The sequence below is a fragment of the Cyprinodon tularosa genome, unplaced genomic scaffold (genome assembly GCF_016077235.1).
Source record: "Cyprinodon tularosa strain WSP-4 unplaced genomic scaffold, ASM1607723v1 ctg420, whole genome shotgun sequence".
NCBI classification, from domain to species: Eukaryota; Metazoa; Chordata; class Actinopteri; order Cyprinodontiformes; family Cyprinodontidae; genus Cyprinodon; species Cyprinodon tularosa.
Genome location: NW_024039142.1, coordinates 541,953 through 830,310, shown reverse-complemented (window position 1 = coordinate 830,310; position 288,358 = coordinate 541,953). Strand labels below are relative to the sequence as shown.

At 38.9% G+C, this 288,358-nt stretch overlaps 11 protein-coding genes and 1 non-coding gene across 38 annotated transcripts; 7 read left to right on the top strand and 5 right to left on the bottom strand.

Moving 5' to 3' along the window:
* Positions 1-23,940: 23,940 nt before the first annotated feature.
* On the bottom strand, positions 23,941-26,129 carry foxq2 (forkhead box Q2). Its single transcript, XM_038299232.1, has 2 exons — positions 25,237-26,129; positions 23,941-24,537 (listed from the first exon to the last, which is right to left on the bottom strand). Exons 1-2 carry the CDS (start codon positions 25,738-25,740, stop codon positions 24,160-24,162), a joined length of 882 nt encoding a protein of 293 aa, XP_038155160.1. The 5' UTR covers positions 25,741-26,129; the 3' UTR covers positions 23,941-24,159.
* A 3,405-nt stretch (positions 26,130-29,534) lies between these two features.
* pias4a (protein inhibitor of activated STAT, 4a) lies at positions 29,535-43,907 on the top strand. 2 transcript variants are annotated; one of them, XM_038299229.1, is made up of 11 exons: positions 29,535-29,640; positions 31,705-32,086; positions 32,174-32,258; positions 32,349-32,390; positions 32,971-33,061; positions 36,769-36,897; positions 37,092-37,197; positions 37,304-37,377; positions 37,471-37,631; positions 39,056-39,207; positions 40,827-43,907. In XM_038299229.1, the coding sequence occupies exons 1-11, from the start codon at positions 29,614-29,616 to the stop codon at positions 41,102-41,104; spliced, it is 1,527 nt and encodes a 508-aa protein (XP_038155157.1). In that variant the 5' UTR covers positions 29,535-29,613; the 3' UTR covers positions 41,105-43,907. The 2 variants fall into 2 exon arrangements, with proteins under 2 accessions (XP_038155157.1, XP_038155158.1); XM_038299230.1 differs by having other exon boundaries at positions 29,600-29,640; positions 31,969-32,086.
* Positions 43,908-44,802: 895 nt separating this feature from the next.
* On the top strand, positions 44,803-58,507 carry map2k2a (mitogen-activated protein kinase kinase 2a). The gene is made up of 11 exons (XM_038299245.1): positions 44,803-45,517; positions 45,826-46,036; positions 48,773-48,919; positions 50,177-50,254; positions 52,062-52,113; positions 54,635-54,759; positions 55,323-55,536; positions 55,651-55,715; positions 55,807-55,868; positions 56,596-56,641; positions 56,734-58,507. The coding sequence occupies exons 1-11, from the start codon at positions 45,429-45,431 to the stop codon at positions 56,842-56,844; spliced, it is 1,200 nt and encodes a 399-aa protein (XP_038155173.1). The 5' UTR covers positions 44,803-45,428; the 3' UTR covers positions 56,845-58,507.
* Positions 58,508-67,913: 9,406 nt separating this feature from the next.
* On the top strand, positions 67,914-92,721 carry zbtb7a (zinc finger and BTB domain containing 7a). Of its 2 annotated transcripts, none has more exons than XM_038299260.1 (4): positions 67,914-68,917; positions 77,821-78,384; positions 81,070-81,935; positions 85,306-92,721. In XM_038299260.1, exons 2-4 carry the CDS (start codon positions 77,899-77,901, stop codon positions 85,733-85,735), a joined length of 1,782 nt encoding a protein of 593 aa, XP_038155188.1. In that variant the 5' UTR covers positions 67,914-68,917; positions 77,821-77,898; the 3' UTR covers positions 85,736-92,721. The 2 variants fall into 2 exon arrangements, with proteins under 2 accessions (XP_038155188.1, XP_038155187.1); XM_038299259.1 differs by lacking the exon at positions 67,914-68,917 and adding an exon at positions 73,249-73,894.
* A 14,883-nt stretch (positions 92,722-107,604) lies between these two features.
* tcf3b (transcription factor 3b) lies at positions 107,605-142,815 on the top strand. 6 transcript variants are annotated; one of them, XM_038299211.1, is made up of 21 exons: positions 107,606-108,154; positions 111,468-111,564; positions 114,861-114,933; positions 121,384-121,457; positions 123,790-123,862; positions 124,284-124,324; positions 124,534-124,666; positions 126,042-126,088; positions 131,519-131,618; positions 131,698-131,798; positions 132,054-132,147; positions 132,264-132,322; positions 132,423-132,498; positions 132,674-132,735; positions 135,072-135,266; positions 135,760-135,871; positions 135,959-136,106; positions 136,386-136,439; positions 138,096-138,334; positions 138,420-138,571; positions 140,454-142,815. In XM_038299211.1, the coding sequence occupies exons 2-20, from the start codon at positions 111,490-111,492 to the stop codon at positions 138,563-138,565; spliced, it is 1,902 nt and encodes a 633-aa protein (XP_038155139.1). In that variant the 5' UTR covers positions 107,606-108,154; positions 111,468-111,489; the 3' UTR covers positions 138,566-138,571; positions 140,454-142,815. The 6 variants fall into 6 exon arrangements, with proteins under 6 accessions (XP_038155141.1, XP_038155139.1, XP_038155140.1 ...); XM_038299212.1 differs by having other exon boundaries at positions 135,069-135,266; positions 138,099-138,334; XM_038299209.1 differs by having other exon boundaries at positions 107,608-108,154; positions 135,069-135,266.
* Positions 142,816-146,033: 3,218 nt separating this feature from the next.
* On the top strand, positions 146,034-149,940 carry LOC119792558 (cytochrome b-c1 complex subunit 10-like). Its single transcript, XM_038299258.1, has 3 exons — positions 146,034-146,174; positions 147,973-148,105; positions 149,755-149,940. The coding sequence occupies exons 1-2, from the start codon at positions 146,113-146,115 to the stop codon at positions 148,091-148,093; spliced, it is 183 nt and encodes a 60-aa protein (XP_038155186.1). The 5' UTR covers positions 146,034-146,112; the 3' UTR covers positions 148,094-148,105; positions 149,755-149,940.
* A 190-nt stretch (positions 149,941-150,130) lies between these two features.
* Positions 150,131-160,688, top strand: mbd3b (methyl-CpG binding domain protein 3b). 5 transcript variants are annotated; one of them, XM_038299254.1, is made up of 8 exons: positions 150,187-150,266; positions 152,788-152,856; positions 153,244-153,403; positions 154,172-154,309; positions 154,471-154,561; positions 154,644-154,821; positions 155,048-155,200; positions 159,842-160,688. In XM_038299254.1, exons 1-7 carry the CDS (start codon positions 150,253-150,255, stop codon positions 155,193-155,195), a joined length of 798 nt encoding a protein of 265 aa, XP_038155182.1. In that variant the 5' UTR covers positions 150,187-150,252; the 3' UTR covers positions 155,196-155,200; positions 159,842-160,688. The 5 variants fall into 5 exon arrangements, with proteins under 5 accessions (XP_038155185.1, XP_038155182.1, XP_038155184.1 ...); XM_038299256.1 differs by having other exon boundaries at positions 150,219-150,266; positions 152,791-152,856; XM_038299252.1 differs by lacking the exon at positions 150,187-150,266 and adding an exon at positions 152,210-152,534.
* Positions 160,689-161,952: 1,264 nt separating this feature from the next.
* Positions 161,953-180,175, top strand: si:dkey-110c1.10 (unconventional myosin-Va). The gene is made up of 35 exons (XM_038299228.1): positions 161,953-162,122; positions 162,603-162,713; positions 162,790-162,958; positions 163,872-164,016; positions 164,093-164,249; positions 164,331-164,474; positions 164,574-164,655; positions 164,748-164,855; positions 164,950-165,062; positions 165,934-166,202; positions 166,292-166,373; positions 167,089-167,229; positions 168,302-168,433; positions 168,540-168,623; positions 168,706-168,822; positions 168,902-168,999; positions 169,091-169,177; positions 169,318-169,638; positions 170,027-170,183; positions 170,300-170,539; positions 170,622-170,831; positions 170,926-171,019; positions 171,103-171,251; positions 171,332-171,523; positions 171,605-171,705; positions 172,989-173,103; positions 173,352-173,457; positions 173,577-173,699; positions 175,324-175,475; positions 175,718-175,807; positions 175,942-176,074; positions 176,161-176,458; positions 178,872-179,046; positions 179,130-179,210; positions 179,298-180,175. The coding sequence occupies exons 1-35, from the start codon at positions 162,096-162,098 to the stop codon at positions 179,457-179,459; spliced, it is 4,965 nt and encodes a 1,654-aa protein (XP_038155156.1). The 5' UTR covers positions 161,953-162,095; the 3' UTR covers positions 179,460-180,175.
* Positions 180,176-180,715: 540 nt separating this feature from the next.
* unc13a (unc-13 homolog A (C. elegans)) lies at positions 180,716-265,235 on the bottom strand. 12 transcript variants are annotated; one of them, XR_005281997.1, is made up of 46 exons: positions 264,849-265,235; positions 257,457-257,486; positions 257,267-257,366; positions 256,617-256,734; positions 255,841-255,964; positions 254,618-254,688; positions 254,299-254,353; positions 253,497-253,562; positions 252,183-252,378; positions 250,536-250,655; positions 247,623-248,426; positions 246,585-246,678; positions 244,002-244,048; positions 243,778-243,856; positions 240,823-240,828; positions 240,133-240,207; positions 239,823-240,042; positions 238,788-239,015; positions 238,395-238,536; positions 237,996-238,165; positions 237,779-237,894; positions 236,171-236,334; positions 235,935-236,088; positions 235,688-235,756; positions 235,290-235,379; positions 235,043-235,177; positions 232,477-232,610; positions 232,236-232,321; positions 230,965-231,091; positions 230,785-230,881; positions 228,691-228,834; positions 228,527-228,604; positions 228,357-228,434; positions 211,648-211,736; positions 211,407-211,553; positions 211,125-211,248; positions 207,731-207,736; positions 204,836-204,865; positions 203,128-203,184; positions 202,913-202,993; positions 201,713-201,860; positions 200,455-200,511; positions 187,150-187,242; positions 185,165-185,324; positions 183,921-185,088; positions 180,716-183,831 (listed from the first exon to the last, which is right to left on the bottom strand). XR_005281997.1 is itself a non-coding variant. In XM_038299221.1 (45 exons), exons 1-45 carry the CDS (start codon positions 264,868-264,870, stop codon positions 184,800-184,802), a joined length of 5,484 nt encoding a protein of 1,827 aa, XP_038155149.1. In that variant the 5' UTR covers positions 264,871-265,235. The 12 variants fall into 12 exon arrangements, 8 of the variants coding, with proteins under 8 accessions (XP_038155151.1, XP_038155148.1, XP_038155152.1 ...); XM_038299221.1 differs by lacking the exon at positions 180,716-183,831 and having other exon boundaries at positions 184,800-185,088; positions 253,533-253,562; XM_038299223.1 differs by lacking the exons at positions 180,716-183,831; positions 200,455-200,511 and having other exon boundaries at positions 183,890-185,088.
* An 805-nt stretch (positions 265,236-266,040) lies between these two features.
* hmg20b (high mobility group 20B) lies at positions 266,041-272,130 on the bottom strand. Of its 5 annotated transcripts, none has more exons than XM_038299266.1 (9): positions 271,855-272,101; positions 271,665-271,753; positions 270,246-270,446; positions 269,384-269,504; positions 269,240-269,292; positions 269,090-269,156; positions 268,739-268,954; positions 267,384-267,516; positions 266,041-266,911 (listed from the first exon to the last, which is right to left on the bottom strand). In XM_038299266.1, exons 2-9 carry the CDS (start codon positions 271,743-271,745, stop codon positions 266,899-266,901), a joined length of 885 nt encoding a protein of 294 aa, XP_038155194.1. In that variant the 5' UTR covers positions 271,746-271,753; positions 271,855-272,101; the 3' UTR covers positions 266,041-266,898. The 5 variants fall into 5 exon arrangements, with proteins under 5 accessions (XP_038155194.1, XP_038155192.1, XP_038155190.1 ...); XM_038299264.1 differs by lacking the exon at positions 271,855-272,101 and adding an exon at positions 272,108-272,130 and having other exon boundaries at positions 266,042-267,278; positions 271,665-271,749; XM_038299262.1 differs by having other exon boundaries at positions 266,042-267,278.
* Positions 272,131-272,923: 793 nt separating this feature from the next.
* LOC119792543 (elongation factor 2-like) lies at positions 272,924-278,569 on the bottom strand. Its single transcript, XM_038299215.1, has 13 exons — positions 278,417-278,569; positions 277,138-277,352; positions 276,812-276,993; positions 276,195-276,406; positions 275,886-276,064; positions 275,704-275,809; positions 275,220-275,472; positions 274,902-275,097; positions 274,449-274,815; positions 274,008-274,361; positions 273,740-273,922; positions 273,502-273,634; positions 272,924-273,297 (listed from the first exon to the last, which is right to left on the bottom strand). The coding sequence occupies exons 1-13, from the start codon at positions 278,417-278,419 to the stop codon at positions 273,104-273,106; spliced, it is 2,577 nt and encodes an 858-aa protein (XP_038155143.1). The 5' UTR covers positions 278,420-278,569; the 3' UTR covers positions 272,924-273,103.
* On the bottom strand, positions 275,546-275,613 carry LOC119792565. The gene has a single exon (XR_005282001.1). It is a non-coding gene; the product is annotated as a small nucleolar RNA SNORD37 (small nucleolar RNA).
* Positions 278,570-288,358: the final 9,789 nt, after the last annotated feature.

The window sequence follows — 288,358 nt, the reverse complement described above, 5'->3', positions numbered from 1 at the left end:
AAGAAATAACAGTATTTCCTCACAACCCTGTCCTCTCTGACCACTTTCTAATAACCTTCAGGATTACTTTAACAGAGTTCTCCTCCCCCAAAAGAAGGTTCAATTTTAGTAGATCTTTATCAGATAGTGCAGTTATAAATTTTAAAGAATCGGCTTCACTTTCTCTCTGCTCTGTGTCACTGAGCAGTGCTGCAGAGTGCAAAAGCTTAGCTTATTCCCCTTCACAGGTTGATGATTTTGTTGATGGGGTTGCTAGTTCTCTGCGTATTGCCTTAGACAACGCAGCTCCTTTGAAAATGAAAACCGTTAAAAATAGAAAGCTTGCTCCTTGGTTTAATGCAGAGCTGCGTACTTTGAAGCAAAATGCTAGGAAACTGGAGAGAAAATATCGCTCCACAGGCCTGCGAGAGTCCTTCCTAGTCTGGAAAAATGGTTTACTGCTGTATAAGAGGACCCTTTGTAAAGCAAGAGCAGCATACTTCTCCTCATTAATAGAGGAGAATAAGAATAATCCTAGATTTCTTTTTAATACAGTTGCCAAACTCACCCAGAGCCATAGCTCTGTTGAACCGTCCATTCCACCTGCTCTTAGCAGCAATGATTTTATGGGATTCTTTATAAATAAGATTGATCTTATTAAAAATAAGATCATAAGCACTCCTCGATCCGCGATTGTACCTGAGGTAGTCATGGAATCTGAACCGGGTTTAGACTGCTTTGATCCAGTTGAACTCTCTGAATTAGCAAAATTATTGTCTTCATCTAAGCCTTCAACTTGTATGTTAGATCCAGTTCCAACCAGGTTATTTAAGGAGGTATTCCCTTTGATCTCCTCCTCCATTTTAGATGTGATTAATCTATCTCTGTTACAGGGATATGTACCTAAAGCTTTTAAGATTGCTGTAATTAAACCTCTGCTTAAGAAACCGTCTCTTGACCCAGATGACTTGGTCAATTATAGACCTATATCCAATCTTCCTTTCTTATCCAAAATTCTTGAGAAAGTAGTTGCCAAACAAGTTTGCGATCACTTCCACCATAATGAACTTTTTGAAGAGTTTCAGTCTGGCTTTAGAGCTCATCATAGCACTGAAACAGCTCTGGTGAAAGTCACTAATGATATTCTCATGGCCTCAGATAATGGACTTGTATCTGTGCTCGTCCTGTTGGATCTTAGTGCTGCATTTGATACAGTTGACCATAATATTCTTTTAGAAAGACTTGAATATTTTGTTGGAATTAAAGGAACAGCACTAGACTGGTTTAAATCTTATCTATCTGATCGAATTCAGTTTGTTCATGTTAATGATAGATCTTCAACACGCTCAAAGGTTACCTGTGGAGTACCACAGGGATCAGTGCTAGGACCAATTCTCTTTACTTTATACATGCTCCCAATTGGTAGAATTATTAGACAGCATGGGATTAATTTCCACTGTTATGCTGATGATACCCAGCTATATCTGTCTATAAATCCAGATGAAGCTAACCCATTACATAGATTACAGGCATGTCTTGAAGACATAAAAACCTGGATGACTCTTAACTTTCTGCTTCTGAATGCAGACAAAACAGAAGTTATAGTCTTTGGACCAGAGTCTCTGAAAAAGAAACTGATTAGCCAGTCACTTCATTTGGATGGGATTAAACTGATTTCAGATAATAAAGTAAAAAATCTTGGTGTTATTTTTGATCAGGACCTGTCATTTAAATCCCATATCAAAGAGGTTTCTAGAATTTCCTTCTTTCATCTGAGGAACATTGCAAAAATTAGAAATATCCTGTCCAGGGGTGATGCTGAGAAACTAGTCCATGCATTTGTTACTTCAAGGCTGGACTATTGTAATTCTTTACTATCAGGAAGTCCACAAACTGTAGTTAAAAGCCTTCAGCTGATCCAAAATGCTGCAGCCAGCGTTCTAATGAAAATTAAAAAGAGCTTCTCTTCATTGGCTTCCTGTTAAATCAAGAATAGAATTTAAAATCCTCCTTCTCACATATAAAGCCTTAAATGGCCAAGCTCCATCTTATATCAGAGATCTGATTGTTCCTTATGTTCCTAACAGAGCACTTCGCTCTCAATCTGCAGGTTTACTAGTGGTTCCTAGAATTTCTAAAAGTAGAATGGGAGGCAGATCTTTTAGTTATCAGGCTCCTCTCCTGTGGAACCAACTACCAGTTTTAGTCCGTGAGGCAGACACCCTATCTACTTTTAAGGCTAGGCTTAAAACTTTCATTTTTGATAAAGCTTATAGTTAGGGTGGCTCAGGTTATCCTGAGCTATCTCTATAGTTATGCTGCTATAGGCTTAGACTTTTGGAGGACATAGGGACCCCCATTTCATCATTCTGCTTCATTTTCTCTCTGTTCTCCTATTCTGCAGAATCTGTTAGTTCAATCTCTAACCTTCTGCTCTCTCTGCTTTTCCTCAGAGTAGCTTTGCCTCGTCTGTTCCTGTTTGGCTGTGACGTCATCCTGGAAAAAAACATCAGCTGTGCTGCTTCTATCAACACCCTTGTTAATAGATGTTGGAGATCGGCCTGTTTTCCAGTGTGGTCCTGTTTCTCTGGCCGTGACTGAGTGGATGTGCTCTCTTCGTCCTCTGGCATGGGAGCTGCCTTGGAGCTCGTCTGCCTGGCTGTGTGTTTCCTGGACGGGGCCGCCTTTTACAGCTGCTTTTTGTATCTCTGCTTCTGTCTCCTTGAACCCCAGTCGGCCTCGGCAGATGGCCGCTCACACTGAGCCTGGTTCTGCTGGAGGTTTCTTCCTGTTAAAAGGGAGTTTTTCCTCTCCACTGTCGCTACAAGCATGCTTAGTGTGGGGGATTGTATTTGAGTCAATGAGTCAATGCAATCAACTGGTTTTCCTTAGATAGAAAACTTTGTATCAATTTGACTGTATGATCTGGTTGAACTGTAAAGTGCCTTGAGATGACATGTGTTGTGAATTTGGCGCTATATAAATAAACTGAATTGAATTGAATTGAATTGAATTAAATAAATTCCCACAATGAAGCCAACATTTGGGTACTTCCCTGGTCCAAAACAGATTAAACAAAGCATAAACCATGCAATCTTTATGCATTTTTTAACAATTACCCTCTAACAATGACTTTGGTGGATTCTAATTAATTTTGGGGGCTTAATTGTGTCCAAATTTAATTCCTTTCTTAGAATCTATTATTAAGTCCAAACAGAAAAAGTGCAATGCTACATTTGATCTGTTAAAACTATTTTGCTCTAACAGTACAGAATCAGATTTAAAGACAGTAATAATCGTTACATACAGCAAATGTAATTTGTAAGAGTAGCATCCAGCCAAAAGATGTTCTTCATTGTCCTACATAACCTCAATGCCTTTGCAAAAGGCATGCTCTACACATCATTTTACAGTAAAATCACTGCTTCTGTAAATATTTGGTCTTTATGTGAAAGCAAACACGAAATAATTGACGATTATAAATACCTGATTGGTAAAAGGAAAAGGGCAGGATTTAAAACAATTTTATTCATTTATTACAAATAAAAACTGAAGAGTGTAGCATGTAGTTTTATTCAGCTCACACCCATAATCTATAACTGCTTTTATTTGCAGGTTCAAGAGATCTCCGGAGAACCTGAAATGATCCACAGTTCAAAGGAGGATAATCTGTGGACAGACCAATGCCTCCCACTTCGCCATATGGCCTGTCAGAAGAGAGCCGACGGAAGAGTCATTGTTGACATTTTACATTCAAATATGTTAAGTGGGATATTGATAAAGGGTGACAAAACACAAGTATACACAAATATTTTTAGATTTTCTTCCATCAAAGAAAAGACATGAAACGAATTTACCATTTTCTTTTTACTAGTCAGTTATGCGATGTGTGTGTATATATATATATATATATATATATATATATATATATATATATATATATATATATATATATATATATATATATATATATATATATATATATATATATATTTAGAAATCCAGATCATACTCGTTTATACTACATTTAAAAACATCAAGATTTCCAAAAGTTCTTTACAAAACTAAGATACAGAGATAAAACGGAGACATTAATCACGAAGAGCTGCATGGTGACACAGTTTGTAGTGCTGTTGCCTTGCAGTAAGGAGGCCCTGGGTTCAATTTCTGGCCCAGGATCTTTCTGCATGGAGTTTGCATATATTCTCCCTATACCTGAAACTGTCCACAGTTCAGAGGGGAGTAATCTGTGGACAGACCAATGCCTCACACTCTGCAATATGGCCTGCTAGAAGAGTGTAACAGAAGAGTCATTGTTGACAGTTTACATTCAGATACGTAAAGGGTGATATTGATAAAGGGTGACAAAACACTAGTACATAAAACTATTTTCAGATTTTTGTCCATCAAAGAAAAGAAATGAAAGTTATTCACCATTTCTTTTCACCAGTCAATTATGCTATATATATATATATATATATATATATATATATATATATATATATATATATATATATATATATATATATATATATATATATATATAAATCCACATCAAGATTTCCAAAAGTTCTGTACAAAACTAAGATACATGAGATAAATCGGAGACATGAATCACGAAGAGCTGGCACGATGGCACAGTTTATAGCGCTGTTGCCCTGCAGTAAGAAGGCCCTGGGTTCAATTACTGGCCCAGGATCTTTCTGCATGGAGTTTACATGTTCTCCTTGTGCCCCAGCTTTTATCAAAGTCCAAAAACATGACTATTAGGTTGATTGGCTTCCATAAAATGCTTCTTAGGGGTGTATGTGTGCATGGTTGGTCTCTGTGTTGGCCTGCAAAAGATCGACAACCTGTCCAGGTTGTACCCCACCTTTCGCCCATAGACTGCTGGAGATAGGCACCGAAGCTACTGTGAACCTGCCGGGAGACGGTGGATTGATGAAACAGATACTAAAACATTGATTTCAAAGAGACTAAATATTAGGAATTGAAGATCAATGATGAACAAGAAAGGAACCAGTTAAAAGTCAAGTATCAGCAATTTGAAGATGGTGAAGAAAAGGAAGGGGAGTACATCCGCTAGTAGCACAAAGTGCTTTGCAACAGTTGTCATAATAGCATGCATTGTTTTCTCCAAATTGGACCTTAATTTGCCTGCAAGAAACCTTTTTTGCAAAACAGTACTGGATAGTTTTTCCAATTTAAATGTAGATCTCGTAAGTTCCCCCCAATTTCTTGCATGCTTTTTGATGTATGACTAATATTGACTGATGTAAGGCATCAAAATTAACGATAAGCTTAAGTGAGATACTATAGGCCTGTCTTTTCGTTTCAGAAAATCCTACATCGTAAATATTTGCATTTTTTAAAGTGATAAAATCTTTTTCAAATTCATTTTGTATTAACTCTTTTTTTAAGGCACCTTGGAGTTTCATTTAACACATGTGTACAGAGGCCAGTTAACATGCATCAATTTTAAATGCAGCTCAACTCTGTAGGCTGAACTCTAAGCAGTTAGAGCACTAGTCTGTAAACACCCCAGAGAGGAACCTATACCACAGTAAAAAGTCAGTTGTAAATAATGTATTGAATGCAAACTTCAGGTCCACAGGGAGATATGGATAGGCTCATTACTCTTTTACTTCTCTGGCCTTTTACGTAGTCCACCCAGCTCTCAACAATCGACTCCAGATGCACCCGCTATCTGTTTTGATTTAAAGCTGCTTTTACCTGCGGATATTGTTATGGATATAGGTATTGTTTTTTTGCATTTCCTCCACATCGCCCTGAGGTTTGAAGGCCGTTAAAGTTGTGTACCAACCCACATGCACTTGTGTCCTGTAGATGTGCACGTTGGAGTGCGTGTTCTGCCTGTGTGCTGGTTGAATATGTGTCCGCCTGCGTCTGTGTGTCCTGTCCGGGGTGCATTGATCTCGAAGCAGGATGTCAAACATTTTAACGCAGATCCCGTACTTGTTATTGCCTCACACAGCCGGGTTGTTAATGCATTAAAAATCGTTTGTCCCCAGCTTTCCAAACTCATCTCACCCTACTGCCCTGAGCAACACAAGAATACCCCTCAGTTGTCGCATATGCAACACTCCCACCCCCCCTCCCTCCACCAGTTGTTTCTATCCACATCCCTCCATCTTCTGTCTCAATCAATCTTTACGACACCCAGTTGCATCTCGCTAATGTTTCCGGACTTGACCGTATCCCCGTTCAAAAATTCTTAATTAAGCCCGTTCTGTATGTTTACCGTTGAGCAAATTGCAATCTGACAGGGATAATAAAACATTGGCGAGAGAAGGGGGCAAGAGGAGCATGTGGTACAAGACCTTACCTCTTTCACCTGTCCCTATCTCCACCCCTGCTTATCTGCCTCCATCCCCACCTCCTCATATCTCCTTTATTTTCTACCTCACAGGTTTTCAGGAGGAAAGGGAGGGGATGGCAAAGATACAGTCTTTTGGCAGCAGCTGCTGAGTCCTCTCTCCACCACTGTCAGCGTTGTTTATTTTAAAACGCTCCCATGCTGTTACGCTGATACGTCTTGGCAACCCCACTCAACCTACTTGGTTCTCAACTCTGATTATTAAGATTCATGAACCTGCCTGCATGTCAACTCTTACAGATGTGACTCATATATCTGTGTTCACATCAGCATCTTTCTTCATTTAGATATTGACTCATATAGAGCTCCCAGATTCTGCAATCTATAGCCTGCACAGTGTGTATTATATCTCTATTTCTGCACAGTCTTGTCTGGTCACTTGAGAACAGCCATTTGGTCTATGGTAAAGAGTAATGAAGATGAGGGGAGCTTCAACAAGGATTGTGTTAGCCACTTGGCTTAAAACCACCTACTAAACTACTGAAAAAGGAACTAATTACTTGAAAAAATAGCAGGAATTCAAGCAAAGCAAAGAGCTGCACATTGATTTACATACACAGAAACAGCTGTGCAAAGCAGAAGAAGAGTGAGAGAACAGAAGCAGCAGAGATGTAGGAGTTATGGGTATATTCTATCCAGGCAAGGTGCTGACTTCAGGACGTGGTACTATCTGTGCAGGGAAAGGCATTCTCAAGCTCCTGATTCAGCTGCTCACATTGGGCATTGTTCTGATGATGAAAGCCAGAATAGAGATGATTTCACTTCAAGAGAGGCACTGGAATCATTCCAAACCTGGGAGATGAATCGTCTGAAATTATTTCAGTAGGGATGCAATAAGGTCTTAAGATATGAATGAGTCAGGTAGCTTAATCTGCAGAGGGAAGTTTATTTACAACAACCAGGTGACATGCCTTCGAGAATCTGTTGATGATGGTAAGGATCACAAAGTTGTTTTTGGATGGTAAAAGATCAGTGAGCGAATCTAGATTTATGTGTGAACCCACAAAGGTTGGAGAAGATGAAAAGGAGCATTATAACAGTTCTTACTCCTTGGACAGGTGGGACAGGAAGACATATTCTTGTACATCTTCCTTAAGAGGGGCCACACTAAGGTTTCACTAGTACCAGGATAACTAATACGTTAATACTGTAATGTTGTTTTCGCAGGTCTGCCTAAGAAGTTGATCAGACAGCTGAGTTGATCCAGAATGCCTCTGCCCGCGTCCCTAGCAGATACACTGGCTCCCCATCTCTAAGAAAACAGACATTGAAATAGTCGGTTGCTAAATCGCTGGGTGGCTTAACACCAAAATACATTACATGCTTGTTTTTTGTGTATCAATCACCCAGACCTCTCATGTCTCTACTCTACAAACCCAGAAACAAACATAGACAAGCAGCTTTTAGTTCTTATGCTCAATTAATCTGGAAGAGACCCCCAGAAAATTGTGAACTCTCTGAAACCCTGAGTTCCTTTAAACTGAGATTAAAAGCTTATGTAATAAGAGTGGCCTTTGACTGTGCAATCTAAACATGATAAGCTATTATTCCAAATGTCCTTTAACCTCATTTTCCTTTTTTATTTAATAATCTTATTCTAACTTTTAATTTTGACCCTCTTAATTTTTTTGTTACCTCTTAGAAACTGCCATATACTTTTCTTTCTCTTTTTTGTCATGTACAGCACTTTAAAATTGTCTTGCAATAGAAAGGTGTTTAAAAATAAACATGCCTTGCCAAGCTGAGCATGCCTGAAAGGTGTCTGACTCCAGTACCATCAGCACCAGCCCAGGCAATGTTTTCTACACTCTGCTCTTCTCCCTGTACAACAGCTTCACCTCCAGTCACCAGTCCGTCAAGCTCCTGAAGTTTTTTGATGACAACGATGGGCCCATCTCTGAGGACCGATGAGTCTGCCTACGGGTGGGAGATTGATCATCTGGTGTCCTGGTGTAGCCAAAATAGTCTAGAGCTCAACACTCTGAAAGACGTCAGGATGGTCATTTACATTAGAAAGAGCACAGCCCCATCATCCTGTATGACTCTCCCGTTGCCAGTGTGACTCCTTCCACATCCTGGGAATCTTTGCTCAGGACCTCAAGCTGAACATCACCTCCCTCACCAAGAAGGCCCAGTAGAGGATGTACTTCCTGCAGCAGTTGAATAAGGCCATCCGGCCTAAGACCAGGAAGGTGTAATTCACATAGTTATGACTACATAGATGTCTCTGTATTTTAATGTTTTATCAAATTATGGGTTATAAGTTCCATGCCCCTTCTTTTGAGCCCCATGGACACTACCAATGTCAAAGTTTGGTTTTGGTTTGAGAACCCAAATGCAGAGGGAGAGAGGCAGAGGTGAGATTCTTGAAGATTTAATTGAAGATTTAATTGAACAGGTAAAAGAGGCAGGAATCCAAAAATCCAACTTAAAATGTAAAACTTAACCAGAACCATGGGGACATCAGGGGAAAAGAGCATGTGGAGTCAGGTAAAGGTGAGCAGAGATGAGGTAAGATGAAGTAAGACGAGGAACCAGCACTGAGGAACTGCACAAGGAGAGCATTTATGGTAGACTGAACAAAGAGAGCACTAACAAGCTGATTGGGAGCAGGTGTGAAGAGAGCGGTCTAGAAAGAAGCTAGGGAAAAGGAGATCAACACAAGAGGGAAACAGAGGGCAACAAATAAAAACCTAAGAACTCAAATTTATCAAGAAAATACAACAAAATAGGAATTAAACCAATAAAACTAGAAAACATGGAGCAAAGTAAAACATAACAGAACCAAGACCATGACAGCCAACTGAAAGCATTCCTGTTCAACACATGCCTTTAAACAATCACTTCACAGTTCCTTTCTTCTTAGGCTGAAATCTATAGTATACTTTGACATATCCTTACTTTTTTAAACTTTACACCTCTAGTTTAAATGTAAATTTAAATCACAATATCCCAATGTTATTAAAAATGTCCTGACTTTGAGTAAGAAGCCTTCAGAACAGTGCTCACCAATCTTTTTAAGGCTTAGAGCTACTTCATAGGTACAGAGTCATAGGAGGGGCTACCAATACTGACCTATGAGCTGGAGGGGTCAGCATTCAGCTAAACTTCAAACATATTAAACATGTTTTTACTTTTTCTTTTAATTTTAATTTTTCATTTGGAGCATCATTTTGAAATATATAGAAATGCTGAAAGGTTTTGTATGTTTAATATGATGAATGCTCTATAAATGATTAAAAAAGAAGAGAAACTTAGCCCACTGATGACGATGTTAACGCAGTGATGAACAGGTTTTAGCAAAGTTATTACACAGAAAAAGTAAAAGTAGATTGTTTTATTTTATTGTTTTTATACTAACTTGTATGATTTTCAAGTTAGTATAAAGTCGCTTAGTATTTTTGCATGCTAAAGCTAGTTATTAAAAGATAAATCTTCATATGTTATATGAGTTGTTAAGACAAAGAATAAAGGGTTTGAATTCCTGATACAGAACATCAAATTCACCAAGTCTCCATAATGATCATTTATTGTAAAGATGTCTTTAACAGGGATGCCCATGAAAACACTGAAAACATGCATCCTAACTGGTATATTCAAGTTTGGGAGGCCCACGTTTTCCCAATTTAGTTGAAAAAAATATCTTGATCAACATGCTGGTGAAGATTCCTAATCATCCAGGTCATAATCATTCCAAAAAAGTCAAAAAAAATGATCCACTGGACTTGGTTTGCAAATGTCTTCAGACTTGGAAACCAAGTCTAGTGGATTATTTTAAATTTTTTAGGAATGATTCTGATCAACAAGAATATACTTTTTATATATGGAAGAAAAACAGTCTCATTGGAAACTGCCTTTTTTTTTTTTTTTTTTTTTTTTTTTTACACCGAATTTTAAACGCTGAATTTTTTAACTGAATTTTGAACGCTGTATTTTTTTTAGACATTGAATTCCTTAAACTCAATTTTTATCTGGTAAAAAATCACCATAAAAAAAATTCAACTAAGTAACTAACTAATGACATTTAAGAGAACAATGAAAACTATAGGTAAACAACTGATATATAAAGCAAAAGCATTGATATTTCCTGCATATCTTGTTGGTTTTGAAAAGCTCAAGACTGTTTATCAGCAATATCATAAATATGCTTTTCATAAAAGGAAAACATGGAAGCTACAAATTAAAAATGTGCATATCAAAATAACATAGGTTAATTCATAGTTTCAGTACTTTGTTTTATTTTGCTATATGGAAAATATGCTCAACTCATTGCATATCAGATAGAGTGTAATTACCAGGAAATCTGACTTTTTCCTTTAAAACGTGTGCTGGTGCTGAGCCATAAATCCTTTTTTTTTTTTTTTTTTTTTTTTTTTTTGTGGGTGTGGGCTGTTTGCTCAAACCAGAAAACATCACAAGAGCACTTCACAGTGTGTGTTTTAGGTCCTACTCCTTGATTTACATAATTCATGGTAGGTTGCCAACATAAGTCGATCACCATCTCTGTTCCACCAAAAGCTGCAATTGAAAAATTTTGTGTAACATTTTACAATCATGTAACATTTTACTTTTAGTATATAAGAGACCGCAAAGCAATGCTAAACAAACTATGGCAAACAGCTATTGTTGCTAAAGCTACATCAACATGGATGTGCATACATCGCAGTCAAATTCTCGTGTGTTACCTCACGGGAAAAAGGTGGTATAAAAAGCGGTCTGAGAGACTTCTATTAAAAAATTAAATCTCCTAAATTTGCCTAAAATTTATAAACATTAATTTGAAGACGTTTTTAAAAACAGTACTATATATAGGAAATGCCAGATAACGGGTCCTTTAAACACTCAATGATAAACAGAGAAGCTCTCTCTCAGTCTCAAATCACAGACTGAAGGTTTTTAAAAGGGCATTGTGTGAAGTATAAAAACCACGTTGTGGAAACTGGGTCAGTTGTATCCAAAGCACAACATCAGGCAGACCAAAAGCGACCACACGCTCAGAAGATCAATACATCAAGCTTTGTTTACTGAGAAACAGAGACAGAGCTTCATAACAGATACAGAAATTTGTAGAGAAAAAGAATGAAAATATAAAACGCACATCAGTGGGAAGGTTGTGTATCAGATAGGTAGGTTAGTGGACCTGCAGCCTCTCCAAGATACTCAAAAGGAGAGGCAGCACTCAGACTGAGGCAAAAGACAACATCGGACTTCTTGAAATATGAGAGAAAAATCCTACTTATAATTTTACAACAGAAATCATTCAAAGAAGTCTCTGTAGGTGGACAAAGGATGAAGTCCATTCCCACATTCAAATAAGAACAAACTGCTTTAAGACCAAAAAATATGAACTGAACCAGATTTTTACAGACTCTGATAAACTAACTCAACATATGTGGAAAAAAAGAGACTATGAATTAATACAATAGATGTGATTTGAAGTGTAACTGCCAATCAAATATTTAGCACAAAACTGTCCTTAGTTAAATGAGCCAACAGAAAATTATTTTTGCAGTGGAGGAAAAGGGATCGTTTTTAATTGCTGCATCCAAAGTACCTCTGGAGGAGCTGCAGAGATCGACGTCTCATAGAAGAATTGATTACCCTAGAACAATGCATCCCATAAATAGGCTGTTTAAAAAAGTTTGTTTATACATTATAACTATCTTTAAGGGAGTGCAAAGATTATATACGAACAAGGACCATACTAAGAGATATGTCTATTTTCTTAATTAAGAAAATAAAGTCATGATATCACAAGAATGCAGTCATAATATTAGATCTACACAATTGAAGTTGTAAAATCATTAAAATAATGGTGTAAAATTAAATCTCTGTGAACAAAATTGAAACTTAATGAGATTTAAGTTGTAATATTACAAGATTAAAGTTGTAATACAAGGAGAGTTGTGCCATGTTACATGATTAAAGAAATAGCCTACTTTAATCCGAACTCTTACAAGAACGATCAATCTGCTCCTGAGATAAAATGCTCTGCTCAGGCTGCAGTTTGGTCAAGCTTGGCTGATTAATCTCTTGAAGCTTTTGTCTTATTTCTCATAATATTAAGAAATTACATATATATAAATAATATTCTAACAACTTTATTGTTGTAATGTTATAACCTTATTCTTGTCATTAAAAATTCTACTGTGGCCGTAGATTAGCTACTGTAACTAGAATTCCCATTTAAATTAGCCATTAGTCATGTGGCTAAAATAACAAATATGGAGGTGATCAGATGATAGCCCAGCGAAAACCTGGCCTTAATGCAAAACTCTATTTGTGAAGAAAAACTAACAATGCACATCCACCTGAACATGTCAGCACCACTCTGTTTAAGGGTGGGGGTGGCATGTTCAGCCTAAGAGTCATTCTGCTTTTCCTTTGCAGGGATTGGGAAACAGGTCAGAGTTGACGGGGAAATGGATGGAGCCAATTACAGGACAATACTGGAGGAAGAACTGTAAGACGGTGGAGGAGACTTAAACTGAGAGGGAGACTCACCTTCCTTAATATAAAGCCAGAGCTATAATTCTCTTAGTCTAAAAGCATAAGATTTTTAGACGAAATCCAACCGAGAATCTTTGACAAGACTTGAAAGTAACGTGAACTGATTTTTATATCAATGATGACTGAGCTGGAAATATAACAAAAAAGAATTGTTAAAATTTTGATTTTTTTATTTGTTGCTTGTTAGCAGTTAAAAAACCCAAAGACTGTAATTAAAATAGCAGTAAAGGGGAGTTATCTAGAGTATCGGCTAAATGGAGCTGGGAGCAAACAATTTGCCTATTTCTCGATTCTGAGAACCATGTTACGTGCTTTTTCCACTGTCTCTTGATTTATCATTTAAAATCTCATTAATAAGAGTAAAGGTTTGTCGTTAAGAAAAAGGAAAATGTAAAACACATGAAAAGTTATACTTCAATGAATTTTCTGTTACCCGTGTAAAGAATATCTGAGAAGCCCTGTTTTTGTTTTGTCAATGTACGCATATACACTTTTAAGTTTAGTTCATGAGTAAATACTTTTATAAAGCTGTGGTGAAGCACCTGACTGACAGGTGCAAAGCCCTGTGGGATGGCGCTGTTGTGTCTTACACTTGGCTGAACATATACAGCAAATCAGAGGTGCAACAAATCCATTGCCGACTGCCAGAACCTCTCAGAAAGCTTCTGTGCCTGTGAACAACACATCTCCAGGTTTTTCCACACCTCAAACCTGAAGCGTCTTACACACGAACCGCACAGATGAAATATAGCCTCGCAAAATAGCATGTGCTACTTCTAGAAGAACGATTGGCAAAGTGTGTGTCTTCAATGAGTCCAAGTGTGTCTGTGAGTATGGTTCAGTGCAGGGTGATTGTGTCTCTATAGCGTCTTTAGAGCGTTTAATCAGAGTAGGGGTTGAGGAGAGTGCCACAGTGAAGAGTCCTTGAGCCCTCTCTCCTGTGTTGACACCTCTTAACCTCAGTCTATCATCTCTCACATTCACACACTCCACTTCTATTGACACTCGCCTCTCTGCAGCTCTCCACAGACCCGAGGAGAATCCACTACAGTGATTGTCTGTGCAAAGGGAGAGCCTGGGAGCCTGTAGAGACCAGGGGGATTATATAATGCTCAGACATACAGAACAATAAGTGATCGGCTTTAGCAGTTGTTTGGCTTCTGTAATTCGCATTCCTCAGTGGAAAAGCAAAGTATTCTGTGTGGAAGCATGATAGCTTCAACCTGTTTGTGTTAGTTTTTAAGTGGATTTATATTTCTCTGTTTCATTCTCAGCAGGGCGCTCATGGAATCGGTGTCCACTACTGTCACTGGCCAGTGTAAGTAGGGTCAGGAGCTGGAGGTCAACTGTGAAGAGGTCAAAGGTTTCCGAGCAGTAGGTCTTGTTAAAATGCCTTTTAGCTTCCTTCAGGGATATTATGTAATGGCTCTGGGAATAGGGTGGGGCTGTTCGTTGGCTTTATAGTTGGTGGAAGTTGGGTGATATACGTCTTCTGCTTCAAGCCGGATGCATGTTCTCTTCCCTTCTTATAAAACATCAGAACACAACAGAAGTGCTGACAGGTCAGCAGGGGTCACACCTAAGAGGCTACATTTATGCAGTTTTTGCTTTGAATGATCCGTCTTTCAGGAAAAGCCCCCGAGGGCACTCCAACAGCATTTAGTAAAGATGAACCGATACGGCTTTTATTGACTGATACAGATTTCTAGTTTTCTTTAGGGTTTGTGTTGCTTTTTCACTGACTTGTTTATATTATTGTGATTAAACAAATAAGGCCAACAGATATTAACCAAAATAGGGGAAAAGTGCTGCAGTTTTCTTGATAATGGTAGTTGCTTTGAAGCGAGGAGTGTCAAAAATGGATTTTAGCTGAACTCAAATGCAGGAACAATCAGACGAAGAGGTTTGCAGTGAATAGTTTTAATGAGGGCAAAATAAGGAATTACAATAGAGGCATGGAGAGAACCAGACATGGAATTAACATGAAAGAAAAAAAAACAGTCAGCAAATGAACAATAAAAACCGTGGAGCATAAGTGGGGGTATAACAAAAGAACAATGGAGGTTAATCGTTGAAGATTTGAAACAGCTGTAGAAGAAAGACAGCAGAGAAACTAAGGGTGGAACTAATTAACACAAAAATAACCGAATTAAGATTCACATAGATCTACAAGTCAAAAATGAAGCTGATGCATGTAGGGCTGAAACAATTAATTGGGTTAATCGCGATTAGTCAATTATTAAAATAATCGTCAAATAATTTAATAATCGATTAATCTTTAAATAGGGTTATAGAGACTCTAAAACAAGAGGAGTAATTATACCAGGATTGTTAAAACATATAAAACATTTTGCATTCAACATAAAAAAAAAAATTGTTTTTGTTTGTCAATATGCTCTATCCAAAAATCCACAAGTGGAAAAGTTTAGGTTTCACCTGAAAGAAAATCTTCTTTAAGGAGCCTTTGGCTATCCGATTATTAATTGATTAATCAGAAAAAAAGAATTGAGAGATTAATCAATTTGCAAAATAATCATTAGTTGCAGCCCTAGACGCAAGCAAATACTCCCAACTGCATAGATAAAAAAACACAAGAAATAATACAAATGAAATATGAAAATACAACAACGAGATGAGTCTATAAGGTAAACCCCAAATGACAATAAACAAAACACCTAATATGGTAATTTCTAACAAAAATAAAGCCAGACATAATTAGAATAAAAAAAAAAAAAAAAAGAAAACCAAAGTGCAAACATCTATCATTGGACGATTGGGGGAATACATAGTCCCATATATGCTTTAAAAGCATACAGCGAGGAAAAGTATCCTCAGTAAAAATATTCCTAATGGTGCTAATAACTCAAAATTCACACCCAATGTTTGCAAACCACAAGGACTCCAGATATACTAAGACTTTAGTATATTTGATTTAGAAGAATAATGGAAAAAAACAGAAAGGGAACATGCAGAACAATGTGAAAACAGTCAAACCTGTTAACTAAATCCTCTTCCTTATCAAAACATTAAAATGATAATGACTTATTGTCCGAAAAGGCAGCTTTCTCATGACCTACATATTTTAAAATTTTTGCAGTGACAGGGGTTTTTGCTATCAGTAAATAGAAAACACTTAGAAGAAGGAATATACAGGTTTATTTCCAAACTACTAGGCCTAAAGAGGATTAAAAACAATCCACAGTAGACCTATCCATGAACCAAGAGTTACACACAGAATGCTTCTGAAAAAAATACCTTTTAGAAGTTTAAGCCACTAGCTTTTGTGTATTGTAAGTATTGTCCTAGATCTTAAACACATTTTGACTAAATCCAATTAAGAGACTATCCCGTTTACTGTTTCCTACTAAAGTTTTGGACAAAATTGTATTGAATTTTTTATTGGGTGAATTGTTTTCCATTGTTAGAATAGCTGTTGTGAATTTGTGATTGTATTTCTCTATTGTCTCATTATTTTCTTTATTTAAAACAGTCAATTGAAACATACCATTGTGGGTATTTCTACAGATATAATTAAGTAGAGGCTTCCAGTTTTGATGCACCTAAAGAAACAGGATTAAAAGTAACACCCTCAATCATTTGGCAATGTTAGTGCAGCATTACTTTTAAATAATGTATTTTGTGTTACAATTAAAACTTTTGAGGGGTTTTGTTCAGAACTGTCTTTTTTTTTCCTTATAGTCTTATGTCAAAATAGGTTAAAACTAGGTTATGCTAATCAATTCATGAGAGACATTTGAATTTCACCAAAACAAGAGCACCTTCTTCAATCTTAATTTTTAATAATGTGATAATAAGTGTATTAATTTTCATAACTTCTGTTCAATATCATCAGAATATGAGCGATGGTGGCCCATTTTTGCAGGGCTAATATGCGTCTCTCTGCTCTGAGTTTCCATTGATCAGTCCAGGGCTGTTTCTCTACCTCCCTCTCTCGCTTTGTTCTCCAGTCTCTACCTCTTTCCTCACCCTCACAGCCTTGCACTGTAAAATTCATCCTTATTCTCCACTTTAGCAGCCTAACTGTGTGCACTACCTTTTATCAGTCCAGAACTGTTAAATTAATAAATTGATATTGACGAGCTATCAGCCTCGGGGATAAATTATTTGGGAGCGGGAGGCTTAGGTCACATGACTTTTAGTACCGACGATTCTGTAATTATTCCCCTCGAGAAGATCTGTAGTGGTGCATCGCAGTAGAAATAAACCAGCACAGGCACTCAGACACACACGCATGCACCCTACAATATGAGAATCTGTAAATATCCTCACATGTGGAGGTTTGTAATGGCCATGGGAACACTGATGATCATTACTGTTATAATAACTGTCAAAAAACAGGGTGATGCCCTGTTGCAAATTGGATTTTAATATTTTAGTTTACACAATACCAAGGTGAGAAACAGAGAGCTCACACAATATGTGCAGCTTAATGCAAATTTAACAATATTGAGCCTCATGTTGCCATGAGCACAGAGCATCCTACCTGCAGATGTAAACCAGCAGGATGAAACTCCGGCAGCTAATAGTCCTGCTTTCTGTACAAATGCAAATGAGATTTAGCAAATAAGGAAGGTGAGCCTGCAGAAAAAAAGTGGGAGCAAGCGTGTCAGAGGGCCAATCACGGAAGTGCTCTTGCTGCCCTCCGGCCATCGCTGACCTCTTGACCCTGGCCATGGCCTAAATGTCAAAGGTTACCAATCAGGGTCACTCTGGATCACCATAAGACCCTGGCCAGGGATGTATTGCCATGGCAACACTGAGCGGGCCATAAAAAGGGAGATGGGGGGTGTTATGCATTTTATATGCTAATGCTAATGTCATGCGAGCACACACATATGTACATGAAGGTAAGCATTATGTTTTTGTTCCTCTCACTGTTCAACGGGGAGTCAAGCTGCCCTAAAACACCTTTCTGAAAGCCTGCAGAGAGCTGGGAGAGTTCCAGCAAAGCCTGGCACAAACACTGAGAAAACTAAATAGTTCAACATACCCACATGTACACTTTTTACCCTGGCAGTCCCTGAGCTGGGAGCGGGCAGTTTGCGCTGATAAAATTCAAAGGTGTTAGAGTGTGGCAGCAGTTATTCTTCTATTTTTTCTTTGTTTTTTGTTTTTTAACCAGATGTTTCTTCCTAATTTTGACCAAAAGTGATGTTTTATTTTGTCCCAATTAGTGTAAACATATAGTGTCTTGCAAAAAATCAGCAAAAAGTAGTGCATAACTGTGAAATGCAGCAGGAGAGCTTTAATCAGAGAAGCAGCCCATAGGCCCAAGCTGGCTGTAAAGCTTCACAGATCATCGATGAGATCAGTTGTTAGAATGTGAGAAAAATGTCCAAATCTTTCAAAAGGCTAAAAACATTGCAAAGCACTTTAATACATGTTTATCAAACTGTTTCAGATCATTTTTGAACAGGTCGGCCTTACATACATTGAATTACAACAGACTAATGTCACGTGGAAATGTTTTTAAGCTGGGTATCTTAAGGAAAAAAAATAGCCTAGGGGGTTATAGATCCATAGACCTGTGTTATCTGATGCACATCTGCTCTATGGATCCATTTTAAGTTACAGTTCAATGTCAGTGTGGATCTCAATGGAATACCCTAATGATGGATTTGTAAAAAAAAATAAATAGGCTAAATGTAGACATTTTTGCAACTTTAATTGAAACATCTTCTATAATAAGGGGAAACATATTACTAGCTTTAAGTTGCTTTTAAGTAGAAGAAAAATGCAATTTTGATTTGGTAATCCAGTAAAAAAAAAAATACTACTAAAAAAAACATTAAAATGAGTTGGATGACAAACTGTGGGGGGAAATATTTGCTTTCATCTTGCGCCATCTAGTGGCGGCATCGCGCCTCTTCCTCCCCCCCTTCCTCAGTGGTGAAGCTCGGCTCCTTAGCGCGGTGGAAGAAGGGTTGAAGAGGGGGGAAAATACTCAGCTAGTCTGCTTTTGTCTCCGGGGAGCTGCGGGTCGATGCCTCGTCCCACCATATGTCTGATCGCAGCTGCCAATCAACAGGTCAACGCGACCCGGGGGAGGCACGCACTTGGGGGAGAGAGATCAAACAGTGGACCTCGGGGATGACAGATGCAGATGAAAAAAAGAAAAGGCAATAAAACATTGCTTCAAAGATGGCAACGGTGCACTGGGAGGCAAATTATTGTTAACAGTAATCTGCAGAACAGCGCTTCGCATTCTGATCGATTGACTATTATAGAGCCTTTGAAGCCGAGGTAACGCAGGGCTTTTGTTCATAGTGGGACACAAGCAGAAAAAGCTCTGGTTTGGCTTCTTTAAGCCTTAAATGCTGCTTACTTCTATGCAATCATGCTTCTAATAATGCAGCAATTTGGGCTCCACTTGGCTTCGGGGCCCGTAAGACTCATTCAGCAGCAGCAGCAGGAAGCAAAAAACTTCTGAGACTAATAATTAAAATTAGAATGAAGACCTGCAAAGTCTGTTTTTATTATCAACGTACCTTAGGTTACGTACTTTAGGCTGATTTATCAACTGATTTTTATTATTATTATTATTGTTTGCCAAAATGAGCTCATAGTGTTTAACTAAAACCACAGTATGATGCACTGGAAAAATTATAACCTTGCTCAGACTATTAAAAAAAAAATGCCAGATAGCACATCTAAAATATTTGACTTCACAGAATCTGAATGTAATTACTTGATTATATTATGTTGATGTAAGCAATAATACTACACTTGACACAACTTAAAATCTTTGCCCTGTTCCAAATAATGTTCTGAACATTTCAGTTGATGAAACAAACTAATACATTGACATTGGACCAACCTAATATATTTACTTTTAAAAATTAACAAGAATTAATGGTTGTATAGAAACCAGTTAATTTAAATATAACCAAATTAGATTTTTCACATATCATTTGACTTTACTTCAAAGATAAATTCCATTTCCAATCTCTATACACCCTGGAGAGGTTACCAACCTAAGGATTATTTAGAGAAGCCTATTAACCTTAACAATCATGTTTTTGGACTTTGAGAGGAAGAAGGAGTACCCAGAGAGAATCCACACATGCATGATGAGAACAGACAAATTCCAAGCAGAAACATCCCGGTTTTGAACCTGCAACCTTTTTGCTGCAACGCAGCAGTGCTAGCCACTGAACCACTCTGTCATGGTCAGGGGTGATGTGCTCCGAGTGCATGCAAAGCGCTGTTCACATAAAAAAAAAAAAATTACCTTCAGGCCATTAATAAATATATACATATTGAGAGAAATCAAAAACTTTGTTTTGGGTTCTTTGTATGTGTATTTAGTTCAGGTTGAATCAAACTTGCTGTCTCAAAATCCAAAAAGAATGAGTTACACAATTAAATCAATAATTTTATCTAGTTTGGAGTGAAAAGCATTAGTTTGAATGAACAGTTACATGTTACACTTTTTTCAGTGATGAGTCATTCTGACACATGGATGTCCCAAGCATTCCTGACTGCAAAAATAACAACGAAACAGACTGGAAAAACGCTTAAAATCATATTCACTATATTACTTTATTCTTTAATACATATAAATTCTACAATTCTAATATACTTTTTAAGTGAAATTTAATTATCAATTTACTTAATTGGACATTTAACTATTTAGGTGTGCATTTTAAAATTAAATGGCATATTTAACATTTAAATCATGTAAATAAATGTCTACATCTACTTATTTATTTTCTAATATATTTTGGCCTTCCATATATCTATGGAAGGTGTTTTGCAGACTTGTAGGTTTACTTTCATCAAAGTACTGATTTTGCTCCATCCATAGTAAAATTTTTGGTGACCGTCTTTCTTGTCCCTTTTCCAGCTGAAGACAGAAAACCCACAGCATGACGCTGCCATAACTACTGATGGGACAGAATGTCAAGTTGCAATGTTACACTTGTGACACACATAACTTTAGACATGTAGGTGAAAAAAATCAGAAAAGAACACAACTTTTTCCAAACGCTTGATGGGTCAAATACGATGCTTGAATCAAACTATAAGTTGTACTTTATTGCTTTTCTCTTGCCATAGAATTGCCAGACTTTTGGAGTGCAATATTTAAATTTTAATGTGAGAGGACAGATTAGACACAGAGCTATTTTTTTTTATTTTTCTTCTTCATTTCATCATAGAGTACCTGGACAAAAGGATAAATGGATCGTCTTCATCCATATAACTTGTTTGTGTTTACTAATGTATTCAACTGTGAATGATTTTAAGTTATTTATGAGGTATGTTTTTATTGTGATCTTTTAGGTTTTAAAACATTTAATTTTAGAAATATATTCTGTTGGTGATGAACTATTAATTATGTGGACCTTTTGCACTGGCACATTATCAGTTAACTATTGCTCTAGAATATGAAAAACTGCCTAAACTTTAAGTTACTATGAAATATATAATTCATTTCAATAAATAAGTGAGAAAAAACAATCTTAGAAATATTTTATAGTACAACACAAATACTTTTTGAAAAGTGCTTGCAATTGTTTGTGTAAAAAAATTTAATATTTGACTACTTAATAGTGATGATTTTTTAAAACCCCAATTAAAATGTATACAAACTGTTACACCAGCTTTATTGATTAGGTTTCAGCAGTTTTATCGATGCCAGCAACTGCCCTTCTGCAAGGACTAAGCAGGTACAGTATATGGAAAATGCATGAATAAACATTATACATTGTGTTTTTCTTCTAGGATACCTAATTCTCCCAAGCAGTCATTTAAACTTAAACCCAATTTCAAATTGAAAATCATCTTTACTGAAGTCAAGCTCACCTTTCAAGCATCTCTCTCTGATCTAGCACCGTGTATAGATTTAAGTTGAATAACAATCTTTTGTATGTTGGTCAAATCACAGAGTTACATGTGAGTTAAAGGAAATCAGCTTTGGAATGCTGCTGTAAACAGAGTGTATTAAAACACGGCCTTAATGTTCCCTCGCCATCTCAGCAGAGTTGATCTTCTTAGCTCACTCTCTGCTAATCAGCAAAAAAAAAAAAAAAAAATCTTTGGGCTTTAATCTACGGCCCCCAGCACGCCACCACCCATCTCATTAGATTAACAAAATAACATGCACATATGCATGCACACACCGAGACACACAGCTCAATCTGACCTCAATCGGATAAGTTGTAATAATGTGGTTAATTATAATTTTGTCTGATTAGCAAACATGTTCCCCTTTTTGCAGGAAAAATGCCTAAAATGTTCACAGATATTTCACATCTCACAAAAAGCTTCACTTAGCAACATGTTTGCTTATGCATAAATTAGCAGTGTGTGCATTGAAAACCGTGTGTGTGTGTTTGTGTGCATGTGTGGGGGGGTTAGTGTGTGTGTGTGTGTTTGTGTGTGCATAGCAAACATATGCAACCAAATTAAAGCCGCAAAGCTGGTGAATTGAAGAGGATTTCATGCAGGGACCTTTTCATGGGAGTTAAGCAAATTAGGCCTCCAATTAGCTGCTGACATCGAATAGGAAGATTTGGAGAACAAAAATTAATTAGATGGATTTTTCATTGTTCTAATGAACATGGCCAGAAACTAAGTGTGGTGAATAACACCTGCTCTCCCAGCTCTTGATCCCTCTGACATATTGTTTGTCTGTTCAGAATCTAATTTAATGTCAAATACAGCCTTATTCAAATATTCAATATTTTGCAAATAGGAAGCCCACATGAGCAGAGAACAAACAAACTTTAGAAAAGTCAATGTATGATCTAATCCTCAAAGGCTGCAGAACTGTGGATTTAAATGCCAACCTTTGCAAATCAGAGAGGAATTTCCCTATTGATGTGAGCAGAGTCGGTAAAATAGAAGTTGTCTCTTGTTTTTGTGGTGGTATTTTGGAGTCATCTCAGAGCAAAGCTGGAATTTGAATATTAAAGACAGAGGTCAATTATATGTTCTGATCAGTTTGGTGAATTGGTGAAATCTTTTTGCAGAAAAAAAAACATGTGCTTATCCATGAGCATTCTGGTTCTTATAAAAGCTGTTTTAAAGTAAATTATTGCCATTATCCATCTATATCAGAAAGGGGAATTTCTGTTTATATTTTTATCTTTTTCTTAAATATTTTACAAAACATTATTGACCAATTAAAATAAACATCTTTTAAATAAACTGCTGTTTCTTTAAAAACTAAATATGTCTGTTTTTCGGTGAGATTTTGGTATCAATAGAGTAACCATCAGTGATATAAAATGTCAGTTTTCAAAAACCTTTTCTCTAAAATTTCCACAACAGCAAAAACCTTTAAATCTGTCTTTCATAATTTGTCCGGAACTGTTTGTTAAACGCATGTCGGTTTGGATTTTTATGAATATAATATCTCATTTGTTAATTTAAACATGAAATCAGCTGTATGAGGTTGATGTTATTAAAATTTTGACAATTCATACTTTGCATCCTCCTCATTTAAGAAGATTTGATACCATAATAGCAGCTTATTTATTGTGTCTGTTTTTTTCCCCCAAATGAACAGAAAAAAAATCACATATAGGCTATGCTGCCCTTCCATCAATCTATAGTAAATCATTACTCCTTCGCTCTTCCAGCTTCCATCCCTTTCCTGTGCTCCCTACATTCAAGACCACCCATTGTCCCCACACACCTCATCCCACCCCTCCCTTATTTTTAGAGCAGCGGCTGCGGATTACACAGTGTGATAAGCTTCCTAGTTCTTGAAACTATTTCGGATTGCCGAGATTATCTGGCCTCATTTCCTTGGGTCGTCTTTGGAAAGCCAGATTTTAGGGCTCTTAGGATTCAGGATTTTGCATCCCGACAGCTTTAACTAATTAGCATGTAGCACCGGATGGTGTCCTATTAGGGGGCTCACTTTTAGCATTCTGTTAGCAAAATCTGGACGCACAATCACTAACACACACACACACAATATTTCTTTAAAGGGGCTCTGTAATAATCTTTTGAGAATGTATTCTTCCTATACCTTTAACAGCTAAAAGCTGTCTGCTGAATAAAGTAGTAAAAGAAAACACACATCATGGGAAAATTGATTATTTAATATGTTTATGACAAAACTCTGTGATATCAGAACACAAGTGGGGGAAAATACAGGAATTTTAAAATACTGAAACTTTAAGATACAATATACACTTTAACTGTCTCACAATATAAATATCATGATGAAATTTGATTTTATCGCACTGTAAAAACATTCCAACCAAACTGCAAACATAGAGTGAAGGACTTAAACCCTTTCAGGGAACAGAGGGATTGAGACCCAGCTGAAGCCCCACTTGTTGCTGCATGCTGGACCACGGCCAGTAGAGCCTAGGTGTAAAACAGGACAGAGGAAATGTCGGGACCTGAGGGCAGCACCAACAGGTTGTTCTGTGAGGGGCCAGTGCGGCGGCAGGGTGGTGAGGGGAGGTCAGGGAGGAAAGACGGATATGTGTCGCCGCCCTGCGCGCCCTTCTTCTTGCCCTCCGGCATTGGTAGTCCCCTTTAGAAAAATCTTGGTAGTTGGCAGGGTGGATTGCCCAGAAGTGACCTTTGCCGTTGTCACTTCGACCTGCTTTGATGAAGCAGTCATTGAGGGACAGGTTGTGCCGCACGCTGTTTCTCCAGTTCTTATCCTGTTGGAACATGTAAAATAAAATAAATCAGCTTAAGAAAACAAGTTATATTGGAAGTAAGTAGGAGTAGCGCAATGGTTTCTCACAACTGGAAAATAACTCATGGGGCCGCAAAGTATCAGTGATCCATTTTAGTCCTGCTGCTGGCAAGCAGGCACCATTGTGTGTCGAGAGCCTGTATGATCACAGTAACTAACAACACCCTGTCTTACGTTTTTAGCACGTCAACTAGCGATCAACTTTAATTCATTGGACGGCACCCAATCTGCTGTCACACCTGTCGAAGGCAGTGACAGTTTGCGACCTAGCAACAGGATTACTTTATTTGCGAATTTGCCAACAAGAAGATCATCTACTGTCCTTGTGAGCACCTAATTGCTTAACCACTCAGACAGATTACCTGAGCCAACTAGGTCGCTTTGCTAAAGAAAATGGTTCCTAGACCATGTTCTAATGTCTATATAAAACTCATATAGAGGTTCACAAAATTATAATTTTTGTTTGGGATTCCATTTAAAGTATCAATGTCAACATATGAGAGGAACATATTTCAAGACAGCACATTTTACTTCACATTAACACCAAATAATGACTCCAGCTTGCCTTTGCAGCTAGCCTACCTGTTGTACCGTATTACAGTTCTGCAGAACTTTATTTTTTCTTTGGTATAAACAGAAAAAAAGATTAAGATGACCATACCTTACTCTTGAAGTAAGGGTAATGGTCCATGATCCACTGGTAGATGTCACACAAAAGCAACTTCTTCTCATCAGACGCCAGGATTGCCTTTGAGATGAGTGCGATGTACGACTGATTGGGTTTGTCTAAGGATTTCTCAGAATTACAGCTTGTAGGCGATGTGGTGGTGGTCACTTCCTCCTCTCCCTCGTCGTGTTGGTTTTTGTCCCACTCCTCTTTACTGGTTTTACTTTTCCCAGCTTTGGCGTTTGGCTCTTGTAGACACGTCACCTGTTCTTTGCGTTGAATCTCCATCTCTTTCAGTTCAGGATTCTGATCATTTAGCAGACTGGTCTCCGTCTGTTTTGCTGCGCTACTTGCCGTCACTTCTCCTTTCGAACGTTCGACTCCACTATTGAACAGAAGGTAGTCAATAGTGAAGCTCAGTCCAAGCCTGTCTCTGCTTCCGTTGTGGCTGTTCCTCGTCTCCGTCGTCAGTTCCGAGTTGGTGTCTTCTAAACTCATTGCAGATGTTTTATGGGTTTTTACACTAACTGTATATCAGATTTTTTCCCGTTCATGAAAGAAAAAAATCTTCTCTTCAAAAGATCTCAGAGTTGCGATTTCAAGGTTTAAAGCCAATTGAAGAATAGAACCATTCATAAAAGCGAATGCCTCCGTGCCAACGGTTTCTTTCGCCAAAGTCTTACAGTTGACAAGATCACGGATAAAGATGAGCCTCTCAACTGTTGTTAACCTTGATGCGCTAACGCCTAACACAATGGCAGCCTGTGAAAATGACGTCAGCTGCTTTGTTGGCTGAAGAAAAATCCTTTTGCTCATCAAAAACCTAAGGCTAAAACATCTTTCTCAAGCTTTGCGTTTTCCGAGCTAAAAAGCAGTGCTTCACATTTGTGAAGTGAAGTTGGGTCTCTATTTATATAACTCTGACTTTATCCCTTCCAGAAAGGGGGCAATGAAGACACAGGGGAGGTCCAGGTAGGGGGTCCTGAATGAGGAGGATTATTTTTATTAACCTAAGCAAATCTTTGTAATTACGAGAGATTAAACACAAGATTTAGCCGGACATGGTGTGCTAAAAAGATGGCTGACTTAGAATCAAAAAGCTTTTAAATGCCAGTCTAAGACTGTTTAGCTTGTTTTGTGTGTATGTGTGTGTGTTTGTGTGTGTGTATATGAAGGGGGTGGTTTGTAAAAAGAATTTCTTTGAAAAGGCAGTATTTAATGGGCACAGTTCCTTGATTTTGATTTCAAAATTTTAATGTTATTTGAAAGTCTTGCAAAGTCTTAATATAACTAATAAAAGTGAGGAAAACAATCATGGTTTATTTAACATGAGTTTTATTCCAAGTAAAGCATTTATTATAAATATGACTAATTTGTTTACATTTCTTTTTTGTGATTTGTTTAGATATGTTTAAAATGATCTATATAAGTTTTTCAATAAAATCAAACCTCCATTTTCTTTATATAAATAAATTATTGTGTTGTATTCATGCTTCTTTCATGGTTATCAAATATCAAAATGTAATCTTTTATTATTTTTATGTGCATTTTTGTATTTTAAATACTATAATATTATATTATAATACTATAATATAATAATATTACTAATAGCTGATTTAAAAACCGTTACTTTTTAACTCTACTCACTTTTTTTAAACAGAGCTATTTAATGATTTTGTTCCAAGATAATGCAACATGCACTTAGATAGCTTTTCCTTGGGATTAATGGGTAAATAAAGTCTACTTGTTAGTATTAACACATGTTCAGAAAAGCTGATCTTCCTGATTTTTTTTTCTTCTATAAAGTGTGTATTTGGACCTGGGAAGCTGCATTTAATTTCTCAGTTAAAACAATAAAACATGACTGCCTAAACCCAAAAGTTGTGCAGATATAATGTATTTGTTTTGCAAATGATCTAATCAGTGAATATTACTTTGTATTTTAACTGCTAAATCTGTTGTTTTTGAAGTATTAGAATATTTTTGGCTTTCTTTTTCAAATAAATAGACAATATTAAAACATTTAAGAGTGCACATGAATCTAATTTGTTCTACTAAGCTCATAGAAAATATCTTGACAGTTGTATTAACTTTAAATTATAGACCATATTGCCCTCTTCTGTTTGAATAATGGAACAGGATCTTTAACATTGAGCACAGTGTCTCACACCTTCCTACTATGTATTATCAGGAGACACATTGGCTTGTTTGCACATGCATGTTCCATCAATAAAACAGATGTGGTGGAAATGTGTTGTCTTCATTCTGTGACTGAAATCACAGAAGGTTTAACATGGACCTGCCACTCACCTTTGATGCCTGTTTTGTATCATTTCACTGTCCAAATCCCCACATTGTCAAGTTTCAAACATCTAGCCTTAGATTTGAGATAACGATCAAGGTGAGCAACTTGGAGGTTTTCCTGCTTGTTCAGTTTTCTCTTCACCTTTTGCACTGCAACAATATCCATGACGCCTTCCTTTACACCTCTTCTTCTCTGCCCACAAATTGCATATGAGACAGAGATCATGACGGTGATAGCCATCCTAAAACATAGACTAGGTTGTTTTTAGAGCACACCTTTGCTATCTCTTTGGAAGATCCATTTGTCACCAAGATTTAATAGATCATCCATCATTTTTTTTCATAATGTCCACCATGATGGAATCTACTTTGTGAAATACATCTTCCCCTGCAACAAAAAAGAAAATACAAAAAACACCCAAAGTATAATAGTACCACTTCAATTTGAGATTTATCCAATAGGCTTGCAAGATTTCTCCTTTTTGTTCTCTAAATGTATTAATGGTTTTCATGATTACACACTTCACTTCTATTTTCACCAGACCACAAATCACTAAAATAGAGGTATTTGTCCCTATACTACATTTCGTTGCTTCGTACTTGTGACAATGTAATGACAATAAAGTAGAATTCTGTTCTATTCTTTGTTTATTTGCATTTTGGAGTATTTTTTTTATTGATCTATCACTGAACGGCTTTTCAGCCTCTATTAGTATGGGACTTGTTAGGCTCTGGATAATGACCCTTCCTTTACAGTTTCAGTATCTTTTGCATTTTTACGCGGCTAATATGTATTTTCATATTTTCAAAAATCTGATTTGTAACTGAATTTGCATTTGTCTAATTACTTAATGGGTTTAAATTGGGTTTTTTTTTTTGTGGATTTTTATTTGATCTGTTTATGTAATAAAATAAAATGATTTTTTGCTGTGAATCTGCTTTAACACAAATGATCAAACTGAACCATGAATAATTAGTTGCTTAGATATAATATGTAAAATAAAAAAAGAATATGTGGTGTAAACATATATTGACAGAAAAACAGAAAGAACCATTGTAACTTCAGAATAACATAAAGCAGGCTCCCACACTGAGCTTTCATAAGGCTATTCTTTTAGATCTTTATATAACTTTGTCATTTATATACAAACAACAAAATACTTGTATTAATAATAATTTTTAAAAATCCAATAAATATTAAGAATTACAGATGTAGTGATGAAAGGAGAGAAAACACATTTACTGAATGTATAACACCTAAACATTTTAAGGATAACCATTTTCTATTAATTTAAAGTCTTTTGCATTACATAGCAGCTGGTTGAAAGAAATATGGACATATTTCTACATTTGAATTAGTCTATATGTGTTTTTCATAAAATTAGAACAGCGTGAACAAAAAAAAATACACCAACTTATATCACCAAAAATATAAAGAGCTGCTATAAAGTCTGGACTGGATTATCTATGGATGTGTGCAGGTTCAATCATACACATGTGTATATATAATTTAAACTCTTCATTTAAATAACAGTATTGTTGCTTTAGAGTTTTAATTTGCAGATCTGTACAAAGGGCATGGAAATGTTTTGTTCAGTTAATTTTTTTTTTTCTTACATTAGACAAAGCTTTACTGTAGCCTCTCATGGTTGGTCACCAAACCCGAAATGGATTATTTTGCTCGGACGGGATTTCAGAAGACCATGCTACCCCCATCCACTTGACAGCCCCTGTTCTCCTTCCACATTGAATTTCAGTAGACATGACAACGTGGATTCAAAATATCTCAACATTATTAAACTTAAACATATCATATCAACAAAAACTATAAAACACTGTGAAATTCACTGATACTGAGGCCTAATGTAGAGAAAGAGACCTGCCTTTGACTATTTTTTTAAAAGGTGTACTATATCTTTAAAATACAATAATCCCGCCTATTTGAAGTGTCAGTCTTTTTTTGCGTAACCCGATTGGTCAACGCCGTACCTCTCTGAAAAAGGTTTGTCGTTTCATTGGTGGAGGACTTGTCGTCATTTGTGACTCTCGCGGTACTGCAAAGCGAAGATGGCGGCCGAACTGGTGGAAGCGATGGTAGGTAAAGCTTGGTGGCTTTTCGGTTGATGGGGAACGGTAGTGGAACTGTGAGCCTAAAGTCACACCGGCCGTGGGAAACCCGGAGTATCTGTGTGGATATTTTTAAGTATGAACAATCCTACAAATTGGACATACTGGAACCACGACGAAAAGAACTAGCATTAGGTGCTAACAAAGCTAGCCTGCTAGGTTATGTTATCCATGCAAGTGCTTGGTACATTTAGCATCACGCTGGGTGTGAGGAAAGACAATGATAATGAATTAGACCTAATTTCAATTATGTATACATTCACATGACTTCATTTGCAATAGTCTGTGGATTATATTGTTTATAAGTTGGCTTCTTGGTTTTTAGAGCCTAGCATTTAGCATCTGTCACAATGATTGAATGCTGACAGGCTAGTCTCTTGAGAGGCAAACCTCTTTATTGCCACTGTATATATGGTTAGCTTCAAAAAGGGGGAATAAAAGAACAAGGTGGTTGTGATTTATCGATCAAGTAATAGCATTCGTATTCTAATAAGCACTTATGGACAAACAATAGCACGTCGTTTCTATCGCGCTTGATGGTACTCCGGATAGATATGCAGTGTGAAGCTGTTCATGTTTGTCTAATACATCCTGTGTCTCTTAACTATGAAATAAACTAGTCATTTTTTTAGTGGCAATGGTTTATAGACTATCGTAGATCTAGTTGAGCAATAAAATACTTCTGTACATAGAAACAGCTAATCAATGCAAGATGTAAAGCAAGTCTACAGTATTAAAAAAAAATGCAGTTTCAAGGCATCTCTGTTCCTTAGTCTCCATTTCTGTACCAATGTTTACATTTAACCTTCAAAACCATGTAAACTAGAACAAACAACAGTAATTGATTTTGTTGTAGTTATTGTCTTTAAACTTTTACTAAGCTATGTGTAAATGCCCTGACTTTCAGTGGTCATAATACATTTCCGTTAATTGATATGCCATTTAGTAGGTTAATTCAATTCAGTTTATTTATATAGCGCCAATTCACAACATGTCATCTCAAGGCACTTTAAGGTTCACCAGATCATACAGTCAAATTGATTGTCATTTATTTCGAAAAAGAAAATGTTTAAAAAACAAACTCTACAGTAGATGGATGAAATATACAATATGTTTTTCATATTGTAATTCACATATTTGCAACTAGATTTTTTGCATCAAACGCTTCCCAATCTACACAATTTGGATGCATGAATTGTATTTTTTTTTACTGTAAATATTGTTCTTCTCACTCAATCCCTGCTATTGCCCCTCAGTTGCAAATTGTGGAGAGGTATCGTGTTTTTTCTGTATGTAAACCAATATTTGTAAGAAATAAACCAGTTAATTGACATTTCAACAAAGATCAAAACAAACATTCAAAATTAGTCTTTCTAAACATTGTCTCACATCTGGATAAGTTCTGCTGTGGCTGGGCAATTAATTTCTAAATGATTAATCACACTCTTACGTTAATGAAGCTGTAAAGTTTGGAAAAACAATTTTATTTTAATTTTTTTTGTTTCCCACCAATGCCCTGTTTGGGCTGCCATTGGAGAAAACAGATCAGACTAGATTTTTAAGTCATATTTGCCAGGCATAAATTCTACTAAAGTGAGGCCATATATCTTCACAATTTTTGATTTGTGATTTTAGAAAAGTAATGCAGACTTCCTCAGTAATCCCTCTTGGGTTCAGGAAAAACTGCTTTGACTCCAGTCTTTAGAAAATATTATTATGCAAGACCATTTTGGTCATTGTCACAAAAAGATACAAAGTTCAATGGAGATGCATTGATCTGATCCAGCAACGGTGTTTATATATGAATATAAGTATATAGAATATATGATAAGTATAAATAAGAATTTTAAAGACAAGCTTTCGTGAAATTTTTATTTTTTCTTCTGTTGAGCCACGTTCGCGCATCCTTCAACAGCGTGGTTTGACAGATCTGTTTTTCCAGGTTTTCCTACTATCCAGTTAGGACTTTGTGATCAAAGTTTGTGACACATGGCCTAAGCTTCTTATCGTTTTGCCTTCTCTTCCTTTTAGAACATGGTGAAAAGTTTCCGGGTCTCAGACCTACAAACGCTGCTGGCCTCAATGGGTCGCAGCAAAAGTGGTCTGAAGCAGGACCTTGTGGGTCGTGCACTAAGACTAGTGCAAACAGAGTACAGTCCAGAACTCTTGAAGAATGTCCGGCAGCTTTACGAGTCTCGTTTCCCTAAATCAGCCGCTTGGCTGCCAGCACGACGTCCGGAAGGCGTCCCAGTGGCATATTCATCCCTCAGCTCCTCTCCATCATTGACCTCACAGGGCCCAGACTACCTCAACGGGATTTCCAAACCGCTCCATCCGCCTGCAGCAGAGGTCCGGCTGGTCCCTCTGCCCTTCTACCAAACCTTAGAGACGCTTCTGCCACCAACAGAGCTAAGTGAGTGCAAACCAACTGCCTGCACTTAAGCTTTACATTATTTGTATCTTATTTATTTTTGATTTGTTTATCATTTTGTTTTTATAGTTGCCCACAACAGTGAAAAATTACAGGACAGTCAGTGCATCTTTGAATTAACACCACTGCAAGCGGACCAGATTCGAAATGCAAGGTGATAACTCAGTAATGACATGTAATTTATTATCAAAATTCTTATTTAAGTCTGTAACTTATATATAATTTTAATTATCTGTCTACACAGTGAGCTTCGCCCAGGGATCCGATCAGTCCAGGTGGTTCTCAGGTGAGTCCAACTCCATAGAATTTATTGTCCTGCCAGTTAAAGCTCTTTGTGTGGATAAAAAAAAACAAAACAAATATTGCTTTACTTAGCAGTGCTTTTTGGAAAAAATCTAATTCAATTTTGAATTTATTCTTATAATAATTCCTTAAGTTTGATTCATATAACCAAAGATTATCTTTATAGATTGTGTTTTTCACACTTCTTGCAGTGCAATGAACTACCATTTATTTATCAATTCGTTTTTGAATGTTAATATAATACTATTATTAAAATGTTGCATAACTACACAGCGACATAATTCAGGGAACAGCTAAAAAATGTTAATACCTGCAATCAAATTTTAGATCAGGTCTGATCAAAGAGAATCTCATCTAAACATTTTATTTTAATCTATTCTTGAAATTTAGATTGATACCCAGTTCTATTACTTAGGGGAGGGTGAGAGTTCTTAAGATTTCCATATTTTTTGTTTATTTTCATTTATTGCTAGATTTATTTATTTTTTTTTTATCTCTTTTTACTTATAAGCCTAATTGTCTTAGATGGTCTCCTATACTTCTGTGCTTTCTCTTTCATGCAGAATCTGTTACTCAGACCTTATTGGCGTTCAGGAGGACCAGTATCCCCCCAACATTGCTGTCAAAGTCAATCAGTCCTACTGTCATGTACCGGTAGGTTGGTTCACTCATAAATGATGTTTTAGGAAAATAAGGTAGAGCTGTTCATACTTTCACATTTTACTGTTATTTACTGTTAAATTGTGAACTCTATGTATTAGTTAGACTCCTCCCTGTTTGAGACAATTTACTTAGTCACATATATTATTACTTTGTACAGTTAAAATATATGCTTCCCACTCTGATCTCAACATTGAAAGTGCAAAGATGATTGCAGTTTGCTATATGCTGCAGCTCTACTATTGATCTGGCGTGATTCTCCTTCACAGTCATCTCTCTGGTTTATAAAACACAGTCAGACCAAAAAATGTCCAGTTAACTGCCTTGCTTAGTTCAAAGGAGAAAAGGGAAACTGGTCCAAGATGATAGAAAAGCAACAGTATCACGCAACTGATTTTTATAGCTGTTCTAGTATAATGCATGATCAGTATTTTCTTGGGAAAATATTGGTCAGGAATATATTTTGGGTTTCTCCAAACCACAAAAATCCCAGTAAATTTCAAACAAAACAAGACCCTTAAACAGAGTCTAGGGCATCCTAAAGAAAAGACCCCCAGACCAAATTTGAGCGAAATGTTTTATGCAGTTCAGTGCAGTAAGGAATGCTCTGATCTTTATATTGGAGAAACCAACCTCTCCAAAGACGCATGGCCCGACACAGAAGAGCGACCTCCTCGGTACAAGACCCGGCTGTCCATCTACACCTTATGGACAATGGACAGTCTTTTGAGGCCCAGAATGTTCACATTTTGGACAAAGAAGACAGGTGGTTTGAGAGGGGCGTGAAAGACGCCACTTATGTTCAGAAAAACAGTGGACTCAGGTTTCAGCTCTCAAAAACCTACAATTCAGCGATAGAATTGATTCCTTCCCGCCATCACCTCAACCCTGACCTCTTTACACGGGAACAGAACACCTCGCCTGTTTAGCTAGGTCAAAAATTCCCTTTAACGACCCCCCTTTCAGAGACATAGACGGGTATCGGGTATTGCAGGCTAACAAACAACTCAAACAACTCCCCATTCCAAAGAGGCTGACCCGTTCATCCGGTTCAATTTGCATGTTTTCTAAGCCAAAATAAGGGTTTGTTTTTGGTCTACTCTATGATGCTTGGAACCTAACGCTATTTCTGACATTTGAATTGAAAACGCTTCCTGGGTGGAAAATGAAATGTCTTCAAACGTTATTAGCATAATTTAGCATTAATTAATCAGCATTAATTATTTGCACATTAAGTTATAAAACATCAAAACAACCTTCCAATGCTGTCAAATTGTTATATTTGGGTTATGTATTTTTTGTATTTCAGACTTATGTATCGAGTGTAATCTATAAATCTGTTAAGGGTGTTCCGTGTTTAGATTTCAATATATTTTATGGTATTAAGTATATGCCTTTTTTTTATCCCCGTGTTATGTAATTTATTCCTGTGTGTCGATAATAAATTTGGAAGTTTAGTGTCATAGCATCTAGGGGTGGGCAATATATCGAATATCGTCGATGTATCTGGACTTTTCCCCCATACGATAGTTAAAATGACAATCGCTACCATTGAGTACAAATTTGCATGACATTAAGCAGTCTGCATCTATTTCACTGACATTTTTTTTGTTTTGTTTTTTTCCCCAAACGCTTTGAATGCATCATAAACCCCTCATTCCTTTCGTTTGCAAATGGCAAATGAATACGGTGACAGCAGGTGTTTCAGCTAAGCAATGTATGGCAGTGGCTTGGATTTCTTCTTTAAAATTCCCAGCAAATAAATATCAATGCAAATAGTTTTGAGATGCTCTGATAATGCTCTAATTTTTGAACAGTATTTCCGCTTTTGTTTTTTTTTATTTAAAGTAAATTTCTTTTTTCATGCTGCATTATTTTTTTATTATAGACAAAAAAGCCTTTTTTTATTTTGCATTTTATTTAGTATTGCGTGTTTTTGCTTAATTTCTTGCTTGGTTGCTGGGATCTTGTTAAAGGTCTAATACGGGCACCGAAAGACGTAATGTGGCAGTTTTATTTGTGTAAAACTTTGACCTGGTTAGAATAAAAAAATTTTAATTTAAAACCAAACGTTTGAAGGAGTATATCATTGCAATTATATGCACTCTAGTGTTTTTGAAGGTAATTTAAACATATTGTGATATATAATCATTAGGGATGGGACGGTTTATGAAAACCGTCCGAACAGTTCGGTTCGACTGTCTCGGTTCGGTTTGCGTGTGTTGCGTTCGGTTCATGCGCGGCTCCTTTTTCTCATAGACGACGCGGGTAAACTCCAGAGCAGAAGGTGGCGGTACTGCGACCAAAGCCAACCACCAGTAGTAAACAAGAAGAAGAAGAAGCGAAGCAGCTTAGCCGGGTGTAGCAGAAAAAAATCAGTTGTTGTGGAGAATTGTGTCGGAATGGCGAGTGGGAAAGATCAGAAGTTGGAAGACGCGCCAGCAGCACTTTATAGGTCTGCTGTATGGGACCACTTTGCATTTAGAGTGACCTACGATGACGGCGGAAAGAAAGTTGTGGATAAAAGTGCAACAGTGTGCAAGCATTGTGCAACACGTTTTGTTTATACTAACAGCAACATGACCAACATGTTAGGCTAACCCCGAAATCCCACATACACCATCAGCACTCCGCTCCGCCCCGCTGCGCTCCAGACTACCTGCACAAAGCAAAGCATACAGCCTCCGCTGTCGCTCCCGTCCACTTCACTCTGAGTTCCTTGGAGATCGTAGAGGGCATGCGCCAGATGATTAAATTCAAAGCAGCAAAACATGCGGAAATGATCCAGGGTTTCCGCGGATCATTAAAAATAATTACAATCCATACATTTTTTGGGATTTTTTTCATTAATTTTTATGGGATTTCGGTGTAACAATCAACATATACCAAACCGAAAACCGTGACCACGAAACCGTGAATTGAACCGAACCGTGGATTTTGTGAACCGTTCCACCCCTAATAATCATGTATTGCGACATATACCAACTATATCATATTCGATGTACTTCATATGGCCCAGCCCTAGGGCTGCATGGAGCTGTTTCTGTTCCAATTTTTTCTCCATGGGTATTTCTGTTTTGAACATATTTATTTCCTTAATATTATCTTCTAATGATGCCTTTTGTGTTTAAAAATAAATTTTGACCTCATTGAAGCATTTACCCCAAAACTAAAATTCAGGAACACATAAACGTGATTTGGGGTAGAATAATGATTTTTAAAAAAGCTCTTTTTTTTTTTTTCTTTTTTTTTTCCCTCAACGAAGTAAAGCACATTTCCAAACTAGGACAGTAATCTTGGTCCGTGCTGAACTACATCAGACCTTTGTGTACTTACTAGTTTCTGAGACAATTATATTAGAGTTACTTAGGTTTTTGAAACGGAGTGTATTCTATGTTGGCCGAGAGCAACGGCCTGCTAAGGCAGAGGTGAGTAAGAGAAGCGAACCAGAAATGGTCTCGAGAAAAAACAAGAAGCCTCAGCATCCTTCAGAAATATTTTCACAACTTTCTTTGGCTGATTGCTCTTCACTGGGGGGGAAGCTATACGTTTCTTATGGTGTTCTGATTTGAAACACTAGCTGTCAATGCTACTTGCTGCTTCTTTGCTCTGTTTAAATCATGTTTCATTTGTTGTATTAACATTCTCAATAGAATGTGGAACTAAATTATATTTCCCCCTTTCTTTGTTTGTGTTTGCAGGGTTATTACCCCTCAAATAAGCCTGGAGTTGAACCTCGTCGTCCTTGTCGTCCTATTAATATCACACCCTGGTTGCATCTCTCAAGCGTCCCTAACAGAGTCACCATCACCTGGGGGAACTTTGGCAAGGTCAGACTGAGATGCTGCTGGTTTCAGCTGCATGTCAGAGCAGGAGGGCAAATCTAACAGAGTCCAAAATGCGTCAATTCATGCTGGGACTTGTCGTTTTTTATGAAGTGAAATAAATGCTGTTGAAAGTGCTTTTGTTTGACATCTTATTGTTTGCCATGCTTATTTTCTTTGTTATAAATCTTCATTTTCAGCGTTACTCTGTGGCGGTGTATTTGGTGCGGGTCTTCACAGCAGCAGACCTCTTTAACCGGCTCAAGCTCTGCTCAGTTGAGAGCGCAGAACGCTGTCGAGAACGCAGTACGTTAAACGTCAAAGTGTCTTTTAAAGATCTTCTAATAGCTTTGGTATTTAAGTCATTCACCCTTTACAACAATGTGAATATTTTTCTGCTCTTTGCCACCAGTTCAAGATAAGCTTCGCTTTGATCCAGAAAGTGAAATTGCAACCACTGGCCTCAGAGTTTCTTTAATCTGTCCAGTAAGTACAACAACAAAATAAAATGTCATATTTAAGCATTATAGGCTTCAGAAAATGTGTTTTAATTTGAACCATCCTCTCTCAACATCTCAGCTGGTGAAGATGCGGCTCGGGGTGCCGTGCCGAGTTTTAACCTGCGCCCATCTTCAGTGTTTCGACGCAGTTTTCTTCCTGCAGATGAATGAGAAGAAGCCCACATGGACTTGCCCTGTGTGTGATAAGCCTGCTCCTTTTGAACTGCTTACGATCGACGGGTAAGAAGACATGGGCTAGCTTACCCCCAGATCCAACATCCTCCGTCAGCGCTCCACTCACGTACATCGTGCACAGTCCTTTTCTGTCATGTTAATCGATGAGAACCGGTTCACATCTGCCGCTGCTCCTTTGAACGTCACCGTCTACGTATGTCTTCTTTGTCCCTCACTGTCAAAATACGGAGCTGAGCTATTTTTTGCTCCGCTCCGGTCAGGCCAGGTCAAGATCCCCAATTGGAAGCGCACCCAACAGGAAAAAGAACATTAAGAAGATCCATTTCGACTAATTAAAATATGGGATTGACGGATCGGTAACTACTAATTAGAGCATGATTCTTATATATTCCTCAACACTAAGACCATTTCATTAAATGATTGGATGCAAACTATTGGTACTTCACCTTATCACGGAGAAGGTTTCTCATCTCGATCAAAATATTTATTTTATACTGAGAGGCCTAAAAGTTTAATCAAATTCAGTTACAACAACTTACAAGAGCACATCTGAAAACTTCAAAACAAACTTCTTGTGGCAGGCATGGATGAAGAGATGCTGAGTTTGGAAGTAGAGAACAAACATAGTTCTTACAAGCCAATGTTATCCCTGTTACAAAGATCCACAACAAAAAGAAAACATTTTTTATTTCTCATATTAAATTGAGCGTTCATTACTGCGTGTTTTGCTCCTTTGAATGTAATAATATCGCACATGCTCTCCTGGAGCTCTGAGAAAGTGGGAGCAGACCAAGACGGGAGGAACAGTAAAGGCTGGTGGCTGTCCTTCGCGCAGGCTGTCTGGAGCGGAGCAGGGTGTTTACGGAGGATGTGGCATTTTGGGGTTACTCTTTAAGGAACTATTCAGTGCCAATGCACATTTGGAAATTCTCAAAGTGTTCAATTCATTCCACTCTTTATTTGATCAGTAATTTTGCTCATTTGCTTTTGCCACAATCTCATTAGTTTGTTTATAATTAGATCATAAATTCTCAAAAAATTTTCATTTTGCAAAGTTTCAGTGTGACGCTAACATTGGAGAAAGTAAGCACAGCCTGAGCTTTCTTTTTTTTCTTCCTCCCCTCCCTATCAGTGATAGTTTTGGGCATGTAATGTCCTGTAGATTCTAGGCTCCTTTACTTTCTCTAAGACTGAAAGCACTGTGCTACATTTTGGCTGCTAAGTTTATTTGCATTCCTTGGGAGTAAACTAGTGTGGAAAGTCCCCATCTTAAACTTTAAGATCTGACACTTTTCAAGGATGAATTTTCCCATCAACAGATACATTGTTTGGATTCATTCTGACTTTTTTTATGTTGGGATGTTTGGATAAGGTTGCTGGATAAACACAAAAAGCAAACGTGAGCCCCTTGTTGGTGCTTGTGATTTTTTTAATGTGTGTTTTTTTTTTTTTTTTTTTTGCTGTTCTAGGTTATTATCTGAGATTCTCAAAGAGACGAGTGAAGAAATAGAGGAGATCGAGTACCTAACAGACGGCTCCTGGCGACCAATCAGAGACGACAAGGAAAAAGACAGAGAAAGAGAACGAAGCAACACACCGGAGTACCCGGTTGTTGATATGTGTACGTAACTAAACCTGTTCCCTCTCACTATAGATGTTTGTATTGTGTCCCTTGTAAAGGTTTCCATGATGATTTAACTTTTGCACATTGTGCTACATTGCAACCACATCCTTAAATGTGATTGAAAGCAGGCCTTTTAATCTGATCTCCCTAAATCAAATCCAGTGCAGCCATTCAGAGGTGAGCTGTAAATGGAGTACATTTGTGTATAATTTATATAGGTGTTATGTGAAGGCATCAGTGTCTTTTTCTCAAGGGGAGATCCTGCCAAAAGGCCCAATGGTAACTCTGGAAAGGTTTCAGAGAACAGCAGCAAAGATGAGGGATTATGAACAGGCCTGACCTGAAGCTTGGCTTCTATTCCACAGTATTTTAAAGCCCCGTTTGCACTACCTTTGAAAAACCGATCCATGCCGAGACCGGTCCCAGCTCGGATCAGTTAACCAGGCTGAATGGCGGCGCCCATCACATTCAGAAAGTTATGCTTGATTATTATTGCTGTACTTCGGTGTCATTATTTAAAAAGCCATTACTTAAAATGTTGCGTGGTGAAGATTTCGATTGTTGTTTATAGTTGAAGAAGTTGTTCTTCTTCTTCTGTTTCCGGAGGGGCATTACCGCCAACTACTGGAATGGAGTGTGAATCGGGATGTGCAGCCAGACGGAGATGATGCTTTCTGCTCATGCCCTCTTGTTATCAGAGAACCGAGCCAGGGAAAAACCGAGCAGAGCCCACCTCTGGAACTGGTCTGCAGTTATCTCGGTTCGGTTGTGTCTAGCTCTGTTCAGTTCAGTTTGGTTTCCATTTACACACGATAAGTTACCTCAGTTACTGAGCTTGGACTGGTCTCGGCACGGTTTTTCAAGGGTAGTGTAAATGGGGTATAAGTTTTGGTACTTTTATTAGATCTACTTTGGTCTTAATCAAGGAAATTATGGATTATACAAAGGTGGATGCTTCCCTGGCATAGAGGCATGTGAGGAAGCTTTAACTATGTCATTCAGAGTTAATGAGAAGATGGAGCAAGGTATTTATAAGGGTACAATGAATTTAACTTTTTACAGGCTGTAAGAGGCTATTCTGAATTTGGAGGTTCACTGTCCTGCAGAATAATGAGCCTGAAATTAGCCAGAGCTAGAATAAGATCATATTCATGTTCTAGACTTGCCTGCTCAAAGTTTTAATGCTAAATCTGTTTCCTGGCAAGACTTAAAAATTGATTTCAAAGGAAAATTCACCTAATGTGTGCTTTCTTTAAGCATTTTAAGATATTAAGCAAATACCTCAGTCTTTATGCAAACAGCTGTGGAGACACCCTGACAGTCTTGCAGCTGTAATTCCAGCAAGCGGTGATTCTTCAAAAGATTCACCCTGAGCAATAAATGAAAATGTTGAACCACTTTTATTCGTTTTTTTTTTCTAATAACACATTAGAAAATCATGAATGTTTTTCAATGATGTTCTACTTTGTGCTAGTCTATCACATTAAATCCCCCCCCCCCCCTTTTTTTTTTTTTTCCTTTTGCAAATTTCAAAAAGTTTTTAGTGAAGATAATACTTTTCGAAGACACTGTATGCATTTTTTTTGTTGCTATTAATTTTTTTCCGGTTTTCTCAGGCATTCCTGAAGCAAACGGACATTCACCTGCGCATAGCAGCACCAGTCAGTCGGGTAGGTCTGGAAGCGGCTCTGTGGGGATGCCTGGAGCCACAGGAGGTTCTGCAGCAGCGCCGGCAGCTGGAGGAGTAGTGGTAGATCTGACTCTGGACTCCTCCTCTGAGGAGGAAGGTGGCGAGGCTGGAGGGGACAGTGATGACACAGAGGACAGCGCTGATAGTCCAGCCCCGAAAAGGGGCCGATACAACTACGACAAGGACCTGGTCACTGCATACTGACCCTGCAGCTCTGTCCCTCCTCACAGACTGACATGCTGAGGCAGAGAGGCAGGAGGCGGGGCTTGAAATTTGAGGACAGGAACACAGTCACCCTCTAGATGCCACAACTGTCTGGTCCTCGAGCATCAGAGCATTTTAGCAGCTCTAGTTTGATTTCAAACAAAATAAACACACACTCAAACATGTTCTGTCATGACTCTTGAGCTTAGAGTGAGAGGGGTCCTCTTTATCTGCACATCTGTGGAAGCAGCTCTGTTTGCCCAGTCACCACCTTGCAGAGAGACTCTGTACCGTCCTGCCTCCACTAGAACCACTGACCGGATCGAGCATCCCCCCCTGCTCCACCTCAGCCTTTTTCCCCTTCTCAGATTCCTCCCCATCCCTTTGTATAAACCCCAAATGACCGGCTCTTTTAGCCATGGACTGATACTCACTCTTTGCATCTGGGTTTTGTCACATTGTTTAGGAGCTTGCAAAATAACCGGCTTCTTGGTAGCTTTTTGATGAAGGGTTAAAAAAAAAAAAAAGAAACTTAAGGCATGAAATTTTTAGAGGACAACAATATTTTGGGAATCTATAACAATGATTTAAAATTTGAGTTATCATTCTTAGAAATTCATCTTTATGGTCACCATGGCGTCTGCTTTCAGTTTTTACTTGGTCCTAAAGAGAACCTACCTCAGTCATTAAACGCTTTGCAGACTGGCCAGGGAGTTGGTTTGAAACAAGTGGACAGACAACAGTTTCTAAATCCAATTTTTTTCTGGCCTTTTTTTTTTATATATATAAACACTTTTCTATCCTTTTGTTCCAACCAGCCATTTTCTCTTCACAGCAACAATAAAACCCATTTGAACGGTAGTCGGTGTGAGTATTACCAGGCCAGTGGTGGCGATGAGGGAAGCAGAGATTTGAGAGTTAAAAATATTCAGAAAAAACAAATGGAAATTTAGGAGTCCCACAAACATGTTATACATCAATGTGACTGTACTGGTATGGTTCTAAAGCAGAAGCGGTTGTTGGCAGGAGCTGGTTATGGAGGTTTGGTGCCTTTTTTATTTAATTTTTTTTTTTTTTTTTTTTTTAAGGGGGCGGGTGGTTTGTTAAGTGGTGGAGATTTAATCCCATTACCTTAAGTCCATCTTAGGAAGCCAGAAAGGCGAGAGCTCAGTTTGAGGTGTTTTAGTTTTTTTCCTGCTGAGTGTTTTGAGTCAAATTAACAGATCCGGATGCTAAATGCTGATAACTTTTCAGCTTGGAATTATTTATTTGATATGTATTTTTTTATAGTTGCTGGTTAGTTGAGCAACCCTTGGCTTCAGCTTGTGCTGTTACTTTCAGTGGCATCTGGACTTGGAGGGATTTTGCTGTGGGCAACTGATAGCTTGAAGGTCAGTGGCTCTACTCTGGATAAAGAGTGCTAGCTAGATCAAACTCTGCGTTAATGCATTTTTCTGATGCAATAATCTTCACCCCACCCCTCCCTACTTGGTCACAAAGGGTCCTGTTTGCATCCGACAGCTGCTCCCTTCCTCTCCAACCCTGTTTTTCAGGCTCTTATCTAAGTGAGGTTGTATCTATTAGCTGGAGTAAAATGAGACCATATTTGCTGCGTTCTAAAGACTCTAATGTATCTCAGCCTCTGCACTAGTGTAAATATTTGATGCCTGCCTCCCGGATAAAGATGCTCTGCCTAGATGTTTAGGCTTCAGATTTATTTCTTGTATAAAAAAAATCGTGTTGCTAGAGGTCTGCTTTTATGTAATACTTTGAGATGTTTTGGGTTTTTTTTTTTTTCTTAGTCTGAAAGACTCTTGTGTAGCAAATGATAAACAGGGACTTTTAAACCAGTTCTCATATATTACTCTAGGAATCCAGGACAGGTCTCTATGAAAGTTGCAGTGCTGCTTCACTGTGAGAGTGTTGGGTTCAGTCCAGGTCCACAGGGTGTGCTCTCCATGTTGCAGTTTTAACAGGTTGATCTTCTGGTTTTCTTTAGCCTGGCTCAGGTGCACTGTAATCACCCGTGGTTTTGGATTCTGAATGTTGCAGGTGCATCGTCTGAGTAGATGGCTCAAGAGTAATTCATTCAGATCTTGTCTTCCATTTTTTTTTGTTTCCCCTCCCTACCTTGAAATGCATATGGAATAGATACAAAGGGGAACGATGATGGCGATCCACCCTAAACCGACGGCACTTTGCCTGTAAGAGAGAACAGGATACTCCATAGAGGGGTCTTTGAACCAAAATGGAGAACTCTAATACTGGTCTTTCACTTGGAAATTGCAATTTATAGACATAAAGATGAAGTTTTTTTTTTTCCTTCATTTATTGTGAGGTGGTCTCTGACTTCTCGTGGGCTGATGGTCAAAGATGAGGCGGTGTGGGTTGCTACTGTGGAACTGAGCCTCAGTTCTTTTTGTAGTGGCATCCATTATTGAAAAACAAATCGTAAGGTAATATGCGCAGAGGCTTACAATTGATGTAAATGTTTTGTTTTTGTTTAGTTTTTTTTTATATGTTCCTATTTAGACAATAAAATATTTTATCAAGCCTTGAATTGCCTTCGATTCTTACAGGCAAACAGACAATAAGAAGCTGTTGAAATGCAGCGCCACTGGACTCCTGATGCCACTGAGAACTGAAAGGACCGGTTAAAGTGGGGATTTTCCTTTGTACCAAATGCACAGATGTGGTGACACGTTTGTTGCCTGTCGAGGATGAAACTGTAAAATTGGAAATGATCGTATTATAACAGCTGTTATTGATGTGTTGAATTAATTAAAGTCAGTTCTTAAGAAAAGGCTCTGGTCTTCTTTTTGTTTGTATGAATGTGAATGTGTCTCGCATTAGTTTTCATATCCACAAGTGGCTGTGAGTGAAGCTTTTCCACCTATCTGGTTTTGATGATCTCTGTGACCGTAAAATAACCACATACACAGAAATAGGCCTGTTTTCTACATCTATATCCACACAGGTAGATGTTAAAAGACTAAAAACCAGAATTCATTTTCCAATATTTTATCAGTTTAAGTGGAAGGGCACATACGTTTTCTTTCTATAAAATTTTTATTAAGGCTTATGAAAAAAAAAACAAATCTTTTCATTACAATTTTAAATCTTAACCACATACAATTTTAATATAAACACTCATTTCCCTGTTATTGCCAGGAGGTGGCACTAAAGAGACTTAAATGTACCAACTAAGTGATGGGAATTCCGACTCCCTGCTTGATCCGAACAATTCTGGGCACATTTGATATGGGATTTTTATAGGGTTAGGTTAAGTTAAATTTATTATGAAAGTTACGTAAAAATAAAAAAAGGATTTGATAATTCCTGTTTTTATGTATTTAGTTGAAATTTTCCTGTTACGGAAATTGATTAGATCATCAAAGGTTTATGACAAAAAGTAATCTTTACTGCATTTTAGGACACCCGTATACAAATGTTAAAGCCAATATGGAAATATTTCTAAAAAAAAAATGTCCGGCTCATCGTTCAGTAAAGGAGCTGTCATTTCCATTCGGATCGTTGATGATCGACACACTCGCTACATAAATCGCTGCAGAAACGACTGAACTTGGCTTTTATGTAATTAAGACAGTAAATTGTCAGTGCTATCAAAAGCTACATATGTCCAATCACATCCATTTTTTTTCTTGCGTGTCCTTTGAGGTTTCCTGGCAGCTTTTCGCGCTATTTATGCAGGACTCTCCCAGTGGGTGTCACATACACACAGAGGTCTGGTACTGCAGGCAGCTCACTGCTGCTGCTTCCTGTATTGAGGCACCAGCCCTCAGAAGACCTGTACGTTTCACGCCTCGAGTTTAAACACCGAGGTGGACACCGTAGAAGAGTCCCGGTATTTCTGCACCCTGTGGCGGCTGCGCTGACCCTCAGAGAGGAGAGGACTGCTGTTTTAACGGCTCAGAAACTCAAAGCACGATTCTCACCCGGCGCTAGCTAGTTCGCAGCTAGCTGGCTAATGGCTAATAGCAGCAGGTAGATAACGGACAAGAAACCGGATAAAACCAGCCTGTCACATATTTTTATTTTTTTAGAATAGCTCGAAAACCATCTGACATTTGAAGCGCTTATCGGTATGACACGGTTTATTAATTCTGCTAATTGACATGTTCCCAGAAGTTCATTAACCCTGCTAACGTTAACTAGCCAAGTCGTTAGCCACTTGGAGCGGATCCTGTTGCTCTTTTTTTTTTTACAGGTTTTTGTTTAAGGGCAAGTTTAGATTAGCAGCACCTAGCCTCGTCGCACAAAAGGGTTAATATTTAGGACGTCGTTTAGTTTAGTTAATATTGAAATGGCTCCCAAAAGAAGACCAGTTCCTCTGAACATTACGCCCATTGGGGAGGGTCAGGCCACCTCAAACACCATCGATGCTGCATCTGAGTAAGTAAAGCTATGCTAAGTCCAAATTAGCTCAATGATGGGGAAATAATCTTTATTACTCTAATACATGACCAATTTCTACAGATCTTCATTCTGTATATATACTTAACATTAAACTGCCCCCTCAAAAATAATATATGTCAGAATAACAAAAGAGTTGAGTAAATTGTGGAATTACTTGCCAGTTTTCTGAGGTCCAGTTTTTAATTACAAGTTCCACACTGTTACTAGTTAAGGGAAACCCCATTTATAAAGGTACCTCATGCAAATGTTGTTCCTGCTTTTTAACTTGTGGATCCTTCTCAAAGAGCCAACCTTGAGGCCTTACAGAAGAAACTGGGTGAGCTGGACCTGGATGAACAACAGAGAAAACGTCTGGAAGCATTCCTTACCCAGAAAGCTCAGGTTGGCGAGCTGAAGGATGAAGATTTCGACCCAATATGCGAGTTGGGAGCTGGAAACGGTGGAGTGGTCAACAAAGTCCGGCACAAACCTTCGGGTTTGGTCATGGCTCGAAAGGTGAAATCCTTAAGCTGTTTGTTGTTGTTGTCTCAGCATTTTTACTTCAAAGAGGTTTTTTCATACATTTGCTGAGAAAAGCCAGACTTGGGTATCCAATTCTGACTTGTATTAGGCACAGCATGTAAAGCCCAGGTAATGGGTTTCACCATAAAGACTCCTGGCTAATTTAATGTCACTAATGCAAGATCAGCTCAACCAATTACCGCAGCTAAATGTGAACGCTCACCACCTTTCAATGGTAGATGGCTTTCAGGATTTCAGAAAGGTTACCGAAAAATACAATGAAATACTGTTGCTCTCAATAACACCAGCAAAAGGGATGGCAGTCCATTGCTGATTAATTACATTTGTAAATGGCCTCCTTTATCATCATACATATTATTTCCAGAGACATATTCAAATTAAATGTGATATTTGAGCAGTGTTAATTTTAGTGATTTTAGTGAAAGTTTAGTCAAATACACTTTTCCCATTTTATCTATTCATCTATCAATTCATTAAGATTTTAAGCCATAGTTTTTGTCCCATAAACTATTTTTAATCGAGATAGTTTCAGTTTATACTTGCCAAGAATTGTTTTTGGACTTCGAATAAAAAAAAAAAAACTTTGAAATATTGCAATCTTAAGAAATTAACTCCTTTTCCCCCAAAATGCAACTCTTTCACTTGTACCACTAGCAGTGAGATGCATATTTTGCAACTGGTGAACACGAAGTACAAAAATTTCATTTAAAATGGTAAGCTCATTTTTTGATCGCACTGTCTTTGTTTCAACAATTTAACAGAAAATCCTGTTTCCCACTGAAAATATCGTGTCAATGCGATTTTTCAAACATGGTTGGACACGCTAACAATTGACATTTGGCTCCCTTCCCATTGGCAAAAAAGCTTGGTGTAACTGCTTGGTCTCTGACCACCCCCACCCCCCGCCGCTGTGCGTCTGGTGACACCATCACGCAGGGCTAGCGTTGATACTGTCACCAATGAGACAGAAATCAGGAAACTAAAATATGGAGAGCAACGTGTAAGGACGTCACTTAGTAAGTGCGCTTTATTGTTTTGCTCTTTGATCTCTCCATATCCCTCTTACCAGCACCATGTTTATTGAAGGTAAACAGGTGTGTTTCGGCTTGTTCAATCAGACATTTGCCCCCTTATTTGCACACTTCCACATTCTTCAGACTATTATCATCTCACCTTTAACACATGCATGCAGGTGAACACAGATACTATTGCCCCAAAAACACAGAGAGTCAGCATGTAAAGCAGGGGTGAGGGGACAAAGTTCAGAAGGATTCCCAAGCTGCAACTCTGTCAAATCGAACTGATCGATGGTCAGAGTGTTGCTGCTATGGCAGACGTGGATAATTCAGGTCTAGAAAGTGAAAACCCCCCTTCATCCTGTTCACTTTACCAGGTGATTAGCTTCTTGGGTGATTAGACTTTGTTGTGGAGCTAGAAATGCAAATGGTTGGAACTGATCTCTACATCCTTTTTACTTTCTGGACCTGGATTATCCACCTCTGTGCGATGGTGCGTAGCCATTTTACCGCTGCTGCAGGTGGATCAGAGAAAAATGAACTGGGCCTAATTGGCAAAAAAAACAATATAAATGTGTAGCATATGAAAAAATAAATAAATCAAAAGGTCAAATGCAAAAAAAGTGCAACAAAAGCAGGTCAAACGTAAAAGGATGAGCTTTTTTTTGTGCATCCATGCATCACTACTACACATGAAACAGCTCACAGCATGCACATTTCAGTCCAATAAAAATCTAGGAGTTCATGCTGTTGGCCTAAATTACGATAATCTATTTGAGCATTATTTTGTTAATCTAGGTTTCAATACAGGTGCCTCTATCAACAAATCTTAAACACATTAGTTTCTTTTGAGGAAGCAGCATTGAGCGATAAATCGGTAAAACCAGAAATCCATCAGCTGCAGTTTTTGAAATAAACTTCCTGTTTAGGTGAACAATCCACCACAGAAATACAAAATCGTAGTGTTTTGGGTCAATGACCTAGAGGTTTTGCCAGAGATCTCTGTTTGATTACTTACAGAGTGTGTCTCTTTTGCAAAATCTGCTTAAACTTAAACTGTTTTTTTATTTGATATAGTTGTAGTAGTTTATTTTGTCAGCAAGTCTATAATGTGCCCAGACACTCCATGCTAACACTTAAATTTAATTTAGTTTTCCTTTAAATGTGTTATTCTGTTTTTTTTCCTTCTTCTATTACCCTTTTTAACCATCCAGACTATTCAACAAACCCCTAATAGAATATTGCTGTTTAAATTAGCTATAGCTATTAATTTCTAAAATTATTATTATTTTTATTTGTTTTACTTTTATAATCTATCCATCCATTTTCTTCTGCTGTACCCCCGGATACTTGTATAATAACGATTATTATTATCATTATAAAAGCTCATTCTAATCCAGTTGCTTCATTTTAAGATGATTATTATAAACAGCTTGTATTTGAACCTGCAGAAACCCTCCATACAGACGCTCAAGCATGCTCCAGCTTGTAGACCGTTTTAACATGTCAGTAGGATTTCTGAGCAAAAGGGTAAAACAATTTGGCAACAACTTACTCTTTTTTTTAACTGGGCAATTGCTGAAATATGAAAACTAACTTTCTCTACTGTGATGTACTGTTTAGGTTTACATGCCCTCAGTGAAAGCTATAACTCCAGTTTTACAGGACCAGATGTTTTTACCTTTTTTCTCAGTTAATACACCTGGAGATCAAACCTGCCATCAGGAACCAGATCATCCGAGAGCTGCAAGTGCTGCACGAGTGCAACTCTCCCTACATCGTGGGCTTCTATGGAGCTTTTTACAGTGATGGAGAGATCAGTATCTGTATGGAGCACATGGTGAGAGACTCTTACTGGTTGTTGTCTCCTTGGCTTTTTCGCAAAAAATTCAATACATCTGCTTATTTATTTTTTATCTTTTTTTTCTGTCAATGCTTACAATGTTTTTAATGCTTTGATCCGACTTGGATGTTTGTACTAAGACTTGGTAATGAGGTCAAACCTGAGTTCAGAGCAGTATAGCTTTGAGTCAGAAGTACATCAGTGATGTATATCCATTTCCATTTTATATATTCAAACAATAACGATGTGTTCACATGAATGGAGCGAAGAATTCCACGTCACAGGTGTAGCGTGACATGAACAATTAGACATGCAAAGAAAAAAAAATGTTTTACTGTGCTTTAAATATGTTTAAATGTATTTTTGCAAATGAGACAGAATTTTGAACTCTTGCGCATTAAGCCATTATAGTTTTTAACATTTCTTGATGCTTTGATAGAAACGTGCGGATGAGCTAAACACATTTCTACCTACATCATCTATTTTTTAAATTTGGATCCACTCTGTAGATTTAGGGACATTATGTCCACTTTTTTGGGTCAAGATCTGACTTATAGAAACATAAGAAAATGACTAATATTGAGAAAAACATTACTTGTCTGCTGAGACAATGAAACGCCACTGGTTACAAACTGATTGAAAGCTTAACACTTGTTAAAGCCTGTCATAATAAACGATAAATCGCAAGGTGAATTTAAATGAGCTCTATAAATTCCGTTTACACGCCTGCTGATTTTTTTTCACCTCGCACTCTTTCTATTAAAGAGTCTGGATGACAGAAGGTTTTCACTCCAGCACGTTTGTTTCCACTCACCCCTTTCCTTGTCATTTCCTTAGCGTAGCAAGTGTAGAATGAGAACTTTGTTAATGAGGAGCAGCGAGTCTGAGGAAAAAAAAAATCAATGAGGGAGAACTTGGGATTCAAACCAAATTCTTGGACATGTCGTCCAGCAAAATTTGTTATAGTAACAGGCCTACACTCATTTCATCCTTTTAATATCCTCTGGAAAGCTGATCATAGCAGATTCGATCTGTGTTGAGGCTGACATGTACTCTGGACATGTTACCAGGTGTGAACTATTCCACTTGTCCCATAATATTCAGAAAAGGCCTTAGACTGCTCTTTCAGACTTGCCCTCTGTTAAATCAGCTCAGTTATCTGTTTCATGGGAAATAAAGGCAGATTTTTTATCTTTGGTAGTAAAACTATAATTTATTTCCACTAGTTTAAATGTATATATTTTGTCTCAACAGGATGGTGGCTCACTTGACCAGGTTCTGAAGGAAGCCAGAAGAATCCCTGAAGAAATCCTGGGAAAAGTTAGCATAGCTGTACGTATTCCATAAAGTACATGTTTTATAACCTTTTATGCACTTTTTTTTTTACTTTTATAGTTATTTTGGCAACAGTTTGCCCAAACTAAACATGATCTACTATTTGACTCTAGCAACAAATTGAAAATCTTTATAATTTGTTTATAAACAGGTGTAGTTTATAAGTCTTTTTTTTTTTTTTTTTTTTTTTATTGGGATGCAAAATCTTTGAATTCTGGCAGATATCCCATATGCCAGTAGTTTACAACTGAACTGGTTGATAAATAAACCAATTGTTTCATTTATTCATTTTTCCATAGCCCTTCTTAAAGATGCTATATCTGTTCTCCTCTAAATGTAACCTTTTGATGGAGCCCTCATTGATAGTTTTGTGTTGCAGCATTTAAAATGGATGGTCTTTTTCTCTAAATTGGAAGTGTCCAAACCATGCCTCAACAAAAGCTAATGGACATGCTTAAAAATAACAGCTAACGTTAGGTGTTATTTTTGCCCTTTTAAATGAAATTGATCTTGAGCAAAGGCTACTGTTTTATTGTGTCATGTAGCTCATTTGGGCTAACTACAGCTCTACCAGCTTTCTTTTTTATGATTAAAAATACTGGTGAGAATTAAATAAGTTGCATCTCTGCCACAATCTTTTATCAGTTCCTCTTTTAGTAAATATCTATGTAGTCAAAACTTGTCGACTGTTCTTTGCAGAGCTCAGAACTAGAACTCAAGAGAGCTTGAAGACGGCATAGATTTTAATTTGGAGAAGTCTTTTTTTTTTTTTAGATGATTTTAGAGAAAAACACACCGAACTATAAATAATATTAATTGTAAGCAGACAAACAACCTCTTAATCTACTGCTTAAACTATTTTATGGTCTGAATGTTAGTATTGCAAAGGCTGCATGATTACTGAAATAATCATCCGAAGATTTTTTTTCAATGTCAGTTAGTTAAACAGTGATTTCATCTGGGGGACCACGTATTTGTTGCACTTGTATATTAAGTAAGATTTTTGTTTGTTTTGTTTTTTTAAACGTAAGAGCTGATTAAATGTTGGACATTAATAATCACAAAATAGATTCCAATAAAAAAAGTAGTACCCTTAAACTCCATCAAAATAATTCAAATTTAAGTTTATTTTTCAACTAAACTACTTGGTTTACATTTTAATTCAGCTGCTGAAGATCCTGTAGATGTATTTGAAATGAGGTCAAATGTTTTATAGGTCGCATTGGCTTTTATATTAGCTGTTCCCAGAGCATCAGAGTTTACGGTTCTGATGGTGTGTTGGTCTTTATGCTTGATTTGTCTTCAAATCCAAACTACACACTTTTATTTCTTATTCTCCTTACTTTCCTGCTAATTTGTCTACTGAAAGCAGGTGCCGTCTCAACCGGGTGCAAATCATTTCCTCTCTTTGCCATTTTGCACCTTTTGCAGTTTTTTTTTTTGTTGATGCTGTTCAAGAGGGTTTCAGTATGAAACAACTATCTACCACAGCACACTGTGTACCAAGCACACGTCAATTAAAACCCGTCAGCTCTTTCTCTTTTTTTTTTCTCTCTTTACTGTTTTTTTTTGTTTCTTTTTTATTTTTAAAGTAGCAACTTGGTTGACTATAAAACAGGATTTACTTGAAGAGCTGAGTATCTCAAGCTATCATAAATAAAATAAAAAAATTGGTTATTGATGATAATTTCCCTTTTTGGGGGGGAGAAAAACTCTGAGATGAACAATATATTTGTTACTTATGCAGCCCTATAACAGTAGCGCTTATTTATTCTTTTTACAGTGATTTTTGTCTCGTTTACAGGTGTTAAGAGGATTAGCCTATCTGCGAGAGAAGCACCAGATCATGCATAGAGGTAAATAGACACCCTATTAAAATGATATCTGCAACATTTTTACTGCAGAATGATGAAAATTAGATTACTCTGGTTCGTTGCTGATTACTGAATTTTTTACAACCAGATTGTTTGTTCACAATAACATATACAGTTTGCTTTGCTTGGAAAAATTACTATCAGTGACCAACAAATGTGCTAGAATGTGGAATGGTCTCCAAACATCCTTCATTACTTATATTCTGCTTTCCAGCCTATACTTTTATTAATGTTTTGAAGTTTTTTCAATCTAGGCAGTTATTGCAGCTGTTTCACCGAAGCATACTTTTTATTACAAAGGGAAGTTAGCGGACAAATGTTCAGCCAGTAAATGATATACAGTTGTCTATGAATGCATATGGATAAAGAATAAGCAAAAATGCAGAAGATATTTGGTTCAATGACCACAGCTCCTGATCTCTCGCCTGCTCCTTGGTGAACATTTGTTGATCCAAGTTTTTGAAGTTATGCACCAGCTTGTCTGGCTCCAGCCTTCTTCCAGCATGTTTACATTTGTGGAAAATGTGCTTATGCATTCCTTACGTATTCTCTGGTAATCCAGGCCTCAATGTTTGGTTGTTTAACCCTCCGTATGCATCCATCGCCTCATGCTGCATTAATCTAACAAGTAATTTGATGGGACATGTGATTGTGGATGTTTTTTTTTCCAAGTTCTTGTATTCTAATATGGTTTCTGACTTATAGAATGCTGTTAGAGTTATGAGTTATAAAGTTAGCACTTCTGGTAGTTTGCAGCTCATTAAATCGGTGATATACACGTATAACTGCCTTTAAGTGGGTAATGGTAGCATATCTGCCTCATAGTTTGGACTCTGTTTGAACCTTATCCTATTTATTCATAAAAGTTAAAACATTCAGCTATTGTAGATTTTTTCTTAATGGTTTAAGATGGATTTTGTTCAAAAATCTAATACCCAGACTTTCACTATAAAATGAATGCTTGTAATGTAGAGGAATAGTGGTTACTCATCGCATTATTGTTGATAGATATTATAAGGTATTTATAATTCACACCGAAATCTGAGGTGTAATCCTGAAGAGGGTAGTTTCTGATGACTTTTATCTTAAATCAAGAACCAGGAAAATAATATGCAGCAGTGCAAAATCTAGGTTGTCCTGTTGGAAGTTTCTGTCAGAGGAGTGGTTAGAGGCACATCATGACTGCAGCGAAGTCGTCCCGTCTTCAGGGTCGGTGGTACTCCAGGATGGAGTTGTCTGTGAGCTCAGGCGGTAATTACAGCCTCTCGGATGTGATTAGAGAGCAGCCGCGCCCTGTTGACCCTCCCTGCCTGTCTCCCTCCATCGCTCTCCTGCTCTTTCATGCCACCTTTTTCTCACTCACTGCTCACATGTCCCATACCCTCTTCTAAAAGGTAGACAGCAGGGCAGCTCAGCTCTACATAGTTATTTCTGCAGGGTATATTTCTGTGTAAAACTGGAAATGCGAAGGACAGGAATACTTTGTAAACAGGATATTTTCAGGAGCTGCGGTGTGTCGGAAGCCACTGGCAACTCAACTGGCCAAACTCCTTTAAGTTATTTTTTTTGGGGGTGTTGATATGATTTGTACTTTTACAAGGATGTAAACTGGAAGGAAAAGTATACAGATGTTATTTTATCCTTAAAATGAGTCCAATCTTTTTAGGTAACCTGTTCATTGCTCCTCCTGCTGAAAATGTTAAAGATCAGATTTACACAGTTTTCATTTCTTTAAACAGTTTGGACTTGCTCTGCATCATAATGATGCAGAAACTCTTTGAAAGTAATACATTTCCTTTTTTTTCCCAAGCTTATGTTTGGTGTCTTGTATCTAGAAGGTGACCATCCACCCTCTCCTCTCAGGTCCTTTGTAGCCTCCATCAGGTCTGTTCCATGACTTCCCCATGTTTAGCTCCTATCCTCATTCCTTCACCTGAGCACTGCTGCTTCTCTAGGTTATGCTCTCCTTGCCAGAGGTGTTGCATTTATATATTGGACTGAAGTGTTTTCAGGTCAGGTTTTAAACTCATGTAACGGTCTTAGAAACCCGTTGTCCTTTAAATATCTCCTGAATCTTCCGTCTGGATGAAGTGTTTTGATCACTAATGTTCTCTAACACCACTTTTACAAAAAAGCTGCAGTTGCATAGATTGGTAACCTAAAATAAGACTGCCAGAGTAAATTAGGCACATTAGAAATGGAAACCAAACTTTTTTTTAAATATAATTTAAAAATTAAACTTAATGCCACTTCACTGCTCTATCACACCAAACCTCAGTAGAGACGGATAAATACTTTTAACATCAACTATTTGTACTTTAAACTACAGACAACATTTTTGAAGAGATGGGTTGTGAAAACAGTGCTCTAATCTCTATTGATGTAACTCATATGCCTCTCATGGCACATGGGAATGTGAGGAATGTTAGACTAAGGTGTGGGTGGGATCCTCAAAATCTAAAGCATTTGTGTTTGTTTGTTTGTCTTGTTCCTTCTGCTGTAGACGTGAAACCCTCCAACATCCTGGTCAACTCCCGTGGGGAGATCAAGCTGTGTGACTTTGGCGTGAGCGGCCAGCTCATAGATTCCATGGCCAACTCCTTTGTTGGAACACGCTCCTACATGTCGGTGAGTCAGCTTTGCACGCCTGCGCCCCCACCCCTTTTTTCCTCTGGCCCTATCCCCACTTTCCCTCTCCATTCCTCTCAGGCCCGCCCTCTTTTCCCCTCACTCCCTCTTAATCCCTCTTGCCAAGAGGAGAGGGCTGTGCCCAGGAAAGAGCTCTTTGGCAGTGAATGTGTGCCTGCACTTTCTTGTCCGTCTCCCCAGGCAATCTGAGATACCTGAGAGGAAGCACTATGGTGTACTTGTGTTTCCAGTCACATCATTTTTCTATAGAGCATCATTGATCTGCAGTTTGTTGTTTTTCACTTATGTTCAACCCTCACCTGGGCTTGGATACTCTTCCAACTCAAACATTGTAAAACTTTCCCCCTCCTGCCAAACCCTTTCACTCTTTGTCTTTTTTTCCACACCCCACCCCTTCTTGTCACTCCATCCCTTCAGCCACTTCCCTCCCCACTCCTCTCCTCTGCTTCCTGTCTCTCCTCAGCCCCTTGCCCAACACTCTCGCCTTCCCCCGGTGTCTTGGCTCTACCTTGTCTCTCTGACGTCGTTGTGTTTCTCAACAGCCGGAGAGACTGCAGGGCACCCACTATTCAGTTCAGTCTGACGTGTGGAGCATGGGCCTGTCCTTGGTGGAGCTGGCGATCGGCCGCTACCCCATCCCCCCACCAGACGCCAGGGAGCTGGAGGCCATTTTTGGACGTGCCATCATGGACGGGGCAGAGGGAGAACCTCACACCAACATGGCTAGACCCAGACCACCGGGCAGGCCTGTAAGCGGTACGACGGTTTTTATTTATTATCAATAAGATTCCATACAAATGTGTGTTATCAAAATGATTTTTTGGTTTTCAAAATGTAATTTTTTATTTTACCACTTGCAACCCTTTACAGGACATGGGATGGACAGTAGACCTGCCATGGCTATCTTTGAACTTTTGGACTACATCGTGAATGAGGTTTAAAAAATATCTGATCATATTTAAAAAATGTTTTGTTTTAATTCTTCTGAAATTTCTTTTTTTTTTTTTTTACTTGCTATCTCCACAGCCCCCTCCTAAACTCCCACATGGTGTCTTTACCAGTGACTTCCAGGACTTTGTGACAAAATGGTGAGACCAAGAAACAAGCAGCCCTGATTGCTTTGTCGATAGTATATAGCTGGAAAATCTGAGTTCATTTCAGTCGAGCTCAAATTTTGCAACCAGTTAATATGTTGCAGGTTATCGGATATTGGAAGTTTTAAAAGTATTTATTCATTTAAAGTTCCTCATATTTTGTCCCACTCAACCCAGAAACCTTTTTGAGTTTTACAGGACAAAAGGTTGCATAACTGTTCCAGACACAGCTTGTCAAATGACTTTTTGAGAAGCTGAAATACTATTTAGAAATGAATAAGATATCTTAAAATGCATGTATTTTCCCTTAATTCAGGTCTGTACATAAAAAGATATGCAAATAAAATATAAAGTAAGATGATTAAATGCATATTAACCACTTGAAATAAAAGACTGCAGATTTTTTTTCTTATTTTAAATGTAAATTGTCCTATTCCATTTTAAGAAAATTTAAGAAAATATACACTTATTTAAAAAAAGACTTATTTAGATATCAATTTTTTTGCAGTGCATAGAAATAAGCAGTGAGTTTAATCACTCGATGGTGACTCTGGTTGTATGTTTGGTCTAATTCCCAGGATGTCTAATCACACACCCTAATGTTTAATGTGATTTGCAGCGATAGGTTTTCACTGAATATAAAGAGATTTTCAAAGCACTGTATGTATGAAATCTGGAAATGTATAAATGTTAGGATTTTTTTGTCTTTCTGTGTTTGCAGCCTGATTAAAAACCCAGCAGAAAGGGCAGACCTGAAGATGCTGATGGTGTGTATGCTACCTTTGTTCATCTCTGGGTTATTCCTTCCTCTGTGTTGACAGTAAATGTTGCAAACAGAAGTTTCTCTTTTTGTTTTCAGAATCACACATTTATCAAGCGATCGGAAGTGGAGGAAGTGGACTTTGCCGGCTGGTTGTGCAAAACCATGAACCTTCACCAGCCTAGTACTCCTACTCGCACCACTGAGTGATTTGGCCCCTCACCCACCACCACCCAAAAAAAAAAAAAATACCCTTCCTTACTCCCGACACACTTCTAGTGTCTCTCTGCATATGCATTCATGTACACAATCCACCACACATGCTGGCACTTTTTCTTTTTTTAAATTTTTTTTTGTCTTGCTCTTGGGTAAAATATTTGTAGCTTCCCTTCGTTTATTTCATCAACAGCTGCCGAGTCTGTTGATTCTCTCTTGTACTGTAAGGCCACAGCTTCACCGTGACAGTGTAGAGCGCAACCTCCGCTCACGTTTTCATACCGCTGCAGAGGATGTAAAGCACTGAAGGGCTGCTGTAGTGTCATCAGAATTCGCAGTGGCAAACTTATTTTGTATTGTTGAATATTCTGTATTAATCTTTTCTATGGTGGCTCCTGGGGCTGTATTTTATTAACCTGCTGTAAAAGGAGAAACGATGGGCTAAAAGTCAAAAGGAAATGTAACGCGCAATCTTTTTTGAGGACTTTACGTTTAATTAATAAGAAATGCCTCTGTTACAGAAGAACACCTTTTTTTTCTGGCAGAGACCTTCCAATCGCCTCCACTGTAATAATCAATAAGAGAGCATTTCAAGTAAAATGGACACCTACTGGAGTAGTTTTCACTTTTTGGCAAGTCAATCGTTCAAAAGATCATTTTGTGAAGTGTGTCCCAAACCAAAGAGGGTACTCGTGACTACTTATTGCTTTAATGGCTGGTCACCATTTAAATTCTTCAGCAGAAAGTCAGAGTAATTAAGTAGGTTCTCTGTTTCTTTCAGTTACTGACACACAACCATGTGTTTGGGTTTTTTTCCTTAGTGAACATTTTTTACATCTCCTGTTTGTCTAACAAGAGATGAGGCATATCCTCTGGAAGCCTGATAGTTGCCAATATGTCTTTCTTGACATTAAAGATAAAGAGGATAAAGGCATTTTCTCGAGTTGATATAGCATGATTTAGCTTTTTAATGATTGTATGTGTTCTCAAGATCATGGTGGGGATGAGCTGATATTTGTTAAGCAAGCCTCAGTTCCTTCTGTGTCAGTATAAGGTTTCAATCTCATTGAATGATCTTGTTTTTTTTCCTCTTTGTTCTATACCTTTTCCTCAATGGTTTTTTTTCTGGGGTTACATTTCCAGTAAACTGCTAGATGTGGCGCTCCAAGTTTGAACTTGGGACAACACTATTTAAAGCCTTGCTTGCAAAAAAGACTTGGGTTAAAATGCTTTTGAAATGCACCTTTTTGAGGCTTTTTTTTTTTGTTTTCAAAACAAACACAGCCTCACAGTGCATCAGATCTGTCAAAGGGTACAAACGGTTCTAGATTTTAACCCAGGTCAGTTTTGGTTACATGGTGGTGTTACATGCTAGCCTGCTGTCTTGCTAGAGCTCCTGTATTCTCTCTGCTTATGGCTGCCCTTTCTACTCCTCCCATTCAAAATGCGCATTCTTAAAAGGAAATGGATGCCTCGTCACTTGTACGTGTACAAAGCTATAAACAAAATTACATGAGTACTATTTTGCAGTCTTAATATACAAATTTTTGATTTTATGTAAATGACAAGAAGAGTCATTTTATTATAATATAAAAAAATGTGTTTGAAATGGTTATAATGTATAAAACTATTGAAATAAAAGCTATTTGTGAATGTACAGCATGCATTTTATTTTATTTTTTTTGAAGAAAGTGATATTGGAGTACATTTTCTGTAAACCCCAGTCAGATAGATTTACATTTTCTGCTTTAGAGGCTAGGTGCTATTTTCCACCATCAGGATGAATTAAAACAATGGTTAGAAACCTGAAATATGTGAAAATGAAGATTAAAACCTAAATATTGGACAAAAATCGGTATGCAAGTGTACTAGATGGAAAAAAATATACACAATTTCTTGAGTATTTTTAAACTTACAAAGACCTAACTGGTTTTTAAAGACATTTATGCTGCAGATGAGTAAAAATGCTCACAACACAAACGGAAGTATCGCACTCAGGTTTTTATTAGGCGCTGATCAGACAGCCACACTGCAGACTTTGAAGGGATTGTTGCAACTCATTTTAATTTTTTTAGTGCATCTTTCAAAAGATCTACTTCCCAAAGATGGCAGCACTCATCTTTCTTTCACTCCAGAGAGTTGTTTTATGATGCCAGGATGAGCCGTGCTTAGTTTAAGCTTATAACTACATTATTAGCTAATTATTGTGACGGTAATAATCACTGAATTAGATTATGTTCGTGGAGTACAGTTTATACAATCAGTTATGACAAAGTGCTCTACATAAGTTCATGCAACAAGTAGACCACATTCACACCAAAAGAATATATTATTTGCCACGTGACTGAAATAAGAAACTGGTAGAAATATTGAAACATAAAGCTGAGAAAGTAGTAAGAAATGAGGAATACCCCAGAGACAAAACTAAACAATTTAAAGGATACAAGAATAAGAAAAACTTTAAGGATTAATTGTAAAATGTATTTCAAACGTGGTTGAAATGGAGAGAATATACATTGACTTTAATATAAAAATGGTAAAAACTCTGATAAAACACGTGCACACACGTGTAGAATTGAAATTAAATCCTTTTTTTTTTTTTTAGGGTTTCTGTAAAAGAAAAGTTAATTTGGAGAGCAAATGCAGTATAAAAGGTATATTTGTAGCCTTTTCTTTAAATTCAACATATATGCAGTAAAATGTATTGAATACATTTTACTGCAACATCTGTATGCTAAATGTCATGTAAGAATTTAACAAATGATCAGACCGTAATAATTATTTTAATTTAAATTATTGTTTTACCATATTGTGTAAGGAATATAAGAGTTGGTATGAAGCAGATTTTTTTTTTCTATCCAAAATATTAAACAAATTCCAGCTAAAAGATAGTGCTTGTCTGTACGGTATGTTAACATACTTCCGGGATCCCCAGGCAATTACCATAGCAACTAAATGGTGCCAAGGACAGCAGCTAGCCAACTTTGAATAAACCTTTTGTTTTTTTGAAATGCATAAGCGAATGTGTTGAACATTGTGCTGATTATAAGTTTTCGTGCCAAATGTTAAGTACGCACATGTAAAAAGTTTGAACTTAGCCTGGAGCGTTTTAGTTTCCAGTGAAAACCAACTGAACGAACTTGATTGACAACATTGACTCTGGTTTGCTTAGAGTGGTTTGTATGACTAAACAGGAACCAATGCATAACAAAACGAAAGCTGATGATCAGCATATCAGCAACATGGGATTGACTCAATTGGAACCACATTAATTAAGGTAGCATTAATTATACATCACATTGATTATAACACCTTTATTACATTTACTTAAAAATGCTTGTGTTGTGTGTGTGTGTGGGGGGGGGGGTATTTCAAATTAGCAAGAGGTTAAAGGGCAAATCAAAATATATTTTTACTATGTAAATATGGGCTTTCTGAAAATGTAAAAGTATGGTATAGTATTTAGAGTATATATTAACCTGGGGCTCTGTAGGAGGCAATGGGCCTGCAGCTGAGCTAAGGCCCAGCCTGAATTAATAGCTCAGCTCACCAGCATAAATATCTGTGGTGTCTTTTCTTCCAGTGAATTACCGGTTTAGTTCAGGTCAGGTGATTCCCTGGCCAGTTAAGCACAGTGCTACTAGAGGTGTATATAATAATCATTTTGTATCGACGCATCGATCCAACAGCGACAATCCGATGCATCGACACGTCCGCAAGAGTATCGATTCATTTGTTGTTGTTTTTTTCCTCTGGTCTATTTTTATCCATTTGCTCCCAGATGTAATTCTGACTCCCAATGCTGCAGTGGCGCTAAACCTATTTTGCCCTCCTGCCTCGCTTCCTTTAGCCACTAACCTCTAAAACCTCTAAAACAGACGTGGCAGAGGAAAAAGAAGATGACTTGCACACCCCATGCGGGTTCCGTAAGTGAATGAGGTTTTCATAGGCCTAGGTGGAGTACAACTTTGCTACTTTTGTTATTTGCTGCTGTTTCTCAAATAAAATGCATAATGATATTACAGCTTTCATTGATTTATTTCCAATCTGAAACATTCTCTAGCCTGTAAGGTAAAAAAAAAAATGTAACCAATTAATCAAATCGTATCGTGGTGTATTCTTTATTATCGAAAATAATGGAATCGTTGGGTCGGGAAATTGATACTGAATCGAAACGCCATGATGGGAGTGATTTACACCCCTTAGTGCTCCTGTTTAACCAGTATTGGTACATTTGGCAGTGTAAGCTGTGAGCAGATCAAACTAACTAGAAACCTCACAGTTTTATTCAGGTGATTTAGATTATGTGCCTCTTCACTTGTCTGAAAGATAAACTCTTAAAACTCAAGTTAGTTTGTGGTGGGAATGCATAGCTCAGTGGTTCTCAAACTTTTTCTGTCATTCCCCACTTTGGACAAGGGGGAATTTTCAAGCCCCGCCTGTCCCCATCGCCCCAACACAATGCTAATGAAATATGCAACAATCTTAAAATGTTCCAATTTTACTGAAGTAACAAGTAGTATCTAAATACAAACTATCTACATCAAATAACAGCAAGCTAAAAAATAAAGAAAATAAAAATGCAGCTGTGTCAAAATTTGTATCAAGCTCAAAGATAGAAAAAATTAAAGTGGCACTCTGCAATCTGTTAATAAAAGAAAAGAAGTGAAATCCATCTGGCAATACAGGTCTATTTATCCCTGCATTAGTGGCTGCAATGAGCCTGTTTTGCATTGCACAGTTTCTCAAAACGGGGTTGCAGGCTTGATACTGCCACTCTCAAGTCATGCTCAATGTTCAGCTGAGATCTGTATTTTGTTTTCATTGAAGCAACAGCTGAAAAGCCCATCTCACAGAGATATGATGTGGCAAAGGGAAGAAGAATGCACACAGCTCTCTGCCCGATGAGTGGATACTCCCTCTCCACTCCTAACCAGAATTCACTATTAGTCTGAGCATTAAACCTGAGCTTCAGGGTGGAGTCAGACGTCATTTCAATAAACTGGTCCTCCTCAGCAGACCTAAAATCAGCAGGTGCTGCAGACAGAATAGGAAAAAATAGACTTACTTTATTTTTCATTGCATAATAAACTAATAAAATATTTCAAATTCAGTTATTTATGATCAACCTGCGCCGTCAATCCCGGCGCATGTGCGCTTTATTTGCAGTCTGGACGCTAAAGTTAAACATGCTGTGTCTCTGACTGCAGCGCTGAGAGGGACTCCTGCGATAGCGGGGGAGAACGGGGTTGGGACGGAGGAGGCGCCCCACGGCAGCACCTGCCGCTGGAGGACAAGAAAAGGAACGATACGTGCTTTCACGTAAGAGTCTCCAAAAGTCGCTAGATTTGTCGCTAGTCGCTTTTTTGAAAAAGAGTCGCTGGAGGGGTCTGAAATATAGCGACAAAGTCGCTGAGTTGGCAACACTGGGGCGCGAAAGTTTATTCCGTTACAAATAATATGCCGACGTCACGTCAATAATTATTTTGGCACTTCAGTTCCAGGTGAAATGTTTCTCATATCTAATGTTCTTTTAATTAGACTGCATGTAGGCTAGTAATGATTACTTTGTGGGTTTGATTGGTCTAAAAAGCGGCAACATACAGCTATAAGGACAGTTTGCTCTCACACGTTCTACATTTATAGTCACACAACACACACACACACACACACACACACACACCGGAACTTGGCGCGCCCCACCTGTCACGTCTCAATTCCCCACCAGTGGGTCGCGCCACACACTTTGAGAACCGCGGGCATAGCTGCAGGCCAGTTAGGGTGCCAAGGCCATTCCTGATTGCCCTGGTCTCTTACACCAGGATAATGCATCCTGCTGCAATAAATAAAATAAAAGAAACATCAGGAATGTTATTTTAGGACTTCAGATTCTACAGGTCCTAACCCAGTCAAACATATGTGGGATGATTTGGAAAAACAAGCTCAAATAAACAAATCCTTGGAGGTTTTACTTCCTATCTTAAAGGATTAAAAGATTTGCGGCTAACATCTAGGTGCCAGATTCTACAGCACACCTTAAGGGATCTAGTGGAGTCAATTTCTCAATGGGTCAGGAGGGCAGCATAATCAGGTAGCCATAATGTTATTCCTCATCAGTATTTATTTAGTGTTTTCTTATTGCAAACTGCTGTTTCTTGACCAGAAACTACTGAAGCATCATTCACTCAGTAATGAGAAAGGCAGAATAGATGTGTGATGTCTGGGAGTGAAAGCAGACCACCCTATATTGGTCTGAATGGCAGAACTGCCATAAAACTGTCCACCCCAAACACCCCCGCCTCCCTTTTCTCTCTATCACACGTGCTTAATCGTTGCAGGAACTGTGCTCTATAGTGCCCTCTAGGCAGAAAGGCTGTCACTGCACCTGTGCAAATGTTTCACACTATGGTGCCACTAGAGTTAAAGGTGGAAAACAGTATTTAATAATGTAATTTAAAGAAATATGGTGAGTTGCATAATTATGAGGGTTTATTTTATTACTGAGAAGTGGAATTTCTTTATCCTTCATTAATTCTAAAACTAAATTTCTCAGAATAATGCTACAACACCATTTGTATCACACACACACACAGACATTAAAATATATATATATATATATCATATAATACAGAAAGTACATTTTGTTTGTCTGTTTTGAGCACTTGTAGCTCATCTAATCAAAATGATTAAAATGAAATATACTTGAAAGGTTCCTTTTTTAGCTGGTTGTTGTGTTTTATTTCTCATCTGACTTCTGTTCTAAATTCATTACCCGCCACGTCGTATATTTGTTTATTACTGCAGGAGAAGCGTTTTCTTTTCTAGGTTTGAACTAGTCCCCGGCTTATCAATGTTTTTGATTGATAATATAAATAATAATAATTCCATCGGCTTTGAAAATCTGTCAACATCAATATTACTTGAACACAGTTTTATTAAATGTATCTTTTAGAATTCAATTTAAATATTTAAACTAGGGATGTAAATAAACAATCAACTGAACATAGTCAATTAATGGTTTTGTTAGATTAAAATTTGTTCCATGCAATTAATCGATAACATCCCTTAAAAGGAATTTCTTTCAGTGTTGAAAGGTACTGCCATCCACTAGAGGGGGCCGATATCGATTCTTAAGCAGAGCATCACTGGTATTGCAAGAAAAGTAATGCCGATGTAGGTGGCCAGATCTGCTTGAGGCCCCCTCCCTACTGATTACATCGCAAGAGCACCCAGACAAACTGTGTTGCACCTATTTCTTAAGAATCAAATCTCTTCTGGAGTTTGCTATTGTTTTACGTTTCTTTGGTGACCTAAGGTAGCCTAAAGTAGAAAACAATCATTCTCCGTTTTGAAGGCAAGGACTGCGTTCTAAGACAGACTGAGCCCTGCCATTTAGGAAGGGGACACTAAAATTCTCAGTACTTTTTTTTATTAAGATCTGAGGACAGAGGGGGGCCAAATGGAGCATCTTTAAAAAAAAAAAATCACCTTCTGGAGATTTTAGACAAAGAAAAAAAATGTCATTCTACTTGTAGAAATAAACAGTTGTTGCAAATAAAATTAGCATAGCTTAATACAGGTTGTTAACTGAAGTAAAAGAGGCTAACAGATGCTCCTGACTCGTCACACGGATGCTACGTTACGATACTATTGGTGTCTGAGCAACACAATGTCTTACGTCATTGTGGTATCATATAGTGTAACGTCAATGGCATGTGCAGGGCCCGAGCAGATCCGGTACCTACACCGGAGTAGAGGAAATGCCTATGTTCATATCGTGTCCATCGGCGCATGCGGTCCGCTTTGGGGCCGGGGATAGTTTAGACTAGCCAGGCATAGGCAGCTAGGCAACAAGGATGAAGAACGTTCTTTATGTGATTCTGTTTGTAAATCTAAAAACTGGACGACCTCCTTAAATTGTCACCTAAATAGCACCTGTTAGACAGTGCTGCATGGCGGAGCAGCATCAGCTTCTCTGCTGTGGTTGAAAGGGGACAATGTTAGAATAAAATAAAAATGGAGGGTAGTACGTGACACATTTGTAACATCATAGTTAAAGAATTGCCTGCAATAAGCCTGAAAAACGCTTCTGTGAGTTAATTCACTTTTATACATCCAAGCTTTAACCTGAGAGAGCAAGAGGAACCGTCGATAGCTCGATTACACTCTTAGACTTAGACTTAGACTTCTTTATTTGTCATTTTGTATGCACAGAGTGCATACAGAACGAAATTGCGTTACATACAGCTTATGAACATTGCATTGATATTGCAAAATGGTATGAGTTATACAAAAAGTGCAGCAGTGGTCAAAGTGTAAAACAGTGCAGAGGATAAAGACAGTGTGCAAATTGCAATGGTTCAGTGCAGATAGGCATTTGTGCAAAAAATGCGTTATTGAGAATAGAAATGAGATGAACACTTAAAGAATCAGCGTCCACCTCATTGAAACTATGTGGCTAATAGTCTGACAGCATGTCAGATTGACATTTCCTGTATATTATTGATAATATTAAGTTCATGTGGATTGGAAATCATAAGTCTTTCATTTTTTTTCAATTAGTTTTTTTATTCCATATATATAAGTGTATTAATGTGTTTTGTTTATTCAGTCAGTATTTACAACAGATGGCACGATAAATTAAATTGTTCAAATATAATGATATGCTATTTTTTTTTCCAATTTAGAGCTTTTGTTATGGAAAGATGCTCTTGATAAGATAGAAAAGTCAGGTTTATAGCAAAATAGCTGCTTATCAATTAATTATTAGTCAATGGATAAGGTCAATCAACTTGAGATTATTTCATTAATCAATAACTTGCATCCCTAATTTACACTAAATATACAGTGCTTCCCCTGCGTACCAGTCAGTGGCTGGCTCATTCTGACCTCCAGTTTTAAAATAAACATGTCAGATAACGTACCTGCTTCACTGTCAAATGACCCAGATCATACTATTTTTTTTCTAAGTAGTAGTAAGTTGTAAGAAGTATGAAGATACTTCAAGTTTGTTGATGATTAGCAGAGGTTTTGATGTTTGTAGCATTTTCTTGTGAGACACAGAGCGTGTTGGGAAGGTGAAGAGACAGGAGACCAATTTGTTTTAAGCTGCTAATTGGTGTCTATGAAGTTAGACACTTCTATTTACCACATTTTTTCCCACAGTAAGTGTTCATGGAAAGTTTTACACAAGAATCAGCACCAGCAAACATTATTACCTTTGCTTGTGTGTGTTAATGTCCAGATGTTATGCAGCCAGGAAAATCCATCTCATTTTTGTACAGATCATGTTAATATTCGAATTATTGAAATTTATTAAACACACTCTTTAGTGATCAATACAAATTAAAAACAAGTCATTTGTAAGCTGAAAATATGAATCCCAGTTATTAGAGTTTAAGTCAAATATTTACTAGAATACATTTTTTTGTATTTTTTGATCTGACTCTGCCCTGATATTGTTTATTTCGATCTCAGCCTTGTTATATATTCTATATTTGTATTCGTAAATAGATTAGTATTAGGTGATTTATTCAATTTTTAATTTTTTAACAGGCTGCATAATACAGTTTAAACATTAAATTATTATTTTAAAGTGAAATAACTTTGAAAATGTCATTATTTGATATGCAATATAAATAACGTTTCTTTAAAATTAGATTATTTAAATCAGTTGATAGATTAAAAATATATATATATATTTTATAAAATCATAAAACCTTAGAATAGGAAAAGTTTTTCAATCATACACTTAAAAAATAAAGAAACAATTTACTGTTATAGACATATTCCAAGTAAAAAAAATCTTATTTGATGATTTATTGAAGATTAAAAACTTGCTCTAATTTAACCAACCTATCCCTGTAATTACAGGTATGCATAATTGTGCTCAGGTGAGTTGTAAAATTGTATTTATAGCAGATCTAATCAGGAATGCAGGATATTATTAGTCTAATTACATATCTTTCATATGTAATCTGGTTAAACATAATTACTTTAGTAATCTGATTACATAGTACTGATTATATATAATCAGTAACCTCCCAGCAGTGGCTCCGAAGCAACTCAACATTTTTGCTCTCCAACTCACTGCATGGCACAATGGCTGGCTTACACTCACTGAGTGGGTGTGCTGGTGGGCATTTTGGAAGTGGTGCAATGGGAAGAACGTGCACACATGGGAATTCACATCTAACCGCAGCATGCGGGGAAGATCTCAGCTCTGTAATGTCCTCACCTGGTGGAGCTTTGCAGGTAATCTGAACAGAGGGTGTGTATTGAGGGGGCTGCTGGCAGCCCCTGCTGTGTGTGTGTGTATGTGTGTGCTGGAATGTGCCAGGGCTTGCTTTCAGGGTGGGACATTATGACCTCAGGCGATTGAATGGGTGGGTGCGACTTGCATAGGAGTAGAGAGGAGTCACACTCAGTTTTAACCCCAGAGTCCATAGACAAATGTCAGATTAGAGCAGATGACAGTCCCAGTGGAAGAACCCACTGGGCAGGCAGGGGTTAATGATTTGTGTCAAAATCTGGTTCAATTTAGGATTATGACAACTGCCTGCTTTTCAGTACTAAGTGTTTCCCACCTTACTTTCATCTTGGCAGGGGGAGGAGGAGGAGGAGGGGGGAGACAGAGGGTACTGTGTCTTTAAGAGAGAGAGAGTGTGTGTGTGAGTGTGTGTGAGAGAAAGAGAGAGAAAAGGGAGGGACCTCTTTGCCCTCCAGAAACCAGGAAGGGAATTGAGTTGATCTGCTGCTGCTTGGTTAGCGCATACAGGGGCTTTAAGCTGCACCACAGTGAGAGGGAGATAGAGAGCTCTGGAGAGGAGGAGAGGAGAGGGCTGAGATACCCACAACAAGCACCATCACGGCCATCACAGGTGAGCTGAAGGCGACCTGTCATCCCCTCCTCTGCCTGCCCTGGGCCTGTCGAGCTCAGGGGGGTGGGAGCAGGCAGAGGAGAGAGGGAGGACTGAGGGAGGGGAGCCAGAATGGAGAGCAGGGTTGGGGGGGGGGGGGGGGGGGGGGGTGACCAGAGAGGTGAGGTGGGTTGCAGCAGCAGCAGCCCCTAGTCAAGGTTCCATTTTTTTTAAAATTTCCCTTAGATATGTCCTCTGTAGAGCTGTTTACCTCTGAAGAATCTTGTGATAAAGTTCATAGGACGTGATCAAAACATGAACTTTTCAGGCAGGTGGAAGCACTTAGAGGAGGAAGAGGAGGAGGGAGGGAGGTGTCAGAGGAGAAGGAGGAAGCAAAAAAATAATGGTACTGAACTAGCTACAAGCAGTGGCAGCAAGTTTACAGGACATTACAGGGACAGGCACTCATTGCAGGGTGTGCTGGATGTGCAAAGCATGTCTGGGTGGCATTGGGTTGTTTAGAGGAGGGGTGAGTCAATTTAGGTCAGGAGTTTCAAGTGTGTCTGAACGACCCAAGAGCACTGAGCTGATGAAAGAGCGTGCGGCCGATGTTTCAGTGCTGTCCTGACAGTCTGGGCTGAAATTTGTTTTGTTTTTTCCTCCCACAGTGCTCTGCCCTGTTTGATGGCTGCTCTGTACTTTAATACATTGCAGGCTTCTAGCAACACACTGTAGTGTATAATTCAGCCCTGGGTTGCTTACGTTAGAGCAGGCTTGGAGATAGTGGGGGTGGTGAGGGCAGAGAGGGAAGCTGGGACTCGTAGTCCGCAGCTGGGGCTGTGGGAACCAGGTGACATTGGGTTTCAGCCTCCATATCCCAGAGTGCCTTGCCCTCGGCCATGGAGGAAAGGGAACTGCCGTCAGCCTATCTCTGCGAGGAGGTGTGGTGAGTGAGCCGCTGTGAAGCCAATGAAGTGAGGGGATGCAGGAGCAGAGTTGTGGGCTGAAAATAGAGGGTGGTGGTGGATGGGATGGGGGCGGGTAGGTGTCTGTGTGGGATCAGGCAAGGGCTTGCCTGTATGACTAGGGCCACTCACAAGTTTCCTGCCTGGTAATGCTCTAGCCCTGCCCAGAGACACAGGCAGCAGAGCTGGCCGGCAAAGCAGGGGAAGGCAAAGAGGTCCCGAGAAACATTTTCTGCCTATTTGGTGAGCATAACAAAGACATCCACACACACACTATGTCTTTAGGCTGGGATTTAGATGAGATGGGAGGCAAGCATGGGAGGTAAACACCAATGTGTCTTAACAGACCTCAGAGTTCTTGACCCGCTTGAAGGCAGAGCAGGAGTTGAGGGGTCAGGTGCTACATTGATTATCTGTTAAAGTTGGCTTTCTTAACTTTGGACATTGAATTCTTTATGTGTTGTCTTGATTCTGTTAAGATGTGCTCAGTTAAATAGATCTGTTTCTAATGTTATTTGCATATACTGTACCTCTGCTTCTTGAGGGGTAAGCCAGAGGGAGATACTTGGCTGAGCTGCACCTGATAGCTCCAGGGACACAGGTGTTGAGTAATAGTTTTAGAAACTAAACTAAAGCGGCATCTCGCCTTAATGAGGCGGAGAACAGGTGACATCTTGTGACAGCTGAACCCCCCCCCCCCCCCCCCCCCCCCCCCCCCTCCTTCCAGCAGAGCAGATTGCTTCGACTGAGTCTGGGCAATATTATTGCAAAACTTAAGCTCTGGGAACTTTGTGTTACCATCCCCAAAGAGCATTAGTGTTCACAGATTGATTTCAGTCGTTCAAACCATGCTCAATCTCATGACATGCCTTCACTCTTTACCGCTCATCTCTCCCATCCTCGCCAGCATCTTGTTTAAAGCAGATTGTAATTTCTTTTGCCGCCATGTAACACTTGCTTTTTTAGCCAGTGGTTTCAAAACTTCACAGCAACCCTCACTGTCTTCCTCGATAACCAGATGCTTTTTTTTTTTCCTTTTTCTTTTTTGGCTTTGCATACTTGTCGAACCCGTTCTTACAAATGTGTGGGCATGGAGAGGGTAAGTGAAGAGCACTGTACGCCCATTTTATGAGAACCTTTTTTGCACTGCTGCTGTAAATGAAGTTCAGCACTTTTTCTTGTTCATTTCAGGCTCACAAAATAGACTAGCTACTGTGAATACAGTCCTCTGTATGTGCTTTACCCTATGGATGAAGTGCGTGGTTATTTCTAGTGAATTCCAGCAAGAGGTTAAACTAGGACGCCATATGTGTTTGTATGCGTGAGTGCGTGTGTACGTACGTGCGCGTCTGTGTTACCAACAATAGACTCCAGAGGAATTGCAGGGGACTTCAGTGACTGTGGGCAGGTCCAAGACACCACCCATCAATTTGGCGGTGAGGCTGAATACAGTTTGATATTCCTGTATGTTTGTGCCTGCACCACGATGGCCCAAAACTAGCAGGTTCAGGCAGACCGAGAGGACAGGTTGTGTGATGTCGCCGTGGCAGTTTGAGGCTTTCTTTCAGAATAAAAAGCTGGCAGTATAAAGTAGGATACATGTAGCTGTCATATTGTTTGTTTAAAGGTTTATCCATGTGTTAAAATGGCTTTCTACAGTAGATAGTTGTTGTTTTTTTAAGAGGAGAATTTTATGCCGCCTTTTTTTTGACATGAAGGCATTCATAAAGCTTTCAAACGTTACAGTTGGAGTTGTTTCATTTGCCTCTTTCTTATTGAATGCAGCTTCACTTCCCCTCCATGATGTTTGGTTCCCCTGGTCAGCTGCTTAATATACCACAGCTTCCAGCCTGGCTAGACAGACAGACCCCTCTCTGTTGTTTTTCTGTTGTTATGCTGAAGACCAGGGGCAGTAAAGGGGCTTCTTCTGTTCTCTTCTGGGACATTTATTGTGCAGAGTTCAACACAACCTGATCAAATTAAGAGTAAGAGAGTGAGGCCTGGGATGTTTTCAAAAAGGAGCAAAGGCTCTACCTCCATCATATGAATTTTTAGAGTTGGATGCTTGTTTTTTTCTTTATGTTCAAATAGAAGGTAGAGATGTTTACGATATTTACCAAAAAAACACCCCCAATTATTGATTTAATGAGAATAAAGCCTGTGGGGAGGCCAAGGGAGGCGGATATGGGACCAGCCTGACACTGTCTGCTCGCTGATGGAGTTACTTGGTTTGCAGTGAAACAAGAGAAAGACAATGTGTGGGTTGCATTAAAGTATGGCGAGACATGGGGAGGTGGGTGGGTCCGAACAGCTTTGCCTCCTCAGCAGTGGAAAGGGGAAGTGGGTGATGTGGTGGATACTATGCAGTTCACAGTCTGAGACAGGGATGGAGCAATGATGAGATGAGAGCAACAGATGAGAGGAAAAGAAGGGGGGGGGGGGGGGGGTCAGACAGTACGGACAGGGAGACAGAGCAAGAGAAGAGCTGGTCATCTGATAACAGAGCGGGTTCTGTTACACGCCTGCCACAGGCTCACAGGAAGTCCTCCTTCCCTGTCGGCTGGGCATGCGTAGAGCTGTGCTTCCATTGCTCACTGCTTGACCACTGAAACTTTTTGACAGGAGCTTTCTTAGCGCCATGTGTTTTGCAACATGAGCAGGTTGTCAAGAAATGCTAAGTTATTATATGAAATTATAAGAGAAAAGGACAAAAACTGTAATGCATGTTTGCTGTGTAATCTTTCATTTAAAAAAAACATAAAAGGAGCAAATTATGTTTCATTATGTCTGTTTCCACCTGTAATAACCCCAAAGCTGTATGAAAAACACTACATACCCCTTTATTTAAGTTCTCAAGTGGAATTCCTTTAAAGCTTTATGGGCAGGTGGGATTTTACCAACAGTATAGCATCTTATTTTAGTATTATTCCAGTTTGGTTGGTTATAAAGTTGGAATTAGGGCTGGCCAAAGCCGACTTTGGACACCATGGACAACTTCCATTGTGGCTTAGTCGATTGCAGTTTTATAAACCTTTAAATTGTCATGACGTTTGCACTGAGTCGTTTTGTACACAGAAGCTGATGATTATTTACAAGAGGAATGAAAGTTGGAGGCAGCGCAGAAGCAAACATCTTCCCAAGGAAAGCATTTGCTGAGCATTGAACATCTAAGGTGTTTCCAGTCACGGTTATTGCCTGATAATAAAAGTGCACTGGTGTAAAATTTAAACATATGACAGCAGTTTAACTGGATGCTGTTTCACCCATTTTTATACTGCTTTCCTTTTTATTACATAGTTACTTTTGCTGGAATTGCTTTACATGCTCTATTCGTTACAAACAAAGATTATCGACACACTACCTCCATTTCCTCTCTGCATTTCCGTGGATTGCTGTTTAATTTAAACATGAAAGTAGTTTAAAGGTTCTTAAAATAGCTTTTACTACTATCCGTTGTGGTTTTGGTCCTTATTAGGCATCTTTCCAACTCTATTTAAACTTAATGATGACGCCATTAGTGCTATCTCTTGTAGGTAACCGCCCCAAACCAGACCTTTTTTTAGTCCTCTGAACTTAATTTTTATTTGTTTGTCTTATAAAAAGCAAACTTGCAACTTTTAGACGAGTCCTAGGGTGTTTATTTGAGCATGTTTGTTTCTACAAATGGGTTGAAAAGTCATTTTACTGCTTAACAGTATGACACCTGTGCTGTTGCTCAACCAGCCCCTGTCCTCCCCCCCAGCCTGAATGTGGTTACCTTTCCTCTTACTGTAGCAGGTTATTCCAGGTCTAACAGTAATTCATCCTGAGTTTATCATTGACATCTGAGACAGATTCTTTGGCCCCAATTTGCTCTGAAGTTGAGAGCGAGCCTGCAAGTTTAACTCCCCGTCTCGCCCACCGCCTTCTCACTGGCTCTGTGTTTTGGCAGTGCTTCCTGGTTAGTTTCTAGTGAAAGCTGCCAAGCCTCGACCAGCCCATGCAACTTTAGGTTTTATCAGACCCTAGCCTATTTCCTGATTTGCTCCTAACGCGGCAAATCAGGTTTCCTTCCACTTTGGCCAACAACGAGTCACTGAGCAGTGGCAGTTACTCAAAATCCAACACACACAAACACACCCCAGGGTACAACTACTCACACTTCATAGTGGATCCTTCTAGATCCGTGGGAAAAGGTCTCCATATTTTCTCCACACTCATACAAACATAAAAGCCTCTGAAAACCTTTTGTAATTCATGAATAATTTCTAAAAAAGAAAAAAAGATCTAATTTAATTGTTGTTTCACGTTTATTTTGTCAAAGATTTTATTAGAGCATCAGTCGGAACAGTTTTTGCCATTTAGATCATGCTCTTTGTTATAAATGTGTAATCAGTTTGTTACTTTGGTATCTTTCATACCATGAGAATATCTGACTGGCCTGTGCCTATTTAGTACTTCTCTGAAATAGACACATTTCACTATATTTTAACTTCTTAAATTAGTATTAGCCATTATATAGATTCTCTCATTAGATTTAAGGAACTAGAAAGTGAAAAGAGAAAGATAATGGGGGGGGGATTGGTTGTGAGTTTTTTATAAATGTTTCTAATCTGTTTATTTCGTTATGTGCGAAACATCTGGGTTACACACAGTTAACAGTTTGTTTGCTTGCATCTAAGAATGACTGGTATGTGTCAGGCAAAGATTGAGAGACATCCAGCGCGGATATTTTCGAGAGGTTCCACAGAACGATCCATGTCAGCCTAAATAAAAACCATTCCTGGTAACTCCCGCCTCATTTGGATTCTAATGAGTTTGACAGTCTGCGACAAGCAAATTGGCTCCAACTGTCTCTGTGCAGATGTTGATACATGTCGTGTTCGGTCAACTGATTAAAAAGGGGGAGAAAAAAAAAACCTGGAAAAACAGAAACGTCTCTTACACAACAGTGTCGGACGGATATTTGGGAGGGGGCGAAGAGATGTTGCGGAAGAGCTGAATGAGATGAGGGTGGAGATGGGATGGGTCGGCCCTCAAGTTGAGGCGGTTGTTTGACTTGCAAAGCAGGCCCGGGCGCTCGTGGCCCGATCACTGAGGAGAGGGCCCTTCCCTGAAAGTGGAACACAGCGTACACGGACAGCTGCGCTGCCGCTTTGTGCTAGATTGCTGGCCTTGTCACCCACAGGCATGAATTAGTGATAAGGAATGTTTCAAGCCATGAGGAGGTGTCAGGATCAGGTTTGTGGCTCCATGTTTCCTCTTTCTCTGTGTTCTGTGCAGGTTTGTTTAGGGACAGGTTGCTCCTGCTTGAAGAGCAGTCCCTTCTGTGGCTCTGAATCAGATTTTATGTGTGTGCGCATGCATGTTCGTGCCTGTGTGAGTTTTATCTCCTCGTCAGCTCAACGTCTTTACCTCGCAAAGCCATGACCCGGGGTCAACTCTGGGCAAATGGGGGGGATACAGTAGCGCAGTTCGCAGCCTTGCAGCAAAGCCTGGTTCAGAGCAGGTGCTGTGGAGCTGCCCTGCTAAAGAAAAGCAGGTCGGCTCGGCTCTGGATGCGGCTCTCAGAGATCTGTTTCCACCTGCAAAGGACACGACAGGGAGCCATATGGATTCCCTTTCTTTTTCTCTTCCTTCCTATCTCACCCCATTCTCTTTGCCTACTGTGTCATATCTCTCTCTCCTCCCTTAACTTATGCAGATGAGGGTTGGGGTAGTAAATTAGCTTATGCCATGGCTGACAAATTGCTTTGAGTAGAGCTCTGTTAGAATCATTGGCCGTTTTCTCAGACCCTATGTGGTCAACTGCCCACAATGATATGATTTAAGAGACACAAAGACAAACTGTGCAGCCACTGTTCTCATGGGACGACAACCTTGATTAAAAACATCCCACTTTACTGTATCAGAGTTAACACTGAAGGTTAAAGCAAAGATGTTGTAAAAAGACAAAAGGTAACATTTATTCCAACACATTTACATTTATGACAAAGTGTAACTTTTATTTATCAAGTTCATTATTATTATAATCATTTCTTTTAAAGTCAACATGCTTTTTCTGCAGATGGTTTTCCTTTCTGCGTATGTGTGGAAATAGTGTTATTATGATATTTTGTTGCTATTTCTTGTGAGGATTATCAAAGTGAAATATCTGAAATAGTACCTATTGTTTATTACCATAAACCTATAACTCCGTACACCCAGCAAAAGCAAATATGGGTGTTCCGATAAATTTTTTTTGGTTCCAATACAAAACTGATATCGCAGCTTTGAGTATTGACTGATACGGATATCAACCCAATACGATATCTGCATTAATTATACACTTTTATTGCTTTTTTATAATATGGAATGATAGAGAAAGCTTTTTAAAGTGATATTTATCAAAAAGAGAACAATACTTAATAAAATTAGACATTAGATCAACTGACCCATTTCTTATTCACCATAAACTGAAGCAGACAGAAGTGAAGTGTATCTATGAGTTTTCTGATATTGGGGATCTTAAAGGCAGGAGGATATATTCCGATATTCAGTTCTTGGCTGATATCAGACCGAGTTCCCATATCAGTAGCATTAAAAGCAAATACTATCATGAAAATAAAACCATCACCAAAAAGGCCACTTTACTACAACAGCAGGCAACGTGATAATCAAAATCTTACTACATCATGAACTAGAGTTCCTTTTTAAAAAGGACAGGAGAACTGGTCCTGTTCATTACTTTGTTTTTTTTATTGTATTTTTGTAAGATTGAGATAATTCCCCTGTACAAGCTGTGCCATTTCTAGAGCAACACAATAATAACAAACGGATGTCATTTGTTGCCCAACAACAAACTCTACCTGTAGTCATCACTCTAATGTTGGCGTCACTTTAAATGGACTTTAAACTGCAGTATCATTAAGATGTAGCAGTTTAGTGGTTTTAAAGCCAAAAGTTGGTTCATCTGAACACTGGAAACCAGCTGATGCCTTAAAGTCGGCTGACATTTTACTGGTAATCACACTTAGCAAAGCTGGGCAAACTGTTCTATCATTATCCTCTGAGCGTACAGCTTTTTATCTAAATGTTATCTTCATTATTACTTTTGGCTCAATTAAGCAAACTTTGACCCAATTAGGAACTGATGTGAAGGCGACACACCTCCTCAGCCCTTATGGGCTCCTACGCACAGAGGGAAGGATAAATTGAACTATGAAGTGTCTGACATCACAGGTGGGGACGCAGATAGGTGTTTCCTTACAGAGGATAAAACAAAGCATAACAGGGCAGAGGATGGGGCTGAAGAAAGAGGGCAAACTCTATTAAAAGAGGAGGGGCAGCCAGGTTAGGCAGGTTTGGTGATGAGGTGCAGCATTCGAACATACCAGGAGGATTGATCGCCAGGAATCTTGTCATTTGAAGCTTGTAGAGAACAAACCATTTAACGCAACAACCGCTCAGCCTCGCCCCCCCCCGCTGGGTCTGCCTGGCAGATGGTGACGAGGGGAGGGGGAGGAGGGGAGCTGGACAGGGTGGGTGTCGTGTGCGTTTCTGTATGTGTGTGATTTTGGTGTTATTGATGTTACTGTATTCAATCGTGTGACTGAGAAATCGAGGATGGACCGCTCTGCCCAAACCCACCCCCACCCCCCCCACTGCCTAAGCTTCAGTCGATTTATTTTAATTCCCACCAAACACACATGCACAGAAAAACACACGTGAGCGAGGGGACAGGCCTTTTCCGAAACTTGGCACGCAGTGCAGGGTGGGGTAACTAGCTCAGACCGGATTGACAACCTCCCTTTTTAATGTTGTTCCTTTCCCACTCGCCGTACGTTCTCTTCCTCCTCCTGTCGACTCTTTCTCTTCTTTTTTTTTTCCACAGGGTCTGCCCTTTGCAGGCTTCTCCACATCCCCTAACCCTCCTCTCTCTTCGTGTTCCTCCACTTTCCTTCCTCACTCTCAACTGTCATAGAGTGCATAGGCTACACAAACCCAGCTCCCAGCATGCACTCTGATCCCCTCTGCTTATCTGTCCTCCACGACCTCTTTCTTGATGTCTTCCGTAGATGTATTCATGTATGCAAGGAAACAGGCACCCAGCCACCTGCACACATGAAATACATAAATATCTTTATGATTCTCCCATTTCCCATATGCACTGCAAGTAACTAATGTTTCACACTTAGTCATCTATCTGTTTTGCCATTAGTAAGAGTAAGAGTAGTCTCTTTTTACCTCTTTCAAAATACATCAGAATCTGTCACGAGGTGCAGAGCTTTGGTGTTACCATATGGCTTGAAGACTCTTGTCTCAAGGCTCTCCAGTCCGGCTGAAAGGAGCGATATGTAAGATATTCACACTGAAGTTCAGTTTCAGGTCAGACGGGGACAGATCTTGATTCAAGCCTACTTCATAAGTTGAATTATTAGGGAGCATGTCATTACGAATGACATGTTAGGATATTTAAGAGTTAGTTAAAAAATTATTAATCATTTAATATTAGAAAATGTATTAGGGAAATTCTATATTTTTTCTCTGTTATTATACCTGAATGATGTTTAATGTAAAAAAAAATCTGGTGTCAAACAAATGATTAATTTTGAGGCCATTTTCAGAGTTAAAGAAATTAGATAAGGGTTTGATGCACATAGAGAGATTATCTTTTAATCCTTTACATTTCTGTTGAATCAGACCTATGGCCTCTAACAGATAACTCTCAGGACTTTTTTCATTTTCGATCTAGCTGCCATAGTCCTTAGAGAGAAGAAAAAAGCCACAAACTGCGTGGTTAGTGCATCTCTAATTATGAATAGATTAGTTATTGTTTCCGTATCTTTAACTGCATATTGTGCAGGGTAATAAAAAGCATATAAAGATAATATGAACAAAATGTCAAAAATGTTTGTATTTACATCCTTGCTTCTTCATCCCTTGTAGATCTTTCTCACAGCTGGTTTATTAAGGTTTTAACCAGGTTGTAATAAATACTGCCTATATGCTTTGATTGGATTAATTTCCCTTGTTCTTGGATTTTATTTAATTTTAAAAATGTTTAGTAATGTGTGGATCTAATTTTGCAGATTTCTGTCCCATTCAAACAATATTCCTCTCGCTTTCCTATCCAAAAATGAAAAACTGACTGATGAATCTTTTATCTATCTGTTATTTTATTTCAGATAGGCAGACAGACAGACGGCAGGACGGATACACGGGTGGGGGCTGTGCTTGGCGGCTCGGCGGCAGGCTGGTGGAAGATGTCGTCAGGGGCCGGTGGGAGAGGAGGAAGGCGGCTCCGGGGTATAACAAGCACTGGGGGCGGGGGAAGGCGAGGAGGAGCAGGAGAGGCAGAGGAAGGTCCTGTGGGGATCCCTTTCCCTGAACACAGCGCAGACGTCCTGGGCAGCCTGAACAAGCAGCGGCTCAGCGGCCTCCTTTGTGATGTGCTCTTAGTCACCCAGGACCAGGAGTTTCCGGCTCACCGCTCTGTCCTCGCATCCTGCAGCTCTTACTTCCACAAACTCTTCACTTCGGGGATCGCCGCCGACCAACAGAACATCTACAACATCGACTTTGTTCCAGCGGAGGCCCTGGGAGCTTTGCTGGACTTCGCCTACACGGCGACGTTGACTGTCAGTCACAGCAGTATTGCTGACATCCTTGCTGCTGCACGCCTCCTGGAAATCTCTCCTGTCCAGGATGTCTGTACTCACCTGCTGGACACCAAAGTGCTCTCCCCGCCGGTGAGACATCTTTAAAAAAACAAAAAATTGTTGATAAAGGTTGTATACCCACCATCTGCAACTTTAGCTTTAGATGCAAAAACACTACAAAGTTTTACAGCTGAACACAACGATAGAACCAGATACTTTAAAGGTATAGAAGACGATCTGTTATTTCCTGGTGGATCATCTAAATAAGTGGTCCTCCTAATTGTCAATTATTCTGGTGATATGTTTATGTAATGCCGTCCAATGTGCTCGCCCATTAGTTATCTTTTTCTGCGCATGCACACTTTCAGGTGTGTGTGTGGTTAGCTACAGTTTCAGACAGTCATTGAAGTTCACCTTTCCCACCGAGGTTTGATTTGAAATGCTTGAGGGTCGTAAGAGAAAAAGTATCTATGAAGTGTATTAGAAGAAAAGAAAGGCCTCAGAAGAGACAGATATATTCCGGAATGCTTTGCGTGAAGAGTTCTCCTCGCAAAGCATTGTGGGATTTGCTTTCACAAAGACCCGCTGCCGCCATAGGCTGTCACTACCCAAGAAGGGCGACTAATAACAAAGATGGCAAGCTCCACACAGTGGAGGAGGAGTTGCATGACCAACGGGGAGCAACCAGTAGTGATCATCTGTCTGAACGGTCAGTTAACTAAGTTCGCTATTAAGTCCACTATATAGCCCCCGCTCTATATAGTGATTGAGGGATTTAGGGGTTGCGCGGACGTTTGGACACAGTTAGCTTGTATGAGCTATGAGAACAGCAACTTTTAAAAAGAGCGTGCACGAAGAGAAACTGGCTCATGCATGCTTTCACACACGTTTAGTAGTCTTTGAACGGGTACAGGATTGTGCATTTGCATTTTTTTTAAGTGGAGAGGACGAATCTTTTAAAAAATTTGTGAAAATCCTCCAAAATACCTTTAATATGTTTATCTGGATTAAATGTGAACAACACACAGTTCTATTTATTTATGAAATAATAGACGTAAATAGCACTTTTAATGTCTTGGAATAGATAAACAGACCCCACCCGGTTGGATTTAGGTCTTGACTTTTAATGCACCATTTCCCTCCTGCTGGAAGGATTTTTGAGGTTGCGACTTAATAGAAATGCACTATTTGCTTTATATATTTCATGTGTACAGTTTTAATGGCCAATCGTTTAAAAACAAGTTTGAAAAAACTTATTGTTTTAGGCGGTTTGAACGGGGAAGCTACTTCCTTTAGACCATCCACATTGAAAATAATGCATACAGTCATCATGGCACCCACCTCAAAAAAACAGTCAGCATAAACAGACTTACATCATGGCCTGTATCAGTGCCTCTCACTATGCCAAACACACACCCACAGCTTGGAGTTAGTTTAACACTTACTCATGCTGAGCCAACAACATTTGCTGAAGCACAGCATGCTCCTTCACAGGCTACAGACACAGCACCGTACAACATCTTCAACTGCAGCAGGGATGTTCGCCTGTGGAACGGCAAATCATTCATGCTGCAGTCAGCTGTTGGTGGATATGTATGTTTTATTGATTTTTTTGTTTGTGTAAATCTTCAGCCCTTGAGTATAGGTTTTATATAATTCAGATTTCTGTTGTTCAAAATATTTCTTTTTTAGTTTATAGTGCTGTAGGCGGCCATAAATCATGTGACCCGGGAGGAAAGCCGGTGTCCAGCTGAGTAAGAGAGAGAGAGCTGTTTGTGTAAAAGTTGGTTTGACTGCTTTGAAAGAAAGATGGAATTAAATGAATAGATTTTGTATTTGCAATTATCTGTAGAGGTTAGCAGTGTTAAATAGCATTTTCTGTATTCCTCAGAATCTGCTGGTGAGGATTCTCAGTCATCCAGGTCATAGTCATTTGAAAGAAGTTAAAAATCTACTGGACTTTGTTTCCAAGTTTGAAGAGGTTTTGCTTCCCATCAAGGGAGCTTTTTCAATTCAAAATGTCAGAATTAGCGTTAAGTTCGAGGCTTTATTGAGTGGACCAAAACAAAGCCTTGTTTTGGTCCAATTTGTGTCCGGTTCAATTTGCATATGTTCTAAGCCAAAGTGTTTTGAGCCATTCTATAAAGCCTTGAACTTAACGCTAATTCTGACATTTTAACTCAACATTTCCCAAACAAAAACTTTTTAAAGCACAGAGGGGGTCAGTGATAAAAACAGTCAATGTCAAGGCAACATTTTCAGTTTCTGATGAAGTTAGCTCTGATCAGTTTGTCCTTTTTTATTTTTTCAACAACACGTCTGTTTATGGCAGGGACTAACTGACACTGGATTCCTCTCCATTGATTTGGGAGTAAAAGAACCAGATCCATCAAAGTCCAAAATGACCACTGAACACATGAACGTCTAGCTCTCTGAAACAGAAAGAACAGCCAACATTCCTCAGTTATATGCTTCTGCTCATGGAAGGTGAAATTCGTGTGGTTCCAGTCTCCGCCGTAGGGTTTTTATTTTACCGTTAGCTTTTAACATCGCAGTTTGTCATCCAACTGGCTCCGCTGTTCTATTGTTTCATAAAAATATTACCTTTTCTAGAGGTTTGCACTTCGTTTTATGTTTTTAGTTTTTTTATGATTGTATTCTTTTTTGAATGCTTCAAATGCGTTATTCTTTTCTTCTTAGCTGGTGGTTTGTACTCACTTTCATTAATGCAAATCTTCCCTTCCCAGACTCACTTTTCCTTTCTTATCCCAACAGGCGGGCAGTGAGCGAAGAGACGAAGACGAAGAGGGGAAATGCAGAGGAGTCAAGGAGCAGGGGAACCGAAACCGAGCCCGGGAGTACCTGGAGTACTTCCAGAGAGGGGCGCACTGGAGCAGCAGCTGCAGCACGCCAGAGCTCAGGGAACTGCCCACACACCTGCACTTTAATCATGGTAACGGTAGCACCCCCAGCAATGGGACTCCTGCTGGCCCCGGAGAGTACTACTCCCCCCTGGCCCTGGCCTTGTCACAGCCCCATGCACAAGAGCCCGAGGAAGAGGATGAGGATGAAGAGGAAGATGAAGAGGCAGTTAAGGGCAATGGAGTCAACCTGGGGTCCTCATACTACCCTTCATCTCAAAACGGCCACTTCTACCTCCCCTCCGAGTCTCGGCAGGAGACAGAAGTGGAGGACGGCTGTAGGGAGGTGAGGGAGGGAGGTTCTGCCAGCGCCCTGCTACAACAAATGATGGACTCCATTGAGAGGCAGAAGAGGCGTGCAGCAGCCGGGGAGGAGCAGGGAGACGGGGACGACCCCGACATGGAATTTTACTTGAATTATTTTAGCAGCACGCAGCACGAAGACGCAGCTTCCGCTTCGCTTATGCACAGTGTGCCGTCGCTGTGGATGTCACGAGGCAACGCAGGCCAGCACACGGCGGTGGGAGAGAGGGTGGGCGAGGAGAGAGGAAACGGAACCGGAGGAGGTGGAGGGGAAAGAAAGATGCGCTCTAAGGCCTTTCAGAAGTGCCCCATATGCTCGAAGGTCATTCAAGGTGCAGGCAAGCTACCGCGCCATATCAGAACACACACAGGAGAGAAACCCTATGAATGCGCCATCTGCAAAGTGCGCTTTACCAGGTAAGCCCGTTTAATGAAGGGACTACCTCATGTCACATGTGCTAATAGTCTTGGACAAACGACCTAGTGGAGGGAGATACCACAGGGCCAAGAGCTGGAGAATTAGCGCTAACCACCTTAACTTTGCATTAGGCAGTGCAGTTTGTGTCCACGTTTACCCTGATCATGGATTGACAAGGTACTAAACAGATTTCCTACTAATGTAACATCACAGGGCTGTGAGGGAGGGGGCCGGAGTGTTATAAAGGTCAGTTTTATGCTGGCAGCCCTCATGACAAAGTCCTGGAATTTTAACTTCGGGGTCCTATAAAAGAAGGCTGTGCCATGAATGTGTTATCTTGTGAAAGGTGGCCATAAAAGAATGTATTCTGATACACAGGGGGACTGCAGGCCCTGGATGGCGTTCTGATACAGTGATGTGAACTTTTGATCTGCTGTTATGCTGCTTATTGCCCACAGCAGAGTATTTACACAACCCCCTCCTCTGTCACTCCTTCGCTTCTCAAATAAAATCTGCTGCGTGTCCCTTTGGAAACAGATAGACGTGGCTTATCTGCATCTATGCGTCAGGTTTTCCCTTTTTGGGAAGGCTTGCTCTTTCCTACAAATAATTACTTAAATCAATTAATAAGTTGGTTTGTTTTAAAAATAGATGCTACCATCTGAACATATCAAAAACCCCTTTTAGCAAGAGGAAAACTGTTCTTAATTTACTCTCCAGCTAAATTTAACCAACTGGGGAAGGAGGGGGCATTGTGATCTTAATCCTGTTTGATCAGGGTTAAGGGTTTGCCTTGCACAGTATTAAATCACTGCTATCCTTTAAATAATTCAACTCTGTCAGTGGGCCATTTTGTCCAAATGTTGCAGCCTCATTAAGAGCGTTTCCTCTTCATCTTTGTTTGTTAATGTTTTTATGTCTGGGTCACAGATCTGCAAAGGTTACTGTGGCTTTAATCAGCTGCCTGTATCACAGCTAATATAATAACTTATAAGACATTTGCCCTGTTTGAGTGTGTGTGTTTGTGAGTAGGCAGGTTCAGTTGGAGTTGTCCTAACAGCAGCACTTATTTGTCCTGGAGTGTAGGAAGGTTAGACGATTTAAGAGCTTGAAAGCTAGAGGGAGGTAGTAAAGGCTAAAGGGGGGACCGAAGGACAAGAGTCAGAGGAAGGCCAAGGCAGCCTGATAAGTTCAGTGAGCAGTGTTTCGCTGCAATGATATGTCCCAAAATGTTATTCAATTGGACATTAAAACAGTATTTAGCGCTTAGCATGTTTAGCTTTATTTAATGTAAAAATGTTTCCCCTAAAGAAGAAAACTAATCTGAGTTTTCTGAAAGGCCAAGATTTGCGATCCTGGATGGTTGCTGACAGACGGGTCCAGAAGGATAAAAGAGAGAAACCTTGATTGAATTCCATTCAGCCTCACTGTTTAGGGGAATGCAGACGTGTCTGGTCTAGAGCTCCCCTTTAATATACCACCAGTGTTTGGTGAGAGCAATATTGTAATCAAAAGGACTGTTTGCAAGGTAGGATTTAGTATAAAGTACAATACTTGCATATCCCGCATGACAGCAATGTGTTCTGTCTGTTGGATAGACTTTCCGGGCTTTTGATGCCTGGACTAGTATATATTTGTGGATAAGATGCTGAAGATCAAAGAGTTATGTGAGAGTTGTCAGTACAACCTGGTATCACTTATATCTGGTCGGTTCACAAATGAGAAAAACTGCAGATTTTCCTGTTTCCCACTAAATGGTTGCTCTTCAAGGCCAATCAAGTTGGTTTTACTAAAATAAAAAATCCACTCTGTTCATGGATTGGTTTTACGTTCAGAATCTATGTGGTGTTAGGAAACCCTAAAAAATGGCTACTCTTAGGCCCGGATCTTTGGAAGGTTTGGCCTCTTATGTCAGAGGAAATGTGTTTGTAGATGCAGTGCAGCTCTTCAAAGACAGTGCAGAGTGATTTGCGTTTTCAATGCAGCAGAGAGCATTTTTTCTGCGTCATATTCTAATGACCAAACTGCAAAAATTCACGGGTGGAGGATACGCAAATGTAAACATTTACAACCTGCAAAGCATTTTTCCAAATCAGAAACTGAACTGCGGCCGCAGTTTTGTGTCTTTTTAGTGCTTCTGAAATTCAGTCACAAACTGACATGTAAAGATATCTGCAGTCATTCTGGCCCCTAAGGAGGAATCGCTACAAATCGCATGTAAATATATTTGGACCATCAAAAGTAACAAGAAAAAACATATATGTAGGTTGGAAAAGATTAATGCTGCAGGACGGCAGAAAATCTATGTAGAATTAACACCAAAATGTAAACAATGACTGAATCTAAATAGCGGCATGTTTATAAAAATAGAAAATCACAGCAGCCTGCAAAGAGACATGGTGGGGGCTGAGGGGATGACAGTGTGCATCTTTTCACTACAGGGATTGTCTTCACCCTTAATTAAATAAAACATAACCGTACACGAAGCTGTACAAGTTTTTTTTTTTTACTTTTATTCATAGCACTTTTAATAGGCTCTAAGATGCACAATAACTAATATTTAGTTTCTCCATCTCTATGGCTTTGAATCTCAACTTTCTTCTATGGACACTTTCAAACTGCAATCTGCTCATTTTAATGGACAGAATCAAATCAGTTTTAGATCACCCACAACACGCCCACTTATTGCATGTACACTTATGTGCAGTTTATCGCCTCCTATTCTAAATCTTTGAGTTTTTTTACGTCCTTTTTGATTTTTCAGTTTAAGAGCTGCAAAAAAATCTTCTAATTCAGGTCAACATTTGGAGCACATCTATGCTGAATAAATCTGTTGTTTTTTATGTTTTACTTTGCCCATAATATTATTGTACAAGTCCTCATTTAAAATATAAATTAGGCCTCATCAATAGGATAACCTAAACTTCTTTCTTCTTGATTAATTTGAAGACAGGATTATGGTTTTGTCCTGTTTAAAGCTCCAACATTGTAAACAATACAGATCTCTTGAGACTATGTATCCAGAGGACCTGTGTTAATGTGCAATCAAGCTCTGGTGTGTGGTCACACAGATAAAGATGTAAAGTTTATGACTTCTCCTCAGCTGGACTTGCAACCCTCACAGACCTGGAGGAGAGCCAATATGTGACAATTAAAAGAAAATGAAATCATTCCAAGCCTATTAAGATGATCCTTGCAAGCGTGAAATTTAGTAATAAATTTTGTGATAATTATTTACTAATGCATAAACCAAATAGTGAAGCTGGCGGTTTGAACACGCCGCACTCAGACAAAAGTGAGCTGTTTGCTTTGAATGTTAGACATTTTCTTTGTGTATTCTTAAGCCTTGTTTGTCTTTCCTCCTCTCAGGCAGGACAAGCTCAAGGTTCATATGCGAAAGCATACAGGAGAGAAGCCTTACCTGTGTACACAATGTGGAGCCGCCTTCGCTCACAACTATGACCTGAAGAACCACATGCGTGTCCACACTGGCCTCCGCCCCTATCAGTGCTCAAGCTGCTTTAAGACATTTGTGCGTTCAGATCACCTGCACCGCCACCTTAAGAAGGACGGTTGCAATGGCATCCCCTCCCGCCGGGGCAGAAAACCACGGGTGAGAGAACCGGGGCTCCTGGAAGCCCCCCAGAGCCTTCTGAGCCCCAGCCCCGAAACTGGGCCCGGACCTCGCACCATCAGGGGACGGCGGCGCTCCGACGCATCTGCAGAGATGGAGGCTGCTGCTGAGGAGCACAAACACAGTCCTCAGCTGCAGGAGCTGGGGGGAGAGACAGGACCCTGAGCCTGCAGGGGACCACCAGAACGCTGCTGGACGCCACAGTTGCTCTGCACGGCCTGTGAGACAGGCCGGTGGACAGAGAAGACAAAAAAATAAACATGCAAAGGCAATTTAAAAAGACAAAACAACTAACTATTCCTCTATAAACCAAATCAGGGTGTCACAGATCTCTAATCTTTATATTTCTCTCTCCTTTTACTTTAGGAATTGGAATAGACTTGCAAGCACTTCATTTGTTTTATTTGTTAAAGAGGAAAGAACGCTTCAAATCATCCACCCGTGACGTCCACTTTCTGGGCTTTATCTCTTTATATTAGACTCTCTTTTTCTTTTCTTTTTTTACATCAGCATATGCAGTTAGGCAAGTGTATGATAGATACAAAGAAACACCAAACAACTATGCAGTTGATTTAAATTTTTATTGGTTTTGTCCTCACAGCCTTCAAGCTCTGAGAGAGGTGACTGTCACGCACCTTCTGGCTGCTGTACCAGTGAAGCCAGGACAAATCCTCCCAGCAGCAACTCTATTTTTTTTTCTATTCTTTCGCAGCTTTGAGATGTACAGTTACCATAGAAACAACATTTCCACAATATGGTATATGCAAGGAAAACTCACCAATGTTTTGATGCAAGACCGTTTTTATTCCGTCTTAATTGTTCCAGAAAGAATCAGGCGAGGGGTTGATTGAAGTGTTACTTACTCTAAAAAAAATGTTGTTGTTTTTTTTTTTGTTATTGTTTTTTTGTAATCGGTGGTTTGTCTTATTGAAAAACGAGTTTGGCTTGAGTTGAATCCACTTTAGCGGGAGCTCATCGTTCACAGGTAGAGTATGGCGAGGGGTGGAGGGTGTGTGTTTTTGAAGCACTACCGTTCTTAATGTATCTGTCGGCTTAACCACATGGCCTCCTGTCCCTCACAGCCCTGCAATGTCAGAGTTTGTTTGACCTGTTGATTTTGTCTTAATTCTTTATCTTTTTTTTTTTTTTGTTCCTTTGGGTACTCGACACTTTATAATTGTATACGTGTGTATATAGCAGATGCTGATATGGCATTGGCCCTTCTCTCACTGAGGTGTACTCACTAATTTTTCCTTTTTGGCTTGATGTTAGTTTTCTCAGACACAGTTGAAGTTTTGGGGTGAAAGAAACAAAGCTGTGTGAATGTTCAATTTCAAAAACAAACAAGCAAAAAAAAAAAAAAGAAAAGAATATATAAAAAGTCAGCTAATTGTCAGAAACTTAAAACTTGACATGTACAGTTCCCGCCCAGTGGATAAGAACGTTTAATGAATGAATGTGCTTAACTTTCTACATTTTTTGGGTTTTTTGTTTTTTTTTGGGAGTCTGACCTTGTGTGACAAGGTGTGGCTGCAGGTTAAACGAATGGCAGGGAGCAAGGTAGAAAGAGTACGAAGAAGACATATGTGAGCACCTTTTTTTTCTACGTTTGCACAGCTTTACTAAAGATATCCAACAAAGCAGGAGAGGCTTATATATAAAGGAATCTGGGTTGTTGTTCAGGAGAGAGGGAGATTGAGATTAGATGCGTGTATGATGGTTATTCCGCTTCTTTCTTTGCTCCAGGGACCATACAACCATAAGGCAACCTGTGATGAAGAGAGCAATAAATACCTGTCCAAGTTGGGAGACCAGATAGCCCAGCTGCAGCTGGTTGATGGGGGAGGGGGACAAGTCAGGAGGGGGGGACTCGCAATGTCTGTTGCATTCCAAAAAAATAATCTCCCCCAGCTCAGCCACGTTTCCAGCCCGGGAGGGGATCAAATCAGACCTTTTTTTTTTCTCTCCCTCTCTCTGCCTATCCTCTAATGCCCCTGAACCAGCCTGGAGGAGATATTATTATTATTATATTAGAGCCGGGACGCCTGGTGCTGGTAGTTTACTGTACGAGTGAGTTTACATGTACATGTGTTGTGAACGTGCGTGTGTGTGTGTGTGTGTGTGGCAGCCAGGGTCCCTCTGGCCACATCATCAGTGTGTGAGTCAGCCACAGCCTGTTCAAACATGCACCCTGAGCTGCCAGCCCCTCTGCACTTTCCCTGTGCTATTCACGTACAGGTATCCTGCTGAGAGGAGGAAAAACGCCACCGCTCACACTATCTGCTTTGATATGGTCAGTAAATGCAAGGTTGTTTGGCTAATTTTTCTAGTCTTAACAATGCATGTCCAGATTCCAGGGTTGTATATGAATCCCCCCCCCCCCCCCCCCCCCAACATCCAGCTTATGCAATCAGAATAACGATGCAAACACATCCGACTGTTTTCCTGCATAAAAAAAAACGACATTGTTTAGTTATCTTACAACCTCAGATGAACAATTACCAGGGAAGATATCACAGTTTTTATATGTATATACTTATTTAACAAAAATGATTTGGAAAAAAATACACATATGTAAACAAGTCTTTCAAAAAAAGAGTGTGTATTTGATTTGCTGCACCAAATTATGATTATTATTTTTTTTTAACACCCAAATCCTGAGATGCTAAACTTGTCGGTAGCAGCTAATTGTTTGGGGACAGTGTAAACAGTGTAAAGCTTTACGCACTGGTCTCTTCTTTCTCAATGAGATTTGGTTCAGGAGTCTAATAGTTTATTTGTTTGCAACTTGGGAAAGCTAAGCCATAGTTGCTTAAAAAAAAGTAAAAATTTAAGCCATACTTGATCAGTCTTTTACCAGTGTGCTAATGTTTTAGGTGCTGTAATAGCCTGTTAAGCCTGAGATTCTTTTTTTTTTTACTGTACTACACATGTTGTCCATGTCAACTTGTTGCAAACTCCAGTTTTTAAAAAGGACTATTGTTATGAAATCTTTATTAACACATTCCAGATTAAAGTGCTCTAAATGTATCTTTTTCTGAATAGATTTAATAATCCAGACATAACAGACCCTTAGTTGTTAGCTGCTTTTAAAGCCAGGTGATCTGATGTCTTTCCCTTCAGACTTTTAACCCAACACATGTTTTTATACAGCATAATATCTCATGGTTTGTTGTTCATCTAAGGTTGTAAATCTTTTATTTAAAGGCATAATACGTTTTTAGAAGAGGATGTTTGGAATTTCTGTGCAAGTGCTGATTTTTGCACCTTATTCGGTTTGAGGCTGGTTATGGAGCACTTTCCTGCAGGGAGATTGGGCGCTTTGGCCAACAAAACGGGTACTTTGAAACAAACCGGTAGCAAATGAGATCAGTCCCTCTTTTCTGTCCATTGTGGTAAACTTGAGTTCCCTTTGTACTTGTTGTTGAGAAGATATAAGAGAGTAGTTCCCACAAGAGAGGCCTAACTGGGTCATGTACACACCAATGAGGTTTGTGATCCAAAAGAATGCACTTGAAGTTCGCTGTCAGTGATTGTCTTTACGTCTTAATATAAAATATGGAGGCAGAAGAAAGGGCACTTTGTATGTGTTTGTATATCCATCCTTTATTGTGTGTTTGCACATGCACAAGCTGGCAGGCAGGCTGGAGGGTCTCAGGATAACTGTTCTAAACAAGCCTTTGCATCCATCCCATCTGTTCTCAAACCTACACGTGCTTCTGGGGATGAGTCCACGGTTGCACAGAAGCAGAAATATCGCTCTGCAAATCGAAGTGTCGGACAGCAGCTTGTTTATCTCGCAGCTCTCTGCGCAGGTTTTCATAGCACTAGTTTACTCTCGTTGGTCAATGTCAGTCAGGGGTTGTCAAAGTCTTATGTTCCTTTTTTTTTCCTCTTTCATAAATTAAATGGGGGTTTTAATGATCGTACAGCAGCGCTCCCAATTCTAGACCATTGTAAGCTCGTTAACGTCTGTCTTTATTTGTGGTGGTACTTGGAATGGACTGCTTAAACCCTCTGTGTCTTAATGTGGATGATTTTTTTTTCTCTTCTTTTTACCCAACATTACCTGTGAGCCATTATAATCTGACCTTAGGGTAGTTTTTGTTGATTGACCAAAGCTTTTTGTTTTCCATCTTAGTCAAATGCAGACTGGGGATAATAAGTGTGTTTTTTTTTTCTGTTTTCTTTTTTTTTTTTTATTCAGTCTGAACCTCCCTGACTAAGCCATGGATGCTCGTCATCTTTCAGATCATTTTACTTGAGTTCACTTCCTCTCATTCTTTGTATGTTTGTAAAAAAAAAATGGTTCAGAGGTTCAAGGATGTATAGCCTGTTCTTTAATTTTCTTAAAATTGTGTGTTTCGCTGAAGCTGTTTTTTTTTTTGTTTTCCTAAGAAATTTGTACATGGCGGTATGTATGTGTGATTTGGGGGAAGGGTCATAGTTTTGGATGCTGTGCCAGGAGGATAGGGTGTATAAAATAAGGGTGCTTGTGGGTGGGGGTATGGATAAAAAGCCTAAAAAGCACTGGAGATGGTGCTTCAGCTGAGAGAGCAAAAGTTTGCACTATTGTAAAAACGTCCTCGTCCTGCTTCTGGGGAGAAGGACCCGAGACCTCAACTAAAGGCCTGCAAGTGTCTATGAGCACAGAGCAGCGTGGTCGATACTCAACGGTCTCTCAGAGTCCTTTCAAAATCCTCCTTTAGATCTAATCATGTACAGTATGTTGAGAAATATACAGACTCCCAGGAGTAACATACCAAAGCCGGAAAAATAAATAAATAGGTTTCCTTGTCATCACTGGACATTTTAAGCTACCGATTTTAGGTTTTATTCTTTATTCTAAAGGCTTTTGATAAGAGATTCTCAGATGGAAACAGAATTTTATTTTTAGATTAAGAGATCATAGAGTAAAACTTTATGATGAGCAGTAAAGCTTTTCTGAAGAAAAAAAAAACTTGAAATGTTTGACTTGTTCCAAATCTGTTCGAAGGTGACACAGATAGCCACATCTCTATGTTTATTGTTCTGATTATGAATCAATGCCTACCAATACTCCTTTTCTAAGACTGTTTTTGCTCTTGATCTCTGGTGAACTGAATGACTTCAGTGTGTTATCTGAGAAGGTTGAAGTGACTGTAAATGATCTGTGGCCTTGTCTGAGGAGTGTTAAGCTTATTTTGTTTGATTCCAGACTATTGTGGAGTGTGGGGCTGAGGCTGACTCTCACCGGGTTGACTGTTCAGCATCAAGGGCCAAAGCGTGCCTTAGGGATCAACAACAAAAATCTGTTCAATTATTTTGACATAAAAAAGCTGAATTGGCATCCTACGGTAGGGAATTATTTAGTCATTAATGTAAAGACGGCTCGTTTCTTTACTTTTCTTGCATCTGGGTCTTGAACAGCTCTGATGTGTGCTCGCAGCCTCAGCCCCAGACCAAGGTTACTCCGACGCAGGCTACAGGCTCCAACTTTCCCTACATTTTCGTGGGCTGTTTTTTTTTTTTTCTTCAGACTTGACCTCGACATGTATCTGTCTCGTGTTATTATCAAAGATTCTTATTAAATCTATCTGAGAAGGCCACCAAACAAAGACAAACGATAACTAGAACTGTAAATATTCTAACAAAGCAGGACGTGCTGACTGTTAGTATAGCCTATAACGACTGTGGAAAGGGTAGCTTCGTTTAGTCCTTTTGCTGCACCTTGTTTTTTTTTTTTTTTTTTTTTTTTCTTTTTCTTCATCAGGCTGTTGGTGCTCAGCAAGCCTGAGTGCAGCATATGCAGTACGGCTCCATGCTCAGCATGGCTCTGGCGCTCGCACAGACAGCCCTGGGTCCTTCAGAGGCACAGTTCTGTCTGATGGTTGCCTCTCAGCCAAGTGGACACAGTTTGCACTTGGAGTCTTTGTCAGTCTCTGGGGGATACAAAGGTTAGCACACAGGGAGGATTAAACATGGCCGGTTGGGCAAGGCTGAGTGTTATTTTCAGTTTAGGAAGCCCGAGCGATGAGCACTAGAGTCGATTCGCCAAACTAGCACGGCCACATTTATACAGGAGAGTTTGTTATATGTTTGGGAAAACAAAGAGACTATTGCTGGTCTCTTCTGTCTTTATGTAAGTACTACTCAGGTGGAAAATTCACTGCTATGCATTGGGTTTCATTATCTGCTCAGTTTATAGCTTGTCTGGTTATTCGTTCCCAGACTTTTTCTGCCATATCCCTCTGAAGAATTTTTGCATCATAGTTCGTCAAGAAGGATTCCCTCAGTGGGATGTTCCTGCAAACAACAGCTCCTTCTAACCGATACTCATAGTTAGCTGTTCGGCTTTTCTTAGGAATTGATAAATATCTTTGACTCATTGCTCATCTTCTCCATGGAGGGAGTTTCCACCCAATCATAAATAACACACCCTCATAGAGGAGTCATGAAGTCAGAAAAAAGAAAGAAAAGGATTAAAGTATGTGGTAAACTGGAGATTTTTATTAAGACTTTTTAGTTTACTAACACCTCAGACCAAAGTCAGGATTCATTCCACGATATCACACAGTGAGGTCCATGCAAGTCCAAGACGACAGGAGGAAATGTTTGATATTTGTAGTTGTAACGCTAAGCGGAGACCCCCAACCCACCCCACAGTGTACCACTAACTTTCTGACTGCCTTTTTTTCAGCTTCTGCGATTGTAACAAAAGCACTTTGCAAGAGTCCATCTTGAATTTTGTGTTTTATCAATTTTTTTCCCTCGCTGTCTTAATTCAAATGATTATTTAAATGCAAAAATATATGTATATTGAAAATGGATAAATAGAAAGAAAAACTTGAATATTTGGTATATAGATTGATTTGCAAATGCATCTCTGTCATCCTACCACCATACCTGTTATGCAGCTTATTGCATACTCTCACTCATTGTTGTGTGGAGAGGGGCTGCAGAAGACACTTTCTCACACCTGCTTTCTGCTAGATCTTGCTGCAAAAAAAGGTCATCTGATCTCTTTCTTTTAAAGAAATGTGTATAACACCTGTAAAGAAGCTTTCTGAGAAGGCTGCATATTAATCACCTTTACATTAATAGCCTATCTGTGTTGGGAGAGGCTGGATCTGGTATCTGTATGACCATTAAATTATGAATTTCTCATCTTACATTTACGGATCAGCACAGAAATGTGTTTTGGCCTTAATAAATAAATCATGGTAACTGCACTAAAGTTGAAGTACAATGTCATTATGAGCACTAAAAAGCTCGGGAAATCATTCAGCTTGGGATAAAAGAAAAGGCGATTATTACCAATCTTTACAGAAATGTTGGCTTTATTTATTTTTTTGTTTTGTTTTTGCATAAAAAAAGTGACAGAAAAGTCAAATTTGTTCATTCAAATCCACACTGAGTCCAGATAGAGTAGAAATTATAACTCAGAGCTGACCACATCCAACTGTGTTTTTCACAAGTGAGCTGAAGACAGAAAAGCTGCCAGCTAAAGTTGTTGGAATGAAGCCACATTTAACTTACAGATCAATGAACGGGTTTTACCCACAGGGGGCAGCAGAGGTTTCTGATGTTGTGAGGCTCAGTGTGTGTCTTTTTTTTTAAACAAGCCTTTTATTTTCATGTTTTGATTTCTTTTGCATATAGTTCTTTTAGTCCATATCTGCTGGAAGCTGCAAGGAGAGGAATGTCGGGGGGGTGGTGTCAGGGTAGAGTGGAACCTGGGGAGGGATTATTGGTGTTTTCTGTTTTTGGAGACTTTGCACTTTTTGGAAACAAAAAGAGAATATTGTATATGAGACCACTAAATCCACACACATAGACCATCTAATTCCATTTTGTGTCCTTTTTTTTTTCATTCTGTTCTTTTTTTTTATATATCCAAAAAAATGTCTGGCATCTGGTTGTCTGGTTTAAAGAATATAAAATCTTTCTTATTAAAGAAAAACAATGGTTGAAAAGATTTGTGTGAATTTCTCTTACTTAAATGCAAACACGTGGGGAAAAATATGAATTGTTTGATTTACACCTGTTTGAAAATGTCTAAAACACTGTTGCCGATATAGAGGATCTGATTTTAAATTTTTTTTTTTTTTTTAGATTATGAAATGTTGGTAAAAAAGCATTTGCATCCATTTAACAAGGCTATGAATGGACATCTTTTATTTATCAATTTATTTTTCTTTTCTCAGTGATTTTAGAAATCGATTTAAACAAGTTTAAATTTATTTAATATCTATTTCAAATAAAAAAATACATATATAGAAATACTAGAATAAAAACTACTACATTGTAACAACCGATTTGACAAATTTACATAAAGATTAGAAATGTTCTGAAGGCATCAACAAACTTCTGGCATAATTCTAATAGGTAATTGAAGCTTTATTCTTAACAGAATAACAGAAATGGTTTCTTTTGTTTAAAGTGGTTTGTTTTCTGGTACAGCTCCACACATGTCTCTAAAGAGATGTGGTCCAGAAAGTTAATGTTTTCAAACATTAATCATTGCAAAATCAAGTTTAATGTGTGTTATAGATCATTGCCCTGCTGGATAAAACCAACTATGTCCAAGTTTCAACCATCTGACCCAAACCTCCACACACAATTTAGGTGTTTCTGCCTTTATTTTTGCTAATCGTTTTAGATTTAAGGTGTGAAACGAGTTTAGGTCCCAGTTAGGGTTAAATATACACTGGTAATGGTTAGCTTTAAGGTTATTGTCAGGGTTAGGGCATAGAACAAGGATGTGTAGGTATGAAGTATGTCGAGTACCAAGAAAGATACCAAAATAAAAATCAACACCTTCAGACTTCACTAAAAATATACATTTCCTCTGGAGAAAAGGTTTTGGAGGCAAAGATTGAGCCACAAAGCCCATTCATATGCTCAGAGGAATCAGGTTGGAGCTTCCACATTAAAACTGTACCAACAAGTCAAGTAGTGAAAGCATCATTCTGAGGGTTTGCTGGCAATAAGTTTTAATAGTGTGGTGCACAAAATAGCATAACCTTGACACCATTACTCTATCATCAGAAAACAAAATTTGGAAATGTTAGAATAGGCCAGGTCTAAACCCAGGTCTAAAAGGCCAGGTCTAAACCCATCAGATTCTGTTTTGCTATTTCTGACAAAAAATTTTCAAATATTTCTCCATAAATAACCCTATTGATAGCCACAAAAAAAAAAGTATGGAGGTTTCCAACACTTTACCCAGACATTATATGTGGTGTGGTGTTAGTGGTTAGAGAGCAGGTCATGTATGTCCTGGTGAGGCGGGACCTCCTCCAGTGTGAAACACATCAGTCCCTGATCAGGACAATTAGACTCCCTGGATTCTGTTCATCATGTTTAATATTACTTTATCATCACAAATATGCTACTAAAAAGGATATTTAAGGTGAATATCATTATCAAATGTGAGAGGGGTTGTATGTGGGGTTTTACGGAATAGGATTAGGGCCAGTGAAAAAAAAAAGTTAACTGATTTTTAAATTTTATTTCAGTTTAGTATGGGAAAAAAGTCAGAATTCTGACTTTTTTCCTATATTAAAAAAAAAAATAAAAATCCGTTAACATTTTTTTTTTCCATTGACCCTAATCCCTTTCCGTAGGGTTTTGACTCAGTCAGTACACAATAAGATACTCTTTAAAACAAATTTGTTTTCTTCTCTTTTAAAGTACAGTTGCTTGGTGTCCAATGTAAAATTAAAGAAGAAAGTAAATATTTAAAAAAGGATTTAAATTGATACAGCATCCATCGCCTGTCCACTTTGTTAACTTCTAACTCTGTGCATAAGAAATAAAAAGTTCCCTAAATCTACCAGCAGGTGGCAGTGCAACTCCTGGTATTAACACTTGTGGCTGCAGAGCCCCTTTCTTGCATTCATTCATCAACATCATGTCTTTGCCAGAGCAGACTATACTGTGTACCATAGGTCCACACAAATAATAACACTTAATTGATCTCTTATAAATGTAGAAAACAAAACTATTTCAGTAAAAAGTCAACTTACAAATCTTGTTTTGAACTGCTATACTTCAGCACAAGTTTCCTTTGAGCTGAGGCTACCTATCCATATGTTAAACCTTTCTCTCTGCAGAAAAAGTCCAGAGCAGCAGACTACAACTGCAGGCTTGTTGTCACCCTGTCTTCCTGTTTGTCTCAGTGTGTTCCCCTGAGGCAGTCCAGCGGGGTGACAGAGGTCATGGAATAGCTCATTAACCCCACCCCAACAGCCCACACATTGCTGCAGTCCTCAGGCTCCTGCTGCACACACACACCACATTTTATAATGCTCCACTAATAGCAGTTAACTCGACTTAAGCCAGCTCTATTTCAGGAATGCTGCATGTGAAGAATATGTCTTGCTTTGAGTAATGAAAGCCTTTATGAATGGAAAGTCGATGGATATTTTACTCTGCAAGGTTTGAACCTGTCGTCCAGATGTCTAAGGGCTTCATGTCATTTTATTGTTTTGTTTGTAAGGTTGCTAAAAAAGAAAAAAAAGCACAGTGGAGTAGGGTGTTATTTTCCATTTTCAGACACCATTGTTCTAGTCAAAACATATTGTATAAAAGGAGCAGCAGCACTTCAGGGGCCAGGAGATGCCTCCGAGCTGTTGTCTGGTGCCTCTTGTGATATTATTCCCTTATAGTCTGCACATTCAAACTTGCAAGGAATGTGTATGCGTAAGCATGCTCTGTAACTCTTTCTATCAAGACTTTTTGTATTTCGAGAGCAAGGGTTTTGTTTTATAACAACACCTGCTTGTGCCCATGCGTGCAGATCATTAGCGCACCACGTACAGAGCAAGATTTTTGCTGCCTTACAAGAGAGCATTTGGAGGAGGTGGGAGAAAGCACAAACCCTCACACGACTTTAGCCTCATTTTCTCCACTTCTACTGGGACTCTATCCGCACGCTGTGGAGCATGAGCTCCGTCCAAAGCAGTCGCCGTGAGCAATCTCTGCAGCCTAAGCTTCCCAGTTTCTCTCAGGGTGTATTTTGTCCTGATCATGTGTTTAAATGGCTCAATATGACAATAATTAGTGAGTGCCAAAGACATGTGTTCTTTCTTATGTTGATAAGGGACATTGAACTTTAACCTGTGCACCTCTGTAGCCACCTTCACCACCACACCCCATCCAAGCCATATGCCCCCAGCTAACACTAGACTGCATACACACACATCCACACACACACACACACCGTTCACACTGTCCAACTCTCGTCAGGAAATATCGGGGGGGTTGGACAGGCTTGGAGCTTTGCCTCTGGCCGTCTTGCCTCCTCCCCAGAGAACAGAGGACTGAGGTGCCTTTAAACCACTGCGGCAAAAACCCGACCAAAACCCTGCAGTCATTAATATGCAAAAATGCAAATGAGTAGGTAATTAAGAGCTGGAGCTCTCTGGAGGCTCTTTGATTGCTAATGAATTCTAATCTGCAAGGAAAGGGGGGGAGGGGAGGAGGAAAACAGATGAAAGAAAAAGAGAAAACAACCAAAAAATATGAGCTTAAAACACTTGTTTTCCCCAAAATCATAGATTCTTCAGCTCAGTTCATTGCAGATTAATCTAAATGTTAATAGAGTTAGTTAACAGAACTAGCAGGGCAATGAAATCTGTACGGCTCATGGATATTTTGGGAAATAAAAATGTATCAAGCACAAACTGTCAAAGCGTTCTGTTTGGAGATGGCTGTGTTTGTGGATTTCTCTCAGTAAACATCCATGAAAACCAGATTACACCGAAGATGCAGACAACAACGGAGAAAGTGAAGTGACTGTGTGGATGTGGCTAATTAGAGGAGAACATGACAGGCAGGCAGACACTTCTGACCAGCGGCTATCAAAGAAAACACAAGGTCAGATACCCCAACAGTGTGTTCTTTACTGCAACAGCAGCTGCGAGCTGGAGTAAAGGAGTTGTCATTTCATCACTTTTGTGAGCAATAACACATCCCCACTTCCACTCTTACTCGTTCACCCTCTCTCACACACAAACATTAGTATATACTCACACACACACATGCACACTGCTGTTATTGTTGTTGCAGTGCTCCCACGACACTAACAATCTCCTCGTCCCTCCCCCACTTGGGCTAGCATCTATCTCCCGTTCACTCCCTCTCCTCTCCCCTCCTGTCCTGGGCAGCTCTGACATGCCTACTTGAATTGATTTAAGGTCAATTCGTCTTCTGATCTGATTGTTATCATGTGACTTTTCGCACACCTCCCTTTCAATACAAGGCTACTGTATTACTTTCCGTCTTTTCATAATACCTCACTGCTCTCTTATAAAGCACTTTGAAAATAAGAGCAGAGGCTGAACAGAAACAAAATGAAAGAGGACAGACACATTTGAAGAAGGTAAACAAACACACAAAGCCTCAAAAGTTAATAAAAATGGGGGGAATAAAACCAATAAAACATGAGAGGTGAACAAAATAAAATGAGGCCACAGTGTACAACTCATACTGTGTCAAAGGCCAGAGAGTGAAATGTGTTTTAGGGGAGATTTAAATCCTGTTATTGAAGGTGCCTACTTAATGTGCCGCAATAAAGCAGCAAAACAACTCTATAACCTCTGAGTTAACACAGCAACTTTGGAACGCACAGCAACTTTAGCTTAAAAGCCTATGTGTTTAAAAAGCTTAAAACTAATAAGAAACTTACCATCTAGTGAATTGACCTAAAATTAATTCTTACGTGAACCATTGATAGAGGGGGAAAAAAAATGATTGAACAAGTTCATTTGTGATTGTACCAGTTATGTGAAAGCAAAAACTGCATAGGTACTTCCAAAAGATTAAGTTTTAATAAAACTGGCAGAAACAGGTCAAAAAATACGTAGCTTGCTGTTTTATTTTATCTTTGGAACGAATAGGGCTAATCTTGTGCGTCTCAGAAAAATTACATTTTGTTTATTTATATTCACAACATGTCATCTCAAGGCACTTTACATAGAAAATTAAACCAGATCATACAGTCAGATTGGTTCAAAGTTTTCTATCTAAGGAAAACCAGTTGATTGCATCAACTAATCGACTCTATAGCAATCCCTCACACCAAGCATGCTTGTAGCGACAGTGGAGAGGAAAATGCCCTTTTAACAGGAATAACCCGCCTGCAGGAGCAGGCTCAGTGTGAGCGGCCTTCTGCTGAGGCCGACTGGGGTTCAAGGAGACAGAGGCACATGTGGCAAGGTACACAACAGAGGGCCAGGATATCATGTTTAGGGTTAGGATTCGTTTGATGGGAAATAATGGTTTGACAGTTGTTTCTGAAGTGTTGTGCAAAATAACACCAATAATATGATAGAGGTTGTGATAGCTTTATTCTGTGGGGACCCTTTTTTTTCTCTGCCTGAGATAGAGGAGCTCCTCAGGGTTGGGGTGAAGATAGATGGAGCTGAATGATGTTGGTCCACAAAAAATACCTGCTAGTTGCTGCAACAGACCGGCAGCAGAGATTTACCTTCCAGCTGGACAACCATTAAAAGCTAGAGCTATTATGAACTGTTTTAGATCTATGCATTTTAATGTTAAAATGGCCTAGTCAAAGTCCAAACTTTACATAGTCCAAAGTCCAAACTTCAATTCAATTTCGAAGCTGTGGTTAGACTTGAGAAATTATTTTTGCAGGAACAAATCTAGTCAGTCTGGCCAGTCTTGAGCTAATATGCAGCACATTCAAGTCTTTAATTGAATTCTCTTTATTTATATAGTGCCGATTCGCAGAACCACTCATCTCAAGGCATTTCAAAAGGTCAGTTTAATCAAATCTTACAGACAAATTGGTTAAAATCTTTCTAGCTGATTGCATCGAGTCATTGACTTTGCAGAATTCCCCCTTCTGGATGAGCATGTAACAGCAGTAGACATTTGTTTGCAAAGTGTCGCATATAATGATATTGAGGAGGAAAAAACTCTCTTTAACAGGAAGAAACCTTTATCAGAACCAGGCCCAGTGTAAACCACCCTTTGCCCTGGCTGACTGGGAGTTTGAGATGAAAAGCATCCACAAACAAATATAATATAGAAGCACTGATCCAGGAATATTTTCTTTGTTAGAAAAGGTAATAGCAGACTAGCTCCAGGTTGCATTGTCTAGGAAAGAAAAACAGTAATGAAAATGAGCTCTGAATCAGTCTTCTACAAAAAAAAAAATAAAAAAAATAAATAAATAAATAAAACAGTTAGTTGCAAGCACCGCCTTTGGCTTTCTCTGGAAGAGAAACAGAACAAAACACTGAAAGACAGGGCCAACTATAATCAACTAACTATCTAGCTAACTGTCCAAATTGCAGATAATTCCAGTGGTGACATTTTATAGCACACATCGAGAGGAGTCAGTTGAGGAGGCTCGGACATCTTCTTCGGATGCCCCCTGGACGCCTCCCTCGGGAGGTGTTCCAGGCATGTCCCACCGGGGGGAGGCCCAGGGGACGGCCCGGGACACGCTGGAGAGACTATGTCTCTCGGCTGGCCTGGGAGCGCCTAGGGCTTCCCCCAACAGAGCTGGAGGAGGTGTCTGCGGAGAGGGAAGTCTGGGAGTCTCAGCTTAGTCTTCTGCCCCCGCGACCCGGTTCCGGATAAAGCGGGAGACGACGAGTACGAGTACGAGTACATTTTATAGCATGGAATATTATCTAATTATTTATTTAGAAAAAGAATATGACAGCTTTTTGAAAACTACATCAAGTTGGAAAGTTGGAAATTTCACTATTACATTCAACCGTTAAGTTTTAGGATAATGTCTTCTTTAGATCAAGGAAGACAGACATGTTAAAAATTTTGTTTTTTGTGTGTGTTCTCATCACAGCTTAAGATAATTTAGGTCATCTATATGTAACAAGTCTGACTAAGACGTTGATAATAAAATCAGAGACAAAATTGTGTTTTTAAGGTTTATTGAAAGATGTTGAGATGTTAGATTGAAGCAGAGATATAGGCAGACAGGCTGGTGGCAGGCTTGAGAAGGCAAATGATGTTTGGACACGCTTAATGGGAAAGGCACGTAGCAGACTTGAAAAAGCAGGTGACAGCTGAAAGAGCTGATGACAGACCAAACAGGCTGATGGCAGGCTTGAGAAGGTGGAGGATGGCTGGACGGGCTGGTGACTGACTAAACCTGCTGGTGGCCAAGAGAGGATGTATCAAGAACCAGAGGTTGGTTAGAACTAGTGTTGCGCCGATGCCATTCTTTGGCCCCGTAACCGATACCCGATACCTGGCTGTGCAGTATCGGCCGATACCGATACCATAATAATGTAAAATAATTGCCATCATGGCATTGTCAAGCTGCTGCCTACCTTTGTGAAGCAGGAAAAGATCTAATACAAAGTGAATCCAGTAGAACTTTTTATTGCCTACCTGGAATGGGTGACAATAGTTGAATAAACTTTTGGCTCTCAAAATGGTATCGGTGCTCTATTTGTTGGTACTCGCCGATACCGATACCACCATTTTAGGGCAGTATTGGGGCCCCGTCCAATATTGGTATCGGTATCGGTGCAACACTAGTTAGAACCCAGAGCAGGGCAAGCACAGGAATAAGGCAGGAGGTGTATACATCAATTTAGCCCATGCAAAGAAATAGCCTACTCACTAGGAATTGACTAGTTCAAGCACAGATGGCAATCTGGCAGGGACTGACTGAGAGTGGAAGGTATCGATAGGCAGCATTCCAGATTAAACAACTTGCCTGTAAATTGGACAGTGCCAGGTGAACCTGTTTACCCAATCAGCTGAGTGGGGCAGAGCAGAAGAAGGAAAACAGTCAGCAAGCCAAAAACAACAACAAAAAAGGAAATAGCCAAAGGCAGGCTGCATGTCACTATAGCAGTCAGACATTCAGGGAAAGGCTGGATAAAACAGTCACCAACATGCTTGAGTAGAAAAAAATAAAGGAAAAAACTGTCAGTCATCTGCTGTACATTTCCTGGATATTAGCAATTAATTGCTGATGTTTATTGACAAAAGACGAGCAATAATTGAGCATATGATACACCTCGGGAAAAATTCTGCAGAGGTGGATATGATTGCCATCCAAAGTGTTGATTCTACAGTGCCGAATACTTAAACCTATACTTACCCACTGCTCAGGCGCAGAAATGATTTCATTAGGGAAAATTTTAAAGAGAGCTTTGATGTTCAGTAATACAAGAACTAAACAGCCGACAAAAAACATAGTTTAGTAATATGAGAAGAAATGTGTTTTTGTTCACTCCTATTTCTAAGATGTTCTGTATTTCTGCTTGTTGCTCTCTGTAATTCATTTTCTCTCTTTCCTTTTTATCTCCCTCAACAAAATCAGAGACTCGAGTGCTTTACTACACTGTTTGGCCATCAGTCTTTCCATTTTCCAGACTTATAAACAGGAAAACAGTGTTCTGCTTACCTACCTGAAGCAGGGTGGGCAAAACATGGGTGTCCATGCACTGCACAATTATGGGAATCCAAGATGATAGGGAGCGGGGGGTTGGGGGTCCCATAAAAGCACTAGAGAGAGAAGAGAGGAAATGCAGGAAAGCCATTGTCAAATGAGAGCAGACAGAAGCCAAAAACACTGTTGATTCAGTTTTTCCCTTTAGTAAATAGATTGTTGATTTGCTTTTGTGTTTGTCTGTCTGTATTGGATCCTGACTTAGAGCTTGTGGTGTATGGGAGGATTAATGTCAGGGACAATCCCTCAAACTCATTTTCTTTCTAACTGTGGAGCTTGGTGGGAATTAAAGTTTGAGGATAAGGGAGAAGGACAGTGTGTTTCCTGCTGACAGCAGTCCTGTATGTGATGAAGAGAAATCCGGGTTCATTGTGTTCCTTTGTTTGAATTCAGGAAGATTTGCTGTTCTAACTTGTTCCAAAATAATTGGTCTAAAGCATGGGGGTAGGGGGGGTGTCACCATAACCTTGTGGATTATTGCCCTCTTTAAATCACTCTTCCCACACCTGCTGGTTGTTTAACATGCTGGAAGTCCGTGTGAGTTTGGGGTGTTTTTCTGCCAGCCGATCTGTAATACCGGGAAGAAGCTTGACGGGAGTCAGTTTATCATGAGCACAGAGAGCACAACAGATAGATTCCCCCTGTCTCCTCCCCTTCAGCACAGATAGACTCAGAGCATGGGCACTCAGCCAACACAATCAATCTATCTGCTACTACCCCCAGCCTCTAACTCTTATTGGAGGACGGCTTCCAAAGGGGCAAGAAAAGCATGAATCATAGCCCTGCTATGAGAAGCTCTTACGCCTCCAAATACACGTGTAAAGACGCTCTGGCGAGGGGCTGTTGCAGCCCTGCAACAAAGTTGTAGCATTTAGGAAGGGGCAGAGTCTGTGCAGGGAGAGGGATTGTTGGTCTTGGCCTAGTTTTCTTGTCTGATCAGAAACCTGTGCACCTCTGCCCTTCCCCCACCCAAACTGAAAGCTCTACTATTACAAGCCAAGAGGGGCTCACTGTGGAGTGAGGTGAACAGCTCAACCACCTCCACATTTCAGTGCTGTACGTCGCCGCTGATATGTACATGCTGTGTAGACAAATAAAGGTTCCCAAGATTGAATCTGGCATTATTATTTTTTGTTTTGTTTGCTCTCTGCAAAGCATTGCTAATCAGTGAAAAAGATCCAAAGAGGATTAAGTCATTAGCACACATTATTGCAGATTATTACAGGCTGTTGTTTCTTGTGAGAATTTATGCAATTGAAAATACATGTACATAGACCGAATACTTCATTAATATGCGAAAATATATGACCGATTAGCACCAATGTGCCAAACATATGCTAATTTTCTATGTGCATCTGTCGTTAATTAAAGATATGAAGCTGGGAATGGTTGGAAGGAATCATCGAGGGGCTCCGTGACACCGTCCCTCCCCACTCTGCCTTCAATTGTCCATCGTACTCCAAATGTATATTTACACACGCTTTAAAAAAAAATTTGTATTGTTTTTGTTTGCTGCTTGCCTCATTGAAATGCTGCCATATGTTTCAGGTGGTAAATTACATATGGTCGCTTTGATGGGGACAGGAAAAAAATGAGTTTTGCATAAATCTGAGCTTTTATTGATTATTGTGTTCTATTTTATTTGTATGTTATATAGTATATTACCAACTCAGGTGGGACTGCCAATGCTATATATTGGTGCATTACTAAGCCATCATTATCAAGTGAATTTTATATTAGATAGCATTAAATTAAAATGGATTCATTTGTAAGATGATCTCAACACCCTGTCAGCCTGAATCGTAACTCATTTACTTATTTTGCCACTTCATAACCACAAACTTGAATGTATTTATTACACTTTGTGATACATTCGGACGCAAAAGAGTTAACTGTGATGTCGAATCAAACTGGTATTTTTTTTTTTTTTAAGGCCTGGCTCATACAAATGTTCAAAGTCTAGACAGTGGTTGTTCACCACTGTTGCTGCAATCTTGCAATCTGAAGAATCATTGTAAATTTTTTTTCCTTGGAACAAAGGTTTAGATTTAGTCCGATTGTCTAGGACACATTTTAACATCAGTTTTCATACCAGAGAGTCTGTATTGGATTTTCGAGTTGTAATTCTGTATATATACCCCTTGCGACCCCACTATATATATGTATATATATATATATATATATATATATATATATATATATATATATATATATATATATATATATATATATATATGTGTGTGTATATATATATATGTGTGTATACATATATATATATATATACTGACTTCTCTAAAATTCTCCTTAGGTGTGAGTTTGTGCATGAACGGTTGATTATTTTGTTTCTGTGTTGCCCTGCAATGGACTGGCGACCTGTCCAAGGTGGACCTCGCCTCTCACCTGTAGACAGCTACAGATAGGCTCCAGCACCTAGTAGGGATTGTGTGACAGAAAATGGATGGATGGATTTCAGTGTAGCCCTGAATTCATTTGGTTGGAAGAAAAACATTTTCTCACTTTCAAGTCTTTGTAATTTTCGTTCCAGCCTTGTTGTTCCACACTGATCAACTTTTCTTGTCCAGCGGAAGAAAAATCCTCCCCCCTTACTTAAAGGATGATGTGTTCATGGTGACGACTGAGGTCACACATGTAAAGCCTTTCTTTAACAAAGATTTTTATTTTATTTTTTTTAATAGCTTTTCATACATATTGCACCTCTGATGTTCATTTTATCAGTAAATTTTCACACTGCAACTGTGAACCTCTGCAGCTCTTCCAGAGTGACCATGGGTATCTTGGTTACATATCTTAAATAATACTTGCTTGTCAGTTCAGGTAGACAATAATGTCCTGGTAGTTTGCAATTGTGCTAAACTCTTTCAATTTTCAGATGGCGGTGTGTTTATTACGACGTTCAAAGTTCTGGATATTGTGTCACAATATAACCCTCTGAGAAACCTCTGAGGCCTTATTAGTATCAAGCAATAGCATATATATATATATATATATATATATATATATATATATATATATATATATATATATATATATATATATATATATATATATATATATATATATATATATATATATATATATATATATATATATATATATATATATATATATATATATATATGTATATATAAATACATTATGACTTGTAAATATTTAATCCAATATTGCCTTTCTGCTTTAGTAAAATATGCCATGATATTGTGCAGTATCATTGTCAAGTGCCCAAGCAAATACCGCATGTATAGACGTCAAAAGGATCAGTTATGAATAACAGCCCAGGTTTATTTATAGGATTCACTCCAATATGAAAAAAAAAAATGGCAGACATCACCAGATACTGATATAAAGGCCAGTATATTATGCTTCCTTAATAATAGCTTTGATAATAAGGATAACAAAAAAGAAGAAGATATATTATCTGATTCTACATAAATCAAAAGATCATTTTAATAAAACCTATTTCATGTACAATGCAAATGAATATATGTCAGTGTGTTTATCCATATATAATACACTCAACACATTTTTGCTTCTTTTGATTTGTCACATGTAACCTATCTCTGCTTATTCTTTTCATTAGATGCGCTCTGTCTCAGGTTATGTGTTTTTCCAGGTCTTTCTTCTCTGCCCTCTCCCTCCCTCCAGACTGGCTGCCCTTGTACATGCTCTCCATGTCAGACCCAGCTGTTACTACAAACTACTTGGAGGGCTTACAAGCCTAATTGCAAATCCTGACAACAGGATCGCTTATACATCAAGGCCTTACGTTAACTATATAAAAAAATAAAAAATTTGCTTTACCAGAACTTTATTACTCAAAAAAATTGTTTTTATCCTGTTAAATTACATTATTTAGCTATAAATATATATATATATATATATATATATATATATATATATATATATATATAAATTAATAGAAATGACAATATAGATCATCCTGTGTGTGTTTGCAATACCTGAGTGTGTGCCTGATCTGTTTGTTAAAGCATTTATGGATGGACCACAAATCTAGTGTTTTGTGCTAAGGATTGTTCTGTAACCCAGGGGACCACAGTTGATGAATTATTTACCTATATGACCTACTGACAATAATTCCCCCCTTTCACTGGTAACTTCTTGGTAAATAAATGCTGGAAAGCTTTGACAGAATTTGCATGCATCTTTACCGTTAATGTTCACGCCCAAAGCATGGGCAGCATGCCCAATAAGCCAACTCAATGATAGCATACTGGTTATGGTTAAGTCCCTATGTGAGATTCTGCTGATGACTGCTTGATAAGGAGTTCTTGGGCTGGTTATTTGGTATCTTAAGAAGTAATCAGGATTTTTTTGTTTGTTTGTTGCATAGATGCCATGGTACCAAGAAAGGAAACAAAGAAGGTTTATTAAAACTTCTTTCTTTGTTGTCAACTTTTGCCCTCAGGTTACATCCGACAGCTGTCTAACACCTACATACTCTTTTAAAATGAACAGTTGGTGCGCGTTTCCAGTTGAGTGCAACACAACTAGAGGTGTTTTGTGCAAGTTAAGTAAATAACAAAGACAGGTTGCGGCTTGTGTGTAACTGGGACATCTAATGTCCTGTTTTTATTTAGTTTGTCTCAATAATAACCACTGAATAGTTGCTAAATTCTAAGACTGATTTTCTCCCAAAAAGAAGAAATATGATATAACAGAAAAATGTATGCTTTGAGTGCCCTCCCCGTTTGAAGTGTTGGCCCTGAACTATTTCACTCTGCACTCCCTCCCTCCTCTCCATTCTGGTCTGTAGAGGGCAGTTACTAGGGGTGGGTTGGTTTTATGTTTGCCAGTTCATTCACAAAAAGGGAGCTATGTAATAATAATAATAATAATAATAATAATAATAATAATAATAATAATAATAATAATAATAATAATAATAATAATAACAACAACAACAACAACAACAACAACAAAAATAATAATAATAATAATAAAAATAATAATACATTTCATTGATTCATTATTTCCCCTGACTGTCTCTGATCAGGGACCCTTTTTAACCTGCTATTTACCCTTTACATCATTCATTGAATAAATTAAGACATTCAACAATACTGTTAGTCCATAACATTAACCGTAAGGTGCATTTGCTGTGCATGCTGAATGGAAAATATCCTATTGCCATAATAGCTAGAATGCATGTATCCCCTTTTAATTTTCATTAGAACAAAATCACACAGAAATGTGCTTGGTTACATAATCTTATAAATTATGTAGACTATCTGGGCTTTAGTTATAGTAAATATAACATATTGCAGCTCCTCAGGTTGTTAAATGTTTTTTTTTTTATGAATAATCGAAAGCGGAGCCTCCAACCTAAGTATTAAAATGATGTCAGCAGGCATGTTGGAGGCCCCCTTTAGCCAGCCTCCCTGTGCACACAGCGAAAGTGAGCGTCAACAAATGGGCGGACTCAAGCTGGATTTCTCAAAGCACACTGGGTATTTTTGCTGTCAATCAAACAATCACGCTTTTAGATTGGCTGAAGCCATTTGCATTTATCGTGCCATCTCGTCGCTCCGCTGCTGTGTTATAGGAGGCAACTTTCTTGCAATAGCCTTCCGCTGGGTGACCTAGTGCTGGTATTTATTCGCATGTGTAAAAATTACTCCCTCCGAAAATTGTAAGTAGGCGTTTTTTCTGCTTCAGAATCGTCGAAAGCTCAATTTCGTCTGTTAAAGTTTATTGGAAACCGCCGTTATATCCGAAAGGCGTTTGAAATCGGACACCGCTGGCGCTGAGGCCCTCACTTTTTTTCGCGGACGGATACGTTGTTACGTCTGACAATGTGGACGGAGGTGGTGAAGATGTCTACGAGAAGAATGAAATCATCTCTGTAGTAACAACAAGAAAGGCAGACGCGAGATTAGTTACTATAGCAGAATTGTTTGCACCCAGTCGCTTTACATTGTAGCACACACGTGGGCGCTACGTGTAGAAAAGGCAGACTTCCCGGGGACAAAAGAAAGACATCCACTGTGCTCCAATGCGTTTCGTGCACTGAGGTCGAAATTCTCTTGAAGTTTTATGTTTTTCCCCCCTTCGAGTCTCCGCTTTTCTATTTCACTGTTGGATATCACACACGGAGAGGAGAGGTAAATACCCATTCTTTCACTTTACTCTTTAGGGGGTTGTTGCATGGATTTCATTGGGGTTTCATTGGCACCTAATTTTCGAAAAGTTTTTTTTTTTTTTTTTCAGGGAATGTGTGGTTTAAGCGGGGGATGTGAGTTTTTTTTTTTTTTTTGTGTCTGGTCTCCGGCTCGACCTCCGAGTGGAGGAAATTACTCCTTTGTTCTGCAAAATGACTCCTTTATGGTTAAATGTTGTTGGCTTTGACTCTTTGTTTTTCACCGTGTGCCCTAATCGCCGCAGACTCCAGCTACTCAAGTTGGACCGTTAAATAATTTTGTTAATGCTGGGGGGGAGCATTTTCTCCAAACTTTGTGATCTGGATCATTTGCTTTGCAGACATGAACCAAACTTTCCATAAACTCCCCCCAGCCCCCCCATTGGTGGCCCTTTAAACATTCCTTTATGGAAGTGTCTGGCCACTACTTATTTTATTGCACATTTGGCAGGAAATTCCTCCTGATCCCACCCCCACCGTCTCCTCCACTCATCTCCCTCATAATGCACGACCAGAACCCCAATAGTACCTTCAAATGTGCTGCTAGAAGTTTGGAGTCTGTTCCTCTTGGTTGTAATGGATGCACTTGTTATGGTTTTTTGGTTAATCTGATGCATAATGTCAACAAGGCCAACAGTAAACAGAATTGGTTCGTTGTCAGCAGTTGGATTGGGCCTAGTGGTCCTGATCACATTCTGATGCTTCTACAGGCGGTATTAAGAAGGGTTTTATCCAACTTCTCCATCCCCTTATTTCGTATTTTACTGCGTTTTGCATTTTTATTTCTGTCTAAAATGCATTTTTTTTAATCTGCACTGCCATTTTCAGTTTTATACTTTAGACTTCGCATCATTTTTTATTATCCAACTAGGCTGACATTTCTGTGGCATGGGTTGGTATGAAAGTTTATCATTTGATAACCTAAAGCGGAACATGCAATAGTTTCAGAAACAGATACTCAATTATAAAATAAAAAACTTTAAATAATTGTATTTAATGCAACTAGAGTTGCACCTGATTGAGAGCAGAATCACAGGATTTGTTTTTATTTGTCATTGGTTTTACCAGAGATTAGTAGGCCAGAAAGTAAAAAAAGTCGGTTGCTGCTTTTGTATTGTTTGTCTTGTTAAATAGTTTCGCATTGCATTGATTTGACAGGAATCAGGTGATGATACGCATAGGTATAAAAGTATATTTGGGATTAATCTGGTAAATTCTTTCATATTGGATTAGAAAGGATCTTACTGGATGAAAGCCTAAATTCTCCTGCTCTGTTTTGGTCCTTTGAGAGAAATGACATTGGTCAACTGGAACTGGATCTGGAAGTTGCTATTGGCAGAAAAAACAAAAGCACATACAAGTCTTAATCTTTTGGTGATTAAATTGGATAAAACTTTGATTAACATATTAGGATCTGTAATTTTTTGTTGATTTTTCTGCAAAGCGCATCAAATAATTAGTCTCATGTATTACTATTTTTACTAATGTTTAGCTAGGACTACCAATATTTTTTTTTTTTTGGTTTTGTTTTGTAATTTAAACCAAAGACTTTATGTCTGGATAGCAAGGGGGGTGTTGTTTTTTGGCAGCTGGCCGACAGTGTGCAGGAAGGGGATTGCTGCATCGCTAAGTTACTCTGTACTTCATAAACTTGGAAATAAAGTTGGTCAATCTGTTGCTTTCTCTTCTACCTCGTTAGAACAAACTAGAAACATTATGGGCTATTTTTCTAATCTTTCTAAATAAAATCTTTATAAAAACTTAGTACAGCTAATACATATACTTGATATTTGTGTATAGCAACATTAAACACACTTCTGTAATTTTTGCAACTCTGCTTATCTCTAGTTTGTTTTACTGAATGTAAACCAGTCATTAGGATTAAGATGTATAGCGTTGGTTACAACAGTGGTGCCTCTTAACTGGAGGTGCAGACTCTTTTGTGGAGAATGACCCTTCTTCTCCTCTTTGTTTGGGGTGACAAAGACCCCCTCCGCCACCTCTAATCTGTTCGCTTCAAATATTGATCCAGCAGTAGCTGAAGATGCCATTTTGCTACATAAAAGCCCACCCCCACTCACACCACCCACCTCATAGGTAGATTGTACTTGTAAAGTTTGTCAGCTACCTCCTTCACCGTGCCATACGCCCCCTTTTAGTCATGTTTGTGATGTTAAATTAGTTTGTTTTGAACTTAGCTGATGTTCTACCACGTGGCCTTTTCTTTAAACATTGTCATTGAGCAAAACTAGTTGAATTTCTTGAGATCAAGTTTATCCCTTTACTTTCCGTTCCACGTGTTTTTTTTTTTTATCCTTTCTTTTTGAATGCGTTCGCATTGTGTTGGACTGTTATCTCTGAATTAAAAAAGAGGCCGTAAAACTACTCCACCTGTTGGTGTCCAAATGCCTCTATTCTTCCACTTGCTCCCTTCAATGCTAGTTCCTCCTAGAGCCGTCACCGCTGCTGCCGCTCGGCTTCGGAGAGAGAAAGCCTCCGGGCTTGCACTGGAATTGAAAACACGGGGTAAATCCTGTATTCATGCTCACTGTTTCTTTTGACAAGCTTCTTTCTGAGTTGACATATGGTAATTTGGTAATGACGTGTTTGCATACAGTCATTAGCTCTGCCTTTCACCCCCATTTCCTTGGGCTAACAATAGTCCCAATTATGTCGGTAATTGTAAGTGTGTTAGTTCTTTTATGTAGCGGTGATCGACATGTGGTTCTTTTATTGGCCAGGGTTGTGTAAAATGAAAGATAAAAAAATATGATATATTTACTTGGAAGTGATTTGACTTAAAGCAGAGCGCACATCAGTTCATGCAGTTTCTAAAGGGAAATATGTAAGTAGACTCTATCCACATCAGGTCATATTATGTAGCCTTGTGTTGTCCTTTTTTTCTCCCCCCAATCGGTCCATAATGCATCCAGGTTGTAATCTGAGCTGTGTGTTTTGGTCAAGTTACAGCCTTGTTTTCAACCTCTTGAATATACAACACTTGCTTATGACCTGAAATTTTGTTTCGTGTAGTTTAAAGGGGAAGAACAGATTTGTTGGCAATCACAAAGTGGCTTTAAAAGTAAACACGTCGCTGCTGCACCCCTGCTTTGGTGTCTGGTAGAGGGAAAAACAAATCTTCAAAGTTGTGATGTAACAGACAGCAGTAGAGTAGTCTCAGTCATTCATTACCATCATCATTTTTTTCTTGAACATGTAACTTCTCGTTGTGCTCGCAAGTGCAACTAAAATCCTGTATCTGCAAATTTCTCTCTTAGGGTTTGTTAGAGACTGAAGGGTATGAGCGAACAGCAGCAAAGAATGGCTGCAGTGGAAACTGACAAGGAACTCAGCGACCTCCTGGATTTCAGCGCGGTAAGAGAGGGGGAAGAGCGGTCTGGGTGGTTCTGGGAGGAAGGAGACGGTGCAATACAGGTCTGAATTATGAAGAGCAGTTAAAGATGGTGGTTAGAGTATGAGAAGATGGGAGGGGGGGGGAGGGAGAATGCAGAGAAATTATTTTAAAATGATCATAAACTTACAAAAAATATATGCAGAATTCCTATGCAGCATGGAAATAAGTATGGAAAACTAGACTTCTTTCCTTATATTTATATCCCTCAAAAATCTGGGTTTTTGAAGTATAAAGTGCTGCATTAAACAGTTAATGTATCTTGCATCTGTTGTTTTTGAATTTCCACATCTCAATTTGAAATTTTCTTAAACTTATTTAATAGTTTGCAGTCACAAAGCAAGTCAATCCACCGATCCAAACTGTAAAAAAAAAAAAACACCTTTTTTTTTTTTTTGCACCTGTGTGTTGTCCTAGATCCAAGTTTAAAATATAAATCTTTGGTTTTCAGGCTTGATCTGTTTAGCTCTAATTAAGGTGTCAGTTTAAAAAGAAATTGCTTTTCAAAAATCAGAATTTGGTGTAGAATAATACAATTTTAAGGAAGAATCAGCTTAACCTGCCAATAAACAACGCGCAATGGAATATATAGCACATAAAACCATACTAGGGTGGGTTGTTTATACTCAAAAAGTCTAAAAAACCTTGGAAATTGATTCTGGAAAAGTTTTCAAAAAATGTGGTTGGAGATATGGACGACATATTCTGGTATTTACTGTGACTATAGTCGGTTGTTGCTGAAAGTAATTTCAAATTCATCAAAACTTTTAATTTGAAGTCTTCCAGTCTGGGCCCCCAAAACACTAAAGCGATTCTTAATGTAGAGAATAATGATATTAAATAAACTTTTTTACACAACTTCTAATACACACAACTGAGATTCAGGTCTGCTTTAAATTCTGCTCTATTTATTGATGCAATATTTTAAAAGTAGAATAGCAATCCCAGCCATACCAACAGCTAATGAGTTTGCAAACATTGAGTGTATCTGTATGACTCTGCACAGCATACACAATGTATATCTATTTTTTTCCCTCATGATAACTAATGTTAGTCAGGCTTTCTGCTCTGGGAACCAGCCTATATTTCACCGTTTCACCAGACATACCAGCTGCAGTTTAACAACGTTGTTAGCTTAATAAGACTGGTAGGTGAAGCCTCTCTAGTTTTCCCACAGTGATTTTTTTTTTTTTTTGTCTAATCAGATAGATTCCCCTAAGAAAATAATTTGCAGCAGCCTTCTTTATGGCTGCTGACTGGCAGTGCACACTTGGATAATAATAATATTAGTGAACCTGGCTTTTTATTTAGGTTATCTAGTTGTAGTAATGTATGAACAGAGGGAAAAAAAATCCTGGTGCAATTACTCTGTTAGATCAGAATATAAACAAGGAAACCAAAACCACTGCATGGAATACTGGAATATTTTTTGCCTGCTCTTTATTTTGTTAATAGGATCTTTGGGGGGAAAGCAGGGTTCTAAACTGGGCTGAACAGAGAGCGTCTGCGTCGTCTTTTTGTCATATTTTCAGGAGATTTTTACTGCTGCTGCTCTGAGCTATTCTCCTGACATTATCTACAAAGCGGATGGAGACATTCTGCTCCTTTTTTTTTTTTTTTTGTTTCATTTTGTTGTGAAACCTTTTACAGCTTAACGCTGACATAAACATCTCAAAGCTCCAGTGGAGATGTGTTAGTCTTTTCACCCAAACAAACTGAAAAGCCTGTGTAGCTCATTAAGTATTTAATAGTTCATGCATGCTTGCTAGCAGAGGTAATGTTTGAGAAATACCATGCATTTGTATCTACTTATACTCAGTAAAGCTCCCTGGTTGCTTGTTGATCATGTTTTATCGTATGATAAATAAAGAAGCTAAAAAAGTGAAGGATATTTTTTGATAGAGGGTTGGTTTTTAAATTGGAATCACAGCCAAATAAAAAATGCAAACAATAAATGACTAAAACTCCTTTTTTGCAGTCATCCTAGCACCAATTTAATGAGCTGATATTAGCCAGTCCACTTATATACACCCTTTAGTTTACAGACATACTACTTGGAACTTATTAATTGTACTTTTAAATGGTGCAACCTTAAAATGGTTGGATGTTTCTCCTTTAGTTTCCAGGCAATGCCTGTCTGTGTTTTTAAAATCTGATATATTTTCAAGCTACTGAATTTGACTTGGATCAGTCCGTAAGCCTGCTGACCAGCAGTGCACAACAACATTAAGAGAATCTTTAATATCTGATTAAAGAAACTTATTAAGGAGAAAAATTGTTTTCCAGTGAAGAAGTTAAGAAAAAGATGGAAATATTAGGAAAAAAAATCATAATATAAAGGAGATTAAATACATGTTAGGCAGGTTTTTGTGTTTTTATAAATAGATTTTTTTTATAGTTTTGTCCTTTACTACACAATAGGCTGGTATTGATAATGAAATAGTAGATAAGTGTCAAGTAGTTTAATACGATATGATGCAGCTTTCCCTACTTCCATCCATTAGACAGTTAAATTCTGGGAGGACACAATGATTCCTCCAAAACAGTCCTCACCCAGGCATGGAATGTAATGCCATGCCTCCATACGTACAAGTCAATCAGTTTTTAAGATGAGTAAGTCTAAATTGTTCAAGTACCGTCTCTAATTTTTGCATGATGAGGATAGCTGAATGAAGAACCGTTAAGAAATTATCACTTTCCCTTTTTTTCTGTTTTGTTCTGGTCAAAGCGAAGCATGCAGGTTTAGGCGTAGAGTGAAGCAGGATCGCTCAATATGTGATCAAAGCAAAGATGGCTGATTTCCTTAATCATACACTGCTTTGGCACATTTAGCTCTGGTATCCTTGCTCAGAAAATGTAAGGTTTGTGCAGCAGGCAGGTTTGTGCGGTGTCTGGTGAAAGATCCAGACCGCACCATGGCCTTGTGGTGAAGCCCACTGTGGCTCAATGACATCACTGTTAGTTTATGTAAATGTTACTCATAGTGCTGGCTTTAGATGGCTGTGTCTGATGTGTGCACAGGTTTGGCAAGGCTTTCTTTGTTCTAATAACTTCATTTGCTAACATGTTCGGCTTTCGTGTTGTCAACAACATATTGTTGCTATTAAGTCTATCTGTTTGTGGTGCATAGCTACAGAGGTTGTAAAGAAAAATAGAAAAACCCAACCAGGCCCAAGTGTGTGTGATGCTATAAGGGGAATGGGATGTGTGAAGTGTGCCTTGCTTTGTTAGTTAAATCATCTCTGCTTTTGTCTTGCAGATGTTTGCGCCTCCAGTAGCCAATGGGAAGAACAGGACCATGACTCTGGCCAGCACTCATTTTGCTGGGTCAGGTAAGCAGCTCTTCATGCACTTCATATTCAATTCCTGTCACTATAATCCTGTATTTCCCAAAGTATAGTTTTATTAGTTTTTTTACACCTACATTTGTTTGCAAATCGGATCTTTCATGTGTGATCTTAATGTAAGGCTTGACTGAAAACGTGTGCATATTAAAAACACCTGAAAGAGTAGAGGCAAGTGTTTGAAAGGTTAACTAACCAGCATCAGACTTTAAATTTTTCCCTTTGGGCTTTGTGGTATCTTTTACACGGGGAGTTTCACTTTAGCTCATGCAGGTTTTGCTATTACCATCACCACTTGAATCGGAAAACACAGGTTGAAACACCTCCTTTTTATTGACTGCATTTATATCTTTCTAACTTTTCAGGAGAATCAAATAGCGCTGATTAGAGATGATCAGCCTTTTCCTTTTTTTCCTTTTTTTTTTAATCGGCTCTAATTAAAACAAAGAATTAAGCTAATTTTTTTTCATTTGGGATTAATAGCATATGTTTACTAAACTCTGAATAGGGCAGTAGATGTGTTTATTGTCCAGAAACTATTTTTTTAATCATTTTTTTATGTATTTAATGAGGAGAAACACTTTCAGGATTTGACCTGTTGATCACCCATCACGGTGATAGGAGGAAAAAAGTGCTCTCAGAATATCTGCTGCTTAGATTTGTGCAGATTTAGAGCTAATATTTCTATTTTTTTCTCTTAAAATTATATGTGTGCATTTTTTATGTCAGTTCTTTTTAAGCAAAATTTTGTAATTATTGGGGTGTTAAGGCTCATTCTTTCCACTAAACTTGGTTAGTGTGAGCAGTTTGAAGCTGAGGTCTGCAGCTAACAGATCCAAACATCCTGAACGCTTTAGGCTGGCGTTCCCGTCGTCCTGAAGGTTATTAGTAAGTCGTGTTACTTTCGTTCCTCTGTCACCGTGCCAGCTTGGTGTGTGAAATCGAGTCACACTCTCAGTTCCCTAGAGTGAGAAGTTGGCCGCTGAGGAACAAAGGCAAAGAAGGGGGCTTATGGACTTGAAACAACTCCCCCCCCCCACCATCCCTGAAGTGTAAAACACTCCTCCCCCAACACGGCACTGGGTTCTTACCCCCACTGATCTGCAGGAAATGGCTCAAGTCTGAGACAATGTGCCTCAACCCGAGCTCACAGCCTTTTAAACTGGCCCAGCATGCAGCGAGTGGGTAGAGAGGAGAAAGAGAGCTTGTTGAATAGAGGGATCAGAATGTGGAAGGCAGGATTCAGTTTGTTTCTGTTACAGCAGGCAATTACTCAGCAGTGAGGAGTTAATTCCTCCCCCTCCTCAGGTCCTAAAGTGTGGCCCTTGGTCATTGACACCCATTATAATGTGATACTTAAAGCTGTCACCTTTAGCTTTGGGCTATCCTGCAGGTACTCCCTAATAACTCTGGAGTCAAAATGCTAACATATGCAGAGTCTCACCTAAGTGTTTCCTGTAGCTTTCTTTTACATCCTCGAAATACATTTGATCCCAGATTTATTATATTTATTTAACTAAAATGGTGATTATGTACACTTCTCTTTATAAGTCTGGTCCCAAATGTTCCTTGCTAGCACTGCTCTGTTCCCCGAGGCCAGGAAACTCATTTGTTGCAGAAATGGTGACCATCACAAAACAATGTCCATCTCTGACGTCAGCCAGGCAGCTTGTGTATATTCAGAGACCCAGCAGCGCGGGAACGGTAGCGAGCTGCCTAGTGGCCCACCAGACCACCTCTATTCATCAACACAAAAGTGCTCAGAGGGGTGCTAATTGCATTAGGCGTCCTTCTCCCTTCCTCAGTGGCCTGGGCGTGTAGGATAGGATAGGGAAGGGTGGGGCTTCTTGTGTGGAGTGGAGGCAGGAGGAAAGAAGATGAGGATTGGCAAAGAACTGTGGGATGTTTGAGGAGTTGGGAGGCAGAGTGTGACGAGGAGTGGTGGGAGTTGGCTAAGCCCAGCAGGCATCAGGCAGGCGTCCCCTCAGTCACCTCTGCAGCTGCTGGCAACGTCTCCAACCCCTCCACCCGCACAAACAACACAAATACAAGAGACATGACAGGCTCGTTTCCTGTAGATCACTAAAAACAAGGCTGAATTTACACATCTGGTGTTTCTTCTTAACAACTCTGCCTTTAATGGTGATAAATTCTCACCTGTTTTTGTGGCCGTGTTATTTTCATGCAGTTCTGTCCACATAAGTAAGGTCTCATTGGGAAATTATTGTGGGGAGGGGAGTGGACGGCAAGTGGCTTCCTTCTTCAGCTAAATTAGATGTTTTCAGAGCCTGCAGCCATGAGAAAGCTTTGTAGTTTAGAAAATAAATATTTTTCTGGGCTCTGGTTTTCAGTCAGTATTTGTCTTTCCATGTGAGTACAATCAAACAAGCTAAGCCGCAATCTAGGGAGATTCAGACAGCATGTAAACTCACCAATCCTTTGGATTTCATTTATTGTTCATTTTTAAAGTTGAAAACCAAATTGTTAACACAGCTTTATTGAAATTAACTTAATTTCTTCCATTTTTCTCTTGCTTCTCATTTTACTGTATTTAGTATCATGTCTGTAAATGTCTTGGAACATGAACCATAGTGTGTTTATTTCAAATTAATATAAGATATAAAATAATAGTTAAAATTTTTAATGAAGTTGTTTATATTCAGTCTTAAAAAAATTTTCTGTGAAAAACTTGCTTTTAATTCATATTCTGTTATGGTTTCTTTTGTTTCTACTTCATAAGCAAATCATTGGATTGCTGTTTATGAACCCATGTTAGACACAGGCTGTTAGATTAGATGCCTATGGTATAATTATCTTTTAGAAAATACCACTATTTGAGCTTCTTTAACTATAAACTTTACACAAATATGAACCCTATTTTTTTTATATTAGTTATTCAAAACTAGAGATTGGCTGTTGTTTTTTTTGTTGTTTTTTTTTTTAAGTTGATAACGTTATTTTGACTTAAGTCCATCTGACCCCCAATAGATGCTGTTGATATTACAATAGATGGGAAAAAAAAAAAAAAAAAAACTATTGTCCGGCTGAATTGGTAACATAATTCAAACTGCTTCTAATTAACAGATTAGAGTTCCAATAATCTATTATTTAAATTTATTTTTTAAGTGCTAATTGCACAAATAACATGGAACTATTTTCCCATAAGTAAGAAAAGTTGTTTTTTGTAGCAAATTAGGTTTTGTTTACAAAACATATTTCTAAAATTTTTTTAGCAACCTTTGGTGGACATTAACTCAAACACACAATAAAAGGAAACTAGGTCAGGAAATATTTTTATTTTTTTTTAAATAAAGGCAGAATTTTAAACCAAAGACTGTCTCAGTTGTTTTCTAAACTACATTAGAAACTTGAAGTAAATGATTAAACCTAATCTGCATCTTTATGTTGCAAGACAACCGGATTTTTTATTACGCACTAGAATAAACATTTCATCCTCTGTAAATAGATGTACAAGTCTCTTAAAAGTGCATTACTCTATTAGTAGCCTTTGCTGTTGGTTAAAATGAAGTAACATTGACTTGACTAAACGTGTTCTGTTACAGTCTAGAATTTAGAAATAAAGAATGTTTAATAAACTTGAATTTAGAGGGACATAATTAGATTAGAATAAACTGTCAATATTAATGTAAATGTAGCAGCATTCTTTCTGCCAGCTGAATGCCAATATGCAGCAACAGGTAGGGGAGGGGTAAAGCTCTTACTCTATGATCAGTATAGGTGGATAAATCTCTGGCCATTCCTGTATTTTATGTGCTCCCATTGAGATTATAATCAAACAAAGTTTAAAGCAGTGACTTTTTAAAATCTTGGTAAACCTTAAAACTGGTGGCATGTGGCCCGTGCTTATTTGGTCTGTCTGCTTTAACAAATCCCCTCACCTGTTTCGACCATATCAGAATAAATCTCCTCCGGCCTAATCACTTATTTAAAAACCTATGTCAATTAACCTCAGGATGTCTCAAAGCTTAGAGAAATTAGACTTTTTAACATGTAAATAAAACAAGTTGTTTTTGACAGAGCTTTATGGTAGATTTAAATTACTTCTTACCTCTAACTTAGCTTTTTTTCTGATAAACCAAATAATTAGATGTCTAATACTGTTGTCAAAAAGTCTCCGACACTTTTTCAATTTGTTTTTACAGACAATTTACTGCTTTTGTGTCTAAAACTGTCTGTTTGGCGTCCTCCTCAGTTTAAAACGGAGTTACTGCGTTCCATTTGTCCTGTGTGCTTAGCCTGCACTGGCAAAACGATCTAGAAATAAGTAAAAATGTTTTAAATTAAGTGTATTAATTTGAGTAGGTAAATAAGATGATTTGCCAATGGAATGAGTATTTTTACTCTTAAAATAAGATATTTAGATAAAATGCACTTGAAAAAAGGCAATGCAATTGAGTTTTCTTATTTTAAATGTAAATTGTCTTGTTCCATTGGCAAAATGTCTCTTTTACCTCCTCAATTCAAGAACAAAGTCACTGATTTTGAAGAAAAAATGTCTTATCTAGATTTTGATTTTTTTTCCAGTGTGGGATGTAACATCACCCAGGTAGAACTGATGCAAGCAGCTCTACCTTGGGCTGCTATACACATTGGTTGACATTGGGACCGACAATGTATACTAAATGAGTTATTTAATATCAAAAACTTCAGTCAGAGACATTAAAGTCGTTATTTTTATTAATCATCAGTTTTTGTTTCAGATATTTACTGACGCTCCCTACAAAATCGTATGTGGGAGGAGAAGAGAGCTACGTCCTGTATTGCTATAGTTGTTAAAAGTAAAAATTTTCTCTGTAAGAAAAAACTGACCATTGAGGGATATGTGTTGTCTGTTGATGTGCTTACATATCTAAAATCTGCCAGTTTGCTTGGCTTTATTTAGGCTGGCTTGCTTGAGGTGACAAGCTAGTTTGAACCAAGAAGCAGAAATTGGTTTTGTCAGTTCAGATTTCCACATGTTTTCATTTTTACCTGAACCCAATTCTTAATTAGACATTTAAAAGCAGCAAAACATAAACCTTAAAATAATCCCATCATTGCAGGGTTCAGTCTTTAACATCATTTCGGAGGTAAAAAAAATATTCAAAGCTTTTGCTATATATATATTTTTCCCTCCTATTGTTGCTGATGCATTGATATGACATGGGTAAACAATAGAAAAAATCTCTGTTCTGGCATGGTTGGAGCTCTCATAGGCGCCAGAGCCACCTCCGCAGCTCTCCACCTTGTTTTAATTGCCTTCAAGTTAATTACTCCAGTAAGTGTGAAACAATGTTGTCAGACTTCCCCTGCACAGCGCTCTCACTCTGCTCTGCACCCCTGTTGGCCAAATGAGGAAATCATAGATGGATGAATAGCACTGTTTGTGGGATACTAGCATTTTATGTGTTTTTTTTAGTAAATGTACTTTGTTTAGTAAAAGCTGCAGCCTTCTATAGGAAGGCTGATTTTCGACTTTAACCTCTTTTATCTGCCTGATTTGCTTTTACTGAACTTCTCTTGGCAACGAGCTTTGCCTGAAGTGTCTCCATCCAAAATCTGTCATCTTAATTCAGCAGTATGCTCATCATCAGCAGCTCTGATATCAGTGAGGGGTTTGTACTATTGCTGATCTGAAGGTGGGCATGGCTGATCCTTTAAGGTCCCCCTCTCCTCCTCCTCGCCTGCCTGATTCTCCATGCCACTGGCATCGGCCCCATAGATCACGGCTGTCTCAGCGTGTGTAGGTGCTTGCACCGCTCTGTTAGCCTCATCGCTCATTCTCACTCGTCAACTATGCTGCTGATCTCACCCAGACCCCGTCTCACTCCCCTTCCTGACTGCCTGCCTACCGCTCGTTTCGTCTCCTTGCTTTCTCCTTCCACTTGCTCGCTGTTTTGCTTTCTCACACACATTTTTTTAATTAGGCAAAAATCAAAGGCATGGTATGAATATTCATAAGGAAACTGCATTAATATGCACAATTATGCAAATCAGCATGCAATTAAGCCTTGTGTCTCCAGAGAGCCTGGATAGCATTAGTGCATTAGACAGGGAGAAGGGGATGATGGGGGTATTTTGGAGTTTTCTGCTCCACCAACCTTCGACTGTATTTTCTTTGTGCCACACTTCAATTCTTTCATTACCTCTAACGTTGTGCTTCAGTCTTTAGCTTTACATTTTGTTTTGTTTCTGAGAAGTATGCTTAGAATAATTAAATATGACATGAATAACATTGTACCCTCATGCATTACATTGGGAAGCAAATGGTTAATTTTCTGGTGTTCAGTAATGATAATGAAGTTTAATCAGAACATTGCACAGCATTTTTATCACGTTTTCACCTGAATATTGTTACTTTTGTATCATTACTCTGTGTGACAGCCTTTTTGGTCCCACCTGCCAGCTCTAACCACTCATTACTGCATCCTTTTCCAGCTATCGATGAGCGCAGTGGCTCTGGGTCTTGGGCCTCTGCAGAACAGAACAGCCCCTCTTTCAGCCAAGGACGGGTAAGATTCATACACACAGACATACAGTCGCACTGTTTAGTCACACCTGATTGTAAAATTGCTTATCTAAGAAGTAATACCAGATGCTTTGATACAGACACCCTCACACATACTCAAATAATCACACAAACGGAACAGAAAAAAGCCCATCCTATCTCCTGCAATGTGGGATGTATGATTTGCAAAGGCAATTTTATTTATTTATTTTGTTGCTCTCTACCTAATAACCTTGGCCCAAGATCCGGTATTGGCAAGCACCCTTGTAGCTTAGAACCTCTGTTGAAGCCCAGCGGTAATTGCAGCTTCCCATCCAGCCTAACTGTCTTGGCACCGGCGCATAAATACAAAGTACAGGGGGTGAAATAGATGCAGAAAGCTTTGATTACCACAAGTTGATAATTAAGAAAGTCAGACTGAATCCCTTGAGCTGGTGGAGATTTGTTTGGCGTTGCTCCCATTAGAAAGAAAAAAAAAATCAGAGGGAGATGAGCACTAAGGTGCAGCGGAAAGCTGACAATGTGAGGATGGCTTTGTATTTAGATGTGTTGCTCTGCAGGGTATCATAGATGCAAATTCAAGTAACAAAAAAAAAAAGGCTAAAGACTCTGGAATCAATAATAAAAAAAAATCTTAAAGTATTCAGGATTTTTTTGTGAGTATCCATTAATGTAGTTTTATTTTTGTCCCTTGGTTTACTGTGCACACATGACTGGTAATCAGGATACAGATTGTATATTATCGACTCTTTAATCCTCAATGTTATGCACTCGTAAAAGGAATTCCTTCCCTGTTGTTGTTTTTATTTTTTATTTAATGCTAAAATTTAAGTAGCAGTAACTACCAATACATATGCAGCTCTGACAGAGATGTGCTTATTCTCCAGTTAAAGGGTGCATTTAATTAATTGACGTGTGATATTTACAAACCGCATACGATTAATGTTTCAAAAAAGCTGCAGCATCATTTCAATGTCTCACACTGTTTATCATTGCTTCATTTCATATCTAAGCAAAGAAAACTGGACTTTCCTCTGACATCTTATTTCCTTGTTTTTAAGGCAGAACCATTATTAAGACAGAATTAGTTCTTCAAAATAAAAGCTCTTAAGGTTTTTTTTTTTAATAAACATTCAATTTTCTTATTTATTCTCTACATAGTTCATTTTGGATTTCATCTGGTTTACTTTTGAGCTAGTAATTTTACATCTCAAAGTAACGAGAATAGCCCTTAAACCCTGCTTAATGCTATGGTGAAAGATTCAAGTATGGGGAATAAAGGGTCTTGGTTTTGTCTATGTGAATACAGTGATGGTGCTTTTTTTTTCTTTCATTTTTTTTTTATTTGAAAGAAATAGTTTTTACACGGCTTAATTTCTACATCCTTTGATCAGAATTGATTATTTATTTTGAAAATGAATAATTATACTTTATTTCAAAAATAAATATTATTAGGTTAATAGTTAATTTTATATGTGGATATAATGATTAAGATAATAAATGAATGTTTTGGTAAATTAGCAGAAAGGATGTTTTTTTTTCATGGAGGACCAATCCTTCTATAATTATGAATACATTAATTATACAAATGAATAATGAGTTAAATGTATAAGTTGTTGCAGTAAATTGCAGTAAATTAAATATAAGCTTATGAAATGCAACATCATTAAAAACATTAGCACTACAATAAGGGATCTAAATATCTCGCATATTTTTGTTTTTGGTTTCTCCATAGATCTATTCTGTTATGCGATTTAAACTACTACTAAGTTATGTATTTGTTTCTGAATTTATTTGTAATTCTGGATGGATTGGTACTCCACTTATTACCGCCATCACACTGTGCCTCTTGTTTCAAGGCCCTTTTTTTTTCTTTTTCTGAGATTTCCAGAGATTGTCCTGCGAGCCTCGCAGTTCTTACACATGCGACCACTTGGGAGAGCTACTAAGAGTATCGTAGTTCAACTAACCAAAACCATGAATAAAATTTAAACAAAGCAATATTAATAGATGTCTTCCTGACGTGGCAAAAAATCCTGTGAATTTCACCCCTCTGATATGAGTTGATTTTTTTTTTTTTTTTTTCTCATGATCACACCCACATAACACGTTTTAACGTACTGTTATGTATGAGAACATAGGAAAGGTGTCAAAGCTGCTTAGTGATTTGAAATCAAAACCAACCTTCATTCATGCTGGTTTTGAGAAGGCTGAACAGAATGCATTCAGTGTGAAAAACATGCCATCATTTTTAGAAACTCTGGACTTGACTTGTACGTGATATCTGCACTTTATTAACATTTTAAGGTCTGTCATATTCTGCACTGGTTCCACAGAGCTATGCAGAGGGATCCCACTTCAGTGAGCATGAAGGCTTGTCCTCTCCGTTTATCAGTTCAGGGATTGCAGGTATATTCTTTAATTTTCCTTTCCATAACTACTATATTTTATTTTTTTGCCAAATTTCTCATCATGCATTTTCTTTGTAATTTGACTGTGTAATGTATTGTATGACCACGAAAATTGTTTTCAAGATTGTGAAATGTCTGTGTCTGCATTCATAGTCCTATATGTGTGCGTGTGTCTATGTTCATCCGTTGAATGCTAGGCATGTTAGGGTGCTGAAGCAGAAACCCTCCCTGGGGTTTCGTCTGGCGGGCAGCTTTGTGCAGCTGAGCATATTGAAAAAAAGGGGGAAGGCCTACCCTGAACAGTTTCTACTTGTGAAAACATACCTTTATTATTATTATTATCACACATCATTGCATCCAAGTGTTTTTGAGCAATCTGTTCTTATTCCACTGTAGTTGAAAACATTTTTTCCTTGCAGGTAAAAGCGAGAGGCCACCGTACACCCCCTTTGTAAGCCAGGTATGTTTCACTGTGTGCTACGTCTGACAAGGCCATACAAGAAAAACCTAAGTACTGCATCACTAAAGGAAGCTCCACTTTCTCAGTTCTCTTTTCAGACACTTTGAATTTACAACAGTCTTTGTTTCTTAGAAGAGAAGTTGATGTTTTTTGTTGTGCTTTCCCACGCAAGCTGTCGGTTAAAAGATTTGCTTTCTCTCTGTCTCCAGCCTGGTTTATTTCCAAGTGACATAGCGATGCCCAGCCCAGATGCTTTGTCTCCCTCGGGCATAAAGTCAGGCTCTCAGTTTTATCCGTCATATCCCAACAATCCCAGGAGAAGGCCGCCTGAAGGAAGCCTAGGTAAATAAAGCAAACATTAAACATTATATGGTGCTATTAAATCTTTATTACTTTTTTCTCTCTCTCTCTCTCTCTCTCTCTCTCTCTCTCTCTCTCTCTCTCTCTCTCTCTCTCTCTCTCTCTCTCTCTCTCTCTCTCTCTCTCTCTCTCTCTCTCTCTCTCTCTCTCTCTCTCTCTCTCTTTATTACATTAACCACTTTAGGATCTTAGTTGGTTTTCCAGAAGTTTGAGTATAATTCAGTTTTTACCAGATTAGGGTAAAAACCTGAGATGAAACGTTTTTTTTCCTTGGTACCTATTTAAAATATTCCACAGAGAAACAGGAGATTCAAGATCAGATAAACCAGTTTTAGAGGACTTGATATGTTTCATTTAAAGTTATATTGGAGGATTTTGGCAATGTAAGAAACAAAAACAAAAAAAATGCACATACACAACCTTGTACCCGTTTCTGAGAGGGAACCCTATTAAACTCGGCAAGAGCATGCATGAGCCCATTTCTCCTCGTGCACACTCAATTTAAAAATTTTCCACTCTGTCATACTCACCACCGGTAAGTGAAAATGGGTAAGAGCACATAGGACGTTACGTAACATATCACCAGAATGATTAAAAAGTAGGAGGACCAATTATTTTGAGGACCCACCCGGAAAAAGAACATCCTCAACTATACCTTTAATTGAGTACTCAGGATGTTTGAGCAAAAACTAAAATATTCTATTTGTAACCAATTGACAAATAAGTGCATTTTACATTTATTTAGATGGCGGTGTATTCCCTGTATACTAGTAGTTGCACATGCAACATATGCTGTGGAGGTAAAATATTTATCCCTTTAAACCTTTATTGTGCTGATATAATGGCTTATATTTAAAGGGCTGACCTCCTGATTCCTACTGTAACACATAAGTGAAACACATGCTGCAGGATAATATATTAGTTTTAAACCGTACTGAAAAGCTTTCCTAGTCATAAAAAATATGTATTAAATTAAACGTTTTTGTTGCATTTAATAGAGCTAGTTTTATCACCTATTGACTTGGGGGGGGGGGGTCATTTCAATAAATGACCTGCCAATCTTCCATCAAAGCCAAGCAGAGATTATTTTTATGTGTCCTTTACTAGAAATGCTTGTTTGTTTTGATTTTTATCAGTGCAACTGTACTGTGGTTGAAGATAAATGTAGAAATGATTTATTCCAAGTAACACACTTGCTCCAGCTTGCTCAAAATCTCTAAAACTGCATCAAGCACATACAGCAGCACCTGAGCTCGCATAATTTTTTGCTAACCTTTCATTTTCTCCCCCCACCAAAGTCCCTTTTTCTGTTTTTCTTTTTACTTTGTTGTGTGACTTTTAAATTTTCTGTCCACAGAGACCCAGCCAAAGAAGATTCGGAAACCCCCTGGTTTGCCATCCTCGGTAAGACCTGATTTCTTTTTAACTCTTTTTTTTTTTCTCCTCACCTCACAGCCAGTTTCCCACTCTTCTTTTCTGCTTGTACAAACTCAGGCTCCCTTAACCTGTTTTAGCAGTCCTGTGAATGAGGACTGGAGATTTCTGCTAACATATGCACTGGGGGCTGACATATAGACTCCAGAATAACATGATTTCCGGGTTCATTGCTTCAGTCGTGTGGTCCTGAGTTTTGTTGGAGCTGCCTGACAGTCGAGCAGTTTTGTGTGATTATGTTAAGTGACTCTTAAAAAAGAATCTGAACTAGATAGAATAGAACATGTTTCCTGTTTCATATTTAAGAATTATGATTTCAGCATTTCTCTGATCTATATGAATATTTAGCGGAAAAACTGAAGTTTAGGAAATATGTGCTTTTTTCTTCCATTCATCCACCCTTAATATGCTTTTTACAAAAAAAAAAAGAAACAAAAAAAGATCAGTCTGTAAACATCCGTGCATGTTTACACGGACACTGTCTAGGAACCCTAGTTCACTGTTATGTCTGTCATCAATTTGCCTTTATTTTGTCCTCTCAGGCTTCTCAGTTTGTTGGATGATTAGCATTTAGCTTCCAGATTCTCTCCAAACTTCCACTCTCTTTTTCTGAGCACTGTGAAGTTCCTTGTGAACTCCTGCCCGACTGTAACTGGTGTCGTTTTTGTCAGTGTGCCCGGAGGTCTTAGCAGCTGATGGGAGGATGACGGCAGCCGCACATAGCTGGAAATACAAGTCACCGTTACTCATTTTATTATACTGAATCAAGTTCATGCCCATTCATGAATCATTGGCACATTTTAGGTTCGACATGCCTGAGACGCAGCCAGCTGGGTTAAACTGTTGGGAACAACAGAGAGGGTTTAGTTTCAAAAAGAGAATCCAAATAAGATTAGCTAAAACAGAACCTTCTCTTAATATATATATCTGTTTAATGGATTTTTTTTTCAATTTGGCAAATGTGAGCAAAATTTTGTGGACAATCTGCAAATGGCAAAGTCGCTCTTTAGATCCATGGTTTAGATGTTTCTCTGTTGAACAGACCTGATCTGGGTGAATCTGTCATTAACAAGGTTGCATGTCTGGTCTAAATGTTATGCTGAGCCTCTGAATAGATGAGATATTGTATATCTAAAAAATCTTTTTTCTGCTGCTGTAGCTCTGGTGTAACAAACATGAAATTGTTCCTTGTATTTAATTACTGGACATTGTGTAAACCTGATACGATCTTTAAAATCTTTGTTTTGTTGTTTTAAGAAAGTGAAGCTGTGTTTTGACAACACAGCTGTTGGCGTCCACCTGTAGGCGTGTGGCGGTGGCTGAGCGCACGGACACTTTCTACATCAGAGTTTTGAGTGTGAAGCCTGTCTCGCCATGGCTCTGTTTTTCTCTGAACCTCTGCTGTTCTCTGTAGTAGCATGAACGATGAGCTGTGTGGTTTTAGGTGCAAAATGATGAGATGTCTGTTTGTGTGAACCCCCCCACCTCTGCCTCACCTCCGCCTACGCTTCACCACATGATGGCCTGGGTGGGCCTCCCCCCTGTGAGTGACCCAATTGTGAGGCGCAGGGCTTGCAAGGCCTCTTAGCCCCGTGTCTGAGCCCAGATTAATGACTGCTGCCGATGATCCCGTGGTCTCTTTCCACCCTCCTCCCTTTCCGTTTGTCTTAACCAACCTATCAATTTTCTATTTTATCTACTTTTCTTTCAATTATTTTGCTTTGAATCAGAAAACTTAAAGTATCCGATCAGTTCCTATAAACCCCTCCCCCTCCTTTGAGCTCAGAAACTCCACAATCATTTGCTTCTCTTCTGCCCCCTAGTTGTCCCTTTGCTTACCCACAAACCTTTGTGGTTAAATGTAAGCGCTTGGAGGTTGGTTTGATGTTAATCTTCATCTATTCCCCCACCTTTAGCAATAAACCTATGTTTTTCTTCTATGTATAGAGGCCTTTACACGGTCATAACCTGAATCACATTAAACCCGTATTAGTTAAGGATTTTGCCCCATAAATCTCTTTCTTCCCGGAGAATACAATTACCCGGCAGCGCCTGTCATTGTGCGGCGCTGTGCTCCCATCTAGAGCAGCAGGATTCGCAGGACATTGTTCCCGGTGAAAGAACAACTCAAAGCTTATTGTTAAATGAAGCCATCTCCATCATGTTTCCCCCCCGAATTAACCGTGATCATTTTAAATCCCCCGTTTCCTTCACACTCCCCTGGCCGTATCAAGCTTTGTTTAAGTCATTTAGATTACCGTCCCTTGTCCCCCTGAACACCCCTTATCTCTCCACCCATTTCATATATCATTAGGACCTTTTTTTTTCTTTTTTTCTCTCCCTTCCCAATCCTTTCCTTACCCCTTTACCACCCCCTACCCACCACAGTTTCTCCCTGTCTCTCCGTCTCTTTCCGTCTCTCTCTCGCTGACTGGCTCCCAGCCCCCATTTCTCTCTCTCTCTGTTTCTCTCTCTCTCTTTCTCTCTCTCTCTCTACTCATTCCCTCTCCTCAGCCCAGCTGCCTGTGGAGTTGGATGCGGTCCAGGAACAGGCAGATGGCTCTGTAATTAGAAGTGCATCTCTCCATTCCCTTTCCACTTCTCCTTGTTAAATCAAATTACAGAAAAAATCTCTTTTCTGGATTAGCATTCTTTGCAGCATAGCCTTCATTCTCTTCTCTTTTACTGTTTCTGCCATGTAATACAGAAGAAGGCAAGAGAAAGAGTGGCACACAAGGGTGAATGAAAACAGAGGACTTCTTGCGTCCATCCTAGGTCTTTATCGCTAGTTCTGTTTTACAAGCATTTAAACAGGATGCTTACAAATTTTCACATATAGAATTTCAGTCTTGGTTCAGTGCTTTTGGTTTGTGCATGAATGGGTGTGTTGGCTCACTAAATGCATGGTATGTATGTGATCTGATACTGAGCATGTTAAAGGGCGGGGCTGGAGGACTGGCAGTGGGATGTCACTGGGGTCCTAGGAGCGAGAGGAAATGCTCACTGTGCACTGGGATTCAAGCCGCCGCTTTACCCAGCATGCCATGTCCACTGTGGTCTCCTCTACAGGCAAGGAGCTGGCCCTGCTTCCTCCTCCACCTCCAGCAGACTCCCTCATGCCATCTTGTGGCCATTTTAGGCTACTGTAAGCTAGTATTTATCCTTGGCTACCTAAAAATAAGGTTGTCGGCATAAAAATATTTTTCCTCTTATTCCAGACTGCTAAACTCAACATTTAAATTTTATTATTAGTTATAGTAACTTTATTCATTGCTTTTGTTGATTATTCTTGTTGATAGACACAGGCTGTGCATGTCCTTTAGCTCAAAGGATTTGGGGTCCAGGCGTTCGCCATGTCTGTGCTTCTATTTCAAAACAAGAAAGGAGTGTAGAGTGTTTGACTACTCCCTAATGATCGCGGGTATAAAAGTTTTCAAAGGCTAAAGCAGTCTAAGGTTTTAAAAGCAGATCAAGTAGCAGCTGAGCAGCTGATGAGCCATAAAATAAACTAATGAATTGCTGTAAGATTATACACGCTGTTTGTGTTCTAGGTTTGTCCATTTTTTTTTTATGGATGCTTAATGGAATTAGACTTTCGCAGAAGTGAAACTTAAACTGACCTGCTTCTAAGCTTAAGGTGCTATAAAATCTGATTGTTTTTCTTGTGAATATCAAATCATGGTTTGCAGATTGAGTGTCCAGTTCCGCTGGATTTAATTCCAAAATGTCTTTATTGTAGATTCTTATACATTAGCCTGCATCAGGCTTTATTTTTTAACATGCTGCTCTTTATTCATTTAATACTTTTCATTAGAAAAAAACATTTTTAACTTTTTATTGTGTGCAAAATAAGCAAAAGAAAGCAATTTAACCATCACAATTATTAAGAAACACAATGCTTTTATCTGTTAAGGTGCATTATGGAGTCTTCTAATGATACTGCCACCTGTGGCCAAAACACAGAGCTGCAGCACTGCTCTGCTCTATCTTGTAGCTCGCGTTCGTACTTAAGGTGTCTTTTTTACTTTTTCACCTTACATTGAGTTGCCATTGATGCCGGAGTTGATCTGGATGCCAGTTGTGTCTTCGTATCAACACTTAGATTGTTAGCTATATTGGACCCATTTAACATGGATGTGCTTGTCAACATTTGCAGAATAGCATGGGACCACTCAGTACGTTCATTGAAAACAGGCTACAGGCTTATAGATGCATTGGCGCCGATCAAATGATGTTTTAGTCATAAAGGGTCAAATGAAAAGGCTATTATAATCAGTAAAAACGTACAGAGTGTCTCTTAAAGCTCTATTTTTGTCACACTGATGAAGTTTTTATTAGGTTGTAGTCCAGTGATCTGGTGCATCTTTGTTGGATAAACCCAATACTGTGCCTAATGTACCAATCTGCCTCATTCTTTGTTTTAAATTTTTTTGCTGTAAACCGACCTGCCAGCTGGTTGCACTGACCCTTTGTAATCGTAACAAGACACTGTTGAGCCTGGAAACCGTTTCGCCCCTACGTGAGTCCTAATAGCAGTAGGCTGGGTTAAACCTACCATGCTATCTTGGTTCTTTCAGTTGATGCACAACATAAATGCCTTCAAATCCTACCTTGAGGGGTTTGGTCCAAGATGCTTTAGTTTCTCACACAATAACTGCCTGCTCTGCCACTTTTGAAAAGCTAAATATGTCATTCTTACTTTATTGGACAGAAGAAAGATCAGATTTCAGACTCCATCGTTCAGGTACTAGGTTTCATTTTATCAAATTGATCCCAAACGGGGAAAAACAAAACGCAATGAATAAAGTTGTGTTTCAATTTTTTCAGAAGACTGGCAGATCTACGGTTTTTTTTTTTTCATTCTTTCAAGAATGCATAGATAACTAGGCAGGTATCTGTTTAAATGAGGTAAAAAGAAAAAGGATTAAAAAAGGCCCCAATGTCAACTGCAGAAGATCATTACAACTGCAGGGATGAACACATTTCTTGGGGGAACCTACCTTACCACAACATGGTGCAGCTGCTCAAAGACGGGGCTCTCTTTCTGAATCTGGCTGTTTTTTTTTTGCATAATACAATCCCATCACAATTGTTGCTCGTTTCAATTGCTGGTGCACAAACAGATGGTTGCACACAGACTCCTGTTTTTCTTATTCACTTGTATTCTGCGGCTTTCTTCCATCAGTGGTCTTGATATGGAAATTAGGAATCGAAAATAAAAAATTTGTTATGTTGAGATGTTTTAATATCCTATACCAGACCAAATCCTAGAATCTAGACATGAAGCTAGAAGTTAGGACTTATCAGTTGCTCGCTTTATAATATTCCAGCTGACACTTTGTTGATGAAATAGTTGAAGCTGTTTTTAATGAAGTCTTCATTGCACATGTTTTTACTCAGGTATACGCCACTACAACTGGAGATGAGTTTGCCAGGGACAACGGAGGATATCCTGGTGCCAAACCCGGCGCTGTCTATCCAGCCTCCTATTACATGCAGGGTAACAACTAGAAAAAAGTTGTTTGTATTTTTAATCTTTTTTTGATACAGGTTTTTAAACCTTATTTTTCATTCCTTAGAAGACCCATGGTCATCTTCTGGCTATTCTGGGATGTTGGGTAACTCTCCTCACATTGGTCAGCCAGGCCCCTTCCCTGCTATCAACCCACAGGACAGAATGGTTCGTTTGTGGTTCACTGTTCCTCGAGTTCTCAGCATTCTATGACAATGTCGCAAACAGCAGGACAACCCTACAATCAATGGAAAAAAGATGATTACTCTGATTATGAATTTTCCATTTTACAACTGTATGAAGTTGATCTTAGTTTTCCCTTAAAATTACCTCATTATGGTGTATTTCATTCATTTCTTTTGTACCTATTAAAGGCTTGTGTACCTTCTTTTGAAGCATCACACTGTGTCTCTAATCCAACAGAACTATTCTCTGCCCAGCGGCGAGGTCAACGGCTTCCACACCGCCGCCACCACCTACAACCACACACCCACCATCAATGGAGAGGGCATCATGGGTAAGCACCCTTTAAATCAACCCCTGTCTAAGAAGTATCTGGCAAACATCTTCCATTGATCTGTTGGACTGCCACTGTCATTTAGTTATTCATTTATCTGACTATTTACTTTGCAGCCAGCCGAGGCACGACGGCAAGCAGTTCAGGAGATGAAATCGGAAAAGCTCTTGCTTCAGTGAGTTAATTATCTTTCTTTTAAATGTGCATATGAGTTTTTGCTTAACATCTATCAGAGTGTGGTACATACAAATATCTAAACTGAATATGCCTTTCAGATTTACCCATCGGACCACAACAGTAATAATTTCTCCTCGGCTCCCTCCACTCCTGGATCTCCCCAGGCTATTGCAGGTACACCTCACCCCTCACTTAAACTACATATGAATCATTCTTAATCGTAAAGAAGGGAGACTTTACTTTGGGGAGAGAAGAAGAAGAGAAACTGTGTAGAAAATGTGTCTGTGGCGCCATCTGGTGTGTATATACAGCAACTGATGCTTGACCTGATTCAACATCATCTCTGCAGGAGCTCAGTCTCAGTGGCCAAGACCAACCACACCCAACTATGAAGGGCAACCACACACACTGGTAAGTTGGCGTATTTTTGCTGCATCAAAGAAAACAAACTTAAATGGGTGAGAGGTGACATTGGTTTCTGTTATAAGTACAGGGTTTCCACGGGTCATTAACTAATAATGATAGTACTACTTTGGACTTGCAATGCACTTTACATTTAAATAAATCCCAAAGTGCTACATAGTAAAACAGGTAAGTGCTAAATAAAAACACATGGAGAGCATGTGTAAATTACTGTTTTTTTTTTTTTTTTTAATTAAGGCCTAAATTGGCATTAAAATTTATTAAATGCAATTATCGTGGCATTTAAAATGCATTATTTTAATTAAAAAAAATAATTGAACGATTCAAATTAGCTCATCGAATGAATAGAAGGGGTAGAGCGTGGCCGCCTGTGGCCCGGGCTGCCTGTCACAACTCCAGTCCAGCGCTGATGACGTCATACACGTGCCGCTTTGTTTTTAAAACATATAAATATAAAAAATATAACATCGGATGTCTGGGGGACAGTGATTCGTACCATAAACAATACATTATAAACAGTTTAGTTTGTTGCTCATAGGAAGACATTAATTGGATATAACCAATTAACATTGGATATTCAGTATCTTTAGAAAAGCTCCGAATGACACAAAACTCTTATGGGTGAGTAGAATATGATGTAATAACTTAAAATCAAGGGCCCAATAAAAAAAAAAAAAAAACGGCGTTTCCCTTTAACATGAATGGGTGAGATGAGATGCAATCTATAATTATACTAAAACAAATTTTCGTGTTGATAAAATAATCTTTGTTTTGTTTTCTACATCAGCTCTTGTATTTTAACATCTTTTTTGTGATTTGTGACATATTGACAGAGATAAAGACGTAGTTCTTAAAATGAAAATTAGATATACAGCCTTTTAAATTGAACCTAAGCTTTCCAGTCTAGGCTTGTTTAAAACTAAGGAAACTAAGCTGCTTCTTGATCACTGTTTAGTCAAATAAAGGTGTTTTGGTTCCTAAACTGTGCATTAATATGAAGTATTTAGTCCAGGTTAATCCCATATTTACCCAACATGTCTTAAGTGTTTCAGATCTTCACTGCGTCTGCATTGTTTTGCTGCTTTATTTGTTTCAAGCTTCCTTACAAATGTTTTCACTACAAATTTAATGTGCTTCATTCTTCAGCATGTTGTAAAATGCTAACCTGACAACAGCCAGATGCATGTCTCGCTCCGCCCAGCTCCACTCACATACATCTGGGAACCTGCTCATTGAAAGTGATTTCCCCAACCGAATTTATGGTCTGTCCAATCAGGACGCAGGGCGGGTGTGTCCTGGAGTGGAGAAGCGACCGTGAGATTCCAACAACAATGGCGGCTCGCATTGAGGAAGCAAGCGTTAGCATTGATGCTGCTATTTCTTCTGTGTTATCCAATCTATCTGATATTGTTTCATCAAAAGAACATCAGAGAACGGCTTTGAAGGCTTTTGTTGGTGGAAACGATGTTTTCGCCCTTCTCCCGACCGGATTTGGCAAGAGCTTGATCTACCAAATGGCTCCTCCTCTCACAGCGTCACGGGTTAGCTTCGGTGTGAGTGGTTGAAATAGCACGTCAATAAAGATGACAGACAAGTGGCTTATCCAATCATATGCAAGGAGTTTTGATAAGGCCCAGCCTTCAGTAAAGGCAATTCCTATGGCGGGTTCCCTGATGTATGTGAGTGGAGCTAGGCGGAGCGAGACATGCATCTGGCTGTTGTCAGGTTAGTAAAATGCTGCTTAGAAGAGAAAATTAGTCGAATTGAATGTGTTAAAGCATCTTAACAGCTTCATGATAACAGTTAATAGGAAATATTCATGGCTTAACAATTAAAGGTTATCCAATTAAACAGAACCAGTAACAGCTGTTCGGTTACAGTAAGTGCTTTGCATTTAATTCACTCTGACTGTTCTTCATACAGATTAGTGGTGACGCTATTCCCTTATGAATAAATACAAAATATTGTGTTAATAACAACCTAATATAAACAAAATGAATGTTTAAAGGGTCATCAAATGGTATTTATATAAATTCCTGGCAATTTTAAGATCTGATTTCTTTCTTCCCAAGAAGGAACAAATCTACCTCAGCTGCAGCTCTTTGCAGATTTAACTTTTAGCTCAAACGTCCCCAGTCCATCAGTCAATTTATTCTAGATGAAAATACTGGTAGTTTTCTATGTAACGCTATGGCAGTCTATCTTTAATAGCCTGTACCCATTTAAAAATGCAAAATTACATTTTCCACTGATATGCAAAATGTGTACACATGCTTCTATAGGTAATGCCAATGCTCAGGTTTCATTATTTTTTTTTGTAGCAGAATAAAATGGAGGACCGCTTGGAGGAGGCCATCCATGTGCTGCGTAGTCATGCTGTGGGCCAGAGTCCAGCATTAGAAGGAGCCCACTCTGATATGCACAGCCTGCTGTCCTCGGTCCACAACGGGGGCCTTGGAGGACTCTCCCCTGCTTTCCCAAACGCCAGCCTTGCTCTTAGCAACAGACATCCTGCTTTGGTGAGTCATTTTTCCTCTACATGTGCTTCCTTTGTTTTCACCTTGTAAAGCAATTATATTACTTCGGCTGGAAATTGGTGTGCTGTCGCACACAAGGCATAAAGCTTTAGCAGTTAAAATGTTTCTGAGGAAACTGTTCATATTAAGGTTATTATTTAGACTTAGAACAGGTCAAAAATGTACAGAAAAACATTAAAAAGTTTAATAATTGATTAATGCTTTTTTATTTAGTTGGTTTGATACTCTTAACTAGCTTGTGAAAACAAAAAGTGGAGTAATCTAGATTAAGAAGGGGGGGTGGAAGGTTTACATTGTTGCCTCTGTTGCCATCTGCTGGCCAAAGATGGCATTGTAAGAGGCAAAACCGCTGAATAGTACTACCTTATATTTTATTATTTACTTAGTTTATTGTATTTCCAGGTTTGAGTAAATGATTTTAAATGCATAATTCTGGTTTGGCTTGATAATAAATAATGGCCTCTTGTTTGATCAGCAGGGAGGGAAACATGAGGAACCCACAGGACTTCCTCCCAGCAGCACCCTCCTGCATGGCCATCACGCCACTGGACCCACACCATCTGTTGGCCAACCAGAAGGCTTTACTAGTGAGATAAACTTTAGCTCATTGCAGAGCTTTGAAACCCCACATTTATTGACCAATGGTTTCTAAGGACTTGTATGTTTGTCTTTAGGTCTCCCTGGCGGTTTGGCCCGGTCAGCTCACTCTTCCAGCAGCTCAGACATCAAAAGAGAAGACAAAGAAGACGATGAAAACTCATCTATTGCCGATAAGTCAGAGGACGAAAAGAAGGACTCTAAGGCTGCACGTAATCGAACAAGGTAAGCTTCTCTGCCTGCTTGTCACTATAACATCAGGCATCACTTTTGGACCTTTTTAAATGCACATTTATATTATACTATGCAGCATCAGAAGATAACTTACCATCAACTAAGTATTATGATTTAGAGAAAGTGATGTGATGATTTAAACTTCTGTTACAATTCCAAGATTTACATTATCAGAGGACTATTCTTTTCTGTGTTTCCCATTGATTGTTCAGGCTATGCTAGGTGTTTTAACATTGTCAACCCCCCCCTCCCTTTATGTCACGTTTTCAGAAAGGAGGCGTTGACCCTCCAGATGCTCTCTAGCCTATCAGACCAGAAAGATGAGTAAGTTTTCCCCAACAGAGAATCAACTTTTAGTGCTTTGTGGGCTCTTAAAAATCAAAACTCAAAGGACTGATCTTGCACTTGGTGGTTAAAATGATTAATAGCACTTTTTAATATATTCTTTTTATTATACACTTAATGAGAAAGGGGTTAATAAATCCTCCCAATAACATGGTAGCATTGGTTTACAACTAAATTCATCCAACTGGATCACGCGGTTATCTTAAACAGAAAGTTGAGTTTCTCAGGGGGACTCTTTGTGCACAATAACGTTTAATAAGTTTGTTTTTGAGTCAAAATAAAATATAGAGGAAGGAATTTAAGACAGAGGTGAGCAGTTCTTGAAGGCTGTTATTGTGTTTGGGTTAGAAATGTTTCTGATCTGATCCTGCTGAATCCCACAGCTGACTCCTTACCAAGGTCATGTTTTTCCAGAGGACACCCAATGCTCTGCAGATGGGACAGAGAAAACTACATGAGGTCTCAGCTTAGCACTTCATTTCAGACTTCATAAAGTTCGAACTATTACACAGGTTTACAATTAGAATCAACAGTAAAATAATCACATTTATAGTCATTTACAGTAAAGCCCAAAGTTATTGATACCTCCGACAGATTTAGTTTCATTTAGCCCAAAGGTTTGATAGGACATTTATGGACCCCTCAATAACCAGTGGAAAAAAAGTCAATCCCTTATTGTTAATGCTCACCTTCTGCATGTTTCCACTTTTATTTTGGTGCTGAACTCCTAGTCTTTAAGGTTAGAAGGCCTGTCTGCCATCACATTAATCTTCCCTTCAAAGGAATTAACCAGGCCACTCTAAAACATCCAGTCAGTGGAAAAATGACAAGAAATTATAATAATTCTACCTAAATGGAGAATGGGTATTTATATTCCAGCTTAACATTAGATTGGAAAAAATGCATATTCTCAATGATATCTAATTTATAGTAAATGTTCTACATAAGATGAAATGTTTTTTTTAATTATTATTTACTTTGTAACTAAAATTTCATCTTTGATCATTCAGTACATCTTGAAGGCTGACTGACAATATCTTTACTCCATTGTAGCTGATGATAATAGTGGTTCACAAGAAGGCTTACTAAGAAATCCTAAAGTTCTGTAGGAGGTTTCAATTAAGAAATCTGTCTGATTCAGGGGTTCAAGCAGGGAGAGGACTAGATTTGTCTTCTCCGTCTCTAAAATAATTTATTCCTCATTTTTATAGCCCATTTAATGTCTTAGAACAGAGACCATATAGAATATATTTCAGCATTTTAAATGTGGGGGAAAATATGCAAGGGGATAAATTTTTGTTTGCTTTCATCCTTCAAACCCCTTGTTTATGATAGAAGAAAATATTGTAGAGTAAGAGAACCTTCTAGTTGTTGTTAACTAACTTAATTTAAAGTTAATCCCACCAAGAAACGTTCGTTGGATGACATTAAATTACCAGATGTTATGAAACCGTTTAAAGAAAGCTCTTAATGCTATAAATTAGGCCTTTAACTCGCTAGGCACTGTAAGACTTTTACCACCTGCACTAAAACAGTTTATAAAAGTTTATAGTCACATTCTAGCCAACTTTCACTGTATGTTTTAGGCTTCTGTTGTTGGACCACAAAAGTAACCACTCTATTTCCATTTGTCAGCAGTCAGGACAATGAGGACGATGAGGACGTTCCCCCTGAGGTGAAGATGGAGCGGGAGAGGGAACGGCGAGTGGCTAACAACGCCAGGGAGCGTCTCAGAGTGCGGGACATCAATGAGGCTTTTAAGGAGCTCGGGAGGATGTGCCAGCTGCACCTCAGCCATGACAAACCTCAGACCAAACTCCTCATTCTTCATCAAGCGGTCAACGTCATCCTCAATTTAGAACAACAAGTCAGAGGTGAGTTTGGAAGCGCCGCCTTTATCAGCCCCCGGTGTTCGGTTTATTTCTTCACTGTAAGATGTTTCTGCTTTTGTTTTGACAGAGCGCAACCTTAATCCGAAGGCAGCATGTTTAAAAAGGCGTGAGGAAGAGAAGGTTTCCGGGGTGGTGGGAGAGGCCCCCATGCAGCTCCCAGGAGGTCACCCGAATATGGGAGGAGATGGACACAATCCAGTTGGCCACATGTAACTCCAGGTAAGCTTTTTATTAAGGTGATTTTGGCACTAGAGAAAAGCTGATCGCAGACCAGAAAGGCAGTCTGTTACCCTGTAACCCTGCTAACAGATGTAGTATTATTATTATTATTACTAGGGATCTAATCAAATAATTGACTCCTGATGGTGGAAAAATGGTTTAATAGATTCCTATTTTTTCCCTGATTACTTGATAACGCCTGCTTGGAAGGAAGTTCTTTTGGTGTTTTTATGTTACCACTGTTTATTCTCAAGTAGAGCCTCACTTGTATTTGCGAGAGTAGTAATGCAAGAGGGGAGTTGCACTAGAGCAGAAACAGGAATGGATCTATAGTCCGCTCCCACATTATTTACACAGATTAATGGGGACAAGAATGCAGAATGCACTTAATAATTGTCTATATAAACACTCGGTAAACTCCTCACGTTGTGTCCTATTTAGCAGACATTTTGCACTGCTGCACCTGAACTTCGTTCTTGTGTTTGGAAGGCCAGGATGTGAGGATAGAAAGGATAGTGGAGGGCATTGTAGCAAGATTGTATAGATATAGATCCCCAATTATTGCTAGATAAATGGGGAAAAAAAGTTTTAAGCAACACTTTGAGTTACTTTTATATCAAGGGCATTGTAAATATCATTATTATGATTTTAAACTATCCCAGTTTCTCTTAAAAATAACTTTTGTTTTTATTTTAATGGCCACAATTTCCTGATTTAAACAGGGTAGCAGCATTGGTTTGGCACCTGTTGTCTATTGAACAATCTTTGTAGATCACTACAGCAGGCACAGTTATTGCACCCGCATGTTTGTTTTGTCTTTTGCACACTTAAAGGGGAACACTGTTTTTTTTTACATTGGGCCCTTGATTTTACGTTATTACATCATGTTCTATTCACACATATGAGTTTTGTGTCATTTGGAGCTGTTCTGAAGATATTCCGTTGGGAAGATGTTACTTGGATATAACCTATGGGCAACGACTTGAAGGCATAAACTAAACTGTTCATAATTGATCACTTATGGTACGCATTTATAACATTTAGGCGAATCACTGTCCCCCAGACATCCGCGGTTATATTTTTTATATTTATATCTTTTAAAACAGGCGTGTATGAAGTCATCCATGCGCGCCGGCTAGCGTTCATACTTCCTGTCCGCTGAACTGCTGCTAGTTTTACTCACATGCCTGGAAGATGTCTAGTGCTACTACCACAGATGATCTCGCTCTCCAAATGGAATTGACAGTTCAGATTAGCTAGCTGAATGAATAGAAGGGGTAGAGCGTAGCCGCCTGTAGCCCGGGCTGCCTGTCACAACTCCATTCCGTTTTCTTTTTTGGAAGTCTTTGAAGACGATGCCTTAAACTTGCAACCAGGATCCATCATTCACAGGGAGTCGGTCTGTTCCTGAGCTAGAAATAAAATAAATAAATGAGGAAAGGAGGGAGTTTACCTGAAGCAGACGTTGGGAGAGAACAGGAACTGGGAATGTTCTAGAAAGGTGTTCCGTCTGTGATGGACCTACTGGATACAGGAATGTTTGCAGCCCTCTCCAAATAATTTCTTAAAATAAGGTTGTAAGTTCTCTAAGGAGTACAGATATAGGCTGACTTTTATTGTTGAAGTTGAATCCCAACAACATTTGTAAATGTTGGCATCAAATCATTTTGCTTTGAATTTGTAACATCCATTGTGTGTCATACTCAGCATTGCTTCTGCTTGGTTCATTCATGTATTGGAGGACATGAAACATTACTAAGGCAGCTGCAGCTTGTTCAGAATTAATTAATTGTACTAGATAGGAAAAAAAATAGTTTTGCCCTTTTTTTCCACATAAATGCATATTATTTATTTAACTTTTGACCTTTTTATTATTTTCCAGGTCTGGTGTTCTCCTGGCTGTCAGCGGATGTGGCCTTAACAGATTTCTTCCACCCATTATTCTCAGTGTGTGTGCGTGTATATATGTGGACATGTCTGTGTATTGTCCGTTCAAGTTTCATGATGCACATTCACATACATACTGCCAAAACTGACACAATCTGTTTTCTCACTCCCAGCCATGACTACAAGCTCAAATGTGAAGAACTTTTTTTTTTCTTGGTTTTGTCTTGTTTTGTTATATACGTGTAATATTTTATTTACTTTATTTTTTTGGTTTCCAACATAATTGAACACCAGAGTACTTTTTGTCCTTCAAACACTTTGGGACTACTCACACTGCCAAGAGGTGCTCTGGTGGAGGAATAAAAAGGAGACCTTCACAAACACAAATTAAATCAAGGATTTGTGCCTAATTGTTACATGTTTTCTATTTGACATTAAGGCAAATTGCTTTACATGTGAGGAACATTTGTGAGGGATTGCTTATGTGTATGAGCAGTTATTTTTTTAATGTATGTCATTCCCAGCGTGATGGTACAGTCTTACATATGTTATGTAACTCACAGCTGGAGTTGAACTGTCAAAATTCGGTCACTCGTCCTCGAGCGTGTGGAGACTGGCGGAAAGTCGGCCCCGATGTTTTTTTGACAATTCAAGCGCAGCTTATCTGAAAAGTGGGAGCTCAGACCAGACTTGGTCTCAACCCCTGGCAGTATCTGGAGGCTTGGAATCAAAGACTTCTTCCTTGAAAGTAAAGAAATATCCAAGTGAAAGAATCGGTCAACAAAACAAACAAACAAAAAAAACTGTTCTTCCACTTTGTTGACCGAGCATCGTCTCGTTTCTCCAGCAAGCCCTCGGCCACGCATTCAGGTTTTTGTCCTGCTTTGTGTTGTAAAGCATACATGGACGAGACGAAGCACAGTTGGACCGATTTAGGCTTGACCTGCGTCACATTTCAGCCCCCCGACAGTCTTGTATTAAAGCCATCAAAATCACCTGTAAGCGACCAGCATCAGTTTTTATGCTGATCCGACATGGTTTACTGACAGTGCCAGCGGAATCGAGTGTTTTTTTTCTTTTTTGCCCCCAAACCTTTATTCATGTACTTTAAAAGGCAAACACATCAAGGAGGGATTTTCCTTTTTTTTTCTTCATGGTTAAAGCAGAAGAGCCTTTTTTTTTTTTTTTTTTTTTATTCCTAAATGAGCATTCCCGCTGAATTATCAACCCTTCACCTTCTTCCCGACCTTCAGCGTGTTCTCCCCTTTCTTACTGAGAGAAGTGCGACCTGTAAATTCACTTCATACATTATTCTGTTTCATTTTTCAAAGGTAAATATATATAAAAAATATATATATTTTTTGTTAGTCTATACATTGCAGATTTTTTACATAAATGGCAATATTAGTTTGAAGTTTAGAGTGTATTGTAGATGAGCTGTATAAGGGGATATTTAACATTTAAATGATTTTCAAAACTAAAATTGAAATCAAACTGGGATGACAGGAAAAGGATGGACAAATGATAAATGAACGTGTTTGTAAATCCTTTTAATATTCCAGTTTTAGTTCAAAGGCACATCAATAGCCACCAAGTTGAATGCCTTCTTTTCCATTTGGGCATATCTGGACAATTTGTGCCACAGTCGTGTGACAAAACATCAGAAGGGATTTTGCTTTTTTCCTTGTCTCCAACAGTAATTAATATGCAACTGGTTTTTGAATGTAGCTACCATGCTAAATGTGGATTTGCCTTCATTTTCAAAGTTGTTTCTGGGTTTTGTTAGCACATTGTAATAAATTTCTTTTCACTTTTAAGTGTCTGCCCTTAAACTAAGCAAGTCTGTGTCTAAAGGCAGATGTCTGGATTTTTTTGGGGGTGTAAGGTAATGGATATTATTGAGAACAAAACAGTGTTATTGTGATGTTATTCCCATGTCATGTTAATTATTTCTTTCTTTTTTTTTTTTTTTTTTACCAACGTGTAATCACAAGTGGGAGGTAGAACATTTTGTGTGTTTCATTTATATAAAAAAAGAAAAAAAATGAAGAAAAAGACATATACAAATCAATAGTGTGGCCTTTTCATTCTCAAGACTTAAGATGTCACAATGGGAGAGTGATGCCTTATCAGTGCCTGAACTTGTGTTTTCTTTTTTTCCATTTAAGACAGTTTTATGTTGTGTACCATATCATTTCATTTATCTTGGAGATTAAAGAGGTACTTGTTCATTCCCCCCATCCTCCCTTTTCTCCAAATGTTTTTCTTTTTCTTTTCAATTTTTGAGGAAGAAGTTTAAATGGTATAAAGAGATTTTCTTTCAGTGTACCTAGTTAAATAAATAAATGTTAAGCAGATCTTGTTTAGTTTATTTCTTTTTTTCTCTGCTGTCTTTTCAACTGGATTACATTGTCAGCCTGCTGTTTTCATTGAGGTCACTGGTCCAGGTTTTGGCGCCCTGTAATTACAACATTCATATGACAAGGTTATAAAAAGACTGCCTTTTTCCTCAGATCAGTTATTTGCTTGGGTATGTTGTAGGTGTGTTGCTTCAACTTCCATGTAGGGAGGATTTCTTTTTTTTTTTTTTTTTACCTACGTTAGCTCAGTCATTTTAATAGGAGCGTTTTTTTTACTTGTTTTGCAGTGGCTTTATGTGTAATCAGTTATCATTTTCAGTTAATTTTTTCAATTTTTTGTGGCGTTGACTCAAGGATTTCTGTCAGATTCATTTGATTAAAATCAGTAGTTGTGCTGGATATCTGAAATTCAACGAAAAATGTCTTAATGTTTATATCTGACATGCCCAAAATATATAGACTCACAAATTCGACAAATTTCTCCAAAACTTAAGGTTTCGGCTTCCATTAACAATAGCGAGCACTGACTTTTGTATTTTTTTTAGTACCAAAAAAAAATCCCCCCCCCCCCATGACATTATTTAGCTGAACTAAAAAGGGACGTGACCAACAAGTATTTCAAACATTTACATTTTTTTTTTTTTTTTTTATTATCTGGGTTGAGGAGAGTGTTGGCTTCTTTCTGACTCGATCTCTTCTATTTACATACAAATAGCTGAGATTTGTCCTGTATATACCATTTAATGTAGCAATAAATGTGCCATTTTTAACAACAGATTATACATTTTACAATGTCTGGCTTTGGAATATTGTATACATAAAAAAAAAAATAAAAGGAGTCTTTTTAATAAAAGAATTTATGTAGTTCGGAAGTTGAATTTGTTTAATTGCATCTGATAGGAATCTTCAAATACAGGTCAATTTCATTAAATTAGATATCAAAAGTTGATTTATTTGATTTTAAAATTAAACTTGTCTGAAAGTGAACATATTTATCTTATGAGTAATGAAAGTTTTTAAAATTTACTTATTAAAAAAATTTTTTATATTACATGACACATATAGAAGTTTTAAAATAAAGATGCCTTGATGAGTAATGTGAATAATGTGGAGGTTTTTAGTCTGGCCCTGCTAAGAGGTTGAAAAAGCTCCGGTTCCTTACAATGATCTCAATTTTTCTGCAATGTTTGGTCTCTCATCTTATAAGCTACACACTAGGTGTTTGTATCTACTCTAAATTTCCTTGGGATTATGCTACCCTTGACTTTGATAACTGATTCCTCTCTACTCTTCCTCCAGACTGTTGGACCTATATTTCTGATGTGATGCTAAATGTAGTTTTAGTTAAACTAAATCTACTTGTCACCATTTGAACTTTTTGGGTATTCTCTGTTATTTTAACAGATGAAATGCTAAAGCTGATGCACTAGGTACTGCGGTGGCTCTATTGCTTGGGTATCTTTTCCTTCCACTCAACTTCCCAATAAAATTCCTTTAGTCAGTTTATCTAATGTGCTATAGTGGTTTACTTTGCCTGTAAAGAAGTCTGTGACATTATTAAAATTATCTCCTTTCAAATAGTGCATGGAATTTGTAGCTAATGTGGGATTTTTTTTTAAAGTCACCATTATCATTCAAATAATTCTATTGGTATCAATCAGTTAACAGCTGTGGTTGAGTGGGTTGACCACTAATGTGCACCTTTTGTGACATGATTGACAGGAACTCCCTTGCAATGTGATGAACTAAGAGAGCCCTGCAGCAGATAGTAAAGGGATCTAAGAATCTCAATATGACCTTATGTCTACTATGCAACTCCTCACATCCTATGTTTGAACTGCTGCCATCAGGCAAAAAAACACTTAGATTTCTGCCTCCTGAATTGTTGAAGATTGTGCAATTTATAGAATAAGGCTCGGGCACATGACGTCACACGTTGCGCGGACTAGCTTTCTTCTGCTAGTAGTTTGCTTAGTTTTTTGCCGTTTCATTTTACCTCTGCTGTCGTTATGGTCGCCCGTTGCTGTGTCGTAGGGTGTAGCGCAAGCTGTGACTGGACGGGGAAAAAAATCCCAAATGGATTGTCTTTTTACCGTTTTCCAACCTGGAGGCGTCTCAATGGAAAACAAATGTCCTCCATAACAAAGAGTCGCCGGCTAGCATGGGTCGCTGCTGTAAGACGGCCAAATATAACTTTCAACTCAATCCCTGCGTCCATGAGAGTGTGTTCCCGGCATTTTCATTCTGGTAAGTTACAGAACATACTGTTTTTATTCATGTATCATTTCAAGTTAACCGTTGTTGGCTGATCTGTAGCATGTAGCATGAGCTGAAGTAGGGTTGTGTTCCAGAGGGTTAGCCAGGTCCACTGAAACACAAAACAGTTGTCCTACTCTGTTTATTTTGTCATTAATAGTTTATAATAGGGTTAATAGTTTTGGTTGTTTCACCAGGAAAGCCAGTAGATACATTTTTGATGTTTTACGTTAGTGCCAGCACCTAGTCTTATCACCACAACAAACACCACACCATGTTGAGACGGTAGCTTACCTTGGCTCTGATGACTGTGTTCTCATTTGGCTTGATAACTTCCATGTCATGAACTTTTCCATCTGTCAGCTGTTTGTAAGCCTCTAGCGACTTGTAGCAGCGAAACTCTTCATGTGTGTAGGCACTGACGCCACACACTAGATACGAATATACGTCCTCCCTCGCAAACGGCGGTAGAAATTCTTCCCCAACGCACCACTCCTTGCTTTCTACTTCGTAGGGATAAAGTCCGTTTATGAAGCCCATCTTTTGCAGATAACGGTCCCTGGCTTCCCTCTGCAGTGTGTCTCGGTATATTCCGCATCCTTTCGTCGCTTTTAACATCGCTGTTTACTCGTCTTTCTGCTCTGTCTCTATGCTGTTTTAGGTCTTTGTTTACCGTAGCAACTAGCTACCAATATGGCGGCGTACCCAGAATGCAACGCGCTGTGCCCGAGCCTTATTGCACTTATCTGATTATTTTCCCTTTTTTATCCCTAAGGAATTGTAAGGAATTAATTTTATCGTTAAATCCCATGATATAGTTTATAAAAACTGAGGCTTTTATTGAAAAATGTCTCCAAAGCTCAGTGGGCTGACTGGTGTCCAGAATTCAGCCTGAGCTAAACTCGATACAAATTATGAACCCTGTATACTTTTACACAGGCATTAGAAGGGGCAGCTCGTGCTGAGGTCCTCTAAATCCATCAATCGAAACTGACGGCGGCGGTTCTCCAGTCGGGAAGAGCTTTCTAGAAGATCAGAATGGTTCAGAAAATACTCAATAAATTCGTTGGTGCCAAGTATGTCTCTATTCTGAGAACGTGGTAAGTTAAAACAATAAGAGGCTGAGCTTTATTGCTAATTAGCTTGGTTGGGCAGCGGTCGCTGACCCTGTGTCCTTCTGTGACCCGTTAGGCTAACTTTAGCTTAGCCTGAAACTGAATTAAACCTGCTCCATTTGCGCCGTTTATTTATTGGGCTTAAATCCAGGGGTAATTTTATTAATCAAATATAGACTAAACGGTACCAGTGTTGAATGCTCACATAGCCTGACCTAAAAATATTCTAAACCTGCCAGGGTGTCATTGTTTCATCTGATAATCCCCTTAGGTGTTCCATATTTAACCATTAAATGCATTTTGTCTTATTTTTTGTTGGCGTTTTTAATGCTTAGTAATTAATTTCTATTTAAAACGTGAATATAAGACATTGATACAACCATCAAAGTAGCCAACTGAAATTGACTTAAATGTTGTTTTACCAGTGAAGTAAATATTTTAAGCAAGAAACTTATTTTAGGGAAATAAATTAGGGCTGAAACAATGAATCGTAATTAATCGATAACTGGATATAAAACATGCCTTTAGCTGACAGAGCGACCCACTTAGAGCAGTAGCTATATCGAAACAAATATGTAAACGTTTTGCATTTAAGGTAAAGCTTTTTTTTTCTGTCAATATGCTCTATCCAGAACTCCTCAAGGGGAAAAGTTTTAGTTTCACCTGATTTGATTTTGCCAAAAGTCTTCTTTAAGGAACCTTTTTTTATAACCAATTATTAATCGATTAATCTAAAAAATAATCGTTAGTTGCAGCCCTAGAATAAATGATCATTACCTTGTTATTTAGTGAAGAAAATCCTGACACAATAATTGCAACTTCAAAGTTTGCCATAATCGAAGCAGTTGGCTATTATTTGTGTACAGGTAAGGTTTGCAATAACCTATCTTACAACAAATCAGCATCAATTATAAAATGAGTCAGATTGTCAAATATCAGCAGCTTCTTTAGCTGCAGATTTTAAACTAGTTGTTACCTTCAGATTAGTTGAAACACTGAAAACACCTTAGTTAAGAGATTTATATAACCAAACCCTCAATTTAAAAAGTAGGATGTATGAAGATTAAGCACAGCCTCTCAACTTTACTCTAGATCGGTGGAGACATGGCTGCTGGAGTGATGCATCAAGTTCCTGCCAACCAATGGACATCTCTGGTTTATGCTGTGCTAAGTCTATAGTTTGATGCATACGGGATTTTGGTGGGGGGTTGCAGAGGGTGGGCTTATCTTACTTCCAGTCAAAGAAAATGGTAACCCTTTGGTAAACAAAGACAGTTTTGATGTTTTCATGGGCCAAATGCCTTACTGCCAGCCTGGGAATGTCCCTCTTCTGGCCCAACATGACAAGACTCATAAAGACATAAATTAGCAGGTTCAGTGTGGCAGAATACAAGTTCTGACCTAAATGCTGACTTGTGGGATGAGTTGCATTGGAACATGTGAGCCAAACCTTATCCAAGATCACTTTCCAACCTCACATATAGTTTTCAGGAAGGATGGTCAAAAAAATCCCATAAGTGGAAATTTGTGGAAGGCTTTCTTAAGAGTTGAAGCTGTTTTAGCTGCAGAGGGGAAGCCAGCGTCATGGTAAACTTAACAGATGTAGAATGGGATAGCTCCTAAGTTAAAAGGACAAGTATGATGGTCTCACATTGGTGTTAAAGCGTTGCTGTGAACAATGGCATACTTTTAACATAACGTCTATTTAACCCAACAAAACGCTTTATATTTTGTTGTTCAATTTCAGTCTTATTTAGAAGTCCCGTTGTCTTCCTTTATTTAGGTTACCAACTATGGTTACCTGGGGAACAGTTGGCGGCGTGGCGCTCATTCACTTCACTGACTGGCGGTTAATTCTAGACTATGTGCCGTACGTTAATGGGAAGTTCAAGAAAGACGAATAAAGAAATTAAGATGTGAGTCCTTTGACCTTGTATTCAATAAATCTTGTCACTTATTATTCATTCAGTGTTTATAGTTTTGAATTTAGTCATGCAGGCCATGCTGCATACCTCAGCTCAGAGTATGCTTCTCTGAGGTGACCCAAACGTATTTTTGGAAGTACCTCAAACATCTTTAATGTTTACCGACCAATACTTAATTTTCCACAGTTAGTTCATTAGAAGGGCTTATTTAGCCGGCAGTGCTGGCATCAAAAGCAGAGATGGTCTTATGTGATGATGGTGTGTTATTTATGTAAGATTAAAATCTATATCATTGTCAAATTGATCATTTTTAAAACGTAAAAAAAACGTGATTCCTGCAATGACAGTGCTTACTCCAAACTGTGTTTTTCCTTTGTGATAGAAACATGAAACTACATTTTCAGCCCAGTAATCAGTGCTGCCCTACTTTGTTTGTGCTCCACATTCCTTCACATGATTCTTCTGTTGTCTATTTGAAGAGATTTTAGACAATAAAATGACATTTAGTTTCTTATTTTTTTTAAGAACATTTTCAAATGCCTTGTTTAGACCCTGGTAGTATTAATTACTGGCTCACACCTACTTAAGAGTTGTATATATTTGTATACTCAAAAGCATTTCAATGCTGTTTGTTTTTTCTTCAGTTTGGAAACTTTATCAAATTAAAAGGTTTAATGTACATTTTTATTCTGATTTAAAGCTACAGTGTGTAATAATTACAGGGATATACAGTCAGAAATGTAATATTATACATAACTATGTTATTTATCATCATCTACGAGCTCAGCCTCTTAACCTTAATATTTGCGTTGCCTTAGAATTCGTTATTTATAATTACATAGGTGCGGGTCTCGCAGCCATGGAGGCAGACATCGTTGCGCTACGGCAGCGCAGAGCCAACAAACTAGCGATTGCGAGATCGCCCATTTCGCTCGAAAGTAACTACGGCAAGTTGAGAGAGATGAACTGAGACGGTACTGAACAATAGATGGCAGTATTATGCCTGAGAATACTATCTGTAAAATTATCTATGTAAACAAACCTCATCACTTGAGAAGGTAGGTGATGTGGACGTCGTGGAAGACATTTTGTCCCGTAACGCTCGCCGTACTGTTGGTGGGGAAAAGCGGTGGGGGGGAGTTCATGTTGCTGCAGTCTGCAGTCTGGACGTTAGATGTCGCTAAAAATTACACACTGTAGCTTTAATGAATTTGTACCTTCTGTGTTAACATCTTATTTATGTGCAGTTTGATTTGTAATTGGTTTAGTCTTATTGATTGAAATTATATTTAAAACAATGTAAAGTATGTCACAGAATTATGTATGATCGGTTTTGACTTTTTGTGTAACAGCACCTAGAGATGTGTTATAAATTAACACTGATACATTATGTGAATCAACTATATATTAGATGCATTTTATCTAAGTATTTCTTTTGGTGTATTGTAATAGGAGTTGTGGAGTATTTTATTATAGGTTGAATTTATAAGCTTTTTGTAGCTTTTGCTACAGCTATCCTTAAATCCATATGTGAAGATAGCAATGTCAGAGCTTTTCTGCTTTATAAGCATGTTTCCAGAATTAGTTAGGAGTTCGGTGCTTCATGCATTTTATTGAATGAGCCATGTATCCATTTACAGGACCAGAGCTCCGGGTTGGATTCCTTTCAGCTCAAGTAGGATGCCCTGTCTCTGCAGGCTACAGAATGCACTCTAAAAATGCACATTTTGATCCAGTGTTGTAAGGTGTGAATACATCATTAACTTATCCTCATATGTCCAAGAAATTTTGTAAATGATGAGCCATTAAACTTGTTTTGATTCAAACTATGTGTTTTTTTTTTTTTCTTTTTTGAAAAGGCTTATATATACACACTGATTAGTTGTTTACAGACCCTAAAAACTACAGAGGGAACTAAAGCTGCACCTTTAAACAGTTTAAAATGTAAGAAGAATGAAAGAATAAAAGATTGAGTGTTCCTGCTGGAGGACCAAACATTGTGCTCATTTTACACTGCGAGATTTGCGTGGATAATGTCTTTCATTTTTAACATCGGAGGGGGGAGGGGAGTCTGAAAGAGGAGAGGGGAGAAGGGATTTGACACAGCAAGAGGTTGAAAGCGAGATATTGTCCTCAAGATGGATAAAAACGAGTAAGTAAACATGTTAAACAGCGACTAAATCGACAAAAGGAGTTAATTATTTATTTTTTTTACTGTAAAATTATTGTTTGCTGCTTTAATGTAACCCTGGGAAGTACGATTATCCTCGATTTGCCAAACGCAGTGGTCTCCAACATTAGTGTGTTGTTTCGCGAATGTGCCGTTCTGTTTTTAAAAATCCAGCAAGATGTTAATTCTGTCTGTTAATTACAGCGATGCACTAATGCGTTAAAATGCTGTTAAATGTCCACGCGTAATAATCTTATGGAATGAATGCTACTATTTCTGATTCGGTTTGAAAAAGCGCAAGCAGGATTTTGGAGAAGAAAATGTGACATCTATTAAACATCAGCCGCGTTTATTTCATAGGATCTACTTTGTTCATTGAAATGAAAAAAAGCCGGCTCCGAATCTGAAGGACAACGGTCTCTATCGCCAAACCAGACTTTCTTTTATCGTTTAAATTAACAATATGCTGCGTTTTTCCCCAACAGCCTTGATAATGAAGGCTGTCAGTATCGCTCTGTGTTTTATTGGCATATTTACGGTCTCCATACGTTAATGTTGATGTTATATCTGCAAATGCTCAGAACAAAAAAGAAAACAGCTTCCGGTGCCTTTCAACATAAAAGCTAAATGTCATTCTGGCAGTTAGGCAAGCACACTTGGAGAGGTAAGTAAATAAAGAAATATTTAAAAAATAAACACTAAAGGCTGTTGATTTAAGATGAATGTATCAAACTGAAAATGTAGATGCCATGTTAATACTAGGTTGCTTTTTTAAGAAGAGTGAACATAATCATGAAAGTGGTGCAAACGCTAGATAAATCCACCCACTACTAATAAATAAAATCTAATATTTCTGATTATTATTCTTTGGCATCAAAAAGACGTTTTTAATGGACTTAAATGACTCAAGGGAGTACATGTCTGCAAGATAGAATTCGTTTGAAAACCCTTCTGCCATAAAAAAAAATATACATGAATAAGAACAGGAGTTGCTAACAAAACACAAACTTCCTGTTAAAAGTGAGTTTTTCCTCTCCACTGTCGCTACAAGCATGCTTAGTGATTGCATTCGAGTTAATGAGTCGATGCAATCAACTGGTTTTCCTTAGGTAGAAAACTTTGAATCAATTTGACTGGATGATCTGGTGAACTAAAGTGCCTTGAGATTACATGTTGTGAATTGGCACTATATAAATAAACAATTGAATTTAATTGAATTTAAAGTTATTGCACCCTTAGATTAGTTTTTCCCTACTAGGTACTTCAAAATTAAGGTATTTTTTTCTTCTAGCTTATTTTCTAATTTATTTCTCTGCAGTAATAAAAGTGAGAATCCTTTAGAGGTGTTGGTTGCTCTTATGTTTTCTCAATGTTTAAATATGTATTTTTCCATTGCAAAAGTATTAGAGGTATACTTTTTCCTGTAGTTAATTAACACTTCTTCTACAAGAAATTTAGGTAAATGCTGAGTTTGAATATTGATTTATGCCTGCTAAAAATGAGGCCATAAAATATTAAGCTTAACTTTAACCCCTGGAGAAAAATATTTTGCTACTGCAAAACATGTAGCCTGTATGATATAGTGCCAAAATTGCAGTTATTTAAAAAATATTACATCTATTCCTTGAATAAATCTATTAGTGTGGTAATCATCACTTAATATTGACGCTTATGTTTATGTGAGGTTTAAAATGAACTGTTCTGTCGACTTATTTGAATGTATTAAACAACTCTCTATACCATCTACGTGCTAATAAAACGCCCCCACCTTGATTTTTTGTTTTGTTTTTGCTTAAGCTTTTATTTTGAAATCCGAAACGCCAAACTTACGTCGAGCTCCGTTTTTTTTTTTTTTTGCGGATGTAGCTGCGGAAGTGACACGCAGGTAGTGATGGGGCAGAGATCTGCAGCGGAGCGATCTGCGCGGCCACAAAGAGCTGATTTGCTTTTAGCCGGGAAGGATCCCATTACCAGGGGCACGCGCTTTAAAATGGTCGAAACAAAAGCGTGAAAGGCTCCAGGCCAGCGTTATAGATTAGAGCGACAGTTTTTTTTTGTTTTTTGTTTTTTTGTATTTTCATAACCCAACCTAGGCGTTTACTGTAACTTTTAGTGGATTCACCGACTAGCCGCGGGGGAAATGGAGAAGAAAAGGTGGGATTGCACTGCTCTCCCCAAAGGCTGGAAAATGGAAGAAGTGACCAGAAAGTCGGGTTTGTCAGCTGGAAAAAGCGATGTCTATTATTTTAGGTACTAAACTACTGATAACCGAAAACACACCACGGCTGCACCACACACCGAGATTTCGGATGATCAGTGTGTCTGGTTTAGAACAAAAATAAGATAAAAATAAGTTTTTAAAGAAAAAGGGGAGGGAGGGGGGTCTGTTTTTGTAGCAGGGTAAGCTGGCCACCTTTAGCCTCCAGGCCTAACTGGGCCTAACGGTCAACATGTTCATAACATTCTCTGTGTCCCATTGAAGTGAAGGTTTGTTCTCATTTAGCAGAGGAGAAGAGCAAGATGAGGAACAGAGGCCAGACAGGGGGGAGGCGGGTCGGTTGTATAGTTTGTGGTAGGCTGACTGTACAATCCTACTGCTGTTGACAGTTCTGTCATGTTCAGATGCATTTGCATGAGATACTAGCACGAATCCACCCTTTGTTGTCCACTGATCAGGCTACACACACCAGCAGCTGCTGTGTTCCCATTGTAAACATCAGGCGTCTTTAAGCTGATCATCCATATCTGGTGCTGCTTATAACATCTTGATTAAATGTTCCTCATAATCATTTCTGATTAGTGTACTAAAACCCTGCAGTGTTCCATTTTATACATTCATTTCTGTGATTTTAGCCCCATTGCTCATTTAGATGTCTACAAATATTTTGTTGCATGATGGTTTGAAAATTAGTCCCTTTGAGGATCTTTCTGTTTCTTCTAATGTGTTGTTTCTCATCAGTCCATCTGGGAAGAAGTTTAGGAGCAAGCCCCAGCTGGCCCGTTACCTTGGTAACCAGATGGACCTCAGCTCATTTGATTTCCGCACTGGGAAGATGCTGATGAGCAAGCTGAACAAGAACCGTCAGAGGCTGCGGTACGACAACAACAACCAGAACAAGGTGAGGGGAGAGCGGCGTGACCAGATCCTGCAGCACGTCCAGAACCGATTCCTCTTAACTGGGAAGGGTTAAGAGTTGCTGGATCCCAAACATACTTGAAAACTGGTTACAGGATAGATTAATAAAGCTGATATTAAGCAATATCCAGACAGAAATGTGTTCGAATCTGTTGGAACTTAGTGTTAAAGTTTTAATAGGGCTTCTCTTTATAAGTCGTATCCCTCCAAGTCATCCTTCTTTGCCTTTTTAGTAGAAACATCAGCAAAACCCATTAGGTGAAGGTTAGGATGAAATTGCAGGCGGTGTTTTAAAGTGCTTCAAATTTTAAACTGCTGATGGGATTTTAAGCGGGCAGTTTTAATCTGGTAATCATACAGCATCCTTACAGGAGTCTCCTGTGATCAGATCCACTGATCTGGACTCTTTGCAGGCATAATATAAGCACGCTGATGGCACACTGATGCAACCATAATGTCATATTCCTCCTGAACTCTCACCCAAAAAGTGACCTGTTTTCTATGCTAATTAGATTTGCTGCATCTCTAAATGGTGCATATTCTTTTAAGTGCATGGTTGCATTCAGAGCTACCGTGTGGTCTCAAGTTTCACCCCTTCTTATTGAGCTGCAAATAGGGCATCCGTGCAGCTAAATCTATCGGTTCTTTGATTTCTTTCCTTGAGGTACTGTTGCATCATCTGAAGAGTCCAAATCAGCCCAGCACCGTGTTTCTAGTCTCTGTTTCTTCATGTGTTTTCTTGTCTTTTCAGGGCAAACCTGACTTAAACACGTCGCTGCCGGTAAGACAGACCGCCTCCATTTTCAAGCAGCCTGTCACAAAGGTTACCAACCATCCCAACAACAAAGTGAAGACAGATCCTCAGAAAGCCGTTGATCAGCCCAGACAGGTAAAAAGCCCCCCGGTGATCATCATGAAAGCCGTGTCTCAAACCAGAAAGACTGGTTTCAGAAACCCTAATGTCAAGTATTAGGTGTTTACTTTGAATTCTTGTGTGCTGTGAATTTACCCCTTCAACTTGGAGCAACGTATTATTTTTCACATCGACAGCTTTTTTGGGAGAAGAAACTCAGTGGTCTTAATGCCTATGACATTGCAGAGGAGCTGGTAAAAACAATGGAGCTGCCCAAAGGCCTGCAAGGTCAGATCCTTGAACATTAACTACTGGTTTTACTTTTCTAAGGGAGGTTGAAAGATTTCAAATGTTCCTGCTGCTTTCCTAGGTGTCGGTCCAGGCTGTACGGACAAAACGCTCCTGTCAGCCATAGCGAGCGCTCTCCACACCAGCGCAGCTCCGATCACGGGGCAGCTGTCTGCAGCGGTGGAGAAGAACCCCGGCGTGTGGCTGAACACTTCCCAGCCACTGTGCAAGGCCTTTATTGTCACAGACGAGGACATTCGGTAGGAGCTTGTTACTGAAATAATCATCCAGGCTGTTTATTTCCTCTTTAAACTGTCAATATTGTAGAAATTGTAGTATTGCAGCTAAAAAATGGGGAGCAATGCTGCATTGCTTTATTTTTTATACGGCTTCTGTTTGATATGTCTGATTTCAGTTATGTTATTCTAACCTCGTTCCCCCTAACTACCACCTTCCAATGACTTCCTGTTGCACCTGTGTGTGTAGGAAACAGGAGGAGCTAGTTTACAGTGTCAGGAAGAGGCTGGAGGAGGCGCTCATGGCTGACATGCTGGCTCACGTCGAGGAGGCCAACAGTGAAGGAGAGCCGCTGAAGGAGGAGGGCAACAGCAACGAAGACATGGAGGCAGTATAGCACAGGTTGGTCTGATGAGGTTGTTCAAGAAGCTCCAGGGAGGATGTAGATTTCCCATTACAACAAAATGATGCATGTTTTGTTTTTTTGTTTTGCACGTGAATTCTAAACCCTTCTTTATTTCTAAATGAACATTAGTACACCCCCCAATTGCCTAATGATATTACAGGTATGTGATTAAATGTCAGCGTAAGTACAAATGCTCTGCCCTTCAGCTCCATCCCCATCATATAACACAGTATAATGCTGTGGGGATGCTATCCTGTAAGAAACGCTGTTGTGTTTAAACCAAACACAATCTTCCATGTTGAGACGGCGGTGAAATTCCCCCAGCACCGCATCATCAACTAGAGGGGTCATCTATCAGCTCACCGATGGGGCGACTAAACTTGGGAGCTTCTCTCTGATCACCAAATATGTGTTCCAGATGCATCCTTGCTGACTGATTAGTCGCTCCTGAACGCGCCGCTACGCAGGGATAAGACAAATATCACTCACTCCTTTTGCATTCCCTGTGGATGCAGCTTTAACTCCTGGGGCGTTCAGACCAAATGTGTTTTGGGCATCCTAAAAAAGAACCTTGGATGCTGGCTCAAACATTACTCAGGACTGTTTGACTCTTTGATCTTCTGGATGCTCAATGCTCCAGACTTTATTTTTTTTTTTACTTTGAAAAAGTGGTTTTGACAGGTTTTTAATCAAGAAAGTTCACCTCAAAACATCTGTGCAGTCAGTTCATCAGGCTTATGATCGTACTAAAATATTCAGTTCTTTGTACGAGCAGCAGATAGTGGTGGGTGACCGCACTGGGACTTAACGGTGAAGCTCTCCGAGTCCGGCACGGCTTTTGGGGATATACCGCTGCCGTATAAAGGGAATATAAATAGTCCTTTAGGTTTTGATTTAAAAACTGTAAGGATCAGATCATAAAATCAAATATCACTGGGGAGATTTAACATTTTCAGTTAATGTAGGTAGGGCTAAGTGATATCGATAGAAAAGTGTCTTTAGTGCTAATTTCATTCTATTGTTTTTATCTTGTATTCAAGCAAATATTTTCGAGGTCATATAGCTTACAAACAGGTTATATAAATGATAAACAAGATTGATTTATTTTTATCCAAAAAGAAGCGCAAACTTGTGGTTTTGCAACATGGTGCTGGTTTATGGCTTTTGACTCACACGCGGGTTTGCAACGTGCTTTACGTTACTTAACTCCTGAGAGATGGAGACGTATGGAGAGATATTTGTGCCATCGGTTTGAGCGCGCAGGAACCAATCCGAGCGCGCAGTGAGACAACACGCGCGCGCAAAACCGGTCTGGCGCGCGCTCAACTCTGAAAAACCCTCTCAACACACTGTTCTCGCGCTCAGTTTCATCTCTGCGCGTGCTCGAATCCGTCTCTGCTCGCGCTCGCTCGACCTGCTCTCTCTCCGCGCTCAACACCAGCTGTGCGCTCGGCTGTTTCTCCGCTCGCTCGACTCTCTGCGCTCGCAACTTCAGCAATGTATGTAAATGAACCATACCATCAGCCAATCACACTCAGCTTCTTTTCATCCAATGAAAGCATTCCTTCCTTCTTCTTCTTCTTTTCTATCATGGCGGATCGCAAGCAACTTTAAGGTGCATACCGCCACCTACTGTTCATGAGTGTGTAGCAACATTGTTTTACATCTATTAAATTCTATTTTTTAATTTTGCATTCTGAAGATAACTAAATAATGCTTTCCTTAATCTATAAACATCCTTTATATTTCCTTTATTTCCCAATAATCCTTTAAGACTCCATTCTTGGCCTGTCATTTCAACTACTCTTCTCAATTTTTCCCTTTCAGGTTCATATGTTTTACAGTTCATTAATATGTAAGCATTCGTTCCAAATACTACATCCGGTTAGATGAAAAAAAATACATAAATAAATAAAAACACAATCAGGAAAATCAAACAACTCTTACAGTTATTTTGTCAACATTCCTAAGATAGTACTATAAAATATCTTGAATTATCTCAAATAAACTTCAGTAAAACAGTTATTAGATCATTGCCTCATCCATCTCTTTTACCTGCTATTGACATGGATTTAAATTTGATATTTTAAAAGAAAAATAAGGAGGATATTTCAGGTTCCAGTATGGTTCAACAATATATAGATAAAAAATATTATGGATATGTTAAATTTTTTATGGATGCTTCAAAATATTCCAATATTAGGAATGGTGTTTTGTTTTAGTTTCATAATTTATTTTTAAATCGGGTAAAAGAATCAGTGATGGAATTCAGCCTACAAAGGAGAAATGTTTTGGATCATATTGGCCTTACAATGGATTGAAGAAATCGTTCCATTAAGAAGTTTAGTTTGCTCTGATTTTAGATCAGCGACCGTTATATTAATTTAAACGCAATTATTCAGACAGCAGACCTGATCTGAAATTTAACAATTATTATTTAGAAGACCTTTTACAGATGGACTCTAAATAAGAGGGTTATTCTTTATTATATATATTAAAAAGAATAATTTGATAAACAGGATTTTTCAGTTGGTGGCGGTAATTGTTGTTTGCCAACCTCCATAAAAAACAACAAAAAGAAGAAACACCCGCCACAAAAGCTAAGAGTAAGGCCAATATGATCCAAAACATTATCTATATACTGTTGAACCATACTGGAACCTGAAATATCCTCCTTATTTTTCTTTTAAAACAGCAAATTTAAATCCATGTCAATAGCAGGTAAAAGAGATGGATGAGGCAATGATCTAATAACTGTTTCACTGAAGTTTATTTGAGATAATTCAAGATATTTTATAGTACTATCTTAGGAATGTTGACAAAATAACTGTAAGAGTAGTTTGATTTTCCTGATTGTGTTTTTATTTATTTATTTATTTTTCTTTCATCTAACCGGATGTAGTATTTGGAACGAATGCTTACATATTAATGAACTGTAAAACATATGAACCTGAAAGGGAAAAATTGAGAAGAGTAGTTGAAATGACAGGCCAAGAATGGAGTCTTAAAGGATTATTGGGAAATAAAGGAAATATAAAGGATGTTTATAGATTAAGGAAAGCATTATTTAGTTATCTTCAGAATGCAAAATTAAAAAATAGAATTTAATAGATGTAAAACAATGTTGCTACACACTCATGAACAGTAGGTGGCGGTATGCACCTTGAAGTTGCTTGCGAACCGCCATGATAGAAAAGAAGAAGAAGGAAGGAATGCTTTCATTGGATGAAAAGAAGCTGAGTGTGATTGGCTGATGGTATGGTTCATTTACATACATTGCTGAAGTTGCGAGCGCAGAGAGTCGAGCGAGCGGAGAAACAGCCGAGCGCACAGCTGGTGTTGAGCGCGGAGAGAGAGCAGGAGAGCAAGCGCGAGCAGAGACGGATTCGAGCACGCGCAGAGATGAAACTGAGCGCGAGAACAGTGTGTTGAGAGGGTTTTTCAGAGTTGAGCGCGCGCCAGACCGGTTTTGCGCGCGCGCGTGTTGTCTCACTGCGCGCTCGGATTGGTTCCTGCGCGCTCAAACCGATGGCACAAATATCTCTCCATAGAGACGCAGCAGGAGGCTTTTTTATTCATAATACCTTTACGACTCTTGTTTGATGAGCAGACAGCATCAATGCATCTATAACCTATAGCCTATTCTGCCTGAATGTACTTAGGGTCAGAAGTTCCCACTCTGTCTGAGGATGTGAAGCCAACCTTAAATGAGCCTGATCTAGGAAACGATCAAAATGTTATATCCAAGATACATTTTCTTTAGATAATTGGAAGCAACCGGCATCCAGCTCAACTTGTATAGCAATGGCAGCTCCATGTAAGGCGAAAAACAAATAAACTTGAATTACAAGCAGAAGAGTTTGGCCACAGGTGGCACTATCATTAGAAAACTTTATAAAGCCTCCTTAAATTAGGTTTGATTTTTGTGGTTATTGCCACCACAACCGGTCTTGTTTCACCTCCACCTGCTTTAGTAATCAGGTGGATTTCTTCAAATATTAAACCTCTTTTCTGAGGCTTCTCTAAAGTTGTGCTTAAACCAGTAGTCTCAATCTTCTGTCCTTAATGCCTGCTGTCCTGCAACTTTTAGCTGGGTCTCTGTTTCAACACATCTGACGAGCGTTTGCTCATCAGCACAACTTAACTGCATGCTAGTAAGGCAGTTCAGCCATTTCATTCAAGTATGGTGAAGAGAGACATTTAAAGGTTACAGGACATCGACCCTCAAGGATTTTAGTTTTAGGCCACTGGAAACATCATTTTCAATGCAACAGGAAAACATTGAACCAGAGCTACAGTGAATTTTCATTTGTAAATAGAATATTCTAAATATAAAAGTTGAATTTCTGGACTTTGACTAGGCCTTTCTACTACGAGTCACTCTGGCTTCATAATTTATTTGCAAAGAAGAAATGTAAAAAAACCCACCAAACCTTATTTTTATGTTCAGCAAAGACGAGCAGCTATACTTTAAAGAAAGATTGCTCCATGAAGTTTTGTCTCCGTAGAGCAGAATACAAATGCGTCACATTTTTCAGCCCATTTTGCACGTACCTACTGCTCACCTCTGACCTTTGGTCCCGCATTTCAAAGAACTTCAGCTTAAATGACTTGTTGCTGATGTGTTTCTCTTGTAGGTCACCGGGGAAGCCGGATGTACACGGGAACGTTAACCGTAAGATTACCAATCCAGTGCGGCCCTGAAGATCTGTCCCTCCGTGTCCAGTTTGGACGTCCACTCACTCCAGAACAGCCTCAGCAGCCCTTCTGCCATCCATTTGTATCATCATTTAAACGGGACTACATGACTTTATTTATGAGCTCAGATGATTTTTAATTAGTAAACAGACAACTATGAATGACTTAAATATATATTCAATAAATTTCCTTAAAATGTGTCAAAAGTAGTGTTTAGTGTTAAATGTATTTTTGCTAAAAAGGTTCAGATGAATGTGTTTTTGTTTTTCCGACAATCATGTCAAGTCCAAGAGTTTAAGGTCAGCAGACGGCCGGGTGTGTTTGCCCCCTTTTGTTTAGGGCACCTTTTAGAGGCGAATGTTTTTGTACTGTAATGCATCCGTTTGTGGAAATCTAAACTAAGTGAACCCTCTTAGTTGATGTCTTTAGTTTTATCTTCCAATTATGGTGTCATGCTCAGTGTGTGGGTGTGTTTCTCCTTGGCTTTCAGAGAGTAAAATGCTTTAGCTATTTTTTTTTTTAATTTCTCATCACTATAATCTGGGTACTTTTTACACTTTTTTTTTTTGTCTGTGTTGCAACACATCTTGCCTCCTTTTGAAAATTCACGCACAAAACTGTTGACAGCAGATGAGCTGTTTTTTGTTTTCTTTTTTAAGGTTTTCCAAGGAGTTTTCATCCTGGTTCAATAAATGCAGCTGAAAACATGAATCCCAACCTAAGAAGGCTGACAGCAGACATGAATTTGTGTTTCATAATAAAAATCTGAATCTGTATCTAAATAAAGCTGTACATTTTTCTTTTATATACAGTGCTTTGCAAATTTAGAATTGTAACAAAGTAGTTCATATGTGTATAGGAGAGGTAAAAAGATGATTTTTGTCCTCATATAAACAAGTGAGGCAGGCATTTGTTTTGTTTTTTTATCAACTTAAGCAGCAAGTTTGGGAACCACTGTTGGAACAGATAATATACTTTAGTATAAACAAGAGGTACTAAACTAGTTCCTTGTGGGCTAATTCCTGTATGTTATGGATGCATCTTTTAACACCAAAGGCTGGGGGACATACAGATCAGACCATTTTGACTGGAGAATAGGTGCATCTAGGATATTAGCTCCATAGAAATGGGGCTGGGCATCCCATGTTAAATTCCTGGGTGTGTCCAACTCAATTCATAGAGGGGCTGGTGTTGTACAACTTTAGATTAGTTCCTAGTCCTACACACCTGAATCAAATTGCTGAATTACATCCCTAATGTGCAGTCATGTTCTCTCTGCTGGGTTAAAGCAGAGACAAATCTTTTTTAAGTTGCAGGATACTTTCCTTAGAACAGTGTTTTTCAACCCTGGTCCTCAAGGCACCCTGCTCTCCATGTTTTGGATGTTTCCGAGCTTCAGCACACCTGATTCAGATGATTGCAGTTCAAAGCCTGATAATCTGCTATCAATTGATAACAGGTGTGTGAAAGCTGGGAAACATCTAAAACATGCAGGGCAGGTTGCCTTGAGGACCAGGGCTGAAAAACACTGACTTAGAAGACTGAAGTTTGATACCTGTGTGCTAAAACCACAAATGGGCTTTTCAGTCTCTCAGATTTTTGTTTTTGCATCTAGTTAAGAAATGTCTCCCCGCAGCCTGATGCTGCCATGGTCATGTTCATTACCCAGCCCTGAGGCCTTCACTCCTAAATGACACACAGGTGGACTTTGGTTACCACTAGTTAGAGACTTTTGAAGACAATTACTTGCCCTGCTTGCATCAGCGGCAATCAGAGTAACAGCTAAATACAAATATTTAGAAAACTAGATTAATATTAGAGCAAAATTAAAGACGTTTGTTTCCATAAGGATTAAAAACAGTTAAATTGGTATAAAAAATTACAGCAAGGACCTGTAAACGATGAAGCTGTGCTCGGCTCTACAGATAGATGCAACTAAGAGCCTTATTGAGCTGCTTCTCTGGGTGTGATTTCTGGAAATCTGCACATGCAGATGCCTCAGATTAACAGTTAACCTGCTCTGCCTTTTATGTGAGTGTGGACAAAGTGCAACACACCGTCAGCTGGACAAAGGCAGGCCCTGGAGAGAAGCAGAGGATACGGCCACTCCTCTGGCAGGAACATGCAGACTGGGCTGTTTTACATCAAATCTCCTCATATAATGTAAAGGATTAAAAAAAGGAACAAAAAAACATGGCGACTCTGGAGTTATACACAAAGGTAAGCTTAGCTTGATTTTTTTCATTTATTTTTTTATATTGATTAGTTCTGGGGAATTGATTTGATTTAACTTTAAATGCTTTAAGGTAAGATGTTGTTTAGATATCTGTTTTTAAGGATCTATCCTGACAAAGTTTTTTTTATTTTTTATAAAAGCAAATTATTTGAACTTATTCTTTAGGAGACATAAGTTTGATGTAAAAACAGTTAAGCATTGAGGTAGCTCAGAAGGAGGATGACCACAGTTAATTTTTAACACATTTTAAGAGCTTTTTGTGCTGATGGGGGCCAATTTCCAGTCTGGGTGGGGCTGAGGAAATGTGACAGCATAACAGTGTTTGATTTAGAAAAAAATAAAATTCTGACATTAATGATGTTCTACCATTCAATGTTGAGGTTTTTATTTTGCAATCGGCAGCTTATGCTTGTTCTAAAGCGGTCTTAAAGTTGCATGCCTGTAAAGGTCTGTCACTCCTCCAGGGTGCAGGTGTGTGGGTCCCTGACCCAGAAGCAGTTTGGGTGTCCGCCACCCTCTTAAGGGACTATAAACCTGGAGAAGAGCAGCTGCTGCTGAAGCTCCAGAATGGAAACGTGAGCCCTCGTTTTGCTTATCTTTTTAAAATCACTTTGACAATGAATACGAATGAATTTGCACTCCTTTCGATAGGAGGTGCATTACTTGGTCCAGTCGTCGTCTGACCTCCCCCCGCTTGGGAACCCAGACATCCTGGAGGGGGAGAACGACTTGACAGCTCTCAGCTTCCTACATGAGCCTGCTGTGCTGCATAACCTCCGAGTCCGGTTTCTGGACTACAGCAGCATCTACACATACTGTGGTGAGAATAAAGCAGGACCAGATTACAGTGGGGTACAGATCACTGAAACATTTGGACTGATCCAGACTAATGTAGGACAACTTGGGTGGATGAAGGCCGAACAGATTTGGGACAGTAATGCTAACAGTAGACGGCTTCTGTTTGACCTGTTACAGCCCATAATGTGCCCTAATCATAAACTCAAAGGTTGAAGATAACTCCCTCATTCAGACAGTTGAAAAACAGACAACTAAGAAGCCATATTCACTCAAAATCAGCCTGCAAAAGTATTTGTAAAGGCACAATTTGTACAGTTTCAACTCAAACATTGATAATTTTCAATGTTAAATTTGAAGTTTATATTTAGCAGGTTTGCACATCAAGAATCCTACATTTTTGCCTCTTTTTTCTCTAAACACAAACCAAACTTTATCAGTTGTATAAAGAGCATCTCCAGACAAAAATGTAGAAGTTTTGCTAAAGATTCTAATGTCTAAATATTCTTTAGGTTTTCGTCCTGTTAAAAGTGAGTCAGAATATTCACACAGAATAAGCTGCTATCACTGTTTTATATTTACATTAAGCCAGTGTGTCCAGCCATTTTCTTTCCCTTTTTATTTGCGTTTCTTATACAGTAAATTATAACTTGATAAAAAAAAATGTCCCCCTACAGACTGCTGCTAGATAGACTGAGTAGACTACTTTTTGGGCTTGCATTTATGAATGGGTTGAACTTTGTTAAAGATGCACTAATCATTTCAATAAGTAGAACTTTTGCTTTACTGATTCAAAATAAAACAAATCCGAATTTATATAGAGACCAGCTTTACAAACAAAGCCTCAAGATGTTCCACGTATTTTTAGGATTTGGACTTAGAAGCTACTGTAGATATAATTTGAAGTTGTTTTTTCTTTTCTATGCCTGTCGCTCTAGGTATTGTATTGGTGGCCATAAATCCCTACGATCAGCTCCCAATATATGGTGAGGAGGTGATAGATGCTTACAGCGGTCAGGACATGGCTGACATGGAGCCTCACATCTTCTCTGTGGCTGAGGAGGCCTACCGCACCATGATCAGGTGAGAATCACCAAGCAAAAGTCCAGCTCGCTCTTTCTGAATGCTCTACATCTATAAATAATGTTTTTGCGTGCAGGGAGGAGAGGAATCAGTCCATTATCATCAGTGGGGAGTCTGGCTCAGGGAAAACGGTTTCAGCCAAATTTACCATGCGATACTTTGCTGTGGTTGGAGGAGCAGCTCAGCAGACCAGTGTGGAGGAGAGGGTGCTGGCATCCAACCCCATCATGGAGGTAGAGGGGTGGGGAATCCTGCACTCATGGATATGTTCACTTCTTAAAGGTTAGGTGTAATCAATGACTGTTAATTTGCAGTCCATAGGGAATGCTAAAACCACTCGCAATGACAACAGCAGCCGCTTTGGGAAGTACATAGAGATTGGTTTTGGCAGGAAGGGGGACATCATCAGGGCTAATATGCGGACATACCTGCTGGAGAAGTCGAGGGTTGTTTTCCAGGTGGGATTCATCTCCCTTTTTTTTTTTTTTTTTTTTTTTTTTACCATGCTCAACTTAAAGTCTTTATTTATGCACATATTCACACATCGTTCTGTTCAGGCATCGTCAGAGAGAAACTACCACATCTTCTATCAGCTGTGTGCAGCCAGAGAACGGCCTGAAATGAGATCACTCAAACTGGGTGGGCCTCTGCCTTCAATCGGTTCCCATTTATCCTCATAGTAATAGACAGATCTTTAATTGGATTATTTCTTCTTTTTGTTGTAACCTTAGAGCCACCTGAATATTTCCGCTACACGAAGCAGGGAGGAGAGATGCAAATTCCTGGGACAGATGATCTGTCAGATCTGGAGCGTACTCGCAATGCTTTCACCATCTTAGGTATTCTTTGCTTGAATATGAATGCATAATCGTAGAGATGTGAAGATCATTAAGAAGGCGGAAAAACTTCAGCTGTCCTGTGCTGAATCTGCAGGAGTGCAGCCTGAACAACAAATGGAGCTCTTCAGGATCCTGTCGGCTGTTCTACACCTTGGAAACGTCAACATTCAAGCCAGCGGGAGAAGCTCTGACAGAAGTTACATCGACGTAACAGAAATTCTCCTTTTTCTCCTCCTGCCTCATCTCTCCACTGTGATGTGGAAAAAAACCCAATAAATGCTCCTCACTGCTTTTGTCATAGCTGAATAAATCACCATAAAGACTTTTAAATTATATGAACAGAACCCTTATGATTATTTTAAATGTATAGTGGAGGATGTTCATTTTTTGGGTGGATCAACAAAATAAATGGTTCTCCTAATTGTCAATCATTCTGGTGATATGTTTAAATAAGGCCGTCCTACATGCTCGTCCCCATTTTTACTTACCGGTGGTAAAGTAAGCTTTTATGAGCAATGCAAACAGCAGCTTTTAAACAGAGCGTGCACGAGGTGAAATGGGCTTGTGCACACTCTCACATGTGTTTAATAGGCGTTTGAGCAGGTGCAGGGTTATGCATGTGCATTTTACAGTGGAGAGGGCGGGTCTTTTCAAAAATTTGCGAAGATCCTCCACTATACCTTTAACATATTAGAGGTCAAACTAAAGCCACTTGGAATCAAGTAGAAAAGTAAACTGGTTACATCAGGTCATCCTTTAAAACTCTAAGCATGAACAGCTGTATAAATCATCCCAAAGCATCTCATTCTAATTCATGTCAACTTTAATTTCATGTTCTTCATATTATTTGTTTTAAAGATGCATTTTGGCAAACATGTTTTTAACCTTGTTTAGTCTGATAAATCTAAAACTTTCTTTAGCTCAGGTGTTGCTTTTTTAGACCTTTTCCCTGCTTCATGTTGTCAGACTTGTTCTGTTTAAGTAATTTCTTTCTTCTACAGTTATTTAATGATCTAACAAGTGGGCTAATTAGATTTTTATGTTCCTCTTGGCCAAAATCTGTTATTTTTCTCCTCAGGCAGAGGACCGCTCTCTGGCCGTCTTTTCCAAGCTGTTAGGAGTGGAGCGAGCTCAGATGGCTCACTGGCTGTGCAGCCGCAGACTAGCGGTAGGGGGGGAGATGTTGGTGAAGCCTATGACTGGTCAGCAGGCTCTGGAAGCCAGGGATGCTCTCGCTAAACACATCTACGGTCAGCTGTTCACCTGGACGGTCCGAAGGCTCAACTCAGCCCTGCAGTCGCAGAAGGGGAAGGCGAAGTCTTTCATAGGAGTGTTGGATATCTATGGGTCAGTGATGAGTTTTAGTTTAAGAACATCTGGCATCTTATTGCATCTTTTTAAACCTGACAAGTCCTTCTTTCCATTTGCTGAAACAGGTTTGAGACCTTTGATCAGAACAGCTTTGAGCAATTCTGTATAAATTATGCAAATGAAAAACTACAGCAACAGTTTAACAGGGTGAGTTATATTTTTCTTTGAACCTAACTACAGTATATGCTTTAAAATTCCCATTTACACAAGTGTTTTTTTTTTTATTTTCTCTTTATTCATGCCTTGCCACCTTTATAACCAATTATCTCCTTCCTTTTATGTTAATCATGTCTAATACAATAATAAGCAAATATTAAATATCAGTAACACATATAGCCAAATTGGAGGCATTTATAACCATTAATAACATAAAATCAAAAAGGCTTTGTTTTTATTCTGGTACATAGAAGTGAAACTGTAGTGAAAACCAAATTATTTCTGGACAGATCTGACAGTGATATGGGATAGAAAATGTTAGCAGAGCTTGGTAATGCTGGGCATTTGAATCTCATGATATGCAGTGTGAAAGGTTAAATCCAATGTCACGTTTCGTTTCTATTCAGATTTACCTCTTTTAATTACGATTTTATTCATATTTTATTTAGTATAAATTTTTGTTTTTACTCCCCCTCATTTCACCTGCCAAAAAAATAAAAAGCAAAAAAAAAAAACATTCAAAGAAACATCACTAAGTAACCCGTAAGTCAGAAAACGTGTCAAAATGGTGTAAAGTTGTTCTGAGTATGACCTGAAATCCATCAGGAGTGATAAGGTGGAGCGAAAAGCTTTATTATTTTTTTTTTTTATCGTAACAGTTTCCTAAATACACCCTCATTATTATTATTTTTCTTTTTGTTTCAAGCATGTGTTCCACTTGGAGCAGGAGGAGTACGTCCGCGAGGAGCTGGCCTGGAATCGGATTGAATTCAGCGACAACCAGGAGTGTATCAGTCTGATTGAAGGTCCCCTGGGAATATTTGACCTGTTAGATGAGGAGTGCAGGGTTTGTCTTTTTGTTTGCTTTATACTCAAAAATGCCTCCTCATTTCTATAACATTCTATTGGGTTCATCTTTTTCAGGCTTTTGACAGTTTTATTCATTTCCATCTTCCAAACCGTTTAATATGTAGAAAACAAAAAGAATCTTCAGGCAGCCATGATATCTTCCTAGCAACAGTGTCACCAGGATCCTTTATATTATTAGTACATACAGTGATTGTGTCTAACATAGCTATTATTAATGGTTTAACTGCCGTATGATAATGAAGCTGTATGTTAAACATCAGACAATGTTGCACAGCTCAAACTCAAAGTCTGCAATTATCGTTTCGTCCTGAAAGTCCTTTCATGCTAACGCTACACATGCAGTGGATGGAGGAGAAGTTAATATACTGATATGAAATATATATTTTATTTTAAATTAAGGGAATCAATCCTAGATATCAGTAATTAAACATGCAGGAGAACATTTTGGTAATTGATGGACTGCAGTAGCAGATCTGTACTCCTAAAGGAAACATGAAGAGATGTAAACTGGATTGCATCCTGATCCCTCAGCCTCTACCTCTTGTGTCTCGTTAGGTCATTAAATCCGGGGGGGAAAACGGCTTTGAATAAAGACTTATTTTTATGGATGAAAACTAATCTGTAATCTTCATCCATTTGATTTTTCTTCTTCTGTGTTGCCGTTTGTGATCACATCCCCGACTGCCTTTTTTTAAATGTTTGCTGTTAAGATTTGCAGTCTCAAAGGAGACAGAGCCTTTCTATTTTTGTTTGTTCAGTTGAGTCAGCTGAGGTGCATCTGATCAGGACGCCCCTTCTGTTCCTCCCCTTAGAGGTTTTCTGGGGATGTCCCACCAGGAGGGGGCAGAACCTTCTCCACTGCTAGTATAGATTCAGTTTGGACTGGGAATGCTTTGGGGCAGCCCACAGTCAGCTGGAGAAGGTTGATGCAAGCAGTTAAAGTTAGAAATCGGGTGGCTGGATGATGTATGATATAGGTTATTATTCTCAGTGTTTGGTGGAAAACTTAAAATCTTGTGATGGCTGCTTTTTTTTTCTGAATGTTCCAGATGCCTAAAGGCTCTGATGAAAACTGGGCACGAAAGCTGTACGACCATCACCTGACCAGTAAGCCCAATCCTCACTTCCAGAAACCCAGGATGACAAACAACGCCTTCATTGTTTTCCACTTTGCTGACACAGTAAGGGAGATTTGATCCTAGTCATTTATAACCATAAAAGCACTTTATGTTCTCTCTCTTTTTCTTATTTCTTTTGACACTAAACATCTCCCTCGCCTTAAATCAGGTGCAATATGAATGCAGTGGCTTCCTGGACAAGAACAGAGACACCGTGTTTGAGGAGCTTATTAACATTCTCAAAGCAAGTCAGGTAGATGTCCAACAGATTTAGAAGGTAACATCATTTCCCCCCTTGATAAATAGTGCATCCACAATCTGTCTGTATGTGTCAGTCTGAGCTGGTGGCTGAGCTGTTCCAGCAGCTGGGAGGTGCTCCGTCTGTGGCCAATGGGAGTGTTCGCTCTGGGAAAAGAGCTTCCAGAGAGCACAAGCTCACTGTGGGCTTTCAGGTACCATAACTGCTTTAAAAAAAAAAAAAAGTGTTACATTAAGACTCAGTCTCATGGAGTTTTGGTTTGTTTCTATCAGTTCCGTCAGTCCTTACAGATGTTAATGGAAACTCTGAACAGCACCACCCCTCACTATGTTCGCTGTATTAAACCCAACGACCTAAAAGCACCTTTTCTGTGAGTCTCCAGCGGCGTTCTGTCACACAATAAAGATGTTACATAAGTGCCTTTTGGATTCACTCAGAAGAGACTTTCTCTGCTTTTGCAGGTTTGACCCAAAGAGGACGGTGCAGCAGCTGAGAGCCTGTGGCGTGCTGGAGACCATCCGTATCAGTGCAGCAGGTTATCCATCCAGGTGCTGAAATCTTGTTAGAAACAGATCTTTTTGTAAACCATTATAATTCAACATAAATTAATAGAGACTATCAGAAGTACGTAGCAGGAAATCTAAAATCTGTGTAGTTAATGTTTTATCTGTTTGCATTGTGCACCTAGATGGACATACGAAGAGTTCTTCAGCAGGTACCGTCTTCTCCTCCGTGGAAACCAGAACCAGGACCAGGCTCAGGCCTCCTGCAGACAGGCCCTGCCTCAGCTGATCCCAGACACAGACCAGTACTGCTTTGGAAAGACCAAAGTTTTCTTCCGAGCAGGTCAAGTGGCTGTCCTGGAGAGGCTGAGAGCTGAGAGGCTGCGTGCCGCTGCTGTGGTCATCCAGAGTCTGGTCAAAGGCTGGTTGGCACGAATCAGATACAGGAGGATCGTCTGGGCAGCTGCTACCATCCAGAGATACATACGAGGAGCTATGGCCAGGAGGTGAGGAGGATGGATGGATGGATTTATTATTAAACATCTTAGTCTGTGAACCTCTCATAATGTTACATCTGCCCATCATATCATATGGAAATCTTTAAAACAATTGAACTTTAGTCATTTTTAACTTTTATAGGGATTTGAAGTGATGCATCTACATTAAATTTAGCAAGTCTGTGAAATTGAAGTAAAGGGTCCATAGATTTTTACAAATGGATTCTAAAAGAAGTTCAAAACAATTTTTGTTTTTTCACAAAATCCTCTTCGTTCATAGTCTAAAACTGGCAAAACAGCTTTTTTATGCCATTCTTATGTGTTTGATTAAAATCATGTTTTCTAACTAAAACCAGTTCATGTTTGCACTTTTTCTTCATTTGTTGCACGTCCACAGACTGGCTCTGACCCTGCGCTACACTAAGGCTGCCATTGTGATCCAAAAGACCTTCCGGATGCTGGTGGTCAGACAGCTTTTCCTCATGATTCGGGAGTCCACCATCACCATCCAAGCCTTCACCAGAGGGACGCTGGCCCGTCGTAGATACAAACAGGTCGGCCTTTTATACTCCCTTTAGTTTGTGGCTCTAGTTATGGAGATCTGAACATGTGGATTATCAGTTAAACCTAGCTGGCTTGAACAGATTAGAACATTTCATTTTGCTTTCAGCTGGTGGCAGAGAGGGCTGCAGTGATGCTTCAGGCGAGGGTTCGTGGTTGGCTTGCGAGGCGGGCGTACCAGCGGGTGCTTGCCGCGGTGGTGTTCATGCAGTGTTGCGTACGCCGCAAGGCCAGCAGGAGAGAGCTGCTGAGGTTGAAGGCTGAGGCTCGCTCAGTGGAGCGCTACAGGGAGCTCAACAAGGGCATGGAGGTGAAGCTGATGCAGCTCCAGCTGAGAGTAGACCAGCAGGTGGGGTGCAGAGAAATGTTAGTGTGAAACACTAAACTCATTTCGAGTTTTTTTTTTTCATCACATTTCTGTGTTTGACAAGACAAGGGAGAGTGCTGCTCTGAGAGAGACTCTCAAGGCGGAGCGAGAGGCTGCCGGTGCTGAGCTGGGCGCTCTGAGGGGGATAATCCAGAAACTTGAAAGCAAGAAACAGGAGAAGCCTCCTCCTTCCCCAGTCATCAATGAGAAGGAGATGGAGGAAAGGAGGAGAGCAGAAGAAAAGGCGGCACAGGAGATCCTTCGACTTAAACAGGTGAAGCTATCCAAATCCATCTGCATGAGACTTTTATAGGCATTGATCTTTTATTAATCGTTTCCCTTGTTATGCTCTCATCACATTGTTGAAGGAGTTGCAAGAATTACAGCGAGACAAGGAGGAAGTTTGCAAGGAGAAGGAAGATCTTACTGCTCTCCTACATGAGAAAGAGAAAACACAAGAAGGTGCAGCTTCACTTCTCTGCATCCATCGTTTTCTTCTCAGTCATATTTCTGAAACTTCTCTCTCGCTCTCAATGTGGATGCAGAGTTTGTGCAAAAGGCTGTACTTCAGGCCAGCGCGGCTCTACAGTCCGAACTGGATGAGGAGAAGATGAAGTACCAAGGTCTCCTGAGGGAGTTCAGCCGACTGGAGCAGAGATACGACAACCTGAGGGAGATGAACCTGCTCTCTGAGGTTCACAGCCCCCCTTACGGGATAAGTTGCTCCAACACTCCAGCTCATTAGCTTGATATGTTTCTCTCCTCCCATCGCAGAGGGCCATGGGACACAGAAGGACAGACTCGGCACTGAGTCTGAACTTTGAGCCTCTTTCTCCAACCTCCACTCCTCGCTCAGTATCCCCCTTCCCATCTGCGTTCCCTTCCCCGGAGGAGCAGCGCAGGATCAGCGTGACGTCCCCCACTCTGGAGAGGGGGCTTTCGGTATGCAGCTCAGAAGGACCACTGGTGAGGAAACGCATTAGAAGGAACTTTTTTTAAACTTGTGCACAGAGCATTTTATCACACTTTTCATGTTTGATTTGACAGGATCAACTGATGGAGAAGATGGATGTGGCCAAAGACCCAGCTGTGAAGAAGAAAGTAGAGGACCTGGAGTATGCCTATGATGCCGTACGAGTTGCCAACAAGTCAGTCATTTTGCTTTGTGTTGTATTTTATGCATGAGCTTGGGAGGATATTTACTTCGCTTGCCATATTTTTTTTTATCACATTTTATGACACAAACACAATAAAAGTTTGGATTGATTGTAGGACCAGCACTATTCTGGGTTACATCTAAGTCAATTTTGCACATCTAGACCTTATTTATTTTATTTATCTAGTTTAAATTTGATAAAAGACCTCCGGCTCAGCCACACTGGCTGAAGGGGAACAGTTCCAGGAGCAGCATGTTTTGCATGTCAATGATTGGATGCAATCAACTGGTTTTCCTAACCAATCTGACAGTATTATCTGTGCCTTGATATGTATTGTGAATAGGTGCTACATAAATAAACTGAATATAAATTGTACAGATCATGTTTTGGTCTAAGCCTTTCCATTTTAGCTCTGACTTTATGTTTCGGGTTGTTCTAGAGGAAGATAAACCTGCCCATAGCATTATTTTGCCATCACCATGCAATGGTGGTTATCTTTCACTGTTTTTTTTTTGTTTGTTTTTTTGGGCACATTCAAACCAAACTGCAGGGTGACCCGAGCACTTCTTTCTGAATTTGTTCTTGCTTTTAGAATTTGCCAAGCTGGAATTTTTTATACTTTTTACACATTACTCTTCATATAGGCCAGATGATGCATATCTGCATTATATGCTGCAAAGTTTTCCTGTTTGTCTGAGGCTTTCTGCATCCCACCTATAGTTTTTGTCTTTTTCCGATTTTATAATTAATCATTCACACTTTTTTCTTTTATTTTTTCATTTTTGGACAGGGAACTTAGCAGTGGTCAATTAAATGTTTAAATGTTTGAAAACTTGCTTTTTAATCTAAACATTCTTTCCCAACCTTCTGGCTGACCCGTCTGCTGTGTTCATTGTCTTCATGATCCTGTTTGTTCACTACCTTTCTCTAAAAATCAGAGTTTCTCGTAGAACCCCTGCATTTATATTTATGTTGCACACAGTGGGCTTTGCTTAACTGGCTGACAACTTTATGCACACCATTTCTTTTAAGTAGTACGAAGCATAAGGAATAAATACAAACAGATGCAACACTTTTTTCCCTTTAAAAAACAAGATTTTTATGTTCTGTTTGTATTCTGTCATATAAACCGATATGCATGAGAGGATCATTTAAAAATAAGTGGAAAAGTGTTAAGGTGAATGAACATTTTTTCAGTGTAATTTATATCTTTATTTCATTTAATCATGAAGTTAACAGCAATTGAGTTTAATAGGTTGTGGTGTTTGTGTCAGGTTTCTGGAGAGCCAGCTGCAGAAGCAGCAGAGTCAGTGGAAGGAAGAAGTCGAGGTTCTGAAGAACCAGCTCAGCCAGACGATCTGCTCTGCTTCCTCTGCTGCAAAGAAACGGGTGGGCTTTCATCTGTATCACATCTAAATGTCATTTAATGCACTTGCATATTGGCTAATTTTTGTTGAGTGTCCTTTTTTATTTTATGTACATATTTATTCATACTGAACCACATCTGGACAGTAGTAATTGGGACCTTTTCATTTGAGTTATTTAGATCTTATCTGAAAGGTCATAGCCAAGCAGCTGCTTCTCCTTTGAAAAACTACATATAGAGAAGTTTAAACTTTAAATGTCTCTTCCCAAAGTATCTGTGGGAGCTTCTAGAAGCCAGAGAGTTTGAGTGCATGAGGCTGCGGAGGGAGCTGAAGGAGCTGAGAAACATGACGGGTCTCAGACATCTGCTGACGCAAGGTAAGACGTCCCCTGAACTCCCTGCAGTGATTTTACTTCCGTCATTCAGATTCAGTTTCCTTTGTTTTTACTTTTTCCCTCCGTTTCAGTCATGTTAAGATATTTTTTTTTCTTCCCAGTTTCTTCGTCAGCTCCGACTACAGAGACCATCTGTCCTGCTCAGCTTAAACCAGCAGCAGTCTCTGGTTTGCTGGAGTGCAGGAAAAGAGACGAAACCAAACTCATCAAGAACCTCATTACAGGTGAGGTTCATTGTATTCAAAAACCTTCCACATTTTTTCTTGGTCCCCCTTGAAATGCAAAGTAAAAAGCCTTAAAATAAGTTCCTATTTGGAGCTGGTCTGCTTTACCTATCAGACCTTTATTATAGAGCAGGTGTAACCAATTGAAAATCAGGATTGTCTGAATAAAGAAAATCATCAACAAGTAAAGGTCCGGAGACATTTTTAATTATATGTTTCTTTAAACAGAATTTAACACTGAAATAAAATGAGGTTTTTATGCATCCATGTTATACATTGAATATTTAAATAAAAAACATCAAATCTTTATTTTTTCTGTCTTAATGAGAGCAGTGGGCTTTAGGCTGCACTGCAAGGCTTTAAACCTGGGTTTGAATGGAGACAAAGCCATGCTCAAGCACATATTAACGTGCTTATTCATGAGCCTGGATCCATATTTATTTTTGATTCTGTTCATGGTGGAGAATCCTGTTTCACAGCAGCAGGTTGAGCCAAACATACTCAAAATGTGCAGGGTCATCTTTGAGCACACCATTACACTTTCACCAGTTCACCACAGTTCTTCCAGCTAGTCCACACTTTCTCTGCTTTCTTTTTCTCTTCCTATTATCCTTGTTTCACACCACCCGGCTTGTCACAGGTTTGCCTGCTGTGTCTAAAAGTGGCTCACCGCAATGACCCAGACTGTCAAAACTCATTGGATAATATGCATAAAGTGTAGCCTGTTCCTGGGCGCTCTGGAGGGCTTTACGTCAGAAGTGAAATTAGACACTGTCGTCGGACAACATGTGGTAATTTATGAATGTTTTAAATCAGGTTGGGTCCAGATTAGACAGCAGCTGGGTCCGGATCTGGACAGCTCTGTTATAGACTAACCACCTTAAAGGAATATGGCATATGGCATTCTATTTTAATTTGGCTGAAAATGCACATTAGAGATCGTCAGTCCAGGGGAAATGACAATATCTGCTCTGATTAAACTATCCCTTTTTGAGAAACATCCCCACTATGGTGTTGGCAGCATCATGCTACGGGATATTTTTCTGAAGCAAGAACGGTACAACAAGGCTGAACAGAAAGTAAGATGACAACAGGTCCTTCAAGAAACATTGGTCCAATTATGATGCAGAGGTACAGCTAAGGTGACAAGTAATTCCTCATGCAAAACCTTAGGAATGTCTTTGGGTGACCCAACTAGATGGATTTAAAAATCAAATGGCTCTGAAAAGACTAAAAAACTGCTCTTTAGTTTTAGATCTTAGTTAGTCTTACCTGACTGAAATTAAGAGCTAAGAGATTTCCATGGGATGTAAAATAACCAACAGGTTGGCCAGCTTGTAGAGAAATAAAGAAAAAGACAGTCTGGTATTTCTAGCAAAGTTCAGCAAAAACTAATCAACTACCATGTTTTTTTTTTTTTTTTTTTTAAAGCTAAAAATGAATTGCAGGCCTACTTAGATGTATCTGAGACGAGGTTTGAACTGTAGCAATATGGAGAAGGTTTATTTCATCTCCCCTTTGAGTGCAGACACACTGAACGCTGACAAAACGACCACAGTTTGAGTGGCATGATAATTATTTGGTCTTTTTTAACATCACCATCGCTCCTCTTCCCCTCCTTCAGACATTCGACCTGAATGCGCGCTGGATCTGCCTCCCGGTCTACCAGCCAGCGTGATCTTCCTCTGTATCCGTCAGGCCGACTGCAGTGGAGACCAAGCTCGAGCTCACTCCCTGTGCAGCGCTGCCCTGGTGGCCATGAAGGCTGCGCTGAAGGTAGCCTGAGCTTTGACCTTTCCACATGTGCCAGAAGCTAAAAGTAGTAATGTAATAATAGAGGCAGACTGCATCTCAGGAAAAGAGGCATCTCGGAAAAGGCTACTTCAACCAACTTGAGGCACAGCGAAATCCACTTCAAATGATAAAATGTTTACAACGTTGTTAAATTGATGCATTACTTCCTGTGCCTGATGTGTTTTTTCTAATGTTCTATTTCTATCAACACTTCTCTTTTGCAGAAGCAAACAAATGATCTAGATATGACTGCTCTGTGGCTGAAAAATGTTAGTCTATTGCATGACCTGTTGGTCCAGCACTCCTCGAAACAGGTATTTTAGATATCCGCTTATTTTCAGGTGATTAAACTGACATTTCTGTTTGTTTTAGGTTTTTATGTAAACGGTCTGCTTGTGGTTTTTGTGGATGAAATCCTCTGTGTTTGACTGATTTTAATTGCTGTCAGGGTCTGGAGTCAGATGACCTGGTTTCCATGACAACCGACCTGAAGGACCTGATCCGTTCCCTGAGTGACCTCTGTATCCAGGCCTATCAGCAGCTGCTGTCCATTACTGAGACACTGCTGCAGAAACTCATAGGTAATTCTACTGTGACGTTGTTGTGGTGGTCCCAGTGATCGTCCCTCCACTAAACTTTAGAATTTCTTTCTTTTTCTCTTCCTCAGTCCCAGCGCTTCTAGAGAGCGAGACCATTGCCGGTCTGTCCGGCTCTGCTGTGAAACAGGTTGTATCCAGGAGACGGGCAGGCTCAGACCCTCGACCGCTTGGAGCCGACGCTCCCACCATGGCGTCTGTGTTGAGGCAGCTCAGAACCCTTCACTCAGCCATGAGCCGCCAGTCCCTGCCCCACAGTCTGACAGAGCAGGCTTTTAAGCAAATGACCTACCTCATCTGTGCCTGTGCTCTCAACAACCTGCTGCTGAGGAAAGACGTGTGCTCCTGGAGTCGTGGCATGCAAATACGGTATGAAACCACTCCTTACTGTAATTAATTATGTGAACTGATGCAGGTCAGCAACATGAACTGAGGAGGTATCAATACAGGCTTATCTATGGTTAGTGAGAGGTGCAAACATTCTGCAAATGCAAAAAATGCACAGCACGTGTGTGTTATATAATATAAAAAGTATTGCAAACACAGAAATTGGAATAACACACCAACTACAAAGTAAAAAATCTTTGAAGATGCAAAAACTAAAAATATCTGGTATATGAAATATACCAGATAAATATATGGTAAAAATATCGAGAAATTAAGTGTTTAAAAAAGAAAAATATTGAGAGGAAAACTGCTTTTTTTTTCTCTCTTCCCTCCAAATGACCTGTGGTTTGGCATCCTGTTTGTTTTTGCTAAGGAACATTTGTTTTGCAGCAGGTGTTGCGTTCACAACTTTTTTTCTTTAGCATCTACCGTTCTCATTAAAGCCACTATAGTACTGATACATGTACCTGGGAATCAGTGAGATTTTGCAACTGTACCCTTTTTTAATCCCATGCAATTGTCATTTTAAAACTAAGCTTATTTACCTGAAGCAGATGAAGATGATGCTGCTGCTTCATGTTGCAGGCTGCAGATGACTAGCTGTTGAAGAATGCTAACGGTGCCAAATGTGCTGTAGCCGTGGATCTGAGGCTGTTAAAAATTGTGCACTATTTACCTTCGCAAAAAAACAAAATCTTACATTTATCTAAATGCTTGCTCAGACTTAAAGTATTCCTGCCGATGGCCTCTCAGTTCGCCTTCAATCGGCCATGTTTAAATCGGCTTTGTTTACTGTAGCAGCAGCTTCATGTCTGCTATAGAAAATCAGCCACTTTTCCATTCTCTCTCTGTCACAATGTAGGTACCAACACATGGTACAGTTTGATTTTACATAAATGGGTTTTTGGTAGTTCTGTTCTGTAGTAGTTCTGTTTGCCTGCCTCATTTTTGTCTTTGTTATACTATTTGTATTTGCTGCTCATTTATGTATTTGGAGCAGGTTCTACCCCCTGTAGTCACTTAATTTTGCACTAAACGACTACATATCTAATGGGATTTAATATGATAAACCAACACCAGGTATTAGATATCTGGCGAGGGAAACCGTACATGTTTTTCAAAAACACTTAAACAAATATGAAAAATGTGGATATGATTCAGCCCAGAGAGTAAATACTTTTTAGTATCACCAAGTCTTTAGTTTTATGTTTCTATCATCTGTACTCATATAGACATAGAACCTTGTGACCATTTTTCTAGCTCAAGCTCAGACTGGATGGATAGCATCTGTGAACATCAGTTTATAGCCACTGTAGCTCTGGCTGTATGTTTATGGATGATGTTCAGCTGGAAGGTGAATATTTGCCTCATTCTCAAATCTTTTGCATCCTGATAGATTTTGTTTTCCCTTTAAGATTAGCCTCTTTTGATCTCTTTACTCTTACCAGTTTCTCTGGCCTTACTGAGTGTCCAGCTGCCACCATGTTGCACAATGACGATGGTGTGTTGGGCCTCATGTGGACTCTTGATTCTCAGGCACATTAAATCTCAGACATAAAGTTGGATTTTTGTTCTCATCTTACCTGATTACCTCTGACAAACTGACAGGACTTGTTGCTTTTTCCAATATCAGAGTTAGATTGTATATAAAGGGACATATTTGAATGGATGTCCCCATTATTAGAAAAGCAGAAAACCAAGTTTGACTTATGTTTCTCTTAACAGTTATACACCAGTATGATAAGACACTGCAAAAACCGTCTAATAATGAGAAAAAAATATCTTAAATTAAGTGTATTTACCATTCATTTGAGTAGGTAAATAAGATAATTTACCAATGGAATGACTATTTTTAGTCTTAAAATAAGATAATTAGATAATATGCACTTGAAATAAGACAATACAATTGTGTTTTATTATTTTAAATGTAAATTGTGTTGTTCCATTGGCAAAGTCTCTCAATTACCTCCTTAACTCAAGAAAAAATGCAATTATTGCAAGAAAAAAATATTTATTTAGATTTCAATTTTTTTTGCAGTGTGCTGTGGAGATACTTTCCTTCCGCGGATAAAGAGAATGTAGTAATAAGTAAAGGGAAATACAAAATTTATAAAAGTACTGGGAAACAAAGGAGAACTAGTGTTCATTTATTTAAATTAATAAAAATATTTAGCCACTATTTCCTTCTCTTTACAATGATGCATTATTGTGCTGGTTATTCACATGAAATTTAAAACTGGGAAGAATTCTGTGATTATAGGAAACATTCAGAATGATTTAAGTTCAGTTTTCACATAGGAAATAGATTACATTTGGACTATTCTTTTGGCAGTAGGTGTGAGGTAAATGTAGCTTCCAAATTGTATTCTCCTAAAAATGTTTGTCATCTTCTCAGCTACAATGTCAGTGTTCTTGAGGAATGGCTGCGCAGCCGTAGTCTGCAGGCAGGTGGCGCTGTGGCCACACTGGAGCCTCTCATCCAGGCAGCTCAGCTGCTGCAGGTGGGGAAAAAGACTGATGCAGATGCTCAGGCTATAGTCCGGACCTGCACTGCTCTCTCCAGCACCCAGGTGGGTCTGATTCTCAGTTCTGAAAGAAATGTGAAAAAATATATTTTCTCTGTCTAAAACCTTTATTTAATTTTTCCTCATAGATTATGAAGATTCTGACCCTGTACACTCCTCACAGTGACCTTGATGAAAAAGTCTCTATAAATTTCATCCGTAGCGTCCAGGTACTGCCTACATCTCTAAGGTCTAGCATGTTGATTCATTGAAATATTTCACTTCAGGCCAGTTTTATCCATCTTTCCCACCCCTAGGAGCTCGCCAAAGGCCGTTCTGACAGTCAGCCTCCGCAGCTCCTGATGGACGTGAGAAGAGTGTTCCCTGTCACTTTTCCCTACTCACCTCCCACTGCCCTCAGTGCAGAGGAATTAGTCATCCCAGACTCCCTCAAGATCTCTTTTCTACGCAAAGCCTAAAAGTGGAGCCACATATTTGCCCTCAAAAATTAAACAAGCTTTCTGGGATTCTCTAAAATGTCCAACACACTGCTTATTATTAGTTTAAAAGGTCTCAGGTTAAAAACATTCCCGCAAAAGAAATGTGTTCAAGATTATTAATCTTTATGTTTTTTGTAGCCCAAGACGGGCACTTGTGAATAATGACAATTGAGGACCCAAAAAAGACGGATAATATGTGAAGAAAGCCTTAAGATAAATAATTTGATAATCTTTTCTCTGAGAGAAAAAGGCCTGGCATTTGAAGCTGAATTGGGTAAATATAAAAAGTTAAAAACTACAGAACCTCTGACCCCAAAAGTACCTCAATAAGTAGTTTTTCTCTTTATTCTTTACTCAGAAAGCATAAAACATGTCTGCACCTCTATTCTCCTGCTTAATATAACATTTTTTTTTTTTTTGAGGGGGGTACTCTCCAATAGACAAGGATCTAAGTCTACTTTGCTGCATTGCACATTGAGGATAAGGAGCAGTTGGAGGCATTTTTGGTCCTATTCAGTTTTTAAAACATTAGGATCTCGTCTACAAACCAGTTGTAAACTAAAACTGCTAATATCTGCTCTGGTCAGAGGAGTTGATGGACCTTTTTCCATATAAAGCAAATTATAAAATGGAAACCCGTCTTATGTTCACTTTTTAGTACATTTAAGGATCTGTGCTCTGGGCCGTTTTTTTTTTTTTTTCTTTATTCAAAGGCCCTGGAACATTGTTAGAATCCGGCAAGACCTGCCATACTGCCTTGGACGAAATGGGTAATTTACCAGGTCAAATATCCTAAACATGTAAACACAGAAATGGTTCATTAGACTCAAAGTGGAAATTTTTTATGACCAACTCTGCTCCTAGACTTAAATCCTATAGAAAAACCTGTGAGCTGAAGGAAAATAGAACATAAAACTAACAAAGAACCGATTTTCTATAACATTTCAGTATCTCTTAAGATCCTTTAAAGCGCTCTCCTATTGGCTTAAGGTCATTGCATACATTTATAGGGAAGCCAAAGTTTGTTTGTTTAAAAGTATTACAATTTTATCCTTGGATTTATTAAAATTAGAGGATGTTTTTTCTTTTTCACCAAATCTTTGGTGTAAAATTGCTAGAATAAGATGATTATCGATTAAGGCTTTCTACACATTATCTTACCAGGAGTGCCACCATATGTATCCTGGAACATCAAGCTGCATCTTTGCACACAGTGACAGGCGAGAGGGAAAGAGTCTTGTTTTACATATTTTATTGGTAGCAGAAACACAGACTGTCGTCTCAGGTGCCTCGGCCCCCAGTAATAACCACCAGAATAAAAACAAAAACAAAATTAGAAACATCTTTTGTGTAAAAAAAGTCTCATGCCAGTACTTTGTACCCACTACACATCATCAGTAATACATATTTATATATTCACAAACATTTGAAAAATAGAAAACAATATTCAAATATCAAAATATAGAAGACAACAGTTGGCGTTAAACATCAAATAATTATGCGTGCTGGCACAACACGTTTTCTTTTTTTGTTTTCTTCTTATCATGCACCGATTCTGGAAGTACACAACCGGCGCCACCTTGTGGCTCACCTGGACAGAGAGGGGATGATCATGCATGTCTGTCTGCCAGTGTGTGCGTGTGCTTTTCATTGTGCTTCATCTACTAACATCTTTAGCCTCAAACCTGGTAGCCCAGCACAAACTTAGCCTCAGAAGGAGGAAGAACTTCCTCGACTGAAGAGAATCATTGTCAACAGCAGTAAATAAAGATTTTCGTGGCATTTCCAGCTATCTGATGGTTGTCTACCTCTTATTTTGTCTTTTAAACTAGTGTGCAGAGGTTCTCGTTGAATAAAAAGACCTTGTACATGCCAGAGAGTTACACCCTTATAAATCTTTAGACATTTATAGAGCAAACGGTGTAATGTGTATTCTGCCAGAGTGAAGGTTGGAAACGTACATAATATTCATTTAGCCCCTAATCACGCCTGTAAAGCCGATGCATATGGCTTGTATTTCATCTCCATCATGTACACGGTCTTCCTATGTTTCTAATCAAAACCTGATCAGGTCAATCTGCACGAAATTCAAGTCTACAACAGAGCAGCAAACTTCACGTATTCAGACATTTTTTGTTTTGTTTTACATGGCAGCTATTTACAACAATCCGTTTCTGTTTCATATCCCAGTCTACTTTAACATAATTTCAGTCTCAACGGCTTTGATTTTTGGCCCCAGGAGAGAGAGGGAAAAAAAAAAAAGAGACAACTTCTACAACATATCGGACACTTGTGCTGCAATAATTACACTAATAATCCACCATGTAAACATAAGACTGCTTCAAAACGGACTCATCTACTTGGAGTTTAGAGATCAGATGCATAGAGTTTAATTGGTCCACTTTGTTTCATTATAGGTCCTTTTTTAATTCTTTAGGACCCATAAATACATCTACAAATGTAGTTTTAAGTCCTACAAAATCTCTATTATCAACATTACCTATAGGTTAGTACACAAACAAAACTTTTATAAATATATATGTATAATTTGTTTCAATGGTTTTGAGTTCAATGGCAATAAGTCATAAGAATAAAATCTTTAAAGGTGGACAGATGTTTAGCTGTTAAGGTATTTTTCTGTTATTCTACAGAATGAAAAACTTAACAGATCAGATGAATAATAGGTTTTTATTGGTGCAACCAAGACTGTGGGTGAGAAACGACTTTAAAAGTCTCTGTAGAGTGTGGACATTGTCCTCTTTTCAATATCATATCCAGACCAGTTCTGGTTCAGCCCTTTAGCGGAGGTATTTCTTCTCAGTCTGGATTCTAGGGTAAAGCTTTGAAAAAGTAATAAAACCCTCTGAACTTTTCCCCATGTTGTCAACTTATAACTGCAAACGTCTGTGTATTTTTTATGTAATAGACCAACAGTAAATAGTGCTTGATTGTGAAGTGGATTAAAAAAAGATACAGGATTTAAAAAATTGATTGCAAATATAAATCTGGAAACTGTGCATTTGTTTTCTCTTTACCCCGATTCTCCAAAATAAACTCAAGTGCAACCAGTTGCCCTCAGAAGTCACCTCATCAGTCGAATCCAAGCGTTTCATTTATCTCACTCTAAATCCAGCTGTTCTGTGAAAAAAAAACCCACCTAAAAAAGCTTAAATTAAATTTACCAATCATAAAACAGAATATGTATGATGCAACTGCAAACATGCTAAGATATGTTGGTCCATCTAAACCCACAGGCAACAGAAGAATATCATTAGTATGCAGAATCAAGATGCCCATGGTAGCTCTGGGGGAGCTGCACTCAACAGCTCGGAGAGAATCAATGAGTAGAAAAAGGAAGATTCTGGAAATACTGTGAGGTCCAGCTTTGGGGGCCACAGCAAATGTAGAAGAAGATGCTTTGGACATATTAGGCAAAAGGGAGAAAGCTGATCATAATTGGAAAATGGATGGAGCTAAATACAGATTAAACCTGAGAGAAAAACAGTTGCAGGTTTCAAAAGATTTAAGAAATTGTTGGAGTTCATTCCTGAGCAGGAAACTCCAAACACATATACCCCTTTTTCACTGACTTCATTTTACCCCACCGATTTAAAATGTTTCAATTACTGCTTTATCAGTGATGGTACTGACTCAGACGTGATCTTTATTCACTCTGAATGAGGTTGAGCTGGATGAATTGGCTCCTTGATGTAAAAAACAACAAAAAACTGCGGTTACAGACATAGCTGTAATTTCAGGGAAACTGGATCTACAAATTGTCGATTCAGGAGAAGAAGCTCAAATGCACAAATGCACAGCACTCTACATATTATTTTCTTTCACTTCACAAAAACAACTATTTTTGTCAGAACTCCTCTTAAACACATCAGAGTCTGCAGTTGGGATGTGACAAAATGTGAAAAAGAATATTAAATGTGTTGGATCAGTGCAGATCTATGCTAACTCAGGGGGGCAGGATGGGAGATATATCTCTCATGAGGCTACTTAGCAAAATATCTCAATGCAGGTGTTTTTATATAATAATCCCCATATTACTGGGCAGCTAGTTGCTTTTTTTCTTTAAGAAAATGAAATGGGATTTAATCCCTCCTCAGTAATGCACTGCTGATAGGCCCAGAGAAGGCTACAAGGAATGTTTGCAGTAAAACACAAAAGTTAGAAAAAACCAAAATAATATTAATAAAAAAAAAGATTTTGGCCTTAAAAATGTAAACAAACCTATAAAAAATCAACAGAACCTCCAAATATAATTAACATAGAAATGGCTTCTCTATGATTACACTGGCAGGTAACTGTCAACAACCACAAATGATGCTCACTCACTCACTCACTCACTCACTCACTCACTCACTCACTCACTCACTCACTCACTCACTCACTCACTCACTCACTCACTCACTCACTCACTCACTCACTCACAGACACACACATATTTATATACCATGTGATAAATCCCAGTGCTCAGATGTGTGCTTTCATCAGATTTCTCTCTCCATGCCGTCCTTAAACAAGACACAGACAGAGAGTCAACGGAACAGAAGGTATTCAGAGTGTCAGGCAGTGTGCTGCTTTAGGGTCCACAGACAGAAAGACAGACAAGAACAATCTTTCAATGACCACATGTCCATCAAATAACCCTGTAAGTTCATCTATTTCCTTTTTAAGTAATTTATAGATATATATATATATGTATATAAGGTTATCTAGAATTACTGAAATATAAATATAGCTCTAGATTAATTAGTAATAAAGTTGAACTATTAACGAAAAGTGCTGATTTTTCTTGTAATATCTGTAATTTTTGAGCTTGGTTCTGATGTGTTTCGAATGGACAGCTGGCCCTTTTGTGTTTGGGAAAGCTCTTGGCATATTTCAGCAGTTATCTGTTGGCACTTGCGGGTCCTTCTCTGACTGAGAACATACCAGCGAAGGGATGAGAGGGCACAAACTAAAAAAGGAAAAAGTGAGAAGGATAAAAATATTTAGAGGCTACAAGATAATTCTCAACCTGACCAAGAGAGAAGTTTGTGTTCCTCCACCGTAAATAAGGAAACTCTGCTGTTAATAAAAATTTGGGATAAACACATCAGCAACAGTAAAGACACTGGTGGACTCTGTGGTGCTTCTCTTTGCTTTGTGTCTTCTCCACTGAAATAGATGTATTTACAGTACGGAGTGTGTGTTGACTCCTGTCTTGTATGTGCTTTTACAACACTGGATTACTCGGCAGTGACTTGCAGTGTACCAGGAGAGTCCTGGGGCTCCAGACGCAGCATTTTAAACCCCAAACAGACTTGTTTAGCCACGGCCCTCCTCTGCGGAGCGCTGGTCCGACTTGAGCTTGACAAACTCCTTGGCCACATCATCGTTGTTGCGTTGGGAGAGGATGCGCAGGACAGTGAGGCCCGTCTCATCCATGTGGATGCGTTTACCCAGCGGGAGCCAGCAGGCGGCGCTGCCCTTAGAGACCATGTCCTTCAGCTGAAGGACCGACATGCCCACGGTTCGGTCCTCACGGGCGAAGCAGTAGTCTTTCACACACACCTGCAGCTCATAGCACTCCGGACCCACCTCGTTGCTCAATGTGCTGTGGAAGAGTTAGAGCTCGTTATATAACCCCCACAGATCACAAACCGCTGGTAAAACTATTGATATCTACGTACAAAGTGAAGGTTTCATTGTATTTAGGAGCCCAGCTGTTGTTCTTCGACTTGGTCGCGTACTTCCGCTTCTTGTCGCTCAGGTGGGGGCCGATGATGTAGACCTCTACAAATGGGCGGAATATTCCCTGCGTCTGCCACCTCAGGTCGTTGGCAGCCACAACTGAGGCAGAGACAGAGTGGAGATGAAGAAGAGAGAAAGTGAGGGGGAAGGTGTGGGTGACAATGAGGAAGAGGCTCATATGGGAAAAAAAAAACCCAATGTGTGACAGTGGAGTCGTGAGAAGCAGAGAATGAAAAGGAAAATCCTGCTTCTATCTGAATAAATTCTGCATCTTATTCACAGACAGAAACTTAGGGAGGATAATGCAGTTCTTTCAATATGTTTTCATGTCCATTATATTATTATTTGTCTTTAAATCTGATACACATTAATAAAAGACAGTGCTATTAGGGATGGATAAATGCAGATCTATGTGTAATTTAATATATACCTTAATCCAGCTGTTATGTAAAGAGGTTTGTTAGAGAAACATTAGACGCTTTATTTTAGTCGAGCCTTGGCTTGTAAGAGAGATTAAAATGAGCTACTGGTGAACTGAGTTCTTGTAGCTTCTTTAATGAACAGAAAGTGGGGGTGGTGGAGACTTGGAACACATTGTTCCTGAGTGCATACAAAGCTCATGTAAAATTAAGTGCGAGAAAATAGGAGACATCTGTTGTTAACAGATAAAACCATTTTTACGGCACACAGATTATTTTTATTTTCACTGATTAACACCCACAGGAAGTAAGTCCTAAAATCTAATTCTTTTCTCACGTGATTCTTATACTGAATTAATTTTAATCTGCTTTAGGAATTAAAAGACAAAATCTGAGTGAATTAAAGGGTGTAAAAACTATTACAGATCATAATAGTAAGCAGCATCATCGGAAACGATGAACAAATCAGGGAGGTCCTGGAGAAGTTAAGGGTTATAAAATTATAAAACATTAAGGTTGTCTAACATCTCAGATATTGGAAAGCTCATAGAAGCACGTTGCCTCTATCTACTTTTGATTAAGGGTTATATAACTTTGTCTTATATATTATTTTGATTAAAAAGAAATGGGTCAGTTGTTCTCATAGAGAAATATTACTCAAGAAAGCCTTTTCTATTGTTCCGTACATTAAAATATGTAACTATGTAAGATGTTTAATATTAAAATATGTACATATGTAAATATGTAAGTATGTATGATTCATGCTGATATCGTAACGGGTAAATATTGGTATTAGTCAATATTCAAAGCTGCACAATCTGTATCGTATCATAAAATGTTGTACTGGGACATTCCTATGAAACATTATCCAAAAGCCTGACCATACTGCAGATTAAAAATTAAGAAAAATGCACAATTATTCTTCATTTACTCAGATATCTCCTGGGACGAAGCCTGTGAGCAGCTTTAAAACACTGATACCAAAGGAGAGGTTTCAGCTTCCAGCAGGAAAACAATCCCACACACCCATCCACTACCGTGGACTGGTTTTAATCAAAGCATGTTGAAGTTTCTGACTGGCCTAGTCAAAGTCTAAGCCTAAATCTCACCAATAATGTGTGTTAAAAAAATAATCAGTGATGTGAAATTATCAAGAAGTGTTACATCTTTTTCTTCAAAGAACAACAGCCTGCCAGAATTTCAATTTCCTGATGTACAAAACTATAAGAAATATAACTCCAAGACTTGAAACTTTGTTTGCAACAAAAGCTGTATAGTAAGTAGCTGTATAGTAATAATGCAGTATACTGATTATTTCTTAATAGTAATCATGTGTCCTTGTCCTGCTAAATTCTGATCACATATGTCTTTGTATTGGTGGATCACATAATAATCAAAGAATAAAATCCAACAATGCAGAAAAGAAATAAGCTTCTGGAAAAATTGATTTCTATTTTGCATATGTGAACAAATTGATTGTTAAAGGAAATAATAAAAGAAAATACCTTTCACTGTGACTTTATGTTCCCCAGTGTTTGGATGAGTGAAAACCTCCACATGGATGGACACCTCACCCACAGCATCATCCACTCCGGTGCCTGACAGAAACAGCGGAGGAATAAAAAACCCATTAACAGCTTGCTCTTATCACCAACCAAACACGGACAGATGTAGATAGATGTGGTTTCATGACTAATTTCTCCACCAATTCCCTTTCAGTTTCAGTGTTCACTTCCTGTTTGGATTAACTGAGTGTGCAGCTGTTCAGAGGATCTCCATCTGAAGTTAAGTTATTTTCTCTGTGATATCTCTGTATCTAAGTAACTCTAACTGACTACTTTAAAACATAGCACCTTCTGCTGCACTTTTCTACTGAGCACTTGTCAGTTTCACACGGTTTTATTTCTGATAGCAAGAAGTAGCTAGCCTAGGCTAGCGCTAGCTTAGCATTGCTATGGCTTCTCTCTCTCCCTCCCTTGACTCTTTTCCAACTCTTCCTTCTTCCTCTCCTCTCTCCTGCTCTCTGTGTCAGATGTTCAGTTATTCCTCTGCCTCCTTTAGTGATAATGGGATGTGTAATAAGTGTAGTATTTTTGTAGCTTTGGAGGCGAGGGTGTCAGAGTTAGAATCCAGGCTTCAGGCTGTTGAAGTAGGCCCCCCACGTAGCTGTCCTCCAAAAGTGCCTGAGCAGCCAGGCGATTGGGTAACTGTACGCAGAAAGCGTAGTCGTGGATCTCTGCCCACTGGTCACCACCAACCCGTTCACGTTTCTAACCGGTTTTCCCCACTCAGTGACACACCCACTGAGAAGCCCACTCTGGTGATTGGCAGCTCCATAGTCAGAAACGTGGCATTAGAGACACCAGGGACCATAGTCAAATGTTTGCCGGGGGCCAGAACGGGCGACATCAAATCCTACCTGAAACTACTGGCTAAGGATAAGGTTAAATACAGTAAGATTGTTATTCACGCTGGTGGTAACACCCGGTTACGCCGATCGGAGGTCACTAAAATTAGTGTTGCTTCGGTGTGTAAGTTTGCCAAAAAAATGTCGGACTCCGTAATTTTCTCTGGTCCCCTCCCTGATCTGACCAGTGATGACATGTTTAGCCGCATGTCGTCATTCAACCGCTGGTTGTCTAGGTGGTGCCCTGAAAACAATGTGGGCTACATTAATAATTGGCAATCCTTTTGGGGAAAGCCTGGTCTGATTCGGAGAGACGGCATCCATCCCACTTTGGATGGTGCAGCTCTTCTTTCTAGGAATCTGGCCACATTTATTAGTCCTCCAAAACCCTGACCACCCAGGGTGCAGACCAGGAAGCAGAGTTGTAGTTTAACACACATCTCTGCAGCTTCTCTACTGTTACCCACTCTTTACTCCATCCAGACAGTGTCTTGCCCACGACCAAAATCTAATAAATTAGCAAAGATTCCCAAAGGAGTAAATCATGATAATCTAATTAAAATCAAAATAACTCAAATTGGGGAAAAAGTTAAAACAATTAAATGCGGTCTGTTTAACATAAGATCGCTTTCCTCTAAAAGTCTACTAGTTAATGACTTGATTTGTGATAATCACATTGACTTGTTTTGCCTTACAGAAACCTGGCTGCAGCAAGAGGATTATGTGAGCATAAATGAGGCAACTCCTTCAAGCTATTTAAATTTTCACATCCCCAGAAGTTCTGGGCGAGGAGGAGGAGTAGCAACAATCTTCCAGTCTGACTTACTGATTACTCCCAAAACAGTTAATACCTACAACTCTTTTGAACATTTAACCCTTAATTTCCCTGATCCAAATTTCAAGGCAAGAAAACCTCTTCTTTTTGTAACTTTGTATCGTCCACTAGGTCCTTACTCTGAATTTTTAGATGAGTTTTCAGAGTTCCTTTCTGATTTGGTATTAAATACTGACAGGGTCATCATAGTGGGAGATTTTAACATCCATGCTGACATTGAAGGCGATAGCTTAAGAGCAGCCTTTAATGCTATCTTAGACACTATTGGCTTTGTTCAAAATGTGAATAGTCCCACGCATTCTCATCTTCATACTTTGGATCTTGTGCTGACATACGGCATAGAATGTGAAGAAATAACAGTATTTCCTCACAACCCTGTCCTCTCTGACCACTTTCTAATAACCTTCAGGATTACTTTAACAGAGTTCTCCTCCCCCAAAAGAAGGTTCAATTTTAGTAGATCTTTATCAGATAGTGCAGTTATAAATTTTAAAGAATCTGCTTCACTTTCTCTCTCCTCTGTGTCACTGAGCAGTGCTGCAGAGTGCAAAAGTTTAGCTTATTCCCCTTCACAGGTTGATGATTTTGTTGATGGGGTTGCTAGTTCTCTGCGTATTGCCTTAGACAACGCAGCTCCTTTGAAAATGAAAACCGTTAAAAATAGAAAGCTTGCTCCTTGGTTTAATGCAGAGCTGCGTACTTTGAAGCAAAATGCTAGGAAACTGGAGAGAAAATATCGCTCCACAGGCCTGCGAGAGTCCTTCCTAGTCTGGAAAAATGGTTTACTGCTGTATAAGAGGACCCTTTGTAAAGCAAGAGCAGCATACTTCTCCTCATTAATAGAGGAGAATAAGAATAATCCTAGATTTCTTTTTAATACAGTTGCCAAACTCACCCAGAGCCATAGCTCTGTTGAACCGTCCATTCCACCTGCTCTTAGCAGCAATGACTTTATGGGATTCTTTATAAATAAGATTGATCTTATTAAAAATAAGATCATAAGCACTCCTCTATCCGCGATTGTACCTGAGGTAGTCATGGAATCTGAACTGGGTTTAGACTGCTTTGATCCAGTTGAACTCTCTGAATTAGCAAAATTATTGTCTTCATCTAAGCCTTCAACTTGTATGTTAGATCCAGTTCCAACCAGGTTATTTAAGGAGGTATTCCCTTTGATCTCCTCCTCCATTTTAGATGTGATTAATCTATCTCTGTTACAGGGATATGTACCTAAAGCTTTTAAGGTTGCTGTAATTAAACCTCTGCTTAAGAAACCGTCTCTTGACCCAGATGACTTGGTCAATTATAGACCTATATCCAATCTTCCTTTCTTATCCAAAATTCTTGAGAAAGTAGTTGCCAAACAAGTTTGCGATCACTTCCACCATAATGAACTTTTTGAAGAGTTTCAGTCTGGCTTTAGAGCTCATCATAGCACTGAAACAGCTCTGGTGAAAGTCACTAATGATATTCTCATGGCCTCAGATAATGGACTTGTATCTGTGCTCGTCCTGTTGGATCTTAGTGCTGCATTTGATACAGTTGACCATAATATTCTTTTAGAAAGACTTGAATATTTTGTTGGAATTAAAGGAACAGCACTAGACTGGTTTAAATCTTATCTATCTGATCGAATTCAGTTTGTTCATGTTAATGATAGATCTTCAACACGCTCAAAGGTTACCTGTGGAGTACCACAGGGATCAGTGCTAGGACCAATTCTCTTTACTTTATACATGCTCCCAATTGGTAGAATTATTAGACAGCATGGGATTAATTTCCACTGTTATGCTGATGATACCCAGCTATATCTGTCTATAAATCCAGATGAAGCTAACCCATTACATAGATTACAGGCATGTCTTGAAGACATAAAAACCTGGATGACTCTTAACTTTCTGCTTCTGAATGCAGACAAAACAGAAGTTATAGTCTTTGGACCAGAGTCTCTGAAAAAGAAACTGATTAGCCAGTCACTTCATTTGGATGGGATTAAACTGATTTCAGATAATAAAGTAAAAAATCTTGGTGTTGTTTTTGATCAGGACCTGTCATTTAGGTCCCATATCAAGGAGGTTTCTAGAATTTCCTTCTTTCATCTGAGGAACATTGCAAAAATTAGAAATATCCTGTCCAGGGGTGATGCTGAGAAACTAGTCCATGCATTTGTTACTTCAAGGCTGGACTATTGTAATTCTTTACTATCAGGAAGTCCACAAACTGTAGTTAAAAGCCTTCAGCTGATCCAAAATGCTGCAGCCAGAGTTCTAATGAAAATTAAAAAGAGAGATCATATCTCGCCTATCCTGGCTTCTCTTCATTGGCTTCCTGTTAAATCAAGAATAGAATTTAAAATCCTCCTTCTCACATATAAAGCCTTAAATGGCCAAGCTCCATCTTATATCAGAGATCTGATTGTTCCTTATGTTCCTAACAGAGCACTTCGCTCTCAATCTGCAGGTTTACTAGTGGTTCCTAGAATTTCTAAAAGTAGAATGGGAGGCAGATCTTTTAGTTATCAGGCTCCTCTCCTGTGGAACCAACTACCAGTTTTAGTCCGTGAGGCAGACACCCTGTCTACTTTTAAGGCTAGGCTTAAAACTTTCCTTTTTGATAAAGCTTATAGTTAGAGTGGCTCAGGTTATCCTGAGCTATCTCTATAGTTATGCTGCTATAGGCTTAGACTTTTGGAGGACATAGGGACCCCCATTTCATCATTCTGCTTCATTCTCTCTCTGTTCTCCTATTCTGCAGAATCTGTTAGTTCAATCTCTAACCTTCTGCTCTCTCTGCTTTTCCTCAGAGTAGCTTTGCCTCGTCTGTTCCTGTTTGGCTGTGACGTCATCCTGGAAAGAAACATCAGCTGTGCTGCTTCTATCAACACCCTTGTTTATAGATGTTGGAGATCGGCCTGTTTTCCAGTGTGGTCCTGTTTCTCTGACCGTGACTGAGTGGATGTGCTTTCTTCGTCCTCTGGCATGGGAGCTGCCTTGGAGCTCGTCTGCCTGGCTGTGTGTTTCCTGGACGGGGCCGCCTTTTACAGCTGCTTTTTGTATCTCTGCTTCTGTCTCCTTGAACCCCAGTCGGCCTCGGCAGATGGCCGCTCACACTGAGCCTGGTTCTGCTGGAGGTTTCTTCCTGTTAAAAGGGAGTTTTTCCTCTCCACTGTCGCTACAAGCATGCTTAGTGTGGGGGATTGTATTTGAGTCAATGAGTCAATGCAATCAACTGGTTTTCCTTAGATAGAAAACTTTGTATCAATTTGATCTGGTTGAACTGTAAAGTGCCTTGAGATGACATGTGTTGTGAATTTGGCGCTATATAAATAAACTGAATTGAATTGAATTCAACACACTGAAGAGGGATAGGCCTTTGTGTTAGAAAAACATAGAGTAACAGCTGGAAATAAAGTAGAGCACAATTATCTGATTAAATATGCTTCAGTAAAGAAGAAAACTGGAGGAAAAAAGTCTCACGGCCAAGAAAGATGTGTCTATAAAAAATCAGCAAATTGATCTGACATGATATGATGCTCATCTACTGACCTACATACTCTCTAGATCATCAGCTAACAGAGCTGGAAAATCTGGAGTGGAAATTCTATTCTCCAATAAAACTGTTTTTCTGAGTAGTTCCACAGATGTGACATAATAAATTGAAAATATGTTTTAAACAGACGGATGGTGAGAACCGAAGTTATAAAGACTAATTCATCCAAAATATAGGAGGTAAAAAAACATCCAATGCAGAGCAGAATATTTATAAGAACCTTAGTAACAGACTATAACAAAGTACCTCCTTATAAAGCAAAATATCCAATCATTGCAGGAAGTTTGCAAAGGACTGGATACCATGTTAAATCTGAATTGCTATGCCCTGGTATTGATAGATGCATGGAATCTGTATTGATGCAGGGTGGAGAAGAAATGATCCAGTGGGTCGGCTGAGATAAATCAAGTCAGGTCATGCTAAGATGGAACGAATCAGGTGGACATCCTATAGGCCCACTTTTAAAAACTTCAATCCATTTAGGATAAAGGGAGGGGGTCATGGTTTTTATTTACTGTATTGTTAAATCTCTCTGTTTTATTTTTCATGTTAAAATAAAGCTTCTATCAACATGGTTTAAGATACACATCTGCCATTAGTTTGGATTCACTCATCACTTGCATGTGTGTCATCCTAATGCTGGATCTTCTTGTTCCAATCCAGAATTATTCAGTAACATCACAGCTGAAATACTTTGTTTTTTTGTTTTTTTTTTAAACACGGCATTTCAGGAAAAGATTCCTTTCAGATTTTCTACAGGTAGAAACATGATTAATTCAGACCCAAATACACTTAATTTGCATAACTCCACCTACAGGTATATAAAAAAATACACATTTGAAGTCACAGTGAAACTACAAGTAGGGCGGCAACTAACGATTATTATGATATTTAATTATTCTGTTGATTATTTTTTAGATTTATTAATCAATAATCGCAAAGCCAAAGGTTCCTTAAAGATGATTTTATATAGAATTGAACCAGGTGAAACTAAAATCTCTTGACCTGTGGAATTCTGCATAGAGCATATTGACATATAAAAAAGTTTGTTTTTATCTTAAATGCACAATATTTTTATATTTTTTCAATATTTTTCTGTAATTACTGCTCTAATTGGGTTGCTCTATCAGCTAAAGGCATGTTTTAGAGTCTCTATACTCCAGTTAACAATTAATCGATCATTGAATTAGTTGACGATTATTTCTATAATCGATTAATCATGATTATCCCGTTTAATTGTTTCAGCCCTAACTACTACCACCTGCTTTTTGTCATCAACATGCTTTTGTCGCAATACTTGCTTGATATTTCATCACTCCATTAAAATGGTAGGGCTAATTTAAACTGGATAACAATGTGCACTAAAAAAAATTGGTTCATTTATATTGGTTGCTATAGATTGTAGGTATACTTGAGCTGCTTCCCTGTTTATTGAAAAGCTTTCAGCTCTTTGAAATGCTTTGCCATTCACACTGACAATGGTGTTTAAGCAGCTACCATTTTTGACTCAGTTAAAGCTACGGTAGTGTTAGTGTTGTTTCAGCCTGTGTAATTTCTTTGCTTCTAAAGAGAGACAGTAGGATTTAGTCTTAAAACTGTTATGGTTACTCAAGAAGACGTTATGATTTTATGCACACATTAGATGTCATTTATTAATCTGATATTAATCCTTGATGCTCAAGGATGTGGAAAATTCAAGGACTATGCTTAAAAGCTAAGTCCATACCAATTCTTTTAAAACGGGTGTTTTTCAAACACATTTATTAACAGTAGATATTAGTAGGTTTGCATGTACTTCTGAGAAAAATTCAAAGTTGAATACAGTTTGTTTAAAAATTTTATTTTGTGACGTCTGCTAAATGATCATCCATGGAAAAAGAACAATTCAAATGCATCATCAAATATTATAATATTATGTCCATGATGCCTGTGAGTAAACATCTGAGCACCATTTAGTGTTTGTTTCCCTCAATCTTTTGTTCAGTATGATAATTTTCCAACCCTTACTTCAACTATCATTCTAAGGTGTGTCTGCACCTTCTATTTAAAGAAATTCTAAACATGTTGGTTCTGTAATTTCCTGTGTCCCCCATCTGGGTCCTCTTTCCAACATTATGATAACATTCTAACATTTCTGATGCTACTCAACCAAGACGAAGAGTTTCTACAGGAGCCTCTTGGAGCCCAACTCTGCGACCCTCATCCTGATACCTCCAGATGTGTGACTGATACCAATGAGGTTTTGTTCTTTTTCAAACGCTTTAATCAGATTTCCTGGAAGCAGACAGTAGACAAATCCTTCCTTTTTTTTTTTTATACCGCAAGTGGTTTACATACGCATACACCTCCGGAAGGATAGAGTGACAGATGGGCATTAAATTTTAATGTTTTAATTAGTATCTTCAGTCAACAACTAGAAGTGTGTGTGTTTTAACCAGTCGCCCACTGAACAAGGTGTCTGTGGGAGTTAGACGGCAGAGTGTTCCTGGCATGCAGCACTCTGCAGCTCTCTGAGGAGCATTATGGGATTGTTGGTTGATCTGCCAGCGGGACCAAAGAGAGCAGCAGCCGTCCATCTGGCGATGTCTATTCTGAGGAGGGGGCGTTCATGGAAGATGAGAAAGAAACTTTGCTGGCAAATGAGCACAAAATGCTCCTAGAAGCTGAACTATTTTATTTTTTTTTTTAGGAAAAAACAGCAGATGAGAAAATATTGCATCTTCCCTTGATATTTCACTTTTTTTAATTTAAGGAGAATTAGCTTTCTTTTCTATGATATACAGAACATCAGCATCATCATTGTCTCAGTTTTTTTGCACTGATGAAATCAAACAGATCTGAGACTTGCTTCCAATAAAGCAGCCTGGTAAGGAATTTGTTTATTTGTTCATAACATGTTTTAGACTGTGCATGTGAGTTTGTTAGTTTGGACACGCAGTCTAGTGGTGCAAATCAAGTGATAGTGATAGTATTGCTCTGTTCTAGAATAAAATGATGATCAGTACAGTTAGTTTTGCACAAAAAATAAACAAACTACCTCAACGGGCGTGTATCCCTTTAGTCAGGCAGATCCCCCTCAAACAAATGTCTTACCCCCTAAAATGAAACCTGCCAAAATAACTGGACATCTTACTGAGGTTCTGCTGTGCACCACACTGGCAGGCTGTGATCTTCTCCTGTCTGTCTACAGTCAGCATAGAGCTCAAACTCCTCCCTCGCTCCCTCTACTAACCAACCAATCAGTGATCAATTTCTAAAGGAGCCAACAAATAGTCTGACTATCTAGCAAACTGAGAGATAAAGCCGAATTGGTGAACCTTAAAGAAACAGAAAAGCTCCAAGTAATTCATTATTGGGATTTATGCTGCGAGACACAATATAAATAGTTCACTTTATAAAATACAGTATGCATAAATATAGCATCTATTTTTAAAATACATTTACAAATATGAGCCTGTTAGTAGAAGTGTCTCTCAATCACATCAGCACAGAGAGTGACCAGTGCATAGACCATAACACCGTTTTTAATGCTGTTTTAGTGAATAATACCAGAAATGTTTACTAAGCTTTTCTCATTTTGCACTCTTGGGATTTACAGCTCTGTTTATTTTCTCCTTGGTGATTTCAAAAAATGTCGAGGAGTCAACTGGTTGCTGATCATGTTAAAACTTTTCTCAAATTAGTTTAAGACACATAATGACAATCCAGTAAGATAAATGTTGTGTTAGCAGTTCAATCATGGATGAAGGATATCCTAATTTTTCTTCCTGTTATGTATTATTATTTTCTGTATGAGGGAGGGATTGCTGCTTTGTCGTGGTCAGATGGCCCTGTGCCTAAAAGGTGTAAGGAACTGTACTTGTAGGACTTTTGCTTCAGGTGGGACACCCAGCCTTGGCAGGTCTGGGTAGAGGCAATCAATTTTTGTAGAGCTGAACACAGTTTATTTCATTTTATATTAGTTCTATGCAATTTATTCATTGAGAAATGTGAATAGTTATTGTAACAACTGGAAAAATCATGAATAAAAAGAAGCAGAAAGAAATAGAAACGTATATGTGCCCCCAATTTGTATGAAAAATGTGTTATTCAGATTAGAAAACTATTACTGACATAATTCAAATACACAAAAATACCTTAAAAACATAAAATTGCTTATTCAATGGCCAACATCACCTTATCACAATGGTTTTCAAAATATTGAATTAACTATTTTTTTTTTATCTCAATGTCAATATTTTTCCTTTAAACTGAAACCTATAATTGAAACGCTTCTTTCCATCATTGTTGTTCTGAATCTATTCTATTTTTTTCAGCTGTTAGCTCTGCCTCCACTCCCATGGAGAAAACATAAGTGAACAATAACAATTTCTATGCTGGAGATTAATGAGTACAGATAAAGATATCTCCTTCACATTTCTGCCTTCCCTGACATATAACTACCATTAGAACCAGCCCTGAATCAAACATTTATATAGATAGTTTATTATGGGTTTAATTTAAATGAAATCACAAACGATTTCTTAAAATAATAATTAGAATTTATGAACAGAAAAAATTCAACCCAACCTTGCCCTGTGGAAACATATATATCCTTTTGGGTATATCATGAATAAAACACTAATTACTTGCATCGTTTAAAGCTTAGTTATTAAAGAGATGTTCCAAAGGCAAAAAGCAGTGTAAGCAAAAATATCATAGAAGCTCATTTGACATTCATCAAAAATACTTTTTAATGATCCAGAGGATATTTAAGAGAAAAATTCTAAGGTCTGACATTAATAAAGTGAAACTTAAAAAAAAAAAGTCTTTGTCCTGTTAATCTGGTATAACACAACCCCCCTTTTTAAAAATAGGACCTCCTTGATCTTGAACTTAATCAAAAAGGGAGGATTACACATTAATCTAGAAAATTAGTTACCAACTTAAAGGCATACTGTGCAACATTTTTCAGTTAATTAATGTGTTCCATAACGTTTTGGATGATTAAACGAGTCATTTCAGGTCGAACAAAGGTTTTCTCGACCACCCTGGTGGTCTGTAGGGGAAATACCGTACTTGCAATTGCAGGAGCCCTCGGCCCGCACCCACAGGCTCAGAAGTCTCGTGCATCGCGAGAGTCGGTCTTGCTTTACGGCGAGAACTGCTACACGCCCCCAGTGAAAGGCATGCTCGTTGCTAGCACAGTGGCGATATTTGTGCAGTTATCATGGCGGAACCAGTGAGAAAACAGCGAAAGCCCATGTCGGAAACATGCTAAATTTTCAAACTCGAAAACTGGAACAAAATAGTCACTTACCGCAGTAGACATGGTGATTCGTTGCGTTCGCCTGTCTGCTAAGCTCAAAACAACCACGCCTGGCTTGACGGAGAAACCAGGAGAACAGCTGAGCATATTTGCGACAGTGCACTTTTACTTTCACCCTCTGGGGGGAGCCTCACTGGAAAATCAACACCGGTTGCATAGTATACCTTTAATGTCAGTTATTAGCTCCAAAGGTGGATTTAGGGAGGGATCCGATCTTCATATAGGTTGACTTGGTTTACATAGAGTTTATTCTCTTAATAAATGTAATCATGATTTGAAATGATTGGCAGAAGATCAGATCAGTCTGTCTAAAGATTAGCTGGAGGAACTATTCTATAAACCATTGAGAAAGTAAATCTTTACAAAATATTAAGCTAAACGATATTTTGCTGAACAGTCTAATTAACTGATATTGGTCTGAAGGTTATCTATGTGAGATCAGACCTCATATAAAGCTCTTAAATGAATATGTTTGATATTAGGAGACTGGACACATTTGGAGATAATTTGTGTAAAGAATTACATTTCAAATTCTGTGTCTGTTTTTCACGGTCTTTAACATTTCTGTTTGGACTATATTACTTATTTTAATTTGACCAATTTTTTCATTTTTTTATGATAACACAACATATCAATAAAAATAGGCTTCTCTACTCATTTTAACATTAGGTTGATCTGTTTTTAAGTCCAAGAAGTCTTTAATCGTGTCCCTCAATCATTTTCACTGAATTTCCTTTAACGCCCAAAGGCAGAAAGTAGTAGGTTTGAATCCCAGTCTGAAACTTTCTGTATTGAGCTTCCATGTTCTGTGTTGATGTGTGGGTCTCTCTGGGTACTCCGGCTTCCTCCCCCAGTCTAAAACCATAACAGGTTAATTAATCTTTTTGAAATTGTCCTGAGGTATTATTTGTATTATTAGTACCAAGATTGTCTGAAATGACCAATGACCACTACAGATAGGCACCCAAACACCACAACCCTGCAACGCTATGTGGCTGTCCGGAATGGATGGATTGTTTTTCTTCTCCTTAATGTTTTTTTCTAAAGAAAATGTCACATCTTGTGGTGTAAAAGACACCAGTGGTCAAGACTGACCACTTCACACTCAGCTGTGTAACCTAGAGCCTAGAGTTGTACAGCATCTGATGATCGCTATAGCTTTAAACAGGATAACAAAATGCTCACAAAAGGCATCCAGCTTCATCAATCCTCTGTGAAAATAGTAAATGCAGAAGAGTTGCAGCTTTTCATGCTGATTCAATCTGACAGAATTTAAATCTCCTGACCTGAGGGATCATTTTTATGGGCTCAGTCTGCGGCATGCAGATGGGTGGAGGGTCCTTTGTGTGGTAGATCGTGATGCATCTGAGAGCTGTGTGGGTTTTTCTTTGTATTTGTTTATGTTTGATGATGGAGCAGTAAAGGGCAGAAAGCCCTCCTAGACAAAATGAGCAAGCAGCCTTCATCTTCTTATCAGGAGCCCTATCTCTCCTCATCTGCAGTTGTTTTCTTTTCCAACACAAAGAGAAGGGAAGCTCTGCAAAATAAAGGGGATTTCTTTTTATGGTTCTCATCACTGACAAATAATACTTTGTACCTCTACATCTAAAGGAAACTGATAGTCACATTGCTCAATCACTCACTTTCCAGTGCACACAAACACATACACGCACACAGCTTTGTTTTCATGACATATGGGGACATTTCATTGACGTGCATTCATTTTATATAGCCTAACCCAGACCCTTACCCTTACCCTAACCCTAACTATTACCAAGATGTACCTAATCCTAACCTAAACTGAATTCACACCTTAGTCCCCAACCTAACCCCAACTCAAAGAAAAGAACTTTACCATATAGGGACCAGTTGAATGTCCCTATATGTACCTGTAAGTCCTCGCATGTAGGATATTTTTCAAAATACTTCCCTGACATTGTAGGTAAAACAAGACCACACACACACACATACTCGTTCTGCCATCGTAGTGAGGACCATGTGTTGACTCCCATTGACTTTCTTTGATTTTTAGTCATTTACAACCCTTTCTATGCCCTAACCCTAAAACTAACCATTACGAATGCATACCTCACCCTAACCCTAACCCAATTGAGACCTTAGCCCTAAACCCATCCAACAGCAAAATAGCATGTAAGTAGTGGCAAAATATCCTCACTTTGCAACAACTGGTCCTAAATTGGACTGTGAAATTGAAAAAATGGTCCAAACTCTGAGGGCTAGACAGGTACACCCACACACACGCACACTCACCCCTTCACACATAGAGACTCCAGCCCTCTGGCTTTTCTCGATGACTTCATGCTAGGTCAGAATTGCCCCACACTTGAATGCATTTCCATCATGTTTTCCCTGATGTCCGCCCATCATGCTTCAGTGTCTGCTCATACATACTGTCAGTGGCGTATGTATTCACTGCAGTACCCACAGACATCAGTGTTCATGTTTCATGCATGAATGCATAAGATTTTTACTTGTGTGGCGGGCGAAGGAAGTGTATTTCAGTTTGTGCATTGCATTTCTCTGTTAGGATGAGCTTGAGCAGGCAGAGTTGGAGCAGGCAGGAGTTAAAAAGGCTTCTGGATGCAAATGAGGGGTTTGGGGGGGATTGGATGTGGAAGGAGTTGGGCTTTGGTCTTGAGACCCCCTTATAGTCTCAGATGTCTCAGGGCCTGAGCCTGAGAGCCACATACCCTTTTCTGGGTAAACATCCTCACTAGTGGTGAATCTCACCCCCTTCCCGCCGAACACTGGCCCACAGACGGGGCAGGAGGAGGAGAAAGGAGAGAAACGCAGAAATAAAAGGTTTACAGGGATTCAAGTTCAGAAGAGTTATAACAACAGACCAACATGTTTTAGCATTTTTATGACAAAGAAAAGTCAAACTGTGGTATTTTGCTTACTGATAGTTTATTTTCTTTTTTATGTAGCATTGTGCAGACCTTTTGTCATAGCTTAGACGATTAAAGACATTTCTGTAAAATATTCCTTAGCGTGCCCAAAGTGCTGGACGACATTTCGCTGAGTTAATGCTAATTGTTTTAACTAGCACCCCTAAGACCAGTCCTGAGGGACAGCATGACAGCTTCCACACTGACAAGGGCAGCAGGGCAGGACTGAGCACCAAAATAGGGAGAGATTAGAGGCGGTGTAACTATATCAAATCAGAGTAGTTTTAGCTTTGCCTGTGGTTTGGTAACCAAAGAGCTCAGAATAGCTCAGAATAGCCAATCTCTGTTACCGGTATCTTTATATACACAGGATGCACAACATGTTTAACTGGGAGACACTCAATGACAGCAGACATCTAAGAATAGGGACTAATTGAAAAAACCCTGAATTCATATCTTAAAATTACTCACATCAGAACCACAAACTTTAAGGAATTTTTTTGGAAGTTGTGAATCCTTTAACCTAAAGCATAGTTTTGAAATATCTTTTTAAAACTAAAAATCTGAAAAGATTAACAGATGGATTCTTCTCTTAACTGATCCAAACTGTAGTTCTGGCTGTAAGTTTGGGGTTGCAGTCTTGAACCTCTGCTCATTAGAGTTCCTTAAACCATTTCCCTCTATTTGCTACATCTATGTTTCAATAAACTGATTTCCCTGTCCCTGCTGAACCAAAGCATTCCCACAGCATAATACTGCCATCTACATGTTTCACCATGGGAACAATGTTTTTAGGGTTATGTGCAGTGTTAGCTTTCTGCCACCCAATTTTTGTTAAAAGAGCCAAACAGTTAGATTTTGCCATCTTCTGATTTCAGCACTGTCTTCCGAAGACAGTTTTGACTCTCTGGACACTCCCATAAAGACCATGATGGTGTCATGCCAACACTCTGAGACGGGACACGATCATGTTAAAGGGGAATAAATGCTGCTGGCAGACAACAAATATCCACCAATTAGAAAATAATAAAAAGTAGACAAAAACAAACAGTTAGTTTACCTTGGGCGTGCTGGGACTGGACAAAAGTCTTAATGAGTTTGTCAGTGGCCTGAGTGTAGAGGGACAAAGCGTAGTGGAGAGATTGGAGGTCAGGACTTTTCTCCAGAAAAGTCTTCTTCAGACCCACACCTCCAGCATGGAAGTATTGCTATCAGAAAGAAAGAAATCAGAAAAGGATGATTTCTATTTTAAATTCAGACAGTTAACCAATGTAAAGTATGCCAAATGTTCTGCACCAAAGTTGCACTATTATTTACTCCTAACCCTCCTGTCTGATGGGATTTCAAAATCTAATACTGAAATGCCAATTTTACTTGGAATACATATTTAATTATTATTCATTTTCATTCTTATTTTCTTCAACCCAAGTTTTTTTGTCTCTCATATTTATAAAAAAAAAAAAAAAAAACATTGGCTAAAACTTGAAAAGTTTTGCTACATGAAAAAAAATCTTGAGAACAGGTTGGGAATGTCACATAAGACAGAACCAACCCTCTTTTTAGATTAAATATCTTAAGCTGTTTTTAAAATCAGATTTTTCCTTTTTAAATTCAGAATACAAATATGAATGTGAAATATTCCTAGTGACACGTTACATGAGAAAGTTCATAAACAAAAGTCAGACTACTTTTATGATGGGTTAGGGCTCATAGGAGGGAGAAGGGAAATGAGCATGAAGCCAATAGTCCATGATAGAAACCAAGTTTCTCTTTTTACATTTATTGCGTAAAACAAACACCTAATAACATTACATCAAAGTTGCATACATAATTGTTTCTTTTTAATGATGATAAATTTGGAAATATATCAACTTATCTAACAATCTGCTGAGTTTTTGGCAAAAAAACTGGATCTAAAGCAACAAAAAACAGATATAAAGTGTTACTATCTGCAGGACTTGATTGAATTGTGTGAGCCGGCAAGTATTTAGTTCAACATACTGTCAAATAGATTCAGAAATAAAGCGAATAATACTTGCAAACACTTGCCATTTGGGTTTTGTTCCTTGATAAACATTTTTTTTTAATAGGATGTAGTGGATTTGTACGAATAAAGAAAAAATGTAAACCATCCATTATAACGTAAACATATGTATTTAGCCAGGTTTACACTCCAGTTGCTTATAAGGATGAAGCTTAGGATGAAAATATCTGATATCCTAAGGATAAATTCTACAGTAGTAGGTCTCAGAACATTTACCTTGATGGTGTCCAGAGCCAACTCAATCACAGCACACTGTTTGGGTGATAATGCTTTGGCCTCCTCTCGAACCATGTGCTCCTAAATGGTAACAATTGGAATGGAACAAAGCAAAATTAATAATTTCTCTGATAATAAATGGTTTTATGTAACAACAGATTAAATTCATAAGTTAAAGCAGTGGTGTCACACTCCCAGATATAAATTCACTGCACCTTCAGTTTGGACAGCTGTCCGAGCTCCTTGGCTGCATTGAAGATGAGCTGAGTGCCCTGAAAGAGATGTAGGATAGGAGGGCAAGGTAGAAAGGTAGATAATTAAAACAAGAGTCATTTAGTTATCACGAGAAAGCAGCACTTATTGGGCATAGTCTCACACAGAGGACAGCAATGCTTCTGACACATACGCACTTACACTATAAACATTCACTCTAAGCGGCTTTACTCATGTCACGGCAGTTTCCCTTCAAGTGCTTCTATAACACTTATCTGTGTTTTATTCATTCCACAACATTACACTCTGCTGCACAAACACACACAGACATCTTAGTACTCAAAGGAGGAGGAGGAAACAAAGACAAAATCTCACAGAGACACATACACACACTATCAAAGAGCAGCTGTACAGTTAAACTGTGCGTGAGCAAAAACCATTAATGCATTACTCTGGTAAGGGCCCCACCCTCTAATCGTTGTTTCTAACTGCTTTAAAAGCTTGATGTTAAGATGCAACAGACTGATCTTAGGAGGCTTTTTTTGTCTGATATTCCCAATTAAAGCAATAATGGTTTGCATAATGCCTGAGAGGAATTCACTCTTCTTCTATATTGTCAAACATTAAAATAATATTTGTCCTGTTGCAGCCGCTGCTTCAATAAAGCTTTATTACTTTTGAGTTAAACAAATAATCATATATTTAATGTACTTATCATTGCTTATTTCACTGAGATGCTGGTGTGGACTGAAAAAACACAGCTTCATAAAAAAAAACATCACTATTGCCATGAAAGTCCCATCATTTCTCCCTTTTATTTCTTTATCTTAATTGAATAATGAACTATTTTCTTTGCATTTAAGGCAGATTTTCATGACAATTAATTCTGATTATTGAGCATTCCTTTATAACATTGCTTTACTTGATTTTAGAGAAACCACACACTTTTTCTTGCTCCTAACAAGTTTCTGAAATACTCTAGGAAGGAGATTTGAACATTCTTCTCAGTAGAATTAAAAGTTTATATGAACTACGGTAGCTGGTTTCTGGTGATTAATTTAGTCTTTAATTTTATCCCATAGATTTTCAAAAGGAATGAGGTCAAGGCCTCATAGAAGCCTAAAGCAATCCTGCTCTATCCACTTCTACACCAGCAGTGATGGAAGGCTGCTATCCTTTTAGAATACCTATGAATTTTAATGTTTTAACCATTTGAACACTGATTTGAGGTGTATTTGAAACATTTCTAGGTAGCCTTCCTTTATTATTCCATCGTTTTCTTCTGTATTATATTGTGACAAATTTATGGCTGCTATGTATGCATATATTATCAACCTGCATTTAATAGTGTAACCCTCTGTAGAACAGAAGAAATATACACACTGATGTTTTTTGTGTTATAATTCTAATTCTAAAAAAATATGACATAAATAAATATATGAAAAACAAAACAAAAAATACGGCATAAAGTCACTTGCACAGAGGTCTGTGACTTAGAGGGGGAGAACACAGTCTAATAATGATGTCATACCGTTATATATAAAAAAAAAAATAATACCCAAAACAAGTTGCGAGCAAAATAAAAAGTAGAGAAACAAAATGTATATTTCTACAGCTTTGTTTGACTGAGGAGCTGAGAGACAGAGACACAGATAAAGGACATAAAGGAGAGAGACAAGACACATTGATCTGAATGGGTTTAGTCCTTACATCACTGTGAGAAGCACTCTTCAGCCTCCCCTGGAAAGAGAGTAGTGGTTAATACTTGGAGCAAAGCCCAGTCCCTGTTGTCTTATTTCCTAAATCAGAGGTATTCAGTGTTGCTTTGCAAAATGTTCAAAGGACACTCATCGCAGCCAGAGATGTTGCCTTTTTCAGGAAGTGATATTTTGCTCTCTAAAGCAACAACACATTTTGGGTTCTTAAATGACACAGAAATTATTCATATTTGACTCTTAGCCTAGAGGAATAGCTGTACAACAAGAATACCAGGATTTATACAAATATGCAGGTATGCATATTTTTTGAACTCCGCCTTTAATAGTAAAACAAAATGTATTGGATCTATAACATCTTACACCTTTATTCTCACTTAAAACAGCTAAAATATCCAACATCAGCCCATGATTAAATATATTTTACTTGTTATTCAAGGGCGGTTTGCACTGTTTAAAATATCAACATATAGTTTGTTATGCTCTTGATTTTTGTAGTGAGAGTGAACCTCATCTAAGGCCTTCAGAAAGAAGGCTGCAGGAGGCAGAGTCTGGTAAGAGAATAGAGCTGGATCAAAATATTTTCAAAATAGCCTACAAGCAGAGGTGGGTAGTAACAACTTATATTTACTCAATTGCATTTATTTGAGTGGTTTTACTGCATTGATATTTTTACTTTTACTTGAGAAACATATGATAAAATATCACCACTTTTAAAGGAGTAACATTTCTGGTTACTCCAGTAATTATAAGTAGCTTAACTTCATGAAAACAAGCTGGTTTTAAAAAAAATATGCATCATGAGAGACACAATTACTTCCTTTTTGCACTAAAGGCTTATTGGTTAAATGGTATATTTCATCTGCTGAGTCTGACGAGTCATTTGAAGGTTGAGTGAAAATAAAGTAAACAGTGTTCTGTAATTTAACATATTCTTACCTAGTGTAACTATTGAATTTGAAAGTTTTTTAAGTCAAGAAGAGTGAATTTATAGTGTTAATCACACCTAAAATTGTTATTGTGTAATTATTGTAAGTTATATGTTTATTTCTTATTCTTTGAAGCACCAGAATTTGCATTTCATTTAATATTTTGTTACATTTTACTTCATTTAATAAAATATTACATCAGTAGTTATGATCATGGTTAGTCAGTAGATCAATTACTCTGTACTTGAGTAGTCTTTCTACCAAGTACTTTTTTACTCTTACTTGAGTGATTTCATCAAAGGCTACTTTTTACTTTTACTTGAGTAAAAACATGATGAAGCAGTGCTAGTCTTTCTCAAGTACATATGTTGGGTATGCCCTACCCACCTCTGCCTATAAGTAAAGGAAATTCAAAGCAATTGCCAACATCCCCAGATGTGACAGATTTCCCCAGGAGAAGACCACAAGATGCTGAAAGAGGTCTTCAAAAGCCTGACTGCTTTACATGACTAAGGCTTTCATTTTACATCATAGGCCTTAAGGAGGAAAGTTGGATGGCCAGTAAAACAATGCATTAGGTTGGAGTTCCTTCGATTAAATTGGTGGTACGGTAGAATCAATTAAGGGAATGCATGGTGGTGCAGTTACAAGCACTGCCTTACAGATTAGGTCCCATTCAAATCTAAAGCAGGACCTTTCTGCAAAGAGTTGCATGTTCCAGCTGTCCATGCCTGGGTTTTCTGCTGGTATTCTGCCTTACTGCCACGTGTCAGAAAATATGCAGAATAGGTCAGTTGGTCACCCTTTAGAATGTGCAAATGCATGCACAATATCCTGGTCCTCTGAGTGTCTGTGTTCCCCAGTGATGGACTGGCAACTTGTCCTAGATGTACATCACCTTTTCGAGGTGTATGAAACAATTAGAGTTTAACTACATATAAAATGGAATAAACTGAATTTAGTGAAAATGCTAAAGTTAAAGGTTGAGGTAGGCCAACTTGTTTTTGCATTCCAGGTTAACTGTGTAAATTCTTCTTGGTGAGTTATGTTATTCCTCAGTGGACTGCAAAAATGTATTAGAACTCAATGCGGAAACTCTTAGACAAGCCATTACTTTATAAATATGTAACACTAAAAATTTTCTTCTTGTCTAAACACTTTCATTTTGGCTATTTGGCTATTAGACTATACACAGGAATAGGTCACGTGGAATAATGTGCAAGGTGAAAGCTAAAACAAAAATGGCATGAAGCCGGTTCGTGAAAACTTAAGCCATTTCAAATGGATTTTTTTTTTAATGAAGTGACATTTAGTGTGTCAGTACTGTATATAGCACCACATTGTTACAACAGAACATGAAACTAAACCAGGATGGTCCAACATGACAGGTCTGCCGAGACACAGTGCGGTACGGTGTTGTACAGCATACCGAGAGAAGACTGCAGAGTAAAATAGATCAGATGCAAGCAACAAACCCACAGTAACGAATAGGAGGGCAGGACAAAGTTTAAACGGGTAAACGAGATAGAGGACAAAGGAAAAGAGGGCAGGTGAGGGGGTTGAGAGTCCCAATACCAAGCCACCAAGATCAGGGTCACTCCAATGAAGTCCCATTAGCAGGAAACATTTAATGAGAAGAAACAAGGCAACACCTGGCGAATAAGAGAAGTACCACTTCCTGTTTGGGGATGAAGAGAAAGCAGAGAAGGGGGTACTGATAAATGAAGATCACTAAGGGGGGGCGGGCCTCTCAAACTTATTCAGGAATGCACCATGCTTCTGTCCTCTCAAACAAGAGAGAGTTAGAGGAAAAGTGAGAGACAGAGCAGGTCGGAGCAGTGACATCGTGAGAAGGGGGGTAATGGAGCTACATAAAAACGGGAGGAACAGGTGGCAGCCACATAAAGCAGAGAGTCGACCACTGTGACAGACAGACGGACATGAAGGAGTGCTGTACTTACAATCATCTGTGGAGGGAGAGCGGAGCAGGATGTAATAATAACCACAACAACAACCAGAAAGAAGGGTCAGTCAAGCGGCAAAGAGCCCCACATCAGGCAAAAGCACATGTTTGGGCTCCAAGGCTGAAGGTATGTGGACTAGTTCACACCTGCATGGGGTCTGAACTGAGTGCAGGTAAATACTAATGAAGCAGCCAAAAATAATTGGTAACACTTTCATGTAAAAACATGTAAATAACATAGCAAGTTACACTATATTACTAGGTAACAAGAAACACTTTATGGTGAATTTTAGTAAGTGCTGGGCCTCAAATTTTAGGCAGACAAGGTAAAGTCAGCCTTCTTAGATGTCAAACCAATATTTACAGGAAAATAATTTCACTGACAGCAATAAATTAAAGTGTTATCATCTAGTAAAATGGAGTTTATTACTTGGAATATAACAGAAAACCAAACCTGGAATACAGCAAGCCAATCTTCTTAAATAAACTATCTATATCTAACTTTAATTCAGTTTTATAATGCTTTAATTGCCTGATCACAAGTTACAAGTTACTTTGTAAGCTGTTGGTAGGTGGTGGCCAATAATAAAAAATATTATGTGGTAACCTTATGGTAATTACCCACCAAAAGTATCCATTGTTACATAATAACGTACAACTTTAATAATTACATGCAGGTAATTACCTGCATATATACCTTAATTTGGGGTAAAACCAAATAAAGTTTTTCCCGTTACCTAGTGATATAGTGCGACTTGCTATGTTATAAACATGTTATTACATGGTTATTGATGTACTGTAAAATAAAGTGTTACCAAATAATTTACTATTTACAGCATTACTTAGCAAATGCAACTATTAATTTAGCCTATTTTCACATATTTTTTTAATTTCAATGAACTCAGATTGAAAACCTTCAGAACAAAAGTATTCATACCCCCTAAACTTTTCACATTTGTCACCTTAATCCTCAGCATATCTTCTGGACACCCTATGTGGTTGTAAAGGTGTATTACAGTAAAACACTACATGCCTGCCAAACATTTACATAAATAAAGTCTTTAAAACAGGCAAGTATTGCTTTTTTTTTACACCTCATCCCAAAAGTCAATACATTTTACGACTCGTGAAGTTGGACCGGTTAGAAGAGCGAGGTGAGCGAGAACGCTGGGAAACTTTTTCCATCTAGACCCCCCTCGCAGAAACGTGCCCCCACTTCCTCACCGCCTCGGCCGTATCTAGACCCACAACTAGTTCCTGATTGCCCCTCTTTCGTTGTGGTGTGGAATAACATAGTGCAAACATCACTTCAATATTGGGCATAGATCAAAAATATCTGCGATAAGCTCACTGCTCCCCGCAGCTACCTACCATAATCGCTACCTACCATAAAGCTAATAAATTATTTCCCTCAAACGTAATAATCATTTCGTTTGCAACGACTTATTACGTTTGTGGGATATTATATATAATAATGTAGCAAAGGACCCCCCCCCCCCCCCCCCCCCCCCCCCCCCATTTAAAGCGTGTATCATTCGTTTATTCCTTTTTCAATTTAAAACCCACAATGAAAATATTACTAATAACTTTTCCCCTGAATTTTGTTACATAATAGGCCTACAGAAAAATTGGAGAGCATTTCCATTATTCTTTTTTTATTGCCGTATTTAATCAAATATATATATAAATAAGGAATAAATGCATTTCATTTTTATTTCATTTTAGAATCTTCTAGCATCTCAGCCTTCTGGACCCAAGTAGGTTGATGCTGTGTTGACAAGTTTTAATTCAATATACAAGATCAGCTGTTCTGGTACAAGCTACTCTCCAATCCCAGTAAAAAAAAAAAAAATCACTATGAAGTCAGTTTTATAAAAAAAAAAAAAAAAAAACATTTATAGATTGAAGAGTTGCATTTGGATGAATAAAATGTGTGTCCTTAAAGAAAGTTCTGCGAATTTCCATAATCAGCCCAACAGATGCATAATTAAATAATCCAAGAAAATAAAGGATATGTGTAAACCCATATTTAATCTATATTTACTCTATTGTTCTTCTTTAAAACTGCTGCTTTAAAAGTGGAATAGAATAGCTTATGGTTTCAGCGGCCCTAGAGGACACGTCCTCAGCAGCACTGGGCAGAAAAAAAAACGGATGTTTTTTTTATTACTTTTGAGACCTAATTTCAGACACATAGTTAGGTTTTGATTCATTCAAATTTGGATGGGTTATCAATAAAGCTTTTCTGTGATCTTACAAACTAAGAACACACATTTATTTCTGCTTTACACAAGAACTTTATTCCTGAGCTTTCCAGTGTCTCCATCCTGTTAGTCATTAAATACCTTTGATTAACAAACCTCTGTTGCTTTTAAAAATGGCTGCATTTATACAAACATTGAATTAAGTTGAATTTATTCACTAATTGTGTGACTTCTGAAGGCTTTAGAGCGCCAGAGTAAATGAACTATAATAAAAATGTATGCTACTCTGATAGATTTGGTAGTTTTAATGACAGAAAAGAATTCAGGGGTATGAAAATGTTCAGAAGGAACAATATGAGCAAATTATATAACCAGTATTTGTAATACTGTGTATCATAGCTAGATATATCATCTTTATTATCAGTGATATGAGGCTCTTTAGATTATAACCCAACATAAACAACATATACAAATATATATAAAACAAAGCAAAATAAGGAGGAAGGAGGCTGCTTTCCATAATGTAAAAGCCTTTTTGGAAGTAGGCCAGATCGTCAGGGCAAACAAATTTATGTCACACTGTTGCAAAGCTCTCATAAAGCAGGTTTCTCTCCAAATATTTGTAGGGGGACACTCTGGAGAGCAGCCATGAGCTGATGCTGAAATGATATGGTGTGATCCGTTTTCCCTGAGCTCTTTAGTGAAATACTTGATTTTGAATGCTTGCATGAACATAGGTACTGGCGGCAATGTTGCATACTTTGTGACAGAGCTGAGAAGAGGACTGGGTGGCATGTAAATGCAAAGCAAAAGCAGTTTGATCTTTTGTTTACAGAAGAGCCATCTTGTACAGCAACACACACACTGCCTGTTGTTATCCACCTCTTCCCTTTACTCTGTGGTTTTGTAAGCACATGTTTGGGCAAGTGTTGTGTTAATTATGCTGCTTTTTTTATCGTAGAAACGTTCACTGTGACTTGACCTTGCAGAAAAATATTCAGCACAGCTTATTTCAGCCATTTGCAAAGAGTTTCTGAGTGTATGAGAACTTATTTACTTGTAAATGTAAAGAAGGTATCTGTCTTTGCATGCAGTGATTATTTGCCATAATAAATAAGAGTTGAGGAAATGTATCTGTAGGTTTGATATAATTCTGGCTGTGCAAATCCTACTTGTCTGAGATCTCACCGTTTGGTCTGTGAGTGGAGGCAGAACGATGGTTTTCTCCATGGTGTTCATTACCAGCTTCCACAGCTCCTTCAGCACACGTTTTAGAACAGTTTTCTCACAAATCTTAGCAAACAACGAAAGGCTGGGAAGGGAAATGGCAGAAAAGATTATCATTCTGGAACTCCTTTATAGAAACCCCATTATTAGATAGAAAAACATTTTTGTATATCTACAAATTCTATTTCGTTTCCTTCTTTAGAGTTAGTAAAAAAAAAAGAAAAAAAAGCCAAACTGCGTTACTTGCTGTCCAGGAACTCCATGATTGGCTGCAAAACATTGTCTGCATCTTGGGCCACACTGCTGGCGTTCCCTACGTTCGACGTTCCTTTCACCTGAGCCAAGATGTCTCCCATCTGCTTCACATTTTCTTCAATATGAGGCTGGAAACTGTAAAGAAACAGATGGAGCTCTGTGTGAGATATGTACAGCAAATATTCAAGCTGTTGTGATTATTCAAATGTGCATGTGAGTAAATTCCCACCTGACAGCAAAGACCCTGCTCAGGTCATCCATTACATTGTTCAGCTTCACCTGAAGATCTTTCAGAATATCGCTGGCTTCCACACAGAGCTTCATTAAAAATACAAAAAAAACAACAACATATATTTGAATGTTAATAAAAACATTAATCAGAGCTTAAATACTTAATATTTTTTACTCATTTTAAAATATGAAAACTAAAAAGGCCCAGGAAGGTCAGTGTATAAATACTGATAAAAATATTATTGTTCTGTCAAGCTGCCGGGTAGCCCCTCCTCCCCTCCCATCAGCAGGGAGGCACCAGGTGGAACTAATCTCCCAGCAATTTGGGCGTGCCAGGGACCTCTAAAGAAAAGGACCAAGAACTGCTGCATGGCAGAAATGTAAGCAGCTCATGTTTGGAGACAGCCAAAATTCAGCTCCATTGTGACTGTGCAAACAAGTCCTTCTACAAAAACTCTGAAAGACAACCGGTAAGACTCTTAATGCCCTTGATTCTCTGGCTGGACTTTCAAATCAAAGAACTTTATTAAGGTTAATACAGACTGTGGTTGGACTGCTGTTGATTATTATTATTTGTGGAAATGTTTATGTTGGTATGTTAACAAATTGATTTAAAGAAAAGATGGTTTAAAAGTTGCATTTGTTTGTAGAAGTACATTTTGTTTTCTTAATTTGTATAGGATAACATTAAAAACTTTTGAAAATGTAGAAGTTAAAAACTATAGTTTGCTAAAATATTTAAATGAGCTAAAAAAATATACTGTTTAATTTATTGGCTAAAATTGATCAACTTAATTTGGCTAAGAAATAAATAAAAAATAAGTTACTTTAAATTGTTGATGTATTTAAAAAATATATGTTTGTTTATTTTAGAACATGGTGGGAAATATTTTATTTAAAAAGGGCTAAAATGCTTAAATTAATGATGGATACAATTTTGTATTATCTTAAATGACTAATTGTTTTGTGTTACCTTCTCTTTTTGAGGTTTTTCACCTGCCCACTGCCTACTGCCAATTTTCAATAAATAAATAATGAAATGACTATCAAATGGCTGTTCATTGAGTGAAATCCAGTTGGAATGTAGAGGACTATCCTTTTCAATTGGGGAATTGCACAAGAAACCACATTAATACTTGGCAGTGAAAAACCGTCTTATAAAGACTGGAGGACCAAGTAAAGTGACCAGCATATTCAGAGACTGTTTCCTGCCCTGCTGCTGGACAAAAATGGCTGATTCAGTAATGCTGGAGCAATTTAAGGCCACAAGAACATCAGCAAAGCGTCAATTTTCCCGTCTGGCCAATAATGTGCTACGAATGCACACAGTGATGTCTGAGGAGGAGCTCAGAGACAGTTTTGTAAAGCTCACAGCAGAAGCTGGCAGAGTTCTTGAGGCCAATGATGATGTTGAGGGACAATATACTGCAGAAAATGCAGATGAAGAGGCCTTAAGTGAGCACCAAAGGTCTGACTTGGACAAAACAGCCACGGAGTGTGAGAGAAAACTGCAAGAGTTAAAAGACCTCCTACAAAAGACATTATGGGCAAACTATGGGGAATATGAACTAACACAGGCAATTACAAATGCTGAGGATCAAGCAGATCATGTGGGAACTGTGGACCCAAGTAAAAACACAGAAGCTTATGACTTTAAGATAGGACAACTGGACAAACTTGTGAAGTCAGCGAAGGCGATGCATAGACATTGGAAGTGCTGGGCCCCCCTTGCAGAGCAAGAACAGTTCCAGAGTCGTATTAAAGGCCTTGAAACCATATTACCAAGACTGACTTTAAGAAAAGCAGACTTTATAGAAGCACAGGCCAGAGAAGAGCCCAGCAGATTAAGCACTGCTTCATTCAGTTATTCAGCGGCACCTGCCATTAAACTAAAGCCGGCTGCCCTCCCAAAGTTTACTGGTATCCGACGAGAGTTTCACCGGTGGAAAAAGGATTGGGAAGCGCTCCAGATGCAGGGAGAACCCACTGGATCCAAAGAAATAAAAAAATTCCAGCTACTTGACAGTTTAGATGAAAGGACCATACGGGACCTCCGTCTTACATCTCACACAACAGCTGAAGAAATTTTCCGGGTCCTAGAGAACCGCTTTGGAAATAAAACCACAATTGCCCTTGAAATAGTGGAGGAGCTCCAGAGACTCCCAGCTGTTAAAGGCCAGCAGCCCAGGAAGATTGTTGAGCTCATACAATCAGTAGAGAAGGCTCTAATTGACCTGAGTGAGCTTGGTAAGACCGGCGCCATAAAAACCCCTCTCGTAACAAGAACAATAGAGAGTAAACTCCCAGATGGCCTAAAAAAGGAGTGGCTTCTCCATGTATCCGGCAAAGATAATGAAGCCGAAGAAGACAAACGTTTTGACTACCTCTTGGCATTCCTACAAAGTCAAGAAGCCATCTATGAAAAGCTGGACCAGTTGAAGGAGGAGGAGTCAAAACCAAAATCTGAACCACGGCTAGCCCGGACTAGAACCTCCACTCAACCAAGCAATCAGGCTCAAGGATGAGTGGTCTGTGGTGATGTGAAGCACAAGAGAAGATTATACTTCTGCCAAAAGTTTCGCACGCTCAAACTATCAGAGAGGAGAGATGCTGTCAAAAAACTGGGTGCATGCAAAAAATGTCTGGAGATTCACCATGACAGTGAATACTGTAAACCAGAGTTCCTGTGAAAAAAGGCCCAGACTGCAGGGAACAAGCACAAAAGCTGAACCCATTATTACCTTGTGCGAGAGTTTAAGTGTCCGGGGGAAAAGGGTTTGCCCAAAGACCCAAAGACAGTACAGGGGGAGGACGTTAAAACCCCAACCCCAAAGAAGATTTCTTTAAAAGAGCCTGTAAACCTGAACTTGCAGAAAAGTGGGTCATGTTTTTTGCAACGGGTGGGGGCCCAAAAAACCTCTCTCATGTCTAATCGCCGGGTTTCTTTTTAGAAAAGGGGATTAAGGGAAAGGGGCCTGTCATCTGATGATTTTAAAAGAGCACAGCCAATGAAAGGGGAAAAAAAAGGGTTGGGACACTAATCGACTAGCATGGGATACAAACACAAAAAACCCCATAAATGCAGCTGATCAATTGAATCTTAGAAGTGAAGCTAAAACCCCTTGTCATCCATGGTGTGGGGGAATGAAAGTACAATTTTACAACAAAACGATACCTCCTAAAGAGGGGGGTCCGTACAAAAAAAGGGCAATTTAAAAATCCCCCAAATCCTCGTTATGGCTTGGACAGCATTGCGGGAAAACCACAAAATGTGACACCCCAAAAGACCCCCAAAATTTTTTTTCCAGACGTCCCTCTCAAAGAACTGAGACCCCCGAAGGGAAAATACAGTTTTTAATAACCCAAAAAGGGGGAAGGGCGGCTTGCCCCCACAGAAGATACTTTTACTGTTGGAGATCTTGTATTATGGGATGGCCCCTTTGGGAAAAAAAACCCAGTTCCCGGGACACCCCCTGGCCCCCTTTAAAAAGGGCCCCCCATCCCCAAGAAACACCAGTCCAGAACGGCACTTTCCCGGCCCCTGAGAACAGCTGGGGTGTTGTATAAAAACATGTCTGGGTCTTCCCTTTCTGTCAAGCATTGTGCTCCTTTGGCCCCCGGGCTCGCGAGTTTCTTGAGGGGTGGAGGTGGGAAAAGCATCGGCGCTCCCTGCCCCCCAATTTTGTGGAGGCTCCCGCTGCGGCAATTGCCAGCCCGGAGGCAAAAAAAGGGGCCCCTTGGCTGAAGAAAGAGAGTTAGGGGGTGGGGGAAAAAGGGGTCCTGAATATGCGGGTTTGGCAGACAAACACGGGTAATGCACTCACTGGCATGAAAAGATACCCAGGGTCATAGATCATCGACTTTTCCAAACAATATAAAAGCAGTGGGGGGGAAAACCCTTTTTCTAAAGAACTGGGAAAACAACTAAAAAAAAAAAAAAAAAAAAAACCCACAATGGAAAAAGGCCTATAGTGCTCAAGTGCACGAAGGGTTGACCCCCGGGGCCTGAAAAAAAGTTGCCCTGAGGGGGAAATTACTTCCCGGGAAAAGGGGAAAACCTTTTTGGTCAAAAGTCATCTCATTCCCCCTAACCCCCACTCATTCCCAACTCCAGTGAGACTCTTTCGGGAAAACAGCAGTCAAAAACCCCAAAGCCGGAGTCAAAACAAATCCCCTGATAAAAAGGGTCCAACCCCTTTCAACCCAACCCGGGCTGTCCTCCTCAAATTTCGCCAAGGCTCCTTTGCTGCCTTAGGGGGGACATCGGGAAAATGTACAATTCGGGTCGGGGCCTTGAGGAAAAAAATTTCCCATCGAAACCGATTCTGTGGCGTTTCTAGGAAGGACTTGAACAGTACCAATTACAAAAAAGTGAATATTGGTGACAAGCCAGCAGGGGCATGGGCACAACTCGCCAGAGAAAAGGACAGCAAACCCTGCCCCAGTTCAGCCCACCTAAAGGGGACGAGCGCCAGGTAAAAAAGAACACATTTTATGTCGACGACATCTTGACATCCCACAACTCCCTTAAAAAGACTTGAGGGTCATCCCCAAAATAAGGGGAGCTGTTCCAAGGGGCGGGAGGGTTCGTTTTTAAAGCCATGGGTCTTTTCGGGGCAAAGTAAAGGACAGAAAGAAGGGGCCCTTTCCCCAAAAAACATTGTTTTCCTGCAAATCAACTAAAAGGAAGAAAAATAAAAAGGGACTTGGTTGGGCTACTTTTGTGGATGAGGACAAGTTGAAATTTTAAATGGTGAGAGTCAACTTCTCCCCAAAAAAGAAAATGGGGTTTGGCCAAGATCTTTTGCAAAAAGAAGTTCGGCTAAACCAAAATTCATTTTAAAAGACGGATTTGCTAAGTAAAGTTGCTGGTTTGTACGCCCCAAAATAGGCCTGCCCCACACCAGCAAAAAAAAAAAAGGGGCCCCACCCCTTGGCCCGAAGAGCTTTCCAAAGGGAGGAAAAACCCCAAAAGTGAAATTTTGTAAAAGGATAAAATGGGACATTGCCTTTCTGATGAGCCCCGAAAGAGATGCAGTTTATCTATTTTGAGGAGTTTGCCTTAAAAAAAGTCAAGTTTCCAAGGGGCCCTCACTCCCCCCCAGATGCGAAAATATCCAATCGCAGTCCCCTTTTTTCAGAGGGTAGTGAAAGCTCTTACGGTGCTGTCCTCTACCAAACGAGGGAAAACTGCCCAAAAAACAAAAAAATTTGTTAAAATTTGTGGAGTCAAAAGCAAAGCCCCCCCCCCCTTTGACCACAAGGGGGACGCAGCCCAAAGCGGACCCTTTGTGGTGCGGGTTTTTCCCAAGCCGCCTGAAGAATACTTTAAAAACAACAAAAGCCAGATCAAAATCAAGCAAGGGTTTTCCTTTTTTGGACAGCCCAGACAGTTTTTTGGGAAGTTTATCCAGGGGTGAGAGCTCCCGGGTTTCAGACTTTCTTCGCTAATGGGGATCGGAAAAATTCAAAGTAACAAAAAGGGCTAGAGGACGGGTGGGGATCCCTGGATCATACAACATAGCTGACATCACCCCCCAGGAGGGGGCCAAACAGACCTTGTTTGTTAATTTTCAGATGGCACAAGGGCCAAATTTTTCTCTGCCTCCCCGAGAAAGAGCCCCCAGTTATGTCAGCAAGGGATGGGGGTCTGAAGCTGCTCGGAAAGCATTAGCAAAATGAAAAAGAAGTCGTTCTTTGCAGCACTCAAAAGAGCCCAATAAAAAGAAATAGACAAAGCCCTGAGCAAAAGACCCCCCCGTTTGGTACAGCTGCCCAAAAAACTTATGGAGGGAAAGGGCCCCTTTTCAGTAGCCAAAAAAAACCCCTATAAAGACCTTTGGGCCATTGTCTGGAGAGCTGTTTAAAAAATTTTTCCCCAGCAAGCAAGTCCGTGCCCAACCCAAAAAGTGGGAGGGGGTTCCCAATAAAGGGGGAAAATAAACTGCCATAGAACGTCAGGATGCACTCAGGGGACATCTTCCTTGCGGGCTCAAGGGGGAAATGACCCCCCCAAAACAACCACAACAAAACCGTTTGGTTGTTTACAGGGGAGCCAGAGGCAGGTTTAAACTGTCTGTGGTGGGAAAATTAAATGGCTTAAAAGGAAAGGGCATGGCATTTCCCCCTCCACCCTCCAATGCATGGGTCTCCACTTTTTTGGGCACAAGGGGCACAAAAATGAGGGTCATGAAGGTGTGGCTGCCCTTACCCTGCTAAAAATGAAAAAAAAGCTTGGGCATCCAAGGACGGAAAAATTCCCCAGAAAGTATGGAACACTCCCTTTTCTGCAAAAAGCCCAAAGGGGCAAAGAGATGCCAACAAGTGTGGGTGCCCTTTCCTCCTGAAAGAAGCACCCCAGCAGCCCATTTGAGTTCACAGCAGTTTGATCTATTTGGCCTTTTCCCTTTTTTCAAAGATGACTAAAGAAACGATTTCTCAATAAAGGGTTTTGGGGTGTCGTTTTTAGCTGTATGGCCAGCAAGCAATTCACGTGGACCTGGTAAAACACAATGCCCCACAGAAAGCTTCTTAAGGGCATATCAACAAATTTACTGAAATTTAAAGGGGGCCCCCAAGGGAAGATTTTGGTCACCCAGGAACAAACTTTATCGGCACCAAACCTGTCCTTAGAGATTGTCCCAGTTCCTGGATTCTCAAGATAAAGCTCCCAATAGGGGAAAATTGTCTGCTCAAAAAGGGAAACCGATTTGGGTTTTGGAAAAATTTCACCCAAAGCTGACCCCCCTCATCGCAAGGGGGGCGCTGGGCTGCTGTCCGAAACGTCAAGAAGGCACTAAAAGGGGCCTGGGTAACAACACAAGCCCAGTTTCCGCGAGCTTCAGACAACTCTGCATTTTGCGAAAAACCTCGCCAACGAAGGGCCAATAGATGCCCCGGGTGAAAGAGTGGAGGACTGTTTTTCAGTATGTGTCACCCAACACACTTTTCCGGGGGTCGTGCTCTTCAAATGGTGACATCAAAATTTTTTGACTTCACAAGTTTACCCTTACAAAAAAATAGAGAAATCCAACCCCAAAGTCAACAAGTTTTGGAGGTCCCTTGGGGGCCACCGCCGGCCCAAAAACTTTTCGGAGAAGGGAAATGGCACACCCCAAGTCGAAAAAGTCCCCCGTCGGAGACATTGTTTGGGTAAGTTTACCCAAAAGCAGTAAAGAAAGGGCCAAATTTAAGCGGGAAAGGGTCGTGATGTCAACCCGATGCTAAAGGCATTTTTCGGGGGTTAAAACGTTAAAGTATTTAAAAACCCAAACTTTCTGCAAAAAGGACCCCACAGGCCAACCAAACAAGGGGTCCCGAAAAAAACTTTCCCCAAAAACCCCAGTCCTGCAAAGAGATGTTTCCGACGGCCAGGGGGTTTTTGCTGCCAGTTGAGGGGAAAAAGCCTCCGACTGGAGGGGGGGGCTTGACCGTTTCAAGGGGGGTTTGGGAGTTGCTGGGTGCTTCGATTCTCCCTCGTTTCCCCGGAGAAACGAGTGGGAGGTGTTTTTGTCAAGCGCCGGGGCCCCTTTCCTTTCCCCCCCCTCAGCAGGGGGGCCCCAGGTGGAACTAATTTTCCCAGCAATTTGGGCGTGCCAGGGGAACCCCCCCCCCCCCCCCTAAAAAAAGGGCCCAAAAACTGCTGCATGGCCGAAAAGAAGCGCTCATGTTTGGAGACAGCCAAAATTCAGCTCCTTTTTACTGTGCAAACAAGTCCTTCTACAAAAAAAACCCCCCTGAAAGACAACCCGGGAAGAATCTTTAAAAGCCCCTTTTTCTCTGGCTGGGGCTTTTAAAACAAAAAACTTTTTTAAGGGTTTTAAAACAGACTGTCCGGGTTGGACTGCCCCGGTTGATTTATTAAATTTTTTTTGGAAATGTTTTATGTTGGGTATGTTTTTAAACCAAAATTTATTTAAAAGAAAAGAAAGGGTTTTTTTAAAAGTTGTATTTGTTTGGAGAAGTACATTTTGTTTTCTTAATTTGTTAGGGTAACATTTAAAAAAATTTTTTAAAATGTAGAAGTTTAAAAACTATGTTTTTCTAAAAAATTTTTAAAAGGGGCTAAAAAAATTTTCTGTTTTAAATTTTTTGGCTAAAAATTTAAGATTTAATTTCAAATTTGGGGGGAAAAATTTTTCAAATTAATTTGGCTAAGAAATAAAATAAAAAAAAAAGTTTCTTTAAATTGTTTATGAAATTTTTAAAAAAAAATATGTTTTTTATTTTAGAAAATGGTGGGAAATTTTTATTTAAAAAGGGCTAAAATGCTTAAATTAATGATGGATTAAAATTTTTTTTATTATCTTAAATGACTAATGTTTTTTGTTAAACCCTTTTCTTTTTTGAGGGTTTTTTTACCCGCCCACTGCCTACTGGCCCCAAATTTTTAATAAAAAAATTGAAATGGGCTATCAAATGGCTGTTCATTGAGTGAAATCCAGTTGGGAAAGTAGAGGGACATCCTTTTCAAAATGGGGAATTGCAAAGAAACCACATTTAATTTCTTGGGAGTGGGAAAACCTCCCTTTTAATACTGGGGAAACCCAAATAAAGTGGGCCCGCATATTCAGAGACTGTTTTCCCCGGCCCCCGCCCGCTTGGGCAAAAAATGGCTGATTCAGTTAATTTCCCGGGAAACCAAAATTTTAAACCCCAAGAACAACAGCAAAAACGGGCATTTTTCCCCCCTCGGGGGCCCAAAAAATGTCTCCCAATGCCCCACAGTGAAGTTTGAGGGGAATTTAGAGACAGTTTTGTAAAACCCAAGCAGAAGCTGGAAGAGTTCTTGAGGGCCCAAAGATGATTTGAGGGACAAATAAAAATGGGGAAAAATGAGATGAAAGAGGCCCCTTTGTGAGCACCCAAAAGGCTGACTTGGACCCAAAACAAAACCCCCGGGGTGTGAGAAAAACTGCCAAGGGGTTAAAAGAAACCCCAACAAAACATTATGGGGAAAATATGGGGAATATGAAAATAACACAGGCAATTAAAAAAAGCCCGAGGGGTCAAGCGATATGGGGAAATGGGGGACCCAAATAAAAACAAGAAGCTTATGACTTTATGATAAAGGGCAATGGGGCAAACTTTTGAAGTCAGCGAAGGGGGGGCATAGAATTTTGGGAAATGCTGGGCCCCCCCCTTGCAAGAAAACAGTTCCCCCAGTCGTATTAAAGGCCTTGAAAAAATATTACCCAAAACTGACTTAAAAAAAGCAAACTTTATAGAAAGCACAGGCCAGAGGAAAAGCCCCGCCCGATTTAGCACTGCTTCATTCCGTTATTCAGCGGCAAACCCGGGCCCTTAAAAATAAAGCCCCCGGGTGCCCCCCCCAAAATTTACTGGTATCCCCACGAGAGTTTCACCGGTGGAAAAAAGGATTGGGAAAACGTCCAAAAGCAGGGGAACCCACTGGGTCCAAAAAAAAAAAAATTCCAAACTACTTGACATTTAGATAAAGGGGCCATACGGGACCCTTTGTCTTACATCTCACACAAAAAGCTGAAGAAAATTTTTCCGGGGGCTAAAAGAACCCCCCCCCCTTTTGGGAAAAAAAACCACAAAATTTCCCCCTTGAAATAGTGGAGGAGCTCCAGAACTCCCAGCTGTTTTAAAAGGGCCCGCAGCCCCGGAAGATTGTTTAGCTCATACCCTTTATTTGAGAAGGCTCTAATTTTCCCCGGGGTGAGCTTGGAAAAAACGGCCCATAAAAACCCCCCCTTAAACAAGAAAAATAAAAGGGGAAAAAATCCCAGATGGGGCCCAAAAAAGGGTGGGTTCTCCCAAAGTATCCGGCAAAGATGGATGAAGCCGGGAAAAAGGGCAAACGTTTTGGGCTACCTCCTTGGCAATTTCCCACAAAATCAAAAAGCCCTCTATGAAAAGGGTGGGGCCCGTTGAAAAAGGGGGGAAACCCAAAAACCCAAAATTTTGGAAAACCCCGGCTAGCCCGACTAGAACCTCCACTCAACCAAGCAATCAGGTCAAGGATGAATTTGGGCTGTGGGGATGTGAAGCACAAGAGAAGATTATACTTCTGCCAAAAGTTTCGCCCCCTCCAACCCCAAACAGAGAGGAGGAATTTTCTTTTTCAAAAAACTGGGGGCATGCCAAAAAAAAGTCTGGGGGATTCACCCCTGACATGAATACTGTAAAACCCAAATTCCTGTGCAAAAGGGCCAGACTGCAGGGGAAAAACGCACTAATGCTGAACACCCTTTTTACCCCTGTGCGAGAGCTGAAAATGTCCCCGGGGAAATGTTGCCCAAAAACCCCCAAAAAAAAGTTTCAGTGGGGGGGAAAGTTACAAACCCCCAAACCCCAAGAAGATTTCATTAAAGCCCGTCACCCGAACCCTTTCAGAAAAGTGCCCCATGCTTTTTCAAAAGTGTTGGGCCCAAAAACCCCTCTCATGTCCCCAATCAGCCCGGTCCCTTTTGTTAGAAAAAGGGGTTAAAAGGGGAAAGGCCTGTCATCATGAAGATATTAAGAGTCACAGCAATTTAGGACAAAAAATTGGGGCATAATCGTCTAGCATCGGATACCCAAATACATAAACCCCATGATGCACTGATCGATTGAATCTTAGAAGTGAAACTATAAACCCCTTTTCATCCCCTTTGGGGTGGGAGGGAAAGCAAAATAAAGTTTTTCAACAAAACGATACCCTCCTAAAATCCGGGGCCGTACAGAAAAAAGGGGAAATTCCCAAACCCACCAACTCCTCTGTTATGGCTTGGGGCAGCATTGCGGACTTTCCCCAAAATGTGACAGCCCAAAAAACTCCCAAAAATTTTTTTCCCGACGGGCCCCCTCAAAAAACTGGAAGGCCGAAGGAAATTTTCAGGGTTTTTTAAAAAGCCCCAAAAGGAAAGGGGGGCTTTTTCCCCAGAAAAATACGTTGGGGATCTTTTTTTATGGGATGGACCATGGGGGGAAAAAAATTGCCGGGACCACCCTTTGGGCTGTTTGAAAAAAGGGGCCCCCCCTCACACACACCAGTCCAAAAACGCACCCTTTTCCAAATCAAAAGAGAAACCCGCTTTCGGTGGGGTGTAAAAGAAAAATGTTCCCCGGGGTTTTTATGCTGTCAAAGCATTCGGGGCTCCGTGGCCCGCCGCTCGCGAGTTTCTTTAGGGGGGTGGGGGGGGATAGCATCGGGGTGCCCGCACCCCAAGATGTGGAGGGTGCCGCTGCGGGAATTGCCAGCCCGGAGGCAAAAAAATACCTTGCTGAAGAAAAAAAGTTAGAGGTGGTTTAAAAGTTTTCCCACATATGCTGGTGCGAACAAAACCCGTAAAAGCACTCACTGGATGCAAGATACCCATTGGGTTAAAAGATCCATCGGAAAATTGGGGGGGCCAAAAAAATATAAAAGCATTGGAGGCAAACCTTTTTTCCCGAACTGAGAGGACAACTAGCAAAAAAAACCCACAATGGGAAAAAAGGGGCCTTTAGGCCCAAAAAGGGCCCGGAGGTTTTTACCGCCCGGGGTGGGAAAAAAAAATTTACTGAGGAAAAGGTCTACTTCCCGGAAGGGACCTGTTGGTACAAAAGTATCTCATTTTTCCCCCAAACCCCCCCTCAGTTAAAAAATCCAGTGAGACCAACTGGAACAGCAGTCAAAAACACCAAAGCCCGAGTCTTTAAAGATCTCCGATAAAGGGCCAGAAAAACCCAATCCCAACCCGGGGTTTTCCCCCTCAAAATTTTGCCCCAAAAGGGCCCTTTTGGGTGCCTTTGGAGACATCAAAAAAAAATGTACAATTTCTTGCCCGGCCCGAGGAAAAAGATCCACTGCAAAAGATTCTTGTGGCGTGATTCGGGGGATAGGAGCTTGAACATTTCGGGAATTACAAAAGTGGGAAAATTTGGGGACAAACCCCAGGGTGCATAGCACAAACCGCCATGAAAAGAGACAGCGAAAAACCCGCCCCAGTTCAGTCAAACCCAAAGGACGAGCGCCAGGGACTACATTGGAAAACCAGTTTTGTCGACGACATCTTGAATTTCCCCCAACTGCCCGGAAAAAACCTTAGGTCATCACCAAAAACTGGAGCAGATCCTAGCGGAGGAAGGGGGCGCTTTAAAAACCATGGGGCTTTTTTTGGGCAAAGGGAAAAAAGGGGGCGAAAGAAGAGGCCTCACCAAACATTGTTGTCCTGCCAAAAAAACTGAAGGAAGAAGATAACAAGGCACTTGGTCTCGGCTACATTGTGGATGAGGACAAGTTGCATGTCATGGTGAGAGTCAACTTCTCCAGACGAAAAAAGAAAATGAGGCTTGGCCAAGATCTGTTGCTGGAAGAAGTTCGAGCTAGGACACCAAATCATCTGACAAGACGTGATTTGCTAAGTCAAGTTGCTGGTTTGTACGACCCAATAGGCCTGACCACACCAGCAAAACAAAAAGGGGCCATCTTGGTCCGAAGAGCATTCCAAGAGGCAAAACCAAAGTGCAATATTGTCAAAGATACATGGGACCTTGCCTTGTCTGATGAGCTCCGCAGAGATGCAGTTTATCTTTTTGAGGAGTTTGTCCAGTTAAGTAAAGTCAAGTTTCCAAGAGCCCTCACTCCACCAGATGCAGCATCAGATCCAATCGCAGTCACCTTTTCAGATGGTAGTGAAAGCTCTTACGGTGCTGTCCTCTACCTACGATGGAACTGTCAAGAACAAACAATAGTTCGACTAGTGGAGTCAAAAGCAAAGCTAACGCCCCTAGACCACAAGGGGGACGCAGTCAAAGCGGAGCTTTGTGGTGCTGTCTTTGCAAGCCGCCTGAAGAAGTACTTTGAACAACACAGCCAGATCAAAATCAAGCAATGGTTCCATTTATTGGACAGTCAGACAGTTCTTGGAGCTATCCAGCGTGAGAGCTACGGGTTTCAGACTTTCTTCGCTAATAGGATCGGAGAGATTCAAAGTAACACAAGGCTAGAGGACTGGTGGTGGATCCCTGGATCATACAACATAGCTGACATCATCACCCGAGGAGCTGGGCCAACAGACCTTGATGTCAATTCAGAGTGGCAGCAAGGGCCAAAGTTTCTCTGCCTCCCCGAGAAAGAGTGGCCAGTTATGTCAGCAAGGGATGTGTCTGAAGCTGCTCGAGAAAGCATTAGCAAAATGCAAAAGAAGTCGTTCGTTGCAGCACTCACCAGAGCCCAAGTAAAAAGAAATAGACGAGGTCCTGAGCGAAGACCTCCCGCTGGTACAGCTGTCCAAAACTTACTGGATGGAAGACGCTTCAGTAGCCTAAAAAGCCTAGTCAAGACCGTTGCCATTGTCTGGAGAGCTGCTAAAAAATTTTTACCAGCAAGCAAGTCCGTGACAACCCTAAAGTGGGAGGCGGTTCCAACTGAAGGAGTCATCACTGCCATAGAACGTCAGGATGCACTCAGAGACATCTTCCTTGCTGCTCAAGCGGGAATGACCTTCCCAGCTACCACAACAGACCGTTTGGTTGTGTACAGAGAGCCAGAGGCAGGATTACTAGTCTGTGGTGGGAGAATTCATGGCTTCAAGGAAGATGGCATGGCAGTTCCCCTCCTACCCTCCAATGCATGGGTCTCCACTTTGTTGGCACAAGAGGCACACAATGAGGGTCATGAAGGTGTGGCTGCTACCCTGCTAAAAATGAGAAAGAAAGCTTGGGTCATCCAAGGACGGAGAATTGCCCAGAAAGTAGTGGAACACTGCCTTTTCTGCAAAAAGTCCAAGGCAAAGAGATGCCAACAAGTGATGGGTGACCTGCCTCCTGAAAGAAGCAGCCCAGCAGCTCCATTTGAGTTCACAGCAGTTGATCTATTTGGACCTTACCTTGTCAAAGATGACATAAAGAAACGAGTCTCAATGAAGGTGTGGGGTGTCGTTTTCAGCTGTATGGCCAGCAGAGCAATTCACGTGGACCTGGTCAACACAATGTCCACAGAAAGCTTCTTAATGGCATATCAACGATTTACTGCAATTAGAGGGCACCCAAGGAAGATCTGGTCCGATCCAGGAACAAACTTTATCGGCACCAAACCTGTCCTTAGAGAGTTGTACCAGTTCCTGGATTCTCAAGATAAAGCTGCAATAGAGGAAATGTCTGCTCAGAAAGGTACCGAGTGGGATTGGACAATTCATCCAGCTGACTCCCCTCATCGCAATGGGGCTGCTGAGGCTGCTGTCCGCATCGTCAAGAAGGCACTCAAGAGCCTGGGTAACAACACAAGCCTCAGCTACAGCGAGCTTCAGACAACTCTGCAGCTTGCTGCAAACCTCGCCAACGAACGGCCAATAGATGCTCGGGTGCAGAGCTGTGAGGACTGTGTTCAGTATGTGTCACCCAACACACTTCTCCTGGGTCGTGCCTCTTCAAATGGTGACATCAGAACTTTTGACTTCGCAAGCTACCCTTACAAAAGACTCAGAGAAATGCAACACCAAGTCAACAAGTTCTGGAGGTCTTGGAGCCAGCTCGCCGGCCCAAACTTATTCGTGAGAAGCAAATGGCACACCTCAAGTCGAAATGTCTCCGTCGGAGACATTGTTTGGTTAAGTGACCAAAATGCAGTAAGAGGCCAATTCAAGCTGGGACGGGTCGTGAGTGTCAACCCTGATGCTAAAGGCATTGTTCGGGATGTACACGTTAAAGTAGTTCAAAGCTCCAATCTTTCTGCAACAGGACCCACATTGAGCCAACCATCAAGAGTCCTGAAAGAAACTGCCCAAACCACAGTCCTGCATAGAGATGTCCGACGCCTAGTTGTTCTGCTGCCAGTTGAGGAACAAGCCTCCGACTGGAGAAGGTCTTGACCGTCAGTTTGCAGTTGCTGATGCTGCGATCTCTCCATCGTTTCCGTGGAGAAATCGAGTGGGAGGTGTTCTGTCAAGCTGCCGGGTAGCCCCTCCTCCCCTCCCATCAGCAGGGAGGCACCAGGTGGAACTAATCTCCCAGCAATTTGGGCGTGCCAGGGACCTCTAAAGAAAAGGACCAAGAACTGCTGCATGGCAGAAATGTAAGCAGCTCATGTTTGGAGACAGCCAAAATTCAGCTCCATTGTGACTGTGCAAACAAGTCCTTCTACAAAAACTCTGAAAGACAACCGGTAAGACTCTTAATGCCCTTGATTCTCTGGCTGGACTTTCAAATCAAAGAATTTTATTAAGGTTAATACAGACTGTGGTTGGACTGCTGATGATTATTATTATTTGTGGAAATGTTTATGTTGGTATGTTAACAAATTGATTTAAAGAAAAGATGGTTTAAAAGTTGCATTTGTTTGTAGAAGTACATTTTGTTTTCTTAATTTGTATAGGATAACATTAAAAACTTTTGAAAATGTAGAAGTTAAAAACTATAGTTTGCTAAAATATTTAAATGAGCTAAAAAAATATACTGTTTAATTTATTGGCTAAAATTTAAGATTTAATTCATTTGGCTAAAATTGATCAACTTAATTTGGCTAAGAAATAAATAAAAAATAAGTTACTTTAAATTGTTGATGTATTTAAAAAATATATGTTTGTTTATTTTAGAACATGGTGGGAAATATTTTATTTAAAAAGGGCTAAAATGCTTAAATTAATGATGGATACAATTTTGTATTATCTTAAATGACTAATTGTTTTGTGTTACCTTCTCTTTTTGAGGTTTTTCACCTGCCCACTGCCTACTGCCAATTTTCAATAAATAAATAATGAAATGACTATCAAATGGCTGTTCATTGAGTGAAATCCAGTTGGAATGTAGAGGACTATCCTTTTCAAGTGGGGAATTGCACAAGAAACCACATTAATACTTGACAATTATTGATATTTTTTTAGCCTATTGTGTCATTTTGGTAAAAAGATTGAACATCTCTTGTACATTAACATTGCCAGTCCTCAAACTTTAGTCTTTCCATAAATGTTTATAGTACATCTCTGTTACACAAAGCTCACCTTCTTCTTTGGCTAAATCAGGAAAGAAAAGACTCAGTACACATAGTCTGGTTACTGTTTTATTTACCTCATATCCTCATTTAAGCTAATCATAAAATAAGTCAGTAGATTTTGTTTCCTACATATTGTTTTATATCAAATGTCTAAAAAAAACTGATGTGAGAAGTCGCCCACATTAACTCTTGGATGGGGAAGTTATTTAATTCCCTTATTCGCTTTTTTGTGGCATCCACCATTATGTTTCAAGCAGTTGAAACGTTGGTTCAGTGATATACCGGCAAATGCAAAATATTCTATTTAATTTAGTTTTAAGTATAATGTGAAAAAAATAACAAACTGAAAAATGATTTTTCTCTGGTTCGGCACCATAACTCTCTAGGCTGTGATGAGATATTTAGGCATGATACTTTAGTATATTAAACAAGCCTCTATAGCGCTAATCTGAAAGAGATCTGTCCTGCTGAGTGCTACCCAGTTATTGTGAGCGCATTGCTTTATCTGGTGCAATGTGGAAGCCATCATTACAGGTCCTAAAAATTAAGCAGAGTGCTTTATCCTGGAAACCCTGTTGTGTCGTTGGTTGAGACTCCTTTTCTGAAGTAGGAAAGTAAGTTTTTGTTAAATTGCTTATGAATTTGACTAATAAAGGCAAAGAATTAAAGAAACTCAGCATTTTAATACTGTTGGAGGTTAAGTTCAGCACTGGTATCTATCATCTGTCTGTCTGTCAATCATCTATCTATCTAGGCAGTTCCACCCACATGGCAGAGTTACTTACATCTTTTCCACCCATGGCTTCAAACATCTTCTCCAGCTGAACCCTTAACTGTTGGATGTTGTTAATCAGGATGCAGGGCTGGAAACAAGATTACATATGTACATATGAACAAAGACAAATTGGTTTATTTGTAATTATAAAGCAAATTACAAGCTCAAACCATAACTTACAACTTTCTCCATGGTAACATAGTTGGCAAACAACTTGGAGATGATATCAGCATAGGACAGAAGAACATTGCTGATGGTCTGCAGAGGATGCATAAAGAACACTTATTTGTATTTTTTTTCTTGTTTTAAAACTAAGAATACACAGAAAGGATGGATAAATCTACCTTTGCAAATCGCTTCATGTAGTGTCCTACAATCTGTGGATCTGGACACTCTAGCTTCCTGATGATCTCGAAGCTCTGATTGAGCTGGGAGAACACGTCCACCACCGAACAGGAGAAGAGAGCATGTTCTGATGTGACTTGGAACTGCAGAGCAGCAAAAAAAGAAAAGAAAAGAAAAAGCGCAACTAAATAAAAATCATCAATAAAGTAGAAACATTTAAAGCTACAGTGTGTAATTTTCAGCGACATCTAGCGGTCAGACTGCAGACCGCAGCAACATGAACATCTCCCCCCCACCGCTTCTCCCCCCCAACAGTACGGCGAGCGTTACGGGACAAAATTTCTTCCACGACGTCCACATCACCTACCTTCTCAAGTGATGAGGTTTGTTTACATAGATAATTTTACAGATAGTATTTCATTAGTCTGAGTAGGGTATAGATTTCATGTAGACTTAAGATAATAAATATACCCGTTATTTTTTCTACATCGTTGTGACGTTTTGGTGAGCTGCTTTGCATGGTGATATAAACAGACGAAGTAATTGTAGTCATTAGTTTAACAGCGAGATTGTGTTCGCTGGAAGAATATATATTCCCCGTTTACAGAGTCTAAGTCATTTTGGTGGCACGGGGGTTACAACGCGAGGAAGAGGGAGAGGACGAGGGCGAGGGCAGGGAGGCCGTGCAGCTAGGGCCAGGCGAGAGAGGGGAGCCAGCGGGGTGAGAGCAGAGGAGGAAAGGCTTGAAGATCTCCAAAGGAGCCGGAGAGAAGTAACCGAGGTATATATCCAGAAAATTATTTTACAGAAAATTACTGAATCATTACCTATGAAACGTCAGGGACGTTGCTGAATAAGTATACTGGAGAGGAACAGCATCATCACGCCGCAGCATGTTATTGTTTTAGACAGGTCTGAGCATCCTGTACTCCAAAAACTGCAGTGATATTAGACAATTGTGTGTGTAGGATTAATTACCTGTCCAAGAGAAAACTGGCAACTTGAGCGTCACTTTGAAAACCTTTTTCCTCCATCAGTGACTTCCATCGTGTAAATGCCGTGCCAATGTTGATCCGTGTTTTTTGCCGTTTCTTGTCACGCTTGCGTTTATTCTCGTCGTGTTTCCGCTTCTTAGATGACGGGGGTTCGGTGTCCGCCGCTTTTCGTTGTGATACAGAGTAGGCATGATCCTCCATTCGTCTGATGTTTGGCCACACAGTGCCAAACAGTTTGCAAAGTCACTCACGCCTGCCGCCTTGTTCACCTTTCTTGTTACTGAGGCGCAGTATACCTGCTTCTTCTTCTTCTTCTTTGGTTTCAGGCAGACTAAACGCTTCTCAGGCATAATACTGCCATCTACTGTTCAGTACCGTCTCAGTTCATCTCTCTCAACTTGCCGTAGTTATTTTTGAGCGTCATGGGAGATCTCGCAATCGCTAGTTTGTTGCCTCTGCGCTTGCCGTAGCGCAAAGATGTCAGCCTCCATGGCTGCGAGACCCGCTCCTATGTAATTATAAATAACGAATTCTAAGGCAACGCAAATATTATGGTTAAAAGGCTGAGCTCATAGGTGATGATAAATAACATAGTTATGTATAATATATTAAATTTCTGACTTTATATCCCTGTAATTATTACACACTGTAGCTTTAAATCATGAATTTAAAAATGTATGACTTTGCATAGCAGGAAAAAACATGGCAAAATAATCTTCACCCAATTAGGATGGTGTTCTTTGAGGAAAAGTTGCTATATAAAACCAGACCTTTGATGTCAGTCATCGTCTCCAACAGCTGAGACCAGACAGTTCAATAAGCCACCAGCGAACATTATTGAGAACCTGTCTGTCTCTCAATAATTGGCCGGTTAGCACTTGAACTCTAATTGGACGTTTTGTCTTGGTGTGACCAAGGGAATTCTGGGTAATGAGGTGAGGATGCCTTTTATACACTTTCAATGGTATTGCATGACTACTGTGTTTTGCTGTATCAGTATTTACTTCCTCCTCTGCAGCTGATTTGAAGCAGGGAGGAAAGGTTTGGGGCAGAAGGAAGATGTAGCTTTGAAAGATAATAACATATCTGATGCCTTACTCCATCTTTTTTGTCTCTTTCCAAAGCGCCATGCAAAAAGTCACGAGAGACTTCCTCATTTTCATCCAGCCACTGGATGACGAAAGGCTCAAACCATCTGCATAAACCAACCAGAAAATGCTTCAATATATTAGCAGCACATGTTAGCTTGAACTTTGTTTGCCAAACAGTGATACTTACGCAGGGTATTCAGGCACTCGACTCTTGAAGAAAGGAAGGTCTTTGCAGTACTCGTTGTAGAGCCACTTTACCTTAAAGTGCAGGTTCATGTAATCAGCGCTCTTACACAGGCGGTTTTTCTCATGTTCTGACAAAAAAGAAATAAATCCATTAAGATGCATTCATTAAGAAATATTATTGACTAATGTCTTTCAGAGCACACTGCTATAGTCATTAGAACAGTTAAATGAATCGTTTCACAAAAGTATTAGCGGCCCAACTGATTTATTCAGTGTTTTGCATTTTGTTGTGCTTAAATGTTTCTTTTCAAACAATTGTAATCTCAGACAGAGATAAAATTTATTTAAAATGTTTTAATTTTTTAAGAGAATAAAGCTTTCCAAAGCAAAAAGACTAAACAGTCTAAACAGATTCCATTAAAACCTAATAAAACCATCATCGAGTGTTTGCAGTAACTACGAATTAGTCTTTTTTATAAATGTGGAGGAGTTTAGACTCTCCATTCTTTGAAGAAATGTTAAATCCAATCAGATTGATGGGTTTTTAGGTTGGAAAAAAGCCTGATTAGGGTCTGCCACAGTGGGCTTCTTCAAAACCTTTCTTTGGTTTCTTTATCAACTCAGTGGTACATTTCTTAGTCCCCCTTGGATCATAATCTTGCTAAAAAATAAGTGTCCCAAAGCTTAAGGTTACAAGCTGATAGGTAAACATCTAATAAACAATGTTTGGGTGTCAGTAGATGTCTTTTTGTGTCCTTTACGGTCAGCGGTGTTATTGCCTTCTTTAGCCCAGCCTCTTTCTTATGGTTTAATAACACTAATAACACTAATTTTAACTATTGGGTTACTCACTTTTCAAAGTTGTGTGTATCACCTCCATGATTCACAAGGGATGCTTGCACTCCCAGATATTTGGTAGAGGCCTACTGCATTGTAAATGGTTTTGTAAACATTAGAGGACTAAAATATGTCTCTAACTAATTTTTATCTGTTTGTGAATTTACTTGGCTACAACTTTTTGCTTTTGATTTTATTTTTTTTGGATCTTTATACCTACTGATGTCAGATACTTCTTGATCAGCTCCCACATAGGGTCAGGTTGATTTTCATAACCTTTCTTTTTTGTTATGTAATCAAACCTTTTTTTGAATATGCATTTTTTTTTTCTCTAAAATTCGCTTTGTGGTCTGAATTCAAAGGAGGTCAAAACGTTTTCTGCATAAAACATCAGGTCTCTGTAGTTTACATGCTAAAAAATGTATTTCTACTCACCTTCCATCGCGTATTTCATATCCTGAGCAAACAAATTCCACATCACTTCAGCACTTATTTTACCCACATTGAGCTCCTGGGGAAATCTTGAAGGAAGATGAGAATATTTACAAAATTAAATAAGTCAAAGGAAGCCTGGCAGCATTGATTGCTACCCGGCAGAAACTGATGATCATATTGATCTGGGATTCGTTTTAGGGAAAAATGAACAAAGAGGCAAGAATAAAATATAAATACATACTGGTTTAAGCAGGGAGTGTAGGAGTTTTTGTCCTCCTCAATAATGGAAACAATAAGTGTGATGAGTTTGGACCAGAAGTCCAGGTTCTTGATACTGGGACCCTGCTCCTCTGGAGGCACAGCCCCCTGCTTAGCCTGGAAAACACCAACATTTCTTATTAAAAAAGAAAACAATTTTTATTTCTTTTATTTTTAACTTAAGTTTTTTGTAAATATGACTGTTTGCAATCCCAATCTTGTCATAGATATACGTATGGTTACTATGGTTGTCAATCAGTATTACATCAGCATAAACCTTGTTTGTGAGATGCAAACCGCTCTCATTTGTCAAAATTGTACCATCCTTCTTCTTAAAAAGAAATTTGCTTTAGCGAAATATTTATTTAAAAATATTTCAGATTATCTCTCAAATTTCTAAACAACTCTGAAGGAGCCAGAAGAAATAAAGAATGCTAATTATGTCAAAAGATAAAATGCTGTGTTAATTATAGACTTTGAATGATTATATATAACATGTTTAAAATCGCAAATGTAAAAGATGGTAAAACACATAAATCTCTGCAATAAACTGCTTAAATCCAACAGCATTATCAAAGAAAGGATCGATTTTCGTTCAATTGTTTGATCTCTTGTCTGGCTTAAACCTAACCTGGACCTAAATTCTTTTACAGGTGATATTCAGTGGGACTCCATATATAAATAATGATGGCCAATTTACAGCCATAAAAACAGGCTTTGGGAGAGATGTAGGATTTTACAGACAGTCTTTTGAAGTAGCTTAAGATTTGTGGTTATAAAAGTAAAGCTACAGGGTTTAAAAAGGAAAGAATTATCTTGCAGACAGTTATTTCCACAAAATACTTCCACATCCCTCAGGATGAAATGTTTTATGCAAAGGAAAATGCCTTTGAAAGTCAAAGGGAGAGCTTCAATGAACGGTTGAAAGAAGTTCTAGAAATCCCTGTTGAAATTCTCTGTAGAAATTTTGGAATGAAGAGCCTTGTGTAAACAGACTGCAGAGATGAGAGCTCAGGTCAAAGACATGAACGCAGAGCAGTGACAGTGCTTTTAACACATCAAATAAGGACAGCTTAATTGGTGGGCAAGAATGGAGTCCCAACAAGGACACATCTTTTTGTTCTTTTATGCTTCAGGGAAAAGTGCTATTTTTAATAATCACCAAGTAAACCTTCTGAATGAGCTCCAGGTTACGTGATTCAGAGGGACAAAATAAAAACTGAAACCTTAAATCTAAATCAGCCCGTCCTTGGAGCTATTAAAATCTCCACATCAGGGGTTGGAAACTGTTTCTTACGGGTTGTTGTTTTGTAAGTTTAACATGTATTTCTGTGACAAAACACCCAATTAAAATGGTTCAAATATCCCCTGTTTTGAGGTTCTGTAGGAAGAGTTTCAATTGGTTAAGTAGGGAAATACTACAAATACTACGAAATGCAGCATTTTGTTTAAATCTTAGAAAAAAATCAAGTAAAATACTTTATAGGTATACATATAGCAAAGGTAGGATATACATATTTATCTAAATTATTGGTTTCCTTGATACCAATGTTGTGAGAAAATGTCGATTACATAACTGGAACTACTCCGCCTGAAGACACACCCCTCTGGCGGAGCGTTTAAAAGGGGCAACCTCCTGTTGTATTCAGCGCAACTGCTATCTGTCCCTACCGTATCAGTCCCGGAAGCACGCTCCGTACTATTAGCTCATTTGCACATGCACAACCTGATATACATCCAGGTTTCAATAAATAATGTAATTATAGTACTGAAATTACTTATTCTATCCTTATCTCACTAAAGAACGCTAATACACATCTTTATTTAATTTAACTTAATTTTTTTTATGACTTTGCTGAGACAATTTTGATGCTTTTTACATTTTCTCCATTAAACAGCTTGTCTGAAGAGTAGTACGGCAAAATATAATTAAACCATGCTAATCTGCATTTTAGATGTTTCTTTCTTTAGGTTAAGCACTATAAACTATAATGTTAACACGAAAGGAAAACATAAAAATCCCAGAAGTGGCGTAGGATCCCATTTCTGATGCAGATCGGGCACAGACAAGTGATAACACAGGACTTTAAGGTTATTAGAAATAATACCGTGTGATTATTAGTTAATAAAGGTACCATTGTATTTTTAACCTGTGGTCTTTTGTGTTTATTTTACACAGTGAATTATATTTCACTCATGCCAGATTCACTCTTCTTTTAGTAGCATTGGAATGAACAGAGAGACATTTATTTGGTTGGTGATTAATAACTTTGCTTATATTCATAGTCTAAATTACTAAATTGGTGAAAGACAACTGGATTTTTAACAGCTGGATTCAGACGTCCAATCTTTTACGCAAGAAACTAAAAACCCTGATCAGTCAGCAAATTACAGTTATAATCATTCTTTTGATTTGAATGACCTGTTAATTAACTATAACTTCCAGTTATATGCATTTTGTATATTCATGATCTTCTGGTAAACTTTCACATAGTAGGAAACATTTTTACACCTAAATAAGAATTCAGTTCTGTGCTGCTACTACTAACCGGATCTGTTTGGTACTCGCGGCTGTAGAGTTCATGGCAGTTATTAAAGATGTACTCGTAGGTGGAGTTGAGGCAGGCTTTTACACAATCTTTCACAACCTGACTAGCTCTGGGTGGAGACTGGAGCTCCTGAACCTGAAAGTACAAAACAAAACCCTTGATTGAGAGAACTTATCGATCATATATTGTCTACATTGAAAGCAATAAGACGAAAAAAAGAAAAAGCTAAAATAAGTAGGGACTTTACCTTCATTCTGAAGAAGGTAATACTGGTGAGAAGGTCAACTGTGGACTTGAGGTCCTGTAACCTCTCAGGGCTGCTGGCTGGAAAGTTGTTCTGCAGTCAAAGAAGAAAAAAAAAACACCAGAAACACCTTTATTGAGTGTATCTATGGGCAGGATGCAGCACTGTCAACCAATTTTCTCTGCCAGCGAGATCTCAGCTTACAGTGTGGGTGGACAGTTTTTCCTGAATGTGCCTGGACATGTTTGAGAGGAAATGTCACTCTTATTAACACAGTGGCTCTGTTTTTAGTGTTTATAAGAAAAAAATAACAAAACCATCGAAGAACAAACTGATAGACCACATAGAAGATATTGGAGAGAAATATGAGCGTGTGCCCTGACATGAAAGAGCAAGCCTACCCGATACATGGAGAGGTCTATCCTCAAAGAGTTGTGCAGCTGATCTAGAAGCTTGACGAATCGTTCTTTCTGTAGGTTAAACAGAACAAGAGGACAGATTTTCTTTGAGCAGAGGAAATATGCCTCTAGGATAATCTAGATGTAAAGTTTAAGCTACTTAATAAAAAAAAAAAAAAACATACTCTAGAGGTGCATGATTTATTTTTAATAAAACATGTATCTAAAATATCAGTCTTTAGTGGCTTACTCCAAAGTTTGAAGCTGCAAAGCGGTCAGATGCAGAAACGTTGTTGGTTGCCTGGGTGGTGTGGGCGTAATAGGCGTTAATGTTGGCCAGCAGGGTGCTCATGACTGCAGGTACTCCAGGGCACATGTATTTAGACGACAAACACGCAAAGTGGCTGCAAATAAGAAAGGAATCCATGAGAAAACGCTTGATCCTAACAACTTTGAGAACGTCCTCTTTATGCAAAGAGATATTACGTCATGGCTTGGTAGATGGACTCCACTCCATAACGCATGGCAAACTCATCCACTATTTCTTGGGGAGTCTCCTCAAAATAAACTTTCCAAGCATCGTCCCCTTTGGCATCGGGAATCTTCACCACACCAGTGTTCTGGATGTCTGTTACGTAATGAAATAGGTTCTAGAGAAAAAATAGAAAGAACAAAACAAAGTGAGAAAAAAAACAATAAGAAACAGAGAAGAAAAGGAAAATATACCAAAGTACAAAGGTTCAAAATAAATGAAAAGTAATTCAATATTTTTCCCCGTCTTGTGTAATTAGGTTTCATATACATTAAACTGTAAGGTAGCATAGTGCAAGCCCTAAGCCCTTTATGCCTGTTATGATGCATTAAGTGCCATAAAACTACATTATGAGGCCAGCATAAGCTGTTGTGCAGACCATAAAACGCTAGAACACTGAAACACACTCTGAGCCCGTTTATGGGCACTTATGGGAAGCAGTAAGAATGATCATCTGTCAGTGGGCTTCACCTAATATGTTCTGCTGAGTAATGAGCCGAGTAATGACTCCAATGAAATCTTTGACTCCTCTGCAATCAATCAAGTAAGTGTTTCTACACAGAACCATAAAAGTGACTGCTATCTTTACTTTTTGGAAGAAGTACAACTTCATAAAGGAAAACAAACATTAAAGAACACTAGTGTGGAACCAGTCATAAAGAGAGGTATATTATTTTTCATCATGACCATTTCATGTACACAGGCTTTACTCTCAATATATAAAATAATTTTCTTATTTTTGTTTACCTTTCCTAAAACAAGTTTAGGATTGAAAAGATTAATCATGATCTATTGCCTTTAGCAAGTGAACTGCTATTTTCACAGTGGCAAAAGTAGAATAACATTTAACCAGTATGAACAAACTATTTGGAGTGTTGGTAATTCCTGAGTTGTTGAGAAGATTTTAGACTGGAGACAAACCTTATTAAGAACTAACAACTGAAGTTAATTCGAATATGTTTTGATTTATTTAAAGGAGTCTGAGTTATTAACCTGACCAACTACATCCATTCTGTAAAGATGTGTAAATCCTCCATATATTTGGGTTCTCTACCAGCATCTTGGAGCTTGAGGCAATGGTGTACTAGCTGTTCCTAAAAACGACCCTCTGCTGGAAACAGTTTGATGCTGTAGCCACTCCCCCTCTTTAGGGTTTGCTGCTCAATGTGCACCAATAATCACCAATTCTATTAATGTATAAATGTTACAAAAGGGAAATTATTAATTTAGGATTACTACACTTGCATTTATCTTATATTACTTTGGGGATACCATTTCAATGGGATAACATTGTGATATTGGTGATTTTGCTTTAATAACTTAAACATAATTTGTTTTCTCATAGAACAGAAGGACTAGAGTTTGAGTTGTTGTTAAAATTTCAATAATAAATTTGCAGTTTAATAGATGACAAACACTCAAAGGCATAAAATGTGGATACTAATATTCAAATAATGATGGCATTAGGTATCAGGTAGATTCAGCAACACAGCCTTATCGTGGAAATTTCAAGGGAAGAATAAAAATATTCAAAAAACACAACAAATATCTAACGTTTTTACCTCATGCAGACAGGTGTACTGTACGTGATAGGGAGCGACTGTCTCCTCTCCTTTAATCTCCACATTAATGCGCATTCTGATAGCCCCAGAAACGGCTGATTTGTCCGTACGTTTGTCTGTGAAGTGTGCAAAACAAATGGCAGCTACATCACTCAAATTCATCCTCAAATCAGTTTATCATAATGAACCTGAAGATAAGTGAACAAAAAAAGCATACCAAGATTATACCAGACGTCCATCTCTCCGCTAAGAGTCCGAACCTCGATGATTGTCTGACCAAGGAAGTCGTCAGACTCTCTCTTAAACTTCTGCTTCACACGAGACTTAATGTCATCGTCTTCATCCCACACCCGCACCTTAATGCGATCTGAGGAGTTGTGGCATTCGCTGCAAATGCAAGACAAGAGAATAAAGCACAGATTCCAACCATGACTCCAGCTAAATGATTTCAAGGGAAAGAATAAGCCTTTATGCATTTCATGTTTAATGAAATAAACAATTTGCTGCCTTTTAAAGATTATTGTAGACGAGATTCTGAATGAACTACCACTAAATATTTTCTCCTATAAAAGCTACACATTTTTTTTACATTTTTAGAGAAATATTTTGGACTCACAAATTAAATGTTTCCTCCCAGACAGGATTGAGGTTGCCGTAAATAGTTTTGGTCCTTTTTTTGGTCTTTCCCACCTGGACGGTTACATATGGATCACTAGAACCAGTTTTATCCTTGGCTTGGAGACCCTGAGCACACAACACTGAAAAAAAGACAAGAAAAAGAGTCCGGCATCTTAGCTGTGTTTGCTTAGGTGTAAATGGCAGCCTCAGATGACTTTCTGCTCCACTAAACCATAAACGGCACCAGTGTTCCTCGCACACGGATGGCCGTTTGTCTCTTTTTATAGACCCAAACACCTGACATGCTTCTCCTCCTCTGACATTGATGCTGACCATATTGATCGGCTCACTTCACAGGACCCGTGCTGAGCTGTAAGTGGCTCCCCCTCACCTGTGATGCAGATCTTGGCGGACCATTTGGAGGTGCCGTCCAGAACGCTCTGCTTGATCTGCTTCATGTGGGTGACATGGGTTGACTTGGGGACAGCAAACACTTCTTGTATGAGTTCAAAGATCTCTGGTTTGTTCCTCTCGCGGATCTTCATTCGATCTTTAAGAACCATTATGATGTTCTGGGTTCTGTCCTCTGCGCCGTGTTTGGAGCTCTTCTCTGCGGCTCCTGGTCACAGAGAAAGTCAGAATTAGATAAGGGGTTAGAAATAATAAATAAAATAAATTTGGTTCAATTTGGTTGTACAACTTTGATAGATTATACAATAAAATCATTGAAAGATGACTTCTACAATATCAAGAAAATAAATTTTCAACATATTTTAATTCAGGAATGAAAGGACGTTTATGTATGTTAATAAGAAAAACTATTATCTTTTTTTATGAATTTAATTTTAAACTGAGCTCAAACCAATGAAATGCTGAGCAAAAACAAATGAAAAAGAGAGAGCCTAAAGACAACAAAAGACAAACTACTTTTAATATCTTTCACACACTGAACACACACCCTACTTCCCACACACAGACACAGTCAAAAAAAGGAATAGAAAGGAAGAAGGAGGAGAATGACTCCATGCTTGGCTTTGATTATTGAAGAAAGAAGTAATAAATAAACTGCATGTTTTTCTGTCTATAGATACAAAACATTCAGTCAGTGAAACTGCATTGTACACATTATTTCTCCACCAAACACTGCATAATTTCAGCAAATTCAATGCATAGATTTCAGTTTAATGTCTAATTTTTCCAGAGAAATCCAAACAAATGTTTACATACATTCATCATTGGCAAGAAGGTGATATTATTCTGGGCTTTTTTAGTATTTTCTTGGCTCAGTTCTTAGTCTAAATTAAAACTACATGCCAAAATATAACATTCACTGCAGTTAATCTGTAACTAATTTGACTAAATTAAAATACATTATCAAAAGGCATTTTGAGATGAGTAAATTAAAGCACTATAGCACTTCTCTTACTTTGTAGACAGTCAGCATTGAGCAGGTCCTGGCACTTTTCATGGCATTTGACTCCACACTCAGTGCAGCGCATGCCTTGGCGAGCGATACCCCACAGCAGTCCTTCACACTCGTAGCAGTAAGTGGGAGTGGTGGCTGTCCACACTTCAAAATTGTGTGGGGTGGTGCAAGAGATCGGATAGATGAGGGCCTGTAGGGTCTTCTTATAGACATGACTCTTCTGCAGAACAAATGGAAAAGGTTACTGAAGGGTGGTGCTTTGATGCTTCTCACTCAGGATGAGTTGTGTTTGAGCAAAGTGAAAACAGACCAGCTCCTCGTTATGCAGGGTGCTGGACGTCAGGGCTGAAGTAATCCCAGCTTTTCTGGAGTTCTGGACCAGAGACTGGAGGACAGCAAAAGTTACTTAAGCTCACAAATGAAAGGGTTTATTATTGAATTACATTAAGATACCTATTCCCTAAAATAGTATATCTTAGAGAAAGTTACTTCATTTTTCCAATTAAATGTAAATGCCTATCTCTCGACATAAATTAGCATTAAATGGCACATTGTTATACGACTTAAAAACAGTATTAATTAGTTCATTTTGGCAAATAAAAACAATTTATTTTAAAAGACAAAAACTCAGACATTTCCAATAGGTGGCACAGTGTTAGTAGGCAGATACGAAATTTTCTTCAACACAATTTAGATCAAATTAAAACAATGTGTATTTTTAGGGTGAGTAAAGCCATTAATCTTGTATATTAAGTGATGTGAAATGTAGACAAAAATGTGCCAGAGCTCTACTTCTGTACATACTTGTATAGACAGATCAATCTAATGGAAGCAAGTGAGTCATTGTTAATTTTATATATATATATACTATAATCTTTCTCTTCTGTCATCTGTCAGGCCAGCTAACTAAATTGGATATCAGCTGAGTTACATGTCATAATTTTAACTTCAAGTCGCCTGTCAAATTGCAAAAGTACACTAATGAAATGAAAATACTCACCATTGCCTGAAGTTCAGGAAAAGAAGAGAAGGAGGAAAGAGTCAACATTAGAAATAGCAGGAAAAGAAGGGATTAATACAAAAGTGAAACAAGTGAAGCAGTGTTTATTCTAGTAGAGGGAGCAGTTATATTTAATTGGACATTTTGATTGTGAATTCATTTCCATTAATCCAATGTTTTGGTAAAAGTACATTTGTGTGCTCAGAGCAAAAATATTTCTTTCTAGAGCCTGTTTACATATCTTTTCTACCAACAGAAGTTCAGTTTTCTTTTTATTTGATATCTTCTTCATTGTGGCTCTATTCCACTGTATAAGTTGTGCATACAATGATGGTGCTCCTCTTAACAACTGGGATGTCACACATAGTTATTAAACCTGTTTTAAACTTTAGCACAATATTCTAATAAGGTTTTAGAGTGATCTTTCCGCTCTGCATTCATTTGCACTCAGATATCTAATTTTTACTAATTTAGTTAACAAAATACAAGATGCAGTGACATTTAGATGGAGAGATGTGAAGGTAAGGGAACACTTGATGAAGCAGCTTTTGCAACCACAGCTGTTATTTAATAGCTCAACTTAATATTTACTGCTTATTCAGGCAGCACTCATCCATTTCCAATTAATCAGTGAAATAGCTTTCACAAAACAAAGAGTGTGTGCTTTTGTGTGTAAGAATGAGACCGTTGGGGGAACATTACGCAGGTGTGCCAACCCTGCTTGTATTTGAGATTGCTGAGTGTTATTAATAATTAAGAAAGTCATTGTTGGAAATTTTTCGCCTTCAGCACTCCATGGAAAAGACACACTAAGCTTATTATAGTGGTTAATATGTGCCTCAGTAAAGGTCTTCATAACCATTTCAATGTTTCCATATTTAGTTATTTTATGATCAGATTTCATTTTGGTTTTATGTGACAGACTAAAATTATTAAACATATTTTTAATATATATATATATAAATATATAAATATATAAATATATATATATATATATATATATATATATATATATATATATATATATATATATATATATATATATATTTATATATATATATATATATATATATATTTATATATATATATAAATATATATATATATATACAGAATCAATGATAGCAGATTTTTCCTTACGATTTACAGACATATACAATGAAAAATTGAGGTGTAGGTGTATTCAGTTTTACTTAAGTAAAACAAAATGCTTTATAGGATACTATAAATAATCAGTTTATAGACAGATGGCTGACAGTAAAACATGCTAGAACTCTAAAGCAGGACTTAGTTACGGAAAAGTATCCTCTATATTTGTCATCATGAACTAATAAGTCCATAATGATGAACTGATGACTGTACAACTGTACAACATCAGATTGTACAACGCCTCACTGGGGGCGAGGAGGCGACACAGGACAGAGGGAAGCGGGAAGGAGTAGCAACACTTGTATTTTTTCTGTAAAAATGTGAACTCCATATTTATCAGGACAAACAACATAGTGCAAGTGCAAACCATATTACTAGTCAATCTATCCGCCAAACTCCTATATTACATGCACACAACTCCTATTATATACATTGTACTTAATCTGTATTATTTTTTGTATTTGTATTTTTGTATTTGTATGTGTATTTTTTTTGTGCTTAATTTTAACTTAATTTAACGTAATACTTTTTTGCCCTGTAAGCTGCTGGTAACCTTGATTTCCGGAGGGAGTCTTCCCAAGGGATCAATAAAGTAATGTCTAAGTCTAAGTCTAACTAAGTAGTTCATCATTATGGGAAATGTCTGGTTCAACTGCACACCTATAAATTTAACCTTTGGGTCTGCATGAAAAAAGAATCAAATGCGGCGGAAAATAAATGTGAACTTCAGCCTGAGCCTTTATTACCATGATGAAACATGGAGGATAGTGCAGTACTATCGGTGTGAGGATACGTTCCTTTATGAGGACATCATCATCTCTTCAGGGTTGATGGCAACACTGATGGAACTAAGCACAAATCTTTGTCCCATCAACGCTTATGAAAAAGTAAAATGACAACAACAACTAAAACATTTGGAGACTTTAAATTAGTTAAAACCAAGGTAGTAGTTAATCTTTAATGACCATAATGTTATACAGCCAGAGCTACAGTTGGTGTTAAGATATCCATGTAAAGCCCTAAATCAAATGGACAACATTTGGTCAAACTAGAAAAGTTAGCTGAACAGATGCACTTTCACAATCTGAGGAGAGCATGGACTGTTTTGCAAAGAGGAAAGGGTAAAATTATTAGTATTTACATGTGCAAGCTAGGTGACCCCCATTCAATAAATAAATAAATAAAACTGCAGCTTGAATTGCAGTGCAAATGTGCTGTTTCTGTCTACCATGTAAAATACCAAAAAAGAAAAAATACACAGAATTTAGCAGTTAATAATTAAAGAAAATGAAGAAAACCTGTAGGGGTGTTGATTTTTTAGCCTCTGGGTTATTTTAGTTCTCCTTTCAAATAGGAAATTTGCATCAAATTAAGGATCAAAACTCTGAGACAGAGTAAGAAGAAAAGACTGAAGCTGCTTCCAGACGCTTAGCAGAAACTACGCCCACATTTAAGTTACTGAAATCTGTTCAAAGAGCTAAATATGAAAAAAAGCCCTGTTGATATAAAATTCCCTACTAATGTTGAACTAATGCGTTTTAAGACTTGGTTAACAATAGATTTACAAAGAAACACTGTAAGGACAAAAATAAAGAGAGTCTTGACAACAGCCTGGCTATCCCTACAGCTCAGCCAGGCAGACTTAAGCTGCCAGGAAATGCGTTTTACAGGATCCAAATAAGTGGCTGCATAGAGCTTAGACATACAGGAAGAGCACATAAGAAGAATAAAACAAGAAAGAGGGATGGGCTGGGTAGACGTGAGACACTTAGTCTAAAGACAGAGATGAGATTAGTGCAGAAACTCACCAGATCTCTGACCAGAGGCATTGCTTTCCTCTTTCTAAGGTCTGGCATGCTGTCTATGCTGTACAGGGCACCACCCATGCTGACGAAAAAAAGACAAACAGCTTTATTTCAAATATCAGCTGTCAATAATCTGGACACACCACATCAATTATAAACAGGCTTGCCATTTGTTTGAAAAGCTATAGATTTTTAGCCATAATGTTGTGAGCTTCTTATTCCCTTACCCTGCAGATAAAAGCAGGGAGGCAATCCCAACATGTTCTCCTCGGGCCTGTGGAGAAACAGAGGGAGGAATTAAAAATAGCAAGAAGAGTCAAAGTTTGTTCAAATGATAGCATGAGGGAAAATTCTAATTTCGGCTTCCTATTGTCAACAAAAATCAATAGGAGGTATATAGCTTAATGGCTTTTATTAGTGTCCAAAAGCAAAGCTTTTGTCATATTCCAGATAAACATCTGTAAACATTTTATTTAAACTGTTTGTTACACTTTATAGTCATTTTGATGAGAAAGGGCAGGAGTTTTCTCTAGCAGTATGGAGCATTGACTAGACTAACGCAGTGCTTCTCCACAAGTTCTGTGGACTGCCAGTCAGCTGGCTAAAAGAAATTGTTAAAGCAACATTTAAAAGCTGTAAGTAATGCAAATTATAGTTGAATTTAGTAGGTGTCTGCACAGTCTTTTTGCTTCAACTATGTATATAACAATGCCTGTTATGGATATCATAATTATAAATGTAATTAAATTATTGTTTCTGTTTTAAATAAAAGCAATTAGAGCATGTTGAACTTTTTTTTATTTTCTTCTAATACAAAGATACAATGATAGTATGTTTACTCAAGATTCTTATATGATGTCTCAAACTGGTTCATGCCTGGTACTATATGCTGTAGTGCAAAATATCGTAATTTGCATTTGAAGTTTCTCTCCATCAACAGTTTGGAAAAGTAACACTGAAAATAAAAAAATATAAAATCAGCCATTATCATTGTGCTGTGGGGTTGGATTAACTTTAAAATTCCATTGTGAGAATGCTCCAATGAAGACAATATGACACATGGACTAGCTGAATGGAGGATTAGTTCATTTAGGCCCTTCAAACATCTGTACAACAATCTGAGAAAATCTTAAATCAGATGTACTAGAATTGCCCATCTTTAAAGGAATGTAGATGACACAGAAACAGTTTCTTATATTTAGCCAGTATCATCTAATACAGCTTCAACTACTGGCATCGTGAGGCATTGATATCTTGGCTTTCTTAGTAACTTTGCATACAGCTTTGGTGTAGAGATCCAAGGCTAAGCTGAGACCTTAAGACGTCATTGTCAGGACTCTTGTCTGTGTGTTTGTGTTTCTGTGTTTGTCTCCCTTCCTCCACCAGGAGGCGCCTGGTTCTGGTCGGCCTCCTCACACACCTGCAGATGGTTACCTCGTTAACGGAGTGTTCTTAAGCTGCTGACTGCCACTACCTCGACGCCAGAGTTTTTGCCAGTTTTGGGTACTCTAGCCAAGCAGAGTTTTGCTGAGCCAAACTGAGTTCTAGTCAAATTGAGTCTTAATCTTGTTTTTTCTTTGTCTTTGCCTCTCGGCAGGAAGTCATCCGGCAAGCTGGATGTTTTGGACCTTCTCTCCCTGAAAGGATCACCTGAGCTTCAAACTGAGCTAAGGATTTAAACTGGAGGTTTGAATCTACTTTTCTCCAAGAGATCGTTTGAGCTTCACACTGAGCAAGGGATTCATCTCCACTATGGCTCGTTCAAGTGCCGCAGGAATTCTGAGTGGCAGTCAGCTTCTCTGTTTACCTTCAAACAACCGCATTCTGGGTAACTCTGTTCCGCCCTCCACCGTATTAGACAAACACTGGATCTACCGCACACAGACTGGAGTCTAAGAGTCAACCACTTTTCTGGAAACGTGAGTCAGCAATCTACTTCTCTTCTTCAAGTTCGAGAATCAGATTTCCCACTGAGCCTGATCTAACCACAGTGTCTTGCCCTCACTTTCCAGTTCCGGTTGAGCAGTGTTCAGAGCAACACTGGATTCCGTACTATCTCATCAATAAACCTGTTAAACCTTTTCCTTGATCTCTTTGTATTGGTTTACTGCTCTTGGGTCAGATCTTAGTAAAATCATGACAGTCACGTTTTAAAAAGAAACAAATAAAGCTGAAAACCTGAGGGTGAAAAAGGTGAGCTTTGGGTATTGGTACCAAATAATTAGATAAATAAAGTGTTTTAGGCAGAAAAATAACCATGCAATAATTCTTATGATTCAATCCTATCCATAACCTGTGAATAATAGCCAGGTTATTAGTCTGCTTACTTCTTCAAAATAAAACTGAAGCACAAAAAAATATAACTTAATCGCTACCACTCTATGAGTGCTTTTAATGCAGACAGCATAAATTAGAAGGCTTATATGGCTACACCCACCTTACAGTCTTCTCCAGCCATTGGTAATCAGAATGGACTACATGCAAATCGCTACAGGGATGGCAAACAACTGAAAAGAAAATAATGAAATGACGAAAACCATACAACGGGTAAACAGAAACTATGTTAAAGCAAAACATAAGATGCATAGCAGCAATCAAAAAACAAAAATATGGAAAATAAGTCGGAAAAATCTTAAAATGTATAAAATCAAACCCTTTTACATGCAATGACAGTTGCAACGAATCATAGTGGTACAATAGTTTTGGAATAAAGCACATAGGAAATTGGGTTAACAAACAAAAGCACAGACTTTAAACTGGCAGGAAGGCAAGCAAACAGTAATGCAACACTTCAAAACAGCAGTTTGTACCTCTTGCAGCTGTAGTCGTACTCTGCTGAAAAGGCGGAGCCAGTTGGCTTTTGCTCTAGCAGGACCCGGCTCCATGATTTCTCTCTTTGGGAAGCTGAATGAAGGATTAAGAATAAACAACATACTAAAACATACATATAAAAAGAAAAGATTATATAAAGCCATATATATAACACCTAATTTTATTAATGTAGTAGCTGCATGCAAACATATTCAATTTAACAAAAGTAAGCATCAGTTCTACTCAGAATTTTACGTAACTTATCAAAGATGTCTGTTTTTTTTAAAGTCAACACATGCACAAAGTTATACTAACAAGCAGAAATAAATGTATATACTATTTGAATAAATGTATCTTAGCAAGTTGCATCTCATTAAGGAAGCACTTCATTATTCTAGCTAGTTATTTAACCATGCAGAATGCTACTATTATTCGGTTAACTTTTAAACATAGTCCATACAGTTTCAAAAAAGGGCAGGGGGTGAGAATTTAGGAGGGTCGCTCCAAAAAACATTAATTTACTTTAAGATATTGACTTCTGTCCAAATTTCAATCATCTGACACTAACAGACATACCAGCGTCTTTCAGCAGCTGAAACACCAGCTTTACTGTGAAGCAAGTTTCATAGCAACATAGACTATGTTAAAGAATAAAGCAGTACCTATTCCAAAATCATGTTGAAGCAATAAGACAAAGGAGGAGCATTTCAGACTTTTAAACATAAAAATAGTGTAGGATCTGCCAAACATCTAACTGTGAAACCCTAACATATGCAAACACACAGAACTCCATTTAGGTCATAGTTAAAGCTACTGTTGTGGAAACAGTGCATGAAAAAAATACAGGTTGTAGATTGTAAATGGGATGTCATCGATTTCTAATTACATGTGCATGTAAAAGTAGTTGAACAAATGCTTTTGACAGAATGATGAACTGTATCTTTACATTTTCGGAGGAAAAGACCCCCCGAAAAAAAAAAACTTGAAGAGAGCATAGACATTTTATGTCTCCAGTAGGACAAACAGAAAAACTTTACCTTGGAACAGGAGCCTCTTCTGTTTTCTCCTCAGGAGCAGGCTGCAGAGTTTCTGCTGCTGAGGACTGTTCAGGAGGATGAGGTTCCTCCACAGGGGTTTCAGATTTGGGCTCTGGCTCCTGGGGCTTGGTGTCCTGAGGTGGAACCTGGGATGGAATTGTTTGGGAGGATGTTGTCGTGACAGACATTTGTTGCTGTGAGGGAGAAAAGGAAGGTTTGGTGGAATTTGTATCATCAAAGGGCAACATGCTGTCCTGGGAGACTGGAGGTAGTTCAAGAACTGCACTAGACGACTGGGTCTGATCTTGGGCAGGTCTCTGCTGATGCAAGGAGGATTGTTTTTCCAAAGGAGGCCTGGTGGAAGACAGGCCATCAGATGGTGGCATCAGGGTGGGGGTAGGGCCTGAGGGCATTGGGGTGTAGCTTAGCTCCTTTTCTTTGCTTTGTTTGTCTCCTGGTAGACACATATCATCACCATATTGCCTCTCTGCGTCATCTTCATAGTTATACTGCCCCTCCTTGTAAATGTCACCTTCCTCTTCATCATACAGCGCACCCTCTTCCCCTCCATCTTTGAGATAGCCTCCATCATCACTGTAGACGCCTTGGTGGTCCTCCCCATCCCAACCTGGGGAGTCTTCTTTGCCGTAGCTGACAGAGGAATGGCAGGAGTGGTAGGAGTCGTTTTCGTCGTAGAATTCTGAACCTTGAAAGCTTTCGCCATCCTCTGGAGGAAACTCCTCACTAAGCTGAGAGCTTCCTCGGCTCAGCTCGCCTGAAGACGCATAACGGCTGTCTGTGGGACTGAAATGAGCAGGACATAAATACTCGTTAGATACATACAACCTACAGATTTGAAATAGAAATGACAGGGGGTCACTTGCATGATTAGTTAGGTTGTCACAGATAAGGAGTCTGTGCTGGGGCCAGGGAGGGAAACAGCTAATCAAAGACTAGCGCAGCTTACAAAAATGTTAATACCCCTTTAACTTTTTTACATTTTGTTACATTGCAACCACAGATTTCATGGCCACTTATATTTTTTCTTTTCTTTTTTTTTTAAACAAATGCAGATCTTATAAGGGTGGCATACAAGTTATCCAATCTAACTGCATCAATCCTGGTTGGAACTACATTTAACTGCTATTATAAACCATCAGAACAGTAACCTTGTTTCATACCCCTTTTATAAAACTAAAAATATTGTTTCATAACATGATACTGCTTTAAAATCCTCTATAATTTCATCCCAGATCTGTCTGCTGTGTTCCTTGATCTTCATCATCACATTTATTCTTTCACGTTTCCCTCACAAAATGCTGATGCTTTCCCAGATCTGCAGGGTTTATACCGATTAGACTCTGCAGAGGCATACTAAATTCACTGATGTGGTAACCTTTTGGAGCAATTAGTTATCCTGGATTTTATTTAGATGTATCAATGGAGACAATGCATATGTATAACACTCTTTTCAGATCTTTATTTTTAATAAAATCAAAGGTAGAATTTACTTCAAATTCTCTATCAAGCACAACTTACTTTTGGTCTGCAATGTATAATCGTGGCAGAATACATTGAAGGTTGTGGTTGTAAACAGACAAAATGTGAGTTCAAGAGGCTTTTGGTTAGTTATGCATCTTTTTCACAGAAAGATGTGTGTTTTAGAAAAAGAGGAATGTTTTTAAAAATGTTAATTCAAACAGTAGTTAAAATGGAATAATTCTACGTACCAATCCACACCTGAATGCAACACTATAGTAACACTTCTCTGCAGAATAAAGGGTCAACTAGACGTTAAAGAGAGAATTTATTTTTCTTTTGTAGATAAAACGGTGAATTATATATATATATTTAGAAAAAGGGACAGAGCTGTTACTCACAGGGAAAGATGAGTCAGAGATAGTTTGCAGAAATGCAGGACAGGGTCTTCTTAAACAAATTGGAGCATAAACTCACATTTGACTGTTTCATCTATATTGACCACAGTGGTGTTAGTTCGATAAAGCACAGAGCAGGATCAGTATTGGAGAAAACTATATTAAGGCTTTTGGGCTTTGAGCTGGAGGGAGTGCACGCCAGTATGGATGAATGGACACTGAAACAACAACAGCAGCTCTCCTTTTTTTATATCAAAAATCTTTATCTGACAAAGAATGACTCAGATAGTGACACATTCTGCATATTACTTCAGTCTAAATACACATCTGACCTCTTCTTTTTTGAGAGAAGATCAGTCTACAAACTGAAGGAAGAAAATAAAACTAACTTACTTTAGCTTCTTTGTTAAGGCACCATTATTGGAAATACAGCCTTTTACTGTCTAGCAAGTGGGATTTAAATGCGTATAATTATCAAGTGTGGAACACCCAGCACAAGACAGGGCCCTTCCTCAAGTCTCACATACAGGGTGAGGCTGTAATAACAAGCTGTCATGACAACAGATGCGCACAGACTCTTACAGGCGGTCCCAACAACTCCAGCTAACAATTAATCCATCTCCCCCCAATTGTTATGAAAAATCAGACATGTACACACATCCTGTCAATCATTCATCCCCTTCCCACACACACACACACACACACACACAAAAACAAAGGCTGCAAAGGTTTTCTAGCAATAAACAGAACGCACCAATGGTTTGATCTGAGAACTACCATTTTCCCCCAAAAACATAATAAAGACAGATGAAGAGAGAATAGTCTTCTAGAAAACTATATATATATATATATATATATATATATATATATATATATATATATACATATACAAAGATAGGATAAGAGCACATGCATGCAAGCACATCGAGCGAGGAGGACGGGACAAGTCCATCACTGACGTCACAGCGAGACGGTGTCACAGGCCGGAGCAGGATTAGGAAGAGGAGGATATTGCAGAGGAGGCACAGAGACCCACCTATCGGACAGAGAGTGCCTACTGTCTAGAGAATACTGACGACTGGTGCGCCGGCTCGACCCCGAGCCTGAGTCGATATCGCTGTGCCCGTTGGTGGCAGAATCTAAACTATCATAGCGTCTGGCAGGAGGAGTAGGAAGGGAGGTGGGGAGGAGTGGAGAGGTGGAAAAGGAGCATCAGTAGAGCTCAGTGCAAATAATTCATATAAAAGTTCTAGCTATTCTGATCCTCTGACCTGCCTGGTTAAGGAATGGTTCACAGCTTTAATTTAAAGAGCAATGATCAGATGGCCACCTGATAAGCTTTGCTCTCTGTTATCTTAGTCCTGGTGAGCACCATTAGTAATTCCACCCCCCTAAATCACAGTTCAGATCAGTTGGGTAAATTTCAAGTATTTTATTACACTTTTTCCCCTCTTCTACTTAATAAGAGATCTAATAAAAATAAACTAACTTGTGAGGCAAAATCAAGCTTCTATCTTTATGGTTAGGACTTAAAAGATATAAACATTGTACAAAGTATATAAAAAAAAACTCAATTGTTCTAATGTTTTGTTAAAATCATAGATTTCCATATTTGTTTATGGATATTAAGCTATGACCACCATAGGATGACGTATTATCTTGAATAAAATGTACAGGATTTATGGCTTACAAGAGGTTTTATGAATAAAAAATAAATAAATCAGTGTTTTTATAAAACACATTAATTAAGGACTGCAATACTGACTCATTTATAGTCTAAACAATCTGCTCTTTAATATAAAAACTATGTTTTTAACATTATATAAAAAGTTGGAACCTAATATGCATGCAAGCCAACATCTTTGCTAATATTTCACTGATGTCAGCAGGCTTTTATTTGGGTGCATCAAAGCAAATAGGGCTTAAAACAAAACAAAACTTCATATCTCAACATGTAAAAATGGTTTATTGTGTTTCCTCTTTATGTTTATACTGTGTTGGTCTGTTGCATCAAAGTAAATAAACATATATCACACATTTATATCATGTATATCTATTGCCTAAGACAATCGAAATGTATACGCCAACTCCTTTGAGATGCTATTAGTAGAAATCTATAACAGAAAGAAATATTTTTGCAGCAGTGAACCAACCCCTAAATATTCTAAAAAAAAACATTGCACTTGAACATTTACTTTCCCACCGAACTCCTTGCAAAAACTGAAAATCTAAGGTAGATTTAAGATTTTCTGAGAAGTACTTGAGCTTTAATTCTCTGTTGTTCTGTGGAGAAAAATCACATGGGGTTTCAAGCTTCCACACATGCATACAAAAGATGCAGGTGGACATTCATACATGACCTGTATACAAGAACTCTGAGTCTCAGTATGCTTGTATACTGAGGGTTGTTGTCTGGAGGAGGAGAGCACAGTGGGAGATGTTACCATGTACAACATCCAAACAAAACAAGGCCACATCAGCTGGGTGGTCTCAGACGTCCAAGGGGATTTGTTGATTAAACTTATATAACTTAAAAATCTTTTGGGGTTTTTCATTCTTCTGCTGTGAAAAAAACAAACAAACTTAAAACAAAAAATAAACATGACCACCCCCACACATCATCAATTAGACTCCAGAAATATATATTCGGCTGAATTTAGAGCATTTTTAGCATGCCTGTTACCTCATGGTTCTGAGATCGTAGTCCAGATCATGGATGTCATCGCTGTAGGAGTGTCTGCAGTGTTGATTCCGCATGGGGTACTGGTGCATGGAAGCGTTGGGCTGGGAGGTGGTGTAGAAGGGAGGCGGGATGCTGTTACTGGTCTCGCTACGGTAGTCGCTGTCCCTGTCATCGACAGCACTGTCTGGGTCCTCATCTGTTTACAGCAGACAAGACAGCGAGGGGATGTGAGACTTAAAGAAATGTTGGAAATAATTTTGTTAATTAGAGATTACATCAATGAAAGCAAAGGTTTTTAAAAGATTATGATAATTAATAGTCAATGTAGGCTAATAAGGGGAAAATAGGAAGCCGTTCAGAAACAAAGCCATTAAAACCTTCTGTAACTGAGTGGGATTCAAATAAATTTAGATTAAAAATAATAATAATTAGTAATTGAACTAAATTGATCTAACATTGGAAAACTTTACCTCTGCATTTAACCCATCCCCTTTGGGGGCAGTGGGCTGCCATTGTGCAGCGACCGGAGAGCAATTGTGGGTTAAGAGCCTTGCTCAGAGAGCCAGAGTGGCAGTCTGTGGGAGTGGGGCTCAAATTCAGAACCTAAGGATTCCAAGCTCTATGCCCTAAATGATAGGCCACCATTCCCCCAGATTAGAAGTTCCCACTGGATGACCAAGGATTTATTAGTTTAAAATACTTCAGACAATGATCTTATAAAAATATCTCTCCAATTATGTTTTCACAAACTGTCTTTAAAATTTAAAATAAAACCCTTTTTATCTAAATTTTGAATTTTGTGGGCTTCTAGTAGCCATATCAAGGGATAAACACACAAATATGTACATATATTAGCCTGTATGATCCCACCACAATTGAATAAAAAAAAAAAACTTGTACTACCGGTAGTTCTTTTTATAAATAAAAAAATATATATTTGTAAGACATCTATCGCCTCACTGTGTGCATGTTTTATCTGCATGGGATTTTGTATGTTGAGTGCTACTTAATGTAGATGCAGATTTACCTTTAATGCATAAAGCATTGCACAGAAGCTGAAATAGAAACAGTTACCATATTCTATATGTCTCTATTTATCTTTTTATAGCTGTTACTACGATCTCCAAATATCTGTCTGTGCATAAGCCATGTTTCTTGATAGAAATCAATTTTTATATATCTAATGCTTTACTCAAAATTTTAGAATATAGAAAAAGTTCCCAGCAGGGCAAAGATTTTCAGGTAGTTATGATCTCTGAGAAAAACTGCAAAAGGAAATAATTTCACTGAGATATGGACAATAAATACACTTACACAAGTCATTAGCAGAAGTGCATGACATGAACTTACTCTGCTGGTCTCCCCACAGACTCCAATTACCTGTGCAGAGAGAAAATGTTTTAGAATTGACTTACAGATATAATTCAAGCACATTAAATTAAAATAACCATGCAGAGATCCACACAAACATGTAAAGTTCTGTAGCCTTGAGGAATAATAATCTTTCAATGTAAATCAGCTATCTTAGAAGTTATGAAAGAGGTGACTGGGTGCATAACTTTGTTAGCAAAAAAAAAAGAAAAGAAACAAGGCTATTCTACCAGCTTATATAAAAACTGACTTTTTAAAAGCAGCTGTCCTTGACGATTCCAAGTAGCTGGAAGCAGAAAACGCATACATGCTATTATAATTTACACAGACACAAGCCACGTTTGCATAAAGAGGTAGATGAGCCGTATTAAGTAGACTTCTACTGCACATGTCTCTCCATCTGCATCCTATGTCACCATCACTGGATGCTGTGATAGACAGGGAAAGGCTGTGTTGGACATGCAGCATATGTCAACTCGATTTCATCACACCTCCATCCTCTTAAAATCATTTTGGAGCTCAGGCAGGCATGCATTCATGATTAGTCACGTCATCTTCCTTTGCTTTCGTCACTCTATCCGGTGTTGAATCTAATAGCTTTATGTCTACCTTCTGCATAGCCTTCTCAATGAGTCAGGGAAAAAGAGCAGAGGGAGTGGGAAGAGTGGAAAACAGGACGCATGAAACGGACACAGCGGCAACGGCGCAGAGGGAGGGGGATGCAGAAGAAGGCGGTGAAACTTACAGCACTGAGTGGAGGGGGCATGGAGTGATTGCTCTTGTTCTTCTTGGTAGGCATACTGACGTTAGAAAAGAAGCAGCGGAAACAGGCATGTTAGGGAAATAACATTAAGATATTAGAAACACAGGGAGATCTTAACTCTGGAAGATCTGCTTGTTTTACGGAAATGGAAAATGTTCAGAAACATTATTAGAGCTATGACGCAAAACAGAAACAACATTAAATAAGATTGGAAAACTACATTTTATGGATAGTCAATTAAAAAGTTAATGACACGTGGAATTCAGTTAACAGTTTGTGCAAAAAAAGGAGAAATTCTTACATCTTGATCTCTCATTGCATTGAGTTGTTCAAGTTTCTTGGCCCAGTATCTGGCCTCTTCCTCTGGAATGTCTACAGAAATACAAAAATAAATTAGCCCAGTTACAATTTAAAGAAAATAATACATGTTTCCATGTCATATTACAGGCTTTAAATGTTGGAGATAATGCAGGCTCTAAAGAAGCTGGAGGTCTATCACAGAGTGAATGAAAAGGTTTGTATAAGTGTTCCTAACCAAAGATGGATTCTGTATTTTTCCTGAAAAGGTCAAAGTAGGATGAACTGATAAATATCTTAAAAGCAATTAAAGGAGAGTGAATATTCTTTAATACAATTTTAACAAAGCCTGTTGCCATGCTCATAAATCTTAAATAAAGGTTGTCAAAATAAAATATATTCATTAAATACTGCAGCTGCATAATGTCAGACTGAAAATAGAAAAAAAATCTATATTTTTAGTTTTGAAATTGCATCCAGAAGGGAAATAAATTAAATCTCAATGAGTGATTGATTTCTTACCAACTCTCTGGTGTCAAATGTGTTGAAACTGAAATAAGTCTTATTTGAATGTTTAACTTTAGAAATTGATCAGGTAGAAACTTTCACAGCTTTTACTGGCTTCCTGTTTTTCTGCAATGTATTAATGTAACATGAGCCGGATTCCTTTTAGCCACAATTCAAAATGCTCCAGATGAGAGAACAACCCATTCAACAGAGGCAGATGTGTCTTGACTTTCAGCAGTACAAGTAAAAAAACAAGAGACCCCTAAACTTAAACACGTCTGCAGCCAGAGCAACTTTAAAACCCTTGGAGCTGTGAGAAACAAGCTTGGAGAAGGACATGATGATGTATTTGATTTATGCATAATGATAGACTAATGATTTATCTTGCTGTGGTGTATAGTGAGGAGGATGGTAAGTGAAGGATAAAAAACTCCAGCTAAAAAAACAGCAAACTATTTAATTCTATCATCCTAAATCTAAATGTTAGCTCAACATTTACTGGACTATGAAGCCTTGTCAGAACAACAGCACTTTGCCACTAGGCCTCCACTCCCCACATCTTTACTAAGGATAATATTACCTGTCCAGAAATAGAACATATATTCAGTAAAAACTGCAGTTTCATTTGATTAAATTTAAAAGAATATACAATAAAAACAAAGTCACCAAAAAGAAAAAAACATGCATTTAACGTAGAGAGAAATATGATGAAGACCAAACCTAATGGCAGTTCAAAGCGAGTGTCTAGCAGCAGCCTGTGAAAGGTCGGGTCTTTGGTTCCACAGATCTCGTTCTCAGCCATGATCACATTTGAGTCCAGGGTAAGCCACTGGCCTGGACCCTCCTGAAGAACACAAAATAGAACAAGAAAGTCAAACAAAAGAGCATCATTGTAAAATGCTAACTCAGAAGAATAGAACCAAAAAGTTCATATTTCCTGTTTCTTTTTAATTAGAACAGATGGAAAATCCATTTGTTGGCCCACAATAGGGAAATTGTGGTCTTACAGCAGCAACAGGTTATAGCAGAAGTGAACACACAATGTGGACCTTAGAAAGTGTATAAATGTAACAGAATAAGTAACAGAGTTAAGAAAATAAACAAAAAAATACCATACTGTACAGTGTTTTTATAATATAAATGCTCTGTTTATAATAATAAACAGAGCATTTATATTTACAACACAGAAGTGTTTACCTATCACATATTGATAGTTTGATGACTCTAAAAGTCCGCTGCTTTGCCTGACTTTTTTTTTTGAATCTATAAATGTAACAATTGACAATTAACAACAATGTAACTGTTTTTAGATTTAAGGTGCAACCTAATGAAGAAAATAGAACTTCTGTCTGCAGAAAATGGTATACTGAATGACAGTATTAAACTGATAGTAGGAACTTTTGAAAGCAATAATTTTTCTTTAATCTAAACCCAGATATAATCCCTGAATCATTATTACTAATGAAAAAAATCGAGAAAAAGAGCAGGAGAAGGACCTCGTTGGACTGTCGTATGCTGTGCAGGGGGATCCATACAGTTCCCACCATGGTGTCCCAGATCAGTCCTTTGTTCCACACCTCCACTGTGAGGCCTAGATCCAGGCGGTTTATCTCACTGTGTAGCAGAAAGAGTAAATTGTAAAAAAAAAAAAAAAAAAAGATGTTCTTTATCGAAAAAAATCAATCAGCATAAAGGGGAGTTGATTGTCAACGAAGCTATTGCGAGGTTTGATAAGAGCAGAGACTATGTAGAACAAGAATAAAACAACTTTTCCCATAGCAACACACTGAAGAAGCTAATGTAAGAAACATAAAGCTCCAACATGAAACTGAAAATCTTCAGCTTCCTCTGCATCTCTTAAATTTTAGCAAGAGGTTTTTGTTTTAACAGACATCTTTAATAATTAAAAAACTTTGAGTCAAATGTTTTCTTTAAAGAAACAACTAAAGTGTTCCTCCTTGAATGGTAAAGCAGTGCCAGAGTCATGAGTCAGAGGGAAAAACCTTTCTGAAGAATAATAGAATCAATGAAAACCTCTTTATGAAATATGTGTTTTTGGAGATTGACAGACAAAAAGACATATTGAATGAGGAAATGAGTGTTGAATGTAAGACACTGTACATGTAGGGGGAATAAAAGGACTCACAACATGAAGTCCTGTTCCCAGCAGGGTTGACTGCCTCGCACAGCGATGGTTGTGCTTTTAACATTTTGCACCTTGAGGGTCACGTAAGTGTTAAATTTCTCTGTAAGAAATTAAATTGATTATACTTTCTGTACAAGCCTATCAATCAGCTTCAACGATAAATGCTGTGTATTTAACGGTCATTACTCACCTTGGGGTCCATCGAGCTTTCCTTTCTTTACTGTGAACGAAATGATAAAAAAGCAAAAAACAGAACATAGCATTAGTCTGTTTTATCATATTATCTTAAAGAAGCTTTATACGAAATATAAGAGTATTTTGTATGAAAAATGCTTTAAAATGACCCATATTTTGTCGCTTTGTAACAACAAACAAAGAATATACTTCATCAAGAGATTTTTTAAGATTAAGACCAAGTGGCACAAATCCATGTGCCAAAAAACTGGCACATGGATTTCAAAATTTAAACAATGCATGCATTTCATCCCTTACGTTAATACTGTAGAACCATCTTTCACAGCAAATACAGCTGATGTATGTTTCCACCAGCTTTGCACAGTTTTTGCCAAGTATGAAAAAAAGAACTAGCTCAACCCTTGACTGACCCGATGGATATTGTCTGTAACAATGATCCAGGGATTTTATTTATTTTTCCTTTACAGCAGCTTACTGGTACTGTATACAACTGCCTACCCCATTCTATTAAGACTGACCAGCTGCCTCAGCATGATGCTGCCACAACCATGCTTCACTGTGGTAATCATGGGGGACTGTTCCGCTGAAAGTCTGTTTGGCCACCACGTTATATTAAGCGAACAGCATTTCTGGTTTGTGTTATATTTCTGTTCGAATCATTTCATTTTGGTTGATGATTTGAATGGTGCTACGTGGGATCTTTAAAGCTTGGATTCTGTTCTATCCATGATCAGACAGCTGTGTTCTCTGGTTTAACATGATGCTTTTTTGTTGTTTAACAAGCATTTAAGGACTTTACAGAACAGCTGCCTTTACAGTGAAATCAAATAACCTACAGGTGACACACTGGTTGCACTGGACTTTATGTAGGAGTATAGAAGTAAAGAGGGTTGAATATTAGTCCACACTACATTTTCTACATTTTCAATAATTAAATAGTTAGTTGTTACATAAAATTATAATATATTGTAGAGGCCTGGACAGTTTAGAAAAAAAACACACACACACACACAAAATAAAAAGAGTCTTGCACCAATCTTAACCATTGCCTTTGCCTCACAGAGCTTGCTGGTGACTGACAGCAGTTTGGCATTTTAAATATAAGGTGGGTGGTCTGCTGTCCTCAGGCCGGGATTCCTCTGTTCTCTATGCATAGAATGCCAGGATCTCAATATGAAAGACTGAACCCATTCAGTAGATGTCAGAGTCTCTGAGTCATTTATTGAAGGCTAGAGGAACAGTTTGCGCAGGTAAAAGTTAAAGGTTGAGGGAAAAGCCTCTTTTGCTTCTTACCTCTTTAAGTTGCAATCCCCCATTTTTTTTTAACAGGACATGACAAAAAAAAAAAAACGTTATTATCTCTGAGATAATCAACAAGGTACTATCAATGTCAGACCGCCAAACCTCTTTCACAGAGTCCTACAGAGGTAGCATGGCTTTTAAAACACCAGTGATGTCAAATCTGTATTTATTATTCATTTAATTTTGACCCCTACTGATGTTTACCCCTTTCTGTTCAGCAGTGAAGTATTAATATTCAGAGAGCTGATATTTAATCCCTGCTGATTGCCTGTTTTTATTCATATTACATGTATTGTAGGAGACTTTTTTATTATACATTTAAACTTTAGTTGTCCAAAGACTATATGAAACATATGATAAAATCTCTGTTCTCATATTTATAGCTACTGTGTTTTATGTATAACACAGCAAACAGCTTCAGTGACTGAAAAAAAACGACTTTGGTTCATAAGTTAGATTTTCTTGTGTATTTCTTGTGAAACAATCAAAAAGGATCCTCTTCACTCCTCAGTATATCATTTTATCCACCATGGACTAATAGCTCACTCTTTATCACGTCTGACTATATAATTATTTATTAGATACCATTTGGCTTATTCACAGACACTGACTAGCTACAGTCAAGGTGAAACTGGATTACATTTGAACAAGCATTTCTTTCCTCATTAGCAGCATCTCATTTACTAAATACTAAACAAAATTTACTTAGGACCATAAAGCTGTTAGAATTGAGCCTTAGTGGTTTATGATTTCCATAACATCCCAAAAAATGCTTTCATGAGTAGAATAAATTGCATCAGATTGTTAAAAATTCCCCATAGTAAACACATGGGAACTAATTTTGGAACAAAGCAGGCTAAACGTAGATTTCTGAAATTGCTGGAACTCAACCCTATTGTAAGTGTGCAGACTACACCTAAAAAGAGGAGTCTATGCAAGAAAACCAGCCAAGTTAAAGGAACTCTATCACATCTGAAAAGCAGAGAGGTTAAATAGTCAGCTATAATTTGGCCAGCATCTTATTTTATTCTAGATCTGAAAAATAATATTACAGTTTTAGATGAATCATGTATTATACACAACTGTCTGTGATGGTAGTAAATGAATATAAATCAATTTTGTCTTGTAAAGAAAAAAGCAAATTGAACTTGGAAAGAGGTGATGACAAAGCAACACATTCTGAGTAATTTTCCCTGTCAGTGAAAATGAGAATGATAATCACCGTGGTGCGACAGGTTTCTTAAAATAGCATTTTCCACAGAAAACCTCCGGGATAACGCCTATCTCTGTCTTAACCATGGGCCCTGAATCACGATTTAGGTGGTGGTTTAGTGGAGCATGTGTTTCACAGACTACTCCAAAGGAAAATCCTCCTCCAGATATTTACCTGCTGGAAAAGCATTCCTATCCGCAGGGTGAGGTGGAATCAATCCAGTCAATTCACATTTTATCAACATGTGAGCACTGACAGATCCACCTTAGCGTCTCACTTGGCAACCCTCACGCACAGCGTCCTGTCCTCATCCAGTCATCGCCCTTTTCCCTCTCACTCCATCACTGACTCCCACAAGCCTCCCCTACCATGTGGCGAGTGTGCACGTGCGCTCCCTTTCTATCTCTTTTGCTTGTGCTCTATTAATCTCTCTGTGGAGCCGCCGGATGCAGTCAGAGTGAGCTGCATCCCCAACTCTAAAAATAACCACCCTAGTGTGACAGGGCTGGGGAGAGGGGTGCTGGAAAGAGAAAAAAAGGGTGTGTGTGTGTTTGCGTAGAAGGGGAGGACTATATGCTGTCAGGCATGAGACTGAACCAACACTGCTGCATTTATGGCACACAAAAAAAAAAGGAAGTGTTGTTTATTCTGTTGATATGCATCTGGATAATTGACAGGAATCCATCTCACAAAATTTGAATTAGTTGGAAATAAATCATGTATATTCTACAATCTATGTATATTCATATCTTTATTCTTAGAAATAATTACAGTGAAGAGACAATTTCATGCTTCTGATGCATTCAGAATTTCTTTTTTCAGAAGTTGGAAGGATTGTGCAACAAACAACTTCAGAGGATCTGGAACTAAATTTTGCTTTCTTTGTGCTTTTCTTCTGATTGAAACAGAATATTTTTCTTACATTCTAACGGTATAACTGGGGTTTGATGTTTAAACTTGGACACAGCTGGATGCTCCAACAGGTCAAAGTCCCCAAACACACATAAAAATCAGTTGTAAAATCAGAAATAAGGCCCCTGGAATGGCCCAAACTTAAACTGTGTGTCAAGACAACATTGTTTGAAAGAAAGCTCTATGGCAAGAAACAATGGAATAAATAAACGATCACTTTGCATAAAAAAACAGCCAAATGTACAACTAGAATTATGGTAGTAGCTTGGTAAAAGAAAGAGATGTTGTGCAGTTTCTCTATAGATCGCTAAGAAAGCTTTATTCATTTATATTTGTATACATGTATACGTAATTAAACTAACATGAAATCTTTTTGTATATGTTTTTAATACATCAGTGAGGTTGCTCTTAATATCCGATTGGATCCATAGAATAGTTTAGCAATTTATTTGTATAGCACAGTTTAGTAAAGAGGAAATTCAAAATGTTTTACATGAATTAAACAATATTATATAAGGAAAACAAAATATGGGATATAATGTCCTGTAATGTCCCAAAATGAATATCCTGGGATAATATGGATTCGACCCCACTTGGGACAAGCGTGTAAAGAAAATGGATGGATGGATGAATATGGATTTGATGGTGCCTCACTATAATTATTTTTATTTCCACTTTTTATGATTTTATCAAGCCTTATCAAAAAAAAATCAATATTAATTTAAATGAAATGTACTTATTAATAAATAGATGCAATAAATAGAATATAGCACTGATTTTATGCTTCTACTTTGTGATTTTCTGGTGTGTATTTTGCAATCTTGCAGCTGGGTGTCACGATCAGAGTGGCTGGCAGATTTAAATATGCTTACTCAGCCCCAGTGACACAGTTTATTATTTTGCAGATTACTTCTGACAACATGAGACATGGAGAGGGTAAATTACTCTGAGTAGAAAATAATACAAGACCACTGAAGCAAAGGCTTATCTTTATCCTTATCCCTACAGCAAACATTAAACAATATTTTATCAATGTAAACATAGCAGATGGCCTTCCAACAGGTCTGAATAAAGTACTGGGAAAATGCATACAATAATCTTTAGTACTGTGGAAGACATTGGAGCACAAATAACACCAGAGCTCATTCAGCAACAACTGATGGGTGTAATTTGAAAATAAACATACAAAAAAAGAGTAGCTTTGAAAGAGAAGTTAATTGTGACCGAAATGTGTAAAAAAAAAAAAAAAAAAAAAAAAAAAAAAGATGAAAGGTAACTGTAAATAATAATGTACAGTCATTGAAGGATACAGCATCTAGTACAGAGGCTTGAAAGTTTGGCAAACATTCATAATGAACATAAGCAAATTGTTGCTTATTCTTATTGTAATAAGAATAATTCAGTAATTTCTACAAGTGGGTGGCAAAGAAAATACATGTTATTCTGTACTTGAAGGATGTGACGCTGTCCCCTCATGCCTGAATAAAGGTTTTTAAACTTTTGATTGGAGAGATTTGCACAAAATTGCCTCCACTATTTGGATTCAACAGATATCCTTCTTGCTCAGTGGCTATTACTGAGTTAGATTAATATTTTCATTAGGTCAAGGCAAATGTTTGACATGACTATTGTCTGGTTAGTTGATTATCCCAGCTTTTTTTGTTGTTGTTGTCAGCATTCACTTTTTAGTCAGGCTTTGCCTCATAAAATGGAGTATGCTGTTTATGCTAGGAAGGTTTATAACAAAATATCTAAGGAAGGAGAAGTTAACGCCATCATAACGCAGTTCTACCTGTGCTTTAACCAGGGTCAATAAGGAAGGGGCAGGGCTCTGCATATGCCCTGTTTTAAAATGGTTTCAATTAGCCCCTTGCTATTGATAAATAACCCCTTGGATCTTTTTTTTTTTTTAAATAATGTGAATTATATTTTAAGATTACTGTCTTACTCGAGAAAAGCCCTGTTTCATATCAACCTCAACACCAAACCTACACAAGTATCTTTCTCCTGGCAACTAGTAAAATCCCTCTCTCCCTCCCTCTTCTGTTAATCCAGGGTCGGGTCATGGGGGTAGCATCTTCAGTAGGGAGGCCCAGACGTCCCTCTCCCCAGCCACTCCCCCAGCTCCTCCGGGGGAATCCCAAAGTGCACCAGGCCAGCTGAGAAACATAGTCCCTCCAGCGTGTCCTGGGTCTCCCCCTGGGCCTCCTCCTGGTGGGACGTGCCTAGAACACCTCACCAGGGAGGCGTCCAGGAGGCATCCTTACCAGATGCCTGAGCCACCTTAACTGGCTCCTCTCGATGTGGAGGAGCAGCGGCTCTACTATGAGTCCTCCTCGGATGACGAGCTCCTCACCCTATCTCTAAGGGAGAGCCCAGACACAATACATAGAAAACTAATTTTGGCCTCTTGTATCCAGGATCTCGTTCTTTCGGTCATAACTCAAAACTCACGACCATGGATGAGGGTAGGAACATTGATCGACCAGTAAATCGAGAGCGTTACCTGTTGGCTCAGCTCTCTCTTCACCACAACCTACAAACTCCTATTAGCCACTGGATGGTGAGACAGAGTTACAACCAATTGTTCAAGAGGACAAATTACCACGCTCTGGATGCAGCTCATCCATGGAAAACCCATTTCATGAAACCCTGTTCTTAAATTAATCTGAATTCTTCATTAAATTTGAAAGGTCTGTAGCTACTGACTCTTTAGGAAGCTGCTGACCTCTTCCAACCACGAGCCTCATCATCCACTGACCTCTGCTGAGGGTCTGATGTCACCAACCATTGTGTAAAAGAGTCATTGTCATCCCAATCTGCTTCCATTCTGTCATTAGACCAAGTACCAGTTGGATTTAAAATATTTAGAAGTGGGAACATTCAGTGATATGGAGGAATTACCCATTACTGCTATCAATATAGTTTAATCTTCTAAAAGTATATCAACATACTGTACAGATCAGTCTCGTTGAGGTCTTTAGAAGTCTCCTTTTCATCATAACACAAAGCAGAAAGAGTTTGAAAGAAAAGGCATGGATAGATTCCTGTAAAACATGTTTGATCATTCCCCTTTCATCATCTGAATCGATCATCACCAACGCATCAACAACCAATCAACCCTAAAAAGCATTAGATTAATAACCTGAAGGACTCAAGTTACATAAATAAAGAGGATCTTCATGTTTCTCCTCAAATAAGTTCAATGTTAATGAGTGCAAATCAAAATGGCTTCCTGAATAAAAAGTAAATTGCTGTCAGCAGCTTCTTTAATCATTTATGTATGTATCTGTCCATGGTCCAAAAAGTGTTAGACATTGAGTACACTTGCATTAGTTTTATGTGTCTGTTTTACACTGCTATGTTTTCTTAGACCAATTTAAAATAAACCTATTCAGCTCTTGATAAAATAAAAGGACTTTATCAACTTGATGTCCATAAGGCTCCAACTGGCTCTCTTTAAATCCACACCCTTAAAAGATTGCATCTCCTTTCAGATCTAAACTCTGTTTTGATATAGGCTATCACCAGAGAATTACAGCAAATAACATAAAAGTTGTAGGAAAAGCAGCAAAAACAGTTTATACAGCACTGAGCTAAGTGAAGTTTACATCTTGATTAAGTATATTTGTTTGACAGAGGTCGCCAGGACACCACTGGACTAATCTGTAATATCGATCCAGTAGGAGCAGTGCCAGGTTCTGTAATATCCTACAGAAGAGTCTTTAGACACTTTCTTTGGGGGAAGTGTGGTAAAATAAGCAGATGCATTAAAGAAATTCAGAATTTAGAACTGTATCTGCACTCTTTTCACACCAAGAACATGTATATTGCATTTTTAACTTTCTACACAGCATTCACTAACGTGTTCTCTTGAGCTATTTTAAATGTTCAGACCAGCTGGTGGAGGAAACTGACAGAACATCATGCCAAGACATTATACTGTTAGACGCTCCTTACCTCCAACGCACAACAATGACATTTCTTATGAGCTGCTTTATTCCAGGGTCCAGCTACTTCACTAGTTCCCTAATTGGTAGAGATGATCTTTGCAAAGCCCAGCCCAGGGATGGAGAGCAGCTGGGCTGGAGGTGGGTGAAACCAGGCGTCGCTGTTCAGTAGCGGCAACGTTGCCCGGCTGGCTTCGTGACAGCTAGTAAAAAAAAAACACATAAATGAAAATAAAAAAATAAAAACAGACGGTAGACACTTCCCTTCGCTCAGACGGAGAACGCCCTGTCCCTTTTCTCTTTTTGTGGCGTGTTTCGCCGCCTCTTTCCACCCCTCCCCGCTCTCTCTCAGCTCTCCAATCCCCAGCTAACAGCCATCTTGTTCAGCTTCAGCACCACCAGCTGCGCGGACAGCAGTGACGTCAAGGCGCGTGGCCATGGTGCGGGGCTTGTTTCATTACTCTTCAAAAGGTTTTAATAGTAATAAAAAAACTAACAATAATAACAAAATAAATAATAAAAATTGTAATAATTAAATAATAAAAATAAATTGTAAAAATTGTAATACATAATAAAAATTTATTAATAAATAAAATAATATTAATAGCAATAATTACATTTGTGACTTACATTTGTATTTGGAGCGCTCTGATCTGATATAATGAGCTCCTGAATGTGATGTAATCACATTTAACCAACCTCTGTTCTAAGAAGTCCACAGATTTTTCTTGAGGAATTTTGATGCAAGATCATCCAGGGACACCCTAAACTGACCAGATAAGGCATGGGTGTCCTAATTCTGTGTGGTTAAGCAAAGCAATAGCCACAGAAGTCAATAGGCCCCTTGGTAAGCTTGGAGGGGGTGCATATATTTACACCTCAGGTGCTAATAATGTTTCCAGGTAAACCAGAAGTCATTTAATAATGCAACTACAATTAAAACAAAACTTGGCAGATATTTGCTCTATATGTGACAACCCCAAATGGGTCCTCAGGATTATAGAAACTTTTTAAGTAGTCCTTCACAAAAGGAGAAAAGGAAATGAGCTGCTTGGTGGAGGTCTGAGCTCCGACTTCTTTTTAGTTCTGTAAAAACTTATTCGATAGAACATAAATGTTTACTTTTTCTTGGCATTAAACCTTGAGTTTAAATTTTTGCTGGTAAACATTTCATACAAAACTTTCAAAGAACACATTAAATGATGCTTTGTTGAATTTGTATTTATTGGAAAACATACCCGTTTATTCTGAGTCTAAAAGTTAAAGTCTTGAACCTTGTCAAGCAACCCGTCTTTAAACCCCCACAGCAAGCAGAGCAGAAGCAGAGACAATAAAAGAAATCCCATAAAACGATCAACAGCTCCACCTGCTTGTGATCATGGAAATTACAAGACAGGTTTTCTCATGCCACCAAAATGACATTTCAACTCTGTGGTAGAAGTTGTTCAGAAATGTGATTCAAGTTTTGTCTGTACATTTTAAGCATGTCTATACTGACATGAAAACAATGATTTAATGGACATCTTAAAAACAAAATACAAAAACAATGCATAAACATATGTTATGACGACATTAGAAACAGCATATTCGTCCTACAACCTGACAATGTTGAAAATCCACAATTTCATACCCCAGCATTTACAATTTAGCCCTGCTGCCGTTTCTCCATGAGCAATGCATCCAGAGCAGGATACAAATACTTATATACATACTGTATTGAATCTGCAACCAACCTGTGAACAACTGCTATAAACAATGTAAAAAACACAATTAGAGTCATCGTTTTTTTTGTCCAGTTAGTGTGGTACAAAAAAAGAATAGACTTGGTCAAAATACCTACATGCTTCCTCTGATTCACATTCAGATTAAACATGTTCAGAAGCACATGTCATACAGAATACATGTATCTATAAACAACAGACAAGTTGACATGGACCATATGTGTTTTTCATAAGAATTTGAACAAGTTCCTTTGCAGATGTTATCACACCCAAATTTTCTGTTGATTCGAACAGTCGTTTGTCCAGATGAGGCACAGCTGCATGGCCATCCGACACTCCTCATAATTTCTTGCTGACAAGGAACAGAGATGAAAATATGACAGAAAACTAGAGATATTATCTGCGGCATAAAAAGTGATGTAGGAATGAATTTCTTTCTGTTCTGTTTTCAAACTACATGCCAGGAAACCCAACTATAGAAGGTTTGGATTCTCAAATATTAAACAGGAGTTTGATGGAAACCACCTAACAGCCATTTGTATGTCGTTTTTATTGTTGTTGTTTTTTTTTTTTTACATATATAAAATGAAATTACTACAATGCAAACATAAAAGACTAAGAAATTAATCTGCTTATTAAAGATACAATATTTAAGATTCTAGCAAATGTTTTTGCTTTTTTAATGTTCTGACTTAAGTTGGTTAGACATAAAAGTCTTCCTAAAGGGAAACACAAAGATAAACTGGATTATAAAAGATGTTTAGTAAAGCACAAATTTCCATTTTTTATATTTCTACTGCATCAAACTATGAAGTAATCTTTACCTGTCCAGATGAGAAAAGACCTCATGAAGTTGGCTGAGGAGAGCGCGGTGTTTCTGAGGATTTCCATCCAGGACCCCACTGAGTCGACTCAGGTATGAGTCAAGATTACCAAGAGATGCTGTCTCCCCTGTACCTGTTGAGGCATCAAAATACCAAATAAACATTTTGTTTAAACATATTTTAAACTCTAATAAGACTAGGGATGGGGATCGAAACCCGGTTCCATCAAGGACCCGGTTCCACTTTTTTCAAAACCCGAAAATCAATAACGTTTGGGCTTATCGATACCACTATCGAGTCTGGTCGGTTTTTTTTTTCTCCCGGAGGTCCTGTAACATAATTGTGTGTCCCTCGAGTCGCGTCACAGCATTTAAATCTAATCAATCCGATCACTGCAGCATGTCCACCAATGTTTTGGAATGAAATTGTAAGCAAACAGATATTTAAAGTAAAACAAGTCTGGCACTTAACTTTGCTCGCGACTTGAGAATGGCTGAACGGAAAAGACTCCTCCTCCTCCTCCTCCTGCCCCCGCACCACAGCCGGGCCCGTCTTCATCATCCACTCAGAGTACCACTGGTAAGCGCGCACACAGACTTTGTAGCTTGTCCGGTCAGTTAAAAATAGTAATTGTGAAATCCGTGTTGTAATCGGCAGTATACAAGCTAGTTAGCTTGAAAAGTAAATAAAGTTTCAGACGTGCTGCGTGATGATGTGTTCAGATTGGCTCAGTAAAACGACAATTAGGTTATCATGATGCGTTCAAGTGTAACGTAAAGAAAACGGGAAATTGAGTTTTTAGCGAGAAACATGAGTAATACAGTTGTATATTGCTCTAATTATTTTAGAATATATAATTAAACTACTGATGCCAACATTTATTAAAAATTACATTTAGTTTAAAATACAATTATTTATTTGTTAAATATTTTCCTAAAAACATGATGAAAAGTGACAGTAGACAATACATTAACCAACAATTGTGAAAATATATTCTAGTTAGTTTTATGTCATTTCAAAGTGGCCTATTACATTAGCCATGTTTATTGAAGGCTAGAAACGTTTTTGTTATGCTCACTTGTTAAGCAATAAAAGCAATACCAGTTCTGTTAAAAAATATTGTTGCATCGTCTTTCCACCAAATAACAGAAAAGTATCGATAGTGGTATCGATAAAGACTCGGATCGATAAGGAGTATCGATAAAGGTATCAATATCAATAAATATTAACGATCCCCATCCCTAAATAAGACATAACACAACTTTGGAGGTTTGTTTAAACTGAAAATAAAAAAAATACGTCTATCCAAAATGTCCATCATCTCCTCCCCATGTGGCTGACATACAGCTTCTGACCTGGCAGAGGGACTGTGGACAGGCTGCTGACCAGCGTGTGTTTAATGGCCAGCAGATGTGAGTGAAGAGCCTGGGTACGCTTTTCATCCTGCCCCAATTCAGCCTCCAGACGTTCTTTAGCGCTGTTCATGTCATTGATGTGGCGCTGCAGCATAGCGTTCTGCTCTTCAAACTCAATGTTTGCCTTCCGAAGTCGGCGCAACTCGGCCTCTCGAGCTAAAAAAAAAAAAAGAAGACTTAAGTTTCGGCAGGACAAACCCTTAACTTTTATGCATTTTAAGAATTAGATGGTATTTTTCTAAATTCAACAGTTTCTTCATTGGACAGTTATATTGTTTGAGTGTCTGTTACCTTTATTCTGATCGAGGAACTCTTCGGTGAAAATAGGAATGTCAAATCTGCTTGAGAGCTCGGGAGCCTAAAACAGACATAAAAAAAAAACAGAATAACTTAGATTTTGATGTAAGAAATAAATAAAATAAACCTTGTAAGGTCGCCTACCTTCATTAAAGACAATCCTGAACTTGTACTGACAACAACCGGCAGACTGTCTTCTGAAACAAGAAATTAAAACTGTAGATGCTTTTTTTTCTCCATGGCACAAATCAACATTACTAGACTTCATGTATAAGAGGTCAGCTTTACCCTTTTTAATCTTCTTGTCATGTATCTTGGCACTGGTGATGTGGTACGCCTCAGTCTGTTGATACTCCTTCAGTTCTTGAGCATATTGCACCTTCTCTCGCTCCGCCTCATCAAGATAGCGCTGTCAATAATCACACAATGTTGAGCTGTTATAATAAAAAGCAATTAAACTGCTCTCATGGAATTTATTATTTTTTTGTATATCTATTAAAGGTATTGTGGAGGATTCTTTAAAAAAGCCCCCTACCCACTTAAAAAACATGCTCATGCTAGAGCGTTTAAAATGTGCTGTTCTCATAGCTCATACAAGCTTACAGTGTCCACATACAGCGGGGACTATATGGTGGACTCTATAGCAAACCCACTTAACTGACCATTCCACAGGATCACTGCTTTTTGCACCGTTGGTCATGTAATTCCTCCTCCACCGCACGGTGCCTGCACCATCTTTGTTAATAGTCACTGCTGTGACAGCAAATCCCATAAATCTTAGCGAGGAGAGCTCTCCATGCAAAGCATTCTGGGATATATCTGCCTCTTCTGAGGCCTTCCTTTTGTTCTCAGACACTTTTTCTCTTACGACCCTCTGCCATTTTCAAAGAACCGTGGTGGGAAAGGTGAGCTTCAATGACCATCTGAAACCGTAGCTCACCACAGTTATATGCCTGATTGTGCGCATGCACAGAAAAAGATAGCTAACAGGGCAAGCAGATGGGATGGTCTTACATAAACATATCACCAGAATGATTGACAATTAGGAGGACCACTTATTTAGATGATCCACCCATAAATAAAAGATCATCCTCTATACCTTTAATGTATAGTTTAAAGTAAAAAAAATATATATATCAAAAACATTAACCTGTTTGTCGTTTTGGGCTAATCGTGTCCACTCGGCTCCGAGTCTCTTTGTGATTTCTGGAAAAGGTAAATCCGGGTATCGGGCTCTCATAACTTCTCGTCGTTCATTCAGGAAGCGAACATATCCTGTTACTGGAGCCTTCGGACCATTAGGGAGAACCTTCTTTCTTTTCTTTCCTTTTGGCCAACCTCGCTTCTTTGGCTGCAGAGAAAAAATAAAAAAAACGCCTTTGTTTTAAAATTTGGACCTACAGAACAACAACAAAAGATTTATTTTAATCTACATGCATTGTTTAATTGATTTGTTCCGCCACAATAATTTTGATAGGACAATCATGAAAAAAAACAAATCACAATAATATATTAAAAGTATCTGCATAAAAACATTTAGTTCTTATAATATTCACAGACTGTTATCTAACCTGAGGTTTATTTCCCCTCTAATAATGAATTCTAATTGCTCTGAAACTACTAGAAAAGAGCTTGTTTACTCCTTAAACAAAATGTACAAATATGTTTCCTCAATGAGGAAGAAATTTAGCTTGTAAATAATATCAAGATTATGCATTTAAATTTGGCCCAGTGCTTTCCAGTTCTTAGTTCCTGTCGAATCTTGGAGGATTTTAATAGCTTGTTTTTTAACATATATTGTCACAGATTTTCCTCAGGAATCCTCTGATAAATGTTGGGATTGAAGGATACTATGGTAAAGACCTGATCCCATGACAATACAGAGGGACGGGAATGAGGGAAGAAGAAATTTTTTAATTTTAATCACCTAAACATGATCAGGATCAGAACTCTCTCACAGGTTTGCAGCAAGTTACTTTATTTATGTGCATTATGGAGCTTGTTTGTGGGGACAATAAAGGATTTTAAACCTTTACCAGCCTGCTAAGCTGTTTGAATCTCCTTCCGATCATATATATATATATTTTTATTTTTTTTATTTTTTAGGTGTTTATTCTGACTAGAGCAGGACCAAAACAAATGTCAAAGGTTCATTCGAAAAGCTGAATAATGATTTCCTGATCATGTGATCTGACCTCAGTAATCAATCTGATCTGGTATACCTTAATGTAATTTCAGGCATTTACTACTTCAAATCAGCTTAAACCTGCATTTATGAATTTATATTGTTTGGAACATTTCAGAAGTAAACAAACAAAAAAAGTCAGTGTTTTATGTATTATTTATACTACCTTTATACCAGAGTGTATCTTAATAGGAAGTATGTCCAAATAGGCAAGAAAAATAAAGATTAGCTAACAAACCAACAGGACATGAAGAACTAGGTCTCTATTGCTTCAACAACCACAGGAATAGCTAACACCATGATATTTGTAATAGTTTCTGTATGGGTCCATATCTGCTGTTGTGTGTGTTTATTTTTTCCTCTCTCTGCAGCAGCAGCACCTACCTCCTCTTGTTGGTCCACTGGGTGTGAAGCTTTGGGCTGATGGGATGCATCACTCTGCTCTTGTTTAATTCCCCCCATCATCTTTCTATCTTTGCAATAAGAGAGAAGAACCAAGTCAAAGTGCTTCTGTGGAAAACGAGTATTATGTATAACATAAAGGAGGAAATCGTAAAAAAAGATCAATAATTACCAATCAGGAAGAGCTCTTTAAAAGCTAACCTGTCTGCTAACAGTTCGTTATGGCTAACGTTAACTGGTCGGAGCCACACACGCACAAACGGGGGGGGCGAAATTCACACAAAACAAAAAGCTAAAAGCAACAATTCTCCAACGGAGACAAATAATTTGGATTTGTGAAATAAAGACTAATAACGGAAAATAAAGAAAATGTTCTTTAAACGAGTTTTTCTCAATACTTTTTGAATAAGCGTTTATTTCTTTACCCAATAATACGTCCCTCGGCCAAACAGGAAGAGAAGTGTTATTGCTGCCCGATTGGTTGATATTGAGACTCATGATTGGCTGGTTGGTTCTAAGATCCACCCCCTCCGTCTGCATCAGGTTTCCGATTGGCTCACAGTGTATGATTAAGCAGGTTTAATAAGCATTCGTTTAACGCAGTATTACGCATGAGGAAACCGTGGAGAAAAGACTTCTTAGAAAATAAATATCAGCTAACTTTTATATTAGGTCGGCCATTTTAAGTTTAGTATCAAATTGATGAGTGCATTGATAAATACAAAGCATAAGATGAAACCCAACAGTTAAGTTTATAGCATGGTTAAGATGTTCCATAGCTAAAATTAAACTCTAGCCTGGCATATTTCCCATTTTTAATCATCCCATTCTGAGTCAGAAGCTATTTGATCCTTTGCTACATAAATGATCAGATATATCTGACCAAGTCATACCGTTTAAAGTTGATATGCAAAACAGTTTTAGTTGAATTGTCTTAATCGTGTTTAAACCAATTCTGAATTCAAAGCTTTAAGACTATACAGGATGTCATTCATATGCTAAGAGCTCAAATCTATACAGGTGCCTTGTAAGGTTCAAGGTATATTTGCTTAAAATTACTTTAGAAAATAAAAGCCCAGATGCAAATTAGGTCAAAACCAGTGGCACCCTAGCTTTGGACTGTTATATTACATCTTCTTAAACAGAGGACCCCCGGCATTAAGTTTTTAAAAGCCATTCCAATATTTCATTCATCACCATAATAAACCCAAACCCCATACCCACAAGAAAGCAAACAAAGGTTCAAGTTTTTATTTACTTTTATTAATCGTTTACAATTTTTGTGGTCATTTCTTTATTATGGTCGTTTTCTTTTGGCAAACATTGGTGCTCACTGTTCTGTACAGTTCGGTCCCACAAGATACTTTATTTGGTGGGTTGGAGGAATGAAACGAGAGCCGAGTGGGTGGGGGTCCAAGCCCTTACAATTTGTCCAGGTAGTTGTCCAATGCTGGGACGCCTTCTTTGAGACCCTTACGTTTGCGTGTCTCGAGAACAACAATACCAGGCTTGCTTGTGGGCTCCATTGGGTTTCCAGGGAGGACCTGCCAGTGGTCGAATACACACTGTGGGAAAGCCTGGCCACCAGTGTTGGAACGAAGGTCAGCTGTGAAGCCTAAAAACAGAAAATGTTTCAATTTAAACGTGCTGCAAGACATCATTTGGCACATGGACCCAGAAAAATATTCAGAATTTGTTTTTCTGTTGACATGCCAGATTACTTTACCACCTCAGCAAAAAAAAAAAAAAAAAAAAAAAAAAAAAAAAAAAAAAAAATCACCTTTATATTTACTTTATTGAACTGTACTCAGAAACTTACCGAATGACTCCATGACAGGCAGGTAGGCCTTGATGACATACATAGGTGTTCCCATTACCCTGGACTCCTCGAACACATGACCACGTCTACGGGTCAGCACACCGTAGATTCCACCCATTGCGGTTTCAGGGCACTTTAATTAAAGAAATATATAAATTTAATACCAAGTTCTGAACAGCATTCAAACTGGCAGGTGTAAGAAGAGAGAGAAATAAGAGAGTTTTCTGGTGGATCTCACCTGGATCTCCACCAGGTAGACTGGCTCCATCATTCTGGGGTCTGCTGTAAGCTCACAGGCATAGAGGGCTCTGCGGGCTGTGGGGATGATCTGACCACCTCCACGGTGAATTGCATCTGTGTGCAGGGTCACATCATGGATGTCGAAGCGAACTGCACGCATGTTCTCTTCACAGAGGACTCCCTTCGAGAAAAACATTTTTCAAATGTAGAACTGATCTGCTGGTGCTGCAGAATATTCTGACAGTAAAACATCTACTGGCCCTCACCTCCTTGGCTGCCCACTGGAAACCAGCCACCACGCTGTCCTTGATCTCATTAAGGTACTGCACTCCCTTGGTGACATCCACCAGGAGGTTGGGGCCATTTCCGTCGGGTCCGAAACACCAGATCTTCCTGGCCTCACCGACATCCCATTCGTACTTGTCAGCAAGGTAACGGGCACGGGCCTTGAGCTCTTGGCGGGCGGTAACATCACCCTTCTCGATGTCTTCTGCCAGGCCCTCTTCAAAGGGACGGGCCTTCATGAACAGCCGGTTGTGCTTGTTTGGTGACTTTGACAAACACATCACGCTGGATTCAGCGCTGACAGTTTCTCTGTAGGACACCACTGGATCAGATTTCTAAAAAGACGGGATAATTTCAGCATTTTTGTATCAGAAATGAGCCATGATACGATTTAATCTTTGAGTCTTAATCCCCTTTATTACCTTGATTGGAATGCAAGCATGATCCTCCTCCAAATCCTTCAGACAGATCTCCAGATGCAGCTCTCCAGCACCAGCAACAATGTGCTCTCCAGACTCCTCAATGATGCACTGCACCATAGGATCGGACTTGGACAGACGCTTCAGACCCTCCACCAGTTTCGGCAGGTCTGCAGGGTTCTTGGCCTCCACAGCAACTCTCACAACAGGACTCACACTGAACTTCATCACTCTCATGTTGTGCGCCTGCTCAAAGGTTGTGATTGTTCCGGTCTTGACGAGGTACTGGTCCACTCCAACCAGACCCACGATGTTACCACAAGGCACATCTTCAATGGGTTCGACGTAACGGCCCATCATCAAAATGGTCCTAACAGAATGAGGAAAAAGGCATGACTCAGACAAAAGCTTTCATGCATTATTGAATGGTGAATAATGACAGCATGTGATGCTAACCTCTGAATAGGTTTCAAGTAGAGATCATCCTTTTTTCCTGGAACAAAGTTTGGTCCCATGATGCGCACCTTGAGTCCAGTGGACACGCTGCCAGAGAAAACACGACCGAATGCATAGAAGCGACCCTTGTCGGTGGTGGGCACCATCTTAGAGATGTACATCATGAGTGGAGCCTTGGGGTCACAGTTCTTGATACCTGGGTGACAAATTCAAAAGTGAACAGGACAAAAAAACAAAAAACAGAAATGAAGTAGCTGTACAGCATTAGGTACACTTGAAACAATAATGAATATGTAAAGTAGTAATTTTATGCTATACCCATAGCAGCTTCATCATCTCCAGGCCCTTCATAGAGCAGCTCACAACGGTACTTCTGGGCAGTGACGGGAGATGGGAGGTGGATGGTGATCATCTGCAGGAGGGCCTCTCCAGCAGGCAACCAGCGCCTCATCACAGCCTTCAGGAGGGGCTTGCCTTCCTTGTCCTTGTCCTCAACATCCAACTTGATGTCCATCTTCTGGATCAGCTTTGCAGCCTCATCTTTCTTGAAGTTCATGATGGCATCAAACACCTAGGCACAGGAATTTGTTCGTGTTAAACAAGTCAAAATGTTTAAGTCACAGCCATTGGTGCATGCTGCACCTGCTCAGGCTGAAATAAATCATCACTATTTATCAGGTCAAAGTGAAGAATAAAGTAGATCATCACTTGCAGGTATATATAAATATTAGGTGGCTGTATCTTGAACAAAAATAAAGGCAACCCTATTCACAAGCGTTTCCATTAAAATATGTATGATTACCTTAAAGATGGGGTCCAGGACCAGAGCACAGAAGGTGCGAGGGAACTTTTTGCCATCAGCACTAACGGCAGACTTGACAAACTTGCCATTCTCTGTGTCGTAGTACCTGAAATGGACAGGGTTTTATTAGTAAAAGCCAGCCATCCATTTCTAACAGGGAATAAGAGCACCATTAAACCAACCTGTCACCCCACAGCTTTTTCATCATGTCCTCCACCTTCTTGCAACGCTCCTGTGCCGTCATCTGGGTGTTGCCTTTAGCTGCAAACTTGGCTGCGTACATCTCAGCAAACTGCTTCAGGGTGAAAGCCCAACCATGGAGACCAGAGCCAAAGCCAACGGTACCGATGACTGGATCAACCTAGAAGGTTCCAAGAAAACAAGGGTTTTCATTTTAATGCCGAGCTACATAAACACTGATGTGTCTAGAATGGTCATTGTAACATTAATGAAGTAGAATTCTCTGTCAAAATGATAAAAAAAATCCTTACCATGATGTTTCCCATTGGTCCATTTTCATCCTCGCCATAGGTGGAAATGATCACATTGACTGACTCAACAATACGCTGGAAAGTCTGGTAAAGGTCCTCAGGCTCTAGCTGCAACTCCAGCAAGGCACGGTCCATCTTGTTCATCATCAGGACTGGCTTAATTCGCTCACAGATGGCCTGGCGAAGCACAGTCTCAGTCTGCACGCACACACCTGGAATAGATAGAGCAACACTTTAATCTTGAGTCTTAATATATTTAACACAAATGTGGAAAAAAATGGGATTCACATGAATTATTCATCAAACCCATCTAAATGTGAATTGGTGCACCATTAGTTAAGAAAATCCCTGGATGGGCTCAACATAGTTGGTGTAAAATGATTACCTATGCAAACCTGATTCAGACCAGTTGTTTTGGGTAAACAGAGAAATAGAAAAGTCCCGATAAAATGCTGCAGAATATTTAGAGGACTTGATGTATACTTCATACTTCCCTCTAGCTACAATATGAAAACCAAACATCTGTCAAACCCGTTTTGTTTCGCTGGCATTCTTTGAATAACCCTTTAAAACACTTTTAAGTTTCCAAAAAGTGTATTTTGGGAAATGGCCCTTACCGGACACGCAGTCGACAACCACAAGTGCTCCATCAGTAACACGGAGCGCAGCAGTCACCTCAGAGGAGAAGTCGACGTGCCCAGGTGAGTCGATCAGATTGATCAAGAAACCAGAACCATCCCTGCTCTGCTTGATGAAAGCCAAGTCATTTTCACTCAGCTCGTAGTACATGGAGATGGCTCTGCAAATTAGAAAAAATTGGGTATAGTGGCAGTGAGGAAAAAAATAACCAATATATATATATATATATATAAAAGAAAAGATTTCTATACTTGGTAGTCCCTAAACAAATAAAATGTCCCTTTGATCATAACTATAAACTTACGTAGACTTGATGGTAATACAGCGTTCCTGCTCATCTTTTCGGGTGTCTGTGAAACGTGTCTCTCCAGCACGGGCTGAGGCAATGATGCCAGCTTTGGACACCAGTGAATCCGTCAGCGTAGACTTTCCATGGTCAACATGCGCAATCACGGACATGTTACGGATGTTGGCCTTTTTGTCCATGATGGCACGGATCTGGTCTACAGTAAAGTTCACCTGTGGAGAACAATCAAATTTAGAAAATTCTGCACCGAAAATGAGTAATTCCTTTTTCAGAGCTTGAGAAATTTTCTAAGAACTCAAATTCGAGTGTAACAAAAAATGTATTACCATTAATCCTTACTTAAATCATGGTAAAATGATAGAGGTTTAAAATGGATTACCAGATAAAGGACCATTCCTAAAGCAGGAATACTTGCAGATCGTTATTAATAACAGATTTGAAAGAACGTTTATAAACTTTAGTACGATTTATCTCAGCAGTTGCTGACATTTGATTGTGCTGCAGTTCCACCCTGGGCGTTAGGTTTCCGCCATAATCATAGATGACGTTATTGTTGTCCAAGTCTTGTGTAAAAACCGGCCTAACAGCTTCTACTAATGAAAGTTGGAACTTTCGTAAACAACCACAACAAACTTTTGTTGATACTGGCAGTTTTATACATTATTGCCTGAAAACGCCCTTCAAACAGATGACAGCCGGCACAATACGTCGGCTTTTCTAGGCCACGTGTACGGACTTTGAGTTTGAGCTAAATGCTAACCGTAGCAGATCCAAAATACCGGCAAATTAGTTTTTAAAGCACAAAACCAACAAAGTTCGTCTGGGGCAATGGGTCCAACCTTGCCTTATACGAATATAAGTAACACAATACAAATGTTACGATTACTTCGGTACCACAGAAGTTACAAAATCTTTTTTCTAAAAGAGTTAGCATTAGCTAAAAAAGCCGACACCAAAAGTTAACACGTCGGTGCCGCAGATTTAAAGCCCTTTTCAGACATCTGAATGAACCATTACTGGCATGATAGCAACAGGAAACATCCAACAAATTAAACCAATAACGTTTTGATAACAGGTAAACTGTTTATTGCAGCGCTACAAGTATTTTCAAGCTAACAGCAGGTTACAAAACGGGTGCCATTTTGAACAGACCGAATCAAACAAGACGTTTGTAAGATATCCTTAAAATGTTGATGTATGGAAGAAATATTGTTCCAGGGAACAAGTAAGATACTCAATGGCCCGTTATTAGTTCGCAGAGGAGTTAGAAACTCACCATTTTGACGGATGGTTTTGGATTCTCTTGGTGGAGAAAAGAGACAAGATATTTAGCACTGCCCACCTCACGAGGGCATAGGCAGGGAAGAGGCCGCTGACGTCAGAAAATCAGGATTTATACCGCGTGCGTCAGTCCCGTGCGTCCCAACGTCCCGATGTTGCTTAATGTTACGTTATGGCTGCTTCTTCAGGGCATATTTCATTTGAAGGAAACGTTAATCGAAAAATAAATAAGGGGAAAAAAACTTTGTGAACCGGAGTGTTTTGTTAAACTGTAGTAGAATAATTTATGTAAATTGAAGTACTAGTTTAATCAAGATACATTTTAAAACGCATATAGACAACAGTCTTAATATTTGATTTATAATAAATAGGGAGACCGGGGCTAGTTGTCACACTTTTTACACTCATATTTATATCTTGGAATCAAAACATCATATATATATAATATGTACCTGATAAATGAGCAAAGTTTCAGGTATATATTTTGTATTCATGTCATTTTCATATCTTATGTCAATACAGAGTTATAAGCAATCAATTCGACATTGTTACCATGTGACAAGTTGCCTCACCAAAGGGTAAGTTGTCACACTATGTGGGGTAAGATGTCACTCTGGATTTTGCATCCAATAAAATAAGGACAAAAGAATTGTTGTTCTTATTTCCTTAATGGAAAGTGAATAAATGACAATAATTTACTCATATTACACTTGGGATATGAAATATCATGAAATATTATGCAACAAGCATTACAAACCAAACTGGTCCAGGAACAAAAGGAGATCTCACTAGTCAGTCTCCATCTCAGTTGCAGTTTTGGCATACATAGACTGAATTGCCAGGGGTGCATTCTTAATGTGCCCATCCTTTGCATATCATGCACTGCAACCATGGTTTCCCTGGAGGCACAGGGACTAATCTTCCAATGAGGAGTCATCTGGAGTTTTATTTTTTATTTTTTTGTATTTGTCCTCTATTTCCTCCCTGTGCTTTGCTTCTTTTGCACTTTAAAATTTTGTTACATTGCCGCTTATTTTGAACAGTTTTTTCTTCCCTTTTGCCTGCTTTTCAGCTTCATATGCCTCTTTCACTTATGCATCAATGAGAGTAGAGGGGTTTCTCTTCCTTCTCGACTGGGTAACTTTTTATCTTGGACCAGCTTTTGGGTGATGCCTTATAACCTCTAGAGTAAATGCATTGATGGAGGAGGCTGCTTTACTAAGGCCTGGAATAGCTTCTTGGTTCTTGCTTGGTCCAGTTGGTGCTTGGGCTTGGTAGAACTAGGTCCTGGTAAGTGTGATCTGAGAAAATTCTGTCTCCAAGAACACTTCCCTGTTGCAAGGCTGAATCCCTTTTGCACGAAAGCCAGCCTGAATGTTATGTGGGGTTACAGTCATCGGATAAGTAGTGGCTACAATCCTAGGTATGTCATGAATGCTGAGTGCTTTCCCGGGGTTGTTCTTTTATAACTCCTGACCATCTTTGAACTTTCTCCTGTATTTTAAACTACTCTTTTTCCAATAAAAAATAAGCAAAATCTTCATTAGGGTGTGCTAATTTAAATTATTATTGGAAAATGATCACTTTAGGGTAGTCATTACATGTCACAACTTACCCACAAATGACTGTGACAAGTTGCGGCAAATGACCATGTTTGCCAATTCTCGCTCTAGCTCAGCGGTCACCAACCTTTTTACAGCTAAGGGGTAATTCAGGGGCAATGAGTCACAGGAAGGGCTACCAATACTGACCTATGAATGGCAAGGGTCAATCTTCACGTAAACTTCATATATTATATACATATCTTTTTTTGTTTCTTTAAATTTATAATTTTCTTTTAGACATTTTCATTTTGAAATCTCTATAAATGCTTAAATGCCATATATGATTAAATGATGAAATGTTCTATAACCCAATTAAAAAAAGAAGAGCAACAGAATACAGTGAAATTTCAAACGTAGCTTACTGTTGAGTTGTTCTATTTTCAGAAGACTCTAAGGCAGAGGTCTTCAACAGGGGGCCCGTGACCCCTAGGGGGTCCGCGGAGGCACTGCATGGGGGTCGCGAAACTTTTGGTTGATTAATTTTTTTTTTTTATATTCCCCCCTGAATTGAAATGTCTTTAAATCCACATTAACATGAATTCAACACACTGTAGTAAACAGATAAATGGAGGCAAAAGATGTCTTTCAGTCATCAATGCACACACATTCAGCGACACACAGGAGCTCTTTCAAGCTGGGCACCGTTTCATTCACAACACCTGTCCCATCAACCAGGAATCAGAATCAGAAATACTTTAATAATCCCAGGGAGAAATTACTTTCCTTACATTACTCCATCTGTAATAGAGTGACTATAGGACCAGGTTGATATAACACAATTTCATACAATATATATAATTAAGGGGTCCCCGCTCCATCTTGTCATCAGTTTGGGGGTCCTTGGCCTGGAAAACGTTGAAGACCCCTGCTCTAAGGGCACCCCTTGTGGTCCTGGAGGGCCCCTTGGTGCCCGCGGGCACCATGTTGGTGATCCTTGCTCTAGCTTAACGTTAACTTAAATCAGAACGATGACTGATGTATGGAAAGATGTCTTAATATCTATTTTAACAAGTCCACATGTATAACTCATAGGATTTTTATCTGAATTAAACTAATTTAATAAAAATATAGAGACAATATTTTTTACTTTGGGTAGTGGAAAATATTCAGTTGGTGCTCATCTAAACTAACAATCTGTTGTTTTCTTGTCACTCAGTCCATAGGACCTGACCATGCAAACGAAGAAAACTAGTATTCCAGTTTTTATTTGCATCCTCTGGTGGAGAACATAACTAGCCACAGACTCCCAACCCTACATCTGAAACTACACTTATGATGGTGAAAGCCTTAAAAATAAATGAGAATGAAGTTCATGAAAAGGGAATTCATAATTATTATAATTAACTGCACTAAATTAAAACGGAAATAAAAGAGCATGGACCCATAACTGCTTGTAAAATAGGCCTACTTTGAATAAATCAGCTAGTTTCTTTTTCCTAATAAATTGGTTTTATCAGAGTTTATTTCACCTGATAGCATCATTGTAAAGGGCTAAATATATCAGCTATTGAGAGCCAGTGAATTCCACTATAAGAGAAAGGTCTTAAGTAGAATCACTGCTATTAATATATTGAGATTTCCCCCAAACAGTATTTCCAGTACATTGCAATTCTGGTATAAAATAAATAATAATAAAAAAAGAAACTCATAAAATTATTCTATAATATTTTATCTGATGAACCAAGAAAGCTCCAAAGCATCTCCGCAGCATGAAATAAATGAGAAATAATACAGGTGCTGGTCATAAAATTAGAATATCATGAAAAAGTAGATTGATTTCAGTAATTCCATTTAAAAAGTGAAACTTGTATATTATATTCATACATTACATACAAACTCATATATTTCAGATGTTTATTTTGTTTAATTTTGATGATTACAAATGACAACAAATGAAAATCCCAAATTCATCATATCAGAAAATTAGAATATTACTGAAGACCAATAAAAACAAAGGATTTATAGAAATGTTGGCCAACTGAAAAGTATGAACATGAAAAGTATGAGCATGTACAGCACTCAGTATTTAGTTGGGCCTCCTTTGGCCTGTATTACTGCAGCAATGCGGCGTGGCATGGAGTCGATCAGTCTGTGGCACTGCTCAGGTGTTATGATAGCCCAGGTTGCTCTAATAGTGGCTTTTAGCTCTTCTGAATTGTTGGGTCTGGTGTATTGCATCTTCTTCTTCACAATACCCCATAGATTTTCTATGGGGTTAGGGTCAGGAGAGTTTGCTGGCCAATTAAGAACAGGGATACCATGGTCCTTCAACCAGGTACTGGTAGCTTTGGCACTGTGTGCAGGTGCCAAGTCCTGTTGGAAAATGAAATCTGCATCTCCAAAAAGTTGGTCAGCTGCAGGAAGCATGAAGTGCTCTAAAACTTCCTGGTATGTGGCTGCGTTGACCCTGGACCTCAGAAAACACAATGGACCAACACCAGCAGATGACATGGCACCCCAAACCATCACTGACTGTGGAAACTTTACACTGGACTTCAAGCAACGTGGATGAAGTGCCTCTCTTCTTTTCCTCCAGACTCTGGGACCTTGATTTCCAAAGGAAATGCAAAATTTACTTTCATCAGAGAACATGACTTTGGACCACTCACCAGCAGTCCAGTCCTGTTTCTCTTTAGCCCAGGCAAGACGCTTCTGACGCTGTCTGTGGTTCAAGAGTGGCTTGACACAAGGAATGCGACAGCAGAAACCCATGTCTTTCATACGTCTGTGTGTGGTGGTTCTTGAAGCACTCACTCCAGCTGCAGTCCACTCTTTGTGAATCTCCCCCACATTTTTGAATGGGTTTTGTTTCACAATCCTCTCCAGGGTGCGATTATCTCTCTTGCTTGTACATTTTTTCGACCACATCTTTTCCTTCCCTTCGCCTCTCTATTAATGTGCTTGGACACTGAGCTCTGTGAACAGCCAGCCTCTTTAGCGATGACCTTTTGTGTCTTGCCCTCCTTGTGCAAGGTGTCGATGGTCGTCTTTTGGACAACTGTCAAGTCAGCAGTCTTCCCCATGATTGTGTAGCCTATAGAACTAGACTGAAAGACCATTTAAAGGCTTTTGCAGGTGGTTTGAGTTAATTAGCTGATTAGAGTGTGGCACCAGGGGCCATCAATTTTGAACCTTTTCACAATATTCTAATTTTCTGATATGATGAATTTGAGATTTTCATTTGTTGTCATTTGTAATCATCAAAATTAAACAAAATAAACATCTGAAATATATGAGTTTGTATGTAATGTATGAATATAATATACAAGTTTCACTTTTTAAATGGAATTACTGAAATCAATCTACTTTTTCATGATATTCTAATTTTATGACCAGCACCTGTATGGTTGAATTCTGTAAATAATTACTTTGTTCTATGTTCAAGCAGCATCTTTATATTCTTATCTATAATGTTCTCAAATTTACTTCTGTCTTTACTTAATGCATAAATCATCCCCTTGTCATGTTATTATGTTTGCTTTGTATGCTTTATGAGAATTTTTTCACTAAAAGCTGGGGTTATTGTGATACACATTTAGTGAGATCACAGACGCAGCCTCCTACTTTTCCTGTGGCCTGGTAGTGCTGATGTCATTCTTACCTGTGTAACGTGCGGGCGGATCTTTCGTGCCATCTTTCTGCCAAACAGCTTCTCGTAGGCTTTATTGACAAAATGCAACAAATCACCAGAGTAGCAGCACAAAGAGGACTTCTCCATTGCAAGGGCAGTAACACGCCGATCCTGGTTCCACCTGTGCAGTCCTTCCAACAGGTAAATCTGGAAATTCAGGCTGTTGGCGCTGGTTCCTAGAAACAAAGTCAACACATGAAACACATCAAATAGACAAACACACATGAATGAAAAAACACAAATTTTGGTTTTAATAATTTCAATACAAACCTGGTATGAAGCGGTTGAGGTGAAGATGAAAAGACTCCAAAGAAGTTGAGCCTCGGGCACACCTGAAGACCGGCAGCCGCACACCTCCCTTGGTCAGCTCCCCAGTTTTAGTGTATAGAGCGACACCTGCTGGGTCTTGGATGCACTTTACATGCTTTTTCTGGACCCGCCAGATGTGCTCCATCCTCTCCTGATCAAACAGAGGAACGCCAAGGGATTCGTTGCCACAGGACCCTATCAGTGAAGTAATCAGCTCCTCCAACAGCTGAACCGTGGTGTCCACTCCTCGTGTCCTGCGTCTGCAGTGGAGAGCCAACTCATCCTTGGTCAGATGCCGGTCTACATCTGTGGTAGGGACTCCCTTGGCCTGAAGTTGCTGGGCCTTGGCTTCACGTAGCAGTGCTAAATCAGCTGCATCCCATTCAAAAATGCATGATGACATGCGTGACATGTAAAGTGGGTACAGCTGATGGGCATCGGTGGTGCATCCCAGGGCAAGCCGCCGCATGAAGTGCCAAATATCCAGCCTCACCACCAGCCTTGGCCACCCACTGAATCTGGCCTGCAGCTTGGTTGTTTCTGCTGCCTCAGCACAGCAACCACAGTCCACGTAAAGGGCAACAGGGGGATCCACACCGGCCTGCTAGTATCTCTTCACCAGTCCACTTGCTATCCTGTCTAAACCAGCTCCCTCCTGAGCGGTCAGGACGCTCATTAGAATCTGGCCGTGCTCGTTTCCCACAGAGCTCAGCCAGAGACCTGTTCCCTTTGCAGTCTCAGCGAGCTTCTTTGTGATCTGAAGCACAACACATGAACAGAGCCACACACAATATGGTTTAGAAATAGCAAAATGCTAAATAATGAAAATGCCAAATGTAGTTATTGAACCCTATTTTACAGAAAACAAGATTGTTCAACCTTTTTTGTGGAATCCATCTTAAGAATGGTGCCATACGTCGACGTAATGTGGGCCTTGATGTCATCAAGCCTTGTCAAAATGTCCTGGCTGTAGACAGAAAGGAGCCACTTGCAGGTGGGGACAACCTCAGGGTCCGGAGGCTCAGGGAACGTCACAGGCAGCAGACCCTGGCGCTGGGGGAAGCCCATACACGCAGTGACGTACCTTGACACACGTTGGAGCCACTCCTCCGTGTGGTTCTCCCTCAGCTGCTTTAAAACCCTGGTGGGACTGTTGCCCAGGCCCCTCTCCCGCAGAAACCGAATCACCCAAATGTCACAGGCATACCTTGGTTACAGATAAAGAAATCAGCAATAATGTACAGCATTCATTTGTATATGGAAAAAGAAAACAACACACAATACTCACTTTTGAGTCATGATGACCCGGAATTCTGACCTGTGAGCCAAGTCCAGTTGTTGGAGGACAGCTTGGCTCCAGGACACGTGTGAAGCTTTACACCTGGTACAAATCAGTGTCTCAGTGACCATGATGTAAATGCGGTCAATGTCCAGCACCCGCCGTGCCCTTTTGTGAAGCCCTGCCCCAGTGAGCTGATGCCCACCACATGCAGGACTTGGGCAGACCACCTTGACCTTCCACAACTTGTACGGCATCCACACAAGCAGTGAATGGGCAAAGAAGCGGTCAGCTGAAGGTGGCTGGTGGTAAATGGGACTCGGCTGCGGTGGGGAGTACCACAGCTTCAGGTTGTCCTGGAGCTGTAGTTTGTCTTTTGCCCCCATCCTAAACAACACTTTTGCAATCCACCTATGGTCTTCAGGTGGGAAGCCCTCTGACCACAAACGGGGCAGCTGAGGAGTTACAGCAAAAAAGAAAGAAAAGAAACAATTTATAATCATGCTATCAGAAAGAAATATATATCATTGCAAGATAACTTACAGATACAGGAGCATCCACTGGTATCTCGGGTATGAGGGCCGGTGCCTCGGTTTGGAGGTCCACAGCCTGTGCAGCCTGTGCAAAGTTTCATTATCAGATACTTACATTTGTAAAAGAACACTTAATTGTGGCACACAGAATGAAGTATAGAACTACAGAAGATCTAGATGAAAAGGTAATAACTCACTGAGATGGCCGTGCTGACTGCAGAACCAGGCATCGCTGTACCTTGTATGACTTGTTTCTGTAAAATAAAGTCTTAATTAACATTTATAAACAACCCACTTTTCTGCAGTAGAATTTTAATTGCGATTTACCGGAGTCACTCTTCTGGCCATGGCTAAATTTGGCTTTGCAGCTGCAAGATGTGAACCACTGAATCTTGGCTTGGTAAACTGAAAAACCATGATCAAAGAAATGTATAACGACGAGCCATTTACAAAAAAATATATGTATATATAATATATTTATGAGCATTAACAACTAAACTACTACCATGGACAAGGTCATTGGTTGTCGTGGCTTGTGGCCTATAGTTCCATGTGTGGCAGGGGACGTCTGTGATGTCAATGCAGCCTGAGGTGCGCGTGCAGTTGACACCTCTGGTCTTGTAGGAGATGGTTGCTGTTTCAAGGCAATTCAAGAAAACAGGAGATATATTAGTGGTCACTTTTGGAGATATTTAAACTATACTAGATAAATATTATGGCTGCCCAACCTTCTGGATGTGGAATCCACACAAGCATCTCCTCACACCACCAAACAGGGATTGCTGTCCAGGCTGCATCATTGGACATTTCTCAATCTAAAAATAATGGTATATTTAACTAAATCATTTGCTGTATGTGGTGACATCATTCTTGAATTTCATACTTATTCCATCCCATGAATGTGTCAAAAGCCAGTTCATGCAGTTACAATCGGTGCCAGATTAACTGGGAAGTAAACATAAAATATATAGAAACATACCCTTTGATACAGCTCATGCCACTTCTTCTGTCTGGGTGCTGGTCTGTTTCCCTGCCCTGCAGGCCATGATCCTGTGGCAGCAAAACTCTTCAGTCGTGCCATCCAGACAGTGTCTGGCATTGACTTGTGTGATTTTGATGCCTTAAGAGAATTTTAAAAATAAAAGGTAGCAAGTCAAGCACTTATAAAGCTTTTATTACAACTAAAAGAATGTATGTATAACAATATTATGAAAGTATACTCAATGAATGGGTGTATTTACTATAATATAAAAAGAATAATTCAAAATGTGTACACTTCAACTACCTAATCAGATCACATCTGAGCTGGTTTAGCATTTTCTTGTCTCTGTAATCAGTGAAAATTATGTTTTATGATAATCAACTTGAAGTTGTCCCCAAACAGCAGACTTGTAACTTCTTAGCTGCTGTTTTATAACATTTAATATATATATTTATTATTATTTTATTTATTTATTTTTTAAATACTCGATGAATACTCGATTTTAAAAATAAAAGGTAGCAAGTCAAGCACTTATAAAGCTTTTATTACAACTAAAAGAATGTATGTATAACAATATTATGAAAGTATACTCAATGAATGGGTGTATTTACTATAATATAAAAAGAATAATTCAAAATGTGTACACTTCAACTACCTAATCAGATCACATCTGTGCTGGTTTAGCATTTTCTTGTCTCTGTAATCAGTGAAAATTATGTTTTATGATAATCAACTTGAAGTTGTCCCCAAACAGCAGACTTGTAACTTCTTGGCTGCTGTTTTATAACATTTAATACATATATTTGTTATTATTTTATTATTATTTTTTTTAATACTCGATGGATACTCAATGGATGAATGAAAACTCTCTGACCGCGATTCCAGTGGTAACTCATCACACACGGCATTGCAATAGAAGGTCAGATACTTACCATATCGCTAAAAAGACCAACTTCTCTACTCAACGCAGACTAAATGTATAACTAACTGGGAATCCCTCAATGTACCGGTAGCAGCTTCCTAGCTTAAACGCGATTGGTTAAAATCTTAACCCCGCCTTCAACCCTAAACGCGATTGTTCGGTTATATCAAAATTTTCAACTTTCCCAGACGTTATTGGTTAGTCATATTAAAATTTTGAAGAATACAGAAACACCATTGGCCCTTTTGTCAAACTCCTTCAACTTCGTTCAAAATTTTCCCGGCCGATTCTTCGACCGCAGGCGCTCCTAAGCCAGGGATTGTGGGTTTGAGTCCCATCTGGGGTGGACCTGTTTTTGTATATGGGAGTGGTGGCCTAGTGGTAAGGGAATTCTAAGTTCTACTCCCATGGGCTGCCACTCGGACTCCCGGAGTAGGCCCTTAATTGAATACTGCATAATGACTGCCCAATGCTCCCCACAAAAAGGGATGGATGAAATGCAGATAATGAATTTATTGGCTTTGTACTTGTGACAGTGTAATCATGACAATAAAGTGGAATTCTATTCTATGTAATGCATTAATTCCCTGCTTAGCTGAACCTATGGCAGAGTGTAGAAGTGTAGACTGACAAACAAACACTGATTTTTTCCCCCAGAAGCTTTCATTGTACTAACT

Excerpts from the sequence above, each read along its gene's own strand:
- foxq2 (XM_038299232.1), bottom strand. The coding sequence starts at position 25,740 with ATGAGTTTAGAAGACACCAACTCGGAACTGACGACGGAGACGAGGAAC. Across the intron at positions 24,538-25,236 it reads ACCCTTACTTCAAGAGTAAG|GATAAGAACTGGAGAAACAG; the intron begins GTATGGTCATCT and ends ATGTTCCAACAG.
- pias4a (XM_038299229.1), top strand. The coding sequence starts at position 29,614 with ATGGCGGCCGAACTGGTGGAAGCGATG. Across the intron at positions 33,062-36,768 it reads AGTCCTACTGTCATGTACCG|GGTTATTACCCCTCAAATAA; the intron begins GTAGGTTGGTTC and ends TTGTGTTTGCAG. Across the intron at positions 37,378-37,470 it reads GAGTTTCTTTAATCTGTCCA|CTGGTGAAGATGCGGCTCGG; the intron begins GTAAGTACAACA and ends TCAACATCTCAG.
- map2k2a (XM_038299245.1), top strand. The coding sequence starts at position 45,429 with ATGGCTCCCAAAAGAAGACCAGTTCCTCTGAACATTACGCCCATTGGG. Across the intron at positions 55,537-55,650 it reads ACCGGGCAGGCCTGTAAGCG|GACATGGGATGGACAGTAGA; the intron begins GTACGACGGTTT and ends AACCCTTTACAG. Across the intron at positions 55,869-56,595 it reads CAGGACTTTGTGACAAAATG|CCTGATTAAAAACCCAGCAG; the intron begins GTGAGACCAAGA and ends CTGTGTTTGCAG.
- zbtb7a (XM_038299259.1), top strand. The coding sequence starts at position 73,862 with ATGTTTCAAGCCATGAGGAGGTGTCAGGATCAG. Across the intron at positions 73,895-77,820 it reads TGAGGAGGTGTCAGGATCAG|ATAGGCAGACAGACAGACGG; the intron begins GTTTGTGGCTCC and ends ATTTTATTTCAG. Across the intron at positions 78,385-81,069 it reads CCAAAGTGCTCTCCCCGCCG|GCGGGCAGTGAGCGAAGAGA; the intron begins GTGAGACATCTT and ends TTATCCCAACAG.
- tcf3b (XM_038299209.1), top strand. The coding sequence starts at position 111,490 with ATGAGCGAACAGCAGCAAAGAATGGCTGCAGTGGAAACTGACAAGGAA. Across the intron at positions 131,619-131,697 it reads AGCCTCCTATTACATGCAGG|AAGACCCATGGTCATCTTCT; the intron begins GTAACAACTAGA and ends TTCATTCCTTAG. Across the intron at positions 135,267-135,759 it reads GCAACAGACATCCTGCTTTG|CAGGGAGGGAAACATGAGGA; the intron begins GTGAGTCATTTT and ends TTGTTTGATCAG.
- LOC119792558 (XM_038299258.1), top strand. The coding sequence starts at position 146,113 with ATGGTTCAGAAAATACTCAATAAATTCGTTGGTGCCAAGTATGTCTCT. Across the intron at positions 146,175-147,972 it reads GTCTCTATTCTGAGAACGTG|GTTACCAACTATGGTTACCT; the intron begins GTAAGTTAAAAC and ends TCCTTTATTTAG.
- mbd3b (XM_038299252.1), top strand. The coding sequence starts at position 152,425 with ATGGAGAAGAAAAGGTGGGATTGCACTGCTCTCCCCAAAGGCTGGAAA. Across the intron at positions 154,562-154,643 it reads GCTGCCCAAAGGCCTGCAAG|GTGTCGGTCCAGGCTGTACG; the intron begins GTCAGATCCTTG and ends CTGCTTTCCTAG. Across the intron at positions 154,822-155,047 it reads GTCACAGACGAGGACATTCG|GAAACAGGAGGAGCTAGTTT; the intron begins GTAGGAGCTTGT and ends CTGTGTGTGTAG.
- si:dkey-110c1.10 (XM_038299228.1), top strand. The coding sequence starts at position 162,096 with ATGGCGACTCTGGAGTTATACACAAAG. Across the intron at positions 164,856-164,949 it reads CAATGCTTTCACCATCTTAG|GAGTGCAGCCTGAACAACAA; the intron begins GTATTCTTTGCT and ends CTGAATCTGCAG. Across the intron at positions 168,823-168,901 it reads AGCTCACTGTGGGCTTTCAG|TTCCGTCAGTCCTTACAGAT; the intron begins GTACCATAACTG and ends TGTTTCTATCAG.
- unc13a (XM_038299220.1), bottom strand. The coding sequence starts at position 264,870 with ATGTCATTGTTGTGCGTTGGAG. Across the intron at positions 253,563-254,298 it reads TGCCCCCTCCACTCAGTGCT|GTAATTGGAGTCTGTGGGGA; the intron begins GTAAGTTTCACC and ends CTCTCTGCACAG. Across the intron at positions 228,835-230,784 it reads AAAGAGACAAAAAAGATGGA|TTCCAAGTCACATCAGAACA; the intron begins GTAAGGCATCAG and ends GCTGCTCTGCAG.
- hmg20b (XM_038299264.1), bottom strand. The coding sequence starts at position 271,745 with ATGATGGGGGGAATTAAACAAGAGCAGAGTGATGCATCCCATCAGCCC. Across the intron at positions 270,447-271,664 it reads CAGTGGACCAACAAGAGGAG|CCAAAGAAGCGAGGTTGGCC; the intron begins GTAGGTGCTGCT and ends TTTTCTCTGCAG. Across the intron at positions 269,293-269,383 it reads TGACAAGAAGATTAAAAAGG|AAGACAGTCTGCCGGTTGTT; the intron begins GTAAAGCTGACC and ends TTCTTGTTTCAG.
- LOC119792543 (XM_038299215.1), bottom strand. Across the intron at positions 275,473-275,703 it reads TCCTGGACCCCATCTTTAAG|GTGTTTGATGCCATCATGAA; the intron begins GTAATCATACAT and ends TCCTGTGCCTAG. Across the intron at positions 274,816-274,901 it reads TACTTGAAACCTATTCAGAG|GACCATTTTGATGATGGGCC; the intron begins GTTAGCATCACA and ends TCATTCTGTTAG.